Source organism: Podarcis muralis, chromosome 1 (assembly GCF_964188315.1).
Source record: "Podarcis muralis chromosome 1, rPodMur119.hap1.1, whole genome shotgun sequence".
NCBI classification, from domain to species: Eukaryota; Metazoa; Chordata; class Lepidosauria; order Squamata; family Lacertidae; genus Podarcis; species Podarcis muralis.
In genome coordinates this window covers 30,673,988-30,961,086 of record NC_135655.1, presented here as the reverse complement: position 1 = coordinate 30,961,086, position 287,099 = coordinate 30,673,988, and the positions used below count along the sequence as shown (strand labels likewise).

Genomic DNA, 287,099 nt, shown 5'->3' with positions numbered 1-287,099 from the left:
AGTCTCCTGTGATATCTTCATGGGTATGTTGGGTGTGCTCTTTGCTACTCACTCGCTCGGTTAATGTGAAGCCACTGCGAAATTCCCCATGCGCCTGGTGCCCTGAATGAACTGTGTTTTCTATAATATGCTCCAGCATTGTTCACAACGTGCTGGAGGAGCTCAGCGGCAGATGAGTCAATGTAGGAAATGTAGAGTTGCCTGAAAGGCAGAAGCTGTGAAAAGCTGATGGGCTTGGAGAACTAATGATGGGAAGCTTCGTACCACTTTAACCAAGGTACAGGTTCTGACCGTGAAACTCAGGGGCAAACCAAACGTGGTGGCGATTACGTGCAGGTAATTCACAGGCATGGTTTTTGTTCTTTAAATAGAAAGCTGCTGTAGGCACCCTCCCACCCCAAGAGGAACCAGAGATGGTTGTACATGAGGAAGGGGCTAACCTTGTCCCCATCGTCATATTCCAGGCAAAAATTCCCTCTCTGAAGTTCCCATTGGCTCTACAACGAAGGAATCCTTCATAAGAAGAGCCTGCGGGATCTGGCCCATCTAGTCCAGCATCCTGTTCTTACAGTGGCGAGAAAGAAGCCTAGGAAAACTCCTTTCCTGTCAGGAGAAGGGGTCCAGAAGTTTCCTCAGGACCACAGCGGGGGGAGGGTGTTAAAAAAAACCCCTTCCTGTGCACTGCAATCACAGTTCTGCAAGGACAGTCCTCTGGCAGCTGTTTAAATATATATATTTTAAAAAAAACCAAAACAAGGGATGGGAGACAAATTCATTTTCACACTTCCTGAAACAATATGTGTACTGAACACAAATGTCCTTCAGAATCCAAGCTTCTCTGCATTTGTGATGCAGTCTAACCCCCCCAAAATGCATGCAGAAACGTGTATGTGAGGGGAAAGTGTACATAAAAACTCATACGAGTGAAAACGACATACAGAAACGCACTATATTAGGGAGAAATGCTTTCAAAAATGTGTATATTACACAAAAGTGTGTTTTTAAAAATGTGTACATAAAGAGAAATGTGAGCTCAAACACCAGACAGTTTTTGTGAGGACTTTAAAAAACACACAACCCGAACGTGGAAATGTAGCAAACTGATTTGGGGGAAAGGAAAACCTGAGATTTAAAAGGAGCATGTATAGAAATGCAAGAAGGAAGCCAACACTTGCGGGGAGAAGTTGAGGGAGGCTAAAGCTGAGAATGAGCTCAGGCTTGCAAGAGAGATTGAAAATAAGAAAAATGGTGGGGTGTGCTTTTTTTTTTGCTATGTTCAAAGCAACAGGAAGAACAAGCAAATAGTTAAGTCTGCTGTGTGGAAAGTGTGGGGAAATGCTGTTGGGTGACAGCGAAAAGGTGGAACTGCTCAACACCTACTTTGCCCAAAAGGAAAACAGAGTCAGGCCTGGTGATAATAGAAAAAATGATGAAATAATTCAAATTCAAATCTCCATGGCCTGATGAGTTGCACCCGAGGGTACTAAGGGAGCTTGCAGATGTAATCTCAGGGCCTCTGACTATAATCTTTGAGAATTCTTGGCAAATAGCTGAGCTCCCTGCAGATTGGAGCTGGGCAAATGCTGTCCCCTTCGAAAAGGAGAAAAAGAGGAATCAGGCCACTCCTGACTGGTCCGTTTGACAATGATACCAGGAAACATTGTAGAACAGATTATTAAACAGTCCATCTGCGAGCACTTAGAAAAGGGTGCTGCATTCAACTCAGTACATAACAAAGTCATACCAGACCAATGATTTCTTTTTCTGATAGGGTTGCAAGCTTAGTGAATCAGGGGGTTGCTGTGGATGTAATGTATCTTGATTTCAGTATGGCTTTCAACAAAGTTCCCCGTGATATTCTCGTGGAGAATCTGGTAAAATGTGGTCTAGATGATATTACCGTTTGGTAAATTTGTAGCTGGTTGACTGACCAAACTCAAAGAGCTTTGTGGCTGAGTGGGGATTTTAACCCTAGCCTCTCAGGTCCTAGTCCAACGCTCTAACTGCTGTGCCACACTGGCTGCTCACAGGTGTGGGTAGATGAGGTGTTTAATGCAGGAGAGCATTCAAAGTTGCTATTCCCCATCTGAAGTGATATAGGTATGAGGATGCGGGTGGCCCTGTTTGTCTAAACTACTTGCTGATCAGAAGATCGTAAGTTCAAATCCCAGCAACGGGCTGAACTCCCTTTGCTCTGTCCCAGCTCTTGCCAACCTAGCAGTTCAAAAGCACGCCAGAGCAAGTAGATAATTAGGTACCGCTGCAGCAGGAAGGTAAACAGCGTTTCCATGCTCTCTGGTTTCCGTCACGGTGTCCCATTGCGCCAGAAGCGGTTTAGTCATGCTGGCCACGACCCGGAAAGCTTTCTGTGGACAAACGCTGGCTCCCTTGGCCTGAAAGCGAGATGAGTGCCACAACCCCATAGTCGCCTTTGACTGGACTTAACCTTCCAGGGGTCCATTACCTTTTTACCTAGTCACGAGGAGAGACTATAGCTCCTCATTCCAACCTCACTGTATTACAGGCCTCAGTCCTTATCTTTTCAGCAGGGAAGGAATATACAGTACAGTGGTACCTCTGGTTAAGAACTTACCGTAATTTGTTTCAGAGGTCCGTTCTTAACCTGAAAGTGTTCTTAACCTGAGGTACCACTTTAGCTAATCGGGCCTCCCGCTGCCGCTGCGCCACCGCCACACTACTTCTGTTCTCATCCTGTAGTAAAGTTCTTAACCCGAGGTACTTCCAGGTTAGCGGAGTCTGTAACCTGAAGCGTTTGTAACCTGAGGTACCACTGTACCTGCTCTGATGGCAGCTCTCAGCTGTCCAGGAAGTCATCTTGTGAATGTCTCAGAAACGGGTCAAACCCAGCCAGGACAGCCTGTTCCCTTTTGTAGAGAAACAGTTGGGCATGAATGAGAAAAGTAGTAACCTTTGGCTATCACAGGTTTCACTGTGGCTTGTTGTCTCAGATGAAGCATTGGGGACAAACTCTTTTGCCAGTAACACTCACCTTGCACTGATGTTATCAGTTTTCCACAGAATGAACTTGTTGAGCTGTTGCTTGTGGTTCCTCTGGGGAAACACTCAAAGCTCCTTGACAGACCAGCCTTTGCACATCATGCATAATGCCAGAAGAGAAGAGAAAGAGAGCAGGTGGCTGAATTTACTGGAGATGAATTCAGCTGGAAATACGTCACTGAATTTGGTAACTGCTTTCCCATTAAATATATAACCATATCAGCATTGCTCCTGTCAGGAGTGAAAACTACAAACCTGCTGCTTCACAGAAGGATCCCTTGCCCAACAGAGACCACTCCTTGGTGGCCAAGGAGTTCGCAGGGGCATGGCCAAGACCATTCTGGTTTTCTCCCCCAGTCTTCCTCCTTTTCCAATTAGACCAATCTTCATAATGTTTGGAGGCTCCTGAACCCCTCAGGAAAAGGATCAAACCTCTATTTCACATGCATGTGTCAAAATGACTTTTTCCCTTGACTGCTTCATAATTAGTCCCATGTTTCCTGGACCTATTAGTGACCTGCATTATTGACCCTGTTGTTAGCTCAGATCACACATCATTACTTACGTCTCTGGCCTTTGTCCTTCATCTGGTTAGATCCTTCAGGGGCACCTGAGTCCCTTTTTGGCCAGCCCCCAGCCCCCCCACATTTCTAAAATCTAATTTTAAAAACTGGAGAAGAAGAAGGTCAAGCATATGGTGTGGTCAGAGCGCCAGAGCAAAACTTCGGAAATCAAACAGCAGAAGTATAACTCTCTCCCAACGAAATCAATGTGGATTAAGAAGTGCTTAGCTTTTTTGCTCAGTTGTGCGGCTTGATTTTTCTTCACTTGAGGGATTTGCATGAAGCAGCCCAGGGCTCAGCGACCAGAGAAGCAGAAGCCTCTCTCGATTATTTAAGCTTGACATGCCAGTGGCGTTATGGTAAGGTAATCTTTAGACAAACAGAGAATGTGAATCACCGAGCCTGTTAATTTGTCACTTGTCATGGAAGACTCGGCCCACACAATTTTCATTAACTGTTGTTTATGTTTCTATGCAAATCATTTGCTGTCACGCAGCCTAAACTACCTCATCAGCTAATTTGCATTAAACGTCAGGCATGAAAAGCTTCATACACACACACACACACACACACACAGAGAGAGAGAGAGAGAGAGAGAGAGAGAGTCTAGCTGCTATGGATTAAAGAATTACTCTGGGTTTATAATGCATTTTTAAAACCAGAATTTTGTCAGATGCTAGAGAAGGTGCTTAGACATATTGGGGTGGCTGGAGTTTTTTTTGGGGGGAGAAGATGTAAGGTTGTACTTATGCTCTTTGTAATAACATTAATAGTAGTAATTTTATTATTTATACATCTGGCTGGGTTTCCCCAGCCACTCTGGGCAGCCTCCAGCAAAATATAAAAAATAATAAAATGTCAAACATAAAAAATTTCCCGATACAGGGCTGCCTTCAGATGTCTTCTAAAAGTTGTGTAACTTTGTACTCACAAAGTTTCTGTAACATTTACAGGGAGAAAGGTCTGGGTGCAAGCTGTAGACTGACTGACCTTCCAAAATAGGAAGTTGGACACCCCCAAGGAACGCGAGGAGAGGAGAGGAGAGGAGAGGAGAGGAGAGGAGAGAGAGAGACAGCAAGAAGAGGAGCCACATATTAATACAGTAATATATTTAGAAGGAGATGGGAAATAAGTCTTCTTGGATTCCTCTGAATGGTCTCCTAACTAGGATAACTGTGCATCACAGTGTTTAGAACATGAAATCTTCTTTCCATTCTCCCATTATTCAGCAATATACTGAGCAGAGAAGCAAGTACTTGAACAACAATGCACAGCTGCTATGCCTCCCTGAGAAAATCCTTGCTTCTTGCAGCTTGTACAGAGGTTGAAACCTAGGCTGTAGTTTTAATCTCTATTATCCTAACACAGATAACAGCTTCACCGTTGCTGTGATTAAGATCATGAAACCCAGAAAGCCCCATGGGGAGAAACTGAATCCCACTCCTGAGTCCTTCAAACAACCTTGTGCAAAGCAGGAACAGACATTGTGGGGTGGGACCTGTGGTGATATGCCTCCTTCAGGAATCGCTGAAGAGCATCATACCTCTAGCATGTACCGAGAACATTTAAAAAAGGGGCGAGTTCTGCATGTTATTATTAGTCAATGCAGGACCAGTGGTCTGGGGTCATAGGCCCCTTACTATTTCTGCAGCAAGGTGTCTACGCATCTCCAGCATCCTAAGTCATCCAAATCAGCATGAAAGGTGTCATGGGAAAATTGGCTCCCCGCCACTCATTCCCAGGTGGGAAATTGACCTGAAATAAATGGACAGAGACCAGGCTAAAAGCAAAAGCTCTTCAACAAAGGAGATCTTTTGCTGACTGCCAGCAGGACGAATCTTACAGGTAAATAAAGGTAGCTGCATGTTACAGCCTCACACCTTTTATACCTTTTACAGTCAGGGAGTTGCCCCTGCCTCTTAAAATCTTAAAACTGGGGTGCCACGGGCAACACTGACCTCTGTCCCTCTTTCCTGATGATCACTCCCTTCCTCCTCTGATGCCCACTGTGTCATGTTGTTGTTTGTTGTTGTTGTCGTTGAGTCGTGTCCGACTCTTCATGACCCCATGGACCAGAGCACGCCAGGCACTCCTGTCTCTCACTGCCTCCCGCAGTTTGGTCAAACTCATGCTGGTAGCTTCGAGAACACTGTCCAACCATCTTGTCCTCTGTCGTCCCCTTCTCCTTGTGCCCTCCATCTTTCCCAGCATCAGGGTCTTTTCCAGGGAGTCTTCTCTTCTCATGAGGTGACTGGGTCATAGTGGTTACCTAAGAACATAAGAAGAGTCTGCTGGTTCCAGCCAATGGGCCATCTAGTCCAACATCCTGTTTTCACAGGGACCACCCAGATGCCTGTGAGAAAAGCACCAAGCAGGATCCCACCAAATCAACACTCTCCTCTCCTTTGGTTTCCAGCAACTGGTACTCAGAAGCACTGCTGCTCCCAACCACTATTCCACCATTACTCATGGGGGCATTTCCAGAGAGTAACATTGGCTGATTGCTTTTCGACTGCAGGGTTCCATATTATTCCCAACGCTATTTAAAATCTGTATGAAACCATTGGGGGATTTGGGGCATGATGTCACCTGTGCATTGAAGACTCACTTCTCTGTTTTTCTGTGACATTTGAATCAGCTTTGGCTGTGCGAGTCCTTGGTCGGTATCTGGACTCAGTGGTGGGTGGGATGAGAGTGAATAAACAGAAACTGGATCCTTCTTAAGCCAGAAGCTCTGTTCATGGATGGTTTCCAGGTCCAGTAGCTTGCTCAGTAACCTATTTGTGATGGGGCTGCACTCCCAATGAAGGAGGAGATTCATAGCCTGGGAGTGCTACTAGATTCATCATGGTTGCTGGAGGCCCAGGTGTCTGCAGTGATGAGGAGCGCTTTCTACTGCTTCTAGCTGGTGCAGCCTTTCCTGGACAAGTTGGTCACGGTGGTGTGCGCACTGGTAACTTCAAGACTGGATAATTTCAAGGTGCTTGTGTTGGGCTGCCTTCAAGGCTGGTCTGGAAGCTGCAGCTAGTGCGAAAGGCAGCAGCTAGATGACTTTGTGGAGCAGCCCATCCTCAGCATATGTCACCAGTGCTGTTAGAACTGCACTGGCTGATGAAGTGTTGCTGGGTCAAGGTCTTACGTTCAGTTTAGAAGACCCAGAACAACCCAGGACCAGGACCACTTTGTTCCCAATGACCTCTGCACTCAGCTGCTGGGGCTGGCTCACCTGTGTCATTTTTTCAGCTGTCCTACTTTTCTTCTGGCCTGCTCTTAGCTTTCAGTCCTCATCCAATTAGCAATGCATATGCAGAGTCAGTGGGATTTTTTTTCTTTTTCAAATACGGACTGTCCCATATGATAGGTATGCAAATAAGCAGTCTACTTTTAGATTGAATTTAATACTTTTTTAAAAAAAACAACAACTTAAGCTTGAAAAAACCCGAGTAAGTGTGATAACAGGTTGCCCAGGCGTTGCATTTTAGAACAGCCTTTCAATTATTCTTCAATGGGACTTCTTAGAATCAGAGTGTGCTTGGCTTAGCTTCTTTAAAAAGCGCTCAGAAGTTTCAACTGACGCAAAATTTTGCAGGAAGGGTTCTAGGAATAGTCCATGTAGGGAGCCTATTGTTGTACAGTGGTACCTCGGGTTACATACGCTTCAGGTTACATACGCTTTAGGTTACAGACTCCGCCAACCCAGAAATAGTACCTCAGGTTAAGAACTTTGCTTCAGGATGAGAACAGAAATTGTGCGGCAACAGTGGGAGGCCCCGTTAGCTAAAGTGGTGCTTCAGGTTAAGAACAGTTTCAGGTTAAGAACGGACCTCCGGAACGAATTAAGTACGTAACCAGAGGTACCACTGTACCTTCACCACCATAGCTGTCAACGTTTCCCTTTTTTTAAGGGAAATTCCCTTATTCCGAATAGGATTCCTCGCAAGAAAAGGGAAAAGTTGACAGCTATGTTCACCACTTGGCCAATCAGTCAACATTCTATGGGCTTCCCCTTCTTCTGGTTTCCTCTGGAGAGAGCATGGGAGAGCCCTGGTGTTCCTGCAGTGTTTATTTCATTTACAAATAGGCTTGTTAAACAGGAGCAAGCACCGTGTGCACTCCTGCCATGACACAGATCCACTATCTCCTATCAGATCCCGTAGGAACACAGGATGCCTGTCTTCAGTGGAGGTTCCTGTGTGCAGCAAAGTGTTGTACAGTCCTCCCAGGTTTCTGAGCCACTCCCCAAACCTTCCAAGCTGTAGTCCAGACTTTATCCTGATATCCAGTGTCATTGTTTAATGACGTGGGTGGTGCTGTGGTCTAAACCACTGAGTCTCTTGGGCTTGCTGATCAGAAGGTCAGCGGTTTGAATGTGCACAGCGGACTGAGCTCCTGTTGCTCTGTCCCTGCCTCTGCCAACCCAGCAGTTTGAAACCACGCCAGTGCAAGTAGATCAATAGGTACCACTGCAGCAGGAAGGTAAACAGTGTTTCCGTGTGCTCTGGTTTCCATCACGGTGTTCAATTGTGCCAGAAATGGTTTAGTAATGCTGGCCACATGACCCAGAAAGCTGTCTGTGGACAAACGCCAGCTCCCTCAGCCTGAAAGCGAGATGAGTGCCACAATCCCATAGTCGCCTTTGACTGGACTTAACCATCCAGGGGTCCTTTAGCTTTTAGTGCTGTGCTGTTTTTACCATCTGCATTTTTATAGAGTTGTTTTACATCATTTCAAATTCTAACTATTGTCTTTTATATGTTTAGCTATCTGTGGTTGGGTTTTTTGTGAGCCACCCAGGGGAAAAGGTGGGAGACATATATATAAAATTTCCCACTAACTGAGAGGCTCCTTACATGTTTCTGCCCATGTCCTCTGCTTAGCCAATCAAACTAATCACTGCCAGCAGGTCGTATCTCTGTCTCTAGCAACTTTTTCTTATAGAAATCGCTTGGTTCAGGTAGTGAGTTTATTGCCCTTTACCTCCACAGGAGAAAAAATAAGATAGAGGGTTATAATGGGAGTCGGTCTCTGGTAGCCTGCCCTGTCAATCTAGTTTATTTTTTTGTTTATGAAAAAGTTAAGTGGGATCGGTTACAGTACAAAGATTTGGAATATCCCAGTGCATATTTTCCACCTATGTGAGATTGTCTATTTACTCTTATCTCCTGCTTCCTGTTACTTAACTGGTTACTAATCGATAAGAGAACCCTTCCTGTTATGTGATTGCTAAATTTACCTAGGAAGGCCCTTTGTTGAGTGACTTTGTCAGCAGCTTTCTGGAAGTCCATATACATAATGTCTACTGGATCACCACTAAGTACAAGCCTGTTGAATTGCAAAGAAATCCAAAAGATTGGTGAGGAGGACTTTCCATTGCAGAAAACCACTAGTTCTTCCCCTGAAGGGCTTGGTCTTCTGTGGTTGATAATTCCTATCCTTACAAATGCTTCCCACTAATTTATTTAGAACTGATGCCATTTGGTTTGTAATTTCCTGGCTCCTCCCAGAACCCTTGTTGTATTGGCTGTTTTCCAACCTTTGAGTAAGGAGGTCAGTTTTAGTGACATGTTCCAAATGTTAGTTAGTACATCAATTTCACTAAGGCGTTTTTGAGATCTCTCAAGCTCTTAACAATCTACAGTATAAATATCCAAATATCTTAACTACTTGCTTCCAGGCAAAGACAAGAAATGGAATTTCTGTTTCCCAATAATGTGAGAATTCTAATACCAAAAATTGTCTCCTTTGCTTGCTTACTTGCAAATGTACAGCTTTTTAAAATTATTATTTTTTAAATCGCACTGTGGTTTTTTTTACCAGTACTGAACATTGCATTTTTATTTTATTTCTATAAATATTTATATAGTGCTGAATCATAAAGATACATCACAGCCATTTACAATTGTGATGGCCTCTACAAAATATATCTGGACTGAACTGTTTCCCCCCCTATCATACAGCTCCTTCACAATTCATCTTTATGTAGGTTTCCCATATGTCAGGAAAATTCCTGACATGTCCTGGTTTTGGGGTGTAAAAATGGCGCCGGGGGCAATTTTGCCAAATCTTCAAAATGTCAGGGAAAACCTGGATGAATGGCAACGTGATAGAAAAATTAGTGGAAACAGCAGGGGCGTAGCTAGCTGCACCAGGAGCGGTGGGGGCAGGGTGAGCCACCCACGGGGGTGCTGCAGCAATCTGCGCATGGGGGCACCGCCCAGGGGTGCTACGGTGAACGGTGATCCGCCCAGGGGGGCAGCGATCTGCCCACAGAGTCCATCTGGTGCATGCAAGCCCCACACTGCTGTTTTGGGCAGGGTGGGGTTCCGTGTCACTGTGTCACTCCCAGGAGAGATGCGTAGCTCAGGTGTGCTGCAGGCCAGGCCCCGTGCTAAGTGCCACCCCGCCCCGTGGTGTGACATTTTGTCACCCCCCTCAAGGATGACAACCGGGACGTACCACACACCTCGCACCCCCCTTCCGATGCCCCTCAGAAACAGCTCCAAAAGCTTAAAATCACTACAGTGGTACCTCAGGTTAAGTACTTAATTCGTTCCGGAGGTCTGTTCTTAACCTGAAACTGTTCTTAACCTGAGGCACCATTTTAGCTAATGGGGCCTCCCGCTGCCGCCGCGCCGCCGGAACACGATTTCTGTTGTCATCCTGAAGCAAAGTTCTTAATCCGAGGTACTATTTCTGGGTTAGCGGAGTTTGTAACCTGAAGCGTATGTAACCTGAGGTACCACTGTATTTTGTGTTGAGGTTTCCCCCCAAAAGCTCAACAATTTGGGCTTGCTCCCCAAAAAGATTCTCAACGATTTTGGTGGTTTCCTAAAAAAAACAAAAAACAGCAATTTGGGGGTCTGCCAAGTAAAAAGCCACTTTGTGGGTGTCAGGAATTTTACTTTTTGAAATATGGCAACCCTATCTTTATACTTAACAGACTTTATTGTTTCTCCTCCTCTTCTGAGGTTTGCAATGTAGCCGAAACCGCTTTTTCTCTTCTTCTAACTGCCTTAAGTTATGCGGGTTTTTTTTCTTTTCAGACTATTTTGATTTTCCCAAAGGTTTTCTCTCTCTCTCTCTCTCTCTCATTACTTTTGATCTTCGGAGTTTCCGCCCACGTGACTTTCAGTTGAGTCCCTTGCAGCTTCCGAGAAACCACAGCAGCTAAGCTCTAAAGAGAGGGAACTATCAGAGTGAGCTGCAGACTCTAAAAGGACAGGAATGTAGACACTGGGAGAGTGTCAAAGAAAGTGACCAAGAAGCCAGAAGGAGAGGGAAAGGAGGAAAGAGGAAAAGTCGAAAGTAAAGGAGGGAGAGAATCAGCAAGGACCTCCAGGAAGCAAGAAAGGAAAGACCACAGGCAGGGGGAGCTGTAAGCCATGCCCCATAGCTCTGACAGCAGCGACTCCAGCAGCTACAGCCAGTCCTCTTCATCCAGCAAACAGGTACAGTTTGGTCAATTCCTCTTGAGTTAATTTTATGGCCGTCTCTCTTTTTTTCTAGCAGGGCTCCTGTGCCTTGAGCACAAAACACAGAAATTCAACAGATGCAGCATCTCCTAGCATGGAGAAAACTTTGCCTATAGGATTTCTGCCTGTTTATGCTTAAAGGCACCAGAACAACTCAATAAATTATTATTATTATTAATAATAATAATAATAATAATAATAATAATAATTTATTATTTGTACCCCGCCCATCTGGCTGGGTTTCCCCAGCCACTCTAGGCGGCTTCCACAGGGACCAAAAATACACTAAAATGTCACACATTAAAAACTTCCCTGAACAGGGCTGCCTTAAGATGTCTTCTGAATGTCAGGTAGTTGTTATCGCTTTGACATCTGATGGGAGGGCGTTCCACAGGGCAGGCGCCACTACCGAGAAGGCCCTCTGCCTGGTTCCCTGTAGCTTTGCTTCTCGCAATGAGGGAACCGCCAGAAGGCCCTCGGCGCTGGACCTCAGCGTCCGGGCAGAATGATGGGGGTGGAGGCGCTCCTTCAGGTATACAGGACCGAGGCCGTTTAGGGCTTTAAAGGTCAGCACCAACACTTTGAATTGTGCTTGGAAACATACTGGGAGCCAATGTAGGTCTTTCAGGACCGGTGTTATGTGGTCTCCACGGCCGCCCCCAGTCACCAGTCTAGCTGCCGCATTCTGGATTAGTTGTAGTTTCCGGGTCACCTTCAAAGGTAGCCCCAAGTATGGGCTCCAATTGATACCGTCTTGCCACTTTGCGAAACACTTCGGTTCATTTCGTGTGCTGAAATAGAGAGGAACAGAATGAATGAGAAACGTTCAGCGCTGTTGGGATTTTGGTAGGACTTTGAAGGAACTGATGTAGGGACAAACCCAGGAAAATGCTATTCAGAAAAGCTAAACCAATGATAAGAAGCTAGGCAATAGGCTAATACGAAACAGTTAAAGTTACAGCAGTGCAGGGACCGAATGAGGAAGCTTGGTGATACTCTTGCAGAAAAGCATCACAAGTGTCATTGATGGCTATCGGAGCAGAATAACTGTTTACAGATAGTCAAAACAAAAAAAATTCCTTCCAGTAGCACCTTAAAGACCAACTAAGTTAGTTCTTGGTATGAGCTTTCGTGTGCATGCGATAGTTGGTCTGTAAGGTGCTACTGGAAGGAATTTTTTTTGTTTTGACTATGGCAGACCAACACGGCTACCTATCTGTAACTGTTTACAGATAGGTGGCATAAAATGACCTCATCTGCTTGGCACTGCTCAAGCCTCTGCTGGATTGTGCCATTCTCCCTGGGTTGAAGTCACGGTCCCAAAAAAGAAGAAACGTTGGAGGTCATAGAATTGTAGAGATGGAAGGGACCCCATGGGTCATCTAGTCCAACCCCCTGTGATGCAGCAATCCTGCCCATAGCTATCCCTGGGTGGGCTTGAACTACCAACCTTCTGGTTAGCAGCCAGGTGTGCTGATCCATTTTGGTCCTCTCAAGAAAACGTTGAAAGAGTTAAGATGCCGCCAGCACCACAACCACCCAAGATGGGATAAGTTTTAAAATCCTAATATGGAGACCAGATATTTACTTTGCTAGGAACAGGTCCTTAAAACTTGAACAAATCTGTGCAAAGAGTTCATAGACTCATATACTAAAGGAAGTAGGAACCCTACAAGAATTGTTAAACACAACACAGTAAGAGATTATCCAAGGAAGGCATGAAATTACATCATTGGACATGATGTAATTTTTTAAAAAGTGAGGCAAAGGCATGTGGACAAAGACATGGGTGAATCGGTTTTTTTATCTTAACATTTATATCCCTCCCTGCTTCCTTCATGAAACCCAAGGCAGCATACGTATGATTCCCAGGTAGTCCATCACCTATTGAGAGACACTAAGCAGGCCTAAACTGGCGTAGCTTTGTAAGCTGGTAGTCTCTTGTGCCTTCACGCTATATCCTAGGACCATAGCTAGGCTGGGATTGGTAGGTTGGGGGACTTTTACATAAAACCCAATACTGCAGTTCAGGAATGGGGGATTTGCGGCTCTTCAGATACAGTTGGACTACGGCTCCCATCAGCCCCAGCCAACATGGCCAATGGTGAGGAATGATGGGATTTGTAGTCCAGCAACATCTGGAGGTCATCCTTCCCTGCTCTAGTTAACTGAATGTAAGATGAACACCCCAACTGTTTTGTACTGAGAGTTCCAAAAGGGTAGTTGCTCATCTCTGATGTCTCATGTAATTAACATGCTGGCTCTCCTGATCCTTAGATGCACTTACTTCTCCTGCATTAGGAATTGGGGCAAATTTGGGGGAGGGGAGGGTCCTCCATCAAGCTGATAATTAATCTGCCATGGAGACAACGGAGGAGGAGAGAGAATTGCTGAGAAAAACGCTTCCTTCTGCTTTCTATCCCAAGATTGCCATTCTATGCAAGATCCTTACATGTACAGATGTTAAGATGGTATTCCTGTTGTCATACCTTGTACTGCGTGATTCCCCTCACCCAGGAATCTTCGGATGATATGAGAAAAGTACAAAGAAGAGAAAAGAATCGCATTGCAGCCCAGAAGAGCCGACAGAAACAGACACAGAAAGCAGATACCCTCCACATGGTAAGAACTTCCATCCCCTACCCACCAGGATTTCTCTGGTATTAGCCCTGTTTCGTGCAGGTGGGGTGATAAAATTGTTCCTGGACTGTACCACCACAGACTGCAGGTGGGCAATTGTGTGGCTGGGTGTGCCTTTTTGTAAAGGCTCCTTTCATATAATTCAATATTCATTTTTTCGTTGCTTTAGCAATCTGCCATATAGGGCCCTCACAGGAAAAGAAAGGCTCTCTCTTCTTGATTTATGGGAGTCTAGCAGGCAAATCAGCAGAACCTTTCTCCCTTAGTATAGTTCCCCCGCTTGTTCCTATATCAGCAAGGATGTCAACTCATTTTAATACTTTTATGCACTTAATAACACAGATACCACAAATTATCCAGAGCATACACCCTGAATCCCATGGTATACTGTATATGCATTGAGGTGAGCATATGCATCCCTATACCTTCCACAGTACTGCAATGCTAGTACAGTGGTACCTCAGGTTACATACGCTTCAGGTTACAGACTCCGCTAACCCAGAAATAGTGCTTCAGGTTAAGAACTTTACTTCAGGATGAGAACAGAAATCGCGCAGCAGCGGCACGGCAGCAGCGGGAGGCCCCATTAGCTAAAGTGGTGCTTCAGGTTAAGAACAGTTTCAGGTTAAGAATGGACCTCTGGAACGAATTAAGTACTTAACCCGAGATACCACTGTATTGAGCACTGGTTAAAAGTAAGAAGCAATCACACATATCGAATGTTATATCTGCATGTAGAAACCAAGATACAGTATAATGGAGAAAAATTCTCACCTAGCCTTCTCTCTGATATGCTAGTTTTATGTGGGCAAGTAGTTTTTCTTTTTCACCAGAAAGCATCCAAGCATGCAATTCCCCACCTGCTGTGGTGCATTCCAAGTACAGATCTAGTCCGCTTGTTGCTCTTCTTTTCTGTCTGAACTAGGCCCGTGACTCAGCTCTGCACCAGATCACTCACATTTATGGCCAATGTCTTTTGTTTGTGGCTCCAGAACTGCTGAAACTGGCCACAGTTGCAAACACAACTGCTTCTGCTGTGGGAAAAGCAGTATCTGCACAACAAGAGCAGCACCTTGTCTGAAGATAAAAGAGCAAATGGGGAAGAGCCATAGCTCAGTAGCACAGCACACAATTTACACCCAAAAGGTCCCAGGCATCTCTAAGGAGGGCTGAAAAAGACCCTTGCCTGAACCCTAGAAATCTGCTGCCAGCCAGTGTCGACAATAGCATAATGCAGAATCCAATGAGGCTGCCTTTGGAAAGATATTTTCAGCAGTACAGTGGTACCTCGGGTTAAGTACTTAATTCGTTCCGGAGGTCTGTTCTTAACCTGAAACTGTTCTTAACCTGAAGCACCACTTTAGCTAATGGGGCTCCTGCTGCTGCCGCGCCGCTGGAGCCCGATTTCTGTTCTCATCCTGAAGCAAAGTTCTTAACCTGAAGCACTATTTCTGGGTTAGCAGAATCTGTAACCTGAAGTGTATGTAACCTGAGGTAGCACTGTATGCCATGCCGCCAATCTTAATTGCAAACAGGATTTTAAAGGAGAGCCAGCCTTGTTCTCTGTACAAAATGTTTCCCCGTGTTTTTGCACCTACAAGGAGAGAGAAGCTCCCCTCCCCTTTATCTTCTGGTGAATTTCCCCATTGCGTTGCCGCTTTCCCCAGCTGCTGAAAGAAACAAGTGAGACTTTCCTTCTAGGCCAGTAGCAGGTTTCCTGTGGCAGGTGGTTTTTCTGCTTCTAGATGGCAGTTGTTGACCTCCCCACCCCCACTCCGTCTCCTTGAGGCCTGAGCCGCACGCTCTCTCGGGTCAGGATGTCTGTGGCCGAGGAAATACGCGTGTATGAAAAGGGCTTGGTGACAGGCAGTGGGAACCTACAGGCGGCGGAGGATACACTGCTGTCATTTCTCATAAGTCGCCGGCTGGGGAGAGAGTGCGGCCGAGGACTGAAAATGTCATCCGCTATCAGCACGGGGCTGGGTTCTCTGCTTGGGTTTGCCCAGAACATGAGTTTCCAGGAAGAAAACGTCAGTCAATCAGCCTGGAAACTCTAGAGTAGCTAGCGAAAAAAGGCTATGAACCCCACCCACACAGACCCTTTCCCACTACCACTTCTTAGATACAGTACTGCAGTCAAAAACAGAGGCCAGCTCCTTTTTATTTATTTTTTAAATCCTGCTGGATTGCTCCAGCTGCTCTGGGTGGCTTCCAACAAAATATAAAGGAACATGGCAAAACATCAAACGTTAAAAGCTTCCTGAAATAGGGCTGCCTTCACTTGTCTACAAAAAGTTGAACAATTGCTTATCTCTTTGTTTATCTGATGGGGTGCCACCACAGAGGCCTTGTTCTCTGTAACTTCCCTTCTTGCATTGAGAGGGAATTGCCACAAGGCCCTCGGAGCTGGACCCCAGTGTCCAGGCTGAACGATGCGGGTGGAGATGCTCCTTCAGGTATACTGGGCCAAGGTTGTTTAGGGCTTTAAAGCTCAGCACCAACACTTTGAATTGTGCTTGGAAAGCCCACTCCGCCCCCCGCCCCCACTTTTGGGGCCTAGCAGATGGGAGAGGTTTCTAACTGAAAACTATATCTTTAAAGCAAAAAAAAAAAAAAAATTTTAATTATGATGCTTCTTGCTGTGGATCTCTTCTTTCTACAAATGTACCTAAGACCTATTTTGCATGTTATAAAAGGGCTCCAGGCAATGTACCTTGCAGAAAGCCATACTTTTTCTAGAACGTAATATTATATTTCTATCCTGCCTTTTGTATAAGTAGCTCAAGGGGGCACACTCTTTTCTCCTCCCCATTTTTATCCTCACAACAACCTAATGAGGCTTAAGTTAGGCTGAGAGACAGGGATTGGTGCATGGTCACCAGTGGGAATCACCAAGTCTCCCAGGTCCTAGATGGACTCTCTAACCTAGTGATGTCCAAACTTGGCCCACCAGTGGTTTTGGGACTACATTTCCTATCATCCCTGACCACTGGTCCTGTTAGCTAGGGATGATGTGAGTTGTAGTCCCCAAACAGCTGGAGGGCCAAGTTTGGCCATCACTGCTCTAGAACCAGAGGGTCCTATCCTGTGGTGCTCCCTTTAGTGCCTCTCCCGAAGCAGAAGTCTCTTTTCCTCCTCGACAGCCTGGATGTTCTCAACATGAGTGGTTGTTGAGAGGCACCAAATAAGCAAGGCTATTGCAATTGGTACAGCAGGCACAAAAAATAATAATTAAGTGGCCTGCAAAGGCCCTCAGCAATTTTCAAGTGGTCTACAGAAAACAAAGTTGGGGAAACCACTGCCCTGTACCACACCGGCTCACCTGATGTGTGTATTCACATGGAAACCCATAGCATGACCCCCAAGTTCTGTACACATCTGCATGGGCCACAGTTCTCTGTTGCAATTCCTGTGACTTTGGTGACTGAAAAAAACAAGTGTCACTACAATTGTGGGAATTGGCAACCGCAAACCTCAGAGATCATCACTTCATCTGTTGTGGAGAAAATAATTACTGGATGCCCTCCCTCCTCCTTTTCAACTTCTAGCTCTGAAGAACAGAAGCAAATTGAGTTGCACAGGAGTAGCTGGGAATACACCTCCCTGCCAGGAAAGATGAAAGGAAATAATTCTGGTAAATCTAGACAGGGCTGGAAGGCAGCTAAATTATTGCCTCCCTCTCCTTTCTCTTTCAGGGCCAAACTAGACTTGACATTAAATGTGTCTTTGCTTTTAACTTTTTAAATGCAAATAACACTAGTTGGGGGAGGAAGTGATAATTATCTGGATCTTATGGGGGGTATTTAACCATTTCCTCCCCTGCTGCAGTTCTGAGGAAAATCCCTCCTCTGAAGCTAGTATTTGCATTAAAAGGAAATTCCCCCATTGGGGCCTTAAGAGATGAAGAAAGGGATTGCTTATCCTGCTCACAGGACATAGCAGGATGCAAGCTAAAACCTCTTTCTCCCTTGACTTGCAAGTATCAACCTGTGTTTTTCATAATGCCCACTGTTAAAAGATACAGCTAGTTTCCTGAACTGTCCTAAACTCATAATTAACTAACCACCCTCCACCCGTGGCTGATCCTGGGGTCCTAAAATTTGAGCAGCACCTTGCACAGTGCAAAAATTCAGTGCCTCTCCGCCTCTCGTGCTGCACTCTAAATCACCACCTCTGTCCTCCACCTTATAGTGAGACCCTGCTTTCTTTTGTTGATATCCCCAATGTATCATTTCCCTGCCCTTTCTCACTTTTACTAGCATGTTGGAACCTTGTTTACTCATTCAGGTTTCACACTGATAATGGTAATCCATCGATCTATTAAAACAGGGCTATATACAGTTCCTTGACAGGACTTCAAAATAGAGGCCTGCATAAGGGCTCATTGTCCCTTACTAGGGCTGTACAGGATTCCCTGGGGAAAGTTACATGCTTTAAATCAGGGGTAGCCAACTCCCAAGAGACTGTGATCTACTGACAGTTAAAAACTTGCAGTGATCTACCCCCTTTTTTGAGGTTCTGGTCTAAGTTGTTGAGATTTTTTAGGGAGGAGGAAAGCCCCATTTTTAGGGGTTCAGCCAGATCCGCTCCACTTCCCAGTGGGGAGGAGTTGCGGTGGACCGCGTGGCCATCCACTCCCCACCGGGGACGGGGGACTTTGTCCCCCATTGCCCAGGGGATCCCGGCCATGTCAGAGCCTGGCTAGCCAATCCGCTGGCCAGGAGGGCATGGCCGGGGCAGTTTAAACGGAGGAGCGAGCCGGACGACTTCCTCTTGGACCGGACTTCCTGCGCAGCGGGCAGAAGTCAGATATAGTTGAGTCCAATCAATGCCTAAGCCAATACCGCTCTCATTCTGTAATTCAATAAAGTTGTGGCCAAATATGCCCAATAACATAAAATTAATATCTGTGTCCTGGTGTGAGTTATTTCCCAATGAGGGGGTGCCTGAGGGGTCTTGATACGCAATAGATCACGATCTACCTGTTGGACATGCCTGCTTTAAATGTAATATAATTTTATGGTGTGGATGCAACTTCCTTCTTTCATCCTCTTTTACCTCAGTTTTTCCTCGCCATGTCACCTACATAAAATTAGGCCAAGGCCTGCATTTGGCCCTTCAGCCAGTGGACTGCCCCCATTTTCTTTCTCCACGGTGGGCCTGTAGTTTCTAACTGATTCCCTCCCCCCTTTTCTTTAAAGGAAAGTCAAGACTTGGAGAGGCAGAATGCCGCTTTGCGCCGGGAGATCAAGCAACTGTCAGATGAACTGAAACACTTCTCTGCCATGCTGACTTCCCACGAGACTCACTGCTCCATCCTCCATACGCAGCCCCCAGCACCCACCGAAGTGCTTTTCACGCCACTCCCCTTTCCCCAGACCCACATCAGTGCCCCATGTTTCCAGCACTGAGAGCAACTTCTAGGACTGGGAAAAGTTTGCAGAATCCATGCCTGGACAGAAGGAGGAGGAGGAGAGATATACTTCACCACTATGGACCATTTAGGGGGTGGTATTCCCATATATCTGTTGGCAGGTGCTGTTCTGAATAAGGAGTAAAATGTCAGTAGGATTTGGCCTTTGTGAAGAACCTGTGACATGCTAGACTCACCTGCAGGGTATTGTGTGTGTGTGATTTAATGTACAGTAACCGCTATCAGTACTGTTCTGTTGTTTGCACTGATCTTCTTATCACAGAGCCTTGTACGATAAGCCATGTTCTGTTGTAAAATGTATACTAGTGGTTCTGTGGACACAGAGAACAAAAGGTGTTGTTCCATTATTTTTTTAAATAAAGATCTCTTTTATATATATACGGTATATATATATAAGTTTAATGTTTTATTTTTAAAACCTGGCCTGACCTTCCCCTGCAGAGTTAAGAAACGACGAGACAAGGAAAACTGGGCAAGGAAGCCACTGTGAATTGTTGCTGCATATTCAGGACAAAATACATGTTCTACACAATGAACAATGCTGTGCTTGGGGTTTTGTTTGCTAAACAGCAGCCACAGAGGAGACCAAGGCGGACTAAGACTGCAGTGGTGGTCAGGGAATTTAACCCTCTGTCCCAGCCATGGTCCTCATCCAAATTCCTCACCCACAGCTGCTATTTGCCCTGGGAGGAAGTCATTCTGAGGCTGCTTCCAGATTGTCACTACTTTGCAGGTGGGATTTAAGCATATGCTGGCAAATTTAGGGTTGTATAGTGAAAGTGGACTTGAACTCCTCCAACCACAAGCCCACTTCCAAAAATATCAAACTTTCTGTGGTAACTTGCGACAGGGAAATGCACTAGCAGGTTTGGGGTGGCAATTGAGTGGTGCATCGTGTACCGTATTTTTTGCACCATAACACTCACTTTTTTCCTCCTAAAAAGTAAGGGGAAATGTCTGTGCGTGTTATGGAGGGAATGCCTACGGGTGGCATGCCTACGGATTTCCCTCCTCTAAAAACTACGTGCGTGTTATGGTCGGGTGCGTGTTACAGAGCGAAAAATACGGTAATAACCTTCCTCCAAACAAGCAGACACCCCGAAAAGTTTTTGCAAATAAATCAGGACAAACGCTCAGTAAAAAGGTGGTCTACTCTGGTGGATAGAAAATCTGGTCCTGAAAAATGTTGTAATAGTTATGCAATACACAGAGGCAGTGAGCTGTGTAGTTACATTGCTAATTGGTTTGGGAGGTACAGTACAGCGAAGCTATGGCACAAATTCCATAAAGCCAGGCATAATCTGTTCTGTCTTTTGAAATAATTACATAGAAACACCAAAGTTGAAGTATTTCCTGTTAGCTCTAGGACTGAACCTTCCCCCCTCTGATGGGAGCTACTGTCCAGTCCTCCATATAGCTGCAATGGAGAACTTGAGGCTGCATCTCTGCACATTAAAGATAGCTTCCATTGAGAAAATTGGGCCTGATAAATACTAGTTAAAACTTGTGTTAGAGAAAATGGGTGTAGACATGATTTTTGTTGGGGGGAGGCAGGACTTTGTGGGGGGGGCAGAACCATCATGATTGGTCACTTAGTTAAGCACTTCTATTGTTTAACTTGATGGGGGGTGGCTGCCACTCCCTGCCCCCCCCCCCCTATGCTCATGTTAGGGAAGGTGGGGGAGAAAGTGAGAAGGCTGCAAAATTCCTGATGCTTGCTTGTGTGCTTTAAGCAGCTGCTCCCATTCCCTATCTTACTAGTTTTCCCAGTGATTTTTCTGATCTGAGGAGGATTTGAGGCTGTGGTAATTCTCAGCTGCAACATTCTTCAGTAGAATAACATCCACACTGTGTCTTTTTGTCCAGAAACGGTCTTGTGTGAGAAGCTTTGATAAACAGAGAACATATTGTTCTCCTGCTGTGGAGCAAATACTATTGTTGCATAAAAAAACTGTGCTTGGGTTGCCATAATTCCCATACGGAATACAAAAATGGCAACTTTGGGCATAACTAAAAAAAAAAGCTCCTATCACCAGGGTTTTCCCTCCACACCCAACCCAGTGATCTCTCATTTGCCTTGCATAAAAAGGTAAAGGTACCCCTGCCCGTATGGGCCAGTCGTGACCGACTCTAGGGTTTGCGCACTCATCTCGCTCTAGAAGCCAGGAGCTGGCACTGTCCGAAGACACTTCCGGGTCACGTGGCCAGCGTGACTAAGCTGCACTGGCGAGCCAGCACCAGCGCCGCTCACGGAAACGCCGTTTACCTTCCCGCTAAGTAAGCGTAAGCTCACCCCGCCGCGGGGATTCGAACCGCCGACCTTACGATCAGCAAGTCCTAGGCACTGAGGTTTTACTCACAGTGCCACCCGCATCGTAGATATGAAAAGCAGGGGTGGATCTCTCTAAGGCTCTCTAACTGGCCCTCAAAGACTCTCTCCAGGCCACGGCCCCTTCCCAGCTGCACCGCCTACCAAATTTGCTTTGCACACACCCCTCCAGTGCTTTCCCCTATTTCGTCCTTGAACTCTGATCGGTCCTCTTGCTCCCTTCGAAGGGGAACAGAGAGGGGTGTGTAGACACTGACTAGCCTACTGTAAAAAGGTAAAATTTGCATTCATTGCTCTGCCCTCTTGAGGCTCTGGCCCCACTCACCCCTGGCATGTGGCCCCAAGAACATTGCCCAGAAGGGAATGTGGCCCCTAGCTAAAATATACAGTATTCCCCACATCTGCCGAGAATCATGGGGGCAAGTGGGGATGGAAAGCCCCATGAAATGTCCCTTGGACCTTTGAAATACCCATTTATAGTAGTGGGAGGGGAACTATAAGGCACTCATACAAAAACTACTAGTGGGAAGTCATGCCTAAAAATAATTTTTTAAAAAGATACTTCAGGTGGGCATATTAGGAAGCTGCCTAATTTGGTCCATCTTGCAAAGTATTGTATATATTGACTGACAGCCGGTGACTTGCTAGGATTTCAGACAGGAGTCTTTCTCAGTCCTACCTGAAGTTTGTTTCTTTGCTTATTTCAAATCTATGCTTCCAGGTGCCGTAAGAAGGCTGCAGAGATAGTGCAGGACAGTACGCACCCCGGAAATTATCTCTTTCAGCTTCTGCCTTCTGGAAGAAGGTACAGGGTTATAAAGACTAGGACTAGCCGCCTGAGAAGCAGTTTCTATTCAAATGCGATTTCGGTTTTAAACGCAGTGTAAAGTAGTCTCTATGGGAGTATATTGAATTTAATTATGGGGTATCAGAGTTTTTAGGGGGCTAAACAGGCTGGGATAGCTGGGAAAGCAGGCTTGTTGGTTGTTCAATGTCTGATGTAGATTTGTTCAATTTTGTTGTTCTGTATGGGGCAATGACAATAAAGATTATCGTAATGTATCGTATTTATATATAAAAAATAATATACCACTGTAGCCTCCAAGCAATGTAAGGATTGAATCTAGAACCTCTTACATTGAAAGTATGTATTGTTGTTGTTGTTGTTTAGTCGTTTAGTCGTGTCCGACTCTTCGTGACCCCATGGACCAGAGCACGCCAGGCACCTCTGTCCTCCACTGCCTCCCGCAGTTTGGTCAGGCTCATGCTGGTAGCTTCGAGAACACTATCCAACCATCTCGTCCTCTGTCGTCCCCTTCTCCTTGTGCCCTCCATCTTTCCCAACATCAGGGTCTTTTCCAGGGAGTCTTCTCTTCTCATGAGGTGGCCAAAGTATTGGAGCCTCAGCTTCAGGATCTGTCCTTCCAGTGAGCACTCAAGGCTGATTTCCTTAAGAATGGATAAGTTTGACCTTCTTGCAGTCCATGGGACTCTCAAGAGTCTCCTCCAGCACCATAATTCAAAAGCATCAATTCTTCAGCGATCAGCCTTCTTTATGGTCCAGCTCTCACTTCCATACATCACTACTGGGAAAACTATAGCTTTAACTATACGGACCTTTGTTGGCAAGGTGATGTCTCTGCTTTTTAAGATGCTGTCTAGGTTTGTCATTGCTTTTCTCCCAAGAAGCAGGCGCCTTTTAATTTACACCACTATTAGTGATGGCCCCTCCCCCTATTCTGAGGCAAGTATTCCTTGTGGGATTAGAAGCCAGAGATCAGAATTAAGAATTTAAGAAGAGCATGCTGGATCAGGACTACGGCCATTTAGTCCAGCATCCTCGAAGTGGCCAGCCAGAGGCCTGTGCGAAACCTGCAAGCAGGACTTGAGCGCAACAACCCTCTCCCCTCTGGCAGCTGCCAGCAACTGGTATTCAGAATTCGTAAGGCGAGGTCTTGTATAGTAAGCAATGCTCATACTGAACGAAGAGGCTGTTGCCATGTCATTGTGTGATGCCAGGAGGCCAAGTATCGGGAGATCAGATGGATTTGAACTTCAAGTCAATGGAGTAAAGCAAGCAAGCATACAACAAGCTGCAAAACCCAGGAGACTGGTCAGTGTGAGAATAAAGGTAGAGGAAATGTAAAGAAGGAGCAAAACTAGGTACAAAAGGAGGTTAATTTACCTGCTGGAGGAGAAAGTTTGGAATCTGTGTCAACAGTTGGAGGAAGAAGTTGAGGAGGACTAGAGGAAGACCCTACTGCATGGCTCTTTAAAGTTTTAAATAGTGTCTTGGTTTTTCTCAGATGGTAATAAACAATGCTTTAGCGTATCATTTGTCCAGCATAACCAAATATGAGTTTTTCCATCTTTGAGAGATGACCAACCTGGCCGCAACCAATAAGCAAATTACAGGCGTTTGCAATCAAGGGTAGCATTATCCCTTTCAAACACAGAAGAAAAGCACAGTTTAGGATCTTATCCTAACCAGGTTCTCTAGACTAGAGAATAAGTTCCCCTGATTCCAGGATGACCAGCTTTCAAGTAAGCATAGTACAAAATGCAGCATTTGTTGCAAATGCTGACATCTATTGGCCCTAAGGAAAACTGCAGCATTAACAACTAGAGCAGTGTTTCCCAACCTTTTTTGGGCAAAGGCACACTTGTTTGATGAAAAAAATCTCGAGGCACACCACCATTACAGCCCCGTGACGTCAGCGCGCAGCGTCACGCCGGGAGGGACGCACGAAAGTGTAACTTTCAATTTTTCCCCCTCCCCCTTGCCGGGGAACCTCCAAGCTTTGGGGGTGGGGGGGGGGAGGAGGCAGCAAAGCGAGGGACTGAGGGACTCCTCCAACGACAAGGGTTGGGGAAGAAGAGAAAGAGCTATTCCGCTCCAGTCACGGGAGGGGAATATGTACTGGCCCAACTGGTGTGCGGTCTTCGGAAAGCGGGGTGCGGGAAGGAAGCCTAGGCTCGGGGTCATAGAATCATAGAATCATAGAGTTGGAAGAGACCACAAGGGCCATCGAGTCCAACCCCCTGCCAAGCAGGAAACACCATCTGAGCACTCCTGACATATGGTTGTCAAGCCTCTGCTTAAAGACCTCCAAAGAAGGAGACTCCACCACACTCCTTGGCAGCAAATTCCACTGTCGAACAGCTCTTACTGTCAGGAAGTTCTTCCTAATGTTTAGGTGGAATCTTCTTTCTCGTAGTTTGGATCCATTGCTCCGTGTCCGCTTCTCTGGAGCAGCAGAAAACAACCTTTCTCCCTCCTCTATGTGACATCCTTTTATATATTTGAACATGGCTATCATATCACCCCTTAACCTCCTCTTCTCCAGGCTAAACATGCCCAGCTCCCTTAGCCGTTCCTCATAAGGCATCGTTTCCAGGCCTTTGACCATTTTGGTTGCCCTCCTCTGGACACGTTCCAGTTTGCCAGTGTCCTTCTTGAACTGTGGTGCCCAGAACTGGACACAGTACTCCAGGTGAGGTCTGACCAGAGCAGAATACAGTGGCACTATTACTTCCCTTGATCTAGATGCTATACTCCTATTGATGCAGCCCAGAATTGCATTGGCTTTTTTAGCTGCCGCGTCACACTGTTGGCTCATGTCCACCGGGCGCAAGGTCCACCGACCTCGGCGGAGAAAGGCAACAACCGGAGCCGATGACCAGTGGCGTAGCGTGGGTTGTCAGCACCCGGGGCAAGGCAAGTAATTTGCGCCCCCTAACCCGTGAATTTTAGCACTCGAGTGCGAGCGCGCCCCCCCAGGTGTTGCGGCCGGCCCCCCTGCACCCCCCCATGCTACGCCACTGGGGCTGGGGGCGAGCGAAGGAGCCAAGGACCCCCCCAAAGGCTCAGCAGGAATTTATTAAATTTATTATTTGCGGAGCCCCCGCGGGCCGAGGCAGCCGAAGCCCCCTCCCCTTGCGCGCCTCCCCACCCCCTCCTCTCCTTGGGCTGTAGGTGGAGCCCACGCTCCGAGGCGCTCCAGATCCGAGCTTGGCGAGCGCCTCTCCTCCTCCCGGCCGGGTCCGGGGGCTTCCAGCCGCGCTCCGTCCTCGCCCGCCCCCCCCCCGCGGCTGAGACTTGCGCTGAGAGCCGGAGCCAGCGGCGCCCCCTTCCGCCGGGAGACCCTCGCCCGCCCACCGGCTTCCTCTCGGAGGGTTTTGGGGAGCGCAGGGCGCGGCGAGGCCCCTCAGAGCTCTCCTCCCTCCCAGTCAGCAGAAGCAGCCGCCGCCTGTGGCTGGGCCGAGGGGATGGCGTCGGCGTCGGGGTGCGGAGGCTGCCCGTGCCCGGCCAGGCGTCGGTGGCAGCGTCGGCGCTGCTGCAGCGGCTGCTCCTCCTGCGAGCAGTGAGTGGAGCGCAGCCGCAGCGGCGGCGGGGGGCGCGCACGCCCTAGGGCGCAAGGCTGGCGGTGGCGGCGGGGAGCCCGGCGGAGGAAGGAACTTGTCCCTTCCCTCTGGACTCGCGCCCCCCCCGATGTTGTGGCCGGCACCCCTGGCACCCCCCACGCTACGCCACTGTGAGGGGCGCCGCGTCAAGGGCGCCGGCGGGCGCAGCGGCAGCTCCTGTCAGGGCACGAGGTGGGCCCGGCGCCTCTCCCCCACCCACCCCGTCCGCCCACCCATATCCCGCTCAGGAGGGGCCGGTGGGCTGGCAAGCGCCTCACAGCAGCAGCACCAGAGAGGGAGAGAAGTCCGCCTCCCGCTGCCGCCGCCTCTTCATCCCCAGCAGCAACTTCCCTGCCCGGCTCCCCGCCGCCGCCGCCTCCTTATCTCCCTGCTTTGCAGTAGCAGCCGCCGCCGCGGCACACCAGGCAACATCTCGCGGAACACTAATGTGCCGCGGAACACCGGTTGGGAAACACTGAACTAGAGTGCTGAACTTTTAAACAATGGAATCCTACACTGTAAGTACACCTTAACTTAGAATCAAGTCTCACCGAGTTCAGTGGAGTTCACTCCAAAGTAAATGTGCATTTCTGCTTCAACACAATCCATTTAGATAATGGTTACTTGTGTTAATGCAGACTATGATAATCTGATGATGACTAATTCTGGTTACGCCTCAAAGGTCAGTGCTGAACCTCTTCACTTGCTGACACGTCCAACTTTGCAATCACATGATTTTCATTTGTGACATTTGCTTTAAGTTTCAGTTTCATTATAAATAAGGACCTCACCCCAAAAAAGGGGGAGGAATCAGGTAATCCCAGATACGCAGAAGACCCATCTCACATATGTGTACGGGGAGATGAGCTTTTGGTCCTTCCTCCACCATGCAAATTAGAATGACAGCTCAGCCTAGTGGGTGTACAAAACTGCAAATACAACAGCAGGATGAAAATGTATTAATGAGTAGTCAAGATAAGTGATTAGTAAATAGCCTGATTATCCACCTCCTAAAACATGGACATAAAGCCACTTTAGGCAGCTAGATCATATGGGATTTCCCCTTTATTCTTTTTGAGGAGGGCTGGCCCTACCATTGGGTAGAGTCAGGCCACAAGGGGGCACAGAGGCAAGGTGTTGCAGGAGAGAGCTGTGGGTTGCCCTGCACTCCCTGCTGCCCTCATGTCTGGTGCAGGATGCGGCCCTGTCACAAGCGTGGAAGTGAAACTCAACTGCAAGTCTAGCTGACTTCTGTACACGGAATGTGGGACAATAATCATCTTGTCCTTCACCTCGGGCAGCAAAATGTCTTGGGTCAGCCCTGCTTTCAAGTGTACGAGAGAATTTCCCTGATCCTGGCAGCTCTAATGGAAGAGGAGTCTCTGCTGATCTCCTCCTAGCTCTCCCCATTGTCCTCCCCATAAAGAATCCCAATGTTTTGACTCATTTCTTCATAATGACTGACCACTGTGTTTCCACACCTTTATAGGATGTTTCTGCACTAGGCAGCCTGACCTGAGGTAGAAAACAGAAAGATAAATCAGATTCGAAGTACAGTAGTAAAAGCAGACAGATAATTCTAACCCTCTAAATATTTTATTGGTGTGAAACACAATAGATTTATCCACCTTTATGGCATCCCATTTCTAAACTCTCAAGGTAGCTCTCAATATAACAACCATGTAATAAAATAATGCAGATGAAACTGCTTTTATTATTATTACAATTATTAATTACCTTCTACACCACCACCAACTCCTTCTACATACCCTATTAGTGAAAGTTTTGTAAGAATCTGTCAGAATATTTGAAGAACCAGTGCTGAAGAACAAAATGACATAATCGCAAAGGGCTGGAAGTCAATCAATCAGGTTTCTGCGGTACTTCTGGTCTAGAAAAAAAAGAGAGCAGCACTAAAGCGAATCCTTCATCTCAGTTATCTTCAAAAATCCCTACTCCTCAGCTGCAAAGAATTTCTTGTTTTACAATATGTGGCTTGTTGGACTTTAACCACATTTTGCTGCTTCCCAGCCTACTCCCACCTCTGGCCTTTTCCTTCCACTGAACTCCCTTGGAATTTCCAACACATTCCATCACCACAAGAAGCTCAGATCATGTCCTCTTTGCCTTAGAACCGTAACTTTCCCCTGATTCTTAATATTTGCATAGCTGCCCCCAATGGTGTTTAGAATTTTCTCTTGGTCCCTTCAAGTAGAGAGTTGCTAGGCGTCCCTGAGTTCCTTTGCCTTCCATGGGTACAGCTTTCCTCATCATGGCATCTTCAGGAACAGGGCTGTCCCCTCAATTTCTTCTTGTTGTGCAGGAGCTGTGCAATAGGGAAAGGGGGCCAAACTGTGATTCAGTGAAACTGATTGGCAGTAGGTTCAGGACAGAAAAAAGGAAGCACATACAACGCATAGTGAATGTACCAATATAAGAACATAAGAAGATTCCCCTGCTGGGTTAGGCCCAAGGCTCTTCTAGCCTAGCATCCTATTCTCACAGTGGCCAATCAAGTGTGACTCCAAGCGACAAGGATTCGGAGGTGTTGAGAAGAATGCAATGTCATGCTAAGATGATTGCTCCATCAAGGCAAGCATTTAGGCTTCCATGAAGGAATGACCAACCCCCTCTGTTCTCTTGCTATGCATAAGGTTCTCCTGAAACCCCACCCCCAGGAAATTGTGTGTGCGCGAGGAGGGAGAGGCAGGAAAGCCCTGTGGTGGAAGTGGAAGTCCTTGCACATAGCCATCATAGCTAGTAGCCACTGATAGCCTCCCCCACCCCCATGAATTTGTCTGAAGTCCTTTTAGAGCCTTCAAATTTGGTAGGTAAAGGGACCCCTGACCATTAGGTCCAGTCGCGGACGACTCTGGGGTTGCGGCACTCATCTCACTTTATTAGCCGAGGGAGCCGGTGTACAGCTTCCGGGTCATGTGGCCAGCATGACTAAGCCGCTTCTGGCGAACCAGAGCAGCGCACGGAAATGCCGTTTACCTTCCCGCCGGAGTGGTACCTATTTATCTACTTGCACTTTGAGGTGCTTTTGAACTGCTAGGTTGGCAGGAGCAGGGACCGAGCAACGGGAGCTCACCCCGTTGTGGGTATTCAAATCGCCGACCTTCTGATTGGCAAGTCCTAGGCTCTGTGATTTAACCCATAAAGTAAAGGTAAAGGTACCCCTGCCCGTACGGGCCAGTCGTGTCCGACTCTAGGGTTGTACGCCCATCTCACTTAAGAGGCCGGGGGCCAGCGCTGTCCGGAGACACTTCTGGGTCAAGTGGCCAGCGTGACGAAGCTGCTCTGGCAAGCCAGCACCAGCGCAGCACACGGAAACGCCGTTTACCTTCCCGCTGTAAAGCGGTACCTATTTATCTACTTGCACTTAGGGGTGCTTTCGAACTGCTAGGTGGGCAGGAGCTGGGACCGAAAGACGGGAGCTCACCCCGCCGTGGGGATTCGAACCGCCGACCATGCGATCGGCAAGCCCTAGGCGCTGAGCGCCACCTGCGTCCCCCGATTTAACCCATAGTCATTGCCAAATTTAATGCCATGAGATGGTGATGAAGGCTGCCAACTTAGATGTATTTGGAAATAGGGTTGAACAGATGAATGAACACTGCAGCAGTGGCTTAGAATGAACCCTCCATGTTTGGAAGCAGCATACCTCCCGCTTCCAGAAAGTGGGGTCAAAGACGAAGGCTGTCATATTCACATCTGTGTGCTTTCCTAAGGTTGGCCGCTGTTGGCGGCAGAATGCAGGATGGACCTTGACCTGATCTAGTAAGGCAATGTTTATGTTCTTATCTTGAGTATGCACTCTTAATTATGTGCAGGGGAATACACTGACCACCTCACAAATGGTTCACAACCTTTACCCTTGCTCCATCACATTCTGCCACTTGGCTCAGAGTTTGTACTCTGGGCTGCTGCTTGGCTCATCAGCATGTGCATATAAGTTGTTTTCATTTAATGGGGCATGCACCCTATTTTTAACCTGGCCAGATGTGAACAAAGTCAGGGACACTGCCATCAATCACCCAATCACCTTCTTTCAAAGTTTGTAAGGAATTTATATCACTGTTCATCAGCGCTATTTTTCTAGAAAAAGAGGTGCTGGAACTTGCCATCAACACCTCCCTTGTTCTCTTATAATGGCAATGGCACACGCCTGAGAGGTGCTGGAATTGAGTTTTGCCGAGTTCTGGCTTAAAAAAAGCCCTGCTGCTCATGTTCTTTCAGGGTGTGTGCATCAAACACGATGCCAGGATTTGCCTTATCTCCTTCTGAACATTTCTCTATATTTTTCTGAACAAATAGTGATCTAATTCCTTTGAGCTAAAACTACTGTCAGGTATAAGCTACTTCTAGGACATTCCCTACTGCAGCAGGAGCATAGCTGTCAACCTTCCCTTTTTTTGCGGGAAATTCCCTTATTCCAGCGCAGTTTCCCGCTGCTTCCCACTGCTATCCCAGATTGTTAGATACCCTGTAGACTGTCCCCGGGGCAGGTGAGGCTGCTGATCCCTTATTTTCAAATCTGAAAGTTGACAGCTATGAGTAGAAGAAATGTGTGGTTGGAGAAGCCAGCCACTGAATGCCATGCTTGCCTCTGCACTTGGCCTCCTCCACCCTGTTTTTTTATATGAGGGGCACCGCTTCACCCCAAATGACTCAACCCCCAGGAGCTGGTGCCTCTGCTGGAGGGCATCAGGCTGGGGAAGAGTGTCCTTAAGTTTCCAGTACAGTGGTACCTCGGGTTACATACGCTTCAGGTTACATACGCTTCAGGTTACACACTCCGCTAACCCAGAAATAGTGCTTCAGGTTAAGAACTTTGCTTCAGGATAAGGACAGAAATCAGGGTCCGGCGGTGCGGCAGCAGCAGGAGGCCCCATTAGCTAAAGTGGTGCTTCAAGTTAAGAAAAGTTTCAGGTTAAGAACGGACCTCTGGAATGAATTAAGTACTTAACCCAAGGTAACACTGTACAAGCGCTTTGTGTCTTTACTCTAGAGGAGTGCCTGGGTGAGCAGCTTACAGTTCATAATGCTCTTGCTCTATTCTAATATTTCTTCCAAACAGCTTCAGCAAACCTCACAAGATCTGGGAAACCAACACAGATAACAGGGAAATATGTTTGCATAAGCATTCTCTAGCACAATCTACAATCTCACCTCATTTCTCCCTCTCATGGCAATGCCCTTGCAGGCTCAGCTGGGAGTCCTTTTGGCCTTGAGATGGTAGTGAGGGGAGATGTTCATGCTTCTTCTTCATTCGTGGGCCTTAGAGGCAATATTTTGTTTACTTGCGCAGAAGATCCTGATTAAAAGGTCTGCTACCCAGGGAAGCGCAAGTGAGTTTTGTTTGTGCCAGTCCTCTGGAGCAGAAAGAGTACCATTGACTTGTTGCATTCTCTCCTCATGCCCACCTGTCATTTTATATCTGTCTGGGCACAGGGTGCCCTGGAGTATATGGCTGGAAAACACTGGGTACGTGCACAGTGTTGCTGATGCACTCAAGTTGCAAGCCTTCGGTATATGACCCTTTCCTGTGTGTAGAACACAGTGCAATTTAGGGCATGAAAATAATAATAAATGTGTCTCTACTTAACTTGAAAGCACAAGGGGGAGAAGGAACGGCATGAGCGCAGCTGTGTAGGGCTCATCTGGTTTAGCTACAGGTCAAGAGTGAGGTGAATCTGCGCTGCAGGGGCCTAAAATGTGTTTTCTTGGCTCTTGAGTATGTTATTTGTCCTTAAAGTCAGAAGAAGTGAATTTAAGTTCAAACATCTGACATGAAAACTGAATAATATCCTAGTTTAGAAAAACTAGTGAAAGCACAGGAAACAGGAAATGATGTTTGTGGCCAAGCTGACCTATCTATGATGGTCACTGGACCTGCTATTGAGCATTCTGCCTGATTTTTTTGCTGAGAGGTTACACAACATTGGCTAGATTCTGATTTCTTTGAGGGGAGGTCAGACACGCTCCAGTGCATTTCCTCATCACTTTCCTTATTGCAAAAAGTGGGTTTGTTGCATAAGACTCAACCTTGTATCCCAACAAAGCCAATAATAGGGATGGCTGGAGACAAAAGTGAGTGGGGCCATCGCTTGACACACAGTCTCTCCCTACCCAATTGGCTTTGGGTGGGGGGGAGGGACAGGCCACTCTTGCCAGAGGCCTGAATCAAACAGTTGTAGAAGACTTTCACCCACACCTCCTCCCATCACTCTATCCATTTTGGCTTCCCTGCATTCCCTCCATGCTTCTCCCACACCCTTCAGGCTGCAGGTTCTCAACCCCTGGAATAGGGAGTTAGCCATGAGTGACCCAAGATTCCATACAACAGGGATTAAGTAAATGGTGCTGTGGGTTAAACCACAGAGCCTAGGACTTGCCGATCAGAAGGTCAGCGGTTCGAATCCCTGCAACAGGGTGAGCTCCCATTGCTCGGTCCCTGCTTCTGCCAACCTAGCAGTTCGAAAGCACGTCAAATTGCAAGTAGATAAATAGGTACCACTCCGGCGGGAAAGTAAACGGCGTTTCCGTGCGCTGCTCTGGTTCGCAGCTTAGTCATGCTGGTTACATGACCCGGAAGCTGTACGCTGGCTCCCTCAGCCAACAGAGCGAGATGAGCGCCGCAACCCCAGAGTTGGTCACGACTGGACCTAATGGTCAGGGGCCCCTTTACCTTTACCTTTTCCAGTCATGAAGCTACAACTAGAAACAGGGGTCTAATCTCTCTAAGGCAAATCACACAAAGAACCAGGCCTAGAATTTTGCATTTATAATATGCTACCCTAGATTTCAGTTCCAAGATGCAATGCCTTCTGCCAAGATGCATGCAAAACAACGCAAGATGCATGCAAAACCATTTTATAGACTTGTTACAGTAGAACATGTTAAACCTGCCTAGTTCATAAATCGTTCATATGCTATTATTGTGCTTGCATGCCAAATGAAGTTTGAACTGCCTGTTTAATACTGGAAAGGTAATTGACCTTTCTTACCTGCAGAGCCTATTCCTCATGATGTTTATCCATTACAGCTAGTAAAATGCCTTTCCAAATTAGTTCTAGCCCATAAATGAGCTATAAACAGAGAATGCATCAAACGAATGCCTTTGACATTAGTTAATGGTTTTTAGTGTCCGTAGCCAGCTTATCAACTCTGAATTTATATGTTTTTAATCCTTAACTTCTTGCAGAACCAGCTACCTACTAATCACAAATGCTTCTCTTCAGTGGAGTGCGGTGAAATGTTGCATAGGGGAACAGTTAGGGCCAGACGCGCCAGCTTGCGAGGGCGATGGAGGAGAGGGAATGTTGCACACACAACATTCTTCCCTTCACCAGGCAACAGACAGAATGCTGGAACCCTGCTGCCTCCCTCCCAAAACCAGGACTAGCTTAGTCCCCCTAGTCCAGCCTAATCTAGTGGACAGCACTCTATGTTAGAGAAGCAATCTATGCCTCCAGCGACAAAGTTTGCTTCCAGATTACCTGTTTAATTAGCATTCAGCCTGATTTGTTTGCAGAGATTTGATTATGTGTCAGCTATCTAATGAGCATTTATCCTGATTTATTTGTGTAGAGACTGGATGATGTGTTATCCCACACCTTCCAGTGCATTTTCTGTTCACTTTCCTTTTCAATATAAGTCTGATCTTTTGGGGAAGAGAGTTTGTTTTGCAAGTGCTCCCAAATCAGCTTTAATTGTGCAGTGAGAGTTTGCCAAGATGCGACTGAATCTCACTTGACGGGGGGGGGGGGGAGACAGTCTGGAAGTGCCCAGACTATGTACCTTATTCATCTTTTATGTACCCCTTCTAGAAAACTCAATACAATTTATCAGGGCAGATGAACCACCTACTAACCGTACCTCCATCTTCTCTAGATTCAGTTTGAGCTTACAAGGTTGCAACCCTTATTTCCTAGATTGTGTATTAAGTTCCAGAGAGATCAATGGCACTTGCTTCCAAATAAATATGCTTAGGACTACAATGTAAAAGATGCCAAAAATGTCTGCAGCTGGATTTGATGCCTCTCCTCCCTCTCCCCATCACAAAAGTGGGAGAACATGCTCTTTTGTTTGCATCAGGAGCCAAGTGTTATGTTTTGCAGTGGGAGCTGACCCAGTTCTCTGCTGAATCCGTTATTGACTTGTCGGCTGCTGCTGCTCTCTTTGTACAGAGCCCTGTTCCCCCAACTGAAGGTGCTTGTATAGCATTTCACTCAGTTTTATGAAACTCTGTTCTATGATATAATGAGCTTTTGCAAAAAGAGCAAGTGCTACTCACTTCATCTGAGGTCAAAAGGATCTTTCTACCATTGCACTACAATGTTCTGCTTTATGCTGCTGAAAAGCTGTACCAATAGACTTTCTTTTCGGTGCATAACTTACTGCAGTGGTGCAACTAGGGAATTTTAGACTCTGGACTTAAAGGTCGGTGGGGGATATGGGTGGGGCTTTAAGATAGCCATGTTTATCACTTCACAGCGAGTAATTCTCTTCTCCGCCTCCTCCTCATGCTTTACAAATGCTTCTACATTCTGGATATGTTACAGCAAAAAAGAAACAGATAACAGTTTGCCAGCCCTGGTTAAAGGTAAATAAATACTCTCCGCATGTGCTGTTTTGCATTCTGTATTCACTTCTGTCAGAGCACCATCACCACCACAAGAACAAGTTTGTTTCTGCTGTCCTGATGCGAAATGTATTAACTTGGGAATCAGCACCACATTGTTCTAGAAAGGGATAATATATTTTAAAACTAAAAATAATGCAATGAGCATCTGTTACCATGCACAGCCAGCTACCCTCTCACTTAAAAAAGAGTTGAGAAGGAAGGATGTGTAGGAGTCTGCGCCATCCTCTCTGGGCCGCAGCTGCCCATATGCCTGTTTGGATCTGTCCCCAACATCTGCTGCTTTCTCGGAGGTCATTTGGGACCCGGGACTTCGGCCACTGACCTGCAAGCCCCGTTGTGCTATGGGCAGAGTTGGTTCCCCGCTTTTTTATCAAGTCGCTCTTGCCTCGGGCAGCGAACCAGCAACTAGGAAGCAGCTTCAGCTTCCGATTTTACCGGCAGTCAGGCTGCGCGCACCCTCCCCGTTTACTTTCCAATCCGAATTGAGAAAAAACCCCGACCTGGTCGGTGTGCACACCCTCAGCCTGGCAGACTGCGAACCGGGACGTCGCCCCCCTCTTTCCCAAGCTAATGACTGGGACCGGATGACTGGCGGTCTTTCGAGCCCCGTTCCTCTCGGTCGACGCGCCGCCGGAAGAATTTTGGCAGGTCCTTCCCGCGCTCCCGCCCTCAGAGCAAAACGACGCGGGAGCTCGTGAGGCCGCCGAAAAGGTTCCCGCGCTCTCGGTGCGAGCGGAAGGCGGGAGAAGAGCTTGACAGGCCCAACCCCACACCCCTTTCCGGGAGGCTGCGCAGGGCGCAAGGCTAACGGCGCCGCGCGGCTGCAGACTCCCGGACGGGACCGTCGGGGCGCGAGCGCCTGCGCCACTTTCTGCGCCCCTCCCGGGGCTTTTTCGCGGGACGGAGAGAGTTGCCATAGCAATAGCAGGAAGCAGCGCAGAGGGGCGGGGGGCAGGCAGCCAATCCGCGCCCGGAGGGGCGTGGTGGTGGGCGTCCAGGTAGCTCCTTCCAACGCGGGCCGGGGGGGGGGGTGGTTTCTGGCTGACGCGCCTCGGTGGGCGGGGCGGGGTGACGTGCGCCGTGGAGGCAAACCTTGAGCTGGCAACATGAGCCGCGAAAGGTGAGCGCAAGAGGAAGAAAGTCCGGCCAGGCGAGGCGTGCGCGCGGGGGGCGCTAGCTGAGGGAAGAGCGAGGGATCCCCGAGTCCCGCCGTCGGAGGAGGAACTTGTCGCTCAGCGCGCACTTCCTCGGCCGCTATGGTGAGCGGGGAGCCGGAGCTCGGAGAGAAGCGGATGGGGTACCGAGCCGAGCCCGACCTGCTGCAAGAGGCGAAGCCCGAGCCGGCGGACGCCGAGACGCCCAACGGGTCGGCGCCGGGGTCGGTGCCGGAGGTGCGCCTGACGCGGCGGCGCTGGGCAATCGTCTTCCTCTTCAGCGCCTATTCGTTCTGCAACGCTTTCCAGTGGATCCAGTACGGCAGCATCAGCGTCGTCTTCGCGCGCTTCTACGGCGTGACCCCTTTCGCCATCGACTGGCTCTCCATGTGCTACATGATCGTCTACATCCCGCTGCTCTTCCCGGTCGCCTGGCTGCTCGACAAGAAGGGGCTGCGCCTCATCGCCCTGGTGGGCTCCGCTCTCAACTGCGTGGGCGCCTGGGTGAAGACGGGCAGCACGAAGCCAAACCTCTTCCCCGTCACCGTCCTGGGACAGGTGGTCTGCTCGCTGGCCCAAGTCTTCATCCTGGGCATGCCGTCCCACATCGCTTCCGTCTGGTTTGGGTCCCGGGAGGTCTCCAGTGCCTGCTCCATCGCCGTCTTTGGTAACCAGGTAGGTGGCAAAATATTCAGGTGCGCATTAAGCCACGGGTTCCCAAGTTGTGATCCACAGATCACCAGCTGTCCACAAGCTTTACTCAGATCCTTCGTAGTGTATCTGTGGCTGAAACTAGGAGATGGTGCATCCGTTGCCTTTTAATATTTGTACTGACTTTTAATTGCATTTGTATTGCATTTGTATTTCTTATTTTGTACTTTGTTGTGTTGCAGGTTGACGTTTATAGAATTCAGATTGTGTCTTTCAAAACTTAGATACAGCTTTTTATTTATAAATGTATGAATCTCAAAGTGATTCAACTACAGCAGTTCAGCTGCAACAGCCACAACTAAAATAAAACTCAAATATCTACAATCAGGAAATGCCAGGATAAAAAGGAAGGTCTTTGGGAAAGTGCCCTGTGGTCAGTGCTCACTTGATCTCTACAGGGATCTCTGGTCACACCCACACCTTCCATTAAAAGCACATTTAATGGGGGTCCTTTTTTGTATTAATCATTGTGCATTCGCCACCAAAGCAGCCACTATGTGTCCTGGTGCCTCTTTCAGATCAATTGAGCAAGTTGTCATGTCATTGCAATGGCAACACCATCAAAATAAATAAATTAGTGGGTGGGGGCACAGAAGGGACAAAGTACGTTGAACCTTGTCCAACATATGGAAATGAAAGAAGCGATCAAAACTACAATTACAAATCATACAGCATCTAGCACCATTATAATTGCTACAATAGAAGAATTATTGAGTGGTCCACCAATATTCTTAGCAGTCCATGGCAAAACATGGTTTGAGGACCAAATTAAATAATACCAACAATTTCCATCTTGTTCAATAGTATAAGGTCGGAGAGAAAGAGATGAGGGGGGTTAGAGGAAAGGAGGTGGTCCTTTCCTTTACATAAGACTACATAACACCGATCTTGAAAGATCTACATTGGCTCCCAGTACGTTTCTGAACACAATTCAAAGTGTTGGTGCTGACCTTTAAAGCCCTAAATGGCCTCGGTCCTGTATACCTGAAGGAGCGTCTCCACCCCCATCGTTCTGCCTGGACACTGAGGTCCAGCTCCGAGGGCCTTCTGGCGGTTCCCTCACTGCGAGAAGCCAAGTTACAGGGAACCAGGCAGAGGGCCTTCTCGGTAGTGACACCTGCCCTGTAGAATGCCCTCCCATCAAATGTCAAAGAGAAGAACAACTACCAGACTTTAAGAAGATATCTGAAGGCAGCCCTGTTTAGGGAAACTTTTAATGTTTAAAAGACCACCGTATTTTAATATTTTGTTGGAAGCCGCCCAGAGTGGCTGGGGAAACCCAGCCAGATGGGCGGAGTATAAATAATAAATCATTATCATTATCATCGGATCTTGAGAGGGCTCATCCGTGTTTTTGCTTGCCCCATGCCTTGAAAGGACAGGCCCACATGGTTTGCCACTTGACTCACTCTTTCTAGGCACAGGTCCAAGTAGTTTTCTCCATTCTCAGAGAAAACCTGCTCTTTAGCTCTAAATTGGAGCAAACATCAATCCATTCCAGAACAAACCCAAATTGCTATTTGCCATTGGCCCATCTGGGGTTCTAGTTCCCCTGCCAATCAGCTGACATCACCCTGATCGGTGGGTGTCAGCTGGTGGGCAGGGGTGGTGGTGTTCAATTCTTCATTGGTGGTGTGCACTAGTTCCCTGCAGAGAACTGGTGTTCACAGATAATTCAACAGGATGGTACACTTAGTTCATCAGCTGATCAGCAGGGTGGTGTTGGTGTTAAATTCTGGTCAGTTTGCCTGAACAAATCACTTTGCATTGAAACCCCTGTCATCAGGAAGGGGGTTGAATCAAAACTCCTGCTAAAACTACCCCCCCCCCCTTTACCGATGTGCTTTGATGTTCCAACTTTGGGACTTCAAAACACCAAATAACATGATGGCGCTGTGATATCAGATGATTTACAGGCAGGCCACCCACCTCTCAGATTTGGTTTGAGAGACCAATCCTGATAAGGATCTGACCTGTGGAGCCAAACAGGTTCCCCGCCTGTGATCTACTTTGTAGGCTAAAAGCTTGCTAGCATAAAGGAATCACTAACCAGTGGAAAGTAACAGTGGCGAGTAAATCTAGATGTAAGACATGTGTTGCTATACTTCCTCAGGCATGTGCATAGCTGGTGCACCAGCCTAAATTAGGCATAAATGCTCCTGGCAAATCCTGGTGCAAGGCAGAACCCAGGAGGATGCCCAGACTGTAAGTCTAATTCTTCAAGGTGAGTACTACCCCATCCAAAACAGGCTGAATCCCTATTCCAAAGTCTGCATCCTTCCTGACTGGGAGTGCGTTTAAGCTTCCATTTATTCATCCAGCCCATTACTATCCCTAGGGATGTGCTTCTGCTAAAGTTCAGTACAGTGATACCTTGGTTTACAACCATAACCCTTTCCGGAGGTCCGGTTGTAAACCAAAACAAGTTGTAACCCAAGGCTCACTTTCACCAGTGGGGCCTCAAAAAAAAAAAAAAAGGGGGGGGGGTGTAATCCAAAAAAAGGGGTTTGTAAACCAAGGTACCACTGTACCTTTCCTAGCTAACAGCAGAAGTCTAGAACAGTGTTTCATGCTCTCTGAACAGCATAAGGTGGTTTTCCAGATTTTTATTGTTGTTTTTTTCCAATTTTTTTATTGATTTTCCAAAAAATTTTTTTAGACAAACAGACAAACATAAATCTCAAATGTATTTAAACCATTCTTAGTAACATTGTTAAGTGACTTCCTTGAATCCCCCTAGTAGAATTTCAATTTATACAGATTTTTATTATTACTGAATTTTCATAACTTCCTTATGAAGTTAAAATAACAATCCAGTTATTTTGTGCAGCCCCCCCTTTTATTTTACTTCATACTGTATTTCTTACTGGTTTCCAATACACACACACACACACACACACACACACACACACACCAACATTTATAATACTGCATGATTGTAGTAAAACCTCTACTCTGATAAATATTAAAATCATCAATAAAGACAGTTAAAAACAATTAGTGGCTCTCTTGTGATACTGGCAGCAGATCTAAGCTCTATACTTCCCCCTCCTTTCAAAATTGGCATTGTTATCAGAGAAGTGGCTTCCTGGGCAGGGGAAAATAAAGGAAATGTACGTGTACATCAAAGTACCATTGTCTCTGGTGAGTTTGTTTGTGCATGATGTGGCGGAAGTGTTCAATGTTCTCTATCCTTCCGCAGGGGTAGCCAGTGTGGAATCCAACTGATGCTCTAGGCTAGGACAACAATTCCCATCATCTGTGACCGTGCTGGCCGGGGCTGGTGGGAGTCCAGCAACATCTGCAGACCACAGCAATGGCTACCCTTGCTCTAGTGCTGTCTCCCTAAATGCTGATTCTGCTGCATCAAAGGGAACTCCCCCATGCATTTGCCGCTTTTATCTTGATTAAGAGGGAATCCCACGACTCTCCTGTCTTTGCGTTTGTGGTTAACCTCACTGTGAAACTAAGGCCTTCATTTTAAATATAAGACCATGCAACTAACCCTCCAACCCTCAAAGACTGTGGGTTGTATTCAGCAATATGCTCTTCTTATCCTTCTGCCAATGCAAGCGTTTTAGCTAGCCGGTTGAAATGCTCTCCTTCCCCTCCCTGGCCAGAGCAAACGCTGTTCTGGAGTTTTCTCCAGAAACCCTCTAAGCCAATTTGGGTGGGTACCTGAGAAGAGGAGAGTTGGGGAAGCCACATTGTTCAAGCCGAAGTCCTTGCCAAGGGCTCATTAGGTGAATCATACCCTATTAAGATAGTGAGAAGACCACAAGGCAGTTTATAATAAGAAACACAAAAATGCACAACATCGTAACAAACAGAAACAACGATCCCCTTGCAGTTTAAAGGGCCATGTTTCTGTCAGAATAGGTAGAGACAGGTAGGTTTTTGATGTTTGATATTTTGTTGTCGTTTTATAATTTGTTGGAAGATGCTCAGAAAGGCTGTGGAAACCCAGTCAGGTGGGCAGCAAGCAAACAAATAAATCTAGCTGCTTTATAATGGCTTGTATTTGGAACATTTTCTTTGCAATGAATGGCCACCATAGGGGATGTATTAGTACTCCTGCAAACTTGATGGATCCTCTTACTTGAAAATCTTTCTTTATTTTCTTGCCAAGTATGCTACTCTCCAGTTGTTTGTCCTAGACAGAATATTATTGCTAGCATCTACTGTGCTCAATAATGATGTTCTTTTTTAAAATCAGGATATTACGGAGCTGAACAAGAGCAAACAAAATAAGTTGCCCTCTGGCTCCTGTATAAGAAATGCTCTGTGTTCAGGTTCTTCCCCCTCACAGGTGTGGATTGCTGAAGGCAAAAGGGAAGTGCCTGATGCTGACATTGCGCAATAAGAAGATGCCTTGGCTTTCAGGCACACTTCCTGAGTTCTGCACACGCAGAAGATATAGGCATAATAAAAGCTGTGATCATTAAAAGTCAGTGTCGTTGGAAGCAAATGTTTCCATATGAAGGTGATGGTGAAGATTGCTGTACGCATTTGAAAGGAGATAAGTGTGCTTGTCTCACCGATCTGAAATTGCATGCCCTTAAGAATGATCTCTCACAACAAGTACCATTGATGCATTTTAAATGGCTCTTCATAGCAGAGACACTTAACTTTGTACAACTGTTTGAGCTGCTAGAGACCTAAGTCAGCAGCTGAACAGTTCCTCTGCCAGAGTTGTCTGGAAATGCACACATGCAGACAGAGAGAGCTAGAGAAGGAAGGAAGGAAGGAAGGAAGGAAGGAAGGAAGGAAGGAAGGAAAGAAAGAAAGAAAGAAAGAAAGAAAGAAAGAAAGGGTCAAATAGAACTCAAAGATAGAACCTTTCTATGGGATTTGAGCATGGGTTGGCAAACTAAGGTCCACGGGCCAGATCAGGCCCAATTGCCTTCTAGATCCGACCCATGGACAGGCCGGGAATCGCAGAGTGGATCGCCAGCGTGCATGTTATTTCCTTTTCCCTCCCTCTCCCTCCCACGGCTGCACTTTTCTCCTCAGGGACGGAGCAATCTTGTCCCACCATCGACGGTGGGAGTCTGCTCACTCGCCTGCCCGCCACAGCAGGGCAGTGCTGTGAAGGGGGCATGTGACACCAGCTGCCGGCTGCTGCTGCATTTTCCTCCTCCCCCCTCTTCCTCAGCGCCGCTTCCTCCCTCCCTCCCTCCCTCCCTCCCTTCCTTCTCCGTGCTGCTTCCTTGCACGCTTTCTTCATCCCTCCCTCCCTCCTTCATTCCTCCCATGGCTTTCAGCCAGGTTGTTGTGGTGGCCACGGCCGCTGCTTGCAGGTTGGCAGGCAACTCTGTCTTCAGGGTGCCCCTTGGGAAGCAGTAGCAGCAGGTGGTGGGTAAAAGGTCCGGCGACGCCCTGGTTCCCCTACCTCCATCCGCGGCTCCTCCGCCGGGGCTGCCACTTCTGCCTTCGCCAGCCAACACAGCCTCCTACCCCGCCATGGCACCTGGCTGGCTGGAGAAGCCCAGCTGCAGCTATTGGGATGACAACTGGGACAGGTAAAGCAAAGCATCTTCAGGCCTCTTTGCGGGTGGGCGAAAATTGTTCCCCCCCCAAAAAAATATAGTTGCCTCCCCACAAGGTCTGAGGGACAGTGGACCAGCCCCCTGCTGAAAAAGTTTGCTAACCCCTGGATTTGAGAGTGGGATCCCTCTTTTCCCTAAAGAGGGTACAGGTTACTGTAACAAAGAGTTGACTTTTGTAATTTTGCAACATTTGCGGCTGCTTCATGGTGTAACAGAGAAACATGTCAATGTGTTTGCCCGCTGCTTTGCACTTGGGCAGGAGTCCAGGGGATGCATGTTGCCTGGGCATATTGCCTGTGCTGCATTTTCATGGTGCATTGTTTAAGCACATTTGATGTGACCAGAGCCTCTTTCTGCCAGATTTCACATGTCTCCTTGGTTGAAAGAAAGTTGATTTATCTTTCTGATGTCTCACTCTGTTGGAGTTTGGTAATTATATTATAGTGCAGAACAAAATAGTCTGGTTAGACTGCTGGCTGAAAGGATAAAGAAAACTCAAGGCCATTCTAAGTACAGGTTTACAGATGGCCAAGTTGGAACCAAGAAGATAACAGTTAATACTGATACCAGTGGTCTTAAAAATTTCAGCAGCATCCGGTACGAGGCCAAAATTCAACGACTTTCCCAACTCATATCTTCCATTCTGCTCAATTCACTACATTATAATTGCAAAGCCCTGCAGCGTCCATTGTGGTGGCACCAAGTGCACCAGAACCAGTCGCACTCCCCAAAATCCACCTCTGCTGATACTGAACTTGTAGAAGATACAGTAAGTAAAACCTGAATGAAAGGAAATGATCTTCTTTGCCAACAAGCAGTGGCGTAGCGTGGGGGGTGCAGGGGGGGCTGGCCGCACCGGGCGCAACATCTGGGGTTAGGGCAAATCCATGGGTTAGGGGGCGCAAATCCATGGGTTAGGGGGCGCAAATTACTTGCCTTGCCCCGGGTGCTGACAACCCACGCTACGCCACTGCCAACAAGTAGTTACAGAAAGAGAAGGAATCAGTGAGGAGGAAGAGCAGATTCCCTTTCTATCTCTCACAATTTCCCCTGGTTCAGGTAGCTCAAGATAGCATCTAATTACCAACATTTATTCTAAAGGCTTGTCAGCTAGTGCGTTTGCCCCATTCTAAATAATCCCCACTTGTGCTTTTTCATTGTTTAAGTTATCACATGATTTCCTGGAACACACCACACACAATGTTGCAAGAGGGATCTATGAGACTCCTCCTGCTTTCCTGCTCTCCAGCTGAGTATCTTGACCTTAAACCCAGAATGCAAACACTGAGATAGGGAGACAATGTTTTTGGGTTGCCATTGGGGACGTGGTACGTTAGACATATCTTGTAGACTTTGCTTTTGTTTCAAGGACAAAAGACTGGATAGTATCTCTTATAAAATGTTTGATGCGATATCACAGAGTACTGTTCCTTGAGCTGTTCATAATATTTTTAGTAGCCTTCTGCCTTTCAGCTAGGCTGTCATTTTGTTTAGAGGAATAATTTGTCTGGTACTGTAGTTTTCTCAAAGTTTGCTGTTGTGACCCAACATGTTTGACTTATGCTTGGTGGCTATCCAAAGTGGGCTTTGGTGTCAATTTTTTTGTTTTTTTGTTTTTTATTTTGAATTTGCATTTTTTTTAATTTTGTTAACATTCTTATATTACATTGGTAAACGTTGTCATATTACATTACAGGACTTACTATAATATAATTTCCAACACGTATACAAAAATTATATACAAATTTTATATACCTAGAAAGAAAATGAAACAAACAAAAAGAAAGAACAAAAAGAAAAAAGAAAAACAACCCCCCCCAAAAATCATACATACCAACACACTAGACTTCCTGTCTATCCCATTGTATATTCCTTTTTTACAAATGAATGTACTCTTATTATTGTATATTTCTTTACATTTTATCTAATACATTCCTATATCAATATGTGCTCTTAGCACATATTCTCAACTCATTCTCACTTCAACGTCAATCAAATGCTAGCATAGATAGCGAACCTATACTGTATTTTTGAACATATGTTTTATATCTGTCCCACTTTTCCATATTTTTTTGTTTTGAATTGCCTCTCAGGGTATTTGTTAACTGCGTCATTTCAGCAAATTCTTGTAGCTTGTATTGCCAGTCCGTTATTGTTGGGGCTTCTTGTTCCTTCCACCCTTTGCCACCAAAGTCTGAGCTGCGGCCGTTGTATATAAGAATACCTCCCTAAAGGCCTTCGGGATGTCCCTGCCAACAATGCTTAACAGAAAGGCCTCTGGTCTTTTAAAAAAAGTTATTCCAAACATTTTTTTCAACTGCTCGTAAATTAAGCCCCAGAACACTTTGATCTTCCTACATGTCCACCACATATGATACATCTCGCCATTACTCCCACCACACCTCCAACAAGTATTCGCTAAATTTTTATACATCTTTGATAGCCTTGAGGGGGTGAGGTACCATCTGTGCTGCATCTTTTCTTTGATGTTATAACACGCCGCAAATCTCATATTTGTTCTCCAAAGCTCTTCCCATTCGGCCATCATTATTGGATGCCCAATGTCCTGTGCCCATCTAATCATTGTTGCCTTAACCTCCTCCTCCTTAACTTCCCATTCCAGGAGGAGTCAATATCTTCTCGAAATTACCCTGATTTTATTATTTATTAATTCAGTTTCGAGTTTAGAGGGCTGATTATCAAATCCAATCATTTTATCTTGTTTAAATATTTCGTATATTTGATGGGGCTTTGGTGTCAAATTAAACTAGATGTAATTTCTCAAATGAAGTCATAAATGGTAATGGTGTTTGGCAGACACTGCCTTTAAGTTCTTGCATATTATATTATAATATTATAATATTATAATATTATAATATTATAATATTATAATATTATAATATTATAATATTATAATATTATATTATATTATATTATATTATATTATATTATATTATATTATATTATATTATATTATTATAATATAATATAATGTTATGTTATATTATATGATGATATGATATGATATATGATACATTATGATATATGATATATATGATATTATTATTATGTCATTGAACTGATAAAATATGTCCTGATATATGGGCTGGCAGGGTGGCCCTGGACATTTTGCCACTGTAGGCAAAATGTCCCACCACCTGACACACACACCCCCCGATCCAGGCCCCCTCCCTACCCCCAGTGTTGTGCCCATACTGTTGCCGGCCTCGCCACCAGAATTGCACCCTTGTCTGCAGCTGCACCCTCACTGCCTCTACGATGCAGTGGCAGTGGTGAAGGTGCAGCAATAGCAGTGAGGGCAAGGATGTTGTGGCAGCAGCATAGGCAGTGAGCTGGCAGTGGCACAATGGCAAAGCACGGGTTCGATCTGCTGCCGAGGCAAATTGCTTCACCTCCTCGCCGGCTTTGAGGGTTGTATGCTGAGCCAAATAAAATTGCATTGGATAATTGCAATATGCTTTTCAGAACAGTCCGCATACATTTGTAGTGCCCTTATTGTGACTACAAATTCCTGCTAGCCAGCTAGATTAACCCAACCTTGCTGCTTTAACTTTGCCCTGAATGTGAGCCCAGGAGGGCCAGAAGTCCTGCATATGAAAGGCAAGTTTTATTTGAGTATTGAACTGAACTAGGATGTGCATTTGATTCCTGGCAAAGAGGGGGACTGAAATGAGCTGGACAAGGGTTTGGCAATGGAATTTTCCCAGGAAATACCAGAAAACATTTCCAAAGAGAAAAATAATATACTATAATTAATATAATATAATATAATATAATATAATATAATATAATATAGGTGGCCAAGGAACAGTAATGCCTAATCTTTGCACAGTGTTCAAAGTGCTTCATGAGCACTATCGAGTTGCGAATGTTGCAACATTCCTGCAGGGTAAGTCAGTTTTATAGTCAAATATTCTATTTCCAGAGTGCAGGGTGGCCACATCAGCACCCATGTATGAGAGGAAAGTATCTATAGGCTCGTGGGACCCCTGAAATGCACAAAAATACAACAGATCTTAGTATTGGCATCCTCTTAGCATCAGTGGTACATTTCTTGATGTGCAATATACAGTACTTTTCTGTGTTTCTTAATTTAAAAATCATGTTCAAAATTGTGGGTTGTCTTATACACGGATACAATCTCCCCCCATTTTCTCAATTTGGAGTCCCCAAAAATAGGGGGTGTCTTATACATGGGGGCGTCTTATACACGGAAAAATATGGTAACATTGAAGCTGAGCTTCTCTTGGTGTGGATTTGAACAAATCCAAAGCATCCTGGGGAGCTTTGATCCTCTTTGTTTTCCCTTCTTACTCTTGCCGTGGTGGGTGTTAGAATCTGGACTCTTAGGTGAGAGCAAAAAGGAGATTTTAAAGGACAGCAAGGCCAACTGGCGCTCATTATAATATTCATTTGCCAAGGATCCCCGCTACAGCATAAATGGAAGGTGGAGGAATTCATTTTTATGCTTTATTGCCTGTGAGTGAGATGAAGGTGAGATGAGTGAAGAAGATCGTTAGGAAGATAAGATGGGGAGGCAGAAACACAAGCTGGGTGTTGGTCTGGATCTCCCACAAACCCTTAACCAAGAGGTGGCAAGGCTTTAATGTGGGGGGAGCAGGGGAGGCCATAGTGGTTTGTGAGACAAACCCCAATGCAACCCTATGGCTGGATGAAGTGGAATATTCTAATTACAGGAGACACTCCAGATTTGCCATTTACGATCTACAGTGGTACCTTGGGTTACATATGCTTCAGGTTACATACGCTTCAGGTTACAGACTCTGCTAACCCAGAAATAGTGCTTCAGGTTAAGAACTTTGCTTCAGGATGAGAACAGAAATCGTGCTCCGGCGGCGCAGCAGCAGCAGGAGGCCCCATTAGCTAAAGTGGTGCTTCAGGTTAAGAACAGTTTCAGGTTACGTATGGACCTCCGGAACGAATTAAGTACTTAACCCGAGGTACCACTGTAATTGCTTCTAAAGTCCAGGGGTCAAAGTGGAGTGTGTGTTGTACAGTGGCCATTACGCTATTCCTGGGAGCCAGGAGGAACAGCTTCACAGCACCTTCCCATGCTGCCTTCAGCTGACCCTGGGCAACTAATTTAAAAAATGTTTCTGCTATCCTTTGGTTGGGGGTGTGATTCTCAAGTTCACTTTGGCAAGTTTCTGTGTCTTGGCAAATTGTGGAGAACAACCCTACTTTTGAAATTTAGGTGACTGGTATTGCAAAATGTGTTTGTTTGATATTCCAACTACATTGCTCTGTTCCTACCTTGTTCTGGAGTGTCCCTTTGATCTGAGTGGCGCTTACTCATGTATGGTTTCCCCACACTTGGAAACCTGTTTGGTTCCTGAATCTCTCCTCCTAGACAGTAGCCATTAGAAATCAGACCCTGAGGCTGTACTTTTAGATCCACTTCCCTGTGAGTAAGCTTCATTGAACTCAGTGGGAATTTTCCATTTAAACACGGATAAGATTGCACTGTTAAGGAAAAAGAGACTGTAGGATAAACGTTAAGCCAGTTTGACTTAAAGGCCACAGGTTGGACCTGCAACAATCCCTCCCTGCAACATGCATCATTGTTCCTGGTCCCAGCCAACCACCTTCTTCTCTTCCAGGTCTCTCCATTCACTTCCTTCTCCCTCTTGGTTTTCCACCCTCCCCAACAGTGCACTTCATGCCCAGTGAAAATGCTCAGCCATCACTGGGATGCTTTTGGGTCCTATATCTTTAGTCCCCACCCCCCACCCCTTTTTGTATTTGTGCAAACTTTGGTGTTTCCCCAAATTGGCTAATATTTCCTTTTTAGCATGTGGTTGGTGCGATTTTGATGACAGAAGTGATGGCACACTTGCTTGAGTGCTGGAAATAAAGGGAGATGCTGCTCAGTCAGTGGCGTAGCGTGGGTTGTCAGCACCCGGGGCAAGGCAAGTAATTTGCGCCCCCTAACCCGTGGTTTTGCGCCCCCTAACCCGTGGATTTGCGCCCCCTAACCCATGGATTTGCCCTAACCCCAGATGTTGCGCCCGGTGCGGCTGGCCCCCCCTGCACCCCCCACGCTACGCCACTGTGCTCAGTGACTTGAACCTCCAATATGAGTTGTGACCAGGTCAGAAGTCCTTTTTGAAAGTGCCATGTCATTGGCTGCTTGGTCGCAAGGTGTGTTCGGATTTCCGGCTGTGCTTTCTTCTGTAGGAGTTATATCTGCCTTTCTTTCTTACTCTGCCGAATTTTTTAGCTGATGACCATGCTCCCTGTGGTATTCTGCTTTCCCCCTGAATAGCTCCGTGTTTATGCATTTCTGCATGTGGTTATTTCAGATGTTCAGTCCATAAAGGCTTACTACAAACTCTGCCAAAGCTGTTTTTCTTTTCTTTTTTTAAATGAAGTTCAAATTGCTTTTCTAAATGGAGTCCTTTGTGCTATATTAGAAAGCAATATACATTATTTGTGTGTGGTGAGGTTGAGTCAGTCTATTTGTGTTTTGTGCAAACCAGCCTGGAAAGGAGGGTGGAGGATTGTGGTACTTGGAGGGTGTTTGTCCATCAGTGGTTTTGCTGGTATCACTGGTCATATACTTCCTCCACGAAGGCGGTTCTTACATGGGAAAGGATCATGTGTCCACTTCCATGTTTATTGGGGGAAATGCATCCACTTAAACACACATGTATTTTTGGTTGGGGTTACCCTCTATCTATGCTGTGGTCACGCGGGTGGCGCTGTGGGTTAAACTACAGAGCCTAGGACTTGCCGATCAGAAAGTCGGCGGTTCAAATCCCCGCGACGGGGTAAGCTCCCGTTGCTCGGTTCCTGCTCCTGCCAACCTAGCAGTTCAAAAGCACGTCAAAGTGCAAGTAGATAAATAGGTACCACTCTGGCGGGAAGGTAAACAGTGTTTCCGTGCGCTGCTCTGGTTCGCCAGAAGTGGCTTAGTCATGCTGGCCACATGACCCGGAAGCTGTATGCCGGCTCCCTTGGCCAATAAAGTGAGATGAGCGCCGCAACCCCAGAGTTGGTCACGACTGGACCTAATGGTCAGGGGTCCCTTTACCTTTACCTTATGCTGTGGTCCATTGAAAATCACTCCCAACATCCCAACTCCAATGCCTATAATGAAATAAAGGGGGGGGGGAAATCACAGATATCTTACACTGGGTGTCTGGGGAAATAAAACAAATGAAAGTATAAGATGTATTTGTGTTTGAGTAGAGAGCTGAAGCATGACTGGAGAAAATAGGGCAAAGTGCAGTGGGGTGTCAAGTAAGGCTATATGCACCACTTGAAAAGAGAGGTGATGTCTCTTGCCTTTGCATTCATTTCCTTCCAAAAATCCTGAAAGGCCTGGCAGAGCTCATTAATTCTTTTTCTCACTGACAGACATTTCAGGCTCATTTTAATTGTGGACAAAAAGTTTTCTGGAAAATCCTTCTAGGAGGTGCAATCATAAGGATTGCCAGGATGTGTGTGTCTTTGGCTGCTTAAACCTTTTCATTTTGCTTTTGTCTGTAATCAAAAAAGAAGTGAAAAAGCAAGATTGACTTTAATGTATTTTTAGGGGGCTTCTTTCTGCTTTTTTACTCTTTGTTTAACAGTGTTCACAAAACACTGGGTAGTAGACAACTGAGTCTTACTTAGAGTAGACCTGTTGAAATTAATGGACCTAAGTTAACCTTACTAATTAATTTCAATGGATGCACTCTTGAGTACAGGGACGTGGGTGGTGCTGTGGTCTAAACCACTGAGCCTAGGGTTCGCCGATTGGAAGGTTGGCGGTTCGAATCCCCGCGATGGGGTGAGCTCCCGTTGCTCGGTTCCTGCTCCTGCCAACCTAGCAGTTTGAAAGCACGTCAAAGTGCAAGAAGATAAATAGGTACCGTTCCGCCAGGAAGGTAAATGTTGTTTTTGTGCGCTGCTCTGGTTTCACCAGAAGTGGCTTAGTCATGCTGGCTACATGACCCGGAAAAACTGCGGACAAACGTCAGCTCCCTCGGCCAGTAAAGCGAGATGAGCGCTGCAACCCCAGAGTTGTTCATGACTGCACTTAACTGTCAGGGGTCCTTTACCTTTTCCTTTTACTCTGAGTAATGCTATGTTGAATGCTACCCGATGTATCCAAATTAAAAGTTGTTCTTAGAGCCTGTTGTGGTTTTCCTGCCAATGGAAGGAACTATATTGGCAACTGTCTCCGAACCACATGCAAAGTGCAGGATTGCCCGTCATGATAGTGAAGAAATTTGACCAAATTTCTTTTATCCTAACCACCAGCTGAACATGTAAAAACAGAAGAAATGACAAGAGGAATATTTAAATTTTAGGTTTGCTCTGATCTACTATTGCATGCTTACAGGGCCGCGGGTGGTGCTGTGGGTAAAACCTCAGTGCCTAGGACTTGCCGATCGCATGGTCGGCAGTTCGAATCCCCGCGGCGGGGTGAGCTCCCGTCTTTCGGTCCCAGCACCTGCCAACCTAGCAGTTCGAAAGCACCCATAAAGTGCAAGTAGATAAATAGGTACCGCTTACTAGCGGGAAGGTAAACGGCGTTTCTGTGTGCTGCGCTGGTGCAGGCTCGCCAGAGCAGCTTCGTCACGCTGGCCACGTGACCCGGAAGTGTCTCCGGACAGCGCTGGCCCCTGGCCTCTTAAGTGAGATGGGCGCACAACCCTAGAGTCAGACACAACTGGCCCATACGGGCAGGGGTACCTTTACCTTTACCTTTACTATTGCATGCTGGACTGTGGGAGGAAGTAGCTGGCATCAGTTTTAGGATTTGCTATAGTTGTAGATCAGGGATGGGGGACCTCCAAATATTCCATGGACTCCAACTCCCAGCCAGTGTGGCCAATGGCCTTATTTCCTTTTCAAGTAAAGACTCAGATCTGTATGCTTTCCTCACAGCTATACAGAAATTAAGCTGGTTGTCTTCTTTTGGGGACCTTGGGAATTAGTGGGGCCTAATTTCTGAGAGAGGACTTGAACAGAGTGACCTGAATAGAAGCAGCAACTTTGAGTTGTGGTCTAAAACATGGCACAATAGTTTATGATGCCACTGAGTCATCAAAACGTCTACTCTATCCTTGGGCAAGGCACTTACCTTTGAGTTTGTTTGTTTGTTTGTTTCCAGTCCACAAAGTGGATGCACTTACATATTTGTAGGGTCCTTTTCCAGGATGAACGTGATAAGCAGTTTGAAGTGCTTCTCACACTGAAAGTGCTAGTGGCAAAATTCTTGAAAATCTCTTCTTAATTGTCCCACGCACTGAAGTGGGATATGTTGTGCATTACATTATAGCAGGGACTGCAATCTGTTCCCAGTATAAAAAACTGGCAGTGATCTAACCATTTTCATTGGAGGGAAGGGCCAAAGTTGTGGAGCTTTTTTTAGGGGCCAACAGTACATTCGGTGATCACTTTCTTTCATCCCGTGATCTACCCGATAGACATCACTGCATTATAGCTTTCAGTTGTGGCTCTGTCATTCATATAAATGACCTGAGTTTCGGGAATCTCTGCCCCCATTTGTCTCACTATGATAATAGCTCCAAAGCAGCCCAGGTGTGGAATGATAAGAGGGACTTTCAGGGCGATGCCTGGCAAATGAAGATCTCCAGCAAACATTCTGGGAGTTAATGATTTGTAAGTTTAGATGGTATTATTGGTTTCACAATTGAAAACAAGTTAATATATTGAAAGGTCAAACATGACACAGTCCATAATTTGAATTTCTCCACCATAACATGAGGAACTATTTAGTTTTCACAATTTATTTTGTAACGCATTTGTCATATATCTTTGTGATAACAATTATATATTTCAGTTTTCCTAAGTTCTGCTCCTGTTTCACAGTTATTGTGAAATAGCTGGTAATACCAACAAAACAGAAGTGATGTATTCTGGTTCTGTGTTTAAACAGCAGTCCGTAGAGTTGGTTGTGACAGAGCAGGGCACATTAACCTAAATATGCAAGTCAAGTCTTCCATGTAGAAAAGCAAAGCTTTGATTCCACCTTCATACAAGATAAGCGAGACACAGCCACGCAGCCTGCATAGCAGTCACAAATGCTGAAAGTCTGGCCTGAGAGCCCACCACATAGTCTGTAAAAGAGAGAATAAGTTTTTCCAGTTCACTTAGTCTATTTAGAGTAGACTTCTTGTGAAGGAATGCCCAGTTAGACAAGAAGGTGGGACCTGCCACAAAATACTACATTGTCTTTTTATCTCACAATAGGAATGTTTATAAGAAGAGAAGAGTCTGCTAAATTAGGTCAGTGGCCCATCTAGGCCACAATCCTGTTCTTAGTGGTAAATCAAATGTTTAGGGGAAATGCAAAAGCAGCACCTGAATGCAACAGCACTGCCTCCTTGCGATTCCCAGAAACTGTTCAGCCAATCTGCTACAACCTCCCCCAGCAGACCAGCCATCCCCACACCAAATTCCCAGTTTCTGTATCCCAATGTGAGTATGCTTAGTCCTTATGGACAGGCTCCCCCTCACACCTAAGTTGGCCGATACCTCTCTTTGGTTTCTCAGCACCCCTGTTTTAGATCAGTTTCTGTTGGCCCTCACCACCTGAGTTTGCTCTTAAAGGGAGTGATGTACTGCATTAACTAAGCCCATTCTCCCTGCGTCTCAGCTAGGAGAACTGACATGCTGGGATGTCACAGCATGTACAATATTAGGTTCATCCATATTTGTAAGCTACAGGGTTGATAGTAAGTACCCATCCTTATCGACTCGTATGAATATCTTTAAAAGGATACCTAGTTTTGGATTTCCTCTTTGAAAAAGCTTTGCATTTTAAAATTTAGGAAACAATTTAACCCTGTTGTGTATTTAGGATGGCGATGTAATTATATATAGGGCTGAGGCACAAAGTGCTAGGACACCTTAACACAAGGCTCAGTGCAAGAACATTGCATCCTAGTGCAATGAGCCCTGGTTGAAAGTCCTTTGCTGTGTTAAATAGTGAGAGTTCACAGGAGGCAGCCTAAAAACCTTCCTGACAATGGGGAGCTCATCTGGGCTTAAACCTCACAACCTTTAGAAAACACTTCGATACATTTTTATTCTTTCAAGCCTTCAGTAAGAATATGTAGCTTTTGCTTAAGATGTCAAAAGGTTTTTGCTTATGTATCTTACTCACGTTGATGTTCTATAATTTCATCATTGTTATGGGTGTTATGGTCCTCTGTACACTGTTTGGGGTTTTGCTCAGTTGAATAGGTATATTCACACACAAATTGGTATTAACTTGATGTCAATTTGAGAGTAAACATAAGAGGAACCCTCCTGGATTCAGCCAAAGGCTCGTCTAGTCCAGCATCCTGTTTTCATAGTGGCTAACCAAATGACTATGTAAAGTCTGTTAGGATATGAGCGCAATAGCATTCTTCTTACTTGCGATTCCTAACAATTTGTAGTCGAAGGCACACTGCTTCAGTCCTAAGGACTGTATTTTACTAGTGCCTGGCTTCAAATGAATGTTGGGTGGGCTTAATACTGGTCTTAAGAATGTCTAGCCAAGTGTATCCAAATGATTGGATATTTGCGCATACTTCGCCAGCTTAAACTGTGGAATTTGGCTTTAGCTGGTGAAGCTAGCATAAGCAGAATTGATAGCTGTAGAGTTCTGAGCCTTTATAGGATTTGTTAATCATAAAATGGTAGAGTTGGAAGGACAAGGGACCTCTAGTCCAACCCAATGCATAATGTTGCTCCTGTCAGGATAAGTGGCGGTTCTGCAGTGATCACTTCTTATGGCTTTTGGTAAAATATGCGATGAAGTAGATTTAAAACAACCTCCTCTGTAGACCGTAGGTAAGTTTGCTGGACTAGACAAGTGTGAGAGATGACAAACGCCATCTGATGATGTTTTCTGTGTTTAGCTTGGCATTGCAGTGGGTTTCCTCCTGCCTCCAGTTCTGGTTCCCGATGTGGAAGAGGAGGAGAAGCTGGCCTATCATATTAGCATCATGTTTTTTATGACTGCAGCTGTGGCAACAGCACTCTTCATCTTAGTAGCTTTTGGTAAGTAGATTTAAGTGGGATACAGTTTAAGGCTGATTTATAAATCAGGTTTGGACACTCTGTGAACTCCGGAAATTGTGAACTTCTCTTTTTGACACCTGCTTCCTGTAACTATGTACTGTCTGGAAATAGTAAATCCATATGACAAACCTCTAGGTGAGAATGATGACTAAAGTTTGCACCAGATAGGTTTATTCTTTTCTGAAATCGGCTTCTCATCAGCTAATCACCAGGGCTTGCAAAGCGCCATACACATGCCATGCAAGCGGTGGTGATCAGTTGATTGCTGAAGCTTCCATGGCTTCATCGCCATCTGATCGCTCATAAGGGCCAAAGGAGATCATGTGACATCAGGTGATTGACAGGCTGAGGCCCCACCCATCTGTCAAAAGCAGCCCACGGGATGAGGGAAACAAGTTCCCAGCCCCTGCTCTGCAAGGTTCTTTGCCAATGCCCCTATGTTTGTTCTGCAGAGTCGGGCACAGCATCCAATCCATTCCTAACGTCTGGTTCTGTGCTCTTTCCATAGTGTTCAAGGAGAAGCCTGCACATCCTCCGAGCCGGGCCCAAGCCTTGATCCACACAGCATCACCTGAGGAATATTCCTATCTGCAATCTATTGTCCGTCTGTTTCGCAATGTCAACTTTGTGCTTCTAATAGTCAGTTATGGTAAGGTTCCTTTCCTGCTGAAAAGAAGCAGCCAATATGGCAGTTTCTCTGTCATTCGTTTTCTTTAATTCTTAGGCTGCCTTTGTGCCATACAATACTCAAGGCAGCAAGCTTAAGTATAAAACAGCAACTCCTTTTGTAATAAGCCGTCCTTTAAAAGCAACAACAACACAGAAAACATTCCAAATCGAGTTAAAGATAAAATAAAATTAAAATTAATTCTGCTTTTAGAAAGACACATACCAAAGCATCCAATTTCCTTTAAGACGGTCTGCAACTAATATTTGTGTGAGGAAAGAGCACAGTCAGCACCACATCCCAGGATCAGTTGTGATTTGTGTTCCCCTTTCTGTTAGCCCCACCTATGTAAAAGGTTGTAACTTTTTATTAAGAAGAAAGCTTCCTTGTACTTAGTCTTGACAGAAGACTCTTGCTGCTGTCAGCAGTGGCGTAGCGTGGGTAGTCAGCACCCGGGGCAAGGCAAGTAATTTGCGCCCCCTAACCCGTGGATTTGCGCCCCCTAACCCGTGGATTTGCGCCCCCTAACCTGTGGATTTGCCCTAACCCCAGATGTTGCGCCCGGTGCGGCCGGCCCCCCCTGCACCCCCCACGCTACGCCACTGGCTGTCAGCACCATCATCAAAATGTTTAGAGGCACTCCTCTGATTTCTTCATGTCTCAGTATTGAAGACACAATGAACATTTCTATTCCACCCCTCTTTATTCCACTGCTTTAAATGCTAAACTCCATAAGAAACAGTTTGCTAACTTTGATAAACAACAACTCCTCTGAGCACATGCAATTTCATATTTTTAACTCAATTAGTCAGTTGAATATGAAGGTTGAAACTGGAAGCTCTATTTGCCAACACAGTACAGAAGGATAGTTTTAAAACAAGTATTTTTCTTCCTAATTTTGCAAACACATACACCAAAAAAACCTTTAACAAACCAGCAACTCAGAGAAAATAAAAAGGAAGGGAAAGTTTTTGAACTGTTCCACCCATTCCTTGCCCACAAACTACCTCTAACCCTTCCCATTGGAGTTCCAGCCCCATCTTCTGCAACGTTTGACGGACTGTTGACTCCGTAGAAGCAGTGAAGAAAAACCCAACAACTGGCTGTAGAGAAGTCAAAGGTGCTCAGTGCTGCTCTTGAAAGACAGCCCTCACTTTCACCCCCCACAGAAAACCCCCAACAACACCTGGAGGCCCAGCTATGGCTCATGACCCAGGAGTTAATTACCCCTGATTTAGGAGATTTTGTGCTTATTTAAGTGTGCTTGCACAATTCTCCCACTTTTGTACATGGTAAAGAAAAAGGGGGAGAAAACGTGTTACTTAGTAAGCCTTCTAGAGCGCCTGGGGTTTTTTCTTCACTTGTGCTTTTTCTGCTTTAGGGCAAAACAGGAAGCCATCTCTAGTGTGCTATTTCAAGCATCCTTGCTTTATGTAGCAACTGTGCACAGTTGCACTGAAGTGGCACATTTTGAATATGAAGAAACCTCCTTTGAGGAAGCATCTATAAACAGGGAGGAGCTGTAAAGGAGTTCTGTGGAAATGTGTGGGCAGGGTTCAGCTGAAGCCCTAAGCAAAGACTTTCACTTGCACAGTAGGCCTGTCCTGCCCTCTCCTGCACACACACACCCTGCCCCAAAATTGACTCAGGAGTTGGGTGGGAGTACCCCCGGGGACAGCATGTGGCAGGAGAAGAGGGGGAATTGTTCTGTCCGACAAGATGAACTGCTTGCCCAGACAGAATCAAAGCCTCATAATTCCTCTCAATGTCTTCTGCTCAACAGAAGTCTCAGTTATGGGCCCTAGCACAGCGAGAGTGATTTGATGGTTGTGTTCACTTCTCTCTCCACAGTAGCAGAAAAGACTGATATGTCTCCTGTTCTCTATGGGTTCTCTCTAGCTCTAGACAACAACCACCTTATTTGTTTCTTTGAGGGATCAGGGTATGCAGTGTTGTAAAGACAGACCTCTCATTGCTCTGAGGGCTCTGGCTCCAGTTCTGCTATGTAGCCAAAGGAGTGATTAGGTGGCTGAAAGAGATGAAGCAATTTTTGGGGTGTCTTTTTTCCCTCCCTCCTGTGCACAGTGCAGAAGATGTCTTGAGTGGGAATACAGTTTGCAGAGTGTTCCTGCTTCTCCCTAATCCCTCCAGATCCAGTACTGTACCGTAGAGTCTTTTGCATTCAGGCATCTCTGCTGCTCTGAGCATCACAATTAGTTGCTAGAGACAGTCCTACTATTGTTCCGCATTTGAATTCTTTTGAGGAAATAGAGACGCACGGCTTTCAGACAGAAAGTCTTCTCTCTCTTTTTTGTCCCTGTCATTCAGTGGAACGGAATTCAGAAGAAAGAGGCAGGGATCAGTTACGGATTAAAGTAATTCCAAAAAAAGGATGGAAATGGATCTTCCTGAGAGCATTTCTCACATTGAGGCAATTTGGTTATTATTAGTATTAAATTTGTTGGTTGCTTTATCTTGCCCAGGGCAGCCCAAAGAATGTATAGCCAGTTATTATGTACTAGTTACAGGTAGGTAGTCGTGTTGGTTTGCCGTAGTCGAAACAAAATAAAATAAATATAAAAAAATATAAAAATTCCTTCCAGTAGCACCTTAGAGACCAACTATAAGTTAGTTATTGGTATGAGCTTTCATGTGCATGGTTTCTGAAGAAGTGTGCATGCACGCGAAAGCTCATACCAATAACTAAATTGGTCTCTAAGGTGCTACTGGAATGAGTTTATTTTTTTTTATTTTGTTTCAGTTATTATGTTTTATGATTAATGTATTCAATTTATATCCTGCCCTTCCTCCCAGAGTATCCCAGGGTTTTTCCAGTCTATGGTTTTGAAAACTATTCCTTTTAACCTCTTTCCCAGCCTCCTTTCACAGATAAGCAGGTTGACAATATCCAAAACAACCAAATATTTCATATATCTTGGACTATATAGAGGCATCTTGTCACTTATCTCCCTCCCTCCAGATAATCATTCCACAGCTGCACTGCTGTGGCTGCATTGGACTTAAATGTTGCTAGGTGTGTGTGTGGGAATTGTGGGGGGGTGAATCTTGCTTTGGATTAAACTGTGACAGGGAGCAGGTAGGTGTAGCAGGAGCATGCCTGGAACAGGGATCGCCAACTCTCTGTTCGGGGGCTTCATCTGGCCTCCACAAGCAATTTCCCCCCACCCTTTCCCAAGACTCTGCCAATGATTCAAACTCTAATAAGGTTCAAACAAATAAACAAAAAGCACTAGGGGAGAAAGGGAGGTGACAGAACTTTCTCTAATGAGCAGTTAGCCAGGCATTCATTTTCTCATACAAATTAATAGGACATTCCTTTTGGCTTCCAAATTTATCATGAAGCTTTTCGGTGAAGTCACGCATTGGTTTGGGGGTGTGTGTGTGGTTGTTTTTTTACAGCAATGACAACTGTAACAAGTAGGGCTCTGCATGCTTCTCTATAAGGTCACACTAAAATCTTGTGATGCTGTGGTCTTGTGACAAGAGAAAGGATGCGGTTTTATTTGTACAAATGACATGAAATGAATTCCAGAGTCCTTTGCAAGTTCCTGACTTAGAATCATAGAATCATAGAGTTGGAAGAGACCACAAGGGCCATCGAGTCCAACCCCCTGCCAAGCAGGAAACTTCTACCAGTTCCCCCATCCTCCACCCTGCCAAGACTGTGTTATTGGCCTTAAGCATATCCTTCAATGCATCCCATTTCTCTGTCAAAACAGTGTAGCACAAAGGGCAAGGTGTGCTGCTGCCTACGTTCAGGGTCAGGTGGTCCCCTGGAATGTGTGCTGTCAGCATCTTGCCTGCCTTATCACTTCCTTGGTGGTTGGCTTGCTGATTGTTTGAAGAGTGTGCCAGAGTGATTGCAATCGACCTTCCTCCTGAAGAAGACAGGAGTATTCAAAGTTCACTGTCATGTCTCTCGACTGGGAGTTCTTGACTTCCTTCTATGTGGTTTATCACCCTTTTGTAAATAACAGGCTTTCCATTCTGTGTCCTGTATGGCCATGTTAAATATTCTGCAGTGTGTCGTTTCTGCCACAGCATTGCTGGCAGAATTTGGATTCATTGTAAGTGTGGTCAAACTAGCAGTCCATCCTACTGAGATGGTGATGGTGATGGTGATGATGATGATGATGATGATGATGATGATGATGATTGATATTACCGTCCACACTGAGCAGAAGGCCAGTGAACTGTCACTGATCTCTTGGACCTGATCATACAAAAGCAGGTCCTAACTTTAAAGAAAAGGATCGATAGCGATGAAAGGTTTAGAAATCACTGCTGTGTCTGCGGCAATTAATTCTACTGTGGGCAGAGGCCAATGATGAATCTGTGCACTTTGTGCATTTCGTTATTGTTCTGACAAGTCCCCTTTAGGAATCCAAACTGCTGCCTTGTGCTTTGGGGATGTTGAAACAGCTCATTTGTCTCCTTCCCGTTAAACAGGGAAACTGAAACGCAGCGAAAGGCTCCGCTAGAGACATTGATGGAGCTGTGTAGAAACACCACGCTGTTTTAGAAGTATGAATGGTGACAACAGCAGCGGCTGGGCTTGTGGGGAGAGCTGGGCTGCAATAAAAGTGTACATCAAAGGCTGTGCCCAGTTATTCAGATGGTCTCCTCTAGAAAATTGTGAAAGAGGAGTTGCAGACTGCATCCCTGTGTACTGCATCCCTCTCACCTGTGCTCTGGGTTTTTCATTATCTCTACCCTCCCTCCGGCTCCTACCTGGCTAATGAGACAACAGCTTTGATGTGGCTGAATGATGCTTGCTCCAAAGTAATGTCCTCTTCTAGTCATTGTCCTGTCTGTGCGCCTGCATTTTAGTACTGTATTTCTTAAATTCCCCCCTGTCCCAATAAATAAACTCAAGTGTACAATTGCAGGAAGAGGAAAGGGTGTTGTGTGTGTTCAGGAAATACCTGAAGATTAGTATCAAGATTGCGAAGACAACAAAGCTGGTCTATGTGTGTTCATCCAGACTTTAACAAGGGTTCAAACCCCGATTTAGCTTTGACCTCACTGGATTTTGTGGTTGAGACCTGGCAGTGCTGCTGTGTGTCTCATAATCCAGGGCACACTATGAATTTGCTGTCTTGTTATCTATCTTCCAGGCTTAAACACAGGCTGCTTCTATGCGCTCTCGACCCTACTCACCCGCATGGTGATCAGCCACTATAAGGTAAGTGACGTTCTGTTCAGCTGTCATGGCACTGGCTTGTCCCTCAGGACACTGGCTCTTGCTGCATAATAGATGCCTGCGATCCTCTCTTCTGGGGGAGCCTTAGAACGAAGAACGAAGGCAAGAGCTGAAAATCATTTCTGAGCCTCTTAATTCCATGTATGTGAGCACTCAGTCGTTTTCTGATGCTCAAGGGGAAAAGGAAGAGAGGTATTCGAAAAATCAAGGCAGATTTCATGCATGCATATTCCAAGCAGAATGTCATTTTAAGCCTTGTGCGTGGGAAAACACTCCTGATTTTGTGTACATGTGTGGATCAGGACTATAATACCACCTCCCAACAGTGTCTTCAAAGCCTAGTAGTGCTGATAATGCCTCCAGATTCTCCCTAGTCCATGCCCACTTTTGCTGCCGGCTCTTTAATAATTGGCATGCTGCCCTTGGGATATTGTGCATGTGAGTATGTGGTCCTCAGGCTGGAGCAGGTTCTCATTCCATTGCCTGAAGGAAGATTCTCACCTAGTGAGCCTCACTGCTGGAGTGGAGCCCTGAGCAGGGTCTCTCTGGTCCTAGCCTAACCCCTGGGTCCTGGGTACCACATCGGTTTTCAGTGCTCTTGGTTCCACCCCGAGGTCTCCTGTTGTCCCTCCAGCTGTTTGCGTGCTTGAAAGCAAACTGCTCTGTGCGTTTGTGTGTTGCTGATGCAGGATGAGCAGCTGAACGCTGGTCGAATTGGCCTCACCATTGTAGTGGCTGGCATGGTTGGAGCTTTGATCACTGGCCTCTGGTTGGACAGAACCAAAACATACAAGTAAGTCCTTTATACCACCCCTATTCAGCCGGTAAGTATAGGGGGAAACTCTGCAGGAGCTGCTTCCTGCTTTGGAAGAGCTTTGGAGCTATTTGGCTGAAATCCTTGGCACATGCGCCTGTGACGTCTACTATTTGCAGTGTGAGGCTGTGCTTGTCCTAGCTAAATGAACTGTGCATTGGAGAGACTGACAGAAAGTATAGCATTTTGTTTATTTTTTAAAAGGTTGGTAGGAGGAAGAGGCGGGGATCACAGTTTGGGGTAAAGGCTTGCCAAGAGGTCCAAGAGCATTTTTATATATTGTAGAAGTAAAGGTAAAGGGACCCCTGACCATTAGGTCCAGTCGTGGCCGACTCTGGGGTTGTGGCGCTCATCTCGCTTTATTGGCCGAGGGAGCTGGCGTACAGCTTCCGGGTCATGTGGCCAGCAGGACTAAGCCGCTTCTGGTGAACCAGAGCAGCACACGGAAACGCCGTTTACCTTCCTGCCAGAGCGGTACCTATTTATCTACTTGCACTTTGACATGCTTTCGAACTGCTAGGTTGGCAGGAGCAGGGACTGAGCAACGGGAGCTCACCTCGTCACGGGGATTCGAACTGCTGACCTTCTGATCGGCAAGTCCTAGGCTCTGTGGTTTAACCCACAGCACCACCCGTGTCCCTCATATTGTAGAAAGGCTGGCTTAAATGTGTAGCATCCCTAAGATATTGCATTGATGTACTTCCTAAGATACGTGTGCAACTTTTTGAATGTGTTTCTAGGGAAAGAGAGGTGGGTAGCTAGAGTAAAGGGGAATTGAGATGCACCACAATATTCCTCTTAGGTCCAGACTAGATGTTCTCTTGGCAGATGTGTGCTGACACAAGGGACGATTGCTGGGCAGGAGGTAGGGATGCTGAATTCACCCCCGGCCACTGATTCTCCCCTGCAAATGTATTTAGTTATATAAAAATGTGTTTCCTGTTTTTCTGGTGCCTTCACACCTCTCAAGGCAGCTCACAGCAATTAAAGCCAACTATGAAAAACAACCTCATGACCACTAATATAATAAAAACTGAAGCAATACAAGTTTTTATCTGATAAAACAAATGCCTTACCTCAGCAGGAAGATTTTCTGTGATAAGGCAATGAAAGTGAGTGAGAGTGCCCACAAAGTATTGTGAGGAAAACCAAGAGCAAAGACAGATCTCAAAGCACTCTTCAGGATGCAGGAGAGGTTAATAATGGACTGGAATTGAAAAGTTGAGTGGTGAAGAGCTAGGAAGTGGGAATTTTGCAGAAGGCTGCAGGTTGTCAGGGTGTCTTCGGTTTTGCAAAGCTAGAACTATTGAAAATTTGGAACCTAGGTACCAACCGTGGCAGACGAAGATGGTTGAATATGCGGAATTAGCAAAACTGACTCACAGGATCCGCAATCAGGAGGAAACAAAGTTCCAAAAAGAACGGAGTAAATTCATGGACTATATAAGTGAGAACTGTAGAAATTTGAAGACGTTAACAAGGCTGAAATAAATCTTATGTCATGATCTAGATATCACTAAGGAACTGTGGATCAGAGATTGGAATAATAAAACCTGCGGAAGGGAGGGAGGGACGTCAGTGCTCTGTAGAGTGTAAAGATAGATGGTTGTAAAAGGATATGAAATATTAGTGTGTTTTGTTTGTGTATATAAAATGAAAACTTAATAAAAAGCATATTTTTTAAAAAAGAAAGTTTGGGACCTATGGACAAAAACTTTTAATTTTCTGCCACTGTGGTGTGTTCAAACAGTCCTTAAATATCTGGGTTTCATAAATGTGCTTAAGTGTTTCTAAAGGTATTTTTTTAAAAAATTACCCAATGTGCGGCACAGAGGTTGTTACTGTCCCTCTAGCTGCACATACTATAATTCAGTGACCCTGTATAAGGATACTTCCTATATCCTCACAAGTGTTGTGACACTGGTGGTGTGACTCAATCCAGGCCTGCTCCAGGCGTGTGGCCTTGCTGATTTATACTTCCCAGAAGGCAGCTGTGCCACTGCATGGAAATCTCCCTCAAAGGGCTTTCTGTCTTAAACAGCAGCCCCTAATGGCTAGTTTTTAGCACTGCTTAACATCATGCTTTCTATAGAGGCTCTATACGTAGTTAAGCTGGGATGACAGAAGGAACAAGTGAAGAAGATAAGTGTGTGGAGGAGGAAGGAGGCATTATTATCCTGGCAAATAATAGACTTTCAGGGGAAGGATAAACCCTTCTCCCCTACAGATACCCCATGGCCCCCATTTTAGTGTAATGAGGTGAACACTTGGTTTATGCTTCCCTCAGTATCAATCAGTCAGTCCATCAATTTATTGTATATAGCCAAAGGCCTTCACAATGAACAACAAATGGATTCCTCTAAAATTGCACAACATAACCAGCAACATCTACAGCATAAAAGTCAGCATGAAAATCAACAGCATAAAGTATGATGCATTAACATGACTGGACTGGAGCTTCTTAGCTGCCAAAGCAAATATGGCTCCCAGATGTGTCATTTGTAGATATTTATCGGCTAAGGGTTCAACTATCACTTCCTGGGGGGGATCGGCCTGCTTCCCACAGTAACATGTAGGACTACCCTGAAACAGAGGTGAGTAAAATGAATTCTTTTGGGTGAATTTAGCTGCTAGGGAGTGATGTGTTTCTGCTCATCTGATTTAACAAGGACCCTGCAAAGCCTCTTGCCATTTTTACCTCTTATGGATAAGAATTAATCCATGCACACACAAGCACAAATGCTGTAAATCCCCTAAAGTACAGGAAGAGGTTTTTAAAATTATTATTATCATTTGAGAAGGAAGCTTTTGAGAAGTTGCATGACCAATTAGATCATGCTGGTAAGGGCTTCTGTGACACGCTCTTTGGGCTGAAACCAAATAGCGGGGCGTTATATTTTCCTTTTCTCTTAGCTTGACAGGGGCGACGTAAGGCAGCTGTTGCTGATCTGCCCTTTATATAACTGGGAACGGTACCCATCCTTCCTTCCAAGCCATTCTCTGGAATGCAGGGTCCTTACAGAGAGTGCTTTTTCAGAGTGAAGCAAGATGGATACAATTTTACTGTATCCTGGATATCCCTGATATAACAGCTTGGCAGCTTCTTGTCGTTCTGTGCATGTTTGCTCTGAAAATAGCAGGCTGCCCTCCCATTAAGCCTTAAGGATAGATCTCTGACCCAGCGCAGAACTGTAATCACTAAACTTATATATACCTCCTACCACTGTAAACAGTAACTCTGTACTTTAGCAGCCCTGCTGAGTTATTGCTCTTCTGCAGTTGACTAGAAGTAGAATGCAAATCGTGACTGCCCTTAATCTCACTCCCTTTAATAGCAAACTCAACTGCAGAGTGCTAACTAGGTTTGGATGACTCAGTCTCAGCTTCTCTTGTCCTCTTCCCATATTAAGAGACATCCCTCCCTGTTCCCTAGCAGATTTTTTAAAGGCGAAATCCAGGGAGATCCTAAAAATCTCTGTGTAAAATGTCTCTCACCATCCCTGCTCCACCCAAGGAATACTTAGCAAGCATGCTGAAGCCCTGCTCTCACTCCTGTTATTACTCTAATACTGTAAAGTAGCTTGGATCAGCTTCAAAGCTCTGCCATTCCAGATAAATCTGCTTCAAAAATGATGCAGGAAGTGATTGTATGTTGTTTCCTGTGTAGTAGCATGTACAAAAGGCCATGGTACAGACAATAAGATGGCTGTACAATTGCACGGTGTCCATCATCATGAACAAGATATTTACCCAGAAGGAAGTTCCATTCAGTTCAGTGGACTTACTTCTAAGGAAGTTTATTTAGGATTAGAGGTTTCAGTTAGTAAAGGTCCCCCAGGTCTTGCTAGTTCAAAAAATGACCAATTAAATGGCCAGTAGTTGGGAGAAGCAGGGAGACCTTTCTTGGTTGATTGAAGGCTTCAATCCTGACAGGTTACGTGGGCGAGTGTCCCAAAGCAAGAGGCCATTACTAACCCCCCTTCTCTCTGGCAAATGTATAGCCAGCAGCCCGGGGCTGTGCTGCCCACCTCTGTCCAACTGAGATGTTGTCACATACAATGAGGGAGAGGGTGAGGACCGTGAATCAGACTTCCCAAATGCACCACCAGGAATACTAGATTGGCTCTGCCAGTGCACTTGCACCATGCCAACCTTGCTGCCACTGTGCTCCTCCCCATCCCAAGGATAATGCAGTAACACACCAGCCAAAGGTCAGGGGAGAGGTACAGCCCCGCCATGCTGTTTGCTGCTGGGAACAGAAAGCTTGTTACCTTTTTAAGGTAAAGGTAAAGGGACCCCTGACCATTAGGTCCAGTCGTGACCGACTCTGGGTTTGCGGTGCTCATCTCGCTTTATTGGCCGAGGGAGCCAGCGTACAGCTTCCGGGTCATGTGGCCAGCAGGACTAAGCCGCTTCTGGCGAACCAGAGCAGCACACGGAAACGCCGTTTACCTTCCCGTCAGAGCGGTACTTATTTATCTACTTGCACTTTGACGTGCTTTCGAACTGCTAAGTTGACAGGAGCAGGGACCGAACGACGGGAGCTCACCCCGTTGTGGGGATTCGAACCGCCGACCTTCCGATCGGCAAGTCCTAGGCTCTGTGGTTTAACCCACAGCGCCACCCCCGTCCTTTTTATTCAACCACAGTATCTCACAATACCACATGTGAGCGTTTGTCTGGACTTTGCCAAGCTATAGGTCAGAAGCTGGTGACCTTAGGGACCTCAGCCAGTTCATGTTGAGAGCAGCTACAGAAGCCTCTTCCAAGCCGTAGAGGATGCTCCTTGACCTTTAGAAAATCTTCCAGGTCAGGCTTTCTCACTGGTCCCTGAGTAATGGGAAGTATTGCTCTTTTACACAAGAGGTAGAGCAGGACTTGACAACTTTTGAATTACAGATGTAAGAAATGAGGGGTAAGACATATTGGCAGGGCCCTACGTCTGGCAGAGGAGGAGGACAAGGAAGGCAAGAGGAGTGATGGCAGCGGCAGCAGTGCTCCTCCTATGATAACCAGGCAGCCACCATTTTGTTGTCCCTACAGTGACATAACACTGCAGTGGGGGTTTTCGGGGAATTCAGGAAGCTGGTGCAGGCTCATGCATGAGGCTCTTTTCCCTGTCTCTCTGACTGAGGTAGATAGCTTAACAATGCAGTAAGATGCAGTGCAAAGTTCAGGTGACTGTTGCAGGACCCACATTCTACCTCTGCTCTTGCATAAACATAGCTGCCATCTCCTTCAGAGCGGCTGTAGATTAATTTCCTAGGCAAATGCAGCAGGGAGTGATTTTCATGTGCTTTTTATATCCGCAAGTTGTCCTTTGATTTTCCTGCATTCCTGACTGCGCTCTCTACTTTAATCCCTGCATACTAGTGAAAGCTTCTCAAGAAATAAGCCGAGTGTCAGCTTCACTAACTGGCCTTGTTAATTTCTCCAGTTTCCTATACCTATTGGTTCTTACCAGCATCTGTCTAGGATACCCTGTGTTTAATTTAATTACAGAAATTTAAAAGTGACATTCTAGATATACCCACAGTTTCTTTCTAGGGCCAGCTCAATACATTTTGCTGCCTGTGGTGAAAGAGAGGATGGCATATCTCCTCCATTCCATGTATAGACACAAAATGCTCCGTTGCTTGAATTTTACTTCAGCCCTAGTGATGAGACACCCTCCTCCACTGAAACTGAGGGCAGCAAGTTAGCCTAGGAGGTGTGAGGCAGGTTGTGCACACCACATAGATCTGTGTTCCAACAACATGGTGCTATTACCTGACACCTGAGGTGGCCACTTCACTCTGGCTAATTAGGTGGGACTGGCCTGCCACTTTCTATAGCTAAGAACTTAAGAACAGCCTGCTGGATCAGGCTATTTGCCCATTGAGTCCCATAGTTTAACTACATGCTGTGTGAATTAAGTACAGTAGTACCTTGGTTGTTGAAGGGAATCAGTTCGACTTCCAAAGCGTTCGACTTCCAAATCATAGCTTCTGATTGGCTGCAGCAAGCTCCTGCAGCCAATCGGAAGCTGCGGAAGCCCCATTGGATGTTCGGCTTCCAAAAGAATGTTCAAAAACCAGAACAGTCACTTCTGGGTTTTGATTGTTCAGGAACCAAAATGTCGAAGTTCCAGGGTGTTCGACAGCCAAGGTATGACTGTACTTTATTTTAGCCATCCTGAATCTTTCAACACTAAGCTTCCTTGGATGTCCACGAGTTCTAGGTCTGATTGCATGACCTCCTTTGGTCTCTTGCTGTTAGGAGACATTTGCCGGCCTGGCTGCAGGTTGAGGAGCCTTCAACTTTCTTGCATGCAAAGATGAATATTGTCAGGCTGTCGGATTAATTTGATTTTTTATTGGGTCCCCCCCCCCCACAATAGAACTTAATTTTAGTTAAAATGTAATGAAATCCGAATTTAAAAACATTGAATACAGTGTAAGAGCAGTAGCTTAATTCTGATTGTGTTTTGTTTGTTACAGGCAGACAACTCTGTTGGTTTACATCATGTCATTTGTAGGCATGGTGGTTTTCACATTTACTCTGGACCTAGGCCATATCTGGGTGGTCTTTGTGACAGCAGGTGTGCTGGGGTAAGTTTGCTTCTCCTCTCACACCCAGGGTGAATTTTCTCTTCTTCGAAGCAGTTTCCCTCTCAAGGCATTTGGAAGCTGCCTCTGACATGGAGATGAAGATGCCTCTTCTTTCTCTCTCCCGTGGAGTGAAGAGTAAGAAAGTACCACAAACAATGGAAAGTGAGAACTCTGGGATATGCATAGCAGCCAACATATCCTTTCATGTCTCTGCTGACCATGAACATCTTGCATTGCAGAGCATGGTGGAATGAAATGCTATGGGCAACAGCTGCTGGTGGGGTGGGGTGCTGTGTTGTTGTTGACCTGGCTTCCCAATGTGGAGGTTGCTGACAGTAAAGAGGCGAGGCATATGGGAGGTTGGTGCAGTGCAGGTGCTGCCGCACAGCCAAACACTTCTGCTGCTGTGTCTGCACTGCACTGACTTCCCTGCAGCCTCACTCCCTCCCCTCTTGGTTACCAGCAGTAACTAACAGGAAGCAAGGTAAGCTATGCCATCCTGCTCTGCACCACCAGCTGCTCCTGGCCACAGGGAAGCAAATAGGGTTATGCCTTTGAGACTGAAGTGGGGTTTGGAGAAGCACCCTCACTTTGAAACTGCATGGCCCAAACGTTGCAGCTGCTGATGCTTTCCTCCCCACCAATCTTTCCTGGCAGTTTCTTCATGACTGGGTACCTACCACTGGGCTTTGAATTTGCGGCAGAACTGACATACCCAGAATCGGAAGGGACGTCATCGGGCCTCCTTAATGTAGCTGCACAGGTGAGTGCGTGCTCCGAAAATATAGCAGGTAAACAGACCCACTTCTTAGCTTGGCATTGCTGTTGCACAGGAATTCTGTTGATGAATCCAGCTCTTCAAGGTGGTATCATAGAATTGTAGAGTTGGAACTCTGAGTTGGGACTCTAAACACTTTCCAATGCAGGAATCTCAATACATGATCTCCCATCCAGTTTGAAACCATACTGGACCCTGCTTAGCTTTGCCAGTGTGCTAGGCATAGCGGTGTGGCCAGACTATGCTGCAGTAGCTTTCTTCAGTTTCTTCTTTGTAACTCTTTTTTTGATCTGGTTTCAGATATTTGGAATAATTTTCACCATTAGCCAAGCACAGATCTTTGAACATTTTGGAACTCAAGCAGGAAACCTCTTCCTCTGCAGCTTCCTGTTTGTCGGCACTGTTATAACTGGTAACTACACACTGTCCAATCATTGTCAAACCTTTTTCAGTTCCTGCTTCCTGCAACTCTTGTATTGCTACCCCAGCTTAATGTACTGAAGTTTAGGGGAGGGCTGCAATGTTGAATCACTTGATTGGTTATTTTTAACCTAGGGATGGCAAATCTGCCAAATTTGGTTCTTCCAGTTATTTTCTCTTTCAGTCTTAGTTCTCCACATTTCTGCAGCATTTCGTTATTATTATTTTTTAATCCTCATGATAATTCATAAGCGTCTTAAAAAATAGAGGATGGTTTCTTAGCCAAAAGGCTGAGATGCCTTTGAGTGAGAATTTCTCCTAAGAAACACATTTTTTTGTATGCAGTTTTGACTCACGTACACAATTTTGCAAGTAAAATAGCTGTGTTTCAGTTTGCATGTACGTTCAGGAAGTGAGCATTAGGTACCTTTCTCATTAAAATGCAAAGAAAATCCTCTTTCTCCAATAGCTCTATGTATGCCAACCCAGTTGTTTTGTGTCCTTCCATGCTGCTGTTTTAATCATTGAATTAATATCCTGTTGTGTTTTTATTGTGTTATTGTGCTTTTAATTTGGAAGCTGCCTTGGGGACCTGTTTGGGTGGCTAAGAAGTGGAGTAGATTCTAAGATTCTAAGAAGTGGAATAGATTCTAAGATTTAAAAATAATTTATTTTCCACCATGGAGAGGACAGACCCTGTTCCCTACTTCAGTTGTGCTTTCTGAGTTGTAAGCCATGTTCTTCACGTTGCCCTGCCTTGAGCTCCATTGCTCTGTGAAGAGCTGCTTGTGGTCAACACACAGTGACTTCCTGACTCTGTTTTTTCTTCCTCCAATGCCCCAGCTTTCATCAAAGCAGATCTCCGGAGACAGCAGGCCAACCTGCGCGATGAAGAGACTGTGAGTAAATCATCTATTTATGCTGGTAGCTTATGGCCAACCATCCGCACCTGTGAGTCCCCTTTGCTATTATCGTGATGAATAACTGTGCCAGCTTGAGGGAGTATTGTTGCTGCCTCAGCTGTGCCAGGTTTGGGTTGTTAACAGTTGAATGCTGTTGGATTCTCCTCCAGGAGAAAGTGTGGCATGTGCCTGGGACCAGCTGCGAGTACTGAGAGAGACATGCTGGCAATCTCTCTGTTTGAGGTCATACATCTGGTGCACTAGCAAGACCAGTGTTAGGCTCTTTGTAAACTTAAGTAAATGCAAATACAGCTGCTTAAAGAAAGGTGAAAGATCATGGGTAATATCCAGGGGTGGTGTCCTACTCGCACAATGGACTTCACTTGTGCACACTGAAACTACTCTCCTACCTGCCCACTATGTCCCCCAAAATGTGCCATGGAGGGTTCCCCAAACCCAATGAGTGTTGGCAGACCCTCCAGAGCAGATTGGGAGGGATGATGGAGTCTCCAGCAGGGAGCTGCTCTGGCTGATCTTAGATTCATTTAGGACTAGGGAACCTGTAACCTTCCAGATGTTGCTGGACTGCAACTCCCAGCATCCCTGATAATTGTTTCTGAGAACATAATAAGAGCCCTTTGGGGACTAGATGGGCTTATGCAATCCATGGGACAGTCTGCAACAAGATAGAGGGTGGGTGTGATGGTGCTCACAGTGTAAGGGTGTCACTGGGCACACTGTCCGATGGGTGGGCCTGTGCTCTAGACATCTGCGTGGCAGGCAAGAATTCAGCAACTGAACCTTTTCCTGGGATACAGGATAGGAAAGACTTGCCTGTTACGCAGTTGTTAAAAGGGACAGAATCTCTACCAGGGGGAAAAAAGGCAATTCTAACTCTGAATCAGGTCGTGCTGAATTGGATAAATGAAGGATTCTCTTCTGCAATATATAATGAAGATTCTGGTCTTGGATTCTGAATTGTGGAGTTACAAATAGGACTAAGCCAAAAGAGAGTTTCCTTTAATTCACATTGTTATCCTGATTTTTGTTTTTCTTTGGGGGGTCTCTCAAAAATGTGTCATCGCTGTCTTACCAGGAGAAGGAGTGACTGCAACAGTAGTGGGGGGAAATTTACTTTCCAAATATTGCTGAATTACAGCTCCCATCAGCCCCAGCAAACATGTCCAATGACCAGTGATGATGGGAATGGTAGTTCAGCAACATCTGGAGGGCCAAAGGTTCCCCACACCTGTGCTATAGCATGTGTTGCTTGGCAGCAGCCCAGGCAGCAATGGTATCAGTGTTCCTCTCTCTGTGGCACCCGCTCAGGTTATTGATGTGTTCCTTTGCCCAGGGTAATGTGGAAAGGTAATGTGATGTGGAAAGCATTGTTTTCACTTTGAATTCATTTATTCTTTCATTTATTCTTTCTTTCCAAAGGGAGCCCAGGGTGGCTAACAATAATAAAATGACCTACAAACAATGTAAAACACTAACACATATTTCAGAATTTGCTTTGTTTACTTTCGAGTGATGTTCTGATAGTACCAAATTTGATTAATGACACCGCATTGTAGCACCATCATGTTTGCTGCATGATCCCTGATTGCTAGGGATAACGTTGTAAAAGAGGAGGAAAAACATGGTGCTGAAGGAACGACAGAGAGGTGGAGCACAGTGGTTCTGAGAAGAATCACAAGCATAAGTGAGAAATGCACAATTGGTTTCATTTTATTTTAAGGGGGGACACATTGCTCCACATGAATATATAACTTTCAGACCCCAAAATGCTAATGCGAACATTTGGAGCCTCCTTAGTTAAAGTGAAACAACTTGGCAGAAGAGAAGTAAGCTAAAATAAATGAATTTATTTAACATTGAGACTACATAATTCTTCAGGGATTAGCTTAATCAGAGCTCCTGCTGCCTTGGAATGAGTACAGGGCTTATAAAGCTGAACATTCTGTGGAATTTTTAGTGATCAAAAGTCTCACTCGCTTTCAGTTCTGCGGAGTTTCACCACCTTATTCCATCACGATTCCCTGTCCGTCTGTCTGTCTGTCTGTCTGTCTGTGCCTCCTGTTTTTGTTTTTAATTCTGCCCATCTTTGGGATTGTGACATATGGCTGTTGTTACAGAGACTCCAGGGCAGTAACTGTCAGATAATGAATTATGGACATTGTACCTTAATCCCATCATTTCCCATCCCTGATCAGTAATTCTCAGACTAAGGTAGGAGAATCATACTAACCTGCTTATACAACTCTTTCTGTGAGATGGCACTGGCACCAAACCAATGGCATGTTGCAGGGCCAAGATGTGTAGAGAAAGGGCTTGGTGTGGGGAAAAGCACACTCACTGGATCCAGCATGCTGGATTCAGCTTATGACGCAAATTTGATCACCCACCAACCAATTGTCAAAGGGAATGTTAAGTCCTCCAGTTAGAACAGCCACTGGATTGGTGCCTTTTTTGTGTAAAATAACTATTGCAATTCTCAAAGCACTTTGCTTTGCAGCGTTAATTCTACGCTTTTTCCTGAAGAGACCTTCATGTTGCCGCTAAGTACATGCTTGAATATGCTTCATCTGACTATCTATCTTTCCTTAAACCTTACCTTCCCCTTGTTGAAAATGTGTGCTCACATATTTATTGCTCACCATTCTCAAGTTTGTTGGTGAAGAGGCAATCACTGGATGCAGTAATGCATTTCTTAATGCTGGGCTGAATTCTGAAGCAGTCAAGAACGGGTAAAAACATGGTGGGGAGGGGGCTGGCTGCAAGAAAGCTAGATTTACAATTATTTAAGAATTCTATCCATGGCATTTGAGGGGGTTATATATATGTGCAAGCTCACTGTAGAGTAGCGAGCAATCAATATGTGAACATTGATGCATCTTTCAAGGTGCCATTCATGTGCAAAGGACATCCTGAGATGAAAACATGCTGCACTACCACGACTTTCAGCGTTGCTGCTTGCAAAATGTAACATGTTTACATACCGGCTGCCTTAAGCCATTATTGTGCCTGATCCATTACTTGCAGGATGGAATGATGTTTTGATTGTTTCAAAGACTCTGAAATCCTTCAGGTATATTGCTGACTCAATACACAGGCACCATACCTGACATTAGTAATGGGAAATCAGGACCAAACAAGATGCAAGATCGGAAATGTATGAATGCATTTCTGCTTATAGTTCCCCATCTCCCAATTGGTATCCAGCATTTGGGGCTTTTCCCAGGCCACATCACCTCATTGGCTACACCCCTCCCTGGACCTATTCTGCACCATCTCCAGTTCTTCTGCTTGGCTGGCATACCTTCAGCTGTAACAAGGCTTCTTGCTCACCTGGAGGCAGCGGCGTAGCGTGGGTTGTCAGCAAGGCAAGTAATTTGCGCCCCCTAACCCGGGGCAAGGCAAGTAATTTGCGCCCCAAAACCCCTAACCTGCCGCTGCTGCCAGCTTCTTCTTGCTGCTGCCTGGGTTGGGGTATTTACGGTAAGGTAGCCACGGCGGCGGCGGCGGGTCCATGTCAGGTGATCTGAGGCGAGTTGCTGTGGGCGCTGCCACCCAAACGACGCCGCTTGCCCGGAGGAGGAGGAGGGCAGAGAGGCGAGGAAAATGCAACATGGCTCAGCAGCTGCAGCAGCAGCGGTGGCGGCGGGGCTGTGAGGAGGGGCTGCCCTCCGCGGCCCTGACGCGCGGGGACCGCGGCGAGCGCTGAGAGCCGCTGCCAGCTCGTCGGTTCCGCGAGACATGGGGCTCTGCTACAGCCTGCGCCCGAGGCTCTTTGGTGACTCCGGAGGCGGCGAGCGCGCCCCCCACAGATGTTGCGCCCGGTGCGGCCGGCCCCCTCTGCACCCCCCACGCTACGCCACTGCCTGGAGGGAGGAGTTGTATGTACAGAAACCTCTTAACATTTGTGTGGCTGGAGTGTGGCCTACTATAGGAAGATAAGAGTTGCCTTCCCAACCTCTTTCATGTGCCCCCTGGAAGGTTGTCGAAGAGAGCAGAGCCGGCCCAGCAATGAGGCAGGGTGAAGCGTCTCAGGTGGTGGTGGAAGCGCAAAAGGATAGCTTTCTGTTTCACAGGCCATCTTCCACCATGTCCCAGGTTACTATCAACAATAAGTACAGCCCTCCTGTTGGCCTTCTTCCTTGGGGTGCCTGGCTTCTGTGCTGTTAGCTTTGGCACGGTTAAGTCCCGGACTCCTGGGGTCTTCCTGTGGAGAAACGTGGCGAAGTATACCTAGAATGCCTCTATGCCCTCTTATGAGTCTAGTCAATGGTACTCATGAAGAGCCTGAAGATGGTGTAGGAGTAAGAGTTAAGGCCTTCTTTGTATGGCAGGCCCGCACTTAAAGGCCTAGTTATCCCAGGATGTTCTCTGGAGTTCTCTCTGAGGCTTTTTATATCCTCCAGGTTTCCCCAACCTTCATTCAGGCTGAGGACCTGCAGCTGGACTCCTTCCCTCCCACCAGGCAGATGAATGACAGGGCCCTCCCTGCTGCTTCTAGCACAGATGGAGCCTTTAGGCAATGTTTCCTCAGTACCAAATGGCTTTAAATCTATACCAAGTAATCATTGGGACAATTGCACTATGAGCCAGGCTTTTGAGATGCATTATAAATATACCAGTGTGTTAGCATTTTGAGGCTTGGACCTGGGCATTAACACCTAGGAGCAGGTTCCTAGCTGGTGGCTATTTATCTATTTATAGCTATAAATGGCTATTTATCTGCCAGTGTGGTGTAGTGGTTAAGAGCGGTAGTCACGTAATCTGGGTAACCAGGTTCGTGTCTCCGTTCCTCCACCTGCAGCTGCTGGGTGACCTTGGGCCAGTCACACTTCTTTGAAGTCTCTCAGCCCCACTCACCTCACAGAGTGTTTGTTGTGGGGGAGGAAGGGAAAGGAGAATGTTAGCCGCTTTGAGACTCCTGAAGGGGAGTGAAAGGCGGGATATCAAATCCAAACTCTTCTTCTTCTTCTTTATCTGCCATTTTGTGCAGTATATTCTGGCACAGCTGACCAGTTCCACCAGCATGTGATAAAGGAATGCAAAGATCTGGAGGCCCTGACTTGTGAGGCAGATGGGGATTTTTGTTTTACTTCTGCTCAGCTAAGCATGGTCTGTTCTAATCTTTGCAACAGACTGTGCACAATTGTTTAGTATCTTTTTTGGGGGATGGGGAGAAGAGGGCAGGTTGGGGAACTCTGATATAGATCACCGGATTAGGGTTGCCATATTCTGGCGATCAATACCCGCCCCCACTATTTGGGCACCCTGCCACCCCACATCTCCCTCGCCTCCCTGCTGCTAACCTCTTTACTGTTTATACACATCTTACTGGGCTGCCCCAGCCACTCTGGGCAGCTTCCAACATATATAAAAACATAAGAAACATTTTAAAAACCCACTTCCCTATATAGGATTGCCTTCAGATGGCTCAGGGGTTGGACAACTCTATACCCTCTAATATTTATCCAATGAAAATAGGGACATCCTAAGGAAAAATGGGACATTTCGGGATCAAATCAGAAACCAGGACGGCTTCTCTAAATCAGGGACATCACTGGAAAATAGGGACACTTGGAGGGTCTGTGAACCTTATTGTACCTCGGTTCTAACAGCGTTCACTGGCTTGCTATTGGAAACTTGTACGACTGAGCCATAATTGTTTGGTGAAAATAGAGAGGCAGCCTTGCATACATAACCATTCTCTCCATGAAAGGATCAGTAACCTTCAGCGAATGGCTGGTCTAGTTGTCATTTATTTGCCTCTCCAGGCAACTGCAAATATTCACCTGTCCCAGAAGAATGTAAAGGCTTGTGGCATTTTGAAAGACTCCACTCTTTGTGGATAGGTTTATCCCACACAGAGACACTGCTGTCTCCTATGTGGCATCAATTTCCTGAAGATTAACTATGGAAGGCAAGTTGATCACAGGTAGCAAGCACGTTTGACTTTGCTCTCTGCCAAGTCCTGATGAATGATCTACCTCCATCATTCTCTGTTCTGTGGGATCTGGGTCAACAGTACTCTTAGAGCACAACAGACTCATTCCTTCTCCCCGGGAAATCTTGGAATTTCACTCTTTGGCGAAGGCAGTGGGGAGAATCTAACAGGGGTAGCCAGTGTGGTGCCTTCCAAATGCTTTTTGGATTCCAACTCCTATCACTGCTAGCCAGTGACAGTGGTGGCTGGCACAACATCTGGAGGACATCACATTGCCTTACCATGCTCCTCTAACAAAGAATTGCCACAACTCCAAGGATTCTTTGGGCCATGACAGTTAAATAGTTTCCATATATTTCTACCCACTTTGTATGTGCATATGCCCTTACTGTTATGAATGGATAACTTCATTAGCCACCAGCAAGCTTCCTTGTGGAGAGGTGCCAGACCCTTTTTAATGTGTAGAATTGATGAGGCAGATGGCGTGCGTGGTCAGGAGACAGAAACAAGGCAAGAGTTTGTAGCTTGTAATTGGCTAAATTTCCTGCACCACTTCCTTCTCTGCAGATCCATCCTGGATTTTAGAATACTTGTTACATGAATGAGAAGTATTAGCTCCTGCAGCGTGGATACAGATACGACTCGAAGGGCATTCCTGGTGCAAATGTATCATTGCAGCCTTCACAAACCTGATGCCCTCCAGCTGTTCTGGACTACAATTCCCATCAGCCCCTGCCTTCTTAGATGGGGAACATTGTACCTGGGATTGTGCTGTTTTGATTAAGGCAATGACTTGACTTAGAAATAGCATCACAACATGGTAGTGCTGAAGGGCAATTCTGGGGATTGATACTCCCATCACTCTGGAAAGCAGAGCTCTCCCAAGCACTATTCTCCCCTATGAGATTCATTTTTCATAGCTAAGGGTGAATTCTTTCTTCCTAACTTTGCTTTGTTACCTTTTCTGAGCAGCAGTAAGGATTAGGCACTATTGGTAAGAGAAAATGGAACGTACTTGTCCTTCTTTGGGATCTCGCCTCTCCTCTCGAGATATTTGGACCCAAAGCAAGAGCAGCAATGCTTCTCAGGAGCATATATTCATAGAATCATGGAATTGTAGAGTTGGAAGGGACCCTGAGGATCATCTAGCAATGCAGGAATCGAACCTGCAACCTTGGTGTGGTAGTGGGTTCCTGCTGTCTGATGCCTTTGAGCACCCCCTAACTGTGCCCCTTCTCTTTCTCTCTCTCTCTGACTTTCAGAAGACATTGGGGAAAGTGCCTCAAACCAGCACTGTGCCGCTGTATGAGGAATCAAAATTCTAATGGTGGGAGATTGAGGACCAGCTGGCGCCACCACCAACCTCCATTCTCGTCTCTGACATCTGTACCTCCCACTACACTTGGTGTAGCCCAGCATCTGAGGACAATCTAGGAAGCTGCTGCTGGAAAGGAATGCACAGGACTTGAGTCACCCTCACCTGAGCCGGCTCCTCTGTCCTGGTGGCCTGTCCTGGTGCCCTTTCTGCCAAGGAACCAAAGGCAGCAGTTGCTCAGCGGAAGATAGCTTGTCTTGGCCACTGCAGCCAAATCACTGAATCCAGCGTTTCTTCCACTGCATGGATTGAGAGCAACCATTTGTTAATCCTGTTATGTGTCCAGCAGACCTACTGAATGGGATATGAAATGGATCCAGAGGAAGATCCTTGCTCCTCAGGGAGAACAAGAAAGCACTTGCTCTGTGAGCAGCCCAAACTGAAGCGCAACTCATGATTTGCCACTGGGGAAAGACCTCACCGGGAAGCTTTCTCCCCTTCAAAACTTCCTGTTGGTAGACTATATTTTAGTAAATCAAGCCCCGAGAAGATTCTTTTTTAAGTAACGGACGGTAGTTTTGAAATGAGAATGCTCTCTTATTACCCAAATTATGGCAATACTCCAGAAATGTTATGGGGAAAATAGTTTTTAAAGAATATTTGAAAAGGACAGCCTGTCATAGGTTGCTTCCACACTACAGCTTTTTAGTATTATTTGAGATACTGCTTTTCCACAAACTGACTGGAAGCAGCAATAAAACAGAGGTTCCAAATAGACCTCTGTAATATTTATTCACAAGAAAGTCCTATTCAATGAAGAGCCCCTACAATGTTAATTAAAAGTTGACTCTTCCTGGAGGAGGGGTGCATAAATTTAATTACTGGTTTCCTTGTATCATTTTATTCTTCTATAATTAAATAACACTGTTTTCAAAGAAAGAGAAAAAAACGATGTAAGGAAAGCAGTAACTAAAGCCCCTGAACATAAGCTAACCAAAAAGTATAACGTATCACTAATTGTCCCAGCAGTGCTGGACAAGAAGCAATTAAACTTTGAGGAAACTTTAATCAAAGGAAGTATTTTAAGGAAGTCTTAAAAGCTTTGATAATGTTTTGCCAGCACACACAGGACAAGCAGTAACTGCAATTGCATTTTATTGCAAGAGGCAGGAAAAATGTCATAAAACAGGTCTGGAAAAAACACAGGACGACAACACAGGAAACACTGGAAATGCAACAATTTGGCAACAAATTGCCAAATTTGTTAAGGATGGCTGTTTCAGAGAAACGGGCCAGTGTTGGAAGCAATCACAGTATGCAGTGGCTAGCTTTGTGGTTTATGGAAATTATTTAAACCAGATATATTTCATGGAAATTCACCTCTGATCAGGGGAGGAAAAGTGCCGTTTAATTTATGGACAGAAGATGAACCTTGTGTATTTTGAAATGGTTATGAGTTGAACCATACAGAAATCCTCCACCCACCCCCATGCATACCATGATCATCTGAGACCGAGAAGTGCCAGTTCCAAATTAGAGTGCAATTTCCCTTCATTTTGAAGGCATCAAGTTCTACCGAATACCTGTAAAACTCTTAGTTTCAGATCGTGTTGTATAGTATCTCTTGCCAATGTATTGGGAATTTGGGCTTGGTTTATGAGCTCTTTGACTAGGATGTGTCATACTATTATTTGGAAAGCACTGTGTAACTATAAAAAATGTATTTTTGTACACATTAGCTACATAGTGCTACCTCAAATACTGTTCTAAAACCAATGAGCATTTGATGGTTTTAGAACAAATGCACAACACTCTGCTCCCTGCCCCCAGAGCACTTCTAAATTGGACAAGTATCCTTATAATTTAATCTCATTCACAACAAGGCCCCCAAACTCATCTGGGAGAGCCAAGGCAGTCCCAGGTTGAAATCTCTGCTTGGTCATGAAGCCTAATTCATGACCTTGGGTCCTCCATTCTCTGTTAAGTCCAATCTACCTCTCAGGGTTGCTGTGAGGATAAAACAGGGAAGAGCATATCATGGAGCTCCTTGAAGGGTTGGATACCAATAAAATAAATGCAATGAAACTGATCTACTCGCCCTCCTCTGTCTCTCTGGGATTGTCCACAACTTTGTCTTTCCTCTTTCCACTGAATGGTACTAAACTTGTAGCTTGATGGAGGTAAGTTGTATCTGCTAACTTCTTTGTTTGAGGTCTAGCTATTCATATCTAGGCAATGTATGGCCATTCTTCATAGAAACAGGGGAAGTTAGCAGCGAGGCTTTCACATTAATTGGAGGTAAGGAACCATAGATCCAACACCTGGCTTTGTATTATCCTCATTCAGCCCTGCCTACACACTCTCTTTGCATATACTGCTTCCATTCCCTTATCCAGGGAAATCTGTCTAGTGCTATAGCCTATCTGAAGAGGTAGGTTCTGGGACTGGCAGGTTCTTACACATCACATGCAGCATTTTTTTTTTATGGTGAAGCATTAACTCTCCCAGCCCATGCAAACCCCGCCCCCCATGCTGCTCTTATCTTTTCTGGCTTATTGGCCAACAACCCAAAAGTGACCCATGAAGCTAATTCACTTGATTGCTTTGCTCATCGCTTTTTGCAAGCTCGGAAAGGTGAATGTTAGAAGCAAATTGCAAGAAAGTCACTAGTGCACCCGTTTTCGAATAAATCTGTGGTGCAACAAGGTCAGAAGGGCAGTAGATAAATCTGTATCTCTGAGTGGTCTGTGGTAGATTGGAATGGATTTCCAACTCCCTATTGTTGATAGTAGCACCAAAATCTCTCCCCCACCCCCACCTTCCGCAGTTATACTGGGTAACTTCCTGGGTAACCAGAAGTGGATTTTTAGCTCTTTTTCAGTTCTGTTACTCAAAACAAACTGAACTTAATTCTAAGGGTATGTCACTAGAGGAACACTGAGGTCAGAGGGAAATGAAATGTAAAAAAAACAATCTAATGTGTTTAAACTTGAACTTATGTAAATAATTACAGTGATTATTCACAGAACAGTATCGATGGTAACACAAAGATGCTGGTATTGGTCAGGTAATTAGCACTTGAAATTAGCGGGCTAAAAACCCACTAACTTGCTTCAAGCCACACAAGTGATAAATGTTAACAACTTGCAAAATTACAATTACAGTGGTGCCTCGCAAGACGAAAAGAATCCGTTCCGCGATTCTCTTCGTCTAGCAGTTTTTTCGTCTTGCGAAGCAACCCTATTAGCGGATTAGCGCTATTAGCAGTTTAGCGGCTATTAAAGGCTTAGCGGCTTAGCTGCTAAAAGGCTATTAGCGGCTTAGAAAGGGGGGGGGGGAGCGAAAAAAAACTGCAAGACTCGCAAGACGTTTTCGTCTTGCGAAGCAAGCCCATAGGGAAAATCGTCTTGCGAAGCAACTCAAAAGCGGAAAACCCTTTCGTTTAGCGGGTTTTCCGTCTTGCGAGGCATTCGTCTTGCGGGGCACCACTGTAATTGGTTTCACACTGGAAAATATTCACTGAACAGTTTCTGATTACCGCCCTTTCTAACGCCATTATTGTGTCTATTATTTTGGGTGTTGGGAGAAAGTAACATGGGGGGGTGCTCCTCTGTGAGTGGGTGCTTTGGGTTCAGAGCCTCTTAAATAACTAGTGCTCTGGCACTGTCTGGGAATGCCTGCGCTAGTCTTTTAAGTTCAAACAGTTAGGATACAGCAATGTCCTGATAGCACCATTCATGCTTGGGCTGACACCAAATGCCTTGTTTACTTAGCTATAAATGGATGCCTGATCCAGTGAGCTGATGCAGTTCAAAGGTGGCGATACCTGGCAAGAGGCCAAATCCCTTTCGTCTGTTTTCATACAAGATTTTTAGAAACAAATACCACCCAAGCCAGATGCCTCAGTTAAGGATCCGAATTCTGTATGCTACAGCTGATTTCTAGCTCCATCCTGCCTCTCTGTGACCTACAATGGTATTTTCTATGTTTGTTCTGGCTTTTTTTGTTGCTGTTGTTGTTGCTTGGTTGGCTCACAGACACTCTCATATGTTCACCTATGAACTTTGGGGGCACTATATATACTTGATACACCTTCCAGGTTTGGTTTTGTTTTTAGTTAGCCCCTTTTCTGTGCAATGAAACACATACAGTGCAATGTTGCGTATGCTTAGAGTTTGGTCTAGTATCAATTCAGTGTACCGTCATCTTGTAGCAGCATGTTTAGCAGTACTTTTAGCTTTGCTCCAAGTTGGGCTACCTGGAATGCAACTTTCCAAGAGCTGTGCAGCCTCAAAAGATGCTGAGGGAAATGACCCCCATTCTGTATTACAATATTCCGTAAGTAAGTCAGATGCACTGCCTTGGGAGAGCTAAAATCTCGCCCTCCTTATGTTCCACCGTATGCTGAACAACCTAAGAGTAGCACATTAAAATGATTAAGACCAGCATTACTATTTTCCAATTTTTATTTTCAGTTTCAGTAGCTTAGTATACTTATTTGCATTGCAAATTACTTCAGCTGGACTAAATACTGAGCAGCTGGACTAAATACTGAGCACCATTACCAACAAGATCAGAATCCCAATTTCACCTGTTAGCATGCACTTTAAAAAAAGGGAAAATCTACCCTTTAGCATTCGTTCACCACCCCGATTGAAAGGACAACTTAACTTACAAAGATCTGTTCAGCACCAAAATGAAAACGGGCCTGACCCTTTGATTAAATAGGTTAGTATCTCACCATCCTAAGATACCTAGAATGCAGGGGATATCACTCAGCCTGTGAAGGGGTCAGCTGCCTCTGGGCATCTCTTTCACAAGTGTCTCTCCAAGGCATTTGCATAGCTGAGGCAGATGCTCCTGGAATTTTGGCACTCCGGGCCATTGCCTAGTTTGTCTCTAGGTTGGGCCGGCCCAGCACTAACCTATAACAAACCTATAAGAACGTAAAGAAGAGCCTGCTGGATCAGGCCAGTGGCCCATCTAGTCCAGCATCCTGTTCTCACAGTAGCCAACCAGTCGCCCGTGTGAAACCCACAAGCAGGATTTGGGCACAACAGCACTCTCTCCACGTATATGCTGTACTCTAGTAAAGAGAGGCGTATGTGTCCTCATCTTTGTGACTTCAGCAGCAGGCATTCCAGTTAATAAGACAACATTTTAGGAGGAGGTGACCTGGCCTTTTTCTGTAGCAGCAGTGAGAATCCAATCTCTCTACTTGTCTCTTCAAGTCCTCTGTTCTACATGGCTCCTACTTCTATCACCCAAAAACTACGCAATAGTATTTTTTTTTTAACTAGCTTGCTATGCCAAGCTTCTTTTCGAAGCCTGAGGTTTGGTCTAGCTCTTCTCATAAGGCAGTCAAGAACAGTACTATACAGATGTTGCCTGCTTACGCTTGAATTTAGTGTGCCAAATGGAGACTTGAAGGAAGTACACAGCTACCTTAGGAAGGAATGAGAGGACAGGTGAGGGGAACAGGGAGACGTTATCTAGAACGACAGCCTGTTATGTTAAAGGGGAAATTGCCAAAGCAGATTCCCCAGAACCTAAAATGAAAAATACAAAAAGTCATGTTACCTCTTGCTAAGGAGTGAGACAGACAGGCAGGCAGACAGACAAACAGACAGAAAATCTGATATCTCTCCTTTTCCCTACCAGATAAAAAGAAGCTGCAGTTCTGCACAATTTTTGCCTGTTTATTGAAAAACCATGCTTATGGACAAACACACAGCTACTATGTGCCATGATAACTTTGGTCTGGCCTCTTCCCGCAATACCAGTCTCCACTGGATTTTGGGCAGCACTACATTTCCCCTCCCCTGCAAAGGTGATGGGGGCAAGATATCTATAGCCCTCTCTTCCCTTCCCACCACCAGAACGGAGGATGCGTTAAGAATCATAGAGTTGGAAGGGATCCCCAAGGGTCATCTAGTCCAACCCCCTGCATTGCAGGAAGGCGCCCTCCACCAGGGAAACCCACACCCAGTTTAGAACAGCTCTTCAGGGCTCCGCGTCTGCCACTGGTCGCAGGTCAAGTACTGCCTGTTCAGATCAAAATCAACTGCAAACAAAAGAAAGGATGACTCAAGTCCCAAGAACGATCTGACCACTTGCAGGGTACGGGATGAGGAGGGAAAGTCAAGGAGGCAATGTGGTAGTAGACACTGGACGATGGCTGGGGGGCTGATAGGGGATCCGTAACTTCAGTTCCGTTTCTTGAGCTGCGATGTTGCTTCTACTTCAAGATATTGCAGTCCAATCAACATACCCAGGATGGAGAAACCTGAGACAGATGGAAAATGAGAGGAAGCAGAGGACATTGCTACCCCTTCTATATCTTTAGGAAGTGTTAGTTGCATTTGGTTACTAAAACCCCCATTTCAGCTCTGTTCGGTTATGAAGCTTACTTGCTGGCTTTGGCCATATCACTGTCACTTAGCCTGTCCAACTAAACCATTGCAGGGAAAGTGTGAGGGTAAGTTTGTGATCTTCTCAGGGGAAAAGCAGGCTACAGCTTTACCAAGCCAAGCACCAGGCACCAAAGAATGGGCTCTACTTACTTGCCACCATTAGGGGTGCCAAGACACCGATTGTTGCAGCTGCTGTGCCATAAATAAACACTTCAGAGAGGAAGTGGCCGAGGGCAAGGAAGAAGGTCAAAAGTGTGATGTTATAGAGGCTGCCAGAGAGAACAAAAAAATGAGAATTATTGCAGGCCACAGAGAGATGCCGACAAAGAAATTAAGAGTCAAGGAGTTAAAAAACACACAAAGCAAACACACTCACGTTTTTGCACTATGTCAGCGACAGCCAATATGATGATGCCTTCAAAATGCTGTTGGACTCCATCTCCCATGAGACCCCACCAGCATGGCCAGTGGTCAGGGATAATAGAAATTGGAGTCTAGGAACATCTGGAAAGCACCACACTGGCTATCTGGTAATACAGGTACATGCTAGACTGGCTTCTGCATTTCTTGGAAATGACAGAGAGCCTCTTTCGTTGCTCAAATGGCAATTCAGATGAGCTGGTTCAGTCCATCTTCCACCCACTAGTCACCACATGGGATATATGGCCTTCCCCAGGCTGATTAATATGATTAAGAGCATGGATGGCAAGGGGTGCACCAAGTTGTGGTAGCTGGTATTGCTTTGGTTAAAGCAAGATGGATAAAAATCAACTGTGATTTTTTATTTATTTTAAAAGTTTTATTTTAAAAATAACCAGGTTTGAAGTGACCCTCGATTTACCATCAAAATGTTGAAAACCTACACATACAGCACAACCCTATATATCTTCCCAGAAGTACATCCCACCAACCAACATTGCTCCCTCACCTGCATGGTAAAAAATTACTTTGGTATTATCTAAACCCCTCTTCTTATTAGGGCTAAATAGACATCACAATGGGAAAAGAACTGGGGACAGGTTTCAGACTTGCCACGTAACTCTGGGGAAGCAAACAGACCAAGTGCCCATTCTCCTTTAAAAGGACACGTCACCTTGTCGAATGACACAGTGCAAATAGCTTCCCCTCAGCATGCAGTTCCTTGCCACTCTGGGAAATGGGAGATGAAGCTGCCAACTTCGATGATAAAAAAAAGAGCGCTACTGTGGCTTTTCACACATTATTCCTGTCAAGCCAACAGAGTGGAAGGAGGGTGAGCTGGCTTGCATCTCTGGAACAGACTCCTCAGCTAAACTCTGATCACTTATGCTTGCGCAGAGGGTAATGGGGACAGCATAGTGCTTTGAAGTCATGGAAGTATTACTAATGAATGAGGACGAAATGGCTACATTTTACTTTAAGTATGTTTGCAGCACTGGCAGTTAAGAAAAGAATTGCAATCCAAAAACCTTGCCCTGTGTGCTTTCAAGTCCACATCTTTCTCTGTAAATAAGTGACATTTAAATTGTGTTTGCAAATGTATTATTTCAATCATGTTGATTTTAAATAAATATATGAAATAGAAACGAAAACCCTGGTATGTTTATATACTGTATGCCATTTGCTTTCCAGTCCTAGGCCATCAAGGTTGAAACCCCAGCTTGAGCCATGATGCTTACTGGGTAACCTTGGGCCACTCACAATCTTTCAGCCTAATCTTGTTGTGAGGATAAAATGTGGAGAAGAGAAATGTGTATGCCAGCTTGAGCTCTGTGGAGGAAAGGTTGATCTAGAAATGCAATAAATAAAGCAGACTGCGCAACTAAAATCAAACTGCAAATTGTGTAAATGGCCAGTTTTGTGTAACTGAGGATGCTTTAACCAGGACTGGGATGATGGAGGGCAAGGGGTGAAAGGAGGAAGAATGGTCTTCATCCTGATGATTATAAACATGTCAGTCTTACTGACAGGCAGTCTATTGCAGAGGACTGAAAGCTATTGTGGGTGAACTCAGAGCTGTGCTTCCTTATAGAGGTCCCATATGCCCAACTTGCTATTTTTATAAATTTCTCCAAGCAACTATCCAACCAGACTTCAAATGCTCCCACCTGCTTTTCTTGTATAAAAAGGTTACCAGCTTCAAAAGCTCTTTGCATTTATCCATCAACTGCTCCTTTAACAGTTTGTTATTTTTATCACAGGAAGCCTTCCACTGGCAGTTCAAGACCAAGACAGTAGACTGTTGCCCCATCTTAAGCCTCCTGCAGAGGCTCTCCTGACCTCTCAGGCAAGCAAACTAGGTCTCTTAGCACACACAGTGCCAAGCTAATGCTGAAGTCAAGCCAAACAGAAACATAAGCTCAGCCCATTCATGCATATGGCTTTCTTGGAAATCACCGACACAAAATATATGAATGGAATAGAAGTTTCAAAAACAACTTCCAACAGAAGATGACTGAAAGTGTACTTGCGAGCTATCCAAATATCACCAAAAGATAGGGCGCATACCTAATTAGAGTGTTTCCACTTTTTATTCCAGACCTCTAAACAAACATGTGCTATAGAATAACTACCTACATTCTGATTTTGCATCAGTATTATGCTAAACAGTCTTTCCTTCATGCCTGTGCGAATGAAGCATTTCAAGAAAATAACACTTGTTGTCTCAACTGCACAAGCTACTTGATAAAAGAGTTTAGGATAACCAGCAGGGAATCAGGCAGTGACACCATGAGGGTCTGCGCCAGCCAGATTATTCCCTCCTCTCATATAACCAACACCATCAGCCACGTGAGAAGGAAAAGGAAGGGCATGGGGAGGGTTTTATTTTTAATTGCCGGTATAAGATGTGTAAAATTGTAAATCAGCTCTAGAGCCTTGGCAAAAAAGGTGGTATAAGAACCAATAAATAAATAAACCATTGCCCTCCAGATAAGTGTTGGACTACAACTCCCATCTTCCCTGACCAATGGCCATGCTGGCTGGGTCTGATGGGAGGTGGAGTCCAACGACACTTGGAGGGCCACAAGTTACCAACCCCAGCTATAGGGGAATAGAAAAGTGTTACTGTGGCACCCAAGTGTGGACATGATTGGGAGGTGGGTAAGACAACGCCCCCCCCCCCCCTTAGCATTTATTTTACATACGTCTTGTTGCGGATATCAATGGCACAGTAGCAGCGAATTACAGAGGAGAGTAAGGTCCAAATGCCAAAGGTCCGAGCCTGGAGGCCATTTACTGTGTAGAGATAACAAATATAGAATTACTAGGGTCTGTCGCCCCGCTTGCTCCGCTCACTAACCCCACTGACCCCTTTGTCCACCCCTCCTCCCTTTACACATGACCAACCTCTCTTTATGCTCGCTGACCCCTTACCCATCCCCTCACAGCCCCCTCCACAGTTCAGCCCAAGCCCCTCTGCCCATTCCTCCTGCCAGCCCATGCCATCTTTTAAAGGAGGGGTCAAGGGCTTCGCAGAGCAGTTTGGCAAACTCCAATGTGATGGCAGGCAGGTGGCCAAGGAAACCTGTTTAACAACGAAGCAAGCACTTCACCAAGCAGTTTAACAAACCACTCTGTGAAGCACCTGCCCTTCTCCATTAAGCCTTATTGCAGCCATGGTTACTGGTGGGAGGGGGACGACCATTTGGGAAGCGCTTTCCAAAATCGCTCTGTGAAGCACATCCTCCCGTTTAAACAGCCTGCCTAGGCTGCCTGCCACCAAGTCATCCACCTGCCTGCCATCATGGTGGAGTTGACAAAGGCAGCCACATGAACTGCAGCATAACAACCATACATTTTATGTATATATGGGCAGGGGGCAACTATCTTTTCTGATACTCTCCCAGTCTAGGCAAAGCTAAGCAGTAGGTATGGATAGGGCTCAAGACTAATGGAGTTGGAAAGCGTCATAGGGGTCAAGGTCTTTCCAAATGATGGAGCAATGCTACTATCAATACACAAGGGAGCAGGGGAAATGCTACTAGCAGTTAATTAAAACTACTCGTTGACTTGAAGTTTGGTTTACTGGTACTTCAGCTGAAGACAGCAGATCCCTGTCTCTGTACACATAAGAGTATATGGTTGTGTTTGGGGTGGAAGGACTAGTCTTAAAAAATGTAGATGAGCTATTCAGCTTTGGACAGGAACGCATGTATAGCTTTGAAGGGGACAATATTCTAGAAAAGGTGGCAGTGAATTCAAAATGGTGTGGAAGAGCTTCATAATGTGCCAGGCAGTGCTTCAATAGGTGCCTATGCCTCTATCATAAGGTCTATTCTGCATAAAAAGACATCCATAATATCTGCACTTGCTGGGCCAAGAGATACCTTTTACTAACAATTCTGGTTAGTGGCTTGAATGCTGTTCAACAGTGATTGTCTGCAATGGGAACTTTTGCTGGGATGATGTCATCTGTGTGGTTGAGTGCCAGCAGCACAGTCTTTTCAGATGGACCATAATGTCTGGAAATGCCCAAAGCTCATAATATGGCAGGATTTGCTAGACTCTTCTTGTACCGTGAGTATAATTGTATTACATAAGTGTCTGAGATTGTATTTCTTAGATGGGGAAATATAGTGGATTGGCTGATTGTAGAATCAAAGGACATGTGGAACTGTGCGTTCACTTTGAAGCAAATAAGCCCATAAGGACCCATGGAAAATGCTCGTTTTAGTACTGCAGTAAATGCTTGAGACCACTCCAATGTGGATATGGAACTACACTATCTTCTGCGATAATGCATTATGAGGTGGCAGAATATCACTACAGGTGAAAGGGAGATTAATGGAAAGGGCTTTAACTCAATGGCAGAGGACATGCATAGTATGCAAAAGGTCTCAGGTTCAAGGTCTGGCATCTCCAAATAGGGGTGGAAAATTCCTACGTCTGCAGCCCAGAAGAACCACTGCCAGCAAGAGTAAAAAGTAAATAAGTGAACCAATGGATCAATTTGGTATAAAGCTGCACCTTATGTTCCTAAGGGCTGTCTGACACATTTGCAACTATGTGGTCTTATATTTATTTCACCACATACACATGCTCCAGAAAGTTATAATGGGCCCCTGCTCTCCATTTCATGTACAAATAGTGAAACAAACACAAGCCTCTTTTTTTACACATCATTGAGGTTTTGGTATACCAAAGGTACACAGAGTGTTTCACCTAAATTTGTAACATGTTTAGTGGCCTTCAAGCTGTCACTGTTCAAGCAAAAATAGCACTAGCCATCTCTAGAAGTTTAAGTAAGCAGAAATCTGAACAAAAACTTTCAGAGCTCAGGCAAGATAACCCAGGATTAAGGTTCCAGCATTTCTTGAGTGCAAAAATGACAACATGTGCATCTTACCGAGGCTTGGTTTGCCAGTGTATAGTTTCTCAGAGAGGAAACTGTGATCTCTGAAGCTTTGCACTGTGTTCCCCATGGCAATAATGGACACCATAACTAGCCAGCTACGGAGTACATTCAGGAAACGGCTCATCTTGAAGTGGCAAAACACAATCTGCTAATGGGAACAAAGACAGAATCCAGAATTCACAATGCTTCCATGCATCATAATTCAGTCACCCTCCTTTAACTATGTCTGTAACCTTTCTTCCTAAAGTAGCGTAAAGGGGCTTCATAAGAATCACAGCAAGGGCCATAAGCTTATTTTATCATTCCCCTCCATCCAATTTGCCCTATACGATAGCATTCCATAATAATTACAAAGATGGAAATCTCACCCGCATCGTCCACAAAGCCACTGGCCTTTCTTCCAGATAGGACTGGTAGCTAGCTGTCTTTACTTTGATCCTCTGCATGCTGCCTTGAGGTTAACCCACAATGGACACAGCGGGGCTTATTTCACAGTAAATACTTTTAGAATTGGCTATTGGAGACAGGATCAGTCTTGAGAAATCATTTTATGTTCAAAATCCTAATTTAATCTATAGCAGAGATAGCTGGCTGCCCAAGGGGGAAAAAGGGAGCACGAGGCACAGTTGGTTTTCCTATTAAGATGCTTAGCTTTGTGCCTACATAGCTATATCCAGTTTAGAAGATTGCATTTAGGAATGATGATCTTAAAAGCTAACTCGCTTCTTTGCAGCCTTGTAGTTGGCCCTAGCATTAACCATTCTCGCCCCTCTCCCACTGAAGGGACCAACCTACAACGTTTGTCATATTTAGGAATGCCCTCAGCTCGCCCAAATTCAATTCCCACGCTGCAATGCCACCTGCTCGCTTGCCTCCAAACCTACCCGCATCCACATCGCGCCTCTTGGTTATCCTCCACCCTCAAAATGCAACCCCACCCATCAATGGACACCCTACATCGCCTTACCTGTCCTCAGCCGCAGCAGCTCTCCACCCTCCCTTAAGCCAGAGCAGCAGCAGCAGCAGCAGCAGCAAGCACCAGTCCCGCCTCCCCGCACTCTACGCAACGATTAGCGCACTGTTGGAGCTTGCCTTCCCCTGATTGGCCGCTACGCCCATAGCTAGACCTCTCCTCCGCGCCACATGGAAGGGTAAGCGACTGCGCCAATCACACGCGTGGAACCCTTCTGAGGCGCTGTGACGTTTTCATCAAAGGCGGGGTTAGAAGAACCGACGGCGCTACGGCCTCCTCGGTTCATTTTCTTTCTTTCTTTTTTTTTAACAGAGGGAATCTTGCAAGACGCCATCTTAGCAGAGGCAGAGGTTCGAACGAACGGGCGAGTGTTCCTTTGTGCGCACGCGCTCGAGGAAGGAACCCGAGCGGGAGCCGAGAGCCGGCGCTTGCGCAGACGCGTCTTGGGCGAGGGAGGGAACGGTTGCCTGTTGGTTGTTGTAGTAACAGGAGAAGCGCCGGCGGGAGACGCGGCTACCGGGCCCGAAGGGAGATGAAGCAGCAGGTAGGGCGCTGGGGGAGCCCGGCAGTGACGGCGCTGGCAGCTGCAGAGCTTGCTTAGGCAGGCGGGTTGTGCTTGGGCGGCGGCAGCGTCTTCTCCCTCGCTCGACAGGAAGGACCGGGCGGGGCGGGGGGGACCTGCCTTGGAACCGAGGGCGAGGGGCGCCTCTCGCCCCAACAGCCCCCTTTTGCCTAAATAGAGGGCCAGGCCAGGGCGGCCCGCCTGGCTGGCTGAGCAGCAAAGTTCGCGGAGTTCCCACTGGTGATTCCTGAGGGCCACGTGCAGGACCGACTTTCCCCTCACACTTTCACCCCCCATCCCCCTACAGACATGGGATGGGGGCCCCGTTTGTGGGGGAAATGCGTCCTGTGGGAACGGTGTGCGCTTCAAGTTGGGGCTGAGAGACGTCGCTACCCACTTGCAGTGTCTCTCCCCTCCTCCCCTCGGTGTCCCTGCACCTCAATCCCTAGGGCTGCCTGATTAAAATTAAACATCTTATTTTGAGCAAACTCCGCAGTTTTGGGTTGCGGAGCGACGTTATCCCACTGTCGTGTGTATGGGGAGGGATTCGAGTTTCATTTTGAGGAAGGAACTGTAGGAAAGCTTGCCTCGGGCTGCCGGGAAAAGAGCCCCAAAAGTCACAGTAGGAGAGTGTGAACCGAATAAAAAGTTGATAAGGGAACGGTGCTGAGCTGAATCTGGGTTGAACTTCTGACAACCGGCAAGTTTTCAGCACAGGCGCCTCTCTCAGCTCTCCCCTTCCAGTCTATGGTATATTGTATAATCTTTCAAGGCGGTAGATTAGAGCCGGTGAATTAGTGGGCGATATATGTCAACGTGTCTGGCATAAGGATATATGTAACTGTCAGGTTGTGACTGGAGTGGATATTTTAAGTGTGGATTCCCATAGCCGTACAAGTAGTGTAACTCACCTGGAGGAGGAAGGCAATCATAGTATAGCCTTCTGCCAGTTATTTATTCATTTAATTTTATCAGGTATATTTATAAACCTCTGAGCATCAAGATAATGCCATGCACTATACAGAAATACAAATAAAATAAGTAAGAAAAGATAAGCGTTCTCAAAATGCAGGAGGCACTGTTGCCGTTTCTGCATGAAGTGCCTGTGAAAATATGGCTTAGATCAATATTAAAGGTGGTCTGTTAGAGAGTATTAATTATTCACATTGATATCCTCCCCTTTCTCTAATAAGCTCAGGGTGGTGTATCATATTTTATCCACTCAGCAATATTGTGAAATAGTAACTTCGCTCATAGGCATTGTGGTTGAGGGGGATTATTACCTATGTTGTCGATACCCAGATTCAGCACTCTTGTCATGACACCACCCTGCCTTTTTTTGTAAGGGAGGAAATAATGTCAGGGTACTCCATATCTGCAGTTTACTCAAAGCAGTCATTTTATTGTTGTTGTTGTAGAAAACAGCACTGGTGGATAGGTTTACTGATTCTACGGGGGAGAGTTTGAGAGGCCACCGTTTCTGGGCTGTATGAAAACGTCCACAGGAAATGCCCGTTGGAATGGCTCGGGACTTGGAAGAAACAGATTCGTCCTCAGAGGAAGAGGAAGTGGTGGAAGGACCAGAGTGAGTTAACATGGTACCTGTATATGACATTGAAACTGTACATCTTGCATCTCATCATCCATACTTGGAAGATTATTTCTCGTTGTTAAAAGGGTGGGGGGTGTTGGTTGGTTACAATGCATGAAAGATCAGTTTTCAACTTGCACCTGAGTATTCTTTTAGAGCCTGAAAAGCTGTGTTCTCCTATAATTCTGGAGTCAGGAAGATGGAATAGTCATACATGAACATACAAAGCTGCGTTATACCAGATCAGACTGTTTGTCCATGTAGTCCAGTGTTCTCTACTCTGACTGACTGTGACTCTCCAAGGTCTTTCTTGCTCTCTGATCCTTTAACTGCATATAATAATAATAATAATAATAATAATAATAATAATAATAATAATTTTTATTTATACCCCGCCCTCCCCGTCCAAAACCGGGCTCAGAGCCGCTAACATCAAATGTATAACACATTAACATAAAATCAGGCAATCAATTAAAATACATCCTAAAATCAGATCAAGATCAGAATAAAATCCAGTCAGATGGCAACCCGCAGATAAGGGTTGGGGACCTTAAATGCTCACCAGGCCCAACTGTGCTGAACTTATATGAGCCTATGAGAAAAATTGGGAGGCCACTTTCATGCACGTTCTTATGAAAGGGGAGAGGGAGTTAGACCCCAACCAAAGACCTGGCGGAACAGCTCCGTCTTGCAGGCCCTGCGGAAAGATGTCAAATCTCTCAGGGCCCTGGTCTCTTGTGACAAAGTGTTCTGCCAGGGCCATGGCCAGTCTAATCTCCTTGAGGCTCGGGACTTCCAAGATGTTAGTATTTGCAGACCGTAAGGTCCTCCGTGGGGCATACTAGGAGAGGCGGTCCCGTAGATATGAGGGTCCTAGGCCATATAAGGCTTTAAAGGTTAAAACCAGCACCTTAAACCTGATCCTGTACTCTTGCCGGGAGCCAGTGAAGCTGGTATAGCACTGGATGAATGTGATTCTGTGTCAAGGACCCCATAAGGAGTCTTGCTGTGGCATTCTGCACCCGCTGGAGTTTCTGGGTCAGCTTCAAGGGCGGCCTCACATAGAGTGAATTACAATAATCAAGCCTGGATGTGACTGTTGCATGGATCACAGTGGCAAGATCAGGGCGAGAGAAGTAAGGAACCAAATGCTTAGCATGGCGGAGATGGAAAAATGCCGCCTTTGTTGTAGCTATAACCTGCACCTCCATAGAAAGGGCGTTGTCAAAGATTACACCCAGACTCTTGACAGAAGGCGCTGGCACTAATTGCGCCCCTGCAAGAGATGGGAGTTGGCCCACCAGCCCCATGTCATCCCGACCCAGCCAAAGGGTCTTTGAAGGATTTAACTTCAACCGGCTCCCATGCAGCCATCCAGCCACAGCTTCCAAGCACTTGATCAGTGTGTCTGGGGCCAAGTCAGGATGGCTGTCCATCTACAGATAAAGTTGGGTGTCATCAGCATACTGGTGGCAACCCAAACCAAAACTCCAGACAAGCTGGATGAGGGGACATATAAAGATATTAAAAAGCATGGGGGGAGAGGATTGCGCCCTGCGGCACGTCACACACCAAGGAGTGCCGTGACGACAACTCCTTCCCTAGTGCTACCCTCTGTCCCTGAACTGAAAGGAAAGAGCGCAGCCATTGTAGGACTGTGCCCTAAATCCCCACGTCGAAAAGGTGGTGGCTCGTAATCGACCATGTCAAAGGCTGCTGACAGATCTACAAGAATCAGCGGCCCTGACCCGCCTTGATCCAGCTGCCTACAGCGGTCATCTGTTAGGGTGGTCAGAACCATCTCGGCCCCATGACCAGGGCGAAAGCCGGACTGAAATGGATGGTGGGGACTGAACTTAGGATCTTCTACATGCAAAGCACTTGCACTATCACTGAGTTATGGGTGGGATATAAATATTATTAATATTCTTATTCTTATTCTTATTATTACCATGAGGCAGAGTGAGACAGCTGCCTCAGGTGGCAGATTGGAGAGAGCTCTGTGTGTGTGCTATGCAAACCTTTCCCTCATCCACTAAACTAGGCCCCTTCCCTTAGGGTGCTGTGGAGGATGTTGAAATAAGATTACAGATAGGTAGCCGTGTTGGTCTGCCATAGTCAAAACAAAAAAAATTCCTTCCAGTAGCACCTTAAAGACCAACTAAGTTAGTTCTTGGTATGAGCTTTCGTGTGCATCTATCTATCTATCTATCTATCTGAAGAAGTGTGCATGCACACGAAAGCTCATACCAAGAACTAACTTAGTTGGTCTTTAAGGTGCTACTGGAAGGAATTTTTTTTTGTTTTGAAATAAGATTAAATTGTCTGCTGAGCTATTGTATGTATAATAGACTCCTGGGAGGCAACTTTTCGCCCTTTGCAATATGCCTTTGGCTGGCTCTGGCTTCTTTCTGGATGGTTATCTTTAATTATCACCAATTTTTATGATCTTGTTATTGATCATCTTTAACAGATACTGCCATGACTTACTAATGGGTCCTTTGGTGGTTGCCACCAACCCCCTCTCTTTTCCCAAGTCTTTTGGAGTGCATGGAGAACTCTGAACGGTGGAGGTTATTCTCTCACCTGTGCTGTGGTTTGGAAAAAAACTTTGTTGTTTCTTATCCAAAGTACAAGGCAAGTGAGATAAAACCCTGCTTGCTAGAGAGTGGGTGGTGATCTGTGCTCATCTGTATTCATGTTTAGAGAAGATGAGAAACATCAAGTGATTTCTTAGCTTCTCCAAATTGTTTGTACTTGACCATCCACCTAACCTGAGAGCCTGGGCAGCTCTGGATCTGTCAATGCTTGCAGGTAAATAGAAGATGATACTGAAATACAAGAGCTTTGGGAACCTTATCCTGTTTCATATGCTGTATTTGTAGAGTTCTGAATCTTCTAAAATGTTAGCCCTGAGCCATAGAGTAATGGTACAATAGAGGAAAAACCTATTGCTAATCAGTCATGCTACTAGCATCAAGTGGCAGCAGTATCTATTCCTGAGTAATATGTGTGGCGCTTCTATCCCAGCTTGTCGCTATAAGATCATTTGCATAGTATTAAGAATTGAAAACTGCTTTATTTTCTCTTCCCTCCCAGTTACTTTTTACTTTTGTAGTATGTTTATTGGATTGTTGGCTAGAGGGCAGGTATACTCGTTTTTAAATATCTGTGCAGTGTTTAGACTGTAGGTGTTCTAGAAGTGATAATTAATAACGATCTGGTCACTTGAACAACCTTACTCTCTCAGCTGTCTTTTATTTGACTACTGATATACGCTGTGAACACTATTTTTTCTAAGGTTGCTATTCTAATTTATTTAAATAAGTAAGAGTTTTGCCCGCTGACTTGAAAGGAGCATGGACCACACCTCAGATTGGGTGAGAATGCCCATAAAACTTTTCAGGTATCGTCTCTGTCTCTCTCTCTGTGTTACATCCTGCTAGGAATTTTATGTACAGTATTCTTACTGAGGCCCAAATCTTCTTTCCTTCCTTTTTGCAACCAAATCTGCTTTGGCAGGCATTTGCTTTTTTGTCTGAAATATCACACTGTGCACAGAATAGCATGGGATCAGTGCCACAGTTGTAGGGATCTTCAGTCTGCATGTCCAGACATCTTTCTCAGTATACTTCAAGCAATACTGAGCTGGTTGCAGTGTATAAGATGTCTGGATTATTCTCTATGCAGTGACTGCTGTCCTCCAGCATGTTATTCCAGGAAGCTGAGGGTCATGAAGAGGGTGAGTGTTAGTGTCTGAGCTGTGGTGTCCTTAGTGTAAATCCTCAGAACAGGAATTATCCTAAAGTACCTTCCTTCAGTCTTGGCTCTGTTCCCACTTATATAAGGTGTTAGAGTAGGCATGAGAAATATTTGACTTAACATCTTTGCTTGACCCAGCTCAGTGTTCAGGGTGAACAACCTGGGGCATCAGAGGACACAAAATTGTTCTTCATACTGACATGGTGATGTGGGATTCTAATAATCAAAAGAATCCTGTATAAAGGAACTTAAGGGACAGGAAGTGTACAACTGTAAAATAACCTTCATTGATTGACTCCTTGCAGTTTATGCAGATAGATAGAATTGTCCTAGACTTGGGCATGTGTTCATATGAAGGCAAATGGTTATTTTTGTGAAGGGTCTGTAATAGCTTATTTGCATTTGTAAGTCATATTGAAAATATGCTTGAAAGCTCTAGCTAAGCAGCATGTAATAATTTGCATGCTCCATCTATAGGTGGAAAATATTTAATGTTGGTGGACATATTGTATATGCTGTGCACTATTTTTTTTAATTCTGAAATAATTAAATGTGGGGAGAGTGCTGAAATATTGATGTGCTGACAGAACTACATAGACTATCAAGCATTTTGGTTTCCTTCCTTGTGTAACATATGCTTGAATGGCCTGCTTTCACATTTACAGTTTACAGCAGTGATGTGAGAACTGGAAATCTCTTAAAAACAACAGTAAACTAAAGCTGCTGTTTTTAGGACTGTTAAGGCAGCAGCTGAAAAGTACACTCACCGCTTCAAGACTGTAAATGCATTGCTTTGTATTTGTAGCAAGAAACATTCTTATTCTTGGTCTGCTTGTCAGTTTATGTACCTGTATAGTATACTCTTAAACAACAGCATGTTTTTCTTCATACTTTAACAAAAGCAAAAGTGCTTACTTGCAGTTGAGTGCTTGTACATCCTAATTTTCCTTCCTGTTCCTTAATGGGAGTCTTGAACTAGCATGTGCTTTTGTATCATTTTGTTCTTGGGCAGAATATAAGCCATGTAGGAGATCTCTTAATTTACTGCACCCCACCTCCCAGCTTATATATTATTTTGGAGAGAAAAGAGGTGAAACTGGTGTGAGGGGAATATCTAAGCGTTCCTCTTTTCTGTTTCTAACATGTCTTTTAGCACAGGGTAATACTGGAAGATGGGTATATAATGACTCCTATCTTACTAGAAACTTGTTGTGATGTTTTTGGTGCATGCTGTATAGTTATCAGACCACCCAAATATCCAAGTTTTAATTTTACGTAATAGAAATATTGATAAAACAAAAGCATTTCTGCATATGATGACTTGCTTAATTTATAAGTAAGATTAATTTCCTTGTACATTGCCACATGCTATACCCTGGCTTTTCTTCTTCCAACTCCACTTTTTCTTATTTTTCTGCGTTGCTACGCAACATTCTAGACTGAATTAAGCCTTTTGCTGTATGGTAACTGTACAAATGTCAACATCTCTGTGTTTGAGCTGAGATGTAACCTTAGTGTAGTAATGTGTTGTCATTTGACTTGCTGAGGTGTTGCCTAAGCATGGGTTGCCACGATACCTGGCCAGTTTATAACTTGAACTGCACGCAGAAAATGTAAGGGTTTGTCTTGGAATAATTCTTTGAACATTGTAGCCCAATCTAATGCTACATAAAATATCAAAATCATCTCTCTTTCCCTCATAAGCATTTTAATGCCTTGCTTTAAATGTTGGATCAGAAAAAAGGAAAAGGAAAATTGCATTCACCTCAATTGCTAAAGTTCAATGTATTATAAGTAAGAATGGGAGATAGCCAGATTTTAATGAGATGTGTATATTTTAGCTGTACGCTTCAGCAATAAATGTTTGTCGTAAGAGTGTTAACTGCTGTTTTTAGGTTTCTGAATCTTGAGGCTTATATTTTACTTTTAAGTAGTTTTAATCTACATAGGGATTGCTGTATGCAGGTATTCTGACTCTCTTCATAATTAGCATTTTCTTGTATATGTTCATAAATGTGTTTTGCTGTTTTAGGGAGCACCCATGCATCATGTGGACAGGTGGATTCAGAAGGATCCCAATCCTGGTATTTCATGCAGAAGCTATTCTAACCAAGGACAGTTACATCCGCTTGATTGGGGGTAAATGTGGTTTTATGCAACTCATTATCTCATCAAGAGTATATAAAATGAAATTACCTGTATTTTTCTTCTTGTCATATAAATAAATGAAATGGCTCTTGACATATTAGAGTTATGTGTTGCTTTGACTATAAATAAATAAATAAATCAAAACAGTCAAGTTACAACCTTCTAAGTTCTTAAGAGAAGAATTTAAACATGCACTGAAAATGTCTGTTGAAAACAACAGGAGTTTAAAAGTGCTGAACATTGTTTGGAAGTCTAAAAAGTTCATAGGCTCGTTCTTGTGCAGCAACAGTAAATTAACTGATTAAACAAATAGGTGGGAAAAAGAAAGAGGGAGGGAGGGCCAGGGTGAATTTTGTAATTTACCCTTATTGGTTTTGCTGCATCCCATTTAACAACAACAACAATAATAATAAGTAGTAGTAGTGTAGGAATAATGGAATGTGTCAAGTTCCCTAACACTGTTTCCCTTTGGCAGCCTTTGGCAGCCAGTGAAATATAATGTGGCTGGGGTGGTGTTACTAATTTGTGATACTTTCTTCACAGAGCGCTATCGCTTGTCTTTTAAGATTGTGAGAACAGACAGTCGCCTGGTGCGGAGCATTTTGTCAGCTCATGGATTCCGTGAGGTATGTTCATCAGGACTTGTTAAATATGAAGAGACTGAAAGTCCAATTAAGTTTGCCTGCTCTTAGAGCCAAGAGACAGATATAGTTCAGAGCATGGAGTGTGTTAAGGTACAGCTGTTCAAACAAAAAGCATGACAAAGCGCACTCCTGCATTTGGTAGCTTGTCATATATACTGTTTCTAACATGATAACATTATAATGTACAATCCTTTTGTATAGTATGATATTTTGAAACCTACAAATTGTATACATACCCGAAGAAACAAATCTTGTGGAGGTGGATTAATACTGGCTGTGTGAATTGTTTTTGTTTTGGAATCTAGTGTCTTGTTTGGTTGGTAATATACTTTCCCCCAACTTCCTTGTCATGTCTAGGTACACCCAAGCAGCAATGAGTATAACCTTATGTGGACAGGATCCCATCTGAAACCCTACATTCTACGAACCCTCACAGATATTCAAAAGGTCAACCACTTTCCCAGGTAAGGGGATATGTGATGACTGCATAGAAATGCCTCTATAAAAGGGTGCAAATAAGCAGTGTGACTTGAATATACACTATATTATACTTCAGTCTCTCTTATAGCTTATGTAGAAAATTGGGACAAATGAGATTTATAAATTCCCGTCCCCAAAGTCCTCATGCTCAGTAAAGCTTTCATAAAAAGACTTAATAAAAATAGTTTCATACCATCCTTTAGAATGCCTTCAATAGGACAGAGTCAATGATCAGTTGGTGACTGCAGACCTTTATGTTGTCTTCAGACTGACAGTAGCAAGAGAGCAAGCTAGAATTGTGCAAGTTCCTTGTGCTCCTTAAAACTTCTGAGTGTTAAGGTAATTAATTTTCAAAGATCCTGACAAAGAGGCGACATCTGAAAACTGCATGTACATCTCTTCAGGTCTTATGAATTAACTCGAAAGGACAGATTGTACAAGAACATCATTCGCATGCAGCAAACCTATGGATTCAAAACCTTCCATGTGCTCCCTCAGACCTTCATTCTCCCTGCTGAATATCAAGAGTTTTGCTGTAAGTGACAGAATCACAGTGACCAAGTATTAAGTAAAGTCGGGAAGAGTTTTTCATTTTTCATTTTATGACTTTCCTGGTGCTCCAGGAGACAAAATGTATGTCAGCTTTTGACACTGACACTCATGATATTTCAATGACTCCCCTAGGAAAAGTCCTCTCTTAACCCTTTGAATCCTTGCAGTGGAGGTCATTCAAGCATTGGGAAAACCTGGGAAATAGATATTTAAATGTGGGACATCTCTGTTCCTCCATACTAAGGCACTTGACTTGGAGTCCTAAGCCTTTTAAAAAAATCACCAGCCATTTGAGTGTAACAATTGACAGGGGGTGGTTCCCGAGCTCTGTGCTTACTTTAGTCTGGTTTGCACATAGCCATAAGCCAAACCATATTGTGAATGAGCAAGCATGCTGGTGCACAGGGAGAGAATTGTGTCTGCTTTGCTCCTCCCCTGCTGCTGTTGCAGTACTTTGACTTAGCGTTATGTCCAAACAGGGGTTCACAAAATTTGATCGGTAACCAAAGTTTGTACTTTGCTTACTGCTTATGGGCTGGGAGATAACAAACCACGAGCCTGGGTTTGGACATAGCTCTAAGGCAAACCATGGCTTGGGTGCTGGTAGTGCAGCAGGAGTGAAGCAGCACAAGTTTCCCTGTGCAGTAGGCATAAGTCACAGGGGAATGGCTGAAGCTCAGTGGTAGAGTACCAGTTTTGCATGGAGGGAGTCCCAGGTTCCACCTCTGGCATCTGCAGGTAGGGCTGGGAGAGAAACCTGTTGGAAATCCTGGAGAGCTGCTGTGGGTTAGGGTGGACAATACAGCTGTAGATGAACCAATGATCTCACTCAGAATAAGGTAGCTTTCTCTGCTAAGTACAAACCAAGCGAGTGAATTTTCCAAATCCCATAATTGCTGTGTGTCGCTATCTGTGACCAAACTGAGTATAAAGTGAGCAGGAAAGATGCAGAATGAAAAGACACCTGTGGCAATTTTTAGCAGTTCATATAAAGACTGGCTAAAAGAGGCCCGCAAGTACTGCTGAAATTCCATTCAGTCATTGCTGGAAGCTGTGGCAATGTCTGGTAAACCTTTTGGTAAAGCATTTGATAGTGTTTGTGATTTTTATTCTTTCTCAACCAGGTTCCTATTCAAAGGATAGGGGACCCTGGATAGTGAAACCTGTGGCATCTTCTAGAGGACGAGGTGTCTATTTGATCAACAATGTAAGCACTTAAATATACCAAGCTTGATAAGTTGCTTGCATCTTTGAGCAAGTGATAACGTTTCATTATAATGTTTGGCCTCCACATAAATGTTCAGACTGTTAGGAGCAACACACTGAGTATGTACTGTCTTGCTGCACTTGTCCTGTTCCCTGTCACTTGTATCAGTTAAGCAAATTATTAGATAGTTAGATGTTGCTTATTTGGTTTGTCAAATGCTAACAACAGAGCTTAGACGGAGCAAGCAGAATAGGTGTTACTGTTTTGGTTGCTACTTAACATGTGCAGGATGTCTGAGTCTTGGATACCAAGGAAGTAGTGTATATAAGACCTTTGACTTGGGACATGAATGTTTTAAAACTGTGAGTGAATTTCCTGGGTGAAATTCTAGTTGTTCCCTTTGTGCAAGCATTCCAGCTTGCCAGGTGGAACGATACGCTCTCCCATTGTGTGCTGTTCTGGGGATTCTCCTGACTCCCCAAGAGCCAATTTTTTTGAAGTGGGAGGTGCTGTGGGAGGCAGGGGAAAGTTCCATTGCACAAGCACTAACTTTGTGCAGGGCTTCCCTTGACAGGGCTGATTAGGTGACTCCCGCCATATTGCCAGAGAGGTTATAGGAATATCTTTTCACGGGTGTATCCAGTAGAAGAGGGATAGATTCAGAAAAACTTTGTAAGTCTAGGAGCAGTTATGTTCAGGTGGTTTCTGTTCTGTGCATTCTCACCTTCTGAACTGAGATCACTCGTTTGTTGGCTAATGTTACTTCTTAACAGACACATCCCCATTCTGGCAAGTGGAGATATTTTGAGGTTCATAGTGCAAAAGTTACCATGCTTTTAGGGCAGCCACAGAATGATTAGAAGCGGCTATCAGATGGTAATGGGGTCATGTTGACCATACACTCATATGTTAGGCTAGTTGTCTGTATGGTGAGGCAAATTTTACCAAGCACTTGATCAGAAATCTGGAGAAGCAAGGGTGTGGTGACATTTTTGCTATAGCTAACTAGCTCACCTGAATCTATTGCATTCAGCACAGATTAGCACTTGGTAAATAGATTTCACCCATGGAGAACAGTGTAGCAAATTCACTGTTGACTGTTTTAACTACCTTGTCTATCACTAGTCGTGAAAGGAGCCATAATGGATAGGAAAGTTTATGTGTGTGTCCCCTAAAACTAATAGGCAAACTATAAAACTGACCAGTGAGTCATTGCTTTCACTCATATATATCTCTCTTCCCCAAATTGAAGGGGCCAGTTTGTCTCATATGTTCTCAGCCTGGCTCCTTTCCCATGGAATAAGGCAGCTGCTAGCCAAGTGCATGAAGCAACTGTTTCCAGAGCTGCACAAGATTTTATTCTCCACTTCAAGGAAAGACATATGTGAACAAAGGGTCAGAACCTGGAGAAAGGCACTCTAAGCTTGTTTCCTATAATATCTGGTTCTTCCAGGATTGTTAAACCCACAGATCTGTCAAATGTCTTACTCCTTCTCTAGAGAGTGCTCTCTAGAATCTCATTCTTAAATCGCCTTAATTTCCTGCAGATAATAGGGGATGCTTTTGTTTCTGTGTGTCACTCTAGATAAATACAAAGTTTTCCAGTTGACTGTAGTTAACTTGTTCATACCCAAACTTATTTGAATAGTGGTTGCTACATAGAAAAGCCACTTTAGACTTGATTATCTTTATTGCTCTTAGAAACCATATCCGTGTTCTGTGCTTTCAGGATGTTGCAGCCCTCAGACTTATCCACATGCAGTCTATTCCTGTCAAAATATGAGCCCTTGATCATGACTTTATCACATTAGCTTTTACTATATTGAACTATCACAAGTATCATAGTTGTCGCACACAGTTCTTTTCTGTGCTCACAGTTCAAAGGCTTGGACAGAATTGCCTAGTTTGGCATTTGGACTGTGGTGCAGAAAGCATTATGTAAGGAAGTTGTTTTCTCTGCTGATGTTGTGCAACCTGAATCCTATGCATGCTTACTTAGAAATTTGTCCCACTGTGTTTAGTGGAGGTTACTCCTAGGTAAGTCTGCATAGGATTGCAGCTTTAGTTCCTGTTACAGAGGCCTCATTCATAGCAATGTGGTCAACAATTCCAGTTCTTGCTGGAAGGAAAGAATAATATTAAAAACTTGAAAGGGAGAAACACCACCACTTAATTCTGATCCAGTTTTGATATGAGAGGGAGCCCTGTGATTGTGTAGAATCATAGAATTGTAGAGTTGGGAGGGACCCCAAGGGTCATCTAGTTCAACCCCTCAATGCAGGAATCTCAACTACATCATACAGCCTCTGCTTATAAACCTCCAAGGAAAAAGAGTCCACCACCTCTAATGGGAGTCTGTTCCACTGCCGAACAGCTGTTACCATCAGAAAGTTCTTCCTGATGTTTAGTTGGGATCTCCTTTCTTATCACTTAAATCCATTGGTTCAGGTCCTAGACTCCAAGGCAGGAGAAAACAAGCTTGATAATAAGTTGCCTTCTGTTTTGCTCTCTGATGCATTTGTATTATAGGAAGATGGATAATCTCTGAAAATGTTGAACTTGGTGTTTGATATTTGCATATCTTTATATACAATAACAAGTATGCGTTCATATAAAGACAGTTTTGCAGCACTTAATTCTTGCTATTCTGCTCTAAGCTGCAAGTGGAATAGCAACTCTGTTTCAAGATTTCTGGAATCAAAATAACTTTCTGCAACCATGTGGGCAGTCTCATTTCTCCATCTCCAAATGTTTTAGGGCAGGCATAGGCAAACTTGGCCCTCCAGATGTTTTGGGACTACAGTGGTACCTCTGGTTACGAACTTAATTCGTTCCGGAAGGTCCATTCTTAACCTGAAACCGTTTTTAACCGGAGGTACCACTTTAGCTAATGGGGCCTGCTGCTGCCACCGCACCGCCAGCACACGATTTCTGTTCTCATCCTGGGGCAAAGTTCTTAATCCGAGGTACTACTTCCAGGTTAGCGGAGTCTGTAACCCGAAGTGTTTGTAACCCGAGGTGTTTGTAACACGAGGTACCACTGTACAACTCCCATCATCCCTGACCACTGGTCGTGTTAGCTAGGGATGATGAGAGTTGTAGTCCCAAAACATCTGGAGGGCTGAGTTTGCCTATGTCTGTTTTAGGGGGACAAATTTCATTCAGATGGTGGTGTGTGTGTATTTAAGAGGATAAATGCTCCCTTTTCACTTGTTGCACTGCCAATCATATTTTTATCTACTCGCCCCACGTGCCTCCGGAATCTGTTCAGGGTTTTTACGCAACCCCCTGGAGGTGAATTTGGGAAAGGGCCTGAGGGATGTAAAGTTCTATTGAGCAAATTCTTGCACAAGTGGGATAGCTTCATTGGATACGACCCAATAGCTTTTGCCACAGTGTTTGGTTAACCTAGTAATCAGGCAAACATTCCCTGGCATGCAGCAATTGGGGGACAGTCTGCTAGCATTCAGATGTCCTGTTCCTCACTCCAATGTGCTATCTGTTTCTTCCTGTAGCCAAGTCAGATTTCCCTTGAAGAGAACATCTTGGTCTCCCGCTATATCAACAACCCTTTACTCATAGATGGTGAGTTTGTGTCTGAGTTAACTTTTCCTTCAGGAGATGTATGTGGAGGCTTCAGAATTTTATTTATTGATGTATTATATTTATATCCTACATTGCTTCCAGGAAGCTCAAGGCAGCATATGTGGTTCTAGCCCTCTGCCACTTTCTTTCAATAACCCTATGAAGCACATTAGGCTGAGAGATAGCAGTCGGCCCAGTCCCCTGATGAGCTACAGAACTGAGTGGTGATTTGAACCTGGCTATTGAATAATAGGAAAACAATTCTGTTTGATTCTGTTGTGAAACATTCACCCCATTAAAAATACAGTTGTGTCATCCAAACGCACAAAGCATCACTATTCAGGAATACTCACTGGAAATATCTGATCCCCTGACCCTGTTGCTCTCAAGTCTTAGGTAGGTTCAATTTTTGGACAATTTGTGGCCACTGATCAGTGTTGTTCCTTTTTCAGATTTCAAATTTGATGTGCGGCTATATGTTCTGGTGACGTCCTATGACCCCCTTGTCATCTACCTCTATGAGGAAGGTCTGGCCAGGTAGGTGTCGGTTCTGTGTCCCATGCTGTAGAAGGCAAATATTTTGCTCCACAAAGTTGATGAGTCAGGTGTCTTAATTTCATTTTGTGACTGTCTCTTAAGATACTGAAGAGGTCTCTTGGTAATCCTACTCAGCTTTTGGAAGTTGGGAATGATGAATCAATGCTTATAAAGTATCTAGATAAAAATTATTTTCTCTCATTTTGAGTGTATTTCCATTCCTTTCCTGTCCTATTATTCTCAAGCCCCAAGTGTTAGAGGCAGTCTCTAGTGGAGAATCTGCCGAGCGTAGCTACTGGCTGAAATTCAAGCAGCCTCAGCAATGACAGGGAATTATGGAATATACTGTATTTTTTCGTGTATAATTTGGGGATTCCAAATTAAGAAAAAACCCCTTAGCACTACCCATGTATAAGACGAGCACCAATGTTAAACCTAATTTTCTGGTAAAAAAAAATCCTAGTCTTATACTGTACACGGAAAAATATGGTATGTATTAGTGAATGAAATGCCATTTCCTGACTGTGGCCTTGAGGTGGCAGTAGTGGACTTTAAGGCTTTCATTGCCTTCCAAAGTTTTTGTCTTTCCTGAATTTGTGAGTATAGGCACAAGGGAAAGCTTTCATGACTTTGGCGCCATCAGGTTACAACTCTTTTTGTCCACATATTTCCGTCTCTGGCCAAAATGCCAAGAAACCTATACTAAAGGAACATAGGAAGGTGTTTTATATCAGGTCAGGCATGTGTCCGACCCATTATTTTAATTGAGAACTTGGTTCGAAAAGTTTAAGCATTCCACAGCCTTTCTTCAGTAGCTATATTAAGAACTAGAGGCAGTATGCAATGACTTGTAGGAAGTGGCATAACAATACTGCATGTGAGATAATATGGGATAAAAGCAGAATGTTGCTCCCCATGTACTGAATTTAGGAAGACGTTGTGGTGTCCTTAGTATGTAGTGTTATGGGACAGTGGTCCTCTCTTGTTTGATATGGGCAAATGGGTTGCAAACTGTGTCATATATTTTGACTTGTTCCAGAGCAACTTTCCATTCTAGCTCTGGGCCTCCTTTGCAGGTAACAATCTGATACTTTAAAGTGGAAGGTATATTTGTGATGAACCTCTTTTGTCCCTGCTCCTTCTAATGATCTTGGCATTTGTCTCTTATCGCCTCACCTGAAGTAGATTTATTTATTGCATTTTCCAGAAATTATTGTCTCCTAAAGTGGCTCACATCAGTAAGAATATGAGAGAGGCCCTGATATTAGGCATACTAACTTAAAAACAAACAAACCCACAAAAGTGAAAGGAGAGGAGGGAGATCAGTTCTTCAAGGCTAGAACAAAGTGGTGAACTATATAAGCAGGCATTTGTTTTTATTCATGCTGGTCTTCCCTTTGCTGGTGTTCTTGCTTGAATAGCAAATGGTGGCTCTTGTTTCTTTGGCTGATAGCTAGGGCCAGAGTGTTCTTTCCTCTTGCTTCTACAGTTCCAGGGCAACAGGCAGCTGGAGCTGAGTGTTCTTTCAGGCTGTAAAGGGGGAAGCGAACTCCCTGCAGCTGCTTCGTCTCTGGCTGATGGATGAGGCCAAGTTGGTCTCCCTCTTGCCTTGATGTTATTCCTGGGAGGCAAGGGCTGTGGCTTCCCAGTGGCCCTTGGCCCTCTGGTCAACGGCAGAAGTCACGGTATGTTTCCCTTCTGCTCTCCAATCTCAGAGCAGTTCACTTATCAAGTGAACATACTTAATTGTGAACTGATTTTTTTTTGGGGGGGGGGAGGAATCAACTTTACATTTGAATATCACAGCACAACAGGCAGCTTCTGTGGTGCATCTTAAAACAGCCCCGTTGTACACGATCAAAACAAAGTGCAAAAGGCTTAGATGCATGCTGGTAATTTTTTGTGTAACGTACCTTTGCAAAGTGAATGTTGTTGCCACCTCCTTTTGTGGGGCTTTTGTGTTCTTTAGCAGCCTGTGCCCTTCATGTTTGCTGGTTTCGGATTGTGCGCAAACTTCTGACAGCAGTGAAGTGCCAGTAGGGGGCACTCAGGCACAGGTTTTGCAAGTTTCTTCCTCAACTTAGTTTTTCTTTGTTTGGAGTCAAAGGGAAAAAGTCAGTTATTTTAAAATATCAAGTTTTAAAGAACTATATTTTGGGGCCTAAACCCTTCCAGGCAGACATTTGTAGTTGGACCAGTGCTGATCTGCGGAGAAAACGCAGAGTCGTTTTGTAGAAATACAGTGGGTTGAGCAGAAAACCAAATGTGCTTAAGAGGGGCCCCAGAAGGAGAAGGGGTGGGAAAAGGACGTGGCTGCGCAACTATGCTCTGAAATGAAGGAGCAGGCAGCAGAACCTCCCAGTGCCTGACAGTGTGCTGCTTTCCTGTTCCCTAAGCCCCCTAGTGCCCTCTCCTTTGGTAGTCCTGCTTGCTAATTAGCACTGGCTCCATGGAGATATTTACCTTTTCTCTGCTGGATTCCTGTGGTTTCCAAAGAATTCAGGTACTTACTGTGAGCCAAGGAATTCACATTACCTCATAGACTGTGTTGTGGCCAGAGCCTGTTACAGCAGCCCAGTCCCCTTTTCAGTAACCCCTGCCTGGCAGGCCCTTGATGTTTGGGGAATGTAGCTAGCTTAAGCAGTGGGGGGGATTGCAGTTGGTCTCATGATCCTCCTTTCTCTCTCCCCCCACCTCCCAGGTTATAGCAAACATATCAGTTTTGAGCAACAGTATTTTGTACTTCTTGCTACTACTGAGCATGCCTCGATCGGTTAAGCTAGTATGAAGCAGAATACCACTATTGGTTTCCTACATTGAAGAGCGTTGGGCTTATTGACAGGATATAAGAATGTTGGTGCTATCTGTTTTTGTGCATGTGAAGTAGTAGCTAGAATTTGAAAATGGTTCTTCATTTTTTTGTAAGTGGCTTAGAAACTTTTTTGTAGTGAGCAACTAATAATAATAGAATTGTAGAGTTGGAAGGGACCACGTGGGTCATCTAGTCTAACCCCCTGCAATGTAGGAATCTTTTGCCCATTGTGGGGCTTGAACCCACGGCCTTGTGATTAAGAGTTTCATACTCTACAAGTAATAAATTATGTACCCATTAGGAGATTACATAGATCTGACTGAAGAAGTATGGAGAATTTGGAGTGGCATTCAAAATGGTACACTGGGCCAAGTTGTTTGTGTTTATATACAGTCTTTCCTCCTGTAGGAGCCCAGGGGGGTGCACAGCAATGTTGCAATACAGAAATCAAAGTAAAACTCCTTAAAGCTTGATTGTCACTCTAAAACCATACCAGCTACAGGCTTCCAGGGCTTATTCAGGTTCCCACTGCCCAGATGAATAAATATGTTTCGTTGACATCTGAAAATTTTCAGTGTGGGAAACCTCATAGAGGGAATTTTTATAACCAGGGTGCCACTACCATGAAGGCTCAGTCCTGGGCAACCAGCTTACAGGCTATACATGGCGGTAGAACCATTAGCAGGACCTCTTCTGCTGATCTCAAAGCGGGAGTCAGTTTGGAGACCAACAGACTTATGGGGAAGAGCTCTCCCCACTTTAATTTCCTTGGCACGGTTTATATACCATAATGCCATTTGTGTGTCCTCATTCCATTTAAGTTCCATCATTCGTTTGCAATGATATTGGATTTTCCATAAAACTTTGAGTTGCAAATTAATTTGCATCGAATTTTCTGATGCCCCTGAGCATGATCTGATTTAACGTGTTTATTTTACTTGTATTTAGAACACTAGGCTAAAAATGCTGAAACGGCCAAGCTGGCCTAATAAATTATTTGCATTTGGTATCCCTCAATTGTTCCTAATTAACTTAAGAACCAGAACCTTTTTTAGTTGAAAAATAAAGCATTGACAAATTTTCCACTCCACATTCCTGTTCAATTGTTATTCCTGTGTCCATATGGAGTTAAATGGTTTAAAAGTCGTTTAAACTGCTTCCTGCATTGAGGATGGGGTCCTTCAATCAATTAGTTCACATAAGTCCAATTGTGTGACACAAACAGAAAAAATAATTAATCAAAGATGGTTCCTGTTACTGATGTTGGCAGAACAGATAATGAATTCAGTCGCACTGCTGTTTCTAAATGTATGTGTGTTTCCTGGATAAGACTGCAAATAGCCCATTGCAATTTGGTAGTGGATAAGAGACTGTGAAAAAGAGATGATAGCAATTTCTAATATGGTGTGATGAGGGATGGGTTTGGGGAGGAAGCATGGAAGTTGGCAGCTAGCTTTCATCAGATGTATAGGTGAGGGGAGAAAGTAATATCTAGCCATTCCCCAATCTCTAGATAAAAGATGAAGGGGACAATTGGCCTGCTATGCTTTGAATTATTGTTGTAGTCTTGGTTCTTGTTTTGTAGGTTTGCAACTGTGAGATATGACCAGGGAGCAAAGAATATTAAGAACCAATTCATGCATTTAACAAACTACAGTGTCAACAAGAAGAGTGGTGACTATGTCAGGTACTTACATTTTGCTGAGGAGTTTTTGAGTTTTCAGTTGTCTAGAGAAAAGCAGCCAAAGCCATGATATTTATTTATTTAAATATATTTTTATTATCCTGCCTGTTACACCCCGCCCCCACAAAGTAGCTTACAGCAGTTAATACGTATAATACATTGAATAATGAAGCACTAAAAAAAGCACCCTAGTATTTTGTTGTGGCTGTCTTAAATTGATGCAGACACTGATTTAGAGACCACCTTAACCCAGTAGATCTCTGTGGTCTGCGGGAAGGTTTCTTCTGCAAGCTTCAAAGATCTCAGCCGCCCCCTCTGTGGTAACTTGGATCAGTCTTTTTTAGTGTGGCTGCCTCTGTTCTGCGGAACAGCATTACTGTTGAGATATGACAGACATCCACTTTTGGCACGTTCCAGAAACAAATGAAGACATTCTTGTTCCTACAGGCTTTCCCAGTTGAATAAATGTGTATTTGCCACGAGTCTCTATTTTGTATTGTCTTAGTTTTGTTTTAAAGGTATTGGCTGTTTTGTGTGTTGTTAACTTTTTTTTACTGTTTTTATTGTACTTTCCCTTGAAATGCTTGCCTAGAAGGTGATTAATAAAATAATAATAATGGTGATGATGATCTGTGATTCTATGTGCTACTTGTAAGACTTGACACAAATTGTTTATTTCTGTTAAACATTTGTCAACAATAATACATACAAAAACCCAAAACTTGTAAATTGACATTTAAACAGAAATATGAGACATTATACTGAAGTTCCTGAAAGTGTGAAATCTATTTCTTTGGTCATAGCTGTGATGACCCTGAAGTGGAAGATTATGGGAACAAATGGAGTATGAGTGCAATGTTGAGGTATCTGAAACAGGAAGGGAAAGATACTACAGGTGAGTAGAGAACTGTTACCCCCAGAACAGCACATGATAGGAAGAGAGAAGGGGTAATTCTGTCTGGCAAGCAAAAATTCTTGCTTTGACGGAACAATCAGAAGAGTGTGAGGTTGAATAATTCCCATGTACTATTCCCTATGTAGTATTCACTTTATTAAGTGAATGCCTTTCATTCTGGAATTCTATATTTTATTGGACAGTTTCTTTTCCTCACATTTGATTGATTTAGTGATAGCATCATGAATGAGCAATGCAAATTAGAAATTCTTTTTAGCAACAAGTTCTTAGCATTAATTAATGATGACTAGCATCAGTACCAGTGTTGTCAAAATTCTTGTTTAGTGGAAGGAGACTGGTGAACTCAAAAGTGTGTAATGCATGGAATAATGCATGGTGTTTGAAGCAGGCATTGTTTTTGCAATAGTGAAGAGTCAATGCCTATGAGAATATATGGCTTTCGTTTTCATGCGAGAATTGAAATGGCTTACAATTAATATATACACAGGTGGTTTGGCCAGACTAAGACATGAGCATTCTGATGTACTTTAAAATTTTTGGATCAGCTTTGTGTTTGTCTGAAATCTTGAAAGTGATAGACGATAGTCTGCAACAGAAATGGACAAATTATTTATTCATGTGGGGTCACTAGTCTCCAGACAGTTGTATTGAGGCCAAGAGAATATTTTTTGGCACAGTAGCTATATATTAGGGGTTTCATTAAAAAATAATGATAGGGCTAACAGGGACTGGAACTAATTGCCTTGGGGGCTGTCATTAGGTTATCCTAGTTTAGAAGAGGCACAACTTGCAAAAGTTGTGGAATTCTGTCCCCACGGAGGTTCACCTGGCACCTTCATTATATAGCTTTTGTTGTATGCTGAAGACACACCTCTTTACCTTGCCCTTTACCTCTTGAGTTATATATTTCAAAGACCCACTCTAGTTGTGATTGTAATTAGTTTTAAACTGTTTTAATGCTGTATTTTATATTGCTGTAACCAGCCCTAGGACCTTCTGATGAAGGGTGGGTAATAAATCTAATAATTAATTATTATTATTATTATAAGCAATAACACTTTACATTGTACCGTGAAACTAGAATATTACTTTCCTTGGTTTTAATTCTTATACTTTGGTTGGTATTTATGGTGTACCTATAAGCAAGCCTCCTAATTCCTTCCTACAAGTTTCCTTTAAAGTTCTCTTGTGGGTGTGCTCTTATGAAGCTTTCTGTTTGCTGGCCGCTGTTGATGCTCATGTTCTCATGTATCTTTGTTGCAATATCACAGGTTAACAATCCTCATACCAAATTTCTCATTCTTTTTCACTTTACCTTTTTCTCCTTCCAGCTCTGATGGCCAGTGTAGAGGATCTGATAATAAAGACAATACTTTCAGCTGAACTGGTAATAGCTGCTGCCTGCAAAGCCTTTCTCCCACACCGAGGTGTTTGTTTTGGTAAGGAAATTAAGGAACCTCATCTTGTTGTATGTAGTTTCTCTGACAATGCAATCCTATATGTGTCTAGTCAAAAGTAATTTACATTGAATTTAGAGGAACTTTTACTTCCAGGTAAGTGTGAAAGGATTCCAGCCTTATGGTGGAATTCAGTATAGCACTAAGTGGGGTATGCATGGGGGTGGGGACAAGGCCTGCTCGTGCAATAGGACATGCCCAGCGTGTGTGATGTCATGACATCATGCGCACTGCCCAGCCTCGGAACCTGACTTCCAGTGACACAGGAAGTCAGGTTCTGAGACCTCACAAGGCCTTGGATGTGACTTCCGGTGCTTTGCGAGGCACCGGAAGTTACAACAGGGGCACTGCAGTGTGGGGGCTGAGTACCCATGACAATTTTTTTTGTGGATGCTCAGGCACCCAGAGCCCCCTATAGTTGGCACCCCTGCCTCCAACCCTCCAGAGCAAATTTAAGGGGTGGAACCCCTTTGTACTAGCAGACCTCGTTCCCCACATCCAACAACTTAGTTGAATCTCCCCCTTCAGTGTTTCTTCTTCCTCAAGTCATATTTTGAAGGGGGTCAGGGCAATTTGCACTTCATACTAGATCATTAATGGACAAAGAATGGGCAGGACACCTTCTGTAGACCATATGAAGTTGTAAGCAGCTGTTCTTTGAATGATGCCACACATGGTCACAACATGGGTGGCTGGTTTGTTGCTTGTGTACGTCCACTGTGGCATGGGCTGCTGTCAAAGAACAACTGTAACAGGTAAGCTGCTTTGTTTTTCTTAGTAATGTAATATGGGCAGGATGCCAGCAATTAAATTAACATGCAAGGTTTAAAATGCAAGAGAATATTCATCTGTTCAGTGCGCAGATGACCTAGAGGGTGCATTCCGCTAGTAAAAGTGTAACAAAAAAGCACTCAACATATTAATGAAAGACTAGGAATGGCAGCAGCTGTGAGATGGAAAACTTAATCCTTTTTTTAAAAAAGAAAAGCATATTTCTTGTTCACAGTTTGAAAATGTGCATCAGATTTCTCCTGAAATAAGAGGGCTTCAATGATGCTTTAAGAACAGAAGGAATTGAATTGGGGTCATCATCCCCGCTCTTTATGATCTCTTGGGTCTTTCTGCTTCTCATGGCATTTTGCACTTGGTTGCTTTTGTGTCCTGGTTTGTTTTTTTGCGGGGGCAGGGCGGGGGGAGAGCAGTCTATGTTGGAGATTATTCAGCTAGTTCCTGGTGAGTGTGGTATTGCCCAATGCTTTCTCCTAACCCTGGTTCCGCAGTGGGTGGGGAAGGATCACTGGCTTCTCCCCAGGACTTGAGTTGAAAGCGGAGCTGAGATATGCTTTGACTGCATTCTTGCCAGGTGCATGTGCAGACCCAAAGCAAGCCTCCACTTCTGCTTCTCCTCCCTGACTCTGAACTTGAGGAACATGGTGGAGACATGTGGGTTTGCCTTTCCTGGGCACTCTAAGCTTGGAAGATGCTACTGGAGCAGAAGAACTTGACACATCTCCGACTTCCCTTGCTTTGAGATGAAGATGAAGCAGGGAAGCTTGTTTCTGTGTTTACATACATAATTTTATCTGTAGGCAGCTTTTCCACAGCTTACAACATGAAAAAATATATAACTACAACCTAACAAAAGTAGTCATAAACCATAAATAAAACATTAAGAAATACACAACCACATAAATCACAAGATCTAAAATAAAGATAGAAAAAACAAACAGCAACAAGTCCCACCAAAACAACACCCCCCAAAAAACCCCCCACCCCAGCCCAAGAGGGTGTTCAGCAGCCTCAGCTTTTGTAGCTGGGGTCAAATAAGGCCCCACTGTCCCAGACCTGGTGGAAAAGGCCTGCAAGAAAGGAAGCAGATCTTCCTGGCTGTTTGTTGAGTACTTGTAGGATCCAGAACGAAAGCAAGGCTCCACAAACCCCCTCCAGTAATAAAGCAGTGACGAGGCTTCTTGTATGGTGAGGAATGCCTCACACTTTTCCCCAGCTCCAAGCTTGGAGCTAAAGAGGGAAGTAGAGGATGGTAACTAATCTTGGACTGTGTTTGAGACATGCAGCATTAGGTCAGGAACAAGATCTGTCCTATTGGAGGAGGGACATAATATTGATGAAGACTCAGGCTTCCTCAACCTCGGCCCTCCAGATGTTTTGAGACTACAGTTCCCACCATCCCTGACCACTGGTCCTGCTAGCTAGGGATCATGGGAGTTGTAGGTCAAAAACATCTGGAGGGCCAAGGTTGAAGAAGCCTGATGAAGACAAATATTTGAAAGCCAGCCGTACATTGTCCACCCTGGCCCCAATTTTATCTCAATTATTAAAATAATTAACTCAAATGTAAGAACATAACCTATTTCCTTTCTGGATTAGATCAACAATCCATCTATTCGTAGTACTCACTTTCCTCCAGTGGCTAACCAGATGCTCCTGGAAGCTCAGAAACGGAGCGTAATTGTCATTGCTGTCTCCTGTTGAGTATAATTAGAAATACGCTGTCTTGAATATTTCAACTATTATGGCGATCTTCCATGTATTTGTCAAATCCTTTTTAAAGCTATTTAGGTTAGTGGTTGTTGCAGCCTTCTGTAGCACTGAATCCCACAATGCCTATCAGTTGCATTGGGTAGCCCAGAGCTGTAGTTGAAATTAATGAAAAAGCTGAAATTGGTACTCTCCAATACAATGTCCATATCACTCCTTGTTCTTGTCATTCTTAGGCCTCTCTCATAACGACACACTACCCCAATGATTTTTAGTTCTTCTTTCTTAACCCCCCCCCCCCAGTTTTCTCCAGCTTAGCAATATTTTTTGTACAAAGGCAAACAGAACTACCCACAATATTTTAAATGCAGGGGAAAACAGCCTTTTGGAGCTCTTCAGAACTTATGAAGCACTGTACACTTGGCTCAGATCCTGATCTAAGAATGAATTGCATCTGAACGGTGTGCCTAGCATTCTCAGGGTATCTATCCCAATGCTGTGGATTTCCCCACATGCCAAATGGATAGCTTTGAATCACACTTCTTTTTCCACCATTAAATTTTATCCAGCACCTGAACCTCACTATTGTCAGGCTAGGATAAATCCACTGATGGTAGCTGCAAAGCTGTGAATTGCACTATCTGTCATCCATAAAAACTGTGAAATGTCCTTATGATGTAAAAATGACTAAGTGAAAATTCACAGAATGCTTGCATCTCACAAGTGTGCCTCTTTCACAAATTTAGCATTTTTGAGGGAAAGTGCATTGCTTTCGTTTGGGGTTTTTTCTGGGCTTGTGTTTGGATGGTCATACCACATGGCGGCGATAGAGCTCACATCTGGCAGCGCTTTTGATTGGAGTTATGTGCTGGCAAAGATTGGAAGACTTGTTGGCAAGAAACCTGGGAATGTTTCCAAAAAAGCAACGGATGGTACCAGTTTGTGCCTTCTCCCACTTTCTAGTACCTGTTTCTCAACCTTCCCTTTGGCAGCAACCTATTGCTTCCTGCAGCCTTATGTGTAAATACAGGACAGACGCTGCAGAGCTGGGAATTGTAGAACCCAGAAGCATTTCATTCCAGTAATCTTGATCATATCAAGGGTTACTATTTATTAAGGCTGCTCAGGCCTACTAGACTAAAAGTGAAGAACCCTCTAGCTCAGGATATAGATACTAGAGCTGTGAAGCTTGATAGCACTATAGTTACTATATCAATTACATTAAAAGTACAGACTTGATTAAAGTTGGGTGGTGGTAGGTCCCAGAAGAGCTGGAACAGAGCATGAGCAATACCGAGTGCTGTGACAGCTACTGGTCCTGTATGCCCTGCTAATTGGAACTCATGAACTCATAACCAAATCTGTAGGGTAGGGAGCAACCTTCTTGCTGCAGTAGCTGATGTGCATGGGCTTTTGCCCTCCCCCTCGGAGAAGAAAGGTGTAAAGCAGTACTAAGCCTCATGCAGGAGATCTTAGTGTCAGCAGGAGTGTGTGGGCAAGGAGTCCAGAGGTCCCTTGCTGCTAAAGAAGAAAGGTGGATACATGATGAAACAGCAGCTAATCAGAAGTCAGAATCGTGTTGCAGAGTGTGGAATGTGTGTTGGGGTTTATGGAAACAGGGATAAAAACTCCATGGGCAGTGTGGATGAATGAATGGGGAAAGCCAGCACCAGTGATTCCAGCATCCAAGACAGTGGTGCAAGTTGCTGTTTTGGTATCTGTCTCAGATATCAGAATGCTTGCGGCCAGTTTTGTTTACTGTATGAGCCAGTGTCTCATACAGGGATTGAGGTTCACCATCAGCCTTCTGAGTTGGCCTGTTCCTCCATTAGGAAGTTGCTCACAAGGAGTTTGTGGTTCTAGGACAATGGTGTGGAATCACTTTGGACTGGAGGCCTGGAGCCAAAATTTGCCAAACTTCTGTAGGCCACATTGGTTTTTTGCAGCCAAGACTTTACCTTTGGTGCTGTTTGAATTTGACTATTGTGCTGCTTTCAAAAGAGGTTGGATATGCTTGGGAGTAATCACTTGCTTCTGAGTGTCTCTGATACCCTGTCATGCTGCCTTTGGCAGGTAAGTTGCCCAAATCAAACAGTGCCAACCCAAAGGTAAAACTTTGACTGCAGAGGGAAGCTCTTTTGTAATCAGGGCTTGAATTTGGCACTGTTTGCAGCCTTTGCTTGGTTGAAATGGGCAGGCTTGGTGGGCCTAAGTAGACCCACAGGCCAGAGGTTCCCCACTGCTGTCCTAGGACTACTAATAATTGTATGTGAGGTGTCTTTTTTCCAAGGCTAAACAGCTTGCTAAGCACATTAAGCACAGCTTACAAAAGTAACATGCACAACTTTTCATATCATTTGCACAAACATTGTAGAGGCAGGTGATGAACCTTTTTCACTTTTTTGATAAAGAATCCATGACCATCTGTCATGGATGCTTTTAGCTGAGATTCCTGCATTGCAGGGGGTTGGACTAGATGACCCTTGGGCTTCACTTCCAACTCTATGATTCTATGAAATGGTGTGTATATTCAGCTCTCTAGTGTAACAGCTGTGGTTTGGAGCATGCACTGTAAAACAAATAGCTGCATTTGAAAATGACTCTGGTCAGTGCCAAGAATATTTTAAATGTGCAAACTTCATAAACCAATGCATATTAAACAATGTGCATAAATCCTTAGTTTGCATAGTTTGCTTCTACAAGTCATGGGGCTGGGTGGAGAGTTCTGTGCAGGATCTGCCTACAAATTCTATGACCACCAGGGGGAAAAGTCAGACCCCCCCCCCCCGAGATTGCAGAGGCATTGCTTGCATAAATTCTTTTTACAGATGGGCAGAAACGTATTGTTTTAATTACAGTTCATATGTTTTATCACAATGTTGATTACTGCATCTAGTGGCAAATTACACATGTGCGCTGTAGTTGTTGAATAAAGAGAACCAAAATTATAGGATTCCTAGTTACTGTTTAGTGATTCTAGCTTTTCAAGCAGTATTTTCCATTTTTACTTTTTCCTGTGATCAGTCAAACCTTGGTTCCCTAAACTGATCTGTTTTGGAACGTTTCGGCTCCCGAACACCAAAAACCCGGAAGTAAATGCTCTGGTTTTTGAACGTTTTTCAGAAGCCAAATGGCTTCCGGGAACCCCCCCCTTTTTTCTCCATTGACTTTGCGGACTGCCCTTTGATCCTCAGTCATTGAACGTTTCGGAAGTCGAAATGACTTCCGGAACGGATTACGTTCAGCAACCGAGGTTTGACTGCAATTGAATAATTATTTGCTGGTTATCTGCAATGCCAGTACTGTCCTGTCCTCTCTAGCTCCTTTCCACTCTTTTGTGAATTATGCTACCCAGGATTCTTCCTCTCTTATCTCATTCTGCCTCTACCAGACCTTGCAATATGCACATTTTCTGATTTGGAGCTTCTACAGAGTTGCTTTGGAATCTTCTGTTTCATTTTCAAGCACCTAGAAGTGGTTGCACATGAATTTAGGGCCCTAAATTAACCAAAGTAGGAGATTTCTGCTCAAATCTTAAAGGGAAAACATGGGGGCAAAATATTCCTATTTGGCTAGTAATATTTGCTTGATTTGCCTCCCAAAAAATGCCTTGGAATCTATAGCTATTAATCCTTGAATCTTGAGGCACACAGTAGTCTCTCATCATACATAGAGTTAAGCTTTGAACAGGGGGAGGAAAGCCAAAGTAACCTCAATTAGTATAATGTATTTTTATCTTCAGTGAGGGTTATTTCCCCTTGTAAATGCTAACCAGCTTGACATTGGGAGATACAACTTAAATTCCAGCCCTAGGTGGTCTGGCTGTAGCCTCCCTGGAGATTGCAGGTATTATGTATACATCCTGAGCAGGCATTAATTTGGCAGGTAGTCTGGAAAATGCCACTGCGTTGTATTCTAATGTGAAAGCTGTGTTTAGCATCTGCATTGAGTGGAAAGAGGTTCTGCATTTTGAGGGGGAAATGGACAACTGGCAAGCGGGAGTTGGGATAAACCAACTTCATATAGGATCATGCCCCTTAATGTAGTAAATATAGTCTTGGGAGATGACCAAAAAGCATTTTTATTTTATTTTTTTGGCTTGGCAGAACTAGCTTATTCCCATTTGTACAACTTCTGGAGGGTTACAGAGGCATCTATGAGTTAAACAAGGGAGAGTGGGAGCTTTCAGCACTCCAAGCAGACCATTACAGAAGTGATTCAGCAGGAGGAGGCGGCAGGAGACTGGTATATTCCGGTCCAGGCCTATTAAAGGTTTCATTGTTTTGACTTCTGGAGTCTGCTTCTGGGTGGGCATCGAAAAGCCCCATTATGGCATATATTGAGTCCCGCTTTGAAGCACTGAAATTTTTCCCTAGGGGGAAAAGGGAAGAGATGGTGAGAAGGCACTAAGTTCATTTTCTGACTCATTCGCCACTGCTGCACCCACAGCATAGATCTGGCGCAAGTATAATCCTATCACAGTCCCGTATCTGACTCTCATAATCACTGATATAGGTAATGTAGCACTATAAACTACCCAGAGAATGTTAGTTATTGAGCACGAAAGAAACAAATGGGGAACTGAACACCAGAAGTCTTTTAAAGCTCGAATGAGACCATAAACACTGAGAAATTGTTTTACATTGCTGAATTGTAACCCATTTGTTCTTTGTCAAAGCGATAAAAGAACATGCAGAGGCTTAGGGGTTAGTAGTTGTTCAAGAAAAATGCAACAACCTTTGCATACAGTAGATTTATTAGTGAAGCAGAGTGAGCTCAATATATGACTATAATAACTGGGGAGAAGGGGAGAGCAAGGAAAGGTATTTGATTTATTTATTCATTAAAGGTGTTTTAATACAGACATACAATCATATCCCCATGGTACTTACTTAAACTAAGCTGTCATTTTCCAGTCTTGGAAATTAGAGAACACATGTGGTTCAGTAAAAGATTAGAGTCTGAAGTTGTGTCATGATCGTACTGCTGAAATTATTCATTGAATGATGTATGTTCTTTTAAGCTGAAGTGGCGAATGGAACAAATGACTGCAATGTTCTTCCCCTAAAAACCACCATAAAGAAAGCATTGGGAGCAACCATTTAAAGCCTTGGTCCCTTAATCTGCAAAGAAACTCAATGTTTAATTCATTCTATGTCAGGCAAAAAGGTGTGTGTGCAGAGAGAGCTTTTATTGTGTGGTCCTTTTTTGCCGCACTAGAGTTGGAGTAGATGTTGCTCTGAGCCCTGAAAAGACCAAAAGTGCTTTCAAGACTTTGAATGCCCTACACAGTTTTCTCACAGGCTAAGGTAGCCTTCCCCAATCTGGTGCCCTCCAGATGTTTTGGATGGTAATTCCTATCAGCCCTAGCCAGTGTATCCAGGGTGATGGGAGTTGTAGCCCAACATGTATGAGAACACAAGAAAGCCTGCTGAATTGGACCAGTGTCCTCTCTAGTCCAGCATCCTGTTCTCACAGTGGCCAACCAGATGTCTGTGGGAAGCAAACAAGGAGGACCTGAAAGTAAGAGCAGTCTCCTCTCCAGTGGTTTCCAGCAACTGGTTTAGGAGCATACTGTCTCCAACAGTGAAAGAGGAACATAGCTGTCCTGGCTAGTAGCCAATGATAGCCTTATCCTTTATGAATGTGTTTAATCCTCTTCTAAAGCTGTCCTAGTTGGTGACCATCACTTGTGAGAGTGAACTCCATAGATTAATTATGTGTTATGTGAAGAAGTTCTTTCTTTTGTCTGTCTTGTATCTTCCAACATTCAGCGTCATTGGATGACCCAATGTTCTACCACTGTGAAGACAGATACAACAGATTTGTTCAGCTTCTCTGCAGTCTCTGCAGAGGGATCTTTAGCATACCTTTGACTTCTGTAATCTAAAGGTCCAACTGCCTCACTAGCCTGTCTCATGCTGCTCAATGTATTTAAATTATTTTCTTTGGTTTATTTGTTTTTAGCAATGTGCTCCCCTGATTCTTTTTTATCATCTGTTATTGCCTTTTTGCACTTCTGTAGCCAAAGTTTGTGTTTCCTTTAGCTCCTATTTGGACAAGAGTGTCATTTTTATCTCCTAACAGCTTCTTAACTCTACTTGTGAAGCACGCTGGCAACCTACTGGCCTGATAGTACTTTTCCTGGTCTGTGGTATATATTCCAGCTGTGCTTCTAATAATGTGATTTTAAATAACTCACAAATATCGGGGGGGGGGGGATTGGCATCTTTTGACTTTGTAGTTGGGGCACCAAGCAACGATGTACCTAGGAGCAGCCCAAAACTATACGCCTGCTGTTTCAGAGGAAATTCTATTCTATCCAGAGCTGGTACGCAACCCAATTCCTGCATCTGGGAAACACCCATCTAGAGGGTCTCAAGTCTTGTCAGGATTCAGTTGCACTTCACTAGCCCTCATCCAGCCCATGACTGCATCCAGGCACCAGTTTGGGATATGCACTATTCTCCTGATTTAGATGTTACAGAGAAATAAAGGTAGAATCTTTGAAATTTGGGTTTCAGTATTTGTATAAGGACAAGTATTAGTACTGATTTCCCTCACTCCTTATTGCACATGGTACTTCTAGAGGCAACCAGGATTATTTCTTGCTAAGGGGAAGAAGATTTCCCAAAATATTTCTCATAAGGATCTTGGAAATCAGTTTGCGAGCTCCTCTAACAAGAAGGAGCTCAGGGGAAAATACATTGCCTTCTGAACTCATTGGAGAAAGGCTGTGAATGTGAAATAGCCATTTGTTGTTTGTAGATGCTGGTACAAGTGGAATGTTAGGAAAACATCTGAGGAAACACGATCTTCAGTTTGCTTCCATTTCCCCCTTTAACGTCAGTGGTGCAATATGAGCTGTCAGGGCTGATGTTGCAGGATGAGAGGAGATATCCCAGAGCATTGCCCTCCTTTAATCAATCTGCTTTCTTTAATCCCTTTACAAAGGGAAAGCGACACTGTGAAGCCTGGCTGTGTCAAGCAGCTGTAGAGAAGGTGTCTGGGTTTCTTGAACAGTGCATAACTATCCCTTTTCTTGGAACTCCACGACTGCTCTCTGTACTTTGCACTAGCTGGGATGTTCTCCAGAATGGTAGCAAACATTTTATGATTGCTATCTGAATGTGATGCATTTTCTATAAAAATTGGGCCTGCTATAGGCCTTATGTTAGGGAATAGTGGTGCGAGTTCAAAAATACAAAACTGTAACTTGTGATCCAAAGAGAGATACGATGCCAGAAGAACAATGTATACTGAGATAGGACAGTGTCATGTCCTCCAGGTCCTTTTGGACTCCAGTTCCCATAATCCTTGATTACTGACCATGCTGACTAGGACTGATGGGAGTAGGAGTTCAGCAGCATCTGAAGGACAGTGTGTTGGGTATGCCTTTCAAATACAAAGGAGCAGTTATGATAATGCCTAATAAAGGGGGGGGGTGTAGGTGTAGAAATAGAAAGAGAAACATGAAAACCTCAGAAGGGGAGAAAACCGTGGGGGGGGGGGGAATAGTGTGATGAAGAAATGAATAATGAAGCATATGGAGAAAAAACTGAGTTTAGGAAAGCCTGACTTCTAGCAAAAAGGGAAATAGCTGTATTACATATTAAAACATGAGTTATATCTGGGTCTAGAGGACAAGGGTGCAGCTACTGTTTACAACTTTTTGCAGTTACTATGAAGTTGTTTTTTACCAGAGAGTGAGTCTCTTGCTGAGAATTGTGAACAATCTGTTGCATGCTGTGACAAATAAAAGGTACACTTCCCACTAATAAACTGAATTTGGGGAAAGAACCTGAGTATTTGGAGTTTTGTAACAGCCATGGAAGGAGGACTCAAAACACAGAGCATTTGAAGACCTCTTACTCCAGTGCACAGAAAGAAAGAGTTGGGTAATACAAACATCTGTTTGTAGAGTATAAAGACCTCCTTTGTGTGCTTTTTTCCCATGGGAACATCAATACAAGTATTAATACATGTGCCAGAAAGGCTGTGTTCCTCAAGGTATGAATGACAGCTCAAGTGTGTTGTGTTCAGCTTGTGTATGTGACTGGGCAGAAAGAGAACATAAAGAAACCATAATGGGAGCTGGGGCTTTATTACGAGAAAAGAAAAATATTTCTAGCATTCTGCATCTGTTGAAAGGAAAGCGTAATACTAGGAGGAATACAAAGGGATACAAAGTAGGCTCTGGTATTCACATTCTAGGGCTTTGTTCTATTGAGGGCTGCATTTCTGTGGGGTAATTTGTTGGGGGCTGCACACTGGTGGTAGGCGAGGCCAGAGCCAAAAGCAGTAGCATTTGCAGTCTTGCAGGATTGCATAGCAATCTCTCTCTCTCTCTCTCTCTCTCTCTCTCTCTCTCTCTCCCTCCCTCCCTCCCTCCCTCCCTCCCTCCCTCCCTCCCTCCCTCCCCACTCTTCCAGGGTCCATTTCAGCTTTCCTCTCTTTTCTCCTCTAGTAACATACAGGTCAGAATTGATTCCTTGCAGAAGCTTCTCCCTCTATTCTGTCCATTTTGGCTCTGTCCATTTCTGTCCATCCACCCCCTATCCCCTCATTTTTCAGGCTTCTTTTCACCCCACAGTTCAGTGTAAGAAATTCCTTTAGCCGTGTCTGTCTTGCATATGTGTGTGCATATACATGCATATACCATTTTCCCACCCCTGCATTGATGTGAGAAGGGCATTCAATGGAAGCCTTCCTGCAGGGAGGGTGAAGAGAAGAGCAAGGCCAAAATTTGATGCCCCAGCTATATTCCCAAAGCCAGCAGAGTGAGGCATGGGGCTTTGGGAAGGAGGCAGAAGGCTCTGGCAGGGTCCTAGAGCCCTCCCACATCCTTCCCAAAGCTGAGAAAGTGCTAACTAAGCTTTGGTAAGGAGGTGGGAGAACTCAAGGACTCTGGCAGAGCCCTCACACTTCATTCCCAGAGCCCAGCACCTTGCTTACCTGGCTCTGAGAAGCCAGTGCGAGGGCTGCTGCAGGTGTGTGTGTGTGTGTGTGTGTGTGTGTGTGTGTGCGTGCGTGCATGCATGCATGCACCAAAGACCTGAAGGGTGTTGGACCACCCTGCTCCATCCCCTTGTCTCAAAATGGAAAATTCAAGGCTGAGCAGTAGTTTTCCAAGCCAGAAAATCTTAACTTTGACTTATTTAGGAATGGCTTCACAACCACCTCCTTTAGACATGTGGGCACCCTACCCTTCTTTGGAGAGGTTTTCAGCCTCTCTGAAATCCATGTGTCCAGCCTTGTCCTTGCCAACCTTAACAGCCAGGGAGTACACATTAGGCCTCAAACCTCCAAGTAGCTTATCTATGTGTTTTGTTTTGCTTTTCAGTTGCACAAGCTAAAAGGCATTATAACTAGGCATGGGGGAGGAATTAGTTCATTCTGCTTTCCATCACCCCTTCATTCTAAGCAGAGCCTAGGACCTTGACAGGACCACTGACTGAAGTTGCAGGAGCATCTGTCAGGAAAATTTGTATCTTGGGGTGGATTGTTCCCACTGGTCCACTACCCCCTTCATAGTCTCTCTCTCTCTCTCTCTCTCTCTCTCTCTCTCTCTCTTTCTCTCTCTCTTTAAGGTAAAAACCTTACTAAAGGTAAAGGGACATGGTATGACCAGTGGCAGGCCTTAAAAATGGGGGGGGGGGATATTGGTTGTAAGAGCAGCATGGGTAAACTTTATTTTCTTCTCTTGACTCTCTTTCCCCTGTTTCTAACTCATACTTCTTGGTGTAGGCTGCAGTGATGTCTGGATCGCTTAATTTTGCAAATGCTTAGAAAAACTAGATTCTGATGTCTGAAAAGCTGGGGTTCTGGAAGACATGCCTTGTTTCCACCCCCTTTATTCTGCTGCCATTATTCTGCATTCCCTTTTTGAAGCTTTCTATTTCATTAGGGCTTTTCCTGAACTTTAACTGGACAAAAGCATTCAGATGCCTCTATTGTGGGACTGGACTTGTATATTTCTAAAAACAAGGAACCAGGAAGCAGTGACAAAATATAGCACCAGTACATCTTCACTCCAAAGCAAGAGTCAGTATCTTAAAGGTGGAGCGATTATGGCCACAGAATATTCAAAACTGGCCATGGTAATCTGTATCACACTTTTAAAGAAATGAGCAAGCATCACCACATTTCTCATGTGGTGAAATACTCTATATTTATCCACAGTCCCTTGTTTTGATGTTGGTTCAATTCCTTGAAAACACAATTGCACCGCCGCGAAATACTTTGTGTGTGCTTTGTTTCAGAGCTTTATGGCTTTGATGTCCTCATTGATTCTTCTCTCAAGCCTTGGCTACTGGAAGTGAACCTATCCCCTTCCCTGGCCTGGTAAGGAGTTATTGAGAAAGATGGAATTTGAAATGACTACCATCTGTTGAATATTCTTGATGGCTGCAACTGAATAACTACTTTATATACTATGTTTTAGAGGAAAGGCTCTCACTGGAGATACCATTAACTGCTTGCCTTTTCTGTTTCTTGTTGGATAGTGATGCTCCTTTGGACCTGAAGATTAAAGCTAGTATGATTTCAGACATGTTCACACTTGTAGGTGAGTTGAGTTTCAGTCCAGTGTTTTGTTGGCTTAGGATGGTGATAGCGGGTTAAAAGTGGGTATGCCATGTTTGTATGGTGGGTGTGTATATATGACATAAGAATGGTATGCTGTAGAATAGTAGAGGTATTCAAACTTGTTTTGTGAAGGGCAGGAATGCTGTAGTTGGAAAGTGTATAATCTGAGAGAAGTGTAGGTCTCCTTAGCTGTGTGGTATGAAAGAGTAATGAATAGTGGTGAACAGGGTGTGGGTAAAAAATTCTTCTTTGGGGGGGGGGATGCTGTTGAGTGCCTGACATCTGTATGATGCTTTGATAGCCTGAGGATCATTGGGTAACTCTAGAATAATTATTACCTTTGTTGGCATGGTTCCTATTAAAACAAATAGGTAACAGAAAAGATATAGAGATGTGAAGGGGTGGTGGAGGAAGAAAAAAAAGGGAACCTATTTTTTGTTTTTGTTTCTTCCTTGGGCCTTCACATGTTTACAAAGCATTGTACTGGGGTAGCTAGCCCTCAGTTTATGGGCCTCACCCAGCCTACAGGCAAATTTTTCTGGCCTCCAAGAGCCCACCAATTTTGACAGTGGGGAAAAAAGTTGACACAGCGCAGATGCAACTCTCCTCCTTTCCTGTCATCCGATAAATCATTTGATGAGCAGAGAGAGGAGATAAACCCCCACCATCAGCTGATCTGTGTGTTTTGAATTTGGTTGCATTTCGGTGTTTCCAAGTAGTGCATTTAGATCTTGTTTAGAGCATGGATGGAGAACTTTTTTCTGCCTGGAAGGCTATATCTTTATCTCCTCCACCCCTGGAGGGCCCAAGTTGACCTGTTAGCCCTGCCCACCTGTTAGTCACCTGACGGCATAGTGACATAATGTGATTCTTTGTTGGGACTTCAAAGCAAATGGGGGTTCCTCATGCAGGGATTTTTACAAAAGACTTTTAGATGCCCTTTCTGTCCTGCATTTCTCTTTCAAACCATGGTGGCTTGAAGGAGAAGCAGCAGCAGTATGTGTGCTGGTTGGAGGAGCACTTCCTGCCATTCATTAGCTGATGAGTGAGTGGTAAGGTTGCACTTTACTCAAGGCTTTCAATCCCCCCCCCCCCCTGTTTCTCCTTCAAATCTTCATAGATTTGCAGGCGGGGGCATTTGCACCTATTCCATCAGCTGATGAGTGTGTCACAGTGCGCCTTCAAATGCACCCTTTTCGCAGTTCTTTCACTGGAGGAGTTAAGCTGTTGTTGGCTATTGATACAGAGTTATTAAACTAGCCCATAAATTAAGTTTTCTGTGGCCTATTTTGCTTCCGCTCTCAGGCTTTGTTTGTCAGGATCCAGGTCAGCGGTTCAGCCGAGCATCATACTTTACCCCTGAGGGAAGGAGACATCCTTATCAGAAACCTCAAGTAAGGAGAAATTTGAGAAAGTAGCTGAAAGATAAAAACCTTCTCTTCTGCTATTAACAGATTATGAAGACGGGTTTAAGCAAGGATGATTGCCGTTTCATTTATTCATTCTTATCTGACAACTTTGTGATTTCTTTGATTATTTTGTATCTTAGTACTTCATCGCTGTGTATGGCTTCTATACTGCTGGAAGTGAAATTGACCTCTAGATGCTAACCATTCCCCGCACCCAATCCTTTGCTATTTTGATGTTGATTATGGTGATTATATAGTGCCATCAGTGTGCATGGTGCTTTGGAGTACAAGAGGACAGGTCTTTGTTCCAATGAACTTATAGTCAACACAGGGAAATGAGAAGAAAAGGGTGAACTGGTCATCAATCTGGCATTGTTTCATTTACATGTGCTTTTGCTTTAGTCTTTTCAAGCAGAAGAGGAAGTTGGTTTTCAACATTTCACATGCATGTATAATCCTAAATGTCTTGAGTACATATTTAAGAGGTAAAAATGTAATGATGAAGATGAAACAAAAGCAGTTGACATTTTATACAGATTAGAAATGTACGCTAGATGGGTGATAGTTGTAATATCCTGCTTGCATGATGTTCTTCCACTCATGCAAATGTGTCTTCCCTGCCCTCTCCTCCTCACTTTAGCTCACACCCTCAAAATCTGCTCCATATACTTGAGAGACTCTCTGGAGCAAATTGAGGAGGGAGAGGCATAGGAAATCTGGTCATGTCTATTGGTATGAAATCTATGCATTTATCAGCAGAGTTTCTTCCAGGATTCAAAGGGGAACATCAAATCATTATTCTTTATCTTTCTCTTGTAGCGCCCTGTTTCTGCACAGTCCCGATCAACAAATGCCAAATTGGTAGGTATTGGGCTATTATGTTTCTTCATTTACAAACTTCCGTTTACCTATTTCAGAATTTAAAGTAATATGTTTATTTTGTCTGCAGCGACTTTTAAGGACACTATAAAGGAATGGTAAAGAGGTTCAGGGGAGAGAAATGAACAATGCATATGGAATGGCAGGAGCTGCAGGGAGGTGATAACCCTTAGTGTGTCTGCCTGCCTCTCTCCCGCACTTACTTTACCTAAAATTGCAGCCATTTGTGTCAAGTGAATCCCAACTTTGTTTCAGAATAAAGCACACATATTAAACAAGATTATGCATGCTCTGCAAAATATGCACGTTACTGCAACAAATTCAAAATTTAGATTATTTTGATAGAGTGTATGCATATTTTTGAAAAACGGAGAAATACCAATGTAAGAGAGAAGAAAGACAAGGAAGGTTGTACTAAGAGAAGAAGAAACCTTGGAGATTGGAGACTGGGTGCTCATAACTGACTTAATGATGGCAGAAGCAAGCACACACAACTGTTTGGTGTTATTTTCATACGAAGCTTCCTAGAGTCAAAGAGGAGGTAATAGACACATCTTGTTCAAGAGAAGAAATGATACTTTCCCTTGATTATGCCTTAAAAATAGCAGAAGTTCCATACTATACCTGGCTTGAAGGATTACAGTTTATTATTATTTTTAAGTAATGGGAAAGATTGCTGAACTAGATGAAGTTTTGGGCTGATCCAGCAAACCTTTTCTATGTTCATTCATAAGCCTGAGTTACTTACTGATAATAGGTCTTCTTTTGTCTAGGTTTGTATATGTCTCTTCTGAGGCAAATTCAGTTTTTGGTTTTTAAACTCTGCTTTTCTGTGTAAAGAGGAATATAACCCATATGAAATAATGGGGCATATTGCTAATATTCATATCTTTATGGAGATGGATCAAGCTGAGCCTTTAATCTGTGGTGCAGCTGAACTTGGTTTTAGCTTCTGCTACTTTGATCTCAAGGTTTAAAAAATCTCTTTAGGAACTTATTATCTCGGGGTCTTTAAATACCTTTTGTTTTCAGCCTTGACAGTGCTGCTAGGTCAAAAATGTCTTGCCTGGATTTCAGCTTCTGCTCCCCCACCCTTTTGTTTGCATTTTGTACTTGCCCATTACTAACTCAAACAGCTTTGTGACGTGAGATAGAGCTGAATGCAGGATATGCAATCTTCTGGCTCAGTAAAGATCTTTAGCTGTGGACATTTTAACACTTGGAACTAGTGTAAATACAGATGAACTGCATTTCTTTTCCTTACTGCAGCTTCATCTCCTAAGCAGGTTACTACTACAAGACATGGGTTATCCAGCAATTGAGAGCTGGAAATGTTACCCCCCGGGTACCAGAGCCAGGAATATGTGTCATGTTTTGCCCATAGAGACAGAAGCTGTGAATGCTGGCTCCTGCTATTTTGGGGTGTGGTTCTGTGGTCAAACACTGGGAATGTGAAGTTTGGCTATGGTGTTGAATGGGGTGTGGACTTGCTATAGTTGGAGGCAGAGAGTGTGAATCCTGGCATTGGTGCCCTTGGATTCTTCTGCCTCTTAAGTGTGACTCCGGGTTCTGATGCCTGGAGAGTGATGTCTCTTGCTGGGCAAATGACTTTGGTATTTGAAACCCCGTTAAAAATAATTGGAATAAGATTAGAAGGAGGGGAAATGCTAAAATCAGGTTTCTCATTGTGATTCTACAGCGTTCTCGGCCGCTGTCTGCCAGTGATGCTGAGATGAAAAACCTTACGCCCTCAGCGAAGGAGAAGACAGTAGGAAGGCATTTTGGCTCCATGCTGGGGCTCTCCATGGAGGAGGTAAGGGTTGTCATGTACTGTATTAGCTCACTGGACATGGTGCATGTGCAGAAGAAGGGAACAATTAGTCACCATGAATGGGTGCATTTGGCTACCAGATGCCTCTGCCTTGTGTCAGCAGACTGAGACTGGCATCTTGGCAGCATAGATAGGGAAATTAAGGGACAAAGAATAAAATGGTTTGTCTTTTAAAAGTGGAACTGTTACTATTGACCCCATAACTAAATGATTCATAGGGATTATGTGTATCTCAATGCATTCCATCCCAAGGTTCACCCTTTCCATTATTTGTTTTTATTTATTTGAAATATTTATTGCTCGCCTTTCATGAAAACTGATGCCAGGTCAAGTTAAATCAAGACGACAAAACCAATTCAAACCTAAACAACTAAAAAGTACTAATGCCTTTCATTGCTTGTTCTGATTCCAGATAAAAGTCTTGCGTCGAGTGAAGGAGGAATATGAGCGAAGAGGGGGATTCATTCGTATATTCCCTACGCCATTAACTTGGGACACTTATGGGTGAGCAAAAAGTCTAATTTTGACCCTTTCATCCTGGAATGATAGAAGACATTAGGAGGTAGAAGATGGAAATTCTAATTTATTCCCACCTTAGTACACTCTCAAAGACCATTCATTATGCTTTAAATTTCACTTTCAGGGTCTTTTTGTATATCAAACATTATTCTGTCGCCTTTTGTGTTATCTAATTCTTACCAGCTTCCTTATTAGTCTTACCTTTTCCTCCATTCCTGACAGACGAAGTTATTTCCCCCTCACTTTTCATGATAAGCTTTCACTTTTTCCTCACTGGGTCTTCCATTTTAAAATACTCCTAATCTGAATTTAAACTGACTCCCTTCCTCTTGGTTTTTCAGATCCTATATGGAGCACAAGACAACAATGAACTATATGCTGGCCTCTCGCCTTTTCAGCGACAGGTAGGAAAGTGGTTCAAGGAGTCTGCAGTACAGAAGGAGACCCATAGGAGGAAAGAGAAATGAAAGTGAACATGAAGAACAGATTGCTTGTAGACAAAGTGCTGGGTCCATTGGGCAGTTGCTCGTAGAATGCATTTTGGCTCTTAGCTCACTAGCTGGAGCAAACAGTAACAGAGTAATTCACAGGCTTATAAAGAAGGCAGTTCTCAAGAACATAACAATTGCCTTGGCTGTTCAGATGAAAGCCCTCCTCAATGGGTAGCTAGCTCCTTCTGGAGGTTCATCAGAAGAGCCTGCTGGATCAGACCAATAGACCACCTAGTCCAGCATCCGGTTCTCACAGTGGCCAACCAGATACCAGTTGGCCAACCAAGCTGATTTGGGGAGTGAGGAGAGAAGGTGAAAAGCCTTGTTATGGAAGCCTTTCTGCAGGACTTTTGCTGATGGGATTCATTAGGCAAATCCTGCCTTGGGCTTTTAATGTATCTGCTCTATGTTGATGTAGTATAATTGTAATGTAATCACAATATTCTTTTTTCACTGTTCTGCAGAGGGTCAAGAAGATGCCTAATTTCTAAACGAACTCGGTAAGCAGCTTGTATAGGCAAGTTATTAAAGGAAAAAGGTTGGTTTTGTATTTTTGACCATGCAGTCACCTTAGACTTTAGATGGGACTCTTTTTGTCAAACAATAGAAGGTTGTTTTCAAGACTAATTGCTGTGTTTGGGGTAGTGACAAAGACTCTCCTCCCTGAAAGAGAGGGGAGTGGTTGTGGGCGGGAGCCTGAACACCGCTCCTAGCAGGGGGTGTTGCCCCCTGCCTCCAGCTCACCTGGCTGGCACTCACGCCCCCCCGGTGGCCGTCCAACCAGGTGCCATGGGGGGGGCGTGTCCAGCAGCCTTTATGCTGCAGTGCCAGCCTTTCCCTGGCCTCATTTCTCTTTGTCGTCCTGTGCGAGTCACCCACCCTCCACTCCCTTTGAGTTAGGGCTTAGGTCATTGGCCTTGCTATGGACCTTAGGTTGGTCGCCCTGGTTGCCCGGGGGGCCTGGTAGGAGTTTTTCCATTTGGCATTAGGCTTTTTGGTTTTTTCGCCTACCTCGTAGCAATCGTCACAACTTTTTGGTGGTATTGGTGGGTAGGTTAGGCATTGGAATAATGTGTTGTGGTGTGTCGAAGTGCTAGGTGTGGCCATCGCCTATGCCTTCAATCTCTAGGGGTATTCCGCTAAAGGAATCTGGCGGTCGTGTATTCCGTCCGAAGCCTGCTTGGCAGGAGGCCATGGCACGACCCTCGGTGACATCAGGGGTGAGCCTATAGTTGGATTAGCATCAACAGGTGATGAACCCCTGGTGAATAAACCCACTTGTTTCGCGATCCAATGCCTAAGCCAATACCTTTTCATTGCTGTAATCAATAAAGTTGTGGCCTTTTCTAGCCCATTAACCTTATATCACGTGTCCCTGTGTCTTCATTTTACTTCGCGGGGGTCGGGTCCTCGAACCACAAATGTTCCCTATGCAGGGCATCCAGCAGGAGGTCTTTTACAGAGGACTTGGGGCTTTTTGTGGTGGAGGTTGTAGTTGTGGAGGGAAGTGGTAACCCTCTGCTTCCCATTTTCTGTGATCCTCATACCCTGGCCAAATATTCCTTGTATGGGAAATAGTCTTTAAAATGTTATTGTGTTAGGGGGTTCCCTCTTTGGTGGTCTGTGTCATTTCTTTGGATTTCAGTGTCGTGAGAATGCTTGTTGCTCTGCCATTATGAAATGGTTGTGAAAGCTGAATTAGTTACTTGCTATTATTGTTTTGCCAAGGTCCAATATTAATGTTCTTATGATTGCATAGTTAAACTCTCAACCAGCTGTTTTTAATGGTGTAAACTGGTGGTCCTGAGTATTGTGTTGCTGGATTTTTGAAATTTTCAATTACTGCTTTAAACTGTGTGTTGGCCAGAGAACATCCGTGTGTGCGCGTGTGTGTGTGTGTGTGTGTGTGTGTGTGTGTGTTTTCCAATATATAAAAAGTCAGAGGAGAATTCAAAACAAAATGTCAAAAGCATACTACTACTACTACTACTAATTTATTATTTATACCCTGTCCATCTGGCTGGGTTTCCCCAGCCACTCTGGGCAGCTTCCATCAGAATATTAAAATACAATGATTCATCAAATAACACAAGCTTCTTACCTGGCCTATGTGGTCTCTGACCAGGAGTTTTCCCAGTTTCTTGGTTGTAGAAAATAGTTGTTTCTTTAACCAATCTCTAAAAAGGGAGATCAACATAAGACTACCTCAGAACAGCAAAACATGGACAAGCAGGAAATTGCCCCTGGGCATTCTAGACCCAGAGGGAAGTTCTTTCTGTGGCCCTGAAAACTCTATTGAGTTTTCCAGTTCTGCTTTTTCAGTAAGCAAAATCTGAAACTGAAAGAGAAGGGTGTGCATAGTGCTGCAGCTAGCAGGACAAGTTTTGGATTGGATAGCAGAGATTATGATTTTATTCTAAGTTGTGTTTTCCAGAAAATTGAAATTAAAATAGAAATTTTAAAATAGTGTGGCCAGTCCCTGCAGAAAGCAGAGCTTGGAGTCACTCCCTATCAGTTGATGGGCAGAAACCTCATTAGTGTAATGTGCATAGATTTGTCATGAAAATTAATAAATCTTTTAGGAAGAAAGAAATAGTTATAGTTTTGTTGTGTTACTACCTGTTGGTGGTCCTTATAAAGAATTATTGCATTGTATTAGATGTATTGATATTCACAGATTAAGCAACAACAGTTCTTTGAGGCCATTAATTAACATACCAATAGATCATGGATAGCTCAGTTGGTTAGAGCATGGTGCTGATAACGCCAAGGTTGCAGGTTTGATTCCCGTGTGGGACAGCTGCATATTCCTGCATTTCAGGGGGTTGGACAAGATAATCCTCAGGGTCCCTTCCAACTCTACATTTCTATGATTCTATTATCCCTGGACACTGGGCAGAGTAGCTTTCCTATCAGCTAGTTGTGCCCATTGACTCATTACAGTACTTATGTTGCATTTTCACCAGCTGATCAGATAACAGAAGGTTAGAGAAGTATGAATTTCTTAGTGCAGCTGGCTGTTTGCCTGTGGAGAAAGAACATGACTTACAGTAAGGTCAGAACACAGAGGCATTAGCACAGTTTTAAGCAATAACTGGCTACTTCCCCAATGTTCAGAATCTTATTCAGTAGCCTACAGGTGGTGGTCCATTTTTCCTGGTCCACAGCACATGACATACATAGATAACATTTCTGCTGCAGGCAAACAGTTCATAAATTGCAATTTGTTTGTCACAGATCTTGATTTCTGGACAAAATAATCTAATACCTGTGAGATTTATTTTGGTTTAAGTCTGTTTGTTTCACATTTTCAGTAGGTTGTATGTTTTAATCTGTGGTTGTAATTTTTTTAGTGATAATTTTATTGTTTTATTGTTTTATCTTTTTTGTAGACTGCTTTGAAGTCTTTTCTATAATCAAGCAGTATATAATTTAATAATTCAAAACTAAGTAGGACAGAATACATGTTCTTTGTATTCTGCACCATAGGAAAGTAAATCATTAATATTAAAGAGTCTTCACACATACAGCGAAGCTGAGAGAGGGATGCATTTCCATTCATTTCAAAATTCATCCCTGGAAAAGCCTCTCCTTCTCTTCTGCAGTCGGTTCTTCAGGCACAAGATGCCAGTTTCCAAAATCAGTTTTTTACAGTTAGAAAATTGCAGAAGCCTTACATTTCTTGCACTTTAACTCCTCCTAGTTAACAAGATATATCCTCAACAGGCACAAGACAGAGTGCAAAGGTGCAGTCTTTAAAATCACACAATTCTTGCTCTTTTACTCTTTAGAGGCCTTGACTTGCAACGTGGTCATCTCGCCGCCAGATGTCTCAGGACCGAGTCCAGGTAATAAAACTACTCACTCTTCCCCCCCTCCTTTGGATTTACATACGGCTTCACATACCCTTTGATCCCAACTAGGCAGTAGTTCAAAGCTTTATAAACTGGGGCTAGCTGCAAGCTCTTGTCCCCTCTACTCAGCCTCAAGTACAGTCTCTGCTTCAGAAAATTCACAGATCTCAGCAAGATCTCAAAAAGATACAAGTCTCATAACTTCCTATTTTCTTTTCATAATTCCAGCATTGCAGACAGTAGAGAATATTGCCAAATCTTGGAGAAACCTTATGAAACGTTTTTACCAGCATCTTCCACATTATTCCATGTATGGAGAAGCACTGAGTTCACTAGGCTAGGATTTTTCTTCTTCAAACTTCAAAGTTTGGGAGGAAATATGAAGAAAAATCCTAGCCTAGTGAACTCAGTGCCCTCCTCAAAGGCCACTTTGGGGAATTCTTAACCACCTGTGAACTCTGTTTCCCTTCAGCTTCTGAATGCAGACATATTTCTGCTGAAGGGTTCCACCCTCACAGTTGCTGAGTTTAGCCAGTATTTCTGCTCTTGGTTCATATAACCTTACAGGCTGTTCCAGTAAGACCTAGGGAGTCTTCAGTTACAGAATTATAATTAAAAAGTAAATTTGTGTGCATTTAAGGAGATCAAGTGGGACGCGGGTGGCGCTGTGGGTAAAAGCCTCAGCGCCTAGGGCTTGCCGATTGAAAGGTCGGTGGTTCGAATCCCCGCGGCGGGGTGCGCTCCTGTTGTTCGGTCCCAGCGCCTGCCAACCTAGCAGTTCGAAAGCATGTCAAAGTGCAAGTAGATAAATAGGGACCGCTTACTAGTGGGAAGGTAAACGGCGTTTCCGTGTGCGGCTCTGGCTCGCCAGAGCAGCGATGTCACGCTGGCCACGTGACCCGGAAGTGTCTCCGGACAGCGCTGGCCCCCGGCCTCTTTGAGTGAGATGGGCGCACAACCCTAGAGTCTGTCAAGACTGGCCCGTACGGGCAGGGGTACCTTTACCTTTACCTTTTAAGGAGATCAAAGTTTACATTGCTTTAAAGTATGGTAAATGGAATTAATTCAATTTTTTTCTTTTTTTTTCTTTTTTTAATTTATTTTCAAAACATTTTTATACAATCAATTCATATTTTATCACACATTCATCCATTTTTGACAATTTTTGAAAATGAATAAAAATTATTATAAAAAAAGGAATTAATTCAAAACCAAATATCAAAAACTTGGGAATAATAGTTAATATTTCTTAGTGTCTGATCCAGAGGTCTTCTAAGTACTGTACTTTTAAAATTATTTATTATTTATTGAATTTGAATACCATCCTTCATCTGAAGATCACAGGACGGTTCACAACATTAAAATGAGAACACCAAATACAGAGAAAACAAAACAAAACAAAAATTCCCCTCCCACAAACAAAGGTGATAGAATATTTAATCAGCCAAAGGCCTGATTACAGAGAACTGTTTTAGTCAATCTGCCAGAATATTGTCCACCCCGCCAGATGTTCCTCCTTTATGGAAGCCAGATGGGTCGTTCTGTTAACCGAATGCCCTCCAGTCCATCCTGGTTCTGCTTGTTGCCTTCCAGGTTTAGGGGTGGAATGGACATTCCTGTTGAGGTCATCTCAGTTATCTAGGAATTCCTTTTCACTGTGTGAGGTATTCTTGTTCTGTGTTAAAATACACTGTCTTGTATCTGTGTATGTGTGACATAATTTTTTGTGTGGAGCATGGTTTATGGACTTTGCTTGTGTTAGGGGTTGAGGGGTCTCCTTAGCTCAGTCATTATGATCTGGAGCAGGGGTACAGATCTAAGGCCCCTGAGCCGGATCAGGCCCGTCTGAGTTGTGGATTTGGCCTGTGCCACGAAGCCAGAACTCGCTGTGAAACCAAGACTCCCAGCAATGGCAATGGGGGGAAGAGGCTGAGTGCCAATCAAATGCTGCACCTGGTTTACCTCAGCACAGCGCAGGGAAATATTGTTCAAAGGGCACTGCCTATATTCTCTAGTGGGAAGAGTCATCCAGTTAACCGAATGTCCTCCAGTCCCCTCTTCAAACAAAATCGCAGTAGTACCAATTTCTAGTTTTTTTGCCAGGCGCCTACTTGATTGTAGAAAATGCTATTTTATGTAGCTTCCTTTATTTAACCAATGCCTACTGCTTGAGGTTAGACATATGGTTCTTCAGAACAGCATGGCATGGAAGAGCAGGAAATCACTATATGTTCTAGGCTCCAAATATATCAGAGGCACAGAAAACCACTTTTTAAAAAGCTTCTGACCCTGCCTTTTCACGGCAAAATCCAGTCTCTCATGGAGAGTGACGACAAATTAACTTTGTACATTTTGGTCACAAGTAGCAAGGCTTGCACTGGCTAGTCAGTGATGATGTCGTTTTGAGCGTTCCCTTACAGGAAATGGAAATTAAGCATCATTTATACTGTGTTAATAAGTCTTTGTTCTTTCCCCTGCTCCTACAGTTTTCTACTGTTCCTTAGCTTGCGTTAATATATTGTTTTGTATTTTTAATTTTCTGGGCCACTTATGAATGGTTCTCCCTGAAAACCAGCATATAAACTAATTAAATAAATCTTCACAACTTCACAAAGCATAGTTTGCCAGAATAATAGACGTTCATTTTACCATTCATAGGTCACATGCATTTAACCTTAAGTATCCAGCAGGATGAAGAAGTGGGGAGAAGATTTGGGAGGTTTTAATTCACAAATGAAATGTCACAGGCTAATTCTAATGACGTTTTAGCCTGAAAAGATGAATAATTGACAAAACTTTAGAAATCCAGCTAGTTTCCTTCACACAGGGCTGGCTCACAGAACTACCAAACCTGGGATCTTTAAAATGCATTGTATTGCTTTTCGAGATTCAGAGTGATTACTACAACATTGTATGGTGCTTGAATCCATTGAGTTAGCACAGTGCAGCCTGTTGAGGAAACCTTAAGAGAATAAGATCCCTGCTAGATCAGGCCAAGCAGAAAGTCTAGCATTCTGTTCTCACTGTGGCCAGCTAGATGCTTTCATGAAGCCCACAAGTGCACCAACTCTCTCCCTACTTGTAATTCTCAGGCATCCAGGAGTGGAGAACTTCATTGTAGCCACTATATGAATCTAAGCGGCAGTTCTCAGTTTTCAGAATCCAGTATCCTCGTTATCCTTGCCTGCATTTAAAAAGGGTATTTCAGCATTTCTAGAATTGTTTTGCCTGATGACAATTGAGTCTCAATTCCCACAAGGGGGTGCATGGAATGAATTACTCCTTTGCATTCACCAGTAGCAAAATATACCTGAGCTGTGCTGGCTGGTGACTATCTCTGTTGGAGTGTTCTTGGCATCTGGAATTGCAGGGAATGCCCCTCCTAAAGTTTTATTGCCTTTCCTGGCATGCCATTGGACATATTTTCTCAGCCTACAGCTTCTTAGTGGAAAATAGTTTGCTTTTAAGAGGAAAGGAAAATGCTCAGGGATTTTTGGTGGAAATCTTTTTAAACTTCTTCTAAGACAGCCCTTCAGTATAGGAAAACAAATCTTAAAAACAATGAGTCCAAGAACTGATGGCTACTGCCATGGCCTAATGGTGCCCTGATTTGATTAGGATTTCAGTGTTCAACACAGAGGCTGAGTGATGTGGCATATATCTTATAGCTGGTGCGGTACTATAATGGCGGGAATGATAAAGATCTTTCTTCAGATCCTTGTTTTAGATCCTTGTTCAGCTGTGCACTGGTGCTCATAGGTAGTCTTAAACAAGTTTTTTCTTTTTAAGGATAGCATACTTCACAGAGCTGTGAGGCTACAAGACTGTTCAGGAGTAGAGTAGGATACAAATGAAACAAATAGAGTGGTACCTCGGGTTAAGAACTTAATTCGTTCTGGAGGTCCGTTCTTAACCTGAAACTGTTCTTAACCTGAAGCATCACTTTAGCTAATGGGGCTTCCCGCTGCTGCTGTGCCGCTGCTGCACAATTTCTGTTCTCATCCTGAAGCAAAGTTCTTAACCCGAGGTACTATTTCTGCATTAGCGGAGTCTGTAACCTGAAGCATCTATAACCTGAAGCATATGTAACCCGAGGTACCACTGTAAGATGTATTTGGGCAAGGGATGTCCTGGGAGTAGTCAGATAGTCCTCCCTGGTATTAGCTTTCATGTGTACAAATCCAAGGAACTTAATGCTGCATAATCATAAAGAGACCAGTATCTTTCCAGTTGGGCCCATGAAGCAGATAGATGTATGAACAAATAAACTGCTTCCTTGTTCAGTCAGTTTCCTCCCCACACCTCCCACCCCGGCCCTCCAGCTACTATCCTGTGTGTATAGTTAATATAGAAGCCTAATGCACAGCATGGCTTGTTACACATGGTTCTCTGAGCCCCAGTAAATACACATGCACACATACATCCCCACTGCTTTGAAGAATGGAATAAAAACTTTTGCTCCCGCTAGTGTGACTGTGTGTGTATTCAAAGAGTATTAGTTACAGGTAAGTAACTCTGATTCTTCTTCAGGATGAGAGCCAGTTGGGCCAGTTGTAGCGGTCAAGAGTGGTGGACTCATAATCTGGTGAACCGGGTTCGTGTCCCCGCTCCTCCACATGCAGCTGCTGGGTGACCTTGGGCCAGTCACACTTCTCTGAAGTCTCTCAGCCCCACTCACCTCACAGAGTGTTTGTTGTGGGGGAGGAAGGGAAAGGAGATTGTTAGCCGCTTTGAGACTCCTGAAGGGGAGTGAAAGGCGGGATATCAAATCCAAACTCTTCTCTTCTTCTTCTTCTTCTTCTTCTTCTTCTTCTTCTTCTTCTTCTTCTTCTTCTTCTTCTTCTGTACTCCTTGTGACTGGATAATTCTCAGAAGTGTAACAGTGTACTTGTACTAACTCAGTCCGGTTTGTCTGGTGGTGTAGGAACAGCATAGATTCACTACAGAGACCAGCCTTTAGGTTTTATCTGGAGATAGCTAGGGAGGAAAGGCATTGAGGAATCTCCTTGTTCTTGTCTTTTGCAGTTTGAATCTTGCTGGAGAACTGGGTCTGGACATTATGGATTGTAATGCTCAGCTTCATGCTGCTCTGTATGAGCGGAAGCTCCTGTCACTAGAGGTACGGAAACGAAGGCGGCGTTTTGGCAAACTGAAACCAGGAAATGCAAAACTGTCAGGTACATGCGAGTCCTGCCTATTTCCCCATATTATAACATTGGTGTCTGGGTTTAAATGGTGGTTAGCTTCTCTTGCCATATGTAAGATCTTGACCATATTTGGGCTAAAAGAAAAAAGACTGTGTTCACCAGATATTTCCTGTATTGGTGATCAGTTGCTAGCATGTATTCTATGACTGTACATGGTGCATATGAGAGCCTATTTTTTTCTGCCTTACTTTACTTATCCTAAAATGTTGAGAACTGGACATCTGTTTTTGACAGGGACTTCGCAGTCAACTGACTTTGTCCTCAAGTCAGAAATGGAGTGTGAAGAAGAGGAGGAGATAGTGGAGGAAGATGAAGAACTGGAGATACCTCGGGAGGAAACAGCTGGCTCTCTTAGGAACATGCAGGTGAAATTTAAGCCAGAGTTGCCAGAACAGGTGGAGCATCCCAAAAAGGAAAAGTTGTCAAAGGAGTCTGAACAGAAACCTGTCCGTGAAGCTCTGCTTCTTCAAGCCAAAACGGAACCAATGCCAAAAGATACTGAGCTTCCATTTAATTTGCTACAGGTTTTACAGGAGAACAGTAATCTAAGGTAGGAGTTTTCATGAGATTTATTTGACTATCATTGTGGCACATATGAGGACTAGCATGTAAACCAGAGTCCTTGTCCGCTTGTGAAAAGGCATGTTTTTGTACTGCACCCCTGGTTTTTATTTTGTAGAGGAATTGCTTCATAAAACGTATGCTTTGGCCTCTTAATTTTCCCTAGGCCGATGGATGGATGCTACCATTGATGCCCAGCATTCATTTAGTGCTCCAAGTGTACCAGATGCTATACAGAATACTAAAATAGTTTGTATACTTTTCCGTTTGGCTTATTCTATTTGCCTGCTGGTGGGCAAAAGTGAAGACAGTGTTGATAAGAAGCAGTGAGAATGAGGTAGGGTATTCTAATGGTTCAATAGAGAACTTCCATTGCCAGTGTTTAGGTAGGGGTAGAGAAATCCATACTGGTGACACAGTACATGATTTGCTTGTTAGTTCTACTTTTTCCTTTGCTCTCTATTCTTAGCTAACCCACTGTAGGAGTTAGGTGAGTTACTTTTTGAAGCATGATAAAACAAATGTATGGTATGTGGTACAGAGGATCAAAAAGGAAGAACAGTTGAAGGGTTAGAACAAACAGGTCCTTGAGTGATATGTCTTTCTGCTTTATGATGTAGAGTTGTATTAAGACAATAAATTGTCTTACATGCTCACCTTGAATAACTTGCAGAGTCCCCCTTGGAGTTTAGAGAGAGATGGATAGGCAGCAAAATCTTAGTATACGTTTCACACCACCAAATGTTGTTTCTCCCCACTTCCCACCCCTGAGGTTTGTTTTTGAGAGAAAGCTTCCCTGTTTGAGACTTGAGTTAGTTTTTCTTATTTTGTCTGGGAAACATGGGAAGTCTCCTTTGCATAGCACTTTTGAGGGAGTTTTCCTGTTTTAGTGGACTAATTAAAACTACTCATGAGAAGCAAAATCATAACTTCAGAACATGCTAGAACCATGATAATGATAAATTGTTTCAAACTTATCCTAATGTTCATGGGGGAAGTAGTACTATAGCCTCCTGTGGTATTCCAGTGAGAGAATGAGGAACTCTGATACCCAGACATGTTCTTCTGGATGTCTATTTTGAAAAATGAGCTAGAGTTTTAACCTCATTTTCTAAAATGGACTGCCAGCAGCAAATTCTGTTGCCATAGATGCTGGCCAAGATTGTAAAATGGTCCTTTGCCCTGTGTACTGAGGGGTTCTTTGTCGAAAAACAAAGCTGTTTATCTTTACTTCTGACTGCTGTCTGTGCTCTCTGCTTCTACAGCAAAGTTCAGGCTCGCAGGGCTTTCTCTGCCTATCTGCAACGTGTGCAGCTGCGCCTGATGAAAGAGGCTGGAGATCAGGTCCATAATCCTGCCTGGGCTGCCAAAGAGGATGAGCAGATGGTAAGAAATTGTTTGCTTGCCCTGCTCCTTTCAGGGAGGAGCCCAGCTCATCTTACTCCATGTTCCTGAATTACAGTTAGTGTGAAGCTTATTCCCATCATCTTACTCTGTGTTCCTGAATTACAGTTTGTGTGAAGCTGATTCCCATCATCTTACTCTATGTTCCTGAATTACAGTTAGTGTGAAGCTGATTCCCAACAGCTTGAGCTAAACAGCTAGATGCTGTAACACATCCTGCCTCTGTTACTGAAATGACTTGAACTCCTCTCTGAACCAATGTAGACTGTTGGTGTGCAGAGCAGGTAGAAGAGGTGTACTTTGGACTCCAGGGTAGAAGAAGCATTTTTGAATATTGCTGAAGTGATGGCCACCTGTGATTGCCATATTTTATTTTATTTTATTTTATTTTATTTATTTTATTTTATTTTATTTTATTTTATTTTGCTATGCATAGCCTCCCTGAAGCCCACTTCTTAGTTTAAGCTCTCTGTATGTCAATCGGTTTCCAGGTATGACTTTGCGTTGTCTGCCGGTTTCCCCAGACAGTAGCTAAATCATTATACTCTATCTGAGGCAGTTGCCTTACAGTGCTTATTGACTTCAGTCCACATTTCTAGTCCTTGCCCTCAGCTGGCAGCCCACATGGAGACACTGTGAAAATCCCGTATGGGTAGAGAGCCAATCTAGCTCATAGATTAAAACCCTTATGTCAGGAATTGGGAATAATCAGTGTGCCTCAGTGGAAAATGTTACCCTTGCTCTTTCCAAGTGGAAAATTGAAACTGGTTCTCTGAGAGCTGCTTTGTCTGCTATGCTGTGAAAAATAATGTTTAAAATAACAGATCAAACCAGCCTAATATAATGCTAGTGAGAGGCGAGCTGTGAAATTCAACGCTTTGGCTATGAAGCAGTTTACTTGCATGCTAGCAGGGCACCTAACCAAAAGTAAATCCAGAGTGGAGACAGAATATGTTTGAAACTAAACACTCACAGCAGGCGTCTTGCTCTAGCACTCACTTTAAAGTGAGGGTAGTTCTCCCTGCCATTGGCTGATGGCATAGTAGGAGGGATTGGTGTGGTTTTTTGAGACAAAGTTGGTGCAAGGCACAGAGCATAGAGAGTGACCAGAGGTGGTGCCAGAGATGCATGAAGGTGACAATAATCTAAGTGGTCAGAGTTTTATTTGAAAGCCTGCTATCCTTAGAGAGATGCACTTTTGTCTGCAGTTATTTTCAGCAATCATAGATTATGTTAGAATCCCAAAGCTTTTGCTTTGCACCTTTTTGTCAATGAGTTTACTTTTATTTATTGACTTTTTGCAACCCAATTTCTCTTATCCTCAACCCAAACACACTTTGATAACCGTTTCTAATAGAGTGATGTATATGAAGATAAACAAATGGGCTCACTCTTTGATTTTTCCCTTGGTGGCAGGAACTGGTTGTTCGCTTTTTAAAGCGAGCAGCCAATAATCTTCAACAGTCTTTGAGAATGCTGCTCCCGAGTCGGCGCCTGGCCCTGTTTGACCGTAGGCGCATCTTGGCTCACCAGCTAGGTGAATTCATCATCTGCTATAATAGGGTGAGTATGGCGTGTGCCAGCTCAGTTCTAACACAGCAGAGGATTTATGCAGATGATCTAGAGCAACACTCCTTGTTTTGTTTTATTACTTCTAGGGTTGGCCCAAATGTTTCAGAGAAGGAGGGAAAGCAGAAGCATGAGTCATTCATATTCCTGCTTTCTGTCCTACTGTAATGATCGAATAGAATCTTTTTGCATGTTACCTACGGGTGATCCATGAACTTCTGGAGCTCACATGGTATTGTGAAATTCTCAAATTTTGTTTCTGATATTACAGGATAAGCAGAAGCTTCTGTTTTTGAGCTTTCGCTTTCCCTGTTTCTTCATAATGAAGTGCAGGAACCTACATTTATATCTTGCCCACGGTCAAATGGCAAAATGCATGTGCAGCCCTGTCAGTTGTGAATTGTGTAGCTGCATTTTACAGTGAAACAGCCCCTCTCTCCTCTCTCCTCCTGCTCCTCAGGTAAATCCAGCATGTGCATTATGTGTGTTTTGCCATTTATACTTGGTACTTTTTGTACCAAAGAATGAATTAGCTTTTACTGTATTGAATAGTTAATACCCAGCATCTGGGTACTGCAGAAGAATTTGCATTTTTATATTTTCAAAGTATTAGAATTATTTCCACAATCAGGATTTTTTTGGGGGGTACATTTGTATTATAAAGATACACAGTAGATGGTAAATCAGCTTATAACCATACATGATTTATTGCAGCAAGAACAGATAGTTAGGATTTTAAGAAACAAATGTTTAAGCTACTAAACGTCTTGAGGCACAGATGTGTTTATTTCACAATTTGGACTCAAGACAAATTTATTTCACTCAGCTGAGATAACTGTATATACATTTTGAATAAAAGCTCCTTGTCTTGAGCAAGATAAGCAAAACTCATCTTGTTACTGAAGTCTGTTACCATGAAGTTACATTCCAGTGGTAAGAATATTGTCTTCAGTCCTGTGCCTCAGGCATAGCCATGCTGCTACAAGTGCATTTGAGAAGCTATCACTGGCTACCTGAACTAACAGATCATGTTTTGGAGTTTTTGAAGTGCAGGAATACTCACTGAGGTCTTGCTTAAAAGATAACCTTTCTAGCACAGAAGCACATTAGACATTTTTACAGAGGAGCATTTGAAAATGTCACCGTGCTGCTTGCAGTGACACTGCTGATTTCTCTGGTCAGAGGTCAGCCTAAAGATCAGTATAGTCCCCGTGTGGCTTAGGAGTGTCACGTTCACCAAGTGGAGGTCTTGCGTAGCCTCCATCCAAGTACTCTTCCTGAAAGCACCCAAAGTGTTACGTAATGTAGCAGTGTTGTTGTTGTTATATTTATCAAACACTTTCTACTATAGAGTTTCTAAGCCGCTTATAATAGGAAATTAATTCAATGCAGATCCCAAAACTTTTTCTAAGAACACAAAAATAATTATATATCGATTATAAAAATGGAAAGCAGAATTCCTCCCTGCACAGTTGTAATCAGCAAAAGATTAAAAATAGCTATGATAACCGCGCAGATGGTCAAATGCAAGGAAAACAGAAGTGTTTGCCTGGTGCTGAAAAGATGTTGGCACAGGTGAGTCTCCCTGGAGAAAGCATTCCATAGGGAGGGGGCCAAAAGGCCCACTCTCTGTACCACACTCCAAACTTCTCTTGGAGCATGTACTTGCAGAAAAACCTCTGATTATAATCTCAGGGTCCAGGTAGGCTCCTGTCAGAGGAGGTGTTCATAAACTATTGGGATCCTAAGCCGTATAAGGCTTTATAAGTGAAAACCAGCATGTTAGACTGGACTCAGTAATAAACTGGCACCCATTGCAGCTAGACCAGATCAGTGTATATGATTGGACACTGTTCCACGTCAGCAGTCTGGTCGCTGAATTCTGCACTAGTTTCCAAACCGTCTTAAAGGAAGCCTCACCTGTAATGCATTGCAGTAATCCAGCCTTGAAGTTACGTAGAACATAGACCCTCACAGGAAGCCTTTATGTGCAGAAAGGCTGGTTTGAGAGGTTACTTAATTTTACTTATTTGCAGGAAACAGATCAAATGGCTCAGAGAAAGTTAATGAAGAATCAGGAGGACGAAGAGGAAGGGGTAGATGCTGAAGGCTTTCACAAATTTGTTACTAAGGCAAGGTATGAATTTACTTAAAGCAGGAATAATTGTGCCAGGTTCTCGTATCTTAAACTGCAGCAGAGGGGGAGTTGTTGGCACTCTGCTCAGTGGTTTGGGATGCACTGAGGGCTGGCAAAAGGCTTCTTTTACCCCTCCCTAGGTGGGAAAGAACCCTGGATTTTGAGGCTTTCTTTAGCTGCATAGGCCTCTTCTATGAGCAGAACTTTTAAATGCCACATGGCAGCTGATATGTGGGGGATAAATTCTGCAACGGTAACAGGCATGTGCAGCCAAGGAAAGCCTGTGAAATGCAGGTTTCTTTCTTGTGCCCCTCAAAGTGGTGATGGCAGAGAATGAAGGGGAGAAAGAAGCTTTCTGTGGCTGCTTGCGCCTGTTCCCTGGGCAGAATTTGAATCAAGCTCATAATCCAATGAATGGGAGTTAAATCCTGCTGCGTTGGCTGCTGCTGCCTGTTCCTAGCTCAGAACAGGCACCTGTAAGCCAATGCAGAATCGAATTCTACACTCCCACCAATCAAGCTGTTTGATAAGTGGGTGTGGTTTGGGGGAAATAGCCTTGGCCAAGATTGGCCTGTGGCCTGGATATTCCCTACCCCAGTGTTTCCCAACCACTGTTCCGCGGCACACTAGTGTGCCGCGAGATGTTGCCTGGTGTGCCGCGGGAAAAATTAAAAAATTGAAAGATTATTTTTTTTTAAAGTCAAATTTTCGATTGGGGCGCCATCACTAGATGACCCCTGGGGTTCCCTCCCTCCCTCCCGCTCTGCGCCTCCCTCCTCCTCCGGGGAGGCCCTTCCTGGCTCTCGGCCAAGGCTTGGCGGCTGCCACTCACTCACTCGCTCGCCCACCCGTCCCTCCATCCCTGCACCCGGCCTCTCCCCCTCCGTCCCCGGCGCGGGGGCTGCCGGGATCCGTAGTCCCCTCGCCCTTGGGCTCCGCGCCCGCGCGGGGTGCGCAAACTACGTTTCCCAGCGTGGCCTGGCGGGCCGAGCGTTTTGTTTGAAGCGCTCTTCTCCCGGCCATGGAATGAGCGCAGCGGCGGTGGCCGGGCAGGCAGGGGCTCTTCCGCGCAGACCCCGCACAGCCTGCCTGCGCCCCCCGGAGATCGGGCGGCAGGATAGAGCCCGGGGATCCCCGCGGAGCCGGAGCGGCAGAGGCGGAGGCTGCCCCCCAGGTAGGGCTGCGTCGGGGGTTTTTTATTTTTGCAATGCTGCATCCGCGCCGGAGGGGACGCATCGGACCGCGGGGAGACCCCTTGGCGGGCGTGCAAGGCAATGCATGCGTGCAGGCGTTGCATGGAGTGGAGTGCAGTGCAGTGCAATGCAATGGCAACGCGGCGCCCTGCATGCATGCATGCAACTTCCACTGGCGCTCCGGACTTGGCAGGTGAGGGGGGTCCCCAGTGGGCGGCAGAGAGAGCCGGGAGGGCGAAGGGGAGCCGGGGGGGAGCAGCGCTGCTCCCCGAGCCGAGCCCGGGGGGAAACTTCGGCGTCGTTGCGCCGGGTGTTGGAAGCGGAGGCTGGCGGGGGCCCCTCACCTGCAAAACCTGGTCGCCTCTCATATATTTCGTGCATTGCATTCATCGCCCGCTTTCTCCTCCAAGGAGCTCCCGGGGGCGCGCGTGGTTCTCCCCGTGTTATCCTCGCAACAACAGCCCTGCGAGGTGGGTCAGGCGAGTGGCCCAAGGGAGCACCCAGGGATTGTCCTGGCCAGGTGGGGTGATTTGAACCCTGCTCTCTGCCCGGTCTTCGTCCTCATTTAGCCCCCACATGTGCATGACTGTGCATGACTGAGGTTTTCCCCCCTCGTCTTGGCTATGGTGTGAGTCTGTGCTGTTAATTAATGGGGTTCTGCCTTCGGAGAAGATGAGCCAGCCCTCAAGGAGGTGATTATGTAATTTGCTAGCAATTCATGTCCCTCCCGGCGTGACGCTGCGCGCTGACGTCACGGGGCTGTAATGGTGGTGTGCCTCGAGATTTTTTTCATGAAACAAGTGTGCCTTTGCCCAAAAAAGGTTGGGAAACACTGCCCTACCCTTTATGTAGGGCTTCTGTTCATGTGAAGGGATTTATGTGAGCACAATTCTACACGCATAGAAACTCCCCTCTCGTGTGCTGTCGAATGCAGAAAGGTTGGGAGCAGCAGGCATAAGCCTGTGCTCCTCCATCTGTTCATTAGTGAAGCAGGTGAGGTATTTGACCTATCGTTGTCTTCAGTTAGTTTTTCCTTCTGTGTCTCTCTCTTTCATAGAATCAGAGTAGAGTTGAAAGGGACCCCAAGGGTCATCTGGTCTACCCCCCTGCAATGCTGATGCTTCAAGAGTCTCTCTGTATCTATTTCAGTTCTGTCACCACATTGTAAAAGCTTGCCACTTGCTCCTTTTCTACTCTTTTCACATCTTAGCGAAAGTGATCTTGAGGAGGTGTTGACTTTTTACACACACAAGAATAAGTCAGCAAGTGTCTTCCTGGGAACAAATCCTGGAGTTACACAGAATAGTACCAGCCAGTTGGAAGGTAAGACCAAAGAAAGTGAGCATACTTTTTGCTGCTTATCATTGTTACTTCCCACAAAGAGATGGAGAAACATAGGCACAGTATTTTTTTAACCCTCCCCTCCATTTTCTCATTTTACATACACTTAACAAAGAAGAACAAATGTATACAAAAATGATCTACATTTGTTTCAGCTTCACTCCCCTCCTTTCTGCGGTTACATATTTTATAAATTTTCTCCACTGCATATAAAAACATAGGTGCAGTACTTAATTTAGTCTCCCTAGCTGATGTGTGGAAATACCAAATTGACAATAATTTTCAGTGCTGGAATGGATTTGTGCTTGTAACATACTGTCAAGTTATTTACCATATTAAAAAACAGTGGTGGGTAACACATTGGAAAGCCTTGTTGCATACTGTTCTCCAGCAGAGTTATAACTGGGAATCCGCCCCCCCCCCCCAATTCCAAACTTTATTTCAGATCAGCCAGAAACAGTGGAAGAAGCTGCAAAACAGCAACCTGAAATCCCAGTGGAAAAGGAAAATGTGGCAGAGAAACTGAGAAGTGACCAGCTCAAAGCAACCAGACTATCCAGTGAGTGAGAACAATGGAGAGGACTAAACTAGCAATACATAACATTAGGAACAGGTGCTGGATGTTAGAGTCTGACAGAATTTTATGGCTTCGCTTTGAATTCAGGCACATTTATAATTGGTGGCTACAGCAATAAATGGTCTTTCTTAACAAATCTTCCACTGACATTAATATTTATAACAGAATAAACAGCCAGCTGACATGCTAAAAATTGTCATTTCCTCCCAAATTCTAAACCCGTAATCTAGAGTTAATCATGGTCAGAATTCTTTGCTATATTTCCATTACGGTGTCAGTAACAATGGATCAGTCAAGTGGAAGGCACTCAAGTCCACTGTTGGAGAACTTGTGGCCCTTTAGATGTTGCTGGACTCCTTATCAGCCCTGGTCCAGCATCTTGTTCTCACATTGTTCAGCCATATGCCTATGGGAAGCTTGCAGGCAGGACCTGAATGCTGCAGCATTCTCCCTACTTGTATTCAGAGGCAGTTGAGATAGAGCATAGTCATCATTTTATAAGACTCATTTGAAAAATTCAGTTGTAGAAAAAGCATGTTATGGAAAATGGTTGTGTAGTCTGCCTTGTATAATATCTCATGTCCTTTATTTACATAAGATAGAATTCAATATAACGCTAAGTGGGGCATATGGGGGGCAATGAGGTTTACTTGCGCAACAAGACTTTTCTACCCCCCCCCCCATGGCCCACTAAACCTGTTATGGGTTTTCCTTCAACCTTCCAGAGCAGATTTGTGGGACTTGTAGGGGAAGATGGGGAGTCCCATAGCACAAGCAGATCTCATTCCGCACAGTCAGTAACTCAGTTGAATTTCAGCCATTGTCCTTCTGCACAATTTTGTAAAAGGCTACTCTAGCGTAATAGTGAATGTAGTGGTACCTTCGTTCTCAAACACCTTGGTACTCAAACGCCTTGGTTCCCAAACGTCGAACACCCGGAAGTAAGCATTCCAGTTTTTGAATGCTTTTCAGAAGCTGAATGTCCAATGTGGCTGTCGGCTATTGTTTCCGGGGGCCCTGCACACCAATCAGAAGATGTGCCTTGGTTTTTGAACATTTTGGAAGTCAAATGGACTTCCAGAATGGATTAAGTTTGGCGCTTTTGTTTTTGCTATTTATTTTGCGTTTTTGTTTTTGAGGCTTTTTTGGTTAATTTGTTTTTGTAACTGTGTGGAACCAGTGATTGATTATGTAACTGTGGAAATGGATAAAAGCCCCCCATCCAAACAATGACTATCATCAGTGCAGGTAAGAAAGAATTGTAATTGTAATTTTTATCATCTACAATACTGTCTTACTTATTTTATAGTACAGTACATTGATTATTGTTTTTGTTTTATGGGTAATGGTCTTGTTAGATAGTAAAATTCATGTTAAATTGCTGTTTTAGGGGTTGTTTTTAGAAGTCTGGAATGGATTAATCCGTTTTGCATTACTTTCTATGGGAAAGTGCGCCTTGGTTTTGGAACGCTTTGGTTTTGGAACGGACTTCCAGAAGGAATTAAGTTTGAGAACCAAGGTACCACTGTACTAGATTTGTGTTTTACTTCAATGTTCTGATCAGATTGGATATGTCTTTTTTTACAAAAAAAATAGGGATGCCCTCTTCGGCAGAAGATGAACAGAATGTGCCGCAACCCAGCCTCCTTAGTACGTCTTCCTTTGTTCCAAGTGCCATCCTTCCACAAAGCATCAACTCCCAGCTATCCTCTCATCCTGCTGCCTCAGATAATGCACAGGTGCCTGATCATCGCCCAGGGCTCTCTTTTTCATCTGGTTCTAGACTGACTCCTTCCCCTTCTCTCCAAAGCACAGCACCTGACATCTGGTCTAACACAGCAAAAATTACACCCCGCCTGTCCTCAAACAATGCAAGCTTACACCGTTGTCGGTCTGGCAGTTACACTGCCAGCCCCTTCTCTTCCTTTCAGAGTGCTTTGCAGATCTACAGCCAGAGACTGTCCCGACCAGCTTCAGCAAAAGCGGGTAAGCCATATCTGACTGCTTAGCTGGCACTGTATTGTAATATTTTTACTGTCTAGCAATATTCAGAATAGCTCGAATTGGCACAGTGGGTCAGAATGTGGCTATGCAAGCAAAATTTAGGGAAATACTTACTTATGGCTTGCTAAAAATAATAATACAGCTAATCAGATTCAGAAATTGGCCTCTAGTTAAGTCCTAGATTAATAATACATGTGTGAAATTATTATTATTATTATTATTATTATTATTATTATTATTATTATTATTATTATTATTTTGGCAACTTCCAGAAATATAGGATCATTTTGCTTCTCCAATCTAGCTGCTGTTGGCACATGACACGGCTTGGCAGTGATCCCCGGCAGTCCAGGAAGTGATGATTAAAGTTTACGCATGTGAAACTGCTTAGGGCAAAGTGTAGGGCAGCAACAGAAAGTAACCTGCATTGAAGTATGAATGGATGACTCAGATTAATAGCTCTTTTCTTGGAATAATTCTGTATTTGTTCTGTGAAGTAGCTATTCTGCTCACATTATCAGACAATATAGCTCTCAGCTGTCCCAGAACTTTGTCACTAATGATACACATGAAGGGTTTAAATATGGAGACTGGTGCCATTTTTGGTATGGCATATTCTCACATCCTCGGTGCTTTTCAATTGCCAATTGGGCCACTAGCACCTGAGAGCTTCTTGCATACAATGTTTCTTTTTCCTTGTCAGTTTCTGAGTTTGGTAGCTTTTCATGTTGGTGGCTTGCAACTCTCTCACTTCAGAATAGTACTGCAGCATTTTTCTTAACAATGGCATTTCTAGGTGTTCTATTCTGCACTTCTTTCCTGCATTCACATTTTTGTGATGGTTCCTCTCTTTTCAAGTGCCCTCCCTGGGGAGGCCTTCCTGAGACCTCATTACTAAACATTGTGGCAGAGAATTTAGCAATGAAGGATTCAATATCAGTAGGAAGTAATGCCAGTAATTGCCAGCTGTTTACGCCATGCTCTTCCTGCATCTGCTGTCATATTGGGACTGATTCTGCCCCTGAACCGCTTGAGAACCTCTGCTTTGTTAGACAAGGATGAGATGACAATAGAACTGCAAATGGCCCAGTGACCTTTTAGGTGTTGAAGGGGATGTTAGGCTCTAGCTAGATTTAGCTGTTTCAGGCTTGCAGTCTGAGGGATAGGTGCCAAAGCTGAGAAATGCAGAGAAAGTCTGCTCAGATGAGACTGAGATTTCCCAAGAAGTGGCAATACTACCCCACAGTGGTAGTATTGGTGAGCTTAACTCTGTTGTTTCAAACTCCTGTCTTTCACCTCTTCAAAATTTCCAACGGTAGGTTTTTCTTTGAAGCTTCTTTCTCAGAGTTTTTATTTTTCTTCCGGTTTAACTTTGTCTTCTAAATATAACTCTGCTACAGTACGTACCATATATTGTGTTTTTAATATTATGTTGGCAGCTGCCCAGAGTAGCTGGGGAAGCCCAGCCAGATGGGTGGGGTATAAATTATTATTATTATTATTATTATTATTATTATTATTATTATTATCCATATATAAGATAATGTTTTTTGCTAAAACAAATTAGTCAAAAATTGGGCGTTGTCTTATACACGGATGGTGAATGAACAGGGGTAAAAGAAGCAGCGGCTGCCGTGTAGAAGCTGCTGGAATGCGTTTGCAAGGCTGATGCTTGCCTATTGCTCAACAACTCAAGGGTGCCCTGCAGGTCGGAGCTGCTGCATCACTCTGGCGGGTGCATGCCCACCCCTAGCGCCGATGGATCACGCTCTGTCATTAAAATATTGATTTCTTAGTTTCTGGGTCATCTTATACATGGGAGAGCATCTTATACACATAAAAATATGGTAATATTTAGCCATGGCTTCATTTAGAAACCAGAATACCTTTTCTTGGTTCATTTTTTTGGTTATCGGTTTTTACAACTTTCCAAGTCATCATTTTTCAAGAAAATTAAATTTCCCTAGTCCTATAATTTGTCCTTTATAAGTAGGATGTAGTGTTCTGGCAGGTGTATGGGGTGTTAGGGGAGGCATAGTACTTTTGGTGGGGGACACTTTGTGCTCCTTCTGAGGTGGTATGCCTACCTTTGGTCCCCACCCTGCACACAGCTCTCACTTGTGGCTCCTAGAATCTGTCAGCATGCAACAGTAGCCACACACTGGGAACAGCTTCAACTGGTTGGCTAAACTAGGTGTGGGTAGCTGATGGGTCTCAAACCCTTAGTGAGTTAGGGACTTTCCCTGCCTGTGAAGACACACTCCTGTAGATTGAGCATACAAGACCAATAATGGATGCAGCAGTGAAGAAGGTGGAAGTGAGGGGCAGACAGGGCTCATCAACCTGGAAAGTTAGCCCATCTAGGAGAAGGAAAATTTGATCCTAAACCTCTGCTGCCTTCTTCTTTGGTGGAAGAAAAGGCTAAGGAGTAATCTCTACACAAATCCAGAGTGGAGTCCCTAAGATTGTTGGATGGTGCCTTGTATGCCTCCTTCTGGCAACTCCTGCAGCCAAACTAGTGCCAAACGTTTTCCTGTGCTTTCCTTTGGACCTCATCAGCGAGGCCAAGAGGGGGGTCTTGTCATCTGGGCAGCCCAGGACCTCCATACACCCTGCCCAGGCTTGTGCCCTGGGGAGGCCACTTTGGTGCTGCTAATGCATGTTTGACTTCACTCCCGGATGCACACTCCATTGTCTCCTTAGACAGATGGCTGTCAACATAGTGTTCTATATTAAACCTTATTAGGATACAAAGAAAAAGAATGGAGATTTAAACTGTTTTGTGCACAAAGAAGGGTGTATGAAGTTGGAATCAGCCAGAGAATTTAACAGTAGAAACTGCAACACAGCCATTCAGAGGAGAATATATCAGTAGGTTCTGTAGAAAACACCGTGGTTCTAATTGGTTGTGCAGATGTTTGTCTCTTGCCATTTTCAGACACACAAGGCAGATTCTTTACCGACTAGTACAAAGTCTTGCAAAGTAATTTTTTTCACCATCTTTAGCAGATTCAAGGAGTCACAGCCCAAGCAAACAGCGTGGTGGATCTGCCAGAGTTAACAAGGATGGGGATGACTCCTCTTCTGAGAGCAAGCAGTACAGTCATGGTCTTGTTACAACAGAACTGCAGAGACTGGCAGAGAAGCAGGCAGCCAGGAAGTACTCTCCTTCCAGTCACATCAGTCTCCTTACACAGCAGGTACAGTGGCAGCAGTCTTCTATGGAACGAAGTCTGTGCATGAGTGAGAGAGAGCTTGGACAGAATGTTTTCGCTAGTTAATGGTTTTTAATGGATCTTGGGCAATACCTGATCACATCACTTTAAAATGCTCATTATGTTCTCTCTTGGTCCATAAGGGGTCTTGTCAAGGGCAAAATGTTGTAGGGAAATAATTTCTTTTTGAATTAGACTTACACCAGAGGATACTGGAAGCATTACATATAAAATGTAGATGCAGTTCTGCCAGAGGCACAGCTCAAAAGAAAACAATAGTAGAGCAGACTGTGATGAAATACCCAAATATCTGATCTTTAATTCTGCTGTCATGAAAGCGAATAATAAAATTATTGAGGTTTGTTTGCGCAGTTGGGACTTGTGGATGAAGGAGAGTCTACCAACTGTTGAAACTGTGAATAAAGGAGGGAGGGGGTTCCCTTCCACCATGATTTAGTATGGTTAGCCAGGTCACAGGAAGCTTCAGAGAGCTGATTTACTCTCTCCCCCTCCTACATTCATTCAGATGAAGTAGGAGCAGAAAGAACTCCTATAGTTACCCCACACCAACCTGACCTTCCCAATAGGTGGACCTATCTTTTTAAAGCAGCAGGCAACTTGCTCAAACAGCCTTGGATCTCCCCTGTCTGGGCAAAGGATCCTTCTGGAGGAAATGAGGAAACTACTGTTTTGAGAGAATAGGTGTAGCAGCTAAAATAGAAGGGATGGTGTGAGGCAGCAGCAGTGGCATCTTCACAACTCTCTGGTGGGGGCAGGGTTCTCTTTCTAGTGTGATGAAGCAGCATAGTAGTTATACTTGTTATGTGATTAAACAGTTTCCAAGACTGAGTTCCTAATTACAACAAGAAGTAAGACAGCAAGCAAAGCTTTGCAGCCACTGTTATTTTTATCGCTGTCAAATCCCTGTAACTGTCAAGCAGATATTGCTTGTAGAGGTAGAAATTAACCATGATCTAAGTTACTATATTACAAATAGAAATAAAGGCAACTAAGGCGATTGCTTAGCACTGGTATTTGGTAGCGGTTATGGAATTAGGTGCCCACAAGAATGTGCAACTTTATATGGAAAAGAGTTACCATTCCTGAAGGCTAGTCTGCTTGCCTGGAACTGGTGGTGGATCTGCTAAAGTGCTCTTGCTTCTGTTTTTCTGTGCTAACGAGTCTGTTCCTTCTCCTTCCTTTCACTCCTTCCATTTCCTATTTTTCCTCCTTTTAGACAAGATAGGGTTTTCTGTATAGAAGGCTATTGAAGTAGTTGTGACTGAGCAGTTTGAAAGTAATTTTTCATTGTTTTCGGCTTCAGTCCTAGACTGTCCATTAATGATCCTAGTCTTCTGGTCTCTAGTTGGTCAAAGCCAATAAAATTTTTGGTTCAAAATTTAATTAATTAACAACAACAACAACAACAACAACAACAACAACAACAACAACTGTTTAATAAACTAACTCCATTAATTAACAACAACTGTTTAATAAGCTACCTCCCTTTTTGCTTAGTAAGACTTGAGGTGATATGCATTTGGGGGTGCAGATTCTTTTCTTTTTTTAATTACCTATCCTTTCTGTACAATATGCTGTGCTGCAGTATCGGATCTGTGTAAGGTATTTATGGTACTTTTATGTATGTGTTGGGGGCAAGAAGCAGTAGCCTGTTGCTATTGTCTTCCAATCTGCTGTGCTTGGTGGTCATAGATGGCAAATAGGCAGTGTTGAATTGACATGACTTGATAAAGAGAAGGGAGAATTTAGTAGGAGCACTGGCTGCCCTTGTCCATGAACAAATGTGTGAGAATTTAGGGCTGGCTATCACTAGGAACAGTTCCAGCTCTTCCTTCCAGAGAGTTTGATCACAGGCATAAAACCAGACCACCCAAGTGAGGGAATGAGATGTATCTTTCTTATCTAAGCCAGCCAGTGCTCAAATATTGAAGCCAGGTTTCCTGCAAATGTGATGATCTATCCCTAGGACGATGAGCACATATTCCTTTCAAGTTTTATTTTATTTATTTTATTTCACAACATCTATCTACTGCTTGATTGTAATAAAATCTCAGAGTTTGCAGAAAGAATGAAACAATGAAATTATCAGTAAAAAGCAGTTAAAGACAAGTATTTAAAATATTCACATGTTTTCATTCTGGTAGGGAGATAATTAGAGGAACTGGTCATTCCTCATAGAACTATATGGAGTGCAAATAACCCACTGTTGTGGGTTTACAGTAACAGCCTTCTGCTAGGTACCCATCATTTCAAAGCCTGACCTGTAGTTTTACAGTGTGATTTTGTCTGACCAGCACGTTCTGGGTGGAGATTGGACCAATGGCTGTAAAATGAAGGAGGCAGGTGAATAACATAGTCTATGCTGAAATGATTTAATCTCTTGGATGAGACAAGTCATTTTTAATGGCATCCCAAAGTGCTCTGTTTTCTTCTACATTGTTTTGGCTTTACATTTTTGTCACTCTTCTTTGCTGAATCATGTCATTCCACTAATACTGGCTTGCAGCAACTTCAGTAAGATGTCTCATGTTAGGAAATTGATCATTAGAAAAGTAATTTCAAAGTTTTCAGACCCAAGTGCGGTTTCCCCTGCAACCTGGAACTTGAGACTTACTTTATTTATTGTGGGGATCCCCAAGTTTCTCCTTCCCTGCCTGACACCCTCCCCACTGTGTTTCTTCTTCTCTGTACTTTGTGACTTTTTAACTTGGTGAATGTGACCCACCTGAAGTCAGGGCATGACCCATTTCTAGGTCATGACCTACCAGCTGCAGACCAGTGCTTTAAAAGAAGAAAGGTGTCTTTGGAGCACCACCATTCCTGCTGTATTCCAGCTGCAGCAGCTTTTGTGCAGTTGGAATGGACCTTGTGATTTGAAGGAGGCCGCCAGTTGAACCAAGCTGAGCTTCAAGGAACTTCTGTTGTGGGAAGGATTATTCCATGATCATCAAACGTTTGGCACATCTATGCCCTATTGAAATAGCTCCCACTGAGAAGTTTTGAAGCTGAGAGTACTTAATTCAGAGCCTGACTTTTCAGTACCAGCAAGAGGCAAGTAACCATCCACTGCAGCACAAACTCCTTTTTTTTATTATTGTTAAATGGATGCATACGCTGGAGAAACTACAAACGAATCTGCAAGTTTGTCAGGTTTCCCAGGAATGTCTTTGGCAGGTCTTTGTCTGGAACGTTTTCTGGAGACTAGAACACTTATGCTTTTTATGCATGTGCATATCCTGTAAGCTGGTAAGCTCAGCAAGCAGGGAAGGAATGTCATGGGCCTTTAGCCAGATCAACTTTGGTACACACACAGATTTCACACCTCTCTAGCCCTTTAGTCTTTGCTCTCATTTTCCTCTGGCTTATAGTTTTAAATACAAATGTATGCATGAAATGAACTTGCCTAAGGGTAGATCTGTACTGTATGGGTGTGGCTGAAAATGAGCCTCAGTCGACAACAGAATGGCCTTTTTTTCTCCCCAAGACGCCCCCTATCCACAATTAGATACTACAAGTCTTAAGGCCAGGGAATAGTGCACTAGTGCAGTTATACCCTCTCCCCTGCCCCCATTATTGGCCATAAATACACTTCATGTTAACTTGCCTTTCTATAGAAAGATTGGCCATGAGAGATGAGAAGCACTGAATGTGGGTTTGAGGGTTCTCGGTGACACAAGAGTACCTTACATCAGCTTAGCCTGTTTGCATAACTGTGACCGTATCTAGACAAGGATAACTTGACTACTATAATCCAAACTACAGCCCAATTGGATTGTAAACCAATCAGTGTTGGATTGTTGCAATGTGTTTATCTGGGGCTGTTTTTGCAACCTGTTCAGAAGCTTCAATTAATGCAGAATGTCCAGCTGTTGACAAGTTCGAGGCCACATAACACCAATTCTGTTTGAACTTTACTGGCTGCCTCTATGCTTCTGAGCCCAATTCAAAGTGCAGGTTTTGACAGTTACAGGTCAGGACCCCAGTATCATCTGGAATACCTCTTTCAACATCAACCTACCTGGACTCTTAGATCTTCATCTTAGGCCCCTCTCTGGGTCCCTCCTATGAGTGAGGCTGAGGGGGCAGGACAGGGACAAGGAAGAGGCACTTTTCAGTGGTGGCTCTTCATCTATGAATTGTTCTCCCAAGCAAGGGCTGGCCAGCACCTTCTTTGACATCTTTTCAGCACCTGCTAAAGACTTGCCCTTTTATCCAGATTTTTGATAGACTAGGATGATATTGTGTATTATTAACATACTGCCAAAGCTTGCTGTATTGAAAGTCCTTTCAAGACCTTCATATAACAAATAATTTCTTCTTCTTCTTCTTCTTCTTCTTCTTCTTCTTCTTCTTCTTCTTCTTCTTCTTCTTCATCATCATAGTTTCTTTCATTTCATGTGCCTGAAACACTGCAATCAGTTTTCCTTCCCTTCCTTACATCCCGTCCACAACTTTTCTAGTGAAAAAAACCTTCATTTGTTCAGGAGTTTTCTACTTTGTTCCTTATTTGTGATTTAAGAATTACAATTAAAAAGACCTGTTGGCATTTTTTTTAATAAAAAAGAAGAAGGGGGGGAGTGATGTCGTCATATATCCATGACAGTCTGAAAGTTCATTAACTGAATGGGAAAGACTGTCACTATCAGATAATTCAAAGCAGAGCTGCTGTACAGATGCTTAAGTATTACGGGCTACCCAAGGAATCCACCAAGCTGGCAGGCTAATTATAGCAGCTGAAACAAATCAGGGCATGGAGGAGTAACTATCAAAATGAACGAAGCTGGTGGGCTGGTTCAAATATGCCTTGTGTGCTCTCCTTTGAATCCATTGCCTGTATTTAATTCTGCTGTAATTTAAACACCTGTCTACATGGAATGTGTGAAATGTCCTTACCCGCCACACTCAACTGTTTACACACCTGCCTTACTTGGAAAGACAACTTTAAAATAAACGGTGTTTTGATATTGGAGGGAAAATGCAACAAGGTAGCACAGATGGGGAGGAATAGGATAGAGTGGTGAAACAGCTGACTAAATGCACATTGATGCTGCTGGGAGAGATCTTATTTTAGCTGTCTTCATGCAGCACTTCTTTACTAGAAATTAAATCTTATGCATTACAGGCTTGTGTGCATCCACAAATGCACAAATTCTGCACTATGAAAATACAAATTCTTCAGTCTGATTACATTTGCAAAGTGCACATTTTAATGCTGCTTTCAGATTTTCAAAAAATCTTTGCGTTTTTTGTTATGTTTTAGCGGGGGTTGGGCAGGGCATTTTCTGAGCTGACTTTTTGATCTCCTAGTTCCAATTAGAGCCACTCATAATCTCGTAATATAAATTTGGGTTGCCTGGGGCAAGAGAAAGAGACTAAATAAATAAATAAATGTCACTACAGCTTGCTAGTTGGGTTTTGGTTAAGTTTTCCATCTTTCGTTTATGTGTTGATACAGCGGCTGCACAATAGGTGGCAGAATGTTTGCACCAACAAAGTAGAAGTAAGAAGGTGTCAGAAGAGTTTAGCAGGGATATCCCAGTAGAGAGAGAGAGAGAAAGAGTGCTCTTCAAAATCACACTATCGTCCTTTTGGGAGTCTTAATGTTGTGGATTATCCTCAAACATACTGAATCTCACCAAGAGTCCACCTAACTCTTACTGTCTTTATAATGGCAGAAGAATGCTGAGAGACAATATTTGTAGCTACTTGGCTCTTAGGGAATTTTTTTCTTTTCTCCAGAGGTTCATCTCAGATGAAGCATTGCAGAGGTGGGTCAAAACCATGGTGTCTATTAACACAAGACTTATCTTTACTCCATTGATGCTTTGGGAGCTTTATCTTTTGTTTTTGTTTTTATGCTCTGGTTTTGAATAATGTTGCAACAAGTCCTGAGCTCTTGGGATAGGGTGGGGTTGGATCAGAATCGAAGAAAACACAGTTCGGTTCATAGACTATTTGTGTCATTCATCTTAACCATTACAGTGATGAAAGGAAAGGGATAAACGCCAAAGAACAATGATGCCATATTTATAAATATTTTCTTTTGTTGTTGTTGCATTTTCATCCCGTCCTTTCTCAGTGGATTTCAAGGTAGCATACATGGCCTCCCACCCCCCCGCCCAATCTCTGAGGTAGGATAACTTGAAAGTCAGTGCCCAGCTCAAAGTCATCCAGTAAGCTTTGTGGATGAATGGAGATTTGAACCAGGGTCTTCCCAGACTTAAATACAACTACCTTTCCACTACCCTGCCCTACACCCCACTGACTATCAACATATAGAGACAGTATCTGTTGGACCAGGGATTGGGCACCTGTGGCCTTCAAGGTATTATTGATTCCCAATACCCCAGCCAGCATTGCCAGTAGTCAGGGATGCTGAGAGGTGTGGTCCAACAGCACCCTTGTGTTAGACAATGAAAATACCTTCACTCAAATATATTATAATCCAAACTTCGTCAAATCTCTTAAAGTGCTTCCCCTTTTTTTCTTGTTTGTTTTTAGTTAACAAATTTGAATCTGATGAGTGGAGCTATAAACAGAGGAAATGTAACTTCTCCCAGTTACCGATCACCTCTCAACCAAGGAAACTCATTTTGGGCCTTTCAAGCACACACCGGTGACATCAGGCCTGCATCTTTGACAGTGAGGTAAGTTAACAACATTAGACTGAGAATACTAATACAGTGTGTGGAAATGCTTTTCAATATGACTAGTTTGCAAGGCAGTGACTGAAATGTAGCTGCAGTTTGAACAGGTATAATAGATGGGAGGTTCCATTTGATTCCACAATGAAACCTGAGAATAAGCTTTTGATATGTATTCAGTGCTGAGATGGTGCAGATTAGGTAACAGTATCAGCTGAACAGTATTTTTTTCTGATAGTAAAATTCAGAATCCCTTTTCTCTTCCATGGAAAGTCTTCTAAAAGGGAAGTGTCTTCCCTATCTGCTTAGGAACAAGGCAAGCCAACTGACTGAGGCACTTGGCCAATGGGAAAGACAAAGCCTTTTGGGCTGTCTGCCTCTCTGATGGCAGGCAGATTTCTCTTCTGCTCTTGTAGCCTGAACATTTTTGTGTGTTCTCAGTGGAGAGGGAGGGTGTGTAGAAAAGCAAGAAAGGCAGAATTTACACAAGTTTTTAAGTTGAGTTTTCACTTTTTTTTAACCTCTTTACCTTTTCAAGAGTTTATTTGAGCTCTACGGTATTACTATTTGTAGGGACATGGGTGGTGCTGTGGTGTAAACCACTGAGCCTTGGGCTTGCCGATTGGAAGGTCGGCGGTTCAAATCCCTGCGATGGGGTGAGCTCCCGTTGCTCGGTCCCAGCTCCTGACAACCTAGTAGTTCAAAACCACGTCAAAGTGCAGGTAGATAAATAGGTACCGCTCCGGCCGAAAGGTAAATGGCGTTTCCGTGTGCTGCTCTGGTTTAGCCAGAAGCGGCTTAGTTGTGTTGGCCACATGACCCGGAAAAACTGTCTGCGGACAAACGTCGGCTCCCTTGGCCAGTAAAGCTAGATGAGCGTCGCAACCCCAGAGATGTTTGTGACTGGACTAAACTGTCAGGGGTCCTTTACCTTTACCTTTTTATTACTATTTGTGCAGGATAGGATCTTCCTTTTCCTGAATTATTCAAAAGAATACATTGCTTCAGTAGAGAATAAGCCTGTCTAAATTGTGTGCATGCATGTATTTTTGAACGTTCTATAAGTGAATTAGCAATAATAAATGTTCCTAGTATGTGGAGGTGGTGCACCATATCATAGGTGTATTTTCTAGTGCTGTTTCAGTTTGTGAAATCAAGCTCATGAAATAACTGCTCTGAAGCAGAGAAATGAAAACAAAAAGTTTTCAATCTTGAATCTAATGAAAAGGGAGACATATTTGGGGCCACTGATTTGGTCTGTGACCAAGGTTTGTTAGTAAACTGTTTGAAAAGTAATTCTGAGGTGTGAAGACTCCAGAAGTGGCCTGGAGGCTATGCTCCAAACAGACCTATTGACTGAATTATGGAAGATTCGTGTTCTTTTTGAATCTGAAGATCCCTCTCTCCCCTGTTTAGAGTTTCAATAATATTTCATTTGTTACTTCTGTAAGTCCCCGGTGCTTCTAAAAATGTGATGTAAGAGGTTGATTATGTCAAACTTACTCCAAGCCTACTGGTCCTGCCCTTGGACACTGAATTACAGAGTTCAGAGTATTTCTTGTGCTGGGCCATGGGTCCTATTGGAAGTCGGTCAGACACGAAGATGAATTTTGCACAGGCATCAAAACATGTAACTAATATCATGGAAAGTTGAGCAACACTGGATTACTGAAGCTACTTGTACTCATCTGTCCATTTTCTAAGCACTGGCCTACATCTAGAAAGTGCTAATTCTTCTGGCAGATCCTCACTTCCTATGTTTCTTGCTGTTTGTTTCTATTTCTGTGTTTTTAGATTTGTAGAAACATCAGATAAGGGGTGGTAAATTTGCGCCTTTATGGCCCCCACCAATCCCCCACCCAAACTATTCAGTTCTCACACAAAGCAGAACTAAAATGAGACACCTCCCTGTCCTCCAATAATACATTTTTATAAGCAGAACTTCAATTTGTAAGTGAACACCTCCCCCCGGCCCAATTTGGTGACTTATTCAGTGGCCTCACACTTTTTGTCCCTCTGAATTTAAAGTATGCAGCCTTCTGTTGTTGTTTCATCCCTCATCAGATCGTTGCTGAGCTACTGTGACTGCTCTACTGTCCACTATCCTTCACTGCTTGCACTGGCCCCAACACTCTCTGTTCTCTGGTCACATGCTCTTGACATGGCAAACATTGCAGCTGCCACATCTTCTGATTAACTAGAAGAATCCTAGCGTGGGAGAAGCTGTAGAGTTTCTATGAAAACACCCTTCCTCTCTGTTCCCATTTTAAGCCCCATACAAAGGAATGGCTGTGATCCTAAACACAACAGTGAGTAAGGCCCATTGAGCACAGTAGTAGGAATTGCTTCTGAGAAAACAGATAAGGTTTTTTGTGTACTAAAGTTTCCAGAACCCAAGGGTTTTCCAGAAGTCACAGCTTTGGTTGGCTATAGTTCCTTCGCCCTAAATTCATCTTATTCATTCTCTGCTTTTTGCTGTGCTACCCAGTGCCATCCCCACTAGAGGAAAATATCCTTTTTATGGCCTTCCTTGCATATTCCGTAGCCACCAATTATGTTTATTCTCTGAGGAAGCTTTAACCACCCAGTATTTGGAGAATGATCTTAGCTCTGTGTTAGAAATGGTATCATGTTCAATCTCCAGGATCCCCCGGTAGGACTGGGAAAGCCCCGGTCTCAACCACTGGAGAGTCGCTGTCAGTCAGAGTAGGCATTCCTGAGCTAAGTGGGCCAGTGGTCTGACGATTGAAGGCAGCTTTTTATGAACTGTTTCTCTAGAAGGATTGTCCATCACAGTGAAGGAGCATTAAGGCAAGTTGTTCCTGGGCCACCACAGGGCATAAGGGATGGATAGCAACCCATGGCTTTTGACTCAGTTTGGCTTATCCACTCAGACGGTCAAATACCTACTTGCAACCACAGCAGCACAAATTGCACTGTCTGTGTATTGGCTTTACCATACTGGAGAAACCTGTGTCGGCAGCTCCAGTTGTACCTCCACCTCTTCTGAAATAGTTCTGAGCCCATTATTGTGGGATGGCACAGTTTTGTGGACAGTTGTCTTTTGCAGCCTCAAGTCTTGGCTTTGGCAGCCTGGGGCCTCAATGGGAGGTAAAGCAGGAAGCTTATACAGTGGTGCCTCGCAAGATGAAATTAATTCGTTCCGCAAGTTTTGTCGTCTTACGATTTTTTTCGTCTTGCGAAGCACGGTGTCAGGAAAGTTTTGGAAAAGCTTCAAAAATCACCAAAGTCTTTAAAAACCTCAAAAAAGGCTACCACACCGCGTTCTATGAGTTGCTCCTCGAAGTCAAGTCGCAACTGTATTAACGGTGTTAAGAAAAAGGAAACAAACTTGCAAGATGTTTCCGTCTTGCGAAGCAAGCCCATAGGGAAATCGTCTTGCGAAGCAGCTCAAAAAACAAAAAACCCTTTCGTCTAGCGAGTTTTTTGTCTTGCGAGGCATTCATCTTGTGAGGTACCACTGTATCTCTCAGCGGTTTGAGGCCTGACCCTGCAACCTCAGATTTCCAGGCACTAATGAGCAGTTAGTTTTCCAAGGTAATCAGGGATATTAGTTGCCAGAGAGTTAGGTAGAGTGCAGTGAGTTCCAAGAGCCACTTTTGGCCATGTATTCTGAGTTAACAACAATAGCTCAAGCGATGGTTGGGAAGAGAGTTGACAGAATGTTATCCCCATGGCTTTCATTTATGGTGGGTGACATCTACTTGGGCACTTGGTAAACTTCCTTCTCTGAGGTCTCTGTGCTGTTGTACATATTAGTTCTGCACCTGCACAGAGCAGCATTATGAACCTTCTAGAGATAGGATGCTGGAAAAAACCTTGGCATGGAGGTCTGCCCCAGGGCAAGGGTACTTGGCTATGAAGGCGGGACTCTTCCTGCTCAGTTTCTTTCTGATTGCGACAAGTGAGGGTAATATACATGTACAGTACTATATTTTTGGAATATGTGGCACCCAGATAATTAACAGCTGATCGTCACTCCTCAGCTTACTTTCAGGGTAGCATTCTTTTCATTCCCATTGTCCTTATGCTTAGCTTTTCTTGGCTTCAAGCTTTGTTCAGATCGCAGCTGTAAGAAGGATAAATGGAAGGGATGAAAATCATACATCTTCCCTTTCACTAATTCATCCTAGTTATCAAAAATTAGTTTACTTCAGCTTCACCTCTCTAAATTTTCCTCTATTTATTTTTGGGGTCATAGCTTTAACTATTTTTTCCTTGATTGCCAACAATCTATTTATTTATTTAACTATTTATTTATTTATTTATTTATTTATTTAGTTAAAGCATTTTAGCCATTTAAAACATCTTTAGCCCACTTTTTAGCTGAAAGGGCTCCAGGGCAGTTCACAAGAATCACTAGTAAGAAAGTCTCGTTCTCAGACTTACAATCTAAAGACATAACACGTAAGGAAAAAAGGGGCTGGGATGGGAAGAGCAAAAAAGAAATTTCAAGCACCAACACCTAAATTTACAGTTCAGGTGGTCTGATGGAATGACTTCAAGTAGGTGACAATGAAGGAAGGCCAAAGGCAGCTGATTTTTCAGCAGAGGCCATATAATATTTGGGCTTCCCTTCTTTCCCTCTACTGGTCACTCTTTCATATTAATATGTTAGCTTTTTGGTTCTCTGGATGACAATATTTCAAGTTAGGGAATGCATAATTGTTTTCCATCTCAGTGCAATCTGTATCTGATGAAGGTTCCTTCCTACAAAGGTTTATGTCACAGTAAATTTAGTTGTCTTTTATGAGAACGTCTGTATTAACCTTTGCTGGATCTTTTTGCTGCTCATAAACTTACCACTGAGATTTTAGTTTGCTTCATTTAGTCATCACATTTTTTTTTATCTCCCAGACTAAGGTTTGGAGGAGTGGGAATGAACCTTGTGCTCCCTTCTCTTCTTCTCATGTACATATCTTAATGGAAAACTTTCTGGTTTGGCCAGTCAGCTTGCTGGTTCAGACACAACAGCAAAATTTTGAGCATGATTTCCAAACTAGGATTGCAAACTCTGGCTTGATCAAGCCAGGGAGTATTCCATTAAGCCAGGCGCTAAGGGCAGGAGAGACCTCATGAGTCCAGAGATTGTTCCTGCCCCTCCAAACCAAACAGTGATTGAATACAGTCATTGAGTTGCTTACAAAGAGTGTTCTTTTTATTGCCAGTGGTTGACATAGGGCTTGAGTGTATGGGTTCCCTCCCCCCCTTTAGTTTCCACTTTTGCTTCAAAACTGAATCTCCCACCCCTATTAGCTTCCACTCCAAATGAAATTAAATTGTATCAGTTGGTTCTGGCTATAGTGTGCATACCTGTAACATTGCTGAGTAAATTTGATTAGGAATGGGCTGTTGGTTTGTCAGATTATGCTGATACTGCAGCAACTGCCATACATTTCTCTGCTGCTCTGTTTGCAAATAGATACTTGAAGGAAAGAGTGTGTGTGTGTGTGTGTGTGTGTGTGTGTGTGTGAGAGAGAGAGAGAGAGAGAGAGAGAGAGGGAGAGAGGGAGAGAGAGAGGTGTTGGGGAGGCACTTTCCATGGTTATATGAATGAGGTATCAAATTATAGCATAGAACATACAGATTTCCAAAAGAAACTACCAGTTTGATCCCCAAACCTGATGCACGCAAGAAAAGAAGGGAGAAGGGAGATTAATGCATGTTATAGCGATTGAATCCACTCTATCTGCTGTTAGATTCTTGGCTTCGTTTTATTAAAGCGAGCCTCCTCCAGCCATCGGTTGTGTTACTGTTACAAAATATTTCATAAATATATAAGTTTCTCGGTTTTCTTTTTTTTAAAAAAACCTTTCATCGCACAAGCCGAAGGACAGATTGAGTTGTTGATGTGAAGGGTTGCAGAAAAGAGAAGAGGGAGTTAGGCAGTTATTTGCAGAAAGTGAACCTTGCAACATTTTGCTGCTCCTCAACATCTGAATTAATTTAGAGCTTGTCCATATTGCTTCTGTTTTAGTCATATACTATATTATATACTATATAAATATGTATACTATATTATATATTTATACTATATAATTATACTGAATATGTGTTTAGTAATATGAATTAACTGCCACAAGTACAAATTGCCAGTTTGTGTGACATTGACACTATAAATTTCTTCACCGCCCTTCACCCAAAGATTGCAGAGGGCAACCTTGCATTCAGAGAGGTGTATCATTCCCATTTTGACAATAACTCCTTTGTTTCTGGGTCATGTGATCTCAGGTACTTTAATCAGTAGGAGCCTTTTGTTGTTTAAGAGGTCTCAGATTCGGCTTTACCAATGCCAACTTCACTATCTTCCTTGAACAAAAGCTGCTGGAGCTTGCTCTAGTTATTTATATGCTGCTCTCTAGGGAATACCCTCAGCTGCTTTCACTATAATGCTCCCTACTCTAATTTCATAACCTCAGCCTTAAGTTGCTGTACTTGGTTCTCAAAGCTCTGATGTTTGCACCTGGCCAATGTATATCTTATTTGATCTTGGTGCAAACAGCTGTATGGTGCACTTTATACTGAATGCAGTAAACTAGGTTTCTAACCGAAATATCTCCCCCATTTCTGTTGCTAGCTATGTGGCAAGCAGATTTCTAGAAAGACAAGTATAGAATTTGACACCAAGCATTTTCATGGCAGAAGCCAAAATGTTCAGCTTAAAACACCTGGAGTTGCTTTATCATCATCTTCATTTGTTCTCCAGTACATCCATTCAGGGACAATACAGTGGTACCTCTGGTTGTGAATGGGATCCGTTCTGGAGGCCCGTTCGCAACATGAAAAGAGCGCAACCTGAAGCGCTATATCTGCGCAGGTGCACGGCGCGATGCGCGATTTAGCACTTGTGCGTATGCACGAGCGGCGAAACCCGGAAGTAACCCTTTCTGGTACTTCCAGGTCACCGCAGGATGTAACCTGAAAGAGTGAAGTTGTGGTCTTGGACACAAATATTCAGTCTGTTGAGATCCTGTAATCTTATGCCATTAGTTCACTTTTGTTTCGCCTTGTTTTCCATTACAACATCAGAGAGTGATATGAAGTAAAGAGTTAAATCACCTTCTCTGCCTATAAAATAACATACGAAGAACCTGCTGGATCAGGCTAAAGGCCCATTCTGTCTAGTCCAGCATCCTGTTCTCACAGTGGTCAGTGGGAAACCATTAAGCAGAACCCCAGGACAGGAGCATTCTCCCCTTGTGTGGCTTCTGGTATTCAGAAGCGTTATTGCCTCCAAGTGTGGAGGCATGTGGATCTGAGATGTTTTGTCAGTTTTAAAGATGGAGACTGATAGTGAAACTCTTTCAGCTGATCTAGTATTTGAATCAATATCTTGATTTATGCAGAAGTTAGAATCGGAGTTGCCCTTGCAACTCATTTTTGCTGTTCTGAACAACTGTAAGAGGTTGTGTGTGGAAAAAAGATGCCTGTGTAACTCTGAAGAATGAAAGCAGGAACTATGTGCTACTATGTGCATAGAAGTGCCAGCTATCAGTGCATTACTAAGCGATCCTATCTTGTCTCCTCTATTCGCACCTGTGTCTTTGTTGACACACTTACTCACTTCTGGGTTTTATCTACTACTGGTGGCAAACCTGTACCTTCATGGCCCTTGTCCTAGGTGTTTCCTGTTGGAAGTGAGACCCGGAGTGCAGGGAAAGTGTTGCCTGATGCTCCTCTTGCCGTTCAGTTTCTCGCTATCACCTGCTTGGATGGGCTTGGAGGCTGCCAAACATGCTGAAGTGGTTAAGTTTCCCACAGGCTCCTCGGGAAGCTGTGGGGGAAGAGTGGCTCCTGCCTGATGTGTTTTCAAAGTGAGCCGAGTCTTTGAAGTTTCGTTTTAGCAGCTGCCAGGTATTTTTGCCTCAGCCCTGTGCAGTGTTTCTGAACCCAGCCTTCATATGCTGCATTCTTTGCTGCACATGCCAATGTTTGCAGATGGGGGAAGGGAGGAAAATAATTAGCCAAGGGGGTAAAAGGCTCTAACCTAGTTCTACTTCGTTCAAAATTCTTTTGGCACAAGCCCTCTCTTGCTCTTCTGCTGCTTCTCATGTGACTCACTCGAAATCTTTTTCTAGGTGTTTACTAATATTTACTGGGCTTTTTTTTTTAAAAAAAAAAAAAGCTTCCCCAGTTCTGCAGTTCAGATTTGTTAGTGCAGTGTTCTGATACTTTTGTCTCTCTAAAACATGAAGAATGTCGCAGATACATTCCTTGAAGGTTTAGAGGATCAATCTTGCTTTAAAGATGAGAAATAACCTTAGCTGACGGAGAATGGCTTCTTGGAAAGTTAGAGAGGATCTGGCTGCCAGAGATTATTTCTGGGAAAGACTGATGTCTTGGGACAGCCTTTTCCAATCTAGCGTCCTCTAGATATTTTAGTCTACAACTTGCTTCCCTTCCAGCCATCATGGCCAGTAGTCATGGATTCTAGGAGTTGTAGTTCAAAACATCTGGAAGAGCACCAGGTTGAAGAAGGCTGCCTTAGGCCTTGGTGTATTTGGGAGCTATGTGAAACCAACTTACACTCCTGTCTCTTCACTACTGGGCTTTGTAATTTCCATCTCCCTCATGCTTTTCATCTTCACTTTTCTCTATAGAACAAAGTATGTTACTGTAGATCTTCAGTTTTAAGCCAGGACTGTGTAACAAAGGCAGTGATGTAAGTTGTCACTGTGGAAATCTGAGGCATGCAGTTACTTCTTTCTGTGAAAATTCTGGTGGTGTGAAAGTAGGTACTACCTACCTGTGCTGTTTAATTGAGTAGTATTACTAACCAGTGACTGGAGAATCCAAGAATTAATTCCTTTCTGTGCTACCGTGTTATTGTGAAGTTTGTGAGCCAATATATCACTAGAAATGTACTTTAGATTTACTCTTTTATACAATTGGATGAATAAACGCCTCTTTCAGCACTCTAGCACTCCAGAAAGAGCTGTTATTGATGCATTGGACTAGCTTTCTCCAACCTAGTGCCCTTCATATGTTGTGGGATCCCAGCTCCCATCAGCCCAGACAGCCTATGGTCAGGCATGATGGAAGTTTTAGTCCAACAACATCTGAAGGGCCCACATAGGATATCCCTGCTCTTCTGTGTCCCAACCAGAGGACTGTTTAAGTTTTGCTTTGCCTACTTGTTGTAGTCTCAAATTTAACTTGATCGTTTTCTGGCTAAAGTAAAATTGCATATAGTGCACATGGCAGCCGTAAGAGCAATTCTCCCATCTGTAGAACAGTTTTCATGTGTTTTGATTGAGTTTATGTAATATACCAATAGATGAATTGTGTTCATGCTCTCCAGATAATCTGCTTTCCCTGCACTTTGCATTTGTTGGAATACTTTGAATTTGGAATTGTGGCATGCATTATCTACAGAGGCACCTCTTCCTCTTCCCAAAATAATGGAATAGCAGCAGTTCTCTCATTCATGCTAATCTCATCACATGTATTCTTTATCATTAAAATGTTCCAGCAGGCTGGGCCCATGTGCAGGTGCATGTGCAGGCATCCAGAAGCCAGGACTGCTTCCTGTTCAGTGCACCTAACCATTTGGCTTTGGCTAATTGAAAGAGAGGCTGCTGTGTGCTCTCTGATTCAGCTAATCCAAATCACACAAAGGGGATAAGCATTGCTGCCATTACTACCTCTTCTCCTCTGACCTGATGTGCTGTGATGGGATGGAGGCACTGAACCTCTTAACCAGATGACCCCTCACTTTCCTTTTGACTTAGTTCCCATATGTTTTCCCATTTGTTTTCAAAGCTTGATTTTCTATGAAAGGAAAAGAGGGAGGAGAGGGGGGAAATGAGACACTCAGCTGCCAAATATTTCCCAGCTCATAGAGGCCAGTGTTACAGTACTCTTGGCACAGGTCCAGAGATGCTACTTTGGGCTAAGTGAAAGCCCACTCTGCCAAAAGCTAGATATTTAATAACTGGCAAATTCTAGTTGTTCTGAACACGATAGTGTGGGTAATGTCAATTGAATCCAGAAATAGTTTAATCTGAATGTATTTAGGTTTTACTTATACAGCCCTTCCAGTGTTTCACCTCTTCTACTGTTTCAGTCCATCTTTGCCAGCTAACGTTTTGGCAGACCTACATCATGCGTGGCCACATTCCTCCACTAGACTGCCATGCTTGGCTTTGGTCAATTGCTTCAGGCTAAATTTCCAAAAGTGTAGCCTGCACTGTGAGGATGTCCTACCTGAAGAGCATTCTGATAACCTGCCAGGTGGCACTCTCTCCCCTTGGATCGTGAGGCAGGGCCAAGCTTCTGTCAGCAACTTCTCTAAGAGGAAGGGTGCCCTGAACCAGCCATGCCGGTTGGCAATAGCTCATCTTGGTTCTGCACGCCATGAGCTTGCTTGGGTTCATCTTTTACTTACAGTGATTTCCTCCCTTTTTCCTCCTTTTACTCACGTATCCACAGTCCACAGAAGAAAGACCTTCAGGTTTGGGAGGGAAAGAAACTTGTAGGTCACTGCCACTCTATCTTCCACCCTTCCCCAAACATGGGGAGTGGAGCCGTGGTATTTCTTTGCACAGGCAAATACCAGGCAAAGCACTGACTCTTCATGGTTGTGATTCAACACCTGAAAATTCAAGCCATTGTACCAATGCCTCATTCCAACTAGTGCTCCAGAGTATACTTAATAGAGGGGTTTTCTTTTCTTTTCTTTCTTTCTTTCTTTCTTTCTTTCTTTCTTTCTTTCTTTCTTTCTTTCTTTCTTTTAAATAAAATGAAATAAGCCATCCTGGACCTGAAGTGAGTGAACTAGTCACTTGGCCAGCAGTGCTTCAGGATGGAAATGCTGAAATCCTTTTTGGCTTCCATAAACAGGAATTTGTAGCATTCATTTATTTGTACAAGGCATATTTCCACATTCCTTTCAGAGATTGGAATAACTTTTGCCATTTTTACTGCATTGTATTATGCTTTTGCCTAGCTTTGGCTCCATGGCTGTTTCCCAAGGTCCTGGTGCACACTTTAGGATGCAGGGCACATGTCTATAGATGCAGGGCATCTATATCCATTTGGCTAAAGGAAAAGAGCTTGACCAACACCCAGGCCGTACTTTCATGCCTTAGACCCTCGACTGTGTTGTGAACTGGACAAAGAACTCACTGATTCCCAGGCAATGCCTGGAGCACTTGGGGCTTATCCTGGACATTGCACAGTACAGAATGTTCCTTGCTGATAAACAAAAAACACAAGATTTTTCAGTTGTCACTGACAAGACAGCAAAGCATGACTATTATGACCTTGGCTCAAATATTAGACATGATGGTCATGTCCCTCCTCCAGACCTCTGCAAGAGCTTCTTTTACCACTCCCAGTGTATGTAAGAACATATTAGAATATAAATATGAGATAGCTTCCCTCACACATCTGAAGGGTGATGATCACAGACCATATCTACCTAACACGGGACTTGTGGTTGAACTCACATAAGCAGTCATGTAGAATGAGTCAGAATTAGAGAGCCCATAGTAACAATGGTCCAACGGGAAGCCCACCTAGGGGAGCATGTGGCTCAACAGACTTAATCTCAGTTGGAGTTCTGCCCAAACATAAAATGGTTAGAGCTTGTTGGTGGCCCTACAAGCATTCAGGAAGAAGGGGTGTGTGGTTCTGTTAGTGCTTTCTGTCAATCTGGTGGGTTCTACTAGATGGTAGTAGACATCAATCCAGGAGTTAGAATGTGCTCTCAAGCTCAAGATCTTCGGATATTTGGTATGCCAGTTAGTCTGACTGTTTCTGGACCTTTTTGCCTTCACAGAGATCCCGTACTCAATTTATAGAGACCATTCGTGTCCAGTACTAAATTGTCCAGAAGCTCCTGGAAGCAGGAGTTTTTAAAGCCGGAATTCACCGGAACCAAGTTCCTGCATGCTGCTTGGGGCTGTGCAGTGGAGGCGATGCTCCCCCTCTTTTTCTAGAAAAAAAGCCCTGTCTGAAGAGTATTGAACAGGATGGCATATCCTATAGAAGCCCATAACCACAGTTAAATAACTTCCTTCCTTCCAAAGGAGAAACCACACATCAGTCCCCAGACTAGCTCTGCATAATGAGTCTGTAGGTCATGATTATTTTGTCCTCTTAAGGTCCTAACCTGATCTAGCTTTCTCCTCACATTATTTTTTTGTTTCACCTCTTCCTCTCCTCCCCTCTCCCCTCTGGCACATCCTAGGAAGGGAAGGAAGACTTCCCCCATGAAGATAGAGAAACACTCTTTTCCTATTGTTTTTGGGCCTGGTCACCACAGTTGGTGGCATGTGAAGAACCAGGCCCTTAGTAATGCCACTGCCGTGTGGCAAATGTACCGTTTGGCAAAGCACAGTCATGGAGGCAACAAGCTGCACCACCAATGCTATAGAGGCCAGGCCACTGGAAGTCATTGCTATCTCACCTGACACGTAGGGCAGTACCACTATGGGGAATTTGGACTTCTTATCGTAAGCAAACAGGCCCATTCAGTAAATGAACTGACGATAGCAAACAGGAGAAAGTGGAAGCATGCTCTTTGGTGAGGAAGGCTACCAAGACTCCCTACATAATGGGTTAATCTTGTCAAGGCATGAGCCCTTTAAAAATGGGTGGTTTGATTTTTCTTTTTAAATTTCCTTATCTGTGGCATTCTTGGCAGATTCTTGCTTTGATGCCATTCCGTTTGATGCCAGAAGCCTATTGGTTAACAGGTTGTCCAGAAGGAACAACTGGCTGAGGAATTATGATGTTGACCTGGGTGGGGTGTCAGACATGTCATTCTCAGGGCCAAATCCCCTAATTTGGAGAACCACCGGAGGCTGTTTTGGTTGAGGCCAAATATAAAAGAGAGCTGTTCCAACAGCAAAGGAAGATACTAAGAAGCTTAGGTTGTAGTATTCTTTTCACATCTCAGATACCATGTTTAGATCTCCTCTCAACAACTTTAGAAAAGCTTTTTGAAATACTCTAACTACAATCTTGCAGCCTAGATGGAACCATGGCTTTTAAATCTTTTTAAATTCTATTTTAGCTGTATTGATTAATACAGCTAAAATAGAATTTAAAAAGATTTAAAAATTCTGTCCTGAAAACATAAATTTGTGCTGAAAGTCCAGGTTCTGAATTACATATATTCAAAGGATTTAGAATGCCCCTCTGCTTCTGTTGCTTACTCTTCATAGGAAAAAGTTACTCTTTTTCTGCTTTCCAGCTGCATTGTAGCTTTTTGCCATTTGTAGATAGTAGGAGTGTAGTATCTGGACAGCTCACAGCTCTGGTGAGAATAGCTAGGGCATTCATTCTAGGAATGTTGTGTTGTGTTGTACTGTTGTGCTGTTTTATTGTTGTTAGCCGCCCTGAGCCCGGCTTCGGCTGGGGAGGGCGGGATATAAATAAAAATTATTATTATTATTATTATTATTATTATTATTATTATTATTATTATTATTATTATAGCCCACTAAGGAAAACTACAAATAATTTGTGGGCGTATAGCTATGTGCATATAAGAACAATGAAGGCTTATATGTTTGTTTTCAGCACTTTCACAGATGCAGGATAGTGATTCACATGAGATGCAGGCCAGAGTCTCTGGCCATGCTGGATGTTGCTTTTGCTTGGATATCCAAGAGTAACTTTGACTCTTAAGTTACAACACAGTCATAAGTAGACAAGACTTAAGCAGGGCTCTGTGAAAACTTCTGCAGGGGCCTTGGGGGTTATGGAGTGAAGTTTAGGTGCAACGAAGTTTAGGTGAAAAATAAGGGTGAATGAATTGGATAACAGGATATATTGCCTGCAGCAGGAGTGACTTTGGGAGTAGACTAGGTCTTCTATAGCAAGTTGGGGCTGAAAAGAGCCAGTCGGGACATGCAGTAGGGATTTGGCTATCAATCTAGGTCACTAGACTTAAAGGGAGAAAATACTGCTGTGTTAAACCTGAGGCATCAGAATCTGGTTAGGTTCAAAATAGAGTAGAATACCAAATGATCACTGTTAGCACCACAATAGGCCAATGCCCCCCCCCCCAGGTGCTAGGTATCTTGATTCTTCCAGCGCCTAGGCTTTTTTTGCCAGACAAGTCTGAAAGGGATTGGCATGTGCCTATATGTACACACCAGCAGTGTGGTAAAGCCTCAGTTTGCATTCCGTGACTTGGGGTATAGAGGATAAGCAAGGTCACTAGTATAGAGCAAGTTGATGATCCAAGCCTCAGAGGTTCATGGCTAGGTATAACAGTGCTTCTTATCTTTGGTGATCTTAGCCGAGTAAGATTGTCTTCCATGAACATGGTCTTAACAGTGAGTCTGTAAGTGACTGTGGAGGCCAATTCTGGATCCGCACGTCCTTCCACAGTGGGGACATAGGTTTCCGAGTAGAAGTTGATCATGATGAGGGTTTGCCAAATATGGACGTTTCTCTTTTTCGTCCTGAGTTCAAGTGTCTTCAAAGCCCATGGCACCTTTGGTAAATGCTGTTCTCCAATTGGAGCGCTCACAGGCCATTGTTTCCCAATTGTTGTTTATCCTACATTTTTAAAGATTTGCCTTGAGAGCATCTTTAAACCTCTTTTGTTTACCACCAGCATTACACTTTCCATATTTAAGTTCGGAATAGAGTAGTTGCTTTGGAAGACGGCATGCATCCGAACAACATAACCAGTCCAACAAACTTGATGTTGAAGAATCTTTGCTTCGACACTGGTGATCTTTGCTTCTTCCAGTACACTGGCATTATTTCACCTGTCTTCCCAAGTGATATGTAGAATTTTTCAGAGATACCATTGATGGACTCTTTCGAGGAGTTGGAGATGGCATTTATAAGTGGTCCATGTTTCACAAGCATACAGTAAGGTTGGTAGTACAATAGCTTTGCAAACAAGCATTTTGATGTCCTGGTCCTCAAAGACTGCACTTGAATCGGGAGAAAGCTGCACATAGCCTTAATGTAGTAATAGTGCTAAATGTATGTGTCTGTGGATGAAAACAAAATATTCTGTCACAAAAGACACAATCTAAAGAACATACCAGTGAGCAAGCAAGCAGAGCTGACAGGCTAAGCATGGAGGAGCTTCATGGTTGTTTCTTTAGTTAAACCAAGTTCCAGGAGCCATTGAGACATGTGATGTGCTTTTTAGGGGCTTCATATTCCAGGCCCTGTCAATCTACCACCTGTTCTCCACAAAACAAGTGTTCCTGGCCTAGAAGAGTGCAGTACTGCAGCCAGGCCCACAAACTCAAACTTCAAAGCAAACAGGCAGGCTTCTATTGGCATGTATCACATTGCAATTCACAGCTGAGCTCCCTCTGTTGATGGTAGGGTTGTAACAATGCTTTTGTCCTTTGAAAAGGTGTCTGCTTATTTGAAGACCTTACTTTTTGGTCAGCTATTATACTAGTGTGATGAATGAGACAAAACCAACTTCAAGCATCATGAGCCAGTTCCATGTGTAGCCTTGCCTTTACCAGGCTTCCTCGGCTGCCTCCTGTGCATTTTTCTGTCTCCTAATACACAGGACATCCTCATGTATTTAATTGGTCTGGTCAGTCTCATTTGGGTATGTGAGAGCACTTTGTATAAAATTACAAAAACATGATGGAATTAGGCATCTAGGAATTTTGGAGTAACGGGGTTTTTTTTGTGCAAGCTGGATTCTTGTATACCTATTTTGGAGACTAAAAATGGACTTTTGGTGCCCTTCTTCTTGGTACCAGAGTCTACATATCCATTTCTAATCTCTGTAAGATTCCTAGGTTCTGGGCAAACTATTACAGCAATACTACATGTTGCTCTGTAATCATATCTGCTCTGTCAGCACCATGATTCCCTTTCAGTCTTGTTTCTTCTGTATCACTTTCTAAAATCCTATTTGTTCCTTTTGTGCTTGGAGAAAGTGGATATAGCAGTTTCCCAGAACGTGGCTAGTATCGTACAATAAGTGCTCTTCCACGGTTATTCACGCATTCGAATCTTTTATCAACAATACAAGAATTTCATACCACCATTCTTTCAGTATATTAAAATAAGAACCTTCTTGAACAAACTGGAGCAAAATTAGGAAATTAGGGAACAGAAAAAAGAATGTGAGAATGTGAGAAATTGATCAAGAAGCAGCAAGTTAAATGGTTTCCCCAGTATACTAGATGTTGACATAAACATAACACAGTAAAACATAGGTATATTTTAAAATGGGACCAAAATTCGCATGTGGAGATTCTGGAGGAAGTATAGAGTTCTTTTTAATTCAGTGTACTGTAGGCTCAAATTTTACAGAAGCCACAAATTAGAGAGAATTCTATCAAAATTGTATTTCTGGGGCATTGGTCACAGGGATGGCTCAGTCAAATTCCAGTATGATGTTGTTTAATTATAAAAGCCAGAATTCCCAAACTGTGGCACACCAGTGGTCCATGAACTTCATTCAGGTAACTTAAACACTGGCACAAGTAGATGCTTCTCACTGGTTTCCCACCTCTTTTCCAGTTTGTTTTTACTGCTGTGATATATCCCAAAGGATGCCATCCTCCCTTTTCTCAGAGAAAATAGGAATGTTTTACTTATGGTGAATGTCTGTTACTGAGGGGTAGGAAGGAAAGCAAACATTGATTGGCTGAGTTTGCCTCATCTTTCCAGAGACAGGCACACAAGGCCTTCTAGGTTGTAATTTTTATTTCTGTGCTTATTGAGAATTCATTGTAGGAACCCAGTTGGCACTGAATATATATTTTTTCTCGTTGTTGATATTATTACAGTATCCTAGAGTTCCTGTGCTTGGTGTGGGGGAAGAGGAGGACTCCTGCGAAAGAGTATTATGAGTTATACATATCCCACATATCTCAAATGACAACTTGCATTATCAAGCCTACCCTTTCCATCAGGTGGAAGAGGAGAGCAGCAAATACAGTGGTACCTCGGGTTAAGTACTTAATTCGTTCTGGAGGTCTGTTCTTAACCTGAAACTGTTCTTAACCTGAAGCACCACTTTAGCTAACAGGGCCTCTTGCTGCTGCCGCACCGCCGGAACACAATTTCTGTTCTCATCCGGAAGCAAAGTTCTTAACCCGAGGTACTATTTCTGGGTTAGCGGACTGTAACCTGAAGCGTATGTAACCTGAAGCGTCTGTAACCCGAGGTACCACTGTACAAGCTTTGGCTAGTCATTGTGTGAGGGTGTAGTCCACAATAAACAAATGGTTGAAATTTGGTACATTTTAGCACCACTAAAATAGCATGAATCATTTGGTGAAGGTGCTCCCCCCGCCCTTGTAGGAGGACTGTTCACTGGCAAAAACTCACATAGCTCCTTGAACAACAAGGGAGGTCTTTAGGCCTGCTCTCTCTCTTTGTATGCAGGCTGATTAAAACGTAAAACTTTTAAAATGGAACCTTTCTCACTGCAGGACCCTGGAGACTGACAACTTTGCCTGGGAAGGAGATACAGAGAACTGCATACGCAGTAAATTGATAGGAGGCCAACCAGGACTTCCCAGGGCCCCGCCAAGTGCCGGCAGCTATCAGCTTCATTTTGCCCTGCAGCAGCTCCAACAGCAGAAGCTTCAGTCTCGGCAGCTTTTGGACCAGAGCCGAGCCCGGCACCAGGTAACTTAAGATGAGTGAGTCCGACTTGGAAGATGCATCATTGTTAGATTCGAAACCCATTCTGAATAGATCAGTGTTCAAAATAAAGCTAAATGCTGTAAATAAAGCACCCATACCCAATTTCGTTCAATTGCACAAATTATGCAGGTTTATGTAAATGCATTTTGATTTGCATAGCTACTTCCCTGTTTCTTCCAATCCCTACAAATTGCAAATGGCAAGGGAGAGCTTTAAAGAGGAATGGGCCTGTGCAGAAAGCCACACCATCTGATCACAAGCATTTACAGGAAATGCCGCCTACAAACCTTTTCTTCATCAGCAGAACCCAAAATTTTAAAGAATCACAATCCAGGTTTTTTTGTGATTGTGTTATAATTACAGCCCCACAGACTTCTCTCAGACTTGAACTAATAATTTTAAGTGGATAAGGCACAGCATGGAAGGAAATTAATAATCTCTCCCCGTATTTGCTTATTCTGAAACAGCATTCACTCAGCTGCACATCTTGCACGCGATTACTTAGCCTTGCTTTTATAAGCATATTTTCTAATCCCCTCTCCCATAAACCCATAAGCATTAGGTACACAAATAAGCTGAAGAATAACTTAATGGCACAGTTTCACAACGGATTCTGGAAAGCAAACATATAGAAAAGATCCCTTGTAGTTCAGCAGTCCCCGCTTGGTTGTTAGGACCCACTGTGTACTGTCCCTCCATTTGTACTCCCCTCTGTACTAGCAGAGCAGAAATAGTCGGCACATTAGTAATCTTTTATCCAAAGGGCTCCACGTGGGCAGTGCTCAGCTCAGGGTAGCCCTGTGAGCAAAGCTGTGTCTGTAAGGGGGTTGAAGGGGGCCGTGCTGCCTGGCTGATCCCTCTTCTAATTGCTGACATTGAGATGATGTTGTTCTTGGCTTGGGGCAAAGCCATTACTCAGGAGTTTCTGTTAAAGTGATTCTTTGTTAAACCTCTGCTTGCATCCCCCGCACTCCTCCTCCTCCCCTCCAAGCACAGCCGCTCAGAGTTGTAGTTACAGAAATCTTTGCCATGCCACAGGCTCAACACTGAAGTTTCCATTATTGAAGAAAGGGGGTTGTTCAGCGGCAGAGGCTCTCACAGCACAGACTGTAGGTTAATTTAGTCAAACATAAGATCAGTATAATTTAAATGTCGAAAAGCAACAAAATATAAATGATCTGGCTTTGCCCTTAGTAACCAGCGGGGGTTGCCATAAATCTACATGCTGACATCAGGCTGCAGCAAAAGTCCACATAGCCACTGCCACCATAACCTATTAATTTGTTATATGTACCATTCAAGTTTCACAACTCATTAAGTAATAGTTTAGAACATGAATTGAATAATATAAAGAAGGACGTTGTAATACATGTGTAATAGGTTTCGATGTACAAGACCAGAATTCATTCCCTCTTTGCCCATGGCCTTGTATAGCCCTGGGCAAGTAGCTTTTTCTTTAACCTCAGTTCTTTAAATTCTAAAATTGAAAACTTAATTATTGATGTCCCAGGATGGTTGTGAGAGTAAAACACATCATTTATATAGAAATTGGCAGATAAATGCTCCGTAAGTTATTAATAATGTTCAAGTATTAATTTCCTCTCACAAAATAATAGTGCGCTTGGATTTTAGGTGGGTCACGTTTGATAAATTCATATTTTTCTTTGTTTTTAGGCATGTTCCCTTTCAGTTTTGTAGAGATCCCGATTATTTTCACTACTTCGTATTCCATTGTAACAATAGGGCTGCCATGTTGGCCACTGAAGTGTAGAGATTGTTTGAAGTTGCATTGCCTTGCTTTTGAATTATCTAAATCACTGATGGGGGACCTCAGGCCAGGGGATCAAATGCTTCCCTGCAGCACTCCCTGTTTGGCCCTTGGGACTCTCTCCAGAGCATAGTTCCTCCCCAGTCACACCCCACTTCCCATGCTATACCGCTTATCAGCCCTGTTGGGCTGGAACGTGCCCCTGTGGTTGATAAAAATTATCCATCCTTGATTTAAATTGTTCAGACTGTGAGTCCTACATAAGCTCATTTCTCAAACTGTGTTTTTGATAATGTTGTTTGTATCATGAAAGATTTTTAGGTGAAGCATCCTGCTAAAAGAAAAGGGAAAACCCTATGCACCAAAGCACACACTTTCCTGGCTCAGTTTCTGCTTTTGAATATAAAGCACAACAGCCATTCAATGACTACATGGAATTCTCTCTCTATTTCCCTTCTGATCACGCTCGATGTGCTTTTTCTTACTGCTGTCCTCATTCTTAACTTTCTTCTCATTCTTTAGTTTGTTCCTAGGGTGGTTTACGTTTGCCGTTTTCAGGGTCCTTTAGCCTTTGGTCCACAGTGCCATAACTTATTTTGGAAAGAACTTCAGTCATACACTTAGAAAAATCATGCCAGGAATGTATTTAATGTATTTTTAGTGTAACAGCTGAGAAGAAGGAATGGGGGTTGGCTTTTCTGGCTCATAGCTTGGGAACTCCTGGTTCAATCCTTTCTTCAGTGTGTGTCCCTCCCTCCACTTTCCCCCTTCTTTCTTTTTTCCATTCCCTCTTTATTTCTTCTCATAAATCAGTGACCCTCAAAGAGAAGTTTCCCCCCATTTTGAGTTCTGTATAATGCCTAGGATATAAATCTCAAATGGAAGCAGTATCCATGCAATCTGACATGGAGAGTGTAAGTGAGAATTGTTGATTTGCATTCTTCAGACAGGGCTATTGGAAAACAGCGGGTTATCTGGCAGTGGGAGAGTCTGGGTTATATTGTAAATGCTTGCTTTTGTTGCTGAGTTCTGCAAGAGCCCTTTGCGGAGGAAAGTTCCTCTGTGTTCTGCAGCCAACAGAATTGCTTCTGGTTGTTAGAGCACTTAGGATATTTCTGCATCAGAATGGCTCCTGTTGCAGGGGAACAGCAGTAACTCAGTTTCAGAGCACGTGCTTTTCACTCCAAGTCCGTGTAGACGGTACTGAACTGGATAGAGCAATGTCCACCTTGAGAGAAATGCAATTAAGAAGTGACATGATAGAAGTTTGTAAAATTGTGTGTGGCGTTGAGAAAGTGAATAGATTTTCATAACGCTAGAACTCACTGACATCCAATGAAGCTGAATGCTTGAAGATTCAGGACAGATTAAAAAAAATACTTCTTCGTGCGGCGCATCGTTAAACGATAGAACTTGCTCCCACAGGAGGCAGTGATGGCCACTAGTCTGAATGGCTTTAAAAGAGGATTGGACAAATTCATGGAGAAGAGGGCTGTGCTCTGCCTCCACAGTTGGAGGCGGTAATACTTCTGGACACCACAGGAGGAGAGAGTGCTCTTGTGCTCAAAGCCTGCTTGTGGGTTTCCCACAAACATCTGGTTGACCACTGTTTTGAGAACAGGATGCTGGACTAGATGGGCCATTGGTCTGATCTAGCAGGCTCTTCTTACATAGCTGCTATTGCATCTGTGGCTGTGTTGTTTCAATCAATGCCAGAGTTCTGATGGCATTCAGGGGAAGAGTGAGGTAGTCCTACTAAATGAAAAGAAGAGTGGAAGTACAGTGGTACCTCAGGTTACAGACGCTTCAGGTTACAGACTCCGCTAACCCAGAAATAGTGCTTCAGGTCAAGAACTTTGCTTCAGGATGAGAACAGAAATCGCGTGACGGCAGCGGGAGGCCCCATTAGCTAAAGTGGTGCTTCAGGTTAAGAACAGTTTCAGGTTAAGAACGGACCTCCGGAACGAATTAAGTTCTTAACCTGATGTACCACTGTATGAGTCCTCCTACTGGGCTAGGCATGCAGGGTCTTCAAGGCATTTCTCCGGGGGGGGGGGGGAGGAGCTGCCCTGCCCTCAATACTAACTGGCAGAGCAAAGGCGAATTCCTCAACCTCCTCTAAAAAAAATTGATTAGATCCTTCTGAAGCCTCCACTCGCAAGGACAAAATTGAAGAATCGCAGGAAGAACAGCAGAATTCCACTGCAGAATTAAAGAGTACAAGAAGAGAGAAAGAAGAACACTAAACATTATGTGCAGTCTGTAGGATGCTGGCAAAAGCTGTGACTAGCACACCCTAATCCAGAGAGCAGCCACACAGGAAGGAGAGGTGGGTGCAATGTGCTCCAACCCCACCTTCAAACAGAAATTCTGTTTTTTTGCTGAATAGGTCTGGAGCCTATTCCTAAGGCAGATAGAAGAGACCAGTACCCCCTGAGCCAAGCGGACTTCCTCTATAAAGTCCTCCAATGGCAAAACCCTCTTGGAGGACTTTCCTGCCAAATGCTGCATCAACTGAGAAAAATTGTCTCTATTTTCTAGTGTTTTACAAAAGTGTGCAGTGAAGCCCAAGTAGTCACCTTGCAGATATACAAAACAGGGGAACCCCTCTTGCAGGCAGGCAGAGTGGCAGCCCTCATCAAATAATGCACAGTTGTTTCCCAGGAGTGCGGTGGAGCAGGGGGCTGACCCAAAGCAACATGCAAGGGAACAGGAAGCCATAAGCTCAAATGGAGCACTGGTCAGGGCATATAGTACCCCGTTGAGATTCCAAGTGGGGAATCTATGAATGACCTTGGGAGATGAGCCAGCCACAGTTCTATTGGTTCACCTTCATGTGGCAGCAGGGCTGCAGAGGAGGTGGTAGATCCAGACTCTGAGGAGCATGCAGCAGCTGCTGATGGCACTGTGGTGGTGGTGGAGGCGGGCAGTGCTTTCCAGCAGAGGCTGGATCTGCTGCCCCTGTAGATTCTGCCACCTAAGGTAGTTGCCTCATGTCACCTCATGGGTGGGCTCACGGTTCAAAAGTAAGCTTGTAGATCTATTACATTTTTATTTCGCCCTTCCCCCAAAGTGTTCATGGTAGCAAATGTGGTCCACCCCCTTCTCCTTAGAAGAGAGAATAGGAAAAACAGTCTAAAGTAAAATTAGAGCAGCCCAGAGTGGTTGGGGCAACCCAGTCTGATGAGCAGGGTACAAAAGAATATTATCATCATTATCATCATCATCATCATTTCCAAAGTATGGTACTTAGACAACCAGTGGTCTGTGACATTCATTTAGCGCAGGATATTCCAATTGCTAAACAACAGACAGAAAAATCATTAAGACCTGCAGCAATTGGTTCAGGGCCATGTGTGTGGAGTTTGTGGACAGCTGGCTTAGATTTTTTATTCTTTTCTAGAATTCTCAAGAAATATGGACTCAGCAGTTATAAGGACTAATGCAAAAGGATTACAGATTTGACTGTTTTCTGTCGGGAACACTGGGAAAGCAGAAGGGTTGGGAGAAGGGCAAAGATTCAAAAGAGAGGACAGTGAAAGGCAGGTTACATTAAGATTTGATAGTGGTGGAAAGAATTTTGAACTCCACTCCATTGGTTGGAAGCAGGGAAGATTAATTCAAACGGCAGTATTTTCTATAGCCTGATGTACATAGAACTTACTACTCCAAGCTCAGATATGGTAATTTATAAACAATTGGCATTTACACATTAATACTTGGGAAGATTCCATTTGGCTGTCAGTTTCTATAGTCTCTGCCCATTATGTGTGTATGGATAGTTAGGCCAAGAATATTTTCCAATATATTTCACATGAGAAATAACATAAATCAAAACAATACCAGTTCAACCCTATAACAACTTTAAATATGATACAATCCATGCTGCAGAATATCTGGCTCCCTCTGGATTGTTTTATTCAACAGCTAGTTGATTGTTTTCTTAAATTTTCTGGGCTGGCAAACTACTGTTTGCTGACCATGAAATACTAATTGTGTTAGCAGAAAATCTGGTGTGTGTGTCCCCCTCCACTGAGATTGTTCAAGAGGAGCAGTAAGCAAACTAAATGTATCACTTTAACCTTAGAGCAGGACTCTGATTTGTCAGTTTAAAAAATGTTTGTGTTTGTACTTCATTTGACATTCCTTAGAAGCTACAGAGGGATGCGGGTGGCGCTGTGGGTAAAACCTCAGCACCTAGGACTTGCCGATCGTCAGGTCGGCGGTTCAAATCCCCGCGGCGGGGTGCGCTCCCGTTGCTCGGTCCCAGCACCTGCCAACCTAGCAGTTCGAAAGCACCCCCGGATGCAAGTAGATAAATAGGGACCGCTTGCTAGCGGGAAGGTAAACGGTGTTTCCGTGTGCTGCGCTGGCTCGCCAGATGCAGCTTTGTCACGCTGGCCACGTGACCCGGAAGTGTCTGCGGACAGCGCTGGCTCCCGGCCTATAGAGTGAGATGAGCGCACAACCCTAGAGTCTGTCAAGACTGGCCCGTACGGGCAGGGGTACCTTTACCTTTACCTTTAGAAGCTACAGATCTCTGACCTATTAAATATTGCTTGGGACAACTCATAGAATACCGTATTTTTCCCTCTATAACACGCAGATTTTTTCTCCTAAAAAGGAAGGGGAAATGTCTGTGCGTGTTATAGAGCGAATGTGTGGTCCCTGGAGCTGAAAAATCAGGCAAAAATCAAATCGCGCTTCACGGAGAAGGGAAACCTGAAAAGAGGAAGCGGCTGCTTTCCTGCATTCTGCCTCAGGGTCTTACTGCCCACCCTTCTCTGTTTCGTTGCTGTGTTTGCTGAAACGGAACAAAGAGCAGGGAAAGCCCCTCCCCTCCAGGCAAGCAGAGGGGAAAGCAGAGTGTCTCCTTCTAATTCCTCTCTGTGCTCCGGTGCTGCTGGGGGAGAGGGAGAGAGGGGGGGAGGGAGAGAGAGGGGGGGAGGGAGAGAGAGAGAGAGAGAGAGAGAGAGAGAGAGATGGCTGGCTTGGGTGGGGGAAAACTTTTGCCTTTCTTTCCTCCCTCCCGTTAAATCCCTCTCCTGCATTCTTAGCCAGCTGCTTCTCTGCACACCCCTCTCATGTCCCTTCTTTGTTTTTCCTTCGCTCCCCACTTAAAATGTGGTTACAAAGCATAGATCCACATGGATCCTCAGGATCTTTGCATTGGGTCACCCCAAATTCACCATCAGATCACATAGCATGTCCATGGCTACAGCCTGCACCAAAAAAATCACGCACCCACTGTTGCCTGGGGCTGCAATGGTGCAAAAATGTGGTTACAAAGCATGGATCCACAGGGATTCTCAGGATCTTTGCATTGGGTCACCCCAAATTCACCATCAGATCACATAGCATGTCCATGGCTACAGCCTGCACCAAAAAAATCACGCACCCACTGTTGCCTGGGGCTGCAATGGTGCAAAAACGTGGTTAAAAAGCATGGATCCACAGGAATTCTCAAGATTTTTGCATTGGGTCACCCCAAATTCACCATCAGATCACATGTCTGTGGCCACAGCATGAAGCACAAAAATGATACATCCACTGTTTCATTCAGAATGTTTTTTCCCTTGTTTTCCTCCTCTAAAAACGATGTGCGTGTTATGGTCAGGTGCGTGTTATAGAGCGAAAAATACGGTAATAGAATTTGTAGAGCTGGAAGGCACCATGAGGATCAAGTAGCCCAACACCCTGCAATGCAGGAATCTTTTGCCCAATGTGGGTCTTCAACCCACAACCCTGAGATTAAGAGTTTCGTACTCTACTGTCTCAGCTATCCCAGGCCCTGTTGATGGAGAAACATGGGCAGCAAACTAATAGTTCTGTACGTATCTGGCTGTTTTTATGCCTGAATTGCTCTTGCGTCCTTCCCTCATTGCACCTGATCCATGGCCGATGAAAGCTTCTTTCTCATTTTTCTTCCCCATTTATCTGCGTCAAGATTTCCCCAGCTCTGGCTTCTTTTGCTGTGTGGTCAAACCTCTGACTTCACTTGCTGCTGTCTTGTTTGTAGAGTAGCTTCCCCTGGCTTCCTAACATACACTAAGGGGGCTCACAGTGGGATAGCTTTCTTTGAAGCTGAATCCAGAAGCTCAGGTCATTCTGTATGCTGGCTAGAGTGTAGAACAGCCAGGATTACAGCACACCAGAGAAACAAAAGCCTTTTGGATGTCTGCTGCCCCCAAGAAAAACAGTCCTGACCTTTCTTCAGCCTCTGACAGTCATGCTGTTAGAAGCTGCTTTGTTGACTCTTCCCACTGGGTGATAGCACTCCTCGTCTGCATGCAATTAGAGAAGATGCAAAGGCAGCACGGAGCAATAATCTCGCAAACATCAGGAATCTTAAGGCTCTAAATATTGGAGAAGAGCATAAATTCAATTACTTTTTCATTGCACGGTGAACTATAGAACAAGGTATTGCATCGTAAATTTCAAGTAGAAACGGTCTGGCGGGACACATAACGTCAACTTCTTACCTAGTTATAGAAGGCAGATTAAATCTACGTTTCTTTCTTTCTTTTTTTGCTAGGCTCTGTTTGCTAACTTCCCAACATCCACCATCAGCTCTATGACCCTATCAACTAATTCTGGTGCCCACAGGACATCAAGTGCCATTTCTAGCAGCCAGAAGGTACCGAACCTGAATAAGGTGATGCCATCCCAGAGTGCATCTTCAAACTTGATCCCTAAGCCCCCAGCCAGCCATAGACAAGCAGTTATTAGGAAGGTGGCATCTCAGAGGATTTCCAAGTAAGTTTGTGTTCCTGAAACAGAAGTCGCTATTGAAAGATGTTGATGGAGAAACATGGGCAGTAAATTACTAACTTTTCCTTGGTTGGGGGGGTGGGGGAGGTGTCCTGATTGTCTGATGTAACTGTATTAGATAAATTTTAAGAACTTTTTTTTTCATTTGAGGAAGGGGGGGAAAAGAGTAACCTAAATACATTTCCGAGCACAATTCAAAGTGTTGGTGTTGACCTTTAAAGCCCTAAACGGCCTCGGCCCAGTATACCTGAAGGAGCGTCTCCACCCCCATCATTCTGCCCGGACGCTGAGGTCCAGCGCCGAGGGCCTTCTGGCGGTTCCCTCATTGCAAGAAGCAAAGCTACAGGGAACCAGGCAGAGGGCCTTCTCGGTAGTGGCGCCCGCCCTGTGGAACGCCCTCCCATCAGATGTCAAAGAGATAAACAACTACCTGACATTCAGAAGACATCTTAAGGCAGCCCTGTTCAGGGAAGTTTTTAATGTGTGACATCTTAGTGTATTTTTGGTTTTTGTGGAAGCCACCCAGAGTGGGCGGGGTACAAATAAATAAATTATTATTATTATTATTATTATTATTATTATTATTATTATTATTATTATTAATATTATGATGATGATGAATTGCTATACACCAGTGATGGACAAACTTGGCCCTCCAGCTGTTTTGGGACTACAGTTCCTATCATCACTGACTACTGGTCCTGTTAGCTAGGGATGATGGGAGTTGTTGTCCCAAAACAGCTGGAGGCCAAGTTTGGTCATCACTGCTATACACTATGGCAGCCTTTTTCAACCTTGGGTCCCCAGGTGTTGTTGGCCTACAACTCCCATCATCCCTAACCCACTGGTCCTACTAGCTAGGGATGATGGGAGTTGTAGTCCAACAACATCTGGGCACCTAAAGTTGAGAAAGGCTTTGCTATGGCATACAGCCAGGGTGGGGAATCTATTTCACCCCAAGGGCTTGATTCACACTTGACCAACCTTTTGGGAATCACAACATCACAAAACAAACATACACAAAATAAATTTGCATGCACCAAAAATACAGAGAGACAGTGCACAAACACAGCAGGCATGCAGGGACACAGGGCCATGTACACACACACATACACACACATACACACACACACACACACACACACACACACACACACACACACACACACAACATTTCCAGCCCTCCTCTCCAGGGGTGGAGGTGGCTAGCAAGATCCCTCTGCCTGCTCTTTAGACCAGGGGTCAGCAAACTTTTTTAGGAGGGGGCTGGTTCACTGCCCCTCAGACCTTGCAGCGGGCCGAACTGCGCATGCGCACACACATGTGCACACATGTACACGGTGGGGGGGGCTTCTCTCTCCCCCTGCTTTCCTACCTCCTTTGCCTGCGGTTGGGAGCCGTTGGTGGTGGGCCAGCTTTCCCAGGCGCCAGGCACGGGGCCAGCAGGTGCACCAAGCTCCAGCCGAAGCCCCGTGATGCGCCCGTGAAGATGCCCACAGTGCGGCCATGGATGGATGGTGGGATGGTGGCGAGTCTGGGCTGCACCTCAGCGCATGGGCAGCGAGGCTTTGGATTGAATCATAGAATCATAGAGTTGGAATAGACCACAAGGGCCATCGAGTCCAACCCACTGCCAAGCAGGAAACACCATCATAGCACTCCTGACATATGGATTGGCTGGCAGCAATCAAAGCAAACTCCCTTCCTCCACAGGGCGGGGAGCAGCCAGGAGGAGGGAGGAGGCGCCGCCACGGTGTGTGTGAGGGAGGGAGGGGGGAAAAGGGTGCCCCCCCAAAAATTGCAAAAAAATGGTTCAGCCTGAACGATCATGCCAATCCAAGCGGCGATTCCAAGACCGTCCACGGGCCGGATCCAGAGGGCAATTGGGTCTGATCCGGCCCACGGATCTGGCCTTAGTTTGCTGACCCCTGCTTTAGACAGTATCACTAAAGAACAGACAGGGATTCTCCCCCCCCCCCCCCCTTCCAGCCTTACGACTATGTACCACAGTACTAAGTCTGGAGGTAGAGTAAAACTCAGCCTTGCTTCCTAGGCCCACTCCAACATTGGAGTGGGAATAGGCGGAAATTCTGTTTTTTAATATTAAAGAGCAGTCAGACCACTTATCTGCAATTTTAGCTCTATGGTGCTTAGTGCTAAAATTGGAAATAAGAGATCTGCCTGCCTGCTCTTTATTTCCAATCTCCATATGATTAGTAGGTGTGCAGGACACACTGGGACAGACATGGCAGGCTGTCAAAAGTTCCCCACTTCTAGCATTCATCCTGCTAGGACCTCATTGCACACTTCACTTTCTGTACATTGTTTCTTTGTCATGGATTTCTAATACATTAATTTTGAGCCAACAAAACTTTGCATTTCTGTATTGTGATGTATGCTTGTTCTGATCTTTATCTGTGTTTGAAAAAAAGTGTAATTTAGCCATTATCCAGTATCATTCTTACTTGTATTTAATGCTACAAAGAAAGCTTTAAAAACAAATTATCTTAAATACGTATAGAAGTGTATTCTTATCTCCCTGTACTGGTGATATGTTTTCTTTCCTGCAGTGTGATAGACTGCTTTTGTAACTTCTGTAGACTCCTAACAAAAACCTTAACTGTTGATGTTTTAAATGTGAGAACAATTTCATATTGTATTATCCTCAGTTTTTAGTTTCAGTATAGTTTCTGGAGAGGTATTGAAATCGTTGTTGCTTGTAAACTTCTCATCTTTCTATTTTTATGGAGGTCATTAAGTTGGAGTCTGACTTATCTTTCCTTGACCATTTTGTTATTTTGTGCTCCATCATGCTGCTTCTTGCTTGTCTCTTTCCTAGACTAAACAATCTCATTAATTCATTATTCTCAGTCTCTCATTATACAGAAGCCTCTCCAAGCTCCTCGTAAATTATATTATCTATCTTTGGAGATATTGAGTTGCATTATAAATCTTTATTGTTGTAAATTGTGATGTTGCTTCGCTTCCCCCAGTCTATAGGACTAGGCAGCCTTCACATCAGGTGAAATATGCGTAGCTGCAGTGATGGATGCATCAGTGTGCAGCATCCTATGAAGTAATAATGACCCATAGGGATGGAAGGACCATCCTGTTAAAGGGCTTCTTTAATCCTTAGAATGGTGCCTCCTCTGGAGCACATAAACACAGCCAGAAGGAGGAGCCACCAACGTTTCCTGACCAGCAATGCCTCACATGTCTATCAGCCAGGCCAAAATCTGTATTAAGAGCCTAACTCCTTAGTATAACCATTCTCCAGTGGTTTTTAAATTGTATGAATTGCCCTAAAATGCACAGTTGTATACACTTTGTATATCAGCATTTTTTGAACTTCAACTGCATTGCAAAAAGTGGCACAACACACCATCTGCTTAATAACTACATTCTGGTCTTCTGAGACTGAGAGTTTTGAATTTGTTTGATCTGATGGTGGACCAAAGAAAATCCTTCTCCATCCTTGCTGCCTGTTATGGTTGTTTGGAACCTTCTAGCACTTAAGCATACTAATATTTGGTAACCTGGTGTATCTAAGCCTCCACCCCAACCCCACAATGTAAGTGTGTGTCTGCATGGCTTCTATTGTAACAAGGTGTCTATGTAGCACAGATGTTGTTTGAAAAATACAAGAGACTAGGGGGGAATTCCCAACAATGAACAGGTATGGCCACTGCCTCTTCTGTTTCATAGAAGTGTGTAAGATGGAGAACTGTGTTCACTGCCAAACATTACAAATGATTCCTACGTGCCAACATACTGTGAGTGCGAACAAGAGCCCAAAATTCCTTCCCTGACTGTCCAACTCTGAGATTAGTGCACTGCACAGAGCAGTGTCGTTGTTCCTTTCTTTCTGGTTACAGGTTTTTAGATTATTGTTCCATTAGAAGGATTGCCCCTTCAATTTTTATACATTAACTTTCTTTTCACCTACCATGATCCTCTGAGATAAGATGGGCTACTAATTGATATATTTTTGAGACTAATCCTCCAGACACGTTTTAAAATGGGATCCAGGTGTTAATTAAATTGGTCAGTTCAACTAGTACAGATAGCCATACCTGTTTCGATAGCCCTGTGCTGATAATAGCTTTTGTTTGACTCTCCCCGTCCTGGGGGTGATGCATGTTAGTTCAGGTGACAAGCCTTTTCAGTGAGTTTGTCTGCCGAGCAGCAAGATGTGTGTTTGAAGATGCCGGTGTGCTGGACTCACATATTGGCAGGGAGAATGTTTATCCTTGTGAGATGGAATTGCAGCTCCTTGGACAGACTTGACTTGACTGCGTTCTTGTGGTTTCTGCTCTGTGACAGGCATAAGTGTGGGAAAACCGGAAAAAGCTCAGCATCGAAAATGCATAGAAGGGTGAAAAAAGTAAAAGATTCCTTCACAATTTCAGAGTGTAGTCCAATTACTGAAGGCTGCAAGGAGCCATTCCGGAAATACTTTCTGAGTTGCTGTTCAGACTCTAGCATAAGTCTCCAAGTCTATTCTTGCAATTTGTGGGATCACATACTGACTTTTCTCAGTTACACGGAAATGAGAGCTCCCAATATATTCCGGAACAACTGGGGGAGTGACCACATCCAAACCTCTTTCACTGATCTGTGTGTCTTTTTGTATTGTCCAGTTTGTCTTTCTTACAGACTCAAGAAGGGGGGAAACCCAGCCCATGTTCTATATGCAAGAGAGATTCCCTTTTACTAAAAAAAAAAATTAAAATGAAAACTACTTCTTAGGTGCTTCAAGTCTTATGCTTTCCATTGTTCTTCAGCCGTTTAATACAGACCATTTGTTCTTTGTTGGTATTTCCAGCCTTTTGAACTCCACTGTCAAGAATTCCATTACATCTCATGAGAGAAAATGCTAAGAGATTTTATGTTTGGTCAAACCCCCCCCCCCAAAAAAACCCCCATCCTTAACAGGAAGGGATTAAGTTCTAAACAAACTGAAACTTCAAGCTTTTAATCTACGTTTGTAGTATTTTTCCTCTGGTGTGGGGGAAGAATATGCTAAACTTCTGTGCAAGTTCCAGTGCTAGGTACTGAGCTAAGCAAGAGAACATGCAGTTCAGAACAAGCTGTCTCAGGAGGTTGTGGAGCATGTGTCTCCATGAAGATTCTCAAGGAAAGGTTGAACCAAGATATTGGCCTACACGACTCCTTTGATCTGTTCATGTTATACCATTCTGTATTCTGGAGGACGAACTTACCTTTGTTGTGTTCTAGTCTTGGTAATTGCAACGCTCCTCTATGCACATTTACTTGCAAAGAATTCTTTGTGTTTAATGGAGGCCTACTCCCATGTAAAGGGATGCGGGTGGCGCTGTGGGTTAAACCACAGAGCCTAGGACTTGCCGCTCAGAAGGTTGGTGGTTCGAATCCCCGCGAAAGATGAATATTTCTAATTCAACAATATTTGAATAGCATGAGAACCTCCTAGTTAGGACTCTTCCCCATTCCATCAACCCATGCATATTTTTCCCACTGAGGAAGGTAATAAGAACTAGACAAAGAAGGCTCATCTCTTGCTATATATATTTTGCATCACCTCCTAATTTGTAAGAGTGAATTGCTTTTTTAAAAAAAATAGGAAACTCCCTAACATTATAAAGACATGCAACTTATGAATTAAAACTTTGGGGACTTTGGTGGATTGTTATAAATGTTTATTTATTGAAATATAACTCTATCATTATGTTGAGAAAAATACAAATTTACAGATAGTCCTGTGACACTAATATTCAAACTCACTGGTTTTGTATTCATCTTCAGGCTTCTAGGGTAGGGAGTTGATGCAACTCAGAGCTCATTCCTTGTCAGGGTGGTGCCCCTCTCTAGATCAGTAGGCAGGCTCAATGTATGAGCAACCATCTCACCAAGAGAGAGGCTCTTATCATCTTGATGTGCCCCAGGCGCTGAACAGCTGTTAGAAACCATGGGTGCTTTTTTGGACCTCTGGTATTTGATAAACATCTGTCTAGGCTCCTTGATGAACTTGGGGGGCAAATCTCTAGGAAACAGTTGCTGGAATCTAGACATCAATTCTTGATGAGATCCAGGTGCTTGCAAATTACTGAAGTGGCAAGTCTCTCATGTAATTTAGGTTACAGATAGGTAGCCGTGTTGGTCTGCCATAGTCAAAACAAAAAAATTCCTTCCAGTAGCACCTTAAAGACCAACTAAGTTAGTTCTTGGTATGAGCTTTCGTGTGCATGCACACTTCTGTATCTGAAGTATCTGAAGAAGTGTGCATGCACACGAAAGCTCATACCAAGAACTAACTTAGTTGGTCTTTAAGGTGCTACTGGAAGGAAATTTTTTGTTTTGATGTAATTTAGGGTGAAACTGGTGTCATTAAACAATTTCGGAGCTGGTTAGCTAAGTGGTCGCCCGGTAAGTGTGCTTCTCAGATGGGGTACTGCTGAGAGTTCTGCATGCCCTAGAGGTGCACTTCATTTTTACTAGAAACCAAGCTTTTAGTGTTGCTTCTCCAACCCCCTGGAATCAGCTGCCATTGGAATAGGACTTGGGCGTGAACTTTGATTTAGACAAATGAGAAAGTGAGCGACGTGTGGAAGGAGATAAAGCAAAGTGAAACAGCAAAAGGCTCACCATGGGTAGGAAGAGGTGTACTAAAGTGAGAGAGGAAAAAAAATCTGGAAATTAAGGGAAATGCAGCTGTCAGGAAATAAAGGAGGAGGCAGTGACCTATGATCAAGTGGAAGATCAGCAACTCCATTGGAAAGTATATGTTTATCTGCCAGCAGAACATCTAAAAGCATGTGGAATCGGAGGATATTAAATTAGTCCAAGCTCAGAGGTCAGAAATAGAGAAATACATCTGAGTCATCGGTGCAAAGATTGTAATTTTAAATATAGCAACTTATTAGGCTGAAAAGGAGGTAGAGGGTAGGGCTCAGAGATAGGAGTAGAAGGCAGTTCTTAATGCAGCAGTGTTATTCATAATGCTGCAGTGAGAAAAAATGTCATGCTTTTCACCCGACAAAATGCCTTGGGGCTACTTCAGATTTTAATTTTCGGATGGAAAATGACCCAGCCTATGTCTAAGTTATGTCTGAATATGAATTTGATAATGGAACTTGTAGATCTTTTGAGCTGGGTCTGTAACTTCTTGTAGGGCTGGTTTTTTTTTAAAAAAGTAAAATACATAATCTGCTACATTACATATGCATATATCAAGTTCTCATTACATCTGCAAAATAGCAAAGATACGGTCCAGTATCTTACAGTTTTCATACATTGAAAGTAATTTGACCCATCCATTCTGTCCCCACGCTGAATCTGTTTTATAACTGTATATATATTTTCATTTCTGCCACTTGTCAGACTGAAAGTATTTTTTTTTTAAGGCTGGAATATTTTATTCTCTGTGTCTACTGCATGCAGGTTTTTTGGTTTTTGTTTGCTTCCATGAATTAATTAATAAGGAAGAAAAGCACTGTGCAACCCACCCAAATGGAAGCTGCTTGCTTCACTTACTCTGTCTCTGTGTACTTCTATCTCTGCACCATTGTGTGTTAAGTTTATAGAGGTATTGTCAGCCAAATGATGGGTGCTGCTTGAGCAGGGAATGGTCTTCAAGTTCTGAGGAAGACCCATGTTTTCAGCTTCTAACTAGGAAAATGGAAAAAATCCTAACAGAGGCATTGCATGTGGCACCTTGCTGTCAGTCTTCTCGACATGTACTTGAGCTGTAATGAAAATGTGCTCCTTTCTGAATTCAATAACTGAATTGGTACATACAGCATTAATTGAAAATCTTTAAGTAGCCGGGTTACCCTTCACATTGCCTCATTTTTTCATGATTTGTTTGTTATGATATTCACTGAACACAAGTCCTGGAAAAATGAAACATTCCTGGAACCGAAGCACTACTTCATGGAAGAACATCTGAATTGTACATAGGAAATTGATGATGGATTCTGCATGAATTATTTGAGAACTGAATCAGTTTTGAGTAGCCCAACCATCTCTGAATCTAGACTCCTCCGGATGTTTTGGACTCCATCTCCCATCGTCCTTGACCATGGATCATGGTCGCTGGCGCTGGAAGTTGGGGTGCCCATTTATATAACTATAACCGTGTTTTACTATGTTTTTGTCATTTTAGTATACCAATTTTAAAAGATTAAGTAGCTTAGAAATGCTTTTTTAATGACTTAATTTAAAATAGACTGCATAGGTCTAGATGGGACAAAATTGTCTGATGTGGCATGAGGTTGATTTGTATGTTCCTGACAACTACACGTTGATTATGCGAAGAAATAAACCTTTTGGTTCATCTGTTAACGAATACTAGAATGGCTTTACCCTTTAGAGATGTATTTTCCATCTCATACATGGGTTTGTGCTATCCTCTGATTCAGTGTTTTGTCTAGCAGGGCAACCTCCACAGAAGGGCATCTGAATGGATTCCAGAATAGCCTTAACAGTGCTAAATCCTGTGAGCCACTCACAAACTCCAAAGGTGAGAGAACTAAGGCATTGCAGCCAACCTTTTTTTGGTTTTCCATTTGCATTTTACCTTGTCTGCCCTGATCATGGAATTATAGAGTTGGAAGGGATCCAAAGGGTCATTTTGTCATCCCCCTGCAATACAGGAATCAGTTTTCAGCCCATGACCTCAGTTAACATGAAGTGTCATAAAATAGGGTTGCCATATTTCAAACAGTGAAAATCTGGACAGTTGTTGAGCTTTTTAGGCCAAAAATATATATTCAATTTTTTAGCTACTTTTTATGGCAGTCTTTAAGAAAATAGGGCCTATCCACTCCATGCTGCAGAAAAGGAGTAGTCCTCGCTTGTGCCAGGCATACGTCATGTTGGGCGGAACTTTTTCTGAATTTTTAACTGAGGAATGAAGAAAGCACTCAATAACATTTCCACTTTTAACTAAAATGGGAGGAGTGTTTTCTTGTCCTGAATCCATATTAGTGCTAGAGCTACATTTCCCACCCCTGAAAAGCTCAAATACCAAAATGGAGCATCTCCAAGCCAACTTACTTTTTTCTGTCATGCTGGTGAGTACGTTGAAATCCCCTTCACTATATGGAGTACACACTCAGCTTCTCATGGTGTTGCAGTTTGATTTCGCACCAGGTCATTGTCGTCTTTTCTGGAATTGGTGGGCGATAAGCCAAGTGGAGGGACGTGGGTGGCGCTGTGGGTTAAACCACTGAGCCTAGGGCTTGCCAATCAGAAGGTTGGCGGTTCGAATCCCCGCAACGGGGTGAGCTCCCATTGTTCAGTCCCTGCTCCTGCCAACCTAGCAGTTCGAAAGCACGTCCAAGTGCAAGTAAATCAATAGGTACCACTCCGGCGGGAAGGTAAACGGCGTTTCCGTGCTCTGCTCTGGTTCGCCAGAAGTGGCTTAGTCATGCTGGCCACATGACCCGGAAGCTATATGCCGGCTCCCTCGGCCAATAAAGCGAGATGAGCGCCGCAACCCCAGAGTCAGCCATGACTGGACCTAATGGTCAGGGGTCCCTTTACCTTTACCTTTTAAGCCAAGTGGAAAAGAGGTTTTAGTACAAAGAAGCAGAGGAACCTGCCCCACGCTAAGCCGTTTTTCCCCCATTTTCCAGGTCTTTTGGAAGCTTCCCCCCACATTATTTTCGCCAGAACTAGACCTTTGTCCAGCCGATCCAGAGCCACTGATTCACTTGTAGGGCAGAGAAAGAAAAGGCCAGTGGAGGGAGGACCAGCTTAAGGTAACAGAAGACTCATCTGCGCCTCCTTTCCTTCCATAATTGAGTAGAGTAAAAGGGGCATATCCCCCCGAGAACATGTGAGGGTGGGACTTTTTGTGAAAGGGAAAAGACTAGACACAATAAAGACCTGTAGCAAGTCTGTTCATAGTAATATGTCACTTGCCAGCATATTCTAAGAAATAAATAATGGATTCTATATGCTCTCGCTGTTTGAGCTAAGCAGCTGGACCCTCATATTTTTGCCACTCATGTACATGAACGCTTATGATTTTTGCAAGTTTTTGCCCTTGTGTTACAGTCACATATTCAGCCATAACCCAGAATTTGCCAGTACCTTGAATTCTACAATTGTGCCTATAATATCTTTATTGATTAAGGCAGGGCTTTCAGCAATGTTCAGTTACCTTCACTAGTTTCTTCTCTGCTTTGCTTTCTTTTAAATCCATTTTCTGTGCACTTGCAGTACTCTGTTGAGTGCAGCCCCCTTCAAATGAATGGAAATTTTAATTGTAGCACTTGTTTTGCTTTCCAAGTCTTTCCCCAAAGTACTATTGGGTGGCAAAAACTCATCTCCCTGGGCTGCGCTTGGGACAATAAGTTCCCCTATGCAGGGTGGGCAGCCTCATAAAGAAGCTCCCTAGAAGGCAATGGAGAGAATCGTCTCTATGTGAGCAGGGACTGCTTTCTAAGGCGTCACCTGAGAAGTTGTCTCCAAATCGGATTTTAATCTGAGTATGAGAAAAATATGGAGTGCTTTTGATTCTTGTATCTCTTTTTAGGCAAATGTTACTGAGCCCCTGAAGTTCATTTTCAGGGTGGAGCCTAGTGAATTTTGGCAGCATCTATAATCCTGACTATATCCAGGTTTTCCATCATCTATATTGTAGGTTTAGGTTCCCAGGGCTTCTATAAAGTCAGAAGAGTTCTGTACATCGCCACTCTTAAGTATGCATTTTTTGTGTTGAAAACTCTGGCCCCCGAGAGCCTTGGCTCTTAGTTTCAGAAAGCTCCTCATTGTCAGCTATATCTTTAAATCCTTCAGCAGGAGCAGCTGGAAACAGGAATCCCTCCAATTTCTGTGCAGTGATGCATTCCTTCCTGCACAATAGTAATCCCTTTTAATTCCGTTCCTCATTTTCACCTTCCTGCCTCTCTTGCTTACCATAACTGACAGCATAAGTTGTCTTGAGTTTGAAACCTCCCTTCCAATGACATTTCAGGTGGGAGGCTGCAGAACTGGCTCTGTAACAAATTTTTGTGCATCAACTTTTCTTTCCAGTTGTGGGGAAAATAACTGGAGGATGAGTTTCAGTGGAATAATAGCATGAAGGTGAAAAGGTTAAGAAGCCCCTCTGCCCTTTGCCAGTTTTCCACTTCAGATTGCAACCTCAGCAACTTCATAATGCAGAGAGCGAGCACACAAATACCCCAGTGAAAAATGAACTATGGAACTGTATGTAACGTGTAATTCCATCCTTAGGTTTCCTTAGTAAGCAGTTACAGTTCTAAAATCAACCATCTTTCGCAATTGCAACTCTTTATTCAATGATCATATTTGCAGTTGAAGTTGATTGAATCCCAGCAAAGTTGAAAGCTGCTTTCTCAAGAGAGCATCTGGAGAATAATGTCAAACACTGTAGCCACCTTCCCCACTAAATCTGAGGGATGGTGCTTGCTTCTAATGAGTAACGAATAGATACTTTTAATCCTCAGCTGATGAGAATGACCTGCCCCTCGTACTTTGGGTCAGCCACTTTGTCTTTGTTTTACAAGAGGAAGAAGATGTTTCCTGTTATCTGCTGGTTTTATGCTACAAAGAGTCCAAATAATCCAAGTCTACAGAGTATTTCTCTGCTGTAGAAAACACTTTTGGAACTCTGGAATGAGAGAAAAAGTAGTGTGTCAAACCAGCTCCCTGAGTCAAGAGCAGAGTAGGATGAGTGATTTGAGATGGAATAATCTTGGACTATACCATTTCAGCCTGCAGATAAGGTTCATTGTTTTTAATGATTCCCTCCATTTTTTCAACAAAACATAACACATGATAAGCTGGCACATTTGAGAGAGAAGCTTTGCATATCTCTCTTGATGATGTGTTTGCTTATGGCATGGGTGACAATTCATCTTGATCTTGTATATGTGATATTGAGCAAGGGAATTCCAGACCCACTCCTTCCTTGTACTTTCCCCTGAACCCTCCGAAAAGCTTTTGCTCTTAAAAATTACTTACTATTTGATTGGGGCTATTTGCCTCTCCTCCAACAACCTCCAAGCCTTCACAGAGGGTTCTCAGATGAGACTTTTGAAGGGGTGCAAGAGACGATAACATGGCGAAGAGGGCCAAGAATCCCCTTGCCCAAGAATCCCCTAGCATTGGATAAAAATCATTGCCATTTATGTTTAATAAATTGTATGATTTCCCCTTTCTTCAATTTTTTTTTTATGCATGCCCTTCTTAAATCTTAGCTCATCTGTAAGCTCCTTAAGCAGCCACAGCGGTTTCTTTAGAGGCCTCCCACTTTTCTTTCTTGTTAGACTTGTCTGCATTTGGGCCTTCAATATTTCACCTTTAAGAAATTCCCATCCATCTTGGATTCCCTTCTCTAAGGTATTTCTGACCTTAGGATCACACCCAGTGGTTTCTTAAGCTGTTTGAAATCAGCCTTCTTAATCAAGCTCAGATAGTGGTTCTGTTATGCACAAAACATTTTTCATGCATGGCAATATTCCCAAAAGGTCACTCCTGTGATCAAAATATCAATGTAGGGCAAACCAACAAAAAGTTACATCTTTGGCTACTCATGAATCAGGCATAGAGCATCTGGAAATGATTAAGTATCTGTGTGTATTAAGATGCATTTTAAGGTGTGTGGATATGGGGGAGTGTGTGTTCGGAGCTTGCAAAGCAAACTTGCAATGTGTGAAGTGGCCTTGGGATGTCCAGAACTGAGTAGGACGGGGGAAAGGCAAAGACTCATTCATTAGCTCAAACAGTTATTGCAACATAGCAGGGTTTAGCGCCAGCAAAAAAGAAAGAGAAAGTGAAAAAAATAGATTATTTCCATAGCAGACTTTAGTCACAGATATACATGTTTTTGCATACTAGTATTAAATACTATATACATGTTTTTTGCATACTAGTATTAAAGCAATGTGGGGTTGAAATAAAAGTTTTATCTTAACTCTTAACTCTAATGCTCTAATGTTACAAGGCCAATAATTTTTCTGTGAGTGCTGGCATTTGTAGTATTTCTTAAGTTAAAGTATAAATGCTTGCCATACACAGAGGTGGAGTTAATAGCATGGGAATTCACTTAACTTGGTACTGTACCAAAAGTTTCTGTTCAGTGACCCAGCTTTTAATTTTTAATAGCTAATATGCTTGTTCTGTTGGATCAGGCATTGCTCACAAAGACTTCAATTCTGGCCCAGATATCATTCCAAATTCCATGGGTTTGTGTGATGCTTGACACTTAAGGAGACAGATTCGTCTTTGTAAAATGCTGCTAATATTCTTAGTGCTACTCAAGGTAGGTTACACAGAGCAATCAAGTGATTTTAGTAAAACTTGCTACATGTGTAGCGCAAGTTATGAGAGACCATAGCTCAGTGGCATAGAGCATCTCCTTTGCATGCGGAAGGTTGCAGCTTCAGTCTCTCAGGAAATAGCAGGTACCTGTTTCCCTAGAGCAAGCTTGCACTTACTGTGAGAAGGCAGTCGTGTGATCCCTGATCCCTGACAATCATATAGACTATTCTAGAATAGCGGAGTATATTCTTCAGTCTGCACAGCAGGGATCAGAACCACCACAGCAGCATTTCCTCTGCCTGCAGCTAACACTATCTGGAATTATCCTGTCTGGTTTCGTAACTTGTGTCAAGGAAGACTCCTGTACCCTGTGGCTCATGCACATATCTCTGGAACCATTAACCAGCTTTCCTTTGTCTCCCTTTCAGCTCCCGGTTTCACTTACTTTCTGAAGTGAAGGATTAATCCTCAATAACGGGTGGACAAACAATCCAATGCGTCAGCATGCAAGGAGGAGATGAAGCAGGAATGAGTGCTCATCATTCCACACTCCTGGCAACACCCAGATTGACAGCAAGACCTGGTCGCACACTCCAGAATTTTCCCCACTGAAAGGAGAGCAGAGCAGCTGAGTGTTTCTGGAAGAGCTGTTGGAGCCCTGACTTGAGGCTTTCTAGTTCCGCTGAGCTTTTGCTGCTTAAGCCTCAGGCCTTCCTTTGCATTCTATATCACATCTTCCATCAACTAGTCAAGCTTATGACTCACGTCAGACAGAAGCTCTTAATGGTGTCTGTATTATGTATCCTGAGGCCCAGGTTTCTCCATCCACTCAGTCATTTTGACTCACTTTGAGAACAATCAAGGTTCTCTATCAGGTACTGGGCAGCTTTCACCACCAGTGGCACGAGAAGCTGAAATGCTGACTTGACTATAGACACTTCTGCTGGCTGCTATCTTGAATTTTGACAGAAAGCCATAGAAATGCTCAGTCTGAATAAAGTCATTCATTTTGTTTGTTTAGCTTAAAATTTACATTTATTATGCTGGGTAAAAGTCCTTCCAATTAGTTGACATTTAATTTTACTCCAGTGGGAGGCTTTATTATTATTCATGCATTACGTTGATTTTCCCTTGCATTTCTTTACATTTCTTATGTTTCCGTGCTGAAGTTGTGTTTCCAGAGCCCAGACTGATCCCACTAATAGGGTTCTGTCACTTCAGATCAGCTGCGTGAGCATGGAAACTGTACATTATTTATCATTTCCACACCATTCAGCATTCTAAGTGTTTTACATTTGTCCTGTGAGGTAAGCTGGCCTTGGAGAGAGTCTTGCAAACCAAACAAACATCTTACTCAGTCACAGAACAGGAGTTTGTCCCTGTTCATTTCTGCTCAAACTGGCCACTCTGTTCATTACACTGCCCTTACTACTTGCAAGCTTAACAGCAAAATCCTATGCCTGTCTTCTCAGGGTCACTCACTGTGTTCAGCGGGGCTTACTCTCAGGGAAGTTTACATAGGCTCACAGAGTAGTTTTGACACTGTTCAGTATTGAGGTTTCTTTCTAATTGTGATATTGTCTTTTTTTCTCCTGATGTTGAGATAATCACAGTTTGCAGTCCCCACCCAGCATAACAGTCCACACTGTGTAGGAATCTTGCCATCCCAGGGAACTGCTTCCTTCATGCTAGAGCTACATTGTACCTGGACAGATAGTAGGGAAACACGTACATGGGCTGACTCTTAGTGAATATTTTAGTACTGTCATGAATGTCTGGGGAGAAAAGACAAAAAAAATTCCTTCCAGTAGCACCTTAAAGACCAACTAAGTTAGTTCTTGGTATGAGCTTTCGTGTGCATGCACACTTCTTCAGATACACTTCTTCAGAAGAAGTGTGCATGCACACGAAAGCTCATACCAAGAACTAACTTAGTTGGTCTTTAAGGTGCTACTGGAAGGAATTTTTTTTGTTTTGACTATGGCAGACCAACACGGCTACCCATCTGTAACTGGGGAGAAAAGGGCAGCATCACTCAAGTTTTCTCCTTATGACATTCATAAATTATTGTCTCCATCCCACATAAGGTTGGAGAGTTAGCCGAAGTTGTGGACTAAAATGCGGATGTTTCCTAAGTGGTTTGTCACATGGTAAACAAGCTGTTTTAAGTGCTAAATCTGGTCATGGCGAAGATCCCCTTGGAAGACATGCTGCTTACAGTACTATCCTTAGCAGCAGCCATGAAGCATGTGACCATAGTAGACACCTTCTGCACTGTGAATATTAGTCATCAGCTCGTGTCTTCTACTTACCTTTGGGCAGACAAGATCACCACAGCAGAGCCAAACATTCTCAAGGATCAGATAGGTAGCCGTGTTGGTCTGCCATAGTCAAAACAAAAAAAATTCCTTCCAGTAGCACCTTAAAGACCAACTAAGTTAGTTCTTGGTATGAGCTTTCGTGTGCATGCACACTTGTGTATCTGAAGAAGTGTGCATGCACACGAAAGCTCATACCAAGAACTAACTTAGTTGGTCTTTAAGGTGCTACTGGAAGGAATTTTTTTTATTCTCAAGGATGTAGAAGATGGCCTTTAAACCATTTTCTTATGAACCGATTTCTCCCTGGTCACAGCCTAGCTGACATCTCAGGCAATGGTGATCAATGTATTATGGCCAGACATAGGAACTGGCTACAGAGCTGAGGCATAGATACAGATTTGCAGATCAGGTTAGTAAGCACCTCAATCTCCAGCTCAATCCTCTTTGCGGATCCGTGGGAATTTGTCCTGGTAGAGACCCAAGGACAAAACGCAGGTTTAGCAAAGAAAAATGTTGAAAAAACACACCAAGACTTGACATTCCTTTTGAATGACCAAGCAACCCTACAAGGTCTGACAGACCAATAGATTTAAGTGTAAGGGATCAAACACAAAACATGCAGAAAAAGGCTCATCCTAGTCATTGTCTGAACTTACCCTTGCCTAAAAGAAAAGAAAAAACGTCTCCAGTTGACATCAGGCAGCCATGTGTGCCATTAGAATCATAGAATTGTATAGTTGGAAGGGACTGCAAGGGTTGTCTAGTCCAACCCCCTGCAATGCAGGAATCTTTTGCCCAATGTGGGGCTCAGACATATTATCCTGAGATTAAGAGTCTCATGCTCTGCCAATTGAGCTGTGCTGTCCATCATGGGCAACAAGCAGCTACCTCCTTCAAGTTCATCTAGTGTCAGGTTCAAACAGTCTTGGAGACATGGCTGAGATTGTGTCCTTTTGAGTTTGCCCAGAAGCAGAGGGACAATTTTCTGGTGTCACCAACCTCCAGAAAGCTACAATAAATCAGCACTGGAAAAACAAGACTTCTGGAATCAATAGATCACATCCCAAATTGTTTATCCCTTGATAGTACAACTCATTGCTTATGATACTGAATGGGGCAAGGAAAGGTTTAGTTCTTCATTATGCTAGGAGGTTCCAGACCAGGCCCAAGGCTCTGGAAATGGTTGATGGTCCTGGGCAAAGGCTGAACAGAGTGACTCCACAATTTGCTGATAGAGAAAGGAGACTGAGGATAATGGGAATGGGCAAGTCTCTAACCACGAACCATGCAATAAAAATGCAACATCAGCATGTGAAACCCAAAATGTGTATCAGCTAATCTATGCTGGTGGGGGAAATTGTCCTGGGCCGCTAATGTGTTTTCAATTAGTTTCTGCCCAGAAGGATAACATCTTGCTATTCAATAGCATTTGTTTTTCAAAGCGGGATCAGAATAAAAAAAAAGGGGGGGGGGAGGACTGGGAAAATAATATGATTAAAATGCTGGCACACAAGTCAGTGGTGTGTCCTCATAGGTAGGTACAGCATTAGTTCTCCCATTCCAAAAGGGTATTCCATTATTAGAGGGATGAAGACATCTTGCTTGCCCTTTAGAATTAAAACGTGCAACAAAGTTAGAACAAAACGAGAGCTGCTTGCTTCACCTGAGCATGATAACAGGTCAACGAGACCTAAAGAGAAATCAAAATGCCAAAAGTTAGGCAAGGAGTGGGTAAGTATCCTCTTATCCAAGCATGAATTTCCCTGTCACAGGCACTCAGCCAAAGAAAGCCTGTATGATGGATTGACAGCAGCCCAGCTGCTCTAACTAGAGTTTTTCACATCCCTTAAAAAAATGCTTGAAATTATGAATTAAAAGCAAGTATGGTAGAGAACGAACAGCGATAGACTTGGGCTACAGGAGCTTGGTTGGGGTTTAATTGAAAGGGCCGCAGAGGCGATGGCACAGATCACTGTCCAAGTTCTAGAAAAAGTGCATCTCAACCTGGATGAGCTCAAACTGCTTCCAGGGTAAGGGCCAAATGTGCTCCCCCTGCCCTTGAAGACTACCTATGGATTTTTATCACCAGTATTTATCTGGCTAAGGGTCAAATGAAACCAACCAGCAGCAGTTGCATGACGGGCTTAAAAAACAAGAAGCAACTTGGAGGCACACCCCCCCACCCCCGTCCTTATCAGGGCCTTGGCACTTTTGCTCACCTCCATGCTCCCAACTCTTGCCTCTCTGCACCAGCTATTAATATTGGGGAAAGCTTTTTCCAGTCCAGGTTACAGGTGTGGGAACCCTAGTCTGGCTCAGGACCACAGTGAAGGGCAGAAGGTTAATCTCATTGGCAGGCGAGCTTGGTACTAAGCTGATGTAGATGGGAGACCACACACGAAAAAAGCAGAGGAGTGAGCATAAACAGCAGAGTCACGGCGATGGAGTGGGGCTTATGGTGGAAAAGGAGGAAATGCAAGCAAGGAGAACTGGATTACTGTAGATCAGTCACAGCCCCTCACTTAAGTATGTGAAAATGAAACATAAGTAGAAGGGCAAAGGACCAATAGGCACTGCAACAAGAACAGAGTTGGCCCCCTTTTTATTGGCCTCATTCCTGAAAGAGGTCAATGGTAAAGCACATGGAACCAGTCCCAGGTTGAATTCCTGATCTCTCCACTTAAAACGATGTGGGATAGCACAGCTGCAAGAGAGCCCTGCCAGAGACCTTGGAGAGCTGCTACCAGCCAGTGTCGGCAGCCCAAACATAATAGGACAATGAAGAAGAGCTTTGGTATAAAGCAGCTTCACAGGAGAACAAAATGCGGTTGAAGTAAACAGCGTCATTATCATGTTCACGGTAAAGTGATCTGACTAGTTCACTAAGAACCAAAATCAACCAAATGTTCATGGTAAGCTAAGCGACTTCATTCTCAGCAGAAAACAAGCTCAAGTTCTATCTGCTCTCCAATCCCTCAGACCACAGATCTATCAAGAACAGCAGGCTTTCAGAAAGGAGCCAATTTTGGCAGTTCCGGTGCATCTACCCATTCCCCTCCTCTGACCAAGCAACGTGTTTGAACAGAAAATTCCCAATTCCAAAAAATATTTATTTATTTTCTTTACAATAGTTGAGGTTAATACTTCTTAATAAAACCTTGGCAGGTGTGGCCTGGGCCAGGTCCTTGTGCAAGAGATGTGCAGATTTCCTTACAATACCTTAGCCACCACAGCAAGTGCAGGATCCTTTAGAGCAGTGTTTCCCAACCTTGGGCCTCCAGCTGTTTTTGAACTACAATTCCCATCATCCCTGACCACTGGTCTTGCTAGCTAGGGATGATGGGAGTTGTAGTCCAAAAACAGCTGGAGGCCCAAGGTTGGGAAACACTGCTTTAGAGATTACTTTGAAAGAATCCTGCATTTGCTGCCCACTCTTACCCAGAGGTAATTGAGCAGGGACTCCAGGAGGAGAGAAACCGTGTGAGAATTCACCCTAGTCAAGAGGTCCTCTCTAAAGTGGTCGTTCTGAGAAGTTGGGACCACTGACTCCTGCACCCATTTGTAGGCAGAATAATTATGTCCATTATGTTCTGGTTCTAAGAAAATAGTACGTTCCTTCATAAGGAAATCTTCGTTATTCTGTAGGAAAGGCTGGGCTCGCAGAGAAGTCAACGGTGGGATAAGAAGTCCCATTGTTCCTGCCAAATGTCCACAGCTCTGCTAATCGTCCCCTCCTTCAGTGAATTTTCCCTCATTTGCTTCTTTCTGTCTGTCCACTAAATGTTTAGCCGGTACGTGTGTCTTCTTCCCCAGCCTCCGTATTGCAAAAGTAACTCCCGAAGAAAAAGAGAGGCATGAAGGCAGAGAGGTGGGTGTTGTTGTTTTTTTAATTAAAGGTCTTCGAAGTGGGTAGATTGTCCTTGACTGCAGTGTAAGAAAAGCCAGATTACAGTACCTTCCTTCAAGTACTTGTTTCTTTTTGACCTGGGAACAGAGAATGGATCGCTGCAATTTCTCGGCTATGGTTGCACTGGGTCCCTTTCAACTGCATTTGCAGGATTTCACCACCATATTGGAGAGCTGCTCAACTTTGGGGGTCCTTCCGACGTAGTACAGGATTGTGAGAGGCTCTAGATCCTGAGGCACGCAGCAAGGAGAGGCGGATGCTTCAGGATTCAGTGTATTGTATAGGCCAAGTACCTGGAAAAGCAACCAGGAAAAAAACACGAATCTGTTTAGGCCAAAACACAAATCGCCATTAGGCAGAAAACATGCTTCTCTTCAGTGATCTTAAATTGTGGAGCTTACCACACCCAGCTCCACCGCTAACATATTTAACAGCTTGTTAGGCAATATGGTTATTAATTTGCAGCAGCTGAGTAAAGCCCAGCCTGAAGTAAGAAACACGAGTGCAGCCCTGTAGCCCTCAGACCTCCACTCTGCATTCGAATAAGCAAAGCCTGCTCTTTTAAAAACAAAAATCCCTGGGTGTAACCATCCTATGGCCCTGTTTGAATTTCAAGAAAAACAGCTGAAAAAAATCAACTTGCTTTGGCCAGCATCTCCAGATCATGCTGGATTTAATCCAGTCCCTCTCGGGTATCTACATTCTCTCCCAGCTTTTTGAATCCTCTACAAATCCAATGAGGTCTCTCTCTGCTCCATCTCATATCTTGCCAGAGAGAGAGAGAGAGAGAGAGAGAGAGAGAGGGAGTGCCAGATGAGAGCCCTGGGAGACTCTGACAGATTCTTCCGCCTCCTCCTTAGTCTTGGATCTGAACCACTCTTTTAAACATCTAACCTTAGAGCAGTGCTTCTCCCCAAAGGCTGCTGCTTTTCATGCAAGAGGGGTGTTGGTGATTTATGGGGGGAAGAGTCACAATCTGCTTTTATCCCTACTAAAAATGCCTCTCTAAATACTGAGGAGTCTGCCTTACTGTAAAAGAAGAACAATTTCCCTCAGCCTACAGAAGCCTGCCTAATGCTAACGTTCTAGCCCTCAGCTTCTCCCTAAACCCTCATAAATCATTCCTTTAAGGTTTGAAATGACAAGGGTTGCGGAATCCCCCCTACTGACTTCTCCATAATGGACAGCTTTGACCATTTTTTCACAGTTTCATCGTGCTGCTGGCACACCTGCATACTACTAGAACTTGACTAGTGAAGGGTTCTCTTCCTTTGGGAACAGGGGCCAGAACTTCCCTTCACTCCTAATAAACAGATCCTCTCGCACTGTGTGTGTCTTTCCTTAATTATATTTAAACCTTGCCCTGCCCTGTGGGCTCAGATCAGCTTATGGCAGCTTCATCTAGGTCATGTCTATCCCCATAGGGCTCACAACCTAAGTAATAGCGTTTTATTGAGCTGCATTGGGGAAACTCTCACAATGCCCTCTCTCCATTATAAAGTCTTGCCCTTTCCACATGCTCTAGGAAATGTCTCCCTTGAGACCATAGCACCATCTGTCAGGCACTGGTTTTCTGTCATTTTAGTCTGAGGTTATGACATAACACCAGCTGCCTTTAAAATCTTGATGCTGCCAAGTATATTGCCAGAAAAACACTGCCACTTCTTCCATAGGGCTCTCTTCTTTTTGGGTCATCAAGGAATGCAGGAAGCTGCCTATGCTGTACAGATGCCAACACAGCTTGGCTGAGCAGCTGAGACCAGCCACTAGGGATAACATAGATCTCCTCTACAAAAAGCCACAACCAGGAAACGCTTGCAGTGTTTAGAAATAGGCATCCCCGCAACTGCACAATGGATTGTAGACTCTACTGTGCCACACAGGGACTTGTACCAGAATCATTGGGGGCGGGGAGTTTGTGGCCTGCATAGGTGAGAGCAAAGCTTAAAGTATACAACATCTGACCTATCTCAAAAATCAGGATGGGTTTGGATGGAAGGATCCCAATGACTATTGTACGTCTTGCCCTTTCCCAGTTTTTGTTTCCTACTCTGTAGTTCTACACATCCTGTACCTTATTACATTGTTATGCATATGACTCCTTCCCTTCCTATATTCCGTTCCCCACCCAAAATATTCCAGCTGGACAGAAGTACATTTATGGTAACTTGCATAATTCATCCCATTTCCAATACAGTGGTACCTCAGATTAAGAACTTAATTCGTTCTTAACCTGAAACTGTTCTTAACCTGAGGTACCACTTTAGCTAATGGGGCCTCCTGCTGCCACCGTGCCGCCAGAGCACGATTTCTGTTCTCATCCTGAAGCAAAGTTCTTAACCCGAGGTACTATTCTGGGTTAGCGGAGTCTGTAACCTGAAGCGTCTGTAACCTGAGGTACCACTGTATGAAGAGGACATGAGGAAACATGCCAGAGGCAACCAGGTGTATTCAGCAGCACAAGTACTAGAATTTGACCAGTTAAATTCAATGCATGTGAGAAGAGCAGCCTCAACCGAGACACATCAACGATTATTCCCAAGTTCGCTCAAAGGCACATCCATTCTACAGAAAGGCAACTACTGAGGCTGCCATTTGCCAAAGGCCTGAAAGTGAGTACAGAGCTGAGATGGCAGCTGAACCCAGGACTAAATCTAATTCTCACGCCATGTGAGACAGAATCCCTGGGTAGAATACCAGCTGCTAGCAAACTACTCCACGCTAAACTTTGAATTACGTTATGAGAAGCCTAAATAGGTACTGATTCTGAGTGTCCACAGAGTGCCTTTCCATCAGTCATGCCACACCAACATGAGGCAGATCAAAGTCTTGAGCATTATAAAACAAGAAAATAAAAAATGGCTCTAAGAATTAGAAAATGTCACTTCTCTATACAGATTTCCTTCAAACTCACACCCCTAAGGCCTTCTATTGGCAACTTCTGCCAAGAGAATTTATTGCCAATTCTGCCAATAGAATATATTCTGCCAATAGAATGTATTGGCTAAATGTATTGCTATGCTTTCCTTTGAAACACATCAGCGAAGCCGGGGGTGGGGTGGGGGTCTTGTCATCTGGGCAGCACTGGACCTCCCTACACTCAGCCCAGGCTTGTGACCCAGTGAACTAACACAGCAGTTTGACTTCACCCATGGAGGTGCACTCTATTGTCTCTTGAGACAGGCGGATGCCAACAACAGTTCTGTGAGCCTCTAGAAACTCTATGAACTATTATTTATTTATTTTTTAAGTTGTGGGAGACAGATCTCCCAAATTCTAGGTTCCCTGTTAATATTAAGGAACTGATGTACCGTGCTGTGAGTTGTGTCTGCACTGCGGAGGTATGGGCAAGGTCCAGAGCAGAAGTTGGCGAAGTATCCCTTGGGTTCGTGGACCCATTTCCAGCCCAGGTCTTGCCGAAAGTCAATGTAGAGGCGACGCACACAGCAGTTTTCCTCCATGTTCCTGGAACAAAAGGGTTTGAAATGGAATCAAGGGCTTTGGAGAAAGAGGAACTTCTCTGCACCATAGTTTTCACTTGGTGCTGGAGGTGCTGGTAGTGACCTGGCAAGCTGGATTTGAAGTCTACCAGCTGGATATGGCAGCCCAAATTAAGTTATGCTGCCTGACAGGACTTGGTTAAATTTGTAACTACTCGCCTAACAAGTCCATCAGCGAAAGCTCTGGGCAAGGACTTCCTATTGCACAATGGACCGCCCCACCCCAAAAAAAGGCTCTGGGGGGAGGGTCAGGGGAACCACCAAAAAAGCACATGGGGGAGGAGTGTGGGTCCTTTGATCAGGCAGGCTGAAATGCCCAGAGGAGGATCAGAAGCATGTGACCCTGAATTCCTATTTCACCACAACTGAGGGAAACACTGCAAGCCATTGAGCTCCGCACGTGCTAAGCAGGAAATGTGAAACTCAAAGGCACCCCTCATTGTCAAGCACAATATTTGACTGAACTAGCCATCCCTGCTTTGCATTGGGCTTCCAGAACGTTTCCCCATCGCAGTGCAAGCATGGAAACAAAATAAAAACTAGCCAATTGCCAGCCTTGCAGCTGCAGAGCAAAGAGGTGGAGCCACAGTTAACCCCAGGGGTGAGGTGGAAGGGAAGGAGAGGGACCCATCGCTTACCTAAAGCAGTAATTGGTGTCGAGGGCCCTTTTCTTCCTCTGGCTTCTCAGGGCGGGGCTCCCCAGCCGGTGTGGGGGCAGCATCATCAGGATCAAGTGGGGGTTGTGCAGGTCCTTCTGCTTCTTCAAGCTCCCCAAGTCCCCACGCCCCACGTGGCTGTCCTCACTCTCAATGCCTGGAAGGGGAAGGGGAAGGGCATCAGCAAAACCGCACAGCTGCTCTAGAGCTGCAGCGGAAAATGCTGGAATCCCTGAAGGATGTTTAACAGGAGGGCAGCTTGGGAAATGGGACGCGGGTGGCGCTGTGGGTAAAACCTCAGCACCTAGGACTTGCCGATCGTCAGGTCAGCGGTTCGAATCCCCGTGGCGGGGTGCGCTCCCGCTGCTCGGTCCCAGCGCCTGCCAACCTAGCAGTTCGAAAGCACCCCCGGGTGCAAGTAGATAAATAGGGACCGCTTACCAGCGGGAAGGTAAACGGCGTTCCGTGTGCTGCGCTGGCTCGCCAGATGCAGCTTGTCACGCTGGCCACGTGACCCGGAATTGTCTGCGGACAGCGCTGGCTCCCGGCCTATAGAGTGAGATGAGCGCACAACCCTAGAGTCTGGCAAGACTGGCCCAGACTGGGCAGGGATACCTTTACCTTTTTTAGCTTGGGAAACTCTCCATCAGCCTGGCCCCTGTGAGGTTCCTCTGTAAGGACTGAGGCCAGCCTTGCCAGGAGAAACGAGGTTTCCTCTTAGCCTGAAACCAAGTGTTGTGGGTCATTTGCTTTATAATTTGTAAACTGGTGGTGGAGCCATTAATCTGCTCCTCTTGTTACTGGTTTCAGTCTCAAGAAAGGCCGAGGAAGATTAATGGCTTAAGGAAGATGTCAGATGACTGGAACTGTGCGGCAGAAGGAATATCCAGGATGTGGAGCCTGTGGGTATCGTGGCCACAGCCCAGGGCCCAAAGCCAGGCAGCTGCTAATGTTGAACCTAACTCAGCCGCTGGCTGCCTGTGCCACCTCAGGCCGGATGCCCAAATTCTTCATGCCCACATCATGACAGCTGGAAACTAGAGTCAAACCAAGAACGCATCAGAACCGAGTTTTCCAGAGAGACTTTAACTTCAGCAATGTATTTGCTTCGCACACCTTTATGCAACAAGACATATATGCAGTGGTGGACCTACATTTTGGGGGCCCTGAAATTGTCATGGGGGCCCCTTCACAACCAGCAACCAAGAGGTGGGGGTAACCACTGTTATCTTCTTCATTGGGGTTGTACCATGACAGATTACCACACCTTGACAACATCTGTGTGATTGACTTTTAAAACATTGGGACTGTTGAAATATATACCAAAAACAAACGAACAACCTAATCCATTTAAGTCCTGCGACTCAAATTGGGTCTTACTAGACCTAAAATTTTTAAGCAATGTAGACTACAGTTGCTTTTGGAGCCCCTCCAAAATTAGGGGCCCTGAAGCTTAGGCTTCAGTAGTTTCATAGTAGATCCACCCTTGAATATATCCCTTCACTTTAGCATTCTGTGCCAGTTTCTCTGTCATGGCCTTTCTCCAAAGAGTCCTACGAACTGTTGTTTGGGGGAGGTGCTTAGAATTCTGTTAAAAATGCCTAGAATCCCTCACAAAACTACAGTTCCCAAGATTCCCCACAGAAAGGAGATTACTACCAAACCCATGCATTTGTGAGGTACGTGTGCCTCCACACTTCTGAAGTACTCCCTGCCCTCCTATGACAACCCCTACACAGGTTTATCATTAAGAAACACAGCAAAACCCATACAGAAACAATGTTTTTAAAACACTCTGATGCAGATGGGGAAATGATTCATTTCTCCTGGTGGCCCATTCCGCTGCTCCCCCCTCCAATCTCTCCCCTGTCACCTTTGAACTTGATCTCCAGCACCTCATGCAAGTTCTCCAGGATGTCGCCATTGGACTGGAAGGTGTTACATGGGCAGTGGATGCTGATCTCTAGTCCCAGGTTAGATTCTGTTTGGAGAGAAAGAATTCATGAGAACTAGCAACTTAATGTCCCTGCGATCCAAACAGTTCTTTGGCAATTCCATTTCCTTTGTCCCACCAATGTTTAATTTCTTTGGAGACAACGGGACTGACATTCTCCTATGTTGCTGAAAATGGGGGCAGAGTTTTACATGCAGTGAATATGGACTTTCTGCCCAAAGTGGCGACTCATAATGCATTTTCCTATCCTGCTCCATGTTGCAGAGTTGAAGTCACCTCATGTCCTGACATCATCCAGGTTCCTCACCTTTGCTCCCCAACATTGGCTGCCAGTGGCAGGAATAGGAAAATGCATAATGTAATGACATTAAGACAGGGAAGATGCTATGGAGAGAGACTGGGGGGGGGGGCAGGTAAGCAGACCCAGGTTGCTCTTTGGCAGCAATCTCGAAAGCCTTCTAGGGATGGCGGAGAAATTTGATTCTAGCTGCATTCACATGGCAGTTTATTCAATTATTGCAACTTTCCCCTAACTTTTAAGTTCTGCATTACATCTGAGCTTCCACACCACATAAAAGCCACTGCTAGGACTATAGTGGAATATAGTGCAAGTTTAGTGCTCATATCTATATAATTTCCTTCCAGAAAAAAATCAGTCTGCAAATTTTATGGAAATGAGTGCTAAACTTGCACTATATTCCATTATAGTTTTGCCATGTTTCTCTATTGTCCCAGAAGTGGTTTTTATATCATGTGAAAGCTCAAATACAATGTGGAAATTAACAGCTAGGGAAGCAACATGAAAATGCAATAAATGACTATGTGAATGCAGCCTCAGTTTGCATTTAAAGCCGAACCTACTAAATTTGCACTTTCTGAAACAGTACAAAACACAGCTATCCTTCAAAATGCATGCCTCTCCAAATGCAGTTTTCCCAACAAATAATATAGGCAAAAGTGCATATACTAGGATAAAGTATGCTTGAAAATACATAAATTAGTGAACATAATGTTCAAAACAGCATTATATTAGACATAATGGCTTGGGGGGAAAGTGTGCATTAGGCAAAACTGCATACAAATGTGTGGCTATTAGGAGAAATGCCCACTCAAATGCTAATAGATTTTCATGAGATTTTCATTTTAAAAAATACGTATATGGAGATGTGGAGAACTGAATTTAATATTGGAAAAATGAGAAACTGATAGAAAGCAACACTTAATGATCCACTGATCCCTAGCAGTTTCACTTTGATGCTGTTTCAAGTTCCACTGAGATTTTGGGTTGTCACGTCCTTTTGAATTTGTATGAGTCCATCCATTTAAGCAGGATTTTCCTGAATTATGTTCATAATAAGATTTAGAGCCCAATCAGAAAACACACAAAAGAGCGGACTCTTGACACTCAAGGCTCCAGACCAATGATAATTTGGTGGGAGAAATCCCACAGAACTTATTTCTAAGTAAATATGAACAGCACTAGGCTGCACAACTCTCCTGTCCTTGTCTTTATATAAATGGTTGAGACTAACAATAAAGCTTCTTTTTGGAATTCCGTACCGCAAGTCAGAAATCCCACAAAAACAAAACAACCACAAAACCCTAAATGCTGCAACTGGGATCTTTGTTGGGAACAGTAACACAGGTTTATCCATTTTACATATGTAATTTCGACCTTGAATTTGACTTGCATTGTCATGGAATTTGAAAGCTCTGGCAAGGGGTGGGGGAAAGAAGCAGTAACCAACATATACTGTGCAAGTGGACATTGCTAGCTGCAGTCAGAGGAATTGTCTAAGGCTCTTGAGGATCAAGCTAGAAGCAGCCATTGGATCTCAGCACCTGTTTAATCTTCCCAGCTGGTGGCAGCTGCTGAATCCCACATCTTGAATTCTATAGCTGCCGGCATTTCTCCTGTTATTCTCTGATGAATGCCGAGCTCTGCACCAACTGTTATATTGCATAAGCCGCAAAGCCCTGGGTAAGGTACCTGCTGCTTGTATCTGCAAGCGTCACCTACATCAAAAGCTATGCGACATGCATGCTACTAGTCAGATTAACAGCTTTGCACTACCAATAGTTCAGTCCCTGGACTCTGGCCAAGAAAAATCTAAGAAGCGTAAAATCGGCTTCTCCTCCTAGAATTTATTGCCTGCATACCAGCTTTGACTGGCACCCAGATACGACTGTACCTGCAAGGACAGGCCAACTATGAATCAATATTCTTGCCTCAAGATGCCCTCATGCCCAGCAGCTTCTTGTGCTAAACAGAAGCAAATTTCTTGCCAATTCCTCTAAGACAGTGTAGACATCGACTCGATGCATGTCGTATGAGTGTGCATTTGGGTTCACCATGGGGTGACAGATTTAGCCCAATATCGCAGCTGACCATTGGTGCACCCCCTTACATGAATTCCACCTTCGTAAGAGGGTGTCGGTGCAACACATGTGTGTGCTCACATGTGTGCATGTAGATGAGAGCATGGCCTCTACATGCTAAATCTGAAAATGGAAGAGTTACAGCGGTGGTGGTACGTCAATGGTGAAGCCTGCCAATGGTGACATCTGACAGGATCTCTGCTTCAGTCTCTTATTTTTTCCAAAATGGTATGTCCCCAACTTTCCGGAACATTGTTGATTTAAAAACAAAAAAGCAAAAACAGCCATCATGTCACAAAAACATGGCAGCTACCAGTGAGAGCTTACATTTTTCTTTTAACCCACAGTGCCCTGGAATGACAGAACTTCAAAGGCACGGCATTTTGAGAAAACTAGGATGGGAAATGCAGAGGGGCCATTCAATGGCACTTTGCCAAGACCCCCTCACAACCCTGGCACAGCTCTGAGGGGCTTGTGGTACCATTGAATCAGTGGCACTCACTGGCAGTCTCATGCCAGTCACCTCCACCTGCAGTCGGGATACCAGTTGCCCATGAGACCTTTGGGGCTGGGTTCCCCCACCCACCTGACCTTTCCAACTTTCCTTGGGCTAGTTTGGTCTACCCTCTGTGCAATTGGAGTAGGGGCACTGGGGCAGGGCACAACAGCAGAGTCAAGCAACAGAGTTGGCAGTGGCTTGGCAAGAACAGCCACAGAAGCAGTGGGGGGCCACTCTCAACTTACAAGTATGGGCCTCCCTTACAAGTTAGTTGCCTTGATTTTCTGTAGCGTGGACAGGATTTCTCCCTCTGATTTTGGCCTTTCAGTCTGTTTATCTAAGAACTGGAGCAGGTTAATGAACTACTTGAGAAATGGACAAAATTATCGGCCAGCGAACTCTCTGAACAGCACTATTACTTAGGATGACGGAAATCCAGTGAAGTGCTTTGCTCAAAAGCATACTTCCCCTAGAGAAGTTAATTACTCATATATCTGAAGCTGCTGAGAAATCTGTCAGAATGCTTACATCCTCACAAAATAGAATGAACCGATGACAGTTATTACTGGTTAAATTTAGACTCTTTTGTCTGCTTCACAGATGCTGTAGTCACCGAGTGAGCATAATGCATCAAAATGGTGATTTGCATGTCTGAATGGCTTGTAGAACTGGAAAGACTTAGGTTCAAATGCCCACTCAGCCACCAAGTCAATAGGTAACCTTCAGCTGACCATTCCCTCTCAATCTAACTTACCTCACAGGGATAAAGAAGAAATATATGAGGATAAAGAAGGAAGTTTATGCTACCCAGAGCCCCTTAGAGGAATGGGGAGGTTGAAATAAATATGACTGGGTGCCACAGATATCATGTCAAGCGCAATGCCTTTCTCCGAGGTCAATATCCTCTTTTTAGCTCTCCCTATTTTGATTCGTATTCCCTTTCCTTAATTAATTGCAAATATGTACTGTATTACTTGTTATAATTTACATTACTTATTATTTGAGGTATTTATATACCGCTAAACTTCACAAAGCCATTGACATCAAATTATTATTAAATTATCAATAATAATTATACAACAAAAACAAAAATGGGAAATAAATCTTGTCTGAGAGCTTATTTCTGCCGCAGCTTGCCTCCCCCTTGGGGCAAAATGTAACATCTTGCCTTCATTTTGTTGGGGGAGACAGACAGAGGGTCAGGAAACTAAAAAATAAAAATGGACAGTGGAAACAATTTAAACATTGTGCTGTGAATGGCGAGTAGTTCACTCTCGGTGACGAGTTATTGACGGACAGGTCTGCGTGACCACCTGATCCAGACAAAGAGGATCCCTGAACCTACTTCCTGCTGCACTCACCTCTATGCAAAAGCCATTCTCGCACTGTGTCCGTGACATCGAAGGACAGCCACTCAGGGGAGCCGCGCGTCATCACATTCCGGCCACTGAGGTAGCGCTGCTTTGCAATGTGCTCATCAGGCTTCAGGATCTGCATGGGGAGGAGACACGCAAGACACACTCAGTTCAGCAACAGCAGCAAGTGTGTCTTGCCAAACTAGAAGGGACTAGGACAATCCTCTCCATACAAACATTTGCACGCTTCCCATGTGTTACCGATTTGCTGGATACGAAGGCGATGAAGCCCAAGAACGCGTCAAAATAGTTGCTGCTCAATGCAGAGGAGAATCCCTCCAAGTTCTGTACATGCTTTAGACAGGAAGAAGTGAAAATATACAGGAGAACACACGAGGATTGAGCGGGCGTGATGAAATGCAACAAGGAGGCCAGTCAGAAGCTGAAGGCTGATCTGCTGCGCAACAGCTAGGCGAGCGGCAGCTAATCGGATGGAAAACTGCTGGAAAATTCCACATGTGCTGTCTCCTTGCGCATGGGCCAGCTGGTCCTGTGCCACTGCTTACAGGATTCTGCTTCCAGCGTGTCACCACAAATACTGGGAAAGCAATGCTGGCAAAGAATATACTAAAGGGCCAACTATACATTGCACAGGCAACTCCCCATTTATGCGAGGGTTACGTTCCAGGATGATGGGAATTGTAGTCCAAAAACAGCCAGAGACCCAAGTTTGGGAAACCATGAGTCCTAATGTATGTAAGGAAATAATAGAGCATTGGAACATGTACAATGTTCCAATGCTCTATTATTTCTTTAAATACATCAGGCTATTCCCTGAAGTACAGCAGCGTTTGCTTTAAATGGGGGAGTTAAATCAGATGTAGAAAACAAATGGGAAAATGGGAGGATGGAGAGATCATTTACAAAACGCTCCCCTAATGCTACAGCTTTGCACATTTCTTCCCCTCCCACATTTCTTCTTTGGGTGCAGAATATTGTAACACCATTAAGAGAAATAACATTAAATGGTGTTTAATAACAGAGGGTCCCAGTGTTAGCATTTATGTTTCCTGGGAAGACGGGGCAGCAATTAGACACTTCACTTTGCCCCAGCATTGAGCTTGCTCACCTGAAAGAGCTCAATACGCTGCTCTGTGCGTTTCGAACTGAGGTTTGGCACTCGCAGGACCCGAAACTCAGCCCGGAAGAGGTTGGTGCTGTTCTTCTCTGCCGAAGACACGTTGAAACGGAACAGGTTGGAAGTTACGCCTTTGGGGCAGTAAGTCAGTTCATCTAAGAGAAAAAGAAGGAATTGAAATAACCTATTAGCCAGGATGGCCCATAATCCAACAGATGAGAGGATCTCAGGCTCATAAATTGAGCACTTGGTGACAGCGTTATTAATAGCTGAGACAGGGTCTAGCTGCACCTTGATTCTTCTCCCTAAATTGTGCAGGAGAAAAATCCCCATTGCTTCCAGCATTGTCATGGTAGACAGTCGTTTTGCCATGCTGACCTTAAGGAATCAGTGGTAGCTGATGCCAGGAGAGGAGACCTACTGCTGGTGGAGTCAATGACAGGCAGAGCCAACTAATTCTCATTTTATTACCACCCCCTTGCCTGCTGGTTCTGCCTGGGCAAGACTGAGACTGAGCAGGAGGAAACTGACAGCCAGGGCCAGTAGGCAAATGGGGGCAGGCTGCGTTTGGTGGCACAGTGCCCCAGTGGCGTAGCGTGGGTTGTCAGCACCCGGGGCAAGGCAAGTAATTTGCGCCCCCTAACCCGTGGATTTTAGCACTGATTTTAGCACTGCGAGTGGGAGCGCCCCCCCCCCGATGTTGCGCCCGGTGCGGCCGGCCCCCCTTGCACCCCCCACGCTACGCCACTGCAGTGCCCTGCTCACTCTAAAGGACCAGCGTCCTCTGCAAGGAACAAACCAGGGGTAGGCAAACTAAAGCCTGGGGGCCAGAAATGGCCCAATTGCCTTCTAAATCCGACCAGCGGACAGTCCGGGAATCAGCATGTTTTTACATGAGTAGAATGTGTGCTTTAATTTAAAATGCATCTCTGGGTTATTTGTGGGGTGTAGGAATTTGTTCATTATTTCCCCCCCAAAACATAGTCTGCCCCCCCCCACAAGGTCTGAGGGACAGTGGACAGGCCCCCTGCTGAAAAAGTTTGCTGACCCCTGTAAACCAACAAACCATATGTTAAATTCAAGAACTTCACTGAATTACAATGCACTGAATTACAATGGCTCAATAAAATGTATCATTTTGCCCATAGCTACGTTCCTGGCAGTAGCTCAGGGGTATGGATGATCTCTGTGTCTCATGAAAGAATCACTTGGATACACATAACAAAGGCGAGGGGAAGGCAGTCTCCAATAGGCACTTGACCACTCAAGTTCACTACCAGACTGGAAGAGGAAACAGGGACACCCAATAAGAAGACAGTGGTTTCTACAGACCTGGGGGATTCCCTAGGTATGCACAAGTATATATAGTTCTACATATGGCACAGGATCGCCATTACTTTGGAAATGCAAATCTTGCACACTCTTACATGCTTACAGCCACGAACCCTGTTTCAGAACCAATAAAGCCATAGCAAACATGCTTAGGGCACCAAGTGTGAAATAGTCCCATGTAGTCACCAAGTCACAGGTGGTGAGGAAGGTAGCTGTGGCTTCTACTGAGCTGCTGTTCCTGTAAGTGGATTAACAATTCTCGGCATCAAGGAACAAAGAAGCCCTGTGTCCCAGGCACATTCACTACTAAAACACTGCTTGCATTTTAGTTCTCTCTCTCTCTTTTATACTGCACATTCATTGGTTTCTTTAAACCCATTCCATTCCCAATGCTCGGGACATGCAACAATGGTAAAACTTATAATGGATAGATGTTTACATGCATAGGAAAGCAGGAGTGAAAAACCTGGAGGTTTTTTTGGGAGGGAGGGGTAATCTGTCAAGGACCGCATGCTGGTGGGAGACAAGGCTGTGGGCAGGATCAGAGCCAAAAGTGGGTGGGGAAACTCCTTCCCTCCCACCTTCCCTCCTCTCTCTCCCTCCCTCTCTCATTCCTGCCCATCCAGCTTCTGGGGGGTGGCTAGATTGTTTGCAAACAGCCACATGAATTTGGGCAGAGGCTAAAGGCTGCAGGTTGCCTGTCCCTGTAGTAAAAGATGGCCAGTTGCACCCTAGTCACCAAAGTCAGACTGGAATATTTAGAAAAACCAGGGGAAGGTTGGGTGGGGTCCTTAGTTCACACACATACAGAGGCGGCTTCCCCAAAGGCACACAGCTGTGGTGTTCTCAGCTGCTTTTGACAAGCATGCCTGGCCCTTTGGGAAGCCTGCCACGCTGAGGCTAAACATGGACCGCAGCCACCCGTTCTCTCTTTGCGATCCACTACTGTCCCTGGGATGAAATGCTGGAGTGTTTGTGTGCATGTGTAGGGAACTTCCTCTTTTATCTGGAACGAGGATGTGAGGCTGCTCCTAAAATATCGGGTCTGCTTTCCTATCAGAGCTTAAGCTCTCCTCCTCCTGCTATCTCACTTCCCCTGCTGGACCGAAGTCCTGGAACAGGACAAATACTTGCGAGGTATCTGGAGGATGGTTTGGAGCCAGAACAGTTTCCTGTGTGTGTAAGCTCAGATTTGCCTGTATCAATCCTGAAACCCTCCATGGAATAAGGCTCTCCCCGCTTCCTGAGGGAGAAAGACGGGGAGGAGACTGGCTTTGGCTCCGCATTCATTCTGAATCACCACCTGGCAGAGGGACAGAGCCATGGGAAAGTTGAACATCAGCCACTTCTCCTTTTTTAAGACATGGGACCAAATCCGTTGCTCAGGCAAGTGGCTGGAGCACCACAGATTTCTGCAAGGCAGATCCCTGCTAAATTTCATCCCCATCTTCCTTGCTGTGATCTAAGTTCAGCGGCGTCTCTTGGGATGAAGACAACTTGGTCCCAAAGGACCAACAGAGGAGACGCCTTTGTCCATGGAGTCTGTGGCTCAGCTGTTATCACTGTATTGTGGAGATACACAGTTACAGACCGAGAACATACCTGCCCGGTAGGCTAAAGCCATTCTGCCAGAGCAACCCAATTCCACCTGGCAGCACCTCTCTACCAGCTTCTTCTGAGTCTCGCCACCCCTTCCACCTTTGTCTTGGCCTGTGCTTTCTCTCTCTACACCCAAGTAAACTGCCCTAGCATTTTTAATAGGCTCACCTTTGGCCAACCACCTTTTCATGTCTCACTTTGACTAATCTGCTCCCTCCTTTCCTCTAGGTAGCATTCCCCACTGGCTTTAATCTGCATGAGCATCAGCACAGCTGCACGGCACGGAGAAGCCCAGCAGCTGCCATGTTTCCTCTCGCAGCAAGTGAGGGGGGCATATCTATTACAAAAGGATCTTGACAACCTCGCCTCCATTTCCCCAGCTTCTTCATGGTGATTTATGGGTTCCAACTTCCTATTTATGGCGAGTCTAACTTTAATCAAGAGCATCTTGGGGCAATGGCATGGTCCTTCTGCATCAGATGTGTGCAGCCAATGGACATCCAGATCTTGATGGGCTACAATCCTCTCATCACCCCCCAACTACTGGCCATGCTGGTTGGTGTGATGGGAGCTGGAATCCAACAGGACCTGCCAGGTCATAGGCTCCCATTCACCATAAATGTAGATCCATTATTAATGGTTATTGACACCTCTCTTTCCCTCATCCATTTAGATGAGTTATTCTGACTTTAAAAAAAATCATTACATTAATCATGTAACTTTTATGCAGGGCTTTGATCAAATGAATATTAGGAACCATTCACTTCCACAAATGAATCTAGCTGAAATGGCACCTTAATACCTTATTCCAGCATGAAACAACAGGGCTGGTTCACATGTTGTTGTCTTTTGCAGTCGTTATACCCAAATACTTGTGGGAATGTAATGTGTGAATACATTACTGTATATTCCTGAATGACTTCCCTACCAGTATGCAGGTAGATAGAACACAGGAGACGCTATGTGCCCCTGCACTAGATCACATTTCAAGCAGTCACCTCTAAAGTTTCCATTCGGTTTTGGGCTCAAGGACTTCCCTGGACCCATTAACAACAGCTATATGTTCCCAAATTGTTTTCAGAAGGATCATTCGGAGAACTGATCCTGAAACTGGAGTGTGCAAATTGGCTCTGGGCTTGAAATTCACATCACCAAGAAGAGACAGGACCCACTGAGAAAAATACAGAAGTGGGTTAATGGAGTGAGAAGGACCTGCCGAAATCTCCTTCACAGCTGGCGGGAAAGTTACAGCTTCCTAACATTTTGTTCAGGACATTGTAGTTTGGTTGCTCTCAATGGCTGGATCTTCCTCAAGTCTTCTGGTTCCCCTACCTCATGTAATCTGGCTCTGTACACAAACAGAATAACAGAATCAGGTTTTAAATCAGCAGGGTTGGTTTGCTTTCATGGGAGAAACAGAGAGCGCCGAGATGAGTTTTACCCTCTTGTCAGACGTTGAAAGCATTTTGGGGTCCTTTGGTGTTTAAGATGTGTGCTTCCACCTACTGCATGCTCTACCAGTTTATTTGAAAATAATGTTGAAGATTACAAAACTCCAGCCAGTCTCCAGCGACCCTTCTAAAGGAAACCAAATCTAGGTAGGCGCTGCCCCTCTGGAACTTCTCACTGTTCTGGGAAGCTGGGCAAGAATAACAACACAGATGATGGTTGGCTGTCATCACAGCGCTGGCATTGCAACAGCAGCGCTAAGAAAAGCTGATACCTCCTGACGTGACTCCACATCTGCATAGGCTCAGCCTCTAGGGCTCCACATTGCCACCCCTCCATGTGAGGAGACACAGATGCACAACATCTGCTTAGCATCTGCATCTTTGTGGTGCCTCCTCAGCACCTTCCTTTTCCCTGCCACTGATAAAGAGGATCTGGCTGCTCTGCTGTGTTTCCTTCCTGTTAGTAGCTCAGCGACCATCTCCTCTGCATTGGGAAGAGGCTGCCCTGTTACTCCAGCTTTTTTTCCACCTCTTTTTCCTCATCCTCCATGCTTCCCCTCAGCTTGCTCTCTGGGCTGCCCCCAGTTCTTCTTAGACTCCATTTGGAGACCAACCAAAAAAGATCCTACTTCTTCACCACCACATGCCCTCAACACACGGAGAGGAGAGGTGGGGGAATTTAGTTTCTGCAGTCAAAAGTCCATGCACTAGCCTGCGTCTATTTTGTTGGATGCTGGCTTTGGTTCCCCTCTTGAAAAGGAAAGTGTGTAGGTTCACATGGAAGTGGCTCCTCACATGGTTTGGCCACTTCCACCATGCTAACACAAACCCTCTTTGTTGAGGTGGGGATAGCGCTGGCTGGCAAAGCTGGGATTGCCCAAACTGTGTGGGGAGCTACTTTGTAAAAATGGTTTCCTGCCTGGAGAGACATCCACACCGTTTTGTTTTTGTGCAAAGCTCCTGCGTTACTCAGGTCATGCGACCACAGTGGTGTGTTGGGACGGTGGAAGGAGTGGATCTGAGCCAAAGGGCTTCAGTGGCTGAACAATTTCCCCTTACATTCCCCTTACAGCTGCAAATCCAAGTGTGGGTTGAAGAGTTGTGGCTATGCCTGATCATGCCCACCCCGCTTTGCCACATGCCAAACATAACCCAAATCCACTCAACTCGGCTTACCTCACTATGCCTAGTGTTCATGTATGCGTGCATGTACCCCACAAGGAAGGACTCTTGCCCAGTGTTTGTGGTGACCGCTACTCACATATGGAACATTTTAATGTATCTGCTCAGCCCTTCAAGGATACGTTTGGCTTCCAAGCCTCATAACGCCTTTTCTCTCCCAATCCTGAAGTACGTCCCTCCCCGCTCTCCCTCTCAGCCTCTCTTTTCCCACTTCCCTCCACCCCTCCTACTTTAGTTTTCTAGACATTGGCTCGGTTTCCTGTTCGTTGGCTGGATTTGGGGCTGATGTTATTCCAAGACACTGAGAGCTGGCTCAGCTCTGGCTTGCCCTGGTGCCAACGCTGCTCAGGCTTCTTCACCTGCTGGGAGGGGTAGTTCCACAGCAAGTGCCTGCCTTCCATGGCTCAGGGTTTCAAAGCAAGTTAGCCTTCTGCCAGCCTTTTCCTGGGGTGCAAGGCTCACTTTCTTCAATGGGACTTGCTCCCAAAGGGTGCACAACATCGAAGCCCCTATTGTTTGGGCGCCTGCCTCTGAGCCACATTTCCACAGCTCCTCCAACCTCTTCACATTGATCAACATCCTGAAAGATACTCCTGCCATCCTCCTCCGGTTGCACCCCTCCCTCAACAGCACTTGGCCACATCCTTCTTCCCACCCCCAAACCGCTCTGCTGTAATTCAAGAGCCCACGAGGACACCTAATGGCAGCAAAAGGAAACATGGCTTTTGCCAGGATCTCACAGCCCCCAGATGATTGGAAAACCTGCCTATGCACTCTAAGCGTTTGCCAAGATTCCAGGCCCAGTTTTGAAAAGTGTTTACTGCGGGTACAAAAATCATGGCTACATATGAACAAAAGTCAATGCACAGAGAGCGCACAGCTTACATGTAAATCGGCCAGACCCACACTTCCATACATCTGCCACAAATTCGCAGCCAGATGCATTTCATTCTCTCACTCGAATGCTTCCCCCACTTCAACCTGGACACACAAACATTCCTGCCTGACTCATGGCTGCTTCGGATATACGGGTGCATCCAAAACATACACTGGCAACACGCACAAGTCTTTGCAAAGACAGACAGTGCATCTAATGCTAGATTAGCTGAATAGCCGATATGTGTGCAAGGATACTACTTGCAACAGCACAACTGCCTTGGCATACACTCACAGCACATGCACTGCAGTCAGTGGTGCAACGGGCAGCTGTTGCCAACCACTTGGTTGGACAGGATTCTGCATCCCAGAGAAAAGGCATTTCAGCTGCCAAGACACTGCCTTTCTGATTTCAGCAGCTCAGGCAGAGAAATTCTCTCCATCCTTGCAACCTGGAATTCCCAGGCATTTATGAGAATCAGAATAATCCAGGGAACCAAGCCTTGGGTCTTCAATCCTGGGTTCAAATCCCAGTTTACCCATGTAACCATACCACTCTGCCTCAACTTTCCATCCCTAAAATGGACTTAAGAGTAACCCAAGTCAGATGTGCTCTCCCAATCCTCTCCCCACCTTGGAGATTTTAGTTGCACAGAAACATCTCTTCCAAGCTACCTGGGCAGCCTCTGAGGATCTGATTTTCCGCTGCGAATCTTAGGCATCACCTCCCCAACAAAAGCCCTTTCGGGGACACAGGATTCGGGACTTACTGTGCTCCGGGAAGCCCTGGATCATGTCAAACTTGTGGATCTCCTTGGCGTAGTACTCAGACTCGGTGTGGTCCTGGGAGCAGCTCTCCTCCTTCTCCTCCTCCATCTCTTCCAGGAGCTCCCGGGTGCTGTTATACAGAGCCAGGATCTGGTAGGGCACGTGGCTCGGCCCCACAGTCTCCGGGGGGCTGGTGAGGCGCAACTTGCTCAGGATCTGGCCCCGGATGGCCTCCACCCTCTTCTTCTTGATGTGCTCCAGGTCCAGCGTCGTGCAGGAGGACAGCGACAGGCTGACGGTGGCCAAGCTCAGCAGGGAGAGGAGCAACAGAGCCCTGTGCAAGTGCATCTTCAGGCGCGGTGACGGCAGGGAGCGGGGAGAGGAGGAGGAGGAGGAAGCAGCGGCGGCGGCGGCGGGACGCCCCCTCGGCGGAGAGCGCGCGCGCGCAAAAGGGCGCCGCCGACGAGGCGGATCCTGCAGGCTGGCGGCGCTCGGCGAGAAGGTGCATGAAGGAGCTCCCCGGCCGCGGGAGCGAGGGGGGACTTCTAGGAAGAGGCGCGGGCAGCACTCGGGCAACGGGAGCGGGAGGAAGAGGAGGGAGCGAATCGGCGCCTCGCGCTGCCGGGCTCCCTCTCCATGAGTCCGAAGGCGCACAGCGGCCGTCGAGGGGGCTCCAGCCGCCGTGCCTGCGCGCCCCCGCTGCTCCCCGGGCTCACAATTACGCGGCGCGGCGCGGCTCCGGAGCCAGGAGCCCTGGAGGCGCAGCCGGGAGCGCACGTGTCGGGCGGGCCCGGGAGCGCACTTGCGGCGGCCGGCGCGCCCCGCTCATGCCTCCCGCTTGGTCGCCATTCCCCCGGCAGGCGGGCCGAAGCGGAGGCGCTTCACGAGCTGCGCCTCGGCTTCATTGGCGGCGTCGAGGGAGGGAGGGAGCGAGCGCCGTCGCGGGAGACCCGCGGGCGCTGGCTGGGCTGGTTGCCGGCCGCCCGCCTGCCTGCGTCTCTCTCCGCCGTCTCCAGGTGCCAGGCGGCCGTCTCCTTCCCCTTGGTCCGCCTCGCCCCTCCTCCCCACGGCTCCCCTCGAGCTCGACGGGGCTCCCCGGCGCCGATCCCCCTTCGCGTCTCTCTCTCGCTCGCTCGCGCCCCGTCCCGCCGCCACCACCTCCTCCTCCTCTTCCTTTGCGCGCCCTCACAACACACACTGCCTCTCTCTGCTCCTCTCGCCTGAAATTTTATACCTCCCTCCCATGACGTCTCTGGGACGGGCGAAGGGGGAGCGAGCGAGGGAGCTCTCCCAGCCCAGCCTGCGCGTCCAGCACAGTTCTAATGTGTTAAACAGGCGCGTCCTGTGGAAAGGCCCGCGGGGGGGGGGGGGGGAGAGATACATGCACACAGGCACATTGACGCCCACGTCCTGCGCTGATTTAGGGTGGGGGTGCTCGTCTCTCCAGGCCTTGTTTCTCGCGCATCTGCGGTTCCGGGGAAAGGGGGGGGGGTCACAAGTTTTCTTCTGTATGCTGCCAACTCCCCCCACCCTCGAATGAAAGGTTGGTCAGATAATTCCGCTCCTGACCGCGTGCGCCCGGATTCACGGATCCAGACCAACCACCCTCCCACCCGATGGTGGCCGCGGCCCCCCCCCCCCATGGGAGAAGCGTCCACAATTCTGCCCGGCAGATGGGGTTTAAAGGATGTGGGGATCCGAAACACAGCTGCACCCCGACCTTCACTGCACAGTTTTACAGGATTGGGGGGTCGTGGCGCAAGAAGTCCCACTGGTTCAAACGGAATTGATTTTTTGGTGCGCTGCTGAGGACCGCAGCCTTGCTCGCAAGGAAACTTGACGGAAACCAATGGGATGGTTGTAGGGTGGATGGGTTGTGGCCGAATTATGTACTCCGAGTCCGGATTCTTCCATGGGCATGACCAAATGCCAACAATAGGGGGGGGGCGGGGACCTTGGTATCCATCTTTCAATCACTTTTCTTGCCAGTGTATTACCTGAGAGTATGCCCCGTTCAATAGGGCTTGCTTCTGAGCAGACATGGTAATTACGTCTGTGCCATAAAACAATAATTTCATGATGGAGGGACATCAAGGTTTGAACTCGCAAAACTGGAATGTACGCAATCTGGCGAGTTTATTCCCCCGGTTCTGCTTTCCCTTTTAAAATATTGTACACCTTCGAAGGGGAGATTGTGGGTTGAGAGAAAAGTCTGAGGCTTGTGCACTTTTTAGACCTGATCAAGGCGGGCCCCGCTTCACTTATTTTACAAACATCTCCGGAGGTTGAGAGACAAGAGTAACGAAGGCAAGCGAACGGTGCCCTCTGGCGGACAAGCTGCGCCGGTGAAGTAGCTTCCAGGCGTCCTTGTTTATATATAGGAGCGATTTCCAAGAAAGCTTGTCCCTGAGCCGAAAAAAGTGTGGGTTGGGTACTTGGCGTGGTGTCCACCTCCCAGTTATTTCCAGCTGCTAAACAGCATCTCGAAAGTTAAAGCTTACCTAATGTGACCTTTCCATCATATGAGAAATCTTTGTAGTTGCTACAGAAATAGCACACCTGTTGTACGGTTTTAGGAACTCTTAGGGTGGAAAAATGCCAGAAATCATTTCTTTAGAAAGAAATAAGCACAAGTGAGATGCATTTGTTTTAAAATATTGGTATGACACTACTGTAAAATAATGTTCACAGTGGTTTACAAAATGCAGCATAAATGAACAACAAAAGCATGATAAAATTTAGTTTAAAAGAAAACAAAAAACACAATCCTACATCTTTAATAATAGGGACCCAGGTGGCGCTGTGGGTTAAACCACAGAGCCTAGGACTTGCCGATCAGAAGGTTGGCAGTTCGAATCCCTGCGACGGGGTGAGCTCCCGTTGCTCGGTCCCAGCTCCTGCCAACCTAGCAGTTTGAAAGCACAAAGTGCAAGTAGATAAATAGGTACCGCTTCAGTGGGAAGGTAAACGGCGTTTCCGTGCACTGCTCTGGTTTGCCAGAAGCGGCTTAGTCATGCTGGCCACATGACCCGGAAGCTGTCTGAGGACAAACGCCGGCTCCCTCGGCCAATAAAGCGAGATGAGCGCCGCTACCCCAGAGTCGGTCACGACTGGACCTAATGGTCAGGGGTCCCTTTACCTTTACCTTTACATCTTTAAAAACGGTCTAAAATCATATAAAACTAGAGTAAGCTGACAAACAGGAACCACCAAACACCCAATAAACCCTTGAAAAATAAAAATTGAGAAATGGCACTTCATCCTTCTTTTCTCATGAGACAGCCAGTGTGGTGTAGTGGTTAGAGTGTCAGTTTAGGACCTGGGAGACTTACTCAACCATGAAGCTCAGCCATTCAGTGCTGCTCACAGGGTTGTTGTGGAGATTAAATCAGGAGGGGAAGAACCAGCTTGTGCACCACCTTGAACTCCTTGGAGGAAAAAAAAATGCAAATATAAATGCAAATAAAAAGTAAATGATTTCCCCATATGGGGACCTTCAGTGCACACTGACTCCAATGCGGGTTTCATTTGCCAGTCTAACAGAAATGACCATAAGAGCACTCCACAACATGGCCAAATCACTATCCAGCAAGCAATAAGGTGAATGGAAAATTCTACTCGATTTGCTGTGCTTTTAGCAACAGTTTATGTGGTGATGGAACATTCATGTGACTGCTTTATGGCTAGCATATGAATACCCATAGATTTCCAGAGGGTGGAATTATACACTGTGTTGAACCTCTGTGAGAAAAGTAGGTTAAATGTTATAAAATAAAAACAAAAAAAATTCCTTGCAGTAGCACCTTAAAGACCAACTAAGTTAGTTCTTGGTATGAGCTTTCGTGTGCATGCACACTTCTTCTGAAGAAGTGTGCATGCACACGAAAGCTCATACCAAGAACTAACTTAGTTGGTCTTTAAGGTGCTACTGCAAGGAATTTTTTTTGTTTTGACTATGGCAGACCAACACGGCTACCCATCTGTAACTGTTATAAAATAAATAAGGGATGGAGCAGGCAGGGGGTCATAAGTAATAATTCTGTTTATTCCTCATTTCCCAACATGAAGAACTTAGTAGCGCCTTAATTATGGACTAGAGCCCACTTTAACAGATGTACCCGATGAATGTGTTCAGCTTGAATGTGATAGAAGGCCCTTGGTTTGTTCGTTTGTTTCTGCTGCAACAAGCTAGCAGCTGGAAATGGCTCAAATGAGAAGTGCTGGCTAGCCCTTGAAAGCTATACTTTGTGCTCAGGAAGCCTGGTCTCTCCAGAAGTCCCTTTCATTGCACGTTCATGATGATTGGTACTCACGATGCTATCAGGGTGGTCATACACAATCCTTTTTTCGACAGTTTGCGTCTGCCTTCTGTGAAGTTTTTTGGGGTGGTCGGTCACAGCGCTTCGTTTCCAGCCGATGCCTATTGCACGACTTTTGAAATCCTGTAGTTTTTTATACCACAAGTGCTCGGGTTTGTTATTATTCAGTCTTTTTTATGCCCCAGCCCCGCCTGACAGGGATGATGTGACAAGCATTACGGAATCCTTTAAGAACAAAGTAAAGCAATGTCCATCCACCACGAACGCCCCTTTTTCTTGTGTCCATAACCATGTTGGCAGAATACATAACACACGTGTACGTGTGTGTCTAGTTTCTCAGTTTCTAGGGAGAGGCACTCGGCACTGGCTTACAGGCTCCCCTGTCTTCGTCATATTCGCAGCAGATCTCAGGGCAAAGCCCTGAACCATTCTTGAGGATTGTTAACCGGAGAGCGATCAATTGCACGCAGGGACTTTCATGCGTCCGGGCTTGCCAGACGCTTCCGACGTTAACAAGCGGGCAAAATATTGCGGCGCCAGGAGGCTGGGGAAAGTTGCTGCCGGGGAGATGGAAGTAAAGGACCCCCCTCACTCCCCGCGTACTGTTGGACTACAACTCCCATCATATTTAGCCAGTTTAGCCAAAGCCCAGGGATGACGGGAGTTGTGGTCCAACAACGTCCAGGGACCCTAGAAGGTTGAGCAGCACGGGGACTGTGGACCGACTACAAAAAAAGGATGCGGTCGCTTTAAGGGAAATCAGCGGTTGCTAAGGCCGCGCGGGGAGGGGGCGGGACTTTCTCCCGGAAGTGAGCGGCTCGGTCTGAAAGATGGACGACGACCTGGAGCTGGACGAGGAAGTCTGCAAGGGGGTAAGAAGAAGTAGAGCGGGAGGGCGCGCGGCCCGAGTTGCCATGGCGACGGAGAGGCCTACTCGCTGTCCTAACGCCCGGCACTCCACGCGCTGCCTTTTGCCCTGTCCCCCGATCTCCCGGAGGGGAGGACCGCCGGCCGAGGGCTTTGGTTGCCCGAGGCAATAGCCCTCCTGGTGGCCCCTTCCCTGTTTTATAGCGGGGGGAGGGGAGGTATCCGCCGTGGGCTCTCCAGCTGTTGATGGGCTGCAACCCCCAGAGTCGCTGGCGGTTGGTGGGAGCTGGAATCCAACAAATACCTCCTTCATTCCTATTGGCTTTCTTGTAAAGGTAAAGGGACCCCTGACCGTTAGGTCCAGTCGCAGAGGACTCTGGGGTTGCGGCGCTCATCTCGCTTTATTGGCCGAGGGAGCCGGCGTACAGCTTCCGGGTCATGTGGCCAGCATGACTAAGCCGCTTCTGGTGAACCAGAGCAGCACACAGAAATGCTGTTTACCTTCCCACTGGAGTGGTACCTATTTATCTACTTGCACTTTGACGTGCTTTCGAACTGCTAGGTTGGCAGGAGCAGGGACCGAGGAACAGGAGCTCACCCCGTCGTGGGGATTCGAACCGCCGACATTCTGACCGGCAAGCCCTAGGCTCTGTGGTTTCGACCACAGCGCCCCCCGTATCCCTATTGGCTTTCTTTTAGGAGCCGCCATATATCCGGCATAGGCAAACTAGGCCCTCCAGATGTTTTGGGACTACAACTCCCTTGATCCCTAGCTAAAAGGAACCGTGGTCAGGAATGATGGGAATTGTAGTCCCAAAACATCTGGAGGGCTGAGTTTGCCTATGCCTGCCATATATGAACTTCCCTAGTGACTGGCTGTGTAACCTGCTAGCCCTAGCTTGATCATCCTGGCTGTACATCTGCCTCTTGACCACACATGTTGTGACTGAAGTTCCCCTTTTGAATCATTCTTTGTCCTCCACATAGGTAGTAGCAAAGATGGGCCGACGGGCTCACCAGGATTATGCCCCAGAGGAAAACCATCTTAGCCTGACCACCTCTCCAGCTTTGCAGGTAGGTTCAACTGGATGGGTCAACACCAATTGTAACCTGGGCTTAGTTTCACATCAAACAAGCTGAATGACTTCATCTAGGGTAGAAGACTAGGTGTCAGGTTATTATAACCAGGATCTTAACCGTAAGTCAAACTTGCATAAGAGTAAGAACACAAGAAGAGTCCATTAGAAGAGATCAGAACAAAACCCAATCTAGCCCAGTCTCCTGTTTTCCTCAGTGGCCAACGAGATGTCTATAGGAAGCGTACAGAACAGCAATGATTATTTCTCCTCTTCTGCTTCCATTTTAGATGATTAGGACAGTGACTTGGGACGGAGGGAACGGGACTTTTGTAGGTAACATCCATTCAGCCAAAGTTTTCATTAGGGCAGGGATGGGGAACTTGCCACCCTCCAGATGTTGAAATTAAGTGCCCATCATCCTTTAACACTGGCCATGCTGGCTGGGGCTAATGGGAATTGGAGTCCCACAACATCTGGAGAGCCACAAGTTATCCACCCCTAATTTAAGGAGTTCTCTTGCACTGAAAAAGTAAGGATTAGCCTTTTCAATTGCTCCAAGAGAAATTTCTTTTCCATAGTTTTACTGTGTCTTCCTGGCTAAATACGGAATTATGGCACCCTATCTGAGAATCAGAGGAGCTGAAAACTTTGGGATGTGCCAGGACCTCCTTGGAAAGTAGAAGAAAAATCAAAATCTGGCTTCTGACTGTCTGTCTGTTTGACAGCCAAACACTCCATGAGGAGCCCTTTATGAGAAAACCAGCTAACAACATTGCTGGGTAACTGACTCATAGTGAATAGCCATACCTCTGCTGCAGATTAGACTTTGTAGTTGGTGACATTCTGGCCCTCAGCCTACTGCAGAACTTGGTCTGTTTTCTAGTGCCTATATCTGAAGCATTGGTTGCCTTATGAAGTTGGGCAGTTAAGCTAAGCAAGGGATCATAGGATCATATCTGGTTTTGAGGGACAAAATCTAGTTGATGGGCTGGAAAAATGTGAATATGAGTAATACTACTACTACTACTACTACTACTACTACTACTACTACTAATTTATTATTATTTATACCCTGTCCATCTGGCTGAATTTCTGCAGCCACTCTGGGTGGCTCCCAATTGAGTGTTAAAAACAATACAGCATTAAATATTAAAAACTTCCCTAAACAGGGCTGCCTTCAGATGTCTATTAAAAATAGAATAGCTGCTTATTTCCTTGACATCTGATGGGAGGGCATTCCATAGGGCAGGCACCACTACCGAGAAGGCCCTCTGTCTGGTTTCCTGTAGCCTCACTTCTCGCAATGAGGGAATCACCAGTTAGGAGCTAGGAGATCTGGAGAGGTTTTCAGGCTGTGAACACAAATAAATTTAAGTTTAAAATATTTTTCATTGCATCTAAATAAGGAATCCATGCAAATCAGTGCACCTATGTGAATTAATAAGACTTAATCTGAATCAACCTATACATCTTGAAACAATCCTGTTTCATTACTCCAGTTGCTTGCTCTGTACTTCATTTCCAATCTATCTAACAGTTCCCCAAGACTTGAAAATTGACCTTACAGCAAATGCTTTACCTTACCAGCATAGATCAGGCTGATTTGTATGGATGCTTTTTGAGTATTATCTTATAAGCACCAGTTGTTCTTTGTTTGTATTGGAAAATTATGAAAGCATTGAAACTATTTTCATTCAAAAGGTGTCATTTGAAAACCCATGTCGTCTAAGCAATATTTATGTGGTTTAAGCTATCAAAAGTTGCTCATCGGTATAGCATTAAAATTATAAGCTTTCCCAAATTCCCTCAGCAGCCAACCCAAAAGCTGCACAGGTGCACTGTTATATCAGAGCAGCTAAGCCAGTGGCAGCCAAAAGGACTGTAAGGTGATACCTTGGTCTGCCAAGCCCATTTGAGACGATTGCTTACTTACTTCCAGACAGTAAACCATGGTTTATTGTGACAGGAATGAACCACAACAATCCCTGGGCTGTCTTACCTCCCACTCTTTCTCTGGCATGACTTCAAGGAAGAGGTCAGAAGGTTTTGGTTCTGGTTTTGATTAACTGCAGTTTAGTGTTACATCTGAAAGCTGACCTATGGTTTAGCCCAGGGTTCAGCAACCGTTTTCAGCCGTGAGCTGGTCCACCATCCCTCAGACCATGTGGTGGGCCAGACTATTTTTTTTTGGGGGGGGGGGAGGAATGAATTCCTATGTCCCACAAATAACCCAGAGATGCATTTTAAATAAAAGCACACATTCTATTCATGTAAAAACATGCTGATTCCTGGACCGTCCGTGGACTGGATTGAGAAGGCTAGTGGGCTGCATCCGGCCCACGGGCCTTAGGTTGCCTACCCCTGGTTTAGCCTATCTGTGGTGTTTTGAAACCAGACAGCTTCATAAACAAACGATCAAGGGAAGTAATACTGTATTCTGCTCTGTATTCTGCTCTGGTCAGACCTCACCTGGAGTACTGTGTCCAGTTCTGGGCACCACAGTTCAAGAAGGACACTGACAAATTGGAACGTGTCCAGAGGAGGGCAACCAAAATGGTCAAAGGCCTGGAAACGATGCCTTATGAGGAACGGCTAAGGGAGCTGGGCATGTTTAGCCTGGAGAAGAGGAGGTTAAGGGGTGATATGATAGCCATGTTCAAATATATAAAAGGATGTCATATAAAGGGGGGAGAAAGGTTGTTTTCTGCTGCTCCAGAGAAGCGGACACGGAGCAATGGACCCAAACTACAAGAAAGAAGATACCACCTAAACATTAGGAAGAACTTCCTGACAGTAAGAGCTGTTCGACAGTGGAATTTGCTGCCAAGGAGTGTGGTGGAGTCTCCTTCTTTGGAGGTCTTTAAGCAAAGGCTTGACAACCATATGTCAGGAGTGCTCTGATGGTGCTTCCTGCTTGGCAGGGGGTTGGACTCGATGGCCCTTGTGGTCTCTTCCAACTCTATGATTCTATGATCTTCATTCCAAAGTGCTACATTATTATACTGAGGCCAGATCTGAACATGAAGGAGCACCTGACAAGAAAAAACTAAGCATGGCATTTTATTCTTAGCTCTAGGGATGTTGTGGAATCATAGAACTGTAGACATGTTATTATTATTATCTTGTTTAGTTAACAGTTTAGTTAACTAAGTTATCAGTTAAGTTAAGAGTTTGTCAACTTTGGATGAAACAAAGGTTGGTTAATAAAAAATAGAAGTGAAAGCTTCTGATCTCCTTACAACCGTACCGGAGGAGGGCAGTCATGAGCGCATGAGCCCAAAGTTCACTGAGGCTTGCTCTCATTAGAATGAAGCCACAATCCGTTATGATTCAAACCAGATCAATGGCAGAATCAGTCAAAAAATATTATGTTGTACATAATTTCACACATGTTATAGGAACGCGGGTAGCGCTGTGGTCTAAACCACTGAGCCTCTTGGGCTTGCCAATCAGAAGGTTGGCAATTCAAATCTGTGCAATGGGGGTGAGCTCCTGTTGCTGTGTCCCAGCTTCTGCTAACCTAGCACTTTGAAAGCATACCAGTGCAAGAAGATAAATAGGTATCGCTGCAGTGGGAAGGTAAACGGCGTTTCTGTGTGCTCTGGCTTCCATCACAGTGTTTTGTTGTGCCAGAAGCGGTTTAGTCATGCTGGCCACATGACCTGGAAAGTTGTCTGTGGACAAACACCAGCTCCTTGGCATGAAAGCGAGATGAGCGCCGCAGCCTATAGTCGCCGTTGACTGGACTTAACCATCCAGGGGTCCTTTGCCTTTTTTACCTTTTACATATGTTATATGTTACATTTTAGAGGCAGACTTTAGAATCTTAAGGTATACCTAAGAAAGTCATGTGTGAAACAGTCCTACGGTGCTATTATGCCAAAGTTTTGCTTTTTGCGATGTATCATAGAGTGATGCAATGTTATTATTTGTATCTCAGACTTGCCCTCATGGGAACTGTCCACCCTCTGCAGTACAGTGGTGCCTCGCAAGACGAAATTAATCCGTTCCGCAAGTCTCTTCGTCTTGCGGTTTTTTCGTCTTGCGAAGCACGGCTATTAGCGGCTTAGCGGCTTTAAGAAAAAGGAAACAAACCCGCAAGAACTCGCAAGACGTTTCGTCTTGCGAAGCAAGCCCATAGGGAAATTCGCCTTGCGAAGCACCTCAAAAAACAAAAAACCCTTTCGTTTAGCGGGTTTTTCGTCTTGCGAGGCATTCTTGCGAGGCATTTGGTGCAAACTTGCTACACACTATGATTGTGGACAACGAGCCACAATTGAGGAGCAGCGTGTTATGCAATTGTGGTACATAAGACCCACACGTAGAGTCACATCATACATATATGGCAATCTACACTTGCTATGATATGACATTGCTGTTCTCCATCCAGACTATTGTAGTTCACACATGCAATGTGCTTAGCTCCTTGGGAATGACTTCGATGCTAAATATCCTTCCATATCTACTCGCTGGTTCTTGGACTGAAATATACTACTGTGTCCTATTCATAGTTGATCTTTGGCTGGTGGGAGAGATGTACCTTCCATCAGAAGAGGATCAGGATAGGTGAGCATTTCCTGTTCCACTCAGGTTTGTGTAATGGATCAGTGTTTCTCCTCCTGAAACTACCCAATGGCCTGCAAATGTGTTGGGCTTCCAGCTGTTCCCTAGGAATATGGCCAAATTCTCCAACAGGAATCTGAAAAATGTAGTTGAACTCATGTTCCCTAATTAGGCCAGCTTATTTCGAATGAGCTCTGGCCTCATTCAGCCTGGAGCTCCCCAAGGCCTTCTCGTCAGCCCCTGGCACCCTGAATAGCTGCCTAGTTATTTTCAGCCTGTTGGGGTTATCTCCTTATCCTCAATAACATTTTTCATCATCCTCACCAAAATAACTCTCTTAAGCATCTTTTATTTCCCAGCCCTTTTCATTTTAGTTTTCGCTGTTAGTTTGCATTGAAGATTGCTGAGTGTTGAGCACAAAGCCATGGGAAAGACTTATATTAAAATTCTATTTCCACACATTTATTTCATTCTTTGAATAGTTTCCAACTTGAGCCCACTGAAGGAAGAAGGAGGGAACCATTGGCTGAACACTGTTACACCACACATCTCTTGCCTCCTAGGACACTGTGGCTATATGGGTCTACATATGCCCCCTGAGGGAGAGGCCTGGAATCATTGGATCCTGGCAGCATGATGTGTGGGAAAGAGAAAATTGCAGCTTGCTGTCAGGAGTTGTGTAGTCAAATTAGCCTATAAGAAGGATATTCAAAGGATTTTAAATCTGAACTCCACTGAGGTGTTTCAAGTTGCAAGAGACTCCAGATGTGTTTTCAGTGAACAAATGTGTTTCATGTACAAACATGGTTGAAAAGGCCTCCATCACACAGAGTGATCAGCAAAAGAGGTATATTCAGATTCCTATACAGTAATGGATTCCACTGGAAAAAAATTGACATGATTGGAGGATATAATAATTGACCCCGTTCAGTTTCAGTGAGAGAATTTGTGGATGATACAAAATTGTTCAGTGTTATATAAAAGATGCTGGACCTCTTCAAACTGAGTGAATGGGTGTGAACAAGTGTAAAATGATGCTTGTTGGGGCAAAAATATTAATCTCATATATTTGTTCATGGGGTCTGAACTAGCAGTTATTGACCAGGAACAATATCTTGCTGTCATAGTGGATGGCTTGATGTAAGTTGGCAAAAGAATTGAAAATAAAACTGCTGACATCATAATGCTGCTATACAAATATATGCTGTAAGTGCATCTGGAATACTATGTACAGTTCTCACCTCAAAAAGAATATGGTAGAGCTGGAAAACATTTGGAAGAGGGCAATCAAATGATAAAGTGGTAGGAGCAGCTCCCCTATGAGGAAAATTTGCAATGTTTGGTAATTTTGAGAAAAGTAAGTAAGAATTGGTATGATAGGCATTTATAAAATTATCTGTGGCATGGAGAAAGTGGGTAGAGAAAAGTTTTTTTTCTCTCTCTGTCATAATACTAGAACTCAGGGCTGAATGTTGGAAGATTCCTGAAAGATAATGAAGTAATTCTGCACACAGTGTGTAGTTAAACTATGGAACTTGCTCCCTCAGGAAGCAGGGATAGTTACCATCTTGAATAGCTTTCAAAGAGGGGTAGCGAAATTCATGGAGGATAAATCTGTTAATGGCTGCTAGCCATGCTGGAGGCTATGATCTGCCTCCACAGTTAGAGGCAGTAGGAGAGAGTGCTTTAGTACTTGGGTTCTACTTACAGGCATTTGGTTGGCCACAGAGAGAACAGGATATTGGACTAGATAGGCCATTGGCCTAATCCAACAGGCTTTTCTACTATTTTTAAGTTATTATATCCCAGTCTTGCAATCTCTTCCATATATTGACCTTGCCTCTCCTGACTTTTTGTGTGTCTCTTGACATCTCTAGTTCATTTGGCTTCTTCCCCTTTATTTCAAGAGCTCAAATCTCTGCCATTCCTAGAAAAAGCTACCTTTGATCCCACTTCTCCTTCCACTTATTGCTCTGTGTCTCTCTTTCCTTTACCCGTTTTTCAAGCATATAATTTATAACTCTTTGTGACTTATCCTCCCAGGTCTCTGCTTGATCTTATTTTTTGCTTGTTTCACTCTCTTGAAACTACTCTCACCAAATTATTGTTGTTTAGTCGTTTAGTCGTGTCCGGCTCTTCGTGACCCCATGGACCAGAGCACGCCAGGCACTCCTGTCTTCCTCACCAAATTACCTTATACAAATATCTAAGGGCTGTTTATTGATCTGCCTGGTGCCTTCAACCCTCCTTATACCATTTTACAGTTTCAAAGTTCTGTACACTCCTCATTTCTCCACCTCTCTCACCACTCCATTATTGTTTTCAGATCCTGGTCAAGTTTATTTAAAAGTAAATCCCACTGAATTCCATGGGAGTTATTTCCAAAGTAAGTGTTCCATCAGGCTGCAACTTTTGTCTCCCGAGTTAAACCCGTCAGAATATTCTTACTACACTTGGAAAGCTTGCACTTGAGTGCATAATGTATAATTCAATATTCCTAAAAATGTATTAAAACCCAGCATACAAAATTAGTGGGAAGACAAAAGAATCATTTTCAATGATCCCCTTAATGGCTTGTGTAATGGAAATTGGGGTTGCTCGTGCGTAAGTTGCTGCCACTCTTGACAAGGTTGCCTGGTTAAACCTTTCCCTGGCTGGACAGCCCTGACTCCGCGGCTGTCTCAGTCACTGGCAGAATCCGTCAGTGGGCGTTTCCTGAACTTCTTCCAGCATAAAAGTTCTTTGACGCCAAGTCTCCGCCTAGCCTCCCTGTGCGGAAGTCTTCTGCGCAGGGTGGGTGTGGGCAGCGGAGGACCCGTGCTCTCCCCGCTGGTTTCTGGCGAAGAGTCCTGGAGCCATCTCTCTGAAGCCCTCCTCTGCCCCCCTTTCTCCCTGGTGTCACACTGATTTCCTTCCCTGGCCGATGAGTCCGCTCTCTCCCTGCTGAGCCCTTCTCCTGCAACGTTTGGGAGCCTTGCCTCCACTCCTGGCTCCGATGGCAGTTCCCTGACAGCTTGGATCCAAAGAGCTCCTTAGGGCCATGCAAGGGGGTTTCTGCTACCTAGTGGAATTCACTTTCTTAAAATATGACAAACTGCTTTTTAAACTTTCTTCATTGCTATGTGAACATGGGGAGACGGCTATTCTGTCTAAAATTGGTTTTAGTTTGAATTCTGTACACTACATAGATATATTTTATGAGTTTGCCATATAGAAATGAAATATTATTAGTACTAATTATAATAATAATAGTTACAAATTCCCTCCTTTCTTCTTTCTGCATGCATGTATACAAGACACTTGCACATTGTCATGAATGCTCCTGACTTCTCTTGTCCCCTTTGTGCTGATGTCTTCTACATCTACCTTTCTACTCATGGGAACTCATTTCCTTCTGGCCTCTGATGGGAATTGGGGGGCACCCTAAAACTAATGGCCCGAGCTGTTTGACTGCATTGCATCCCTTTGCCTTTTCTTTTTGTCACTGAAGCCATCTCACAATATGAATAATATACAGGGGAATCCCCACTTACGCAGGGCTCCGTCCCCAGCTGCTGTGCATGTCACCCAGACTCATGTGAGTGGGGATTCCCCTGTTCTGCCCCACCCCATTCCACCCCCCTTTTCAGCACTGAAAACAGCACACATGTCAGCAGGAGTGCACATTCTGATCGCACACAAGTGGGGAGACATCTGTAGTGGGGAACCATTGGTCCTCTGGAGGTTGCTGAACTACAACTTCCCTAATCCCTGGCTGTTGGCCATGTTTGCTGGAGCTGATGGGAGTTGTTCCCCACACCTCAAGGAACACTTGAGGTGGCAGTTTTCATGGTGGGCTGTGTGAGGTATGTGTGCCGCTGAAGGATTGCCTTAGCTGTTGGGCTTTGGAAAGGGTTGCACTTATAGCCATCTGAGCTTACGATTTCCATTTTAGAAAGGATTGTTAGTACTCTTTTCAGTGAGATGGAGCAGCAGGATAGCCGTGTTGCCTGAGGATGGCTTGTACTGTGACGTACATATGTGCAATTTACTTATGGGCAGCGGACAAAGAATATTATTAGAAACCTCCATGTAAAAGGGTTTGGTTTTTTTCCACAATAAATAGGTCACAGTGCTTGCATATAAGACAAATGAATGTGATTCCATGAGAAGGTTCTGTGTATATTTTGGTGGTATATTTTGGTAGGATGACAAACTATGTGTCGGCTCTTTTGTGTATGTGTGCATGTACATCCATATGTGGTATGTTTCCCTGAAACATCCCAGTTTGAAATGCTCCTTTTTTGGCACTACAGCCTCTTGGTTTTGGCATCTTAAGAATCTGGAGGAATCATTTAAAGATCAGAAAACTCCATTCACTGCAGCCCCTGAAGGCTTCACATTTTGTGACACAGTCATTCCAGTCGACTGAGCTCTGTCACTTGCGGATGAGCCCATATAAGGAAGCTGTTTCCTGCGTTCCTAGCTATCCGTTTGTCCCTCTGCCCTTCCGCGCCCCCTTTGCTGAAGAAAGCTGGTATTTGAAACTGCAGCTCTCGGCTCATTCCTTCTCCCTGTTTATTTTTGGAGAGTTACTATTTCTGCTCCTCTTAGGGAGCTATGTTGGGTCGTGCCCCCTTCTTCCAGCAGGCAACGGACCCCAATGGCAAGTATTGTCTATTTCCCACAGTCACAAACATTACATCACGAAACAATTTCCCCCCTCACCTGTAGAAGATGCTGGGCCTTTCCACCAGAGTGAAGGTCGCAATGGCTTTTGAGAGACCCTCAGGATCTATTCTTTTCTCTTGCTACTTTCTGGAGGGATCTAGAATGTTCTCCCCCCCCCCCACTTTAGCAATGAAAAAGCTGAAGTGACCTGAAGACTTTACACCTCTGAAAATGTTCTTAGAGTTCCTGATAGTCAGTTCAAACATATATTAACAACATGTGGTAATCCTTGCAGGAGTGCACCACTGTGCGCTACAGCTGGGGGATCAATTGTTAAGAAAATAAGAAGAGTCCTACTGGATCTGATCAATGGCCCATGTTGGTCAGCATCCTGATTCTAAGAATGGCTAGCCAGATGGGAAGTACACCAGCAGGCCATGAACCTAGCAGTCCATCCTCTAGGATAGCTCAGTTGATAGGACATGAGCAGGGCTTTTTTATATAGAAAAAGATGTGCCAGAACCAAAGTTTTTTAGGGGAAGGACATCGCAATGCTACAGAGGTGCCAGAACGCACAAAAGAGGTCCAGAACTCAGTTCCAATGAGTTCCGGCTGGAAAAAAGCCCCAAGTATGAGACTCTTAATCTCAGAGTTTGAGTCCCACATTGGGCAAAAGATTTTTTCATTGCAGAAGGTTGGACTAGATTACCCTCATGGTCCCTTCCAGCTGTATAATTCTGATTCTATTATCATATGTTTTGAATATTTAAGTACCACAAATTCCACTTCCTTTTGCCAGGCTGAACTATTGCCAGCTAATTTTATTATGTGATCCCAAATTCTAGGATTTGGAGGGGGCTGGGAATCTAACCATTGTCTCCACGTTATTCATAACTTTATAAAACTCTGTCACATGATTTCCCCCATAGTAGACTTTCCCACTATGCTTTAAAACCTTTCCTAATAGGAAAAAGGATTCAATGGATTATCAATGGTTGCACTTTTGTATACTTTCCCCAGTGTTATGGCATCCTTTTTGAGATGTGGCAACTGGAATTGGTTGGGCTGAGGCCAGGTAGAATGGGTTGTACTGTATCTGTTTAGATTGCACAAGGGCAATGTAATTTTGAATGCTCCCCTACATTTTTTTTTTTTAAATTCAAATAGAAAATGAGAACAGTCTGGCTAAAACATGTGCTAGTTTTCTTATCGTGGGGGAATGTGGAAGAACCTTCAAAACTGGAATCCTCCATCTCTGGTGGTACATTTCATTTTCTCATCTTGTACATATTTCAGATGGAAGAGAGAGGGGGGGGGTTTGCCATAGGTCACCTGGTGAGATTTACACCAGGTATGGATTGGTTCCTTAGTCACTACCCTACACTAGCTCTTTTCAGGTTATGAGGTGGGCTTGCCAAACAGGTGTTGAAGGTTTTTGAGCAAGTAGAACAATTTCTCAGTGAGGAAGAGACTAGGATATTATGCAAGTCCTCAAGAGAGTTTACTGTATATACAGGTTTTCTGTGATATGCCATATCAGAATTTGGAATGAGAAATTTGTTTTGTAAACATTGGTGTAAATGTGTCTGCTGTGGATTTGGCTAGGGTTGTCACATTCTTCAAAGCCTAATCCCAAGGGAAATCCCACTTCCACAAATTTAAGCCGTTATGTTTGCCTTTATTGTATAAATGTTTGCATTCTTTGCTTAAATTATTATTTAAGCTTAAGTTTATTTGACTGTTGATTTTGTTATGATTGTAAAGCCATCCTGGAGGTTCCATTCGTAGGACAGAAGGGCAGGATGTGAATTATTACTATATAATAAAATAATAACCTAGGTTTTCTTTCCTGTTTCTCCCTCCTCTTGCTTGCTGCCTACTGTAAGCATTCACCAGCTAAACCAGCAAAAGCACTGCAAAGAGTATGGTATGGCTCAGTTGGCGTCAGCGGTTCCAAGTGAGTGCAGTTTTGTTTAATTCAACAGTGATTCAAAGTGTGCTGTTGTGGTCTCTGGGGCAGTTTCCTAGATTAGCAGCTATCTTCCTGGTTGTTGCTCCTTAGGTCTTTACACCCTGCTAGATGCATTTCCTTCGGCTGTTAAATTCCATTTCCTCTGACATCAGTGACTGCAGAGGAGATGCCCTTCATACTTGCCCCAGCCCATTTTTCTTCTGGTTAGTGCAACAAAGCTGAATTCATGAGCGTCTTCAGCAGCTTTGGCATACCAAAAGGAATAAAATAACAAATTTCAGTTAATTTTATTATTTATTTTATCACCCTTCCTTCCCCAAAAGTGCCCAAACTTAATGCTTAAGTTTGAGTATGCTAATGAGGACATTTTATTTCTTACTAGATGAATAGTTGGTTAGTTTTCTGTTAAAAAAACAACCCTCCACATACTAAGTTTTGAAGAAACTGTGAAGTGCATGGAACTCAGGTAAACATTGTGCAAAGCTCCCCCCACCACGATTAACACCAGTATTTGTTTTGTTTTGTTTAATCTTGTGCCCTGCTGTGCTATACTTATTGTAATGATGTGGATGTTTTAAACAATATATATGTTTTTTAATTGTGGTTTTTTCTACGTTTTTAGCTATTCCTGTTTCTATGTACAGTATGAGCTGCCTTGAGTCCCATCAGGGTGAAAGGCAGGGTATAAATAAACATATAATATTAATATCCTGAAATTCAGCTTGAGAGCAAAAAAAGGTTACATAGGTGTGTAAATATGTTTTGCCTGTAGCCCCATTCGCTCAGAGAGTGCAAGAAGGGTGGGTGAGGAGGACTGAAACTAGTGATTAGGGCAAATTCTTGCACAGAACAAGAGGAGCAATTCAAAGCATGTATGAACAGCAAAGCGAACAAGAAATTGTGGTCTAGTTGCCCTCTATGTAGTTCACCCACTCTTCTCAGAATACAGTTAGCTGAATCCCTAATATATATATTATTTCTGCGGCAAAGACAATCTCCAACCAGCAGAGGGCACTCCAATTCTGTTCTGAAAGCTGATGGACACAGAGGCGCTTCATGACATCATTACCTTTTGATAAACAGACTTACAGTAAATGGCCCGTTATGTTAGCTCATGCATTATATTTATAAGACACAAGGGGAAAAGAGCATGTGCTTGCTGAAGAGATCATCAGGCGCCTGACAAAGAGTACTCATGTTAAGAAATTTCAATGGAATGAAGGGAGGACGGCGGTGAGAGACTCACCACGACATCTTTCTAAAAACACAGTAGTTTCTAGAGATCTCCTTTATGGAGTCTGTTACAGTTAGTATTTGTTCCCTTCTCTGATCTTGTTTAAAACAAACAAACAAACAAACAAACAAACAAACAAACAAACCCCAACCGATATTAAGCATAAATTCCTGATTTCTGTTTGTTTCTATACATGAAACATATTATGTTGTCTTTGTCATATTGGTTTTACCCCAATCAGAAACCCTGGATGAATAGAGAGGTCCAGTGCCTGTTGCGGGAAAGGAACAGGGCTTTCAGGTCAGGCGAGGTGCAGCTTTACAGTGTGGCAAGAGCAAACTTGAAGAGGGGTATTCAACGGGCAAAATTGGATTATAGGCTGAGGATTGAGGATAATTTAAGGAGCAACAACACAAGACAGATGTGGCAGGGGATTCAGCATATTACCAACTACAAACCTAACCTTGGTGCTGTCGATGGTGACCCTTTGCTGGCGGAGGAGCTTAACCTCTTCTTTGCTCGCTTCGAGAAGGAGCCACCTGAGACGCCGGTATTACAGCCACCAGCCCATAGGGGCCCCTCATTCACGGTAGAGGAGCATGAGGTGAGACAGGTATTGAGGATGGCGAATCCGAGGAAGGCGGCTGGACCTGATGGCATCACTGGAAAGGTGTTGAAGGGCTGTGCGGATCAGCTGGCGAGGGTCTTTACTAAGATCTTCAATAAGTCCTTACACCAGTCTATTGTCCCACCCTGCCTGAAGTCGTCAACTATTGTCCCTCTGCCTAAAAAATCCACAATCAGTAGTTTGAATGACTACAGACCAGTTGCACTGACTCCAATCATCATGAAGTGTTTTGAGAAACTGGTGCGCCGTCACATTATTTCCTGTCTTCCATCAACTTTTGACAACTACCAGTTTGCATACAGGGCAAATAGATCCACAGAAGACGCTATCACCATCACTCTCCATGCTGCTCTGTCCCATCTGGAGCAGCCGGGGAGTTATGTGAGGCTGCTGTTTGTGGATTTTAGCTCTGCTTTTAACACTATCCTCCCCCATAGACTGGTGTCCAAGCTAGAGGCGATTGGACTCTCCAACTCCACCTGTCTCTGGGTTTTGGATTTTTTGTCAGAACGTTCTCAGAGGGTTAGAGTAGGGTCACATATGTCCACAGCCCTTAGCCTTAACACCGGCTCACCACAGGGTTGTGTGTTGAGTCCCCTGCTCTATGCTCTCTATACGTATGACTGTACAGCCATCTATTCCAGCAACAAAATCATCAAGTTTGCTGATGACACTACGGTGGTAGGGTTCATTTCAGGAGGGGATGAGTCCGCCTATCGGGACGAGGTGGAGCGGCTCTGTGTTTGGTGTGGAGAGAACAATCTGGCTCTTAATACGGCTAAGACCAAGGAATTGGTGGTGGATTACAGGAAAAAAAAGGCGGACATTCAGCCCTTGTATATCAACGGGGAACGGGTGGAGAGGGTGGCGGAATTCAGGTTTTTGGGAGTAACTATCGATCAGGGCATGACTTGGAGCGCAAATACCACTGCTCTGGTGAAGAAGGCCCAGCAGAGAATTTATTTCCTCAGACTTTTAAAGAAGAACAATCTGAGTGAGAGACTGCTGGTGTCCTTCTACCGAGGCTCCATAGAGAGCATTCTTACATACTGTATTTGTGCTTGGTTCTCCAGTTGTACAGCTAGGGAGAGGAAGGTGCTCCAGAAGGTCATAACCACAGCCCAAAGGATTATTGGTCATCCTCTCCCATCCTTGGAAGAACTGTACGGTTCCCGTTGTCTTAGGAAAGCAAACAACATCCTGCAGGATTCATCTCACCCGGGACACAGTCTGTTTGCACTACTGCCTTCTGGCAGGAGATATAGAAACATCAAGTCAAGGACAAATAGACTGAAAAACAGTTTCTATCCAAGAGCTGTGGCCTTTTTGAATGCTGTAACTCGATAGTGTGACCTGGGAGTTTGATGGGTGTTGGTGTGGGTGTGGCTGGAATGTGGTTTGTTTGGTTGTTGTTGTTGTTTTGCTTTTGTTGTTTTTAAGGGATGGCATCCAATTTCGTTGCACTTGTGCAATGTTGCACTTGTGTAATGACAATAAAGAATCTATTCTATTCTATTCTATTCTATTCTATACATGAAACATATTATGTTGTCTTTGTCTTAAAGTATAAATATATTGGTGGGAGCTATCAATACAACTGCTTACTTGCTGTAGTCTTAATTATGTTTCTCCTAGGAGAGATAGTGGATAGGTCTCTATATTGCTGTATTATAGCTGGGGAATTGGGACCAGAGGAGTACAAGAGCATCATGAAGAGCATTTCATGGAAGTCCCTGCCTGCACCCGTCAGTCTTCTCAAAGCACCCTAAACAGCTGAGCCTAAATAAAGGACATATTTTACTTCATTGTAGTTGAACACTTAAAATAATATGCAAACTACTGTTTCTAAGCAGAGCTAATGTAGAGTAGTGCCTAAGAGTCTGAGCTGCAGTTGGAAAATCTGCAGTAAGTTGAAATACTGCCTCTTATCATAAACTCACCCAGATAAGCCACTTCCCATCAGCAAAATTGGGATACTAATATTTACCAACTTACATATGTGTAATAATGATTACAGTAACATAATGTATGCGAAGCACTTTGAATAAAGTGCTATTATTGTTGTTATTGCTGTTGCAATTGAATTTTTATACAAAATCACACTGATGCAGAATTCTAAATGATTCGTCCAGACAAGCGATATTGAAAAGAGTGAAAAGGAATTTCACAGGGATATTATATGATATATTTTCCAGCCCCATCAGCACAGAAAGCACAGTGAACAAGAAAGGAGGAGGGTGGGATTGACAACTAGCATGAATAATTAGATTGACAACTCAATCCTGTGCTTGTCTACTGACACATGCAAGTATATATAGGATAGAAGCCTAATTACCTCATTTGGGGGCCTGAAACCTGCCTGTACTAAACTGCGTACTAAAGATGTTGTTGTTATCCAGCTTTCTTTCCTCAAAATAGGCTCCAAATAGCTGACTGTAATATAATCACAATATAAATGGATAAAAACAATACAGTAAATAAAACTCACCATTAAAATGTGCAGAACTTGAAAATTGCAGTGCAGTACCCAGCAACTAGAGGGATGCGGGTGGCGCTGTGGGTAAAAGCCTCAGCGCCTAGGGCTTGCCGATCGAAAGGTTGGCGGTTCGAATCCCCGCGGCGGGGTGCGCTCCCGTTGCTCGGTCCCAGCGCCTGCCAACCTAGCAGTTCGAAAGCACCCCCAGGTGCAAGTAGATAAATAGGGACCGCTTACTGGCGGGAAGGTAAACGGCGTTTCCGTGTGCGGCTCTGGCTCGCCAGATGCAGCTTGTCACGCTGGCCACGTGACCCGGAAGTGTCTCCAGACAGCGCTGGCCCCCGGCCTCTTGAGTGAGATGGGCGCACAACCCCAGAGTCTGTCAAGACTGGCCCGTACGGGCAGGGGTACCTTTACCTTTTTACCCAGCAACTAGAACAGAGCAAAACGATTAAAGAGGAATCAGCCAAAAGCACAGGAAAATAACATTTCTCTAATGGGTGCCTGAATGCATGGAACAGGGGCATCAAACCTTGGGGAGAAATTTGATGTGTTTTGATTTACATTCAAGATCTGAGCCCCTGTAAGGTGGGGTGCGCGGGGGGTGGGGCTAGAAAGAAATGTTTCTATAAGGGATTAACGTTTTTCTTTACTGAAGAATCTAGGCAAGATGATTATGTAGTTAAAAACGTAAGAGCCTGGTGGATCAGGCCAATGGCTGATTTAGTCCAACATCTTCATCTTACAGATGCCCATAGCAGACCCACAAGCAGGACTGGAGCACAAGAACAGTTTCCTCTCCTGTGGTTTCCAAAAATTGGTATTCAGAAGCATATTGCCTGCAATTGTGGAGGCAGAACACAGCCTGCTTCGTGGCTAGTAGCCACTGACAGACTTATCCTCCGTTCATATGTCAAAGCCTCTCTTAAAGCCATTCTGGGTTGGTGGCCATCACTGCCTCGATAGTTTAACTATGCGCTTCATGAAAAAGCGCTTTGTCTGTCCTGAATCTTTCAGCATTCAGCTTTTCTGGATGTCCACGAGTTCTAGTGTTATAAGAGAGGGATAATTTTTCTCTCTCTAGCCACTTTCTCCATGCGATGTATAGTTCTTTGAAATTATTTCATGTTACCTCTCTAAATGGAAAAAGTCCCAAATGCTGCGACCTTTCCTCATAGGAGAACTGCCCCACACCCTTGATCATGTGGCTTGCTCTTTTCTGAACATTTTCCAGCCGTACGATATCTTTTTGGGGGTGCAATTTTCCGTATGAATACTTCCAGATTGTACCTCAAGAGCATCTGTAATTCAGAAGTGTTTTGAGAGCTCACTCTGCAGATGGTTAGAGGGAGGTGAAGTGTCTTTGGAAAGCTCTGAAGTAAAAGAGATATCTATCAGGGGCAGCTTTGGGTTCTGAGCTAGCAGTAAGCGGTTGAGGCTGACAAGCCTGGGAAGCCTACAAGCATTTAAGCACCTGAGGCTTAGCACCTCAGAACTGGAAACCAAACTGGCGATTGCATCCTTAATTTGAGGACTCTAGAGATGTGAAAATCTGCTAATCACAGATGGAAATTAATTTGATTTTAATAGGATATTTTCCATTGATGATCTAATTTTTATAGTTTCCCATCCCACGTCTTCAGAACAAGTTGGGCTCTGAATTCAAATTATTAATAATGCCATCGTATTTTCTTTGTACATAGTGACTCTAAGAATTGATAAAATCTCAAGAGTAACTCCTCTCCTGCTAGCAAAAGCTTTCTATTGCCAAAGTCAGGGTTGCAAATTGGATGTTTATTTTTGGCCACCCCAGTAAATATTCAATAGAGGGGGTTATGCAGAGATATCGCCATATACTTTATTTATTTTAAAAATGGACTGCTTAATATAATAATGTGGTTGACATAAAAATAAAAAACCAATATGGCAAATTTGAATACATTTTCTTAACATTAGACAAAAATGAGATAAAAATAAAATGTAACTGTATTATCACAAATCAAATTGAACCATTAAGACATTAAAAATTAAGAGAATTATGCTGTTCATGGCTAGCATCCTGTAGGAGCCACTTCACTATTACAATGGCATCCCCCCCCCCCCAAGGCTACTGACACCTACATACTTCCCGGTTCATAGAGAGGTTTCTCCATTCAACATTTTAAATGGGAGGGCACCAATAAATGTCCCCTTTGGATGTTTCATAGAATCATAGAGTTGGAAGAGACCACAAGGGCCATCGAGTCCAACCCCCTGCCAAGCAGGAAACACCATCAGAGCACTCCTGACATATGGTTGTCAAGCCTCTGCTTAAAGACCTCCAAAGAAGGAGACTCCACCACACTCCTTGGCAGCAAATTCCACTGTCGAACAGTGTCAGGAAGTTCGTCCTAATGTTTAGGTGGAATCTTCTTTCTTGTAGTTTGGAGCCATTGCTCCGTGTCCGCTTCTCTGGAGCAGCAAAAAACAACCTTTCTCCCTCCTCTATATGACGGCCCAGAGTCTAAGAAGGGGGCTTGCTGGTGGCACTGCCATGGCTCCTGAATCTTAACTACCTTTAGATGAAAGCCTTTCCCTATACGCTTCCACCTGTTGATGTCCTTGCTCAGGGACCGGGAGAGGCGGGGGGCACAGGAAGCAGAGTGAGCGAGCAGAACTTGGACGGAAGGAAAGGAAGTCTGATTAAGTTTTGTCTCGAAGTGTCTGTTTTTGGGTTTGTCCCTGCATTGATCTGCAAGGGAATGAGGCAAGTAATGGCCCCTTGGGGACCTTCAGGACTTTCTTCTCAATGTCAGCCGTCATTTTCAATCACCCTCTCCCTCCCAGCCATTAATTTTGGCCCGGGATCATGGGGACTTGTCCATCTATCACACCTAATTGACACTAAATGATCTGTCAGTTTATTGATGAACGGCAGGAGTGGAATTGTCACAATATATTTTACTTTCTAACAACTCCTCCTGACAATTTTACCTTGTCCATCTCACTCTCCTCACATAAATCTCCATTGGCCTCTCGTTCCTTCTCTTGGGCTGTTCTGGTGCCAGCCGCCTCCATGCCATCAGCACGCATCAAGGGCATCAAGATGGCGGGACAGCTACAGCGTGTGGGCTTGGATTTTTTTTCTTCTTTTTATAGAGTGGATGTTCCAGGAATGCTAACTGGCTCCTGTCCTCTTCTCCTTCAGTGTCATTGCTGGGGTGGTTCTCTCCTTGGGTTTTCACAGCCAATTCTTATGTTGTTGAGACCCAGCAAAAAAGCAAAGGTGAAGGGGGAAGCAGAAGTCTTACCTTAAGGATCTGCTACCTGTACAAAGGTGGCTGTAGGGTAAATTTAGTGTTCTGTTCTCTGGGTTTATTTGTTCTGTTAATCCTAGGGATTGTGTGGGTAATCACAATTGGTTGTTGCTTTTCTACTTTTTATCCAGAAAAGCTGAAAGAGCAGGATTTTTACAAAATGGGGGCAGAGTGGTAGGATTTTGTTACTCTGCTTTTTGACTTCCGGGTTGGTGCCTCTGGGCAATGGCGGATTTCCTCTGATCGGGAGGAATCTGCTCTGTGGAAATTTGGGTCTGGCTGCTACGGCAAAAGCGGAGACCCGTTAAAATCACAGGCGGGAGAAGCCTGTGAACGTGGGATTCGGTGGGCACCTTTGCGCCTTCCCTACTCGCGGGGAAACCCGGTTGCAAACGTCAGAAAGTTGGCTGCTTTGTACTTCGTTGAATTTTGCTGCTGTCACTGCCCTCTGACAAAGGACCCTGGAAGTGATATATATACTAGCTATGTTAAAGCTCATAAAAAATTATACCACACCTACGAATGTAACATCCCTGATAGATCAGACCAAAGACTTATATAGTCAAGCATCTTGTTCTCCCAATGGCCAACCAGATGTTCTGGGAAACCCACAAGTAAGCCCTATGTGCCAAAGCCCTCCCCTTCAGCACTCTCTCGCTCATGTTCTTTCTGACGTTTGCAACTTAATTCTTTTTCACAAAGGAGATTTATGATGAAAGAAAAAATATTCAGAGTATAAACAAAATGATAATTAGTGGCATAGCAGCCTCCAACATTAGCACTTTTACTGGATACAATTCAGATCCCAACTCTCTCAGTATTAAGCTATAGGATCAGAGATTTTGCTGGGTGGAATATGGCTGAAGTGCACACCATGCTGGTGCTGATAAGGACGGAGCTGAAATTTCCCCCAGATTTTCACAAATACCATTGGCAATTCTAGGGCGGGGAAATCATTTTACCTTGTAAAGATTTCATCTTGCTCTCACTTGATCTCACTCTCATTGATATCCTGTAGTCACATCTATTGGCTATGTAGTATAGCGACATGATCCTGCTTGCTATATAATCTTGATTGGCTAGGGTCACCAATGTGGTTAATCCAGGAAACATGTTTCCCGCATTCAGTTGTGTTAGTGATGCAGTCACATAATCAAATCCACTTCCTCCTGCCCACTATGTGATTCCAGGGTGGGGTTGAGAGAGCAGAAGCAGACATAGAAAACAATAGTCCTCAATATGATGATGATGATTTTTTTAAATGTATGTGTTGCCTTTCAAGACAAAAGGTAGCTTTCACCAAAGCTATAAAATACACTATTATTAATAACACAATAGAAAACCAAAACATTACAGCATTAGAGCATTAAAACAACAACAGTTAAAACAATACAGCACCACATATGAAAAAGCAGTTTTGAAATAATAAATATTTTCAGAGTCTGTGTAAAATCCAGTAAAGTAGGATTTTTTTTAAAAAAAAGTGAATATTCACACATTTGAAGTATCTTATAGGGAAAAGACTATTCCCCCAAACTGCTGTTTTACTTCCAAAATCAACACTGGAGAAAATTCATAGTAAACCCTACTAAAACTTACATGTTATAGACAACTCCATGTAATTTAGGCAAGCTGCAGCTGGGTCTTTAGCACAGCACTAAAATCATGTTTCTCCCCTAACTGGAGTAGTCTGTACAAAAAGGGAGAATAATTCACTTTATATTGATCACAGATTTATAGTTTTTAGCAGATATGTCTTGGAGCTAAAAATTAAAATCCAGGTAAAAGCAGTAGTAGTTGCTGCTCTTAGCGAATGGAAATTCTGTCCTGATTCTGAAGTTTGAGTCTCTGGCAGATTTGGTCCACAAGACCATATGATAAGGACTGAAAACTTGGCCTTGCAAAGTGCTGCATTCCTGTTTACGCAAGAAGTAAAATTCTGTCCTTTCTCCGTCCCTTGAGCCAGTGGCAATCTGCGAAAGCTCCCCATGTTTTCAGCAGCTTTGTTTGGAAGCGGAGAGATTTTGAATGCTACAAGCCTAACAAATTGCTCCGTTTTCCCTTTGATGAATCCGCTCTTCAAGAATAAAATGTCTGTGAACATCAGTACTTTCCTTTCCCTTCTGTTCTTCTAGCAAGAGGGCGTCTTCAAGGGGCTTTCGTTTTGCGGGTCATTCATAAAAGAGAAATGGCATAGACAGGCTAGGAAGTATGTTCACTGCCATGCTGAAACATCCCCTTCAGCTGTGATGACAGAGCTTCTGCATCTGGACCTACAGCATCTTTGATATTCCAGTCCTTGGCTCCCTGCAGAGCTCTGTCGATCCCCATCCCTCACAACTAGCACTACTGGGTCGCTCTGCCTGTGTATGTCACTCTCCAGAAGTGAAAAAACTAGGCACTGTACTTCCTGTGTGTCTACATTGGCCTTCTGTTTTTGGAGTTTTCAAAGTAACATGACTCTTTGAGTACAACACTACTTGTCGCACAGTTCAGGACAGTCAACTGTGGTTTCCAGAATTATTGCTGAAAGTAATTTTTTTGGAGATCGAGATCATTTCTTGGATGCAGAGGCATAATGGCTCAGCTGCTCATGAAGTTGAACAGAAGACAGATATAATTATTGAGGGGAGTCTTTTAACTGAACGGGCAGTTGAACACTGGGCGGGGGATGACTGAATGAAAGTCCAGAAAAAATGAGATCTCTTTGTATTTTTCTGCCTGGGGAGGACGAACTGCATGTTACACCATATGTATAGCCACAGTCTTCTTTTTTCACGTCGGGGGAGCAAAGCTGTGAGGAATTTAAAGCAGAGAAGTGCTGGTCAGGGAATTAAATGGAAATGCTGTTGTAAGTTTAGTCAGAAGGGGGCAAACTTTGCAAAGAAATATGCACAAACTCCAATGCAGTTGCAGCCTTGGCAGTCTCTGTTCTACTAAGTTCGGCCCCATCAATACTTATTGTGCTCCTCTATGGATAAATTGAGCATTAAGGGTTAACCAAAGTGGACTGGGGACTGTGACAGAGTCAGACAATAGTATGGCCTCCCAGCCTAAAGAATACAGGTCTGGTAGGAAAGAGGAAGGCAGAATTGACTGCTGTGCAAACACTCAACTCATTCCATTTTCCTAATGCACCTTTTGCTTTTACCAAACCTCAGAGCTATTCATGTGTTGCTCACCTGAGTTATAATCTCATGGGTCATTCACCTTGTTTTGCCTCTCTCTGAAGCAAATATGCTGCCTGATTGTGTCTTGTTTTACCCAGACTTTGTTTTTTGACCACATCCAGTCAAGGGTGACAGGATGAACTTACTTCTGCAAAGAAAACAAGGTTCCAGCATGATATTGTTTACCTTCTTTTTTTAGAGAGAACTGTTAGTGTCAGCAGGTATTTTCTCAGAAGTGTATATTCTGAACATAATACTTGCAAGTAGTAATGGCTGGTAAAGGAGTAGGTTTCAGGAAGATGAAAGTGATATCCTTCAGTGTGTTCAGATTTCTCTGCCTAATCATTCTGTTTCATATATTGCCCTGCGATGTGGCATGGGAAATTTCCCTGCATTTTATTTTTCAGTGGAAAAAAAATCCATTTCATAAATTCATTTGTAACAAAGAATGGATGGCAAGATTAACTGTTTCAAAGTTTTTACCTTTTGTTTACCAAATACAAGTAAAACATTCTAAAATTAGATCACTCATCAGGGGCATCAGAAAATTCCCCGATGCAAACTGAAAAGTTTTTGATGCAAACTACTTATGCAACTTACAAATGTGTAATTCAGAATTTTCTGGAAAACCTGTCTCATTGATGGTCTCCAATCACTCTTCGACTACACACTCCCATATCCAATGTATTATCAGAGTTGTTGTTGTTGTTTAGTCGTTTAGTCGTGTCCGACTCTTCGTGACCCCATGGACCAGAGCACGCCAGGCACCTCTGTCCTCCACTACTTCCCGCAGTTTGGTCAGACTCATGCTGGTAACCTCGAAAACACTATCCAACCATCTCGTCCTCTGTCGCCCCCTTCTCCTTGTGCCCTCCATCTTTCCCAGCATCAGTGTCTTCTCCAGGGAGTCTTCTCTTCTCATGAGGTGGCCAAAGTACTGGAGCCTCAACTTCACGATCTGTCCTTCCAGTGAGCACTCAGGGCTGATTTCCTTCAGAATGGATGCGTTTGATCTTCTTGCAGTCCATGGAACTCTCAAGAGTCTTCTCCAGCACCATAATTCAAAAGCATCAATTCTTCGGCGATCAGCCTTCTTTATGGTCCAGCTCTCACTTCCATACATCACTACTGGGAAAACCATGGCTTTAACTATACGGACCTTTGTTGGCAAGGTGATTATCAGAGTAGCTTATGTTAATTTCCCTGTTCTTTACCAGCTTCACCACTCATATGCAATTTATTCATTTTATGTTGCATGCCTGTACAATAGGCTGACCTCCTGGTGCTCAGCTGTATGCACTATACTGTACCACAGCAAGGAAGAATAACTAGGGCCGGCGTTGAGCTACGGATATTACAAAACATCAAGGGCATTTGCCCACATTTGTCCCACTTATGTCCCCTGTTAAAACAGGTTAACGGTGTCTAATTAACCACTGAACATTGTCATCGTGCATGAATATAACATCCTTGCTCTTCTTGGAACCTGGCTATTTTATCTCCATTAAATCTCCACAGTATTCCATTAAATAGGAGAGAAACATTTTAGCAGAGATGATGTCTACATTAGTGCTGCCTTTCACCCTTCAGCACTTAACCTCTGAGACACTGGCACTTATGGAGGAGAATTGCCTCCTCGCCCAAAATCTGGCGTGTAGCTTAGGGGGAAAGAGAAGAAGGGAAGCATCAGTAGTGTACATGAATGCCTTTAGAGAAGCTATTCCTATTTGAAAAGTATATCCTCTGACAGGCTTGACAGAACCAGGTGTTGTATTCATCCGTGTTGCTTCCCTCCCCTATCCCAAAGCCTCAGGTTAGGTCATCCCCCTGCCTGATTGTTTACCTCGTGAGATAGGTTAGGCTGAGAGATCCTTTTCAAAAGCTGGGCTTTATTTCTGAAAAGACCTTTGAACTGGGGTTCCCTGTGTTCAAACCTGACATTCTCCCATCAGCATTCTGCCGGCTGGTTCTCTTGTGTGTTCACACAGTGACTAACACGCGACACTGTAAACTGTTTGTTTTTATTTTTCCTTTATTTATTGGCAGGGTTTGTGTTCTGCCCTTCATCATAAGCAATCTCAGGCCAGATTACAAAGTTCAGAACATTATAACATTCTAATACATGCTAATTTAGACCTATAGATGGAAATTTAGAAATAATCACTATAATTTAAACTGAAGTAAAATAATCTCACCGTACTAGAAAAGACTGTGGCCAGGTGGACCCTGTGCCTGCTCACTCTTCTCTCTAGGTTCTAGTTGTTGAGGGACAACATGAAGGCCCCTCATGATCTTCCTTCTTATGGTCCTTCATCTTTAAACTAGACTTGGACTAGAAAGCCCATCAGAGGATGCCTTTGAACAGATGACTGCCCTTTGACAGCCCTCCAAACCAAGAACTGTTTTCCGTAAAGCAGAACACATGGCCACCCTAGTTAGAAGCTCTGTGGTGTAAGAAAATGAGTCCTGTGCCATACTATCTCACATTAACAAGAAATAGTGGCAGTTGAGGCCACATTTGATAACATTTGCCACTTAGAGACAGTGCCTGATTCTATAAAAGCTAAGGAGACAGATATTTCCAAGCCCTTTAAAGTACTGCCTCTTGATTTTTTGGTGGCAGTCCTTCCTTGCGGGCAGAACATGTAAAGGAAAGCCCTGTTTTGTTCTTGGTCATGCTGTGCCCCCACTCTAGGAAATGAGAAAAGAGTATTTCCCAGTACACAGAGTTAAAAAACTTCATCCTGTGAAATAGTCAAAGCAATCAGTAAGTGATGGAGTATCTGCTAAAAAGAAACCTGGCATTTAATTAACTTTTCAAAGTGCTGGTTCAGCAACCTCCATGTTTTACATTTTGAATATTGAACAAGCATCCCTAATCGGATCTGAATTAGTTCTGGGCTTGCTGGGGTGGAGAACGAGTGAAAGAGCAGCCTGCCATCTCCCCCGCCCCCTTGTCACCCTGCCTTCTCCTTCCAACTTCACATTATTACGATGATGAACTCTGGGTAATTCAGCCAGATTTTGCCTGAACCACAAGGCGTCTGGTCCAGCCTTTTCCAGGGCCACGTAAGGCAGCTAGGTTAAATAGCAAATTCTTTGTTTATGAACTAGGGACAGCTGGGAGAGCCTCCTCTCTCAAGTGTTTGTACCTGTCACTAGTCTGGCATAATCTTCCTATAAGGATTGCAGATTCTATGCTTTTAAATTGCTGTTGCTTTGGGATAGTGTTCAGGGGCAGTTTTACGGGGAACAGAGAACCCAAATGAAAACTGTTTTGCCGCAGTTTTGTTGTGACACTCCTTGTACAATGGTTAATTCCTTTTTGTTCAGCAGCCCATCTTTTGATTTGAGTTTTAACCCACTCACTCCATCTATTTATGTTTTCAATATATAAATTTTAGAATACTGTATCTCAGAACATGCTCAATGACTGCCTTCCATTACTTAGCACTCCCCCCACCCATACAAAGGACATTGCTTTTTTAAAAAGAGCAGCTTTCAGATGTTACAGGAGAACAGCAACGTCTAGATGTGAAGCGTGACTTGTACAACCTCTCTACATCCCTTTAGTGCAAAGTGCAACACACAAACTTGTGTATCTCCTCCATGCAGTGAAATGCATGCATTTTCCCTGCTGGGGAAATGTGTAAGTTTGCATTTGACACAAGTGTGAAAGAAGGCTGCATGAGTCATTTGTGCATCTGCTGTTTCTTGTGACCTTAAGAAGAGTTTTGCTGAATCACACTAAAGGCCCATCTAGTCTAGCATTGTGGCCAACCAAATACCTATGGGAAGCCCACAAGCAGGATTTGAATACAAGAGCACTCTCCCCGTCGGTGGTTTCTAGAAACTGGTATTCACAACTATGCTGCCTCTGACAGTGGAGATAGAAGACAGTCATCACGGCTAGTAGTTACTGATCACCTTATGCTCCATGAGTTTGTTTAATCCTCTTTTAACGTCATCCAATTTGGTAGCCACCACTGCTGTTGCTGCTGCTTCATCATCATCATCATCATCACCACCACCACATGAAAGGCCTTGTTGGGCCTTAGAAGTGGAGGAATTTCCACACTTTCCCCCTTGCTTTTTAAAACTTGCTGCACAGTGGGCACTACTTTAGTTGACAGGCTTCCGTTTAGGTTTTATGAGCATCCTGAGTTATATCTAGATGCCCTCATCAACTAAAATACCAACTATCCGACTTCTAGAAAACATCTGAAGGCAGCCCTGTTTAGGGAAGTTTTTAATGTTTGAAGTTTTATTCTGTTTTTAATGTTCTGTTGAAAGCCACCCAGAGTGGCTGGGGAAACCCAGCCAGATGGGCAGGGTAGGAATGAATGAATGAATGAATAAATGAATGAATGAATGAATGAATGAATAAATAAATAAATAAATAAATAAATAAATAAATAATTATATCATCATCATCATCATCATCATCATCTTTTACCAGGATTACATTGAAATAAACTTTTCCTTAGGAGAGATTTCAAAAGAGTTGCTGAAAGTCCATTTCTCTACTGCTGCTTCCTTGCAAATATTCTTATACTCCTTTCAGCAATAGCCTTTTCTTGTCTTTCAGGTCAAAAAAGAGAACGACAGAACAAGAAGTGGAAGAGTAAGTTTCTTGCTTCACCATCAACCACATTTCTGTATATATATCAACAGAATCAGCCAAATGTGACATCTTTGTATTTTATTTTCTGTCTGTGGCAGTAGACCTTCCTAGTTTTTTGCTAATGCAAACATGACCAACGTTTAGTCAGCTTTGCTCAGTGAAGATTGGAACATATTCTTCTTTAAGTGCTCAGAAGGAATAGCTTAGCCAGACTTAACAAGACTTCCCGAATCTTTAGATTATGAAGGCGTGATTTGCAAAAACCCCCAAAAACCTGTCATTCCCAATGTTCTGAGTTTGGCCATCACATTGTCTCTACTGCCACTGTCATTGCAGAAGTTCAGTGATGGTGTATTTGGAACAGATACCAAGATTGCCTCCCTCATCATTCACAGGGGGCTGCATCCAATTCTGCCCCTCCACTTTCAGAAAACATTTTTTTCCCTCTAGTTAACACTTTTGCGAGTGGAACTTAGCGGAGGGAATTTTCACGATTTCCCCCTTCTCTTCCAGCCCCTCATATCACCTTGCCCTGTGTGTTTTTCTTCAGAAGAAGCAGATAGTAGAGTGAAATAGGACTTCAGGAGATATCGTTTTATAGTTATGCCTCTAAGATTGTCTTCTGTCTCTGGTTTCTTCTAGCCATCGCCTGAGACAGAGTTTAGAGGCAGAGGATGAAGAAGAAGGTAAGAGCCTGCATTCCTAACTGAATTTTTAAAATAGGATTTTAGGAGATCAGCAGAAAATTTAGCTTTGCACAAATGAAGTGGATTAAAGGGCCTTGTTACCCTTAGAATCATAGAATCATTGAATTGGAAGGGACCCCGAGGGTCATCTAGTCCAACCACCTGCAATGTAGGAATCTTAACTCAAGCATTCTCTTACCGTCAGAAAGCTCTTCCTGATGTTGAGCCAGAATCTCCTTTCTTGTAGCTTGAATCCATTGGTTCATGCCCTACCCTCCGGAGCTGGAGAAAACAAGCCTGCTCCTTGTGTAACAAATCCATGTTCAAAAAATATAGGGACGTTTTGTGGTTAGAGAAATTAAAGGCTATTGAAAAGTGTGGAATGAGCAGATGATTAAAAGGAAGGTGTATAAACACCTTGCAACAAAACCAGGATGAATACTCAATAAATAGATTGTTTGGAGAAGCTCTAAGGTGTCTACATCTGTGTTCTGGAAGCCTTTTTAGTTAAGATTAAGATGAATAGAATCTCCCCTAGCAGAGGTATCAAGTGAATTTAAGATATATGTGTAAGATAAAGGGTATTTCTACTACTATAAGGCGCAAGAGGCATAGCAAGTGACTTTCTGCGCTACCAGGGCTATAGTGCTTTTTGTGTATGTGCAGGCATCTTCCATTTGTGGAATTGTGTGGGAGGGGAAGAGATCATTCAGCACCCTCCTCCTTTCCAATGCACTTGCAGAGGCAGCGTACAGCGAAACACAAAACATTTTACTGCAGCGTAGAAAACAAAAGGACATAAGAAGAGCCTGCTGGATCAGGCCAGGGGCCTGTTTGGTCCAGCATCCTGTTCTCACTTTGGTCAACCAGATGCCTATGGGAAGCCGCAGTGCAGGATCTGAGAGTGACAGCATGCTCCCCTCCTGGCCAGTCATCACTGATTCAGGACAAGATGAGCATATAAGTGAAATTAATACTTTTTCGCCCGGACCAAATGCTTCAGAATCACTGGACCAGCATCAGATTCACTTTTGGTTGATGAAGACTTTTGGTTGCCACCTAAAAAGTGAGCAAATAAAGCGTATTTGTTCCAGAGTAAATACCCGCCTAAAAGTATCCAGAATGTTGAAGACAGGAAGCAGCTACAGGAAATGTGCCTTTGCTGCAGAACTGGAGAAAATGTGATAGAGACCAGTAGCATCAGAGCCTAGGGGCAGGAAATGGGGAATGAATTGAAGGGTTTAGCTTTGGCATTAAATAAGGCAGAAATTGTCTCTAGAACTTGGATATAACCCATTTATCTGTACCGCTTACTGTTCCTATGCCTGTTGAACACCCTCGTTTGCCTCCTCAAGGCAAGCTTTTCACACACCTCAAGAACAATACTGAGAAGTCTCACAAAAATACTTCTGGAAATAAAGAGTCTGGCCCATTTGGCGGCCGGCCTGCCCGCAAAGGATGCACAGGTGCAGCCCTGCAATGTTCCTGCTGCTGTTTTTCTTTTAATAGCAACTGTGGTTTTCCACAGCTTCCTGACTGGGCTTCTGCTATGCCTGGTTTGCTATGGGCTTCCAGCACCTAGGAGCAGTTTTATCAGCTAAGAGAAACAAGTGGAGAAATGCTCAAGGTGCTTGTGTAGGGAAACATTTACAAGGACAGCAGGAAACCTGGCAGGCAAGCACATGTTTTCTGCCAGGAGGTGCTACGGTTAACTTGAAATGACTAAATCTCAGTCCACGTGAGAAGTGACCTGCAGGGTTAATGTTCACAAACACAAGAATAAAATCACCCAATCTTGCCTACAAAGAGAAGGGAATTTCACATACGGGATGAGGAACTGATCAATATGTGCTTATTCTCAAACAAAACAATGGGGTGACACTTGTTACTTGTGAGGTGCAAGAACCAGCTCACACAACTAGTGAAGTGAAACTGCCAATACCTGCAGCGGAGCCGGTGCTCCACACAGGCAGGTATACTTCATGGGTGGCATAATTCTTTCCTGTCTTCTTCACTAAGAATGTAACTCTTTGGTTGGGGTCTGGATATTTTCTGTGTTCAGAGAGCATAGCATACTTCTAGTGGCACATAAATATTTTTTCAGCACTTATTTTTAGTAATAAAATACGGGGCCAAGAATACCAAGATTCAGAGCTTGGAACAATATAAGATTGTTCATACAAATTAAACTGACTTACACGCCATATTCTTAACCTGTTATTTCCACTTTTGCAGAATTTACTAATGCATTTTCTAATGTGCTTCCATAGTCATGGAAACTAGAAACTAACTTGCTTAAAAATCAAAGATTCTCAGAAATACAAATTCTGTCCCAGATACTGGGATTCACTAGGGAGGTCTGCGCACATGAAAAAACGAAGGCAAACAGTCTTCATAGAAGCATCAAATTGTAGAGTTGGAAGGGACCACGAGGGTCGTCTAGTCCATCTCCCTGCAATGCAGGAATCTTTTGTCCTATGTGGGGCTTGAACCCACGACCCTGAGATGAAGAGTCTCATGCTCTACTGACTGATCTTGTCAATACTTTGCTTCTTTGTGTGCTCAGGCATGTGTGTAAGTATGAACGTACCTAAGCAACGTGTGCTAAGTCAGTAGGCAGCATACCTCTGCTACTTTTGCCTTGTTTCTGTCCAAGTCCTCTTGCTCTGAGGCTCAAAGAGAAGGTCTGTGGCTTACTGCACCATGGGAAGTCTGCTTTAATAGGATTTAATATAGTGACAACCTTAGGAATAATAAACTCTTGCAAGCAACAAAAATTGTTTAATTCCTAAAGGACAGGCCTGGTTGAACCACTTTTGGCCAGGGGCAATTGGGGGCTTAATATTGTGTATGTAGCAATCTGGGTGAATTGAGAGAGAGGCATTTAAGGGTAATTGCTCAATTTTCTATCCGTGTCAACAGGGAAAATAGGCAGAAGTGGCTGAGCTCAGCACAGTAATAGAGCTGGATGAGATGGAAGATGCCAGGCTGTTAGGTGAATTGGAAAAGTGCTATCTGTTGAGCGTTTCCTTCCCAGAGCTAGGTGTTTCTTCTAAGCTCAGGCTGCTCTGTAGACCTACATAAGGGGAAAAAACAAGGATTTTGAAAGGGGTGGTCCCTGACCCTTCTCTGGGGGTTGAACCCAGTATTTTGCTTTTGTTTCCCTTCTTGTTTTTGTAACTGCATGTGGTGGGATGATGAGCTGCTTGTGCGTAAAATGCAAGTCCCTCAGAGTTTGATCAGGTTTTCAAACCTCTGCCTGTGACGGAGCCCCTCCGGCATGGCTGCGTCAATCGCTAGTAGAATCCGAAAGTGGTTGCTTTCGGAAACGTTTCCAACATAAAAGCTCTTTCACGGAAACACGTCTTCTGGACTCTCTGCGTGACAGTTTCCGGCGAGGCGTGGGTGTCCCTATAGGAGGTCCTGAGACCTCTCCACTGTTTTCGCTGGAAACGTCTCTGAGCCACCCCTCCGACTCACTTTCCCTGGAAGTTCCTGCTCGCCCCCTACTGGTTCCCTCTTCAGCTGCTCCGTCTCTTTCAACCTGAGGGAGCCTTTGCACCTCCTGTCCTTCCGATGGCAGTTCCCTGACATCCACCTCCCCTCCAGGGCCCCCTTCACCCCCTCCCGTCTCCTCCCCTCCGGGCTGGGAGGAAGTAAAACCCCTGAAAGAACCTTCCTCATCGTCCGAAGTTTCGAACACTTCCCTCCACCTGCTACTGTCCCTCGTCTCTCGATACTCCTCGTCTTCGGAGTCTATTCCCTCTTCCAACTCCGACTCCGTGAATCCTTCCATTTCCTGTTCCTCGTCGGTGGTGCCGAAGTACTCCCTCCTAAACCTTTCTACCGGCTGTGGTTTCCTAGGGAATCTTTGGTGGAACGTTTCTGTTAAAACCTCGTCATTGACCTCCCCTGCAGTCACCCAGGTGTTTTCTGACTCCGGTTCCCCTTCCCACGCCACCAAATACTCTACCTGATTTCCCTTCCACCTGGAATCGAGGATTTCCGCTACATGGTTGCTGCGTTCCCTCTCTTCCAAGGCTGGTCCCCTGACGTGCTCCCCTTCACGTCCCCCCCTGTATGGTGACAGTAACGACCTGTGGAACACTGGGTGCAATTTCATGTGGTTGGGTAACCGGAGTTTGAAAGCCACCGGGTTGACCTGCTGAATGACCTCAAAGGGTCCCAATCTTCTGGGCCTCAATTTCTTACAACCCCCTTTGAACGGCAACCCTTGGGTTGACAGCCACACTTGATCCCCCACCCTTATGGTTTCACCTTCCCTTCTGTTCTTGTCTGCCTGCTTCTTATATTGTGCCTTGGCCCTTTCTAAGTTGAGCTGGAGCTGATGATGGATCGCTTCCATCTCTTCTACAAAATGTTCAGCCGCTGGAACGCTCCATCTCTCCCCTCCCTCCCCTGGAAATGCCCTGGGGTGACACCCGTAGTTAGCCAAAAAGGGGCTCATCCCTGTGGACACATTCTCCGCATTATTGTAGGCAAATTCTGCCAGCGCCAACTTTTCGACCCAATCGTTCTCTCTGTCATTGACATAACACCTCAGATATTGTTGAAGAATGCCATTTGCTCTTTCCGCCTGCCCGTTGGTTTCAGGGTGCCGGGCCGTTGAAAAATTGACTTCCACGTGCAGCAAGCTCATGAGCTTCCTCCAGAACCTGGAAGTAAATTGTTTGCCGCGGTCTGAGATCACCCTCAAGGGAGCCCCGTGCAACCTAAAGATGTGTTCTACAAACAACTTCGCTGTTTCTTCCGCTGTGACTGCATGTGAGCATGCTACAAAGTGGCACATCTTTGTTAACAGGTCTACTACTACCATGATGGCTGTTTTCCCCTTGGACTTCGGCAGATCCGTCATAAAATCTATTGATACCGCTTCCCAAGGCCGTTCTGGTGTGGGTAATGGTTCTAATAACCCTGCCGGCGCCCGTCTTTCCCCTTTGGCTCGCTGACATTGGTCACACCCTCTTACATACTCCCTTACATCTTCCCTCACCTTGGGCCACCAGAATTCCCTGGTAACCAACCACATGGTCTTGTGTTGCCCAAAATGTCCCGCCGTGGGGCTATCGTGCAACTGCTTGAGTACTCTCCCCCTCAATTCACCTTCGGGTATATACAGTGCCCCTTTGTAATACAATGCCCCATTTCTTTCCTCAAAACCTTCGGGGCTCTCGCCCTTCCCCCTGAGTCCTCTGAGCTTATCCTGGGCATATTCATCATTTTCCGTTTCCTCTACCAGTTCTCGTTGCCCCACCAGCGCCGCCCCACACACCCAGCGGTCCTCAGGGATGACATGTCTCTCTTCAATCGCCCCCTCCCCCTCCCAATACTCTGGTTTGCGTGAGAGAGCGTCCGCCCTGACGTTTTCTGGACCTGGCACATAACAAATTTCAAAGTTGAATTTAGAGAATTCCTGTGCCCATCTCACTTGTCGTTGGTTGAGCACTCGAGCTGTTCTCCAATACTCTAAATTCTTGTGGTCGGTGCACACTTGCACCTTGTGTTGTGCCCCAATTAATAAATGTCTCCACCTCCGGAACGCTTCGTGAATGGCAAGTAGTTCCCTGTCATACACCGTGTAGTTCCTCTCGGATTTATTCAGCTTCCGCGAGAAGAAGGCACACGGTCTCCACTCTGACATACTCCTCCCCGGTTGAAGAAGTACCGCCCCTACCGCCCGGTCGGACGCATCGGTTTCCACTCTCATGGGTTTTCGTAAATCCACATGCAGAAGTTGTTCTTCCGAGGCGAAAGCCCTTTTCAGTTCTTCAAATGCTCGCTCCGCCTCCGCCGTCCAAACAAATTTCTTCTTGCTGCTGAGGCAGTCGGTGATGGGCGCCGTCAAGTGGGCAAAGTTCTTGATGAACTTCCGATAAAAGTTCCCAAACCCCAAGAATCTTTGCACATCCTTCTTGGTCTTCGGTGTCTTCCATTCCAGTACCGCTTGGACCTTGCCTGGATCCATGGCCAATCCCTTGTCTGACAAGCGGTACCCCAGGAATTCCACCTCCTTGGTATGAAACTGGCACTTCTCCAGTTTCACCCACAGCTGGTTGGCTTGCAGCCTGCCCAACACTTCTCGAACGTCCCTCACATGCTGCTCCTCATCCTCCGAATACACCAACACGTCGTCTAAAAAGGCCACACAGTTCTTGTAGAGCAAAGGCCCCAGAACGTGGTTAATAAACGCTTGAAAGCACGCGGAGCCTCCTTGTAGACCGAAGGGCATAACGAGGTATTCAAAGGCTCCCAAAGGGGTGAACATGGTGGTCTTCCATTCATCTCCCTTCCTTATGCGTATCAGATTGTACGCCCCCCGCAGGTCCAGCTTTGTAAAAATCTTTCCCTTCCTTACCCTGGTCAAAATGTCATCAATTCGGGGCATAGGGAAAGCCAGGGGTTCCGACACTGCATTCAAGGCCCTGAAGTCACACACAAGTCTCGGCTTATCTGTGTTTTTTTTGTCCACAAAAAACACTGGGCTGCCCCCCACCGCTCGGGACTCTCTGATGAAACCTCGCTTCAGGTTTTTGTCAATGAACTCCCTCAGCTCCTGCATCTCCCTGTCGGACATGGCGTACAGCTTGCCCACTGGGAGTTGGGCCCCAGGGAGTAGGTTGATTTGACAGTCAAAGGGTCTATGCGGCGGCAGTTTGTCTGCTTCCCTTTCGCTGAATACGTTGCTCAGATCTGCGTATTGCGGGGGCACCTTCCCTCTGCCCATTACTTCCATCCCGGCTAGGGTGACTCTGTCTCCGCCCTGAACCTTCCCCTGCTTGCAGTGTTCTAGGCAATGCGCTGACCCAAAGGAGACCACCCTCTGATGCCAGCCCACTAGCGGATCGTGTAGCGCCAGCCAGCTCATCCCCAAAATGATGGGAGCTCCTCCCAAGGTGGCCACATTAAACGCTATCCGTTCGGTGTGCCTTGCCACCCTCATTATCATCGGGACAGTCTGTTGGCTAACTTCTCCTCCCAACAGCTCTCTGCCATCAATCGTGGTCACCTGCAAGGGATTACTTAAAGGGATGGTCTGTATCTGGTGCTCAGCTGCAAACTCCTTACTCATAAAATTACAGGAGCTGCCTGAATCCAAAAGCGCCTTGACCTGTAGGGGGTGTCCATTTGGCAGCTCTAGTGACACTTCTATCACTAAAGCAGGTCTGGGTGGTTCTGGCGTGGGCACTTTCACTGCTCTTTGGCCTGGCTGCTGTGCCCCGACGGTGGCAGCCAGGCGTTGGCTTTTACTTGCTCCTTGTTTTCCTCCTCCCTTTCCCCCACAGCTCCTGCCATCCCTTGCCATTCCTTTCTTTGTGGGCAGACTCTGGCAAAGTGCCCTGGCTGTTGGCAGAGATAACATTTCTTGGCGCTCTTTCCCTCCTTCTTCCGCCCTTCACTGGGATTTGAAACTGCGCGCGCCCGCGCTGTTCCAACTTCCATCGGCTCTGCCGGCGGGAAAGGTGGCTCTGGAATGTCCGGAATGCGCAGTTCCCTCCAACGTTCTCCTTTCCCTTCCCGCCTTTCCAAAGCTCTCGCTTCCTGGCGCGCTCCTATGGCCAGCGCGGATTTGGTCAGCTGATCCATAGACTCCGCCCTTGGCCCCCGGGAAAGTTCATCTTTAACGGCCGAAGAAAGCCCCTCTTCAAAAAGCATTTGGATGGGTTCCGCCGATAGGTCCCACCCCAATTTATGAATCAGCATAGTAAACTCAGTCCAGTACTCACGGACAGATCGGCTCCCCTGTTTGCAAGCCATTAACTGCCTTCGTACCACCCCCTGCTCAATGTCACTGGAAAACATCAGGTCCATGGCACGAAAAAACTTCCTCGTGTCCTTTAGTATCTCATTATTCACTGCCATCAGGGGTCGAACCCAATCCTTCGCCCCCCCTTCGAGATGGCCAATTACAAAAGCCACTCGCGATTCCTCGTCGGGGAAGTCATCATACTGCAGGTTGAGAGCGTATTGCATCTCAGTTCTAAAGGCATGATAGTTTCTGGGATCTCCCCCGAATTTCTGCACCAATCCTGGCACCTTTCTGGCTATCGAGGTGGTTTTCTCCTTTCCCTTTTCTGCATCCTGAGCCCTCCTCTCCTCAAGCCTCGCCGTTTGCATGGCCAGCTGGATCTCCAACGCCCTGTACCTTTCTTCCAGGCTTGGACCTCCTCCAGCTGCTCCTGCTCCTCCGGTTCCGGCTGGGTCGCTCATGATGCCGCTGCTTGCACAAGCTGGCTTTCAGGGACTTTCGGATTGCTGTGGTGGGATGATGAGCTGCTTGTGCGTAAAATGCAAGTCCCTCAGAGTTTGATCAGGTTTTCAAACCTCTGCCTGTGACGGAGCCCCTCCGGCATGGCTGCGTCAATCGCTAGTAGAATCCGAAAGTGGTTGCTTTCGGAAACGTTTCCAACATAAAAGCTCTTTCACGGAAACACGTCTTCTGGACTCTCTGCGTGACAGTTTCCGGCGAGGCGTGGGTGTCCCTATAGGAGGTCCTGAGACCTCTCCACTGTTTTCGCTGGAAACGTCTCTGAGCCACCCCTCCGACTCACTTTCCCTGGAAGTTCCTGCTCGCCCCCTACTGGTTCCCTCTTCAGCTGCTCCGTCTCTTTCAACCTGAGGGAGCCTTTGCACCTCCTGTCCTTCCGATGGCAGTTCCCTGACACTGCAGATAAGTGGTCAGTTCCTGTGTGGGTAGTTCTGGACATCACTAGAGGTTATTCTTCCTTCTTTCCAGACTCTGATTCCCTGTAATATCTAACTTCATCCTTTTCACAAGTGTCCCACTCTCTTATATGCTTTTTGAGAAATAGAGCCAAGAGAATGCCTTTTTAAAAAGAAAAGTAGAAAGAAAGAAAAGGGATTTGTTGTTTGGGGTTCTGTTGACCCCAGGAACATAATTATGGGCAGGCTGGCCTGGTACCTCATGTGAGTTGTGTTTTGCCCCAATGCAGCCATTTTGTTCTTTTGCAGAAGTCAACGGTGGCCACTCACTTCTTCAGAAGCAATTAAAGCACTGTGCTTGGGAACAGGGTTAGGATAGAAGCAAAACTGCCCCCATAACATCAATCTGTGTGTCAGGTATTGGGGGGGGGGGGGAGGACAGATTTAATGTCCCTGATGAGTCTAAAAATTTCTTTGCAACATTTAATTTCTTATATGTATTTACACATGGGCCTTGTGACGAAATGTTGTGCAGTAGAGTGTTTTCAGTGTTCCACTCAGTTGGCCATGCCCCAGTAGCGCAACAGGCCAGTGCATCTGGCTGTTACCAGAAGGTTGGTGGTTCAAGTCCACCCCAGGATTCCTGAATTGCAGGGGGTTGGATCAGAGTCCCTTCCAATTCTACAATTCTAAGATACTCAACCCATTCCCCCTCCCACTTGGTTTTCCTCTTTCCTTCCCAAGTCTTTCAGGATGCTCAGTCCCCATTGGAATGATTTTGGACACACACACACACACACACACACACACAAGCCCTCCCACTGTAAATATTTTGCTATACTTCTGAAAACTGGATTTCTACCCAAGTCTGGTGATATCATGCACCATCTTGTGCATGGATAGTGTCGTTTTGCCTATATAAAGACCAGCTCTTCAAGAATTGAGCTTGCAGTTAGGATAGATTATTACATTTCCTTCCATCATGGAACTCAAGGTGGCATGTTTAGGGTTCAAAGGCAGACTACCATCCAGGTACTATTACACAGACCCAGATCTGCTTAGCTTCAGCAGAGCTGCTACCTTAGCTGCCTTCATGCCCTGTTGTGCCTCCTCTTTTGGAACAAATTGGCAATGATGACTGGTGTTGAGGCGGATGCAAAAGGTTGACCCCTTTCTCTGGCATACCAGTGCCTTGGGGCAGATTTTGTCTATGCCTTAACTAACTACATGACTACAGTCCCTATTTTGTCTCCTGTAACTACAGCCTGCCCTACTGACAAATGCCTTACTAATAAGTAGCAAGTTTGGGATTTGGGTCTGGTTTACAGCAGAGCTCAGAACAGGCCACTACAAGCTGAATCGGTCCTTAAAAATACACAATGAAGTATTATAGCTCCTTTCACTAATCTTAAAACTACAGCTAATCCAGAATGCGGCAGCTAGACTGGTGACTGGGGGCGGCCGCCGAGACCACATAACACCGGTCTTGAAAGACCTACATTGGCTCCCAGTACATTTCCGAGCACAATTCAAAGTGTTGGTGTTGACCTTTAAAGCCCTAAACGGCCTCGGCCCAGTATACCTGAAGGAGCGTCTCCACCCCCATCGTTCTGCCCGGACGCTGAGGTCCAGCGCCGAGGGCCTTCTGGCGGTTCCCTAATTGCGAGAAGCAAAGCTACAGGGAACCAGGCAGAGGGCCTCCTCGGTAGTGGCGCCCGCCCTGTGGAACGCTCTCCCATCAGATGTCAAAACGATAAACAACTACCTGACATTCAGAAGACATCTTAAGGCAGCCCTGTTCAGGGAAGTTTTTAATGTATGATATTTTAGTGTTTTTTGGTTTCTATGGAAGCCACCCAGCCAGATGGGCGGGGTACAAATAATAAATTATTATTATTATTATTATTAAAAATTGAGATCTCAAGGCAGATAGGAGCCTTTGAGTCGTAAACTACAAGAGTTCTTTGCAAATAACAGAGTCCAAGCTTTGGAGGGGTGCAGGGCAGTATGGCTAAGCAATGAGACTTTTGGTAGAGTTAAGATCCTGAGGTATAGAGCTGGGGGGCATTGGAAAGAACTGTGTAGGAAGAACATTGAGGATTGGTGAAATTAAGATGGGAAGTGAGCAAGGAACAAAATGGACGGACTAAGGAACAATCAGGTCAGGTGACAATTATTTTTTCACCTTTGAATTTGGCCAGCCGCGCATTTCTACTAGGGCATGTGCATGACTTTGGATTGCCACCAAAGCTTTGGCCCACACTGTTCTAAACTACAGTGAGGACTCTAGTTCGGACAGCAGGATTGGTTTGTAATAGCATTAAAGAGTAGTTAGAGATCAAAGGATGTCACCGGAGAGGCAAGCAGTGAGGATATTTACAAAAAGAGCTGCTACCTTCCTTGACCTAAGGTTGATCAAAGGGAATAGATAGTGGCTGTAACCCACTTTGGGAAGACTTGTCTTGAAAACCAAGATACCAATTTATTAAATACATACATGCAATGAAATGACATAGTGTGTAGGCACCAGACATTAGTGTGGTGCTGCTCTTTCGGAGTCCCTTTCTTTACATAGGGGCTTAGTGTTTCCCTGGAAAGGCCAAAGTCGTCCAATGCACACTGTTGGAGTAATGGTGATGGGCAATGATAAGCATGCCTGCTTCAGAATGGGCTTTTGGCATGCAATGCTTTCCTGGCACAATTCCGCGAAACCCTAAATATACAGTCCTATTGGCAGCTGTGATTGTTGAGTCCATAAGTGTAGTTGACGGACTAGGTTTACCTAAAAGACCCTTTAAGAAAAAGCTCTTGAAATATGATTACAGAATTGAGACACCATCATTTGAAAGTGCCTGAGGCATGCTTCTTTGAAAATTGCAGCTGTAGAGGGACAGCAAGAGAACCGCATAGCCCTTGATTGTAGCGTTGTTCCCTCAGGACCTGCTCCCCCCCCCCCCCAGTTTCTCATCTGATAGGAGTGAGAAAGAAAGCAGCAGTTAGGCTCCTCGTCTGTCTTATGAAAATCCGATTCCAAGTGGCTGTGATCAAACCCAGTTGGCTGTCAGCTGTGGTGGCCTCATGTGCAGGGAGGGAGGGGCTTCTGAGGAGTTTCTGGATGTGGAAATGTCAGGAGTGCTACCGATCAAAGCTGCATTTTTTAATAAATATATATAAGATTTTTTAAATAAAAAAAAACCCTAAGGAATTTAGCATAAAAGAAATGTAGTTTGTCTTGTTTTTGCACTGGAGCATGAAAGGGATTAAATAGAATCAGACATACCTGCTCCCTAACATAATTCAATGAGAGGCTTATAAGAAACTTCTTTCTTGCCTCATATTAAGGCAAAAATCACCAAACTGGCATTACAGAAGGAAGTTTTCTATTTCTTCCATACCCTGTGCACTCTACTCAGTGTGCAAAAGACTAAACTGTAGGATAAAACTGTATAATAATGATCGCCTCTTGAGTTTTGTCTTTTGAAAATGAACGTGGGCAAGAATTACAATGTCACATATATGCGTATTTTGAAAGGATGGAGCAAGCAAAGTAGTTGTGCTGAGCATGAAATGACACACAGATGAACAAGGAGAAGTGTTAAGAAAAGCATTCCTAGGTCAGATAAATGGTCCATCTTGCCAATTCCCCTATCACCAAAGGCAGTGCCGCATTCTAGTGCCGCATTCTAGTGAGGAAGTCTATAACACAACATTGGTATGATCTAGTATTGGGCAACGTAACATGTCTGAACAAGTTGGACCTGCAACAAAATGTTGCAGAGTGGAGTTCAGTATGTCTTAAATACAAACAGAAAGCAGATACTGAAGGCAACAGGCATGATCCAGTTGTAAACCAATGGGAATAAGATCAATGAACTTAATGAGTAAGGCCTTTTGATTGCTTACGATCAAAATGGTCAAGACACCTGCAGCTCCATTTGTTCATTTCCACCATTGCTATTCTGGCAGTCAGGAGTATAGCCACATTCCTTTCTCGTCTCTCTTCGAGTCATTTCACAGGACCAAATTACACTAGCAACTTAAATGTGCAGTTTTGAGTCAATCCATGTTGATTTTGGCACGATTCACTTGAAGTAAATCTATAATGCACAATGAGAAAGCTGCTTAAAGGGGCTGAATGATGGCAGTGAACCTAAGTTGAGTTGCAGGGTGTAGGACGTAGCAGATGAATGAGCACTGAACTCTTGGTGTTTCCACACTCACAACATGGTGACTTGATTGATCTCTTAGGTTTGTTTTCTGCATGGAGCTTTTGCGTTCCTATGACGATTTCTCCCATCCTTTTCTGGTTTGGCAACACAGATGTTTTGGGGCTGAATACGAGTTCAGATACTCAAGAAGGTGCACTGTAATACATCATAGTTTATTTCTTGCCCCTTATTTTGCTTGTCTTGTGGTAATGCATGTTTTAAAATCCCAAAGCCTTGTCTGTTTAGTTGGAATTATTTTTTCCAAGACTTTGCTCTTAATTAAAAATAAATTTAATCACTTAGTTTCTCAGTCATTCTTTCAGCTCTGTGAGTGCTTTCTGCTAACTCACAATCTGTTTCAGAGATTTGAACAATTTGTACTCTCTGTAAAATTTCCACAGGGCGCCCCCCACCCCAATTGCTTACCTTTCCCCCCAATTGCTTACCTTTTTTCACCGTGACAATAAACAACTGATGCCTTGCCTCATTCATTGCCTTTCATTTTAAAAAATGGAATTCAAAGAAGCTTCTGATTCAGTTATTCATATCCAGTGCATAAGAGATGTTTTCCTGAGTTGGTTGTTTTTTTTTGGGGGGGGGGTTGTAACCAAAAACATTTTGGACACAGCACAAATGCTAAAGATGCTTACTTATATTAGAGTCTAACAAAATAAAAGATTGGGACTTTTGAAAATTATTTTTTAGAATTTGTTCTATGACAGTGAATTCCAGGCATATTTTGTACATTAGCATACTAAAGTCCAGGATTTTGCTGATATATTGGCTTGTATGAGTATACAGCTTGATTTAGTTGCAGGAAAATATAATATGTAACATGTTTGTTGTTTCACATAATTAAAATTAAACAAAAATGCATTTATTTTTAAAGCATGCCTTTTAGTCTTTTAATGGCATTTTATTGCATTTTTTGCATTGATGGCATTTGTTGACATTTCTGGTGTTGTTTAATTAATGGGGATATACCTTTATTTTGATTTTTGGTTTATAGCTTCATTATTCATTTCCCCCCCCAAACTGGTATCCTATCTTTTGTAAGGTAAATGATACTGTATTTGAGAGTATAGACACATTTATAGCTTCAGAAATATTGCATTTAGTTATATTAGTACAGCATCCTGTTCTCCGGTGCTCCAGCTGTTGTTACTGTTTGGACCAATTTGTGTATATCACTTGGTGATAGATGAGAAATTGCTTTTTGTTACCTACAGCTCAGAACTAGCTGCTCCAGAAAGTAATAATTTATGGCATCTACAGATGTAATCTTTGCATCACGCCCTCAGGCAACATTTATACAATTAATATGAGGACAACTGAAATCTGTTCCGTGTATTTTCTTTTTTAGCATCTACAGGCAGTTACATTCCACAGTTGTTATCAGTACGATGTGCAAATGGCCAACCACAAATTCTCACATATTTGTTTATTAAGGCAGGGTTGCTGGGGGTGGGGTGGGGGAATTAACTGGTTCCAGAATCTGAGCCTTTAACATACACAACTATTTGGCACAGAAGCATGAGCAGAGTGATCCTGTATACACTACTTCATGTTGGGACAAGAGATACACAGCAGCTACACCAGTGGAATGACCATATAGCCAAATTCATGCTCAGCCTAGGAGAGAAGGTGGAAAACAGCAGGGGGGGGAAACCAAAACAGAAAAACAGCATGGATTCCTGCAACAACCCTGCCAGTGTCCACCAATCATGTGCAAACACATACTAGCCAGTATGTAAAAGTCTCTGAAAAGGTCTGTCAGTGTTTGTAAAAAAAAAAAAAAAAAGGTTTTGACCTCCCTTTGTCGCCTCAGCCTAGTCCTCAGACCCTTGTCGGCATAAAAGAGTCCACGAGAAGAGTATCCTTGCAGAGTACTTTCTGCTTTTATTCTTAAAAGTCTTTCTGCAAAAGCGACTGACCAACTACACACACATCAGCACTACCAGCTTTTACTTACTAACCAACCAACCCAACAACAAACTAACATTTCTCACTCTATATACAACCCGGTGCAGGCCGCTGACTCATGCTGACCCAGCTTTTTAAGCAATAAAAAAACAGCGGCCAGTTTTTAGCCATGACAAGGTCTAGAACCTTTTTCCTGTTGAAATGTGGGACGTGGTACAACCATCCAAAGCCCACTGCGATATGTTTGTGAGACATTTTAAGAATAATTGCATCCTCTAGGACTTCAACTCCACCTTTTACAGCAGGTGAATCTAGTGAAATATATGGAATGCAATCTTGTCATTGGATGAGTCTCAGTTGATTGATTGATTGATTGATTTTAGATCCCACCTTTTCTCCAAGGAGCTCAAGGTAGCATCCATGGGTCTCCCCCTCTCCATTTAATCCCCACAACAACCCTGTTAGGCCCTGACTGGCCCAAGGTTACCAAGTGGCCTCAGGAAGGTGATCAATGTCTCTTTAAGAGATGGGGTGATCTTCAGGTACCTGCAAGGGACATTAGCAAAACTGTTCCTGACGAAGCCTTCCCTAGGACCTAGAAGGTACCCATCATTTTAGCCCAGTGGCGTATGTCCCTTCCTGGCCAAGGTGTGGCCAACCAGATTCAGACTCTCTTAAACTGATTTTCTGGGGTACATTTCAGTCAGAATTCAGTCCAGGTTTAGCACAGATACTGCGTCAGAAGAGAGACAGAAGAATGTGGCGCAACTGAATCTCAACGGCTTTTAGTGCCATTGAACATGGTGTCTTTCTGGAGCGAATGGCTGAGTGGGGAGCATCCAGCCTTCAGGCTGTTGAGCTGGGCTCCCTTCTTATGATCTTATATTAACATTCAGTATGAATGAATCTAAATGGCTAGATGTTGTCTGCCCTATGGACTGGAGGCGCACAAATGTTGCCCCCATGTTTGAGAAAGGGAAAGAAGAAGACCCAGGTAACTACCAAGCGGTGAGATGACCTTTGGGGTCCCTTCCAACTCTACAATTCTATTTAAAAGGATAGCCAAGAAGTCAGTCAAAGTGAGTTCACCCACATTTTCTCTCTCGCTTTGGAATATTCTCAACACAGAGGCAATAGTGCAACAATTATTTTACTATACTGTATAGTGGAAGGGAAGTCAGCCTTGCTGCAGGGGGGGGGGGACTGTTTGCTGCTTCCTTGTCTCCCCCACCCCAAATCAGAACAGGCAACCAAATATCAAGGTTTAGATGATTTAAGAGACGATAAAATGCAGCTTGCTTTTGTTTTCTCCTAAAATTATGGCCTTTATAAAGTGGTGTTCTTTGGCACTACACAGCATAGGGCAAGGGCTATGATGGTGATGAGATCATCCTAAAGCTTCTTAGATAATTTCTGCCTGTAGTCAGCATGTTGGCACAGCTGCAGCTGTTCGTAAATCCTTTCAGGAAGTTGGACAGCCCCTTTTTTGTTTTTCCTTGATATCTCTATATTTTTTAGGGCTATGACTTTCCTTTTAATGACAAGGTTTGAAACCCACTTCTCTGTGAATGGCATCACCAATGGGTAGTGTGACCTGATGCTGGAAGAGTAAATTGTAACCCTCCACCATCTATGCCCTGGCCAGCGGTCCAGAGAGGCTGGGGCATCTATACATGCCTCATTGGTTTGCTTATTACCCTCAAAGGAGAGAGAACTCAATCTTGTTTGTGTGTTCCACAGAAGCTGCCTCCATTCCTTGTTCCTTGCATTTTTTTGAAGACTCTAGCCTGTTGCTTTCCACTTTTCTATTTTTATTCCTCCTTTTTCTATTTAGAGGGAAAAATTATCGAATTGAGATGCACTAATTAAAGCCATTTTCTGGTATTTGGTTACTGGCGTGTTTGATGTCTCTCTGACAAGACCATGAAATGCATGGGGTGTCCACAGGGACAGAATTTGCTGAACACGGTGCTTTGTAAATGCGGGGACACAGTGTCGCAGCAGCTCATGAATATGAAACGCCCATGATGCTACCTCAGTGGACTCGAGAACACAGATGAATCCTGTCATGTGCTAAATGAGACCAATTTCTTTCACTTAACTTCATCTTCAATCAGATACCTTCTTCCATTTGCCTGTTTAAAATTCCCTAAACGTGATGCAGAAGGTAACAGCATTCAGTAAAACAAAGTTTTGCAGCAGCAGAGAAATTAGAATTGTGTCTGGCTGAAGTTTTCTTCTGTTAAAATATAAAACTTAGCTCACTTCCTTTGCTTTTAAAGCCTCTCATAGTGCTGTGCACAAAACAGGGAGGACCCAGAGAGATGGCCTTCAAAATCTCACTTTCTTCTTGCTCTGCTCTTATATAGTTTTGTATGTACACAGCTCTAGAGGTGTGCATTCTTGCATTCTTTGGATACAGCAACTAACTAGGATTATACTTGGAGGAATTCCCATGTTGAATTGCTTATTGAAAATGGCAGGTCAATAAATGGGAACATAGTATGGCATATAGCACAGCAGAGAGCATTATTTTAGGGCTTTTGATAATTCCTGAGAACAAACTAGGTAAAGGTAAAGGTACCCCTGCCCATACGGGCCAGTCTTGACAGACTCTGGGGTTGTGCGCCCATCTCACTTAAGAGGCCGGGGGCCAGCGCTGTCCGGAGACACTTCCGGGTCACGTGGCCAGCATGACAAAGCTGCATCTGGCGAGCCAGCGCAGCACACGGAACGCCGTTTACCTTCCCGCTGGTAAGCGGTCCCTATTTATCTACTTGCACCTGGGGGTGCTTTCGAACTGCTAGGTTGGCAGGCGCTGGGACTGAGCAGCGGGAGCGCACCCCGCCGTGGGGATTCGAACCGCCGACCTTTCGATCGGCAAGCCCTAGGCGCTGAGGCTTTTACCCACAGCGCCACCCGCGTCCCTGATAACAAACTAGGTCAGTGTTTTTCAGAGTTGTAGGATTCCCAGGGAAACTCAATCCACCAATTTCTTTTTACTCTCTCTGCAGCATTGTTCCCTGCTTCTCATGTGGCTTCTTTCTAGAGTCTAGCATCACTATTTGAGAATGTGGGAACTAGGCTGAGGGATTTCAACTAAAGAAATTCCCATGTTGAAATTTCCCACCCATAGAGACTCATTTCCCTAGCTGAGATGCAGTCCATCAGGCATCTCTTCTTCTGCCTTCAGAAACTTGTGAATTGGGGATACAGTTACTGGTCAACAGGCCAAGGGTTGCCTGAGGCAGACTGTTTGGCAGGGCCAGTGGTTTCAGGGAGTACCTGCGTGAGTTACTATAAAGATTTTGGAAGCAAATGCTTCTAAATGAAATGAAACTAAAGGGGGGGGGAGATTTCTTGTATTTGATCAGCATCTCTGGTGATATGCATCTTGTACTGTTCTCTGTATGCTCTTATCTGAACTATGTGGATTAATCTGTAGGGAACTAATTTATGAAGGTACTTCGCCCTTGAGAAATGTTTATTAGATTTATCATTTTATTCTAACAGGAATAGGTTCTATATGTTTTCACTAAAACCTCTAGCAAAGAATAAGGCTGATTTTTAAATGCTGTACTTGTGAAACCTCTAAGTGTTAACTTTTGAGCTGCCGAACAGCTCTTTATTGCTAAAGCTTTACCAGCCCTGTATCTGATAACACAGGGGTAGAGAACTTGATTTGACTGGTGGGCCAATTTTGACAGGTGGGCAGGGCCGCCCACCTGTCAATCACTTGACATCTCCCTTAAGTTTCAAAGAATTTGAAGTGTACTCTAAGTGCACTCCCGATTCTTGCAGCCGCTGCTTGAATTCAAACCATAGCTACAAATATTATTGTCAAATGAAGGGACTGACTTCATTTGGGAGCTTCCAAGTAGAACCAGTCCCAGTGAGGACTGCATTTGAGGGCAAATTTAAGAGGTGTCCAGTGCAAAAACTGCTTGCAGTGGAACAATCAGGTGGGGATCCTAAGGCTCCCAACTGTTCCTTTGCAGCCAAGGCTTTACCTACCCGACCCCTGCTATCATATGGCAGCAGGTATGGGGTGAGTTGGTGTGGCTCTGGAAAATGGCCTGGCAGACCTAATCTGACTTGTGGGCAAGAGGTTCCCCAAGTAATAATGCAGGATAATAATGCCCTTTTCCCTGCACATTTAGATCTTAAAAAAATATATCATGCAGGGTTCTATTTATGTGTGGTTTTTTCCAATGAACAAGATGAATAAGTTAAAAGACATAAGCTTTACCTGAAAGAAATACACTGTACTTAGAAGCCTTCCCTAAAAGAAATAAGCCTTACTTAGTTTAATGTTCTTTGCGCCTCATCATTCTTGGTATTTCCTCTTGATTTCATGATTCTGATCCTCTGGTTTCTTAATTGCAATAAGCATTTTCAGCCTGGCAAAATGTGAGTTAACAGCACATAGTGAAATCAGTTTGGCCTTGGCTGGCTGCCCATTTCAAGTAAGTATGATATTCAGTGTATGCTGCAGAACTTGCCATACTAAATGGGTTGCATGAAGGGTTCCCAAGTAATACCTTCAATCTATGTTTTCTGAATAGCTGCTGAGCTTCTTGCGGTCAGGAAGTGGTACTTAAAAGGCGACAAAATAGTTCAGAATAGTTAATTACATTGAGAATATGAATGTCTTGTCAAACCCACATTTAAGAAAGACTAGGTGTACGCCTTTCAAGAGAGACAGGTAAGGTGTGAAATGCTTATTGAGGAGCCTAAAGTGGAGGGAAAAGGAAACATAGTTCTACTGTTAAAAAAAAAAGAAAAATAAAAAGAAAAGAAAAGAAAAAAGGCAGGTTTCTCTGTGCAAGAACCAGCTCCTAAAAGGGACTTGACTGAGTATGCAAAACCTTTGATAGGCCACCAGATCCTTACAGATTCAGGTCTTAGATTTGTTTCCAGCTTATCTCTCACCACTTTTTATTTCTCTGTCATTCTTTTGTGGCCTGCTCAGCCAGAGCCTCTGCTGTGAAATAAGCTTATGCAAATCTTCCATGAGCATTGACCGGCCTTCCTGTGCTACGGCACTGAGGAGGTGGCCACAGAGTATCTCTGTGCTGTTTGGCACAAAGATGGCACCTCCAGTGCTCTGGTTCCTCTTTATCCAAATTGCTGTGAGCTGAAAGCTGCTCCGTTGAAGGCAACAGGTCCTTGAGTGGTTGGGGAGCTGGAAAGCACAACTCTGCAGAGATTGTCCAAGCTGTCACCGTCTCTTGCTTTAGCTCGGCTCTGGCTTCAGTCTCGGTTTCATTCAGCCCCTTCACCAGGCAGCCAATTAGAAAGAAATCCCACTGTGTGGGTTGCTCCAAACAGCCCTCTTGTCAAGAGTCCGGGCTAACCCTTGCCCTGTTGCAGATGGACCAGCACTTCCTCCGCCAGGGTCAGGGAAGCCTGCAGGGATGCAGAGCGGATAGGAAGATGGGACCTGTGCACTTCGGAACTGGGAGAGGGCTATAAGGGGAAACACAGATTTTTTAAAAGACCCAGTCCTGGACCCCAGACTCCACAGGCAGGGCGCCTTTCCAGCTCTTGAATATTCATTTCAGCCTGGGCTGCAGACTGGACAGAGCTGGAAACGGTCAAATGCTTAGTTAGAAAAGCACAGTTGTGGATAAAATTGGAAGCAGCCTGTTCACTGCCAAGGCGCCATCTCCCTTTCATTTCAGGCAGTGGAGTAAAGGATCACAGCAGAGCTTTGCCAGCCAGTTTCCTGAGGAATGTATGATTCTGGAACCACTTTCAGAATCAGAACAAGTCAGGGACGGCCAGCTCCTTAAAACCAGAGGAGGTGCATACTTCAGAGCTCAGCTGCTCAAGGGCTAGTTCACTGGAAATGGAAATGCAGTGTTTATGGAGTATTTCATCATACCAGGGTGCCCAAAATGTCTGGCATTGAAAAAGAAAAATGAAATCCACTATTCAAATTCAAAATTAGAATGCAGTGAAACCAAGTCTAGTGTGAACTATCCAGAGCTGCAGATAGTCAACACGTTCTGGTCGGTTGGATGCTGCTTGCAGGCAGCTGGCAGGCCAGCTTGGGGAAGGGCCACTTGCTCAGCAGTAGAGAACAATCTTTGCGGCAGAAAGTCACAGGTTCAATCCCTGGCATCTCCAGGTAGGACTGGCAAAGATCTCTTCTGAAATCCTTGAGAGTAACTGCCAGTCAATGTAAATAGAACTGAGCTGGATGGACACAGGCAGGTACTTGCATAGAACTATAAATATTTGCCTGGGGGGAAATATAGCTGATTTCACTCTCGCTGTCCTGAGAGACAGCCTTATTCACAAAACATTGAGCCATGTGTGTAGGCAAAGCCTGAGGAAGCTTCTTGTCACTTGAAGCCCAGCAGTCTGAATTGTCACATAAATAGAATAGAGATAAGGTAGCCCACCTAGGAAATGGAAAACTCTGATCCTAAACCTAAACCAGGGAAAAGGCTAAGGAGTAAACCCTACACAAATCCGGAGTGGAATCTCTAAGGCAGTAGGATGGCGCCTTGTATACCTCCTTCTGGCAACTCCTGCAGCCAAGCTGGTGACAAATATATTGCTGTGTTTTCCTTTGGACCACACCAGCAAGACTGAGGGGGGAGGGTCTTGTTATCTGGGCAGCCCAGGACCTCCATATACACTACCCGGGCTTGCGCCCCAGGGAGGTTATTTCAGTGCTGCTAATTCAGCAGTTTGACTTCACCCCCAGAGGTGCACTCCATTGTCCCTTGAGACAGATGGATGCCAGCAACAAGACAGAGATAATCCCGATCATCTTCTATTTGCTGTCTGAGCTCGTATGTTTTGCCAAATGACTGCAAGAACATTACTCTGGGTAGTATTTGGCAGTTTGTCTTAACAGTCAGGCTATCCCTCAATCTTCACAGAGAGCCTTTTGCTTTTCTTTCTTTCTTGGGATCTGTATACTCTTCCCACTGGAGCACAAATCCATCCATTTAATTTTAAAGAGGGTGCAGCAGCCACATAGGCATTTACCCTGCAGTGTGGGTCTCTGGTGTTTTCAGAGATACATTGTACGAACATACCAAGCTGCTTTACACTGGTGCCCATTGGTTCATCTACCCCAGGATTGTCCACTCTTGTCAACTGCTCTCCGGGATCTTAGGCAGGTCTTCTCCACCATCTGCTACGTGATCCTTTTAACTGGAGGCGGCAGGAAGTGAACCTGGACATTTTGTGTGCAAAGCATGAGCTGTAACACTGAGCTATGACTCCTCCGCGTTACTTTCACACGGAGAAAACTAGGGAGTTTTGGTAGTTCTGCAGCCTTATGACTCCTCCATCCCTTGCAGATATCCCAGTGATCCCTGACTTGGAGGAGGTACAAGAGGAAGACTTTGCCATGCAGGTTGCAGCCCCACCCAGGTAACAGCAAGATCACAGCTGCCATGGAAATCCTTGGGCTGAACTGGTAGTCATAAGTGGACCCCACTCATTCAGATTTTGTTGTGATTTGCTTGAGCAGTTACATGGTGTTGCTATGAATAACAGGTGGTTATGATAAACTCTGTTGTTTTCATATGGAGAGAGAGAACAGCTGCTATGGACTCTGAATATGTGTGTCAACCCAAAAAATACAAACTTTTTATTAAGATCAGTCTGTATTTATGGCAGCTGCTTTATTTATTCATAATATTTCTTAACTGCCCTTCATCCTAAGATCTCAAGGCAGGTTATAACTAATGAATATACAATAATAAAGCAAGTAAACCCATTCCAAGTGGAACATATGGATTCTGGTGAGGGGTGTGGAGTGCTCTAATTTGGTTCCTTGCTCTGTCCCCAATTGCAGCGTTCAGGTGAACAGAGTGCTGACTTACCGTGACCTGGACAATGACCTCATGAAGTATGCTGCTTTCCAAACTTTGGTGAGTGCAGGCAGTTAGAAATCTATATTCCCAGAAACCCCAGGGTGTCCCTTTTCATGGTGAGACTGTGTGAATAAGGTGAGCATTCTACTGATAGCGCCATTCTGGAACACAAGATGTTAAGTACCTGTTTGGCAGATCTGCATGGTATATGCTTTGCAGTGTCTGCTAAGGCATCTTTGGGTGTTCCTCTTCACTTCCCACTTTAGTGATCTTGACTTAAATCCAGTGTCCATCCCTTTGTTGTAATTCCTTTGGTGGAGCTCCCTTCCCTCCAGAAGGAATAAGCACACTCCGTTTTATACTTTGAGCCAAGGCTCAGCATGTGGATAACTCTGGAGAATTAGAAAGCTCTCATGCAGTTCTAGCTACAGAGCCTTCCCAAGGTGAAAAGGCTTTTTCAGATTGTAGAGTGCCAAAATTTCTCTTTGGATTGGTTTTCTCATCCAGATGCTGATGCGTTTGAACAGCTTTGCTCCATTAGTGGCAATGTAAGTTATCCAGAAGCAGGACAGATGTGTGCAACATGTGTGTTTCCGTTATTGTTCTTGGATCTGAATTACGTTTTTATGCGCTCCCACAGGATGGAGAGGTTGACCTGAAGTTGCTCAGTAAGGTTCTAGCTCCAGAACAGGATGTACGAGAGGTGAGTTTGCTCTGGGCCAAGAGGAGAACTAGACCATTATTTTTGCTCAGCAGGAACATCTAGCTCAGTGTTGTCTGCTCTGACTTGCAGCTGCTCTGCAGGGTTTCAGTCTTTTCCAGGCCTACCTGGAAATGCCAGGGATTGATTCTGGGTCCTTCTCCATGCAGAACATGTACTTCTTCTTTTTCTGTTTGCTGCAATCCTCTCCTGTTGGCAGTTTTCTACCCATACAGTCGTACCTTGATTGTCAAACGCCTTGGTATTCGTATGTTTCGGCTCCCAAATGATCAAAACCTGGAAGTGAGTGTTCTGGTTTTCGAACTTTTTTTTGGAAGCCAAACATCTGATGCGGCTTCCACTATTGTTTCTGGCACGCCTCTGCAATCGGAAGCCATGCTTTGGTTTCCGAATGTTTCGGAAATTGAACGGACTTCCGGAACGCATTCTGTTCGAAAACCAAGGTACGACTGTATATGCTTCCTGTTCTTAACAATCCTGTTCTTGGGATTGTGGACCATTCTTTAAAAATAAATTTATACTGGTTATCTATCAACATATCTATCCACCCTAAAGGCCCGATTACAACATTGTGCCAAACGAACAATGCAGCAAGTGTTTGTCTATATAGGAGGATGAGACAATCTTTTAGGTATCCTGGTTCCAAGCTATGTAGGACTTTGCACACCAGTACCAGCAGCTTGGACTTGGTCCTGTAACCAGTTGGCGGCCAGTGCAATTCTTTCAGCAGCAGTATAATGTGATGGCAAGATCCTGCCAGAGTGAGCACAGTGAGCTGTCAAACCACTGAATTTTTGTATTAACTGCAGCTTCCAGGACAGTCTCAAAGGCAGCCCTGCATGGAGCACATTACAGTAATCCAATCAAAATTAACAGTGCATGAACAACAGCTGTCAGACTATCCCAATCCAGAAATGGCTATAACTAAAGTTGGTAAAAGGCCCTCCTGGCCACTGAGGTCAGCTGGCCCTCTAGCCCCTTCCCCTAACTCTCCTTATGACCACTTTATTCTCTGAAACCAGCCTTGGAGGAACTGAAGCACTGTGTAGCAGTGACCCCAGTGCTCATCTTATGGAGACAGTTCAGGAAGATACAGTACAATGGCCAATGGTATCAAAAGCTGCTGAGAGATCAAGTAAGAACAACAGGCTCTTTCTCCCCCTGTCCTTCTCTCGATAAAGGTCATTCATCAGGGCGACCAAAGTCAATTCAGTCATATAACATGTCCAAACCCCTGTTTGGAAGAAGTCCTAGGGGACTTGCATTTACTGTGATCATATATACAGTATAATTGACAGTGATATATAAAATAGTGGCACTGCAAGTGGTATGGATTAAAACGCACACTGTCAAACCTTCAGGCTTTCTAGTAGAATTTGGGTTACTGCTATGAAGTAGCTTTTAGACAAGACATGGCATTCTTTCCGCCATTTGGACTCTGTTGCAATGCTTTGGGACATTTTCCCACTTAGTATTTCTTTCCTTTTTTTGGCAGGATGATATCAGCTGGGACTGGAATCATCTCTACACAGAGGTGGCCTCGGAGCTTCTGAGCGAGTGGGACTTGGGGCAGGCAGAAAAGGAGGAGACCCTCGCTCCAGTTAAGAACGCTTGAGCCTTGGCTGTTGAGCTTTGACAGCCAGCAGTGCCTCCTTTGCTAAGCAGGCACAGCTGCCAACCACACCGGCACAACTACAGATTACTAATGCATTATATTTTGAACCCATGCTTTGTATCTGAGGAATCATTTTAGTCCACTTAATAAACTTGTTTAATAGAGTTCAGCAGGAGTTTTGTTCATGGTGTGTTTGCGAGGGCTCCAACCTCGTCAGTTAATCAGTTTAATTGGTTAAACAGAGTATTTCTATTACAGTATTAGTACAATCTGATCAAGATGATGAATAAAAATGCTTATAAAAACAAGATCTTGTCAAAGCTTACCACTTTGCAACAAACATAGAACTCTTAAGAACTACCATTTCTCCTATGAATCAGATCAGTTAATTTGTCAATTTCTGCCTTCTCTAGAGATTTCACCAGTGATTCCCATGCAGCCAGACCTTTTGGACCTTTTCACAAGTTTGTACTGAGATTAAAAACCTTTTGAGTTACTAATTGGGCACAACATTTAAAAATATTTTTATATAAGTACACGTAATGAATTATAGATTGACTTTCAAGACCTGCAATTTATACATATCTTGATTGACCTAAAGGAAGTATGTTTTTTTCTTTCAGAACTATTATATATTCTTCCTAAAATATTTATGCAGATTGAATTGATAATTTGACAAAGGTTTCTTTAATTGAGTGACAACCCTAGCATGTGCTCTAAAACAATTTGAAATGTAGAGGAGAAATTGTATAGTACACATAGAAAGAAACAATAATGGGTTCATCCATATGAAAAAGCACCATACTGTACATCACATTCTGTCTTGAGCTTTGTTCTACACTGAAACGCAAACTGCAAGCAGAAGTTTTCTGTTATGAATTGCACTGAAAGCCCAGATCCTGGTTGATCTTGCTGTCTGCTCGTTTTCCCCAAACCAAAATGAGTGAGCGCCTCTTGCTTTTATCAGCACCAACACTTCTTTTTTGGTGGTCATGTGCAAACCGGCAGGGCAGTGAAATGAGGCCACCAAAGGACAAAGTAGGAGTTTCTGCATACTCAGGGGACTTTGCAGGTGTGTGGAAAAATATTTCTAAGAACAGAGAAACCCTTCTAAAAGCAGGCTGAAGACATACTACTGGCCCCCTCCCTAACAGGTAAAAAGCATTAGGAACAGTTAAATGCCCTGAAAGTGAGGAAAGCAAGGCTACCAAAGACCCGTCTTTTCCTGAAAGGGAGAGGAGACAGAAACAGCCTTTTGGGGAGCTGCCCAACATCCAGTTCTCTGAAGGTTCTGGTGGAGCGGTCTTTGACATTCAGAAAGTGCCTCTCCTTTGCTAACCAGGGCTGTTGTCATGATGTCATACCATGAGGGGAGGGACTTCCCCTCAGCCTCCAGACCAGCCTTACCTGCTTAGCAGTGTACAGGGCTTAGTTGGAGATCATCCTGAGCACCAGTAAACCAGTGCCAAAGTTGCAAGCTTGGGATCTTTTTACTACAGTGGTACCCCAGGTTATGGACACTTCAGGTTACAGACTCCGCTAACCCAGAAATAGTACCTCGGGTTAAGAACTTTGCTTCAGGATGAAAACAGAAATCGTGCTCTGGTAGCGCGGCGACAGCTGGAGGCCCCATGAGCTAAAGTGGTACCTCAGGTTAAGAACAGTTTCAGGTTAAGAACAGACCTCCAGAACGAATTAAGTTCTTAACCCAAGGTACCACTGTATTCTCTCTCCTACCTCTTCGTTTCCTAGTTAGAGAGCGGATAAAGGTAAAGGGACCCCTGACCATTAGGTCCAGTCACGGACGACTCTGGGGTTGCGGCGCTCATATCGCTTTATTGGCCAAAGGAGCTGGCGTACAGCTGCTGGGTCATGTGGCCAGCATGACTAAGCCACTTCTGGCAAAACCAGAGCAGTGCACGGAAACACCGTTTACCTTCCCACTGGAGTGGTACCTATTTATCTACTTGCACTTTGACGTGCTTTCGAACTGCTAGGTTGGCAGAAGCAGGGACCGAACAACGGGAGCTCACCCCGTTGCGGGGATTTGAACAGCTGACCTTCTGATCTAGGCCCTGTGGCCCCTAGGCTCTGTGATTTAACCCACAGCGCCACCCGCTTCCCTAGAGAGCGGATAGGAGGGGTCAATATCTCCCGATAAAAAAGAAGGAAAAAAACCAAGTCTCTTGGATGGGGTGGGGGGAAGGAGGTGAGCAAAAGCCCTAATACTTTATTGCTCTATTTAGAATCGTAGAGTTGGAAAGGGACCCAAGGGTCATCTAGTCCAACCCCCTGCAATGCAGGAATCTCAGCTAAAGCATCCATGACAGGTGGCCATTTGGGGACTAGCTGAGATGATTTCTGTGCTGCCAGCTCCGCCCCCCCCCCCCCCCCGGATTAAAGCACTCATGGTCAGGGGTGCTTACACATCATGGTGCTAGATTTAAATCACTGTATTGCTCAGGGATAATTTTTGCAGAAGGAAGGCTGACTTCCTTGTGGGTGGGGGCAGATTCTTGCTTAAGATTCCCTTGGGAGTTACAGCAGTGCTTGCTCTGAACCCAGAGCCGTCAAAGTTCACAAGAAATTTCAGAAAAGGATCATTGACTGCTGCTTATTCCTCATTTATGAAAGAACGAGGCCAACCCCTGTGGTGGAGTCAGACTTCCTGTGAGGTGCTCCGTTGACATCATTTGTTATATTAATTATAATAGTGCTTTAAGAACTCCTGCCATGAAGCAGGTCCTAAAGTCCAAGATCTGCTGATACTCTGCATTCTTAGGCTTCATTCTTAGCACTGCTGGGATATTTTTTTATTAAGGTCTTCGCCCAGAAAGATCTGAAATGGGGGTGGATGACAGCAGAGGGTTGACGTTTCCTCCATCTGTACACGCATGCATGGCGTTAGACATGTAGTAGAAAAACCATCATTGTTCACTGAGCACAGAAAAGTGCTTGGCATGGGCTGATCTTCAGTGATATTCTTCCCCCATCCCGCTGCCTTTTCTTCCACCAAGACCCACACGGAGCCTAGCATCCACACCCCACTTGAAAAGACTCTCATTAAAATTCAGAAAAACAAAGTGGCTCAGTCCCTTGGATGCACACCTGGAAACCTTGGAGATCTACACAGACAAAACGCGTATTGCGATTCTTAATTATAAGCTGTGGGACTTACTGGGGTAGGAATACTTTCTTCCTCATCTTCCAGGGTCAAACTCAGGCGTGCTCTGCTTTCCTGTTTAGCTGGCGTCCTGCTGTGGTTGCGCTTGCTGTTGTTTGTCACTCCCGAAACCTGAAGGGAATCTCTACCTTGAGAATAAGGGCAGGAGGCCCCAGCAGCCTCAGGAGTGGGTCATTGCAGTGGACTGCAGCTCCCTTGACACCCTGTTCTATATGTTCTGGCTGTACTCAGCCTCCCCTCTACTGCACACAAGTCTGCTTCGTTTCAACATGAAAACAAAGGAACTCAGATACTGGGCAACTGAAATCTGAAAGGGAAAAGGAGCTGTGAGCCCAGGGTATGGTTGCATTCAGTTATAATGGAGTGCTCAGCTGGTGTTTCAGGGAGACAAGACCTGGAATGGAGGAGCAAAGGGCTGCTTCTTCCAAACAAGGACACACAAAATCAGGGAGAACCGTGGATCTAATCTCCATGCTGAAATGTGCAGAATATGTTCCAGCTGTGTTCATTTATTGTATTCTGCATCTTCTTTTGACTTGATACTGCCCCTATATGCATTGCAGTATTTTTCAGCCCAATGCATTAGAGAGAGGATGAAGGTATATGGTCCCTTGTTTGACAGGGATAGGAGAAGTTAACCTACCACCACAGCCCTTGCCACAATATTTCAAAATTATGCTCAGTGGTACAGCATGTTCTCTGCATGCAGAAGGCCACAGGACTGATACAGGAGAGCATGGAAGAAATTCTGCCTGAAACCGTGGAAAGCCATTTTTTTGCATTGCAGACAGCACTGCGCTACATAAATGATTGACATGGCATAAAGCAGCCTCCTAGGTTCCTAAAAACCCAGATGCAGTCCAAATACATTATGTCAGTGATATGCAATTAATTCAACACATCACCCTTCAATTTGCAATTTGGAAGCAAATGCATAGCACCCTGCTTTTCAGATTCTCCAGCCACCATCAGTAGGAGAAAGAGCCTCATGATTTCCCCATCTTCTTCTATCCCTCTCTGCTAGGTTTCTTCGGGATCTTGATTTTGGCAGCGTGACTGACTTTGGAATGTGGCTGGGAACTGCTGCTTCCCCTTTCACATGACCCGATACTGTCCCAGGATGAGCTGTGCATCATCACTGCTCTCTAAGCAACTGGAAACAATGAGACAAAACTGGAGGCTCCAACAAGTTCTCAGCCATGTGCTGGAATGCACCCAGGTGTCCTGGCTGGGAGAGAGCTGCATGGCAGGCCCTGAGATGTAAAAGAATTCTCTGGAAAGTATCTGCATGTGTTGAAAATTCCAGAGCAAAATGTTCCGTTTTGTAACTACTCTCAGTTGCACTGAAGTTATGGCACCAGTGACATATTTCATGCAAGCTGATTCCAGCACTCGGCATCTGTTGAAATCAACATTGAGGTCTGTTAAAAGGATCTTTGCAAGGAGCAAAGGATCTCAAAATGTGACTTTGGGTGGCATTAAACTAAATTTGCACAAGTGGAACACCATTCGCTTCTACAACAGGACCCACTGTACCATCCTCAGATCTGGCCGGGGGTGGCAGGGTGGGAGGAACCCAACAGAACAGATTTATTGGGTGTAAATGGAGGAAGAAGGAAGTCCTGTTGCACAAGTGGAAATCATCCTTCTGACGCAAAACACTACTTAGCACTATTTTCAATTATACAACCTATAGTGACTCTGACACATTAGGAGTATTTTCATATTATTGTGTTTTTT

At 44.4% G+C, this 287,099-nt stretch overlaps 6 protein-coding genes and 2 long non-coding RNA genes across 23 annotated transcripts; 5 read left to right on the top strand and 3 right to left on the bottom strand.

Annotated features, from left to right (window-relative positions):
• The first annotated feature begins 10,681 nt into the window (after positions 1–10,681).
• Positions 10,682–19,512, top strand: BATF (basic leucine zipper ATF-like transcription factor). 2 transcript variants are annotated; one of them, XM_028719341.2, is made up of 3 exons: positions 10,682–11,029; positions 13,571–13,675; positions 18,895–19,512. In XM_028719341.2, the coding sequence occupies exons 1-3, from the start codon at positions 10,964–10,966 to the stop codon at positions 19,102–19,104; spliced, it is 381 nt and encodes a 126-aa protein (XP_028575174.1). In that variant the 5' UTR covers positions 10,682–10,963; the 3' UTR covers positions 19,105–19,512. The 2 variants fall into 2 exon arrangements, with proteins under 2 accessions (XP_028575174.1, XP_077781616.1); XM_077925490.1 differs by lacking the exons at positions 10,682–11,029; positions 13,571–13,675 and adding an exon at positions 14,168–15,723.
• Positions 19,513–27,437: 7,925 nt separating this feature from the next.
• Positions 27,438–35,582, bottom strand: LOC114591788 (uncharacterized). 2 transcript variants are annotated; one of them, XR_013392114.1, is made up of 2 exons: positions 34,836–35,582; positions 27,438–28,186 (listed from the first exon to the last, which is right to left on the bottom strand). It is a non-coding gene; the product is annotated as an uncharacterized LOC114591788 (long non-coding RNA). The 2 variants fall into 2 exon arrangements; XR_013392118.1 differs by having other exon boundaries at positions 35,014–35,582.
• A 187-nt stretch (positions 35,583–35,769) lies between these two features.
• On the top strand, positions 35,770–78,754 carry FLVCR2 (FLVCR choline and putative heme transporter 2). 2 transcript variants are annotated; one of them, XM_028719283.2, is made up of 11 exons: positions 35,770–36,342; positions 53,834–53,975; positions 54,505–54,645; positions 59,802–59,869; positions 60,577–60,680; positions 67,181–67,291; positions 67,949–68,054; positions 68,370–68,481; positions 69,333–69,388; positions 71,530–71,623; positions 76,613–78,754. In XM_028719283.2, exons 1-10 carry the CDS (start codon positions 35,770–35,772, stop codon positions 71,608–71,610), a joined length of 1,494 nt encoding a protein of 497 aa, XP_028575116.2. In that variant the 3' UTR covers positions 71,611–71,623; positions 76,613–78,754. The 2 variants fall into 2 exon arrangements, with proteins under 2 accessions (XP_028575116.2, XP_028575125.2); XM_028719292.2 differs by lacking the exon at positions 71,530–71,623.
• Positions 78,755–81,113: 2,359 nt separating this feature from the next.
• On the bottom strand, positions 81,114–89,537 carry ERG28 (ergosterol biosynthesis 28 homolog). 2 transcript variants are annotated; one of them, XM_077925476.1, is made up of 5 exons: positions 89,381–89,537; positions 88,405–88,561; positions 86,204–86,294; positions 83,229–83,347; positions 81,114–82,951 (listed from the first exon to the last, which is right to left on the bottom strand). In XM_077925476.1, the coding sequence occupies exons 2-5, from the start codon at positions 88,535–88,537 to the stop codon at positions 82,872–82,874; spliced, it is 423 nt and encodes a 140-aa protein (XP_077781602.1). In that variant the 5' UTR covers positions 88,538–88,561; positions 89,381–89,537; the 3' UTR covers positions 81,114–82,871. The 2 variants fall into 2 exon arrangements, with proteins under 2 accessions (XP_077781602.1, XP_077781605.1); XM_077925479.1 differs by having other exon boundaries at positions 88,405–88,558; positions 89,381–89,475.
• Positions 89,538–89,778: 241 nt separating this feature from the next.
• Positions 89,779–199,724, top strand: TTLL5 (tubulin tyrosine ligase like 5). Of its 11 annotated transcripts, none has more exons than XM_077925437.1 (37): positions 89,779–89,930; positions 91,367–91,533; positions 97,334–97,440; positions 97,993–98,075; positions 98,451–98,557; positions 98,978–99,108; positions 100,250–100,332; positions 103,848–103,917; positions 104,370–104,454; positions 108,852–108,953; positions 109,754–109,845; positions 111,198–111,305; positions 124,085–124,166; positions 124,328–124,389; positions 125,715–125,803; positions 126,638–126,679; positions 128,397–128,510; positions 128,941–129,032; positions 129,389–129,451; positions 130,003–130,038; positions 133,330–133,386; positions 138,418–138,569; positions 138,834–139,149; positions 140,426–140,546; positions 141,981–142,127; positions 144,170–144,270; positions 146,674–146,786; positions 147,250–147,363; positions 148,978–149,120; positions 149,313–149,367; positions 152,395–152,585; positions 159,123–159,268; positions 176,677–176,875; positions 185,197–185,417; positions 193,847–193,932; positions 195,050–195,175; positions 199,133–199,724. In XM_077925437.1, exons 2-36 carry the CDS (start codon positions 91,457–91,459, stop codon positions 195,172–195,174), a joined length of 3,912 nt encoding a protein of 1,303 aa, XP_077781563.1. In that variant the 5' UTR covers positions 89,779–89,930; positions 91,367–91,456; the 3' UTR covers position 195,175; positions 199,133–199,724. The 11 variants fall into 11 exon arrangements, with proteins under 11 accessions (XP_077781563.1, XP_077781562.1, XP_028575102.2 ...); XM_077925436.1 differs by having other exon boundaries at positions 152,392–152,585; XM_028719269.2 differs by having other exon boundaries at positions 148,978–149,367.
• Positions 199,725–204,114: 4,390 nt separating this feature from the next.
• TGFB3 (transforming growth factor beta 3) lies at positions 204,115–224,435 on the bottom strand. Its single transcript, XM_028719177.2, has 7 exons — positions 223,624–224,435; positions 216,405–216,568; positions 215,282–215,411; positions 210,962–211,069; positions 209,071–209,245; positions 208,244–208,397; positions 204,115–205,225 (listed from the first exon to the last, which is right to left on the bottom strand). The coding sequence occupies exons 1-7, from the start codon at positions 223,967–223,969 to the stop codon at positions 205,067–205,069; spliced, it is 1,236 nt and encodes a 411-aa protein (XP_028575010.1). The 5' UTR covers positions 223,970–224,435; the 3' UTR covers positions 204,115–205,066.
• Positions 224,436–228,705: 4,270 nt separating this feature from the next.
• On the top strand, positions 228,706–282,344 carry IFT43 (intraflagellar transport 43). 2 transcript variants are annotated; one of them, XM_028719190.2, is made up of 9 exons: positions 228,706–228,812; positions 229,795–229,881; positions 240,986–241,056; positions 256,464–256,499; positions 257,142–257,185; positions 279,321–279,393; positions 279,821–279,896; positions 280,480–280,542; positions 282,056–282,344. In XM_028719190.2, the coding sequence occupies exons 1-9, from the start codon at positions 228,771–228,773 to the stop codon at positions 282,173–282,175; spliced, it is 612 nt and encodes a 203-aa protein (XP_028575023.2). In that variant the 5' UTR covers positions 228,706–228,770; the 3' UTR covers positions 282,176–282,344. The 2 variants fall into 2 exon arrangements, with proteins under 2 accessions (XP_028575023.2, XP_028575030.2); XM_028719197.2 differs by lacking the exon at positions 228,706–228,812 and adding an exon at positions 228,863–229,142.
• LOC144327198 (uncharacterized) lies at positions 269,545–277,291 on the top strand. Its single transcript, XR_013392100.1, has 2 exons — positions 269,545–274,566; positions 274,941–277,291. It is a non-coding gene; the product is annotated as an uncharacterized LOC144327198 (long non-coding RNA).
• Positions 282,345–287,099: the final 4,755 nt, after the last annotated feature.

Coding starts and splice junctions, on each gene's coding strand:
- IFT43 (XM_028719190.2), top strand. CDS start 228,771: ATGGACGACGACCTGGAGCTGGACGAGGAAGTCTGCAAGGGG. Junction 241,057..256,463: donor GTTGGCGTCAGCGGTTCCAA/GTGAGTGCAGTT, acceptor CTTGTCTTTCAG/GTCAAAAAAGAGAACGACAG. Junction 279,897..280,479: donor ATGCTGCTTTCCAAACTTTG/GTGAGTGCAGGC, acceptor GCGCTCCCACAG/GATGGAGAGGTTGACCTGAA.
- BATF (XM_077925490.1), top strand. CDS start 15,511: ATGTCTGTGGCCGAGGAAATACGCGTGTATGAAAAGGGCTTGGTGACA. Junction 15,724..18,894: donor TGAGTTTCCAGGAAGAAAAC/GTCAGTCAATCA, acceptor TTTTCTTTAAAG/GAAAGTCAAGACTTGGAGAG.
- TGFB3 (XM_028719177.2), bottom strand. CDS start 223,969: ATGCACTTGCACAGGGCTCTGTTGCTCCTCTCCCTGCTGAGCTTGGCC. Junction 216,569..223,623: donor CCAGGGCTTCCCGGAGCACA/GTAAGTCCCGAA, acceptor TTTTTCTCTTAG/ATGAACTGACTTACTGCCCC. Junction 209,246..210,961: donor GCTGGAGATCAAGTTCAAAG/GTGACAGGGGAG, acceptor TTCCCCTTCCAG/GCATTGAGAGTGAGGACAGC.
- FLVCR2 (XM_028719283.2), top strand. CDS start 35,770: ATGGTGAGCGGGGAGCCGGAGCTCGGAGAGAAGCGGATGGGGTACCGA. Junction 59,870..60,576: donor TGGTGATCAGCCACTATAAG/GTAAGTGACGTT, acceptor TTGCTGATGCAG/GATGAGCAGCTGAACGCTGG. Junction 68,482..69,332: donor TGTCGGCACTGTTATAACTG/GTAACTACACAC, acceptor CCAATGCCCCAG/CTTTCATCAAAGCAGATCTC.
- ERG28 (XM_077925476.1), bottom strand. CDS start 88,537: ATGAGCCGTTTCCTGAATGTACTCCGTAGCTGGCTAGTTATGGTGTCC. Junction 83,348..86,203: donor ATTGATATCCGCAACAAGAC/GTATGTAAAATA, acceptor TCTCTCTGGCAG/CCTCTATAACATCACACTTT. Junction 82,952..83,228: donor GGCACCCCTAATGGTGGCAA/GTAAGTAGAGCC, acceptor CATCTGTCTCAG/GTTTCTCCATCCTGGGTATG.
- TTLL5 (XM_077925423.1), top strand. CDS start 91,457: ATGCCCGTTGGAATGGCTCGGGACTTGGAAGAAACAGATTCGTCCTCA. Junction 142,128..144,169: donor TCATCATCTGCTATAATAGG/GTGAGTATGGCG, acceptor ACTTATTTGCAG/GAAACAGATCAAATGGCTCA. Junction 149,368..152,391: donor ACCAGCTTCAGCAAAAGCGG/GTAAGCCATATC, acceptor CACCATCTTTAG/CAGATTCAAGGAGTCACAGC.